Below are 226605 nucleotides of genomic sequence, written 5' to 3'. Positions count from 1 at the left end.
TATATATATATATATATATATATAACAGACATATTGTGACTACATTTGAATTATATTGAAGATATCTCTAACTGGACAAATGTACAGTCAAAACTTAACTAATACTTTTTAAAATAGACAATCTATTACTTGAATACGTCTATTACCAAGTAAATATTATAAAATATTGTTAACTTTCATTTTAAATGAGTCAAATTTAAATGACATTTTGACCATAAACTATATTTATTCAGGGTTTTTTTTGGTTTTATTTTATTGTTATTTTGCCCATTGAGTCATTTACACGTGTGGGTGGGGGAAAGTACTTTGGATTACAATCCAACAATTCTTAAAATATCTGCATAACATCTTTGAATTTAAAATGATCACATGTTTTTTTGTCACGACTGAACTGCTGTCATCACGGTGATGTTCTGTAAATAGCGTTAAATCGTTCGTTGTCTGCACATGAGCGTGCGTGTCCCACTCAAACGCTCTTTATTTTGACTGGATTTGAGGAAACGTCTTTCATAAGCGCACGCTCAGCCACGGATAAAGTGACAGCGGACACCATGACGTCACCGCGGGAAGCAGTGAACTAAAACAATAAAGCTCTCCTCTCCTGCTCCGAGTCACACACCGACCCGTCACCCACGGCAGCGCCTCACCCTCGCACGCAACACTCGGGCTGACAGACGCCATCAGGACGCGGCGTAGTTTGTCGTCTCTCCGTCGCTTATCTTTGCGCAAACGGTTCACTGACGCTCCAGCCCCGGTGCACGACATCAGCAGCAACGGCAGAGGAAGAGGAGGAGACGAAGCTTAACAGCAGATATTAGTGTTGTTTATTTAGTCCCGACGACAACAGAGGGAGGAAAGCATGTCCGCTCAGCCCGGTGAGGAGCTCACCTCGGAGGGGAAGTGGTTCGGCGACGACTACGAGAGGAACGGCCTGTTTGGAAACACGACAACGAGCCGGTTCAACGAGCCGCCGCGGGGCCGCGAGGCGGCGGCGACGGCGGCGGAAGACCTGGCTCAACAATTCCATCCTTTTCAGGAGGAACACGGGAAAAGGCCCGGCGTTACTATGGAAACTGCATCCACAGGTAAAGTGGGCACTTGTCGCAAATAACTCTTTGTATGTGGCTGGTGTGTGTGTGTATGAGAGAGAGAGAGCCTCAATGGGGTTAAATAAATAATCCCATCTTAACAACAACAACCCAAAACCTGACGTAAACACAGACACAGATGAAGCACCTGATGGAGCTTAAGCAAAGGCAAACTTGTGGTTTCAAATGAAAACAGTGTCTTCTCATAATAGGAAGTTGTCACAACAACAATGATGATTCATCATCACAGGTTTAACCTCTGACCTCCAGTTATTTAGTCCATTTTGGGAGCCTGATGAGGCTTCAGTTACTTGTGTGTGGCTCACTTGCATAATCTGCTGTACAATAGTGTTAAAATGAAAATATAACCAGGTTAAAGACTTCAACCTCTGTAAAAGGGCTGGATGATATAGATATGACCATTTCAAATCAGTTGATATTGACAATTAGGTTCAGGAAATCTTTTTGTCCCCACAGTGACTGTGGATCTGTCCCCCGACACACACCCAAACAATGGGCAGGTTGCAATTCACGGAGCAATATTTATTTATTTATTCGATTTATCTGTTTTTTGTTTTACACTGGTCTGTTTTTTTATATTTACATGTCTGCTGGACAATGTGAATTTCCCCCATGGGGGATCAATAAAGTAGCTATCTTTCTATAATTATGTTAATATGATAAATGTCATATCATGTCAATTATAGTCTGCTCTTTGGTTAAAGTTAAAGAAACTTGTAAAAGTATGGTATTTAAACACAAAAACACCCCATCTGGAGTAAAAACCAACAATAAAAAACAATATTTTCACACATTGAGATTAAAAATCCCTTTTTTAAGTGCGTCCTTGGCTAGAGTTGCAAAATGCAAAAAGTTGGAAACTTTCCATGGGAAATAACGGGAATAAATAAAAGTTGAAGGTTCCAAACACAAATATAGTCGGTAAAAAACAAACATTGTAGCAGAATCTTCCCTAAAACAATCAGAGTTGACATGAATACAGTTGAGTATAATACGCTGTTCCTCAAACACAGAGACAGAGCACGAACACCACTTACTGCAGGGCTACTGGGGCCACGCCCCCTACATGCAGGGTGCATCCCTCCACCATCACATGCACAAAGATTTCTAGAATTCTGAACTACAACAGCTACTTTTCTGAGCCCACAACACGCATACAGACTGTTGAAGATTCATTTGACATGTTGAAACGGGACTCTTTTGGGGGGAGGGCAAAGAAAGCTGCATCAACTTTACAGGACTTTTTGAAGAAGGGGGAGCTGTAAGAAATATTCTAGTCAACATTCATATTTTTGTTGTTCAGTGAAAGAATTAAGAATTCATAAGGTTCTACTTACAAAGTAAATCTGAAAAAAAACTAAAAAATTGTACACTTTTGCAACAATGTCTGCTTATGACAAAACAAAATGTTTAAATTTATCTTGGTATATGACCCGGTTTCTTTAAATTATCCCAAATTTCCAGTTAATTCTCATTAAATCCCATAGTTTCCTGGAAATAAATAATCCCAGTTTAATAACAACAACAAAAACATGATATAAACACAGACACAGATAAAGCACCTGATGGAGCTTAAACGCAGAGGTTTGTCCAAAGTTTCCATGGAAAGTTTCTGGAAAGTTTCCTAGACATTTTCCACCCCTTTGCAACCCTATCGTCCTGGCCCTGGACAGGCAGCAGTTACACCGTTACAAAGTACAACAAGGTTACAGACAAACAGTCAGCAACCATACAAAAACATGAAATAATCAAATGTGCACATTTCAGTATATATGTAATTGTCCAACATTCTCCTAAAAATGCCTGTTCCTATTTGTTTACATAACCTGGATGTAAATAATTTAAACTAGAGAAAGCACTCAGAGAGTCCAAACCTCTGCCAACAGCGCTCACTTTCCTGTGGCGTCAGTCCATAAAAGCTTTGATCGTTTCTTACTTGGGTTATATATTCTACATGCGCTATTTTGAATTAAGCTGCTCACAAAACGACAAAACCAACGACCAACTATTCATAAAGTTCACAAAATCGGAGTCCTGAAGTGAGTAAGTGAGCATCTCCCTGCGTCCCGTTTTAGTCACATTCTTATTTTTACATTACTGGCTGCTGGAGTGGCTTTTGTGGGAACACCACGCAGCCCTTAGTCTCCGTCACTCTCCTCAGCTCAGCTCAGCTCAGGCTGCTATTTTTATATCCTGAAGAAACAGGACTCACTTTCGCTTGGCGAGCAAAACAAGAGTCATCTGCGCTCTCATTCATGAATTCACTGAAAAATTTATGGGATAATGTTAAAAAAAAAAAAAAGGGCCTGGCAGGGGGCAACACCTAGTTTCATCTTTGCTTCTCAGACATTTTCTGATTTTGTTTGTCCTAAATATAAAAAAGACAACAGCAGTCTTTGAGTTATACAGTGTGTTTAAGTTACACACACTAAACCTGGACGTGTCTTATTGCCATGACGACCGCTGAAGTAAAGTTCTCGTTGGGGAACAGTACAGATCTCATCTCGTCGCTCAAGCCACAGTGGACATTTTCCTCATGACCAGACATGTTATTGTCTCCTCTCATCTGTGTCAAAGCCAGTCTCTCCACGCAACCCTCCTCTGTCGCACACTTCTCGGTTACTGCTGGCTGATGATCATAAAATAAACAACTGCAGTGCCGAACTTTGAAATGCAATAAATGGAGTTTATATTTTGGTCTGAAAAATGTCAGAAAAAGTAGAAAAATGATGATTAGTGTTTCCCAAACCTGGAAAAGATGATGTCTTCCCCTTGACTCTCTCTCTCTCTCAAGATTCCTGTACAGCACACAGAAAATTATTAATTTTATGACAAAATAGATGAGACTGCAGAGTATTGAGAGCCCACGTAAAGTTACAAAAGCAAATTTTGCTCTAATAAAGAAAAAAGAAACCCTGGTTGTTCATCAGTCTGACAGTATAAACACTTCTCGCCTACAGTTGCAAGAACAAGTATGTGAACCCTGAGAAATGATCTAGATTTCTGCATAAATTGGTCATAAAATGGGATCTGATTTTCATCTAAGTCACAACAATAGACAAACACAGTCTTCTTAAACTAATACCTCACAAACTATTATATGTTTTCACTGAACACACAATGTAAACAAATAAGAATAACAACTAGGAGTGCATGCAGTCATGATAGGGCCCTCGCGTCCACCACGCAAGTGTCCCCCACACAATCGGGGAGAGCAGCAGTTCCCTGACCTCACTGTCTCCCTCACTCAACAGTCTTCACTTTTATTCGTAATAGAACAATAATAACGTATACACGCTATTATCCCAGGGCACTTCCTGTTTGGTGGCGAGTGGTCGAAATTCACCAAATGTCTCGGACCCTAATAAACAATAAACATGAAATCACCAAAAGTGAAGCACTGCATCTTTAAGAGAAGAGGACGAACTGTGGAAAACTATCTCCACAAGATGTCTCGGATTGCCTCTCTAAGTAATCGACCCGTGTCCGTCCTGAATCTCGTTCCTGAACAGCGATCTGCCCACAGGACCCCAGTAATGCTGATTTCAGATGGATTAAGTTACCGCAGAACCTTCGCCTCGGATCACACACACACACACACTACAGGACAGTCGGGCCCCTCTTCTGTGTTCAAGAAAAGGACGCTGCATCATGCTCTCGTCTGACAGCACAGCTTGGCAGAATAGCCCTTTTCTAACGGTCACATCATCACATCCTGTCAAAGTGCATCAGCCTCATATGAGCAATGCTGTCTCCTACAGTCCAGTGTCTGAGAGGCGGGGATTAGACATTTCAGCGTATCGTCAGTGACAGAGATGACACAGCATATGTTGGGGCTGCGCCTGTTCCATGACTCTCAGATACAGAAAGCACTTAGTGGACTCTGCTAGACTCCTTAAAGTAGCACAGTGCATTTGTGCCTTTAGCTGATGAGAGCTCCTGTTTTTTCCGGGGGAGGGGGGGGTCTTTTCAGACATGATGATAAAGATGCAAGATAATAGAGCGGAGGGAGGAGACGGGGTAATGGTGGTGAGGAGGTGGAGGGGATGGGCTTAATGGAGAAAGAGGCGATGCTGCGATGAGCAGTTCACATGGTCAGACTGCCAAGGACAAACTAGAAACACAAAGGAGTGTCCATTCCTTCCAAGACGGCTCTCGGCTCATATTTTTTGCAGGGGTCTGCAGCAGCGAGGTTATTATGGTTAACGGAAACTAACCAAATTATTTAACTTTGAATTTTCATTCATTCAAAATAAAGGGGTTTTTAATCTGTTTTTGTTGGGACATAAGGCTCTGCAAGTTAAACATAACACTCGTTATGTAGTTTATTGGGTTGAGTTGGTTCATCTAAGTGAATCAAACCTCTCGTCTTTTATTGGGTTTATTGTTTTTTTGGTTTTTTTCTTCATGTTTTTCCTCAGATTGAGCTCCTGAGACTCCTTGCTCACAAACAATGTGCTTTTAAAAACTAAAAGTCTAAACTACTATAACCCTGGTCTGCAGGTGATGTGCTGATGTTTATCTAAGTGTATCTTATAAATACTAAAATGTGTCTGCTTTCCATGGTGGTTTGAACCTAAGTTACCATCGTGTTTGTCTTGCTCCGTCTTGAGGACCAATTAGCCGCTGCTAAAGAATAAACAGAATGAACAGATCACTGCAGGGCCCTCAAGGCTCCACCACGGTGGACAATAACAACGCGTTACCGCCATCAACGTGTCATGACATCATCGTTTCGCGCAGCCCCCTTTATATGAAAAAGCACATGACATTTGATACGTGGTTTTTTAACGATTTTCTTTCCACAGTAGAGCTCTGTAGCGTGCGGGTATATGGAGTAAGTAATCCCCGAGCAGACTACTGCAAAACTGCTCCTGGGATTAGAGCTGCTATCAGGAAATGCACTTACAATCAGCCTCTCCATTTTTGTTAACACTTTACACAACAGCACAGCAACGATATGTTAATAGAATATGGCAAAAAAAACATCTTATTTCTAGTAACGTTTTTGGTAATTATCCGTTTTGCTTGGAAATTGGACACTCAGAATTGTATGTGTGTATATAGTCTTTAACCCTTAGAACACAGAGCATTTAAGCTGCTTTTTTCCATTACTATGTAAATAACTACAGCTATAAAAACTAAAAGCTATAAGATATAGTGTCTTATATCCTTTTTTTCTGCACAACCTTTTTTTCCACAACAAATTGGATTGAATTGGTGCAATTCGGATATTCGTCACAGTTCACTTGGCTAATTTCTATGAATAAAAATAAAACAGAAAACGGTCTAACGTTGATTCAAAAATACAAGACGGAAAAATGCATCCGTCATACTGCTCACATTTGCCGTGCTTAATGTACTTCGTCTTCCTCTAAATGGGAATAAAATTGACAACATTGACTTCCCCTTCTACTGAAGAAGACCTGAAACTAGTGATTAACATTTACTGACATTATAAAAGAGTATATAGAGTTATTTTTTGCAACCAGAGGAGTTGAAACCAAATTCTGTCAGAAAGCAATCTATTAAAAATCATTTAAAAAAAAAAGTCAAACTTAAACCGCCTTTTCCACGACATGGTCCAGCACGGCTCGACTCTCCCCACACAGTTTGGTTGGTTTATCCATTACAGTATAGTTCCTCCTCAACGTGAAACTGCCGTGACACACACAGACTAGTGACGAGTAACGCAGTTTGTTTCTGATGTACTGAATCATTAGAATCATTAGTTCATTAATCAGATTAGTTCAGTACGAGTTTGAGGACCATGTAGTGGACAACTTCCAGACACCCTGTCTGGATCCTTCCACAATCCACATCCTCTCCACTCAATTGTAAAGCTCTATCCAAGCAAGATGATCAATACAGTGGCAGACAGGTACACTGCATATATATATATATATATATATATATATATATATATATATATATATATATATATATATATATATATATATACCACAATCAGAATGGGAACAGATTAGCTTTTTATATATGAACTTTCTCGTTTAGATTGATTTATGTTTGACAAAAGACACCGGAACATTTGTGCCGTCAGCCTTAAGTGATTCTTTTTTTTTTTTTTTTTTTAAAGAATGGTAGATACACTGATGATTCTTAGAGCAATTGTATATGATCAATGCAGCTCAGTGCAGTTGTTGTTCATCTTTCAGCACAGCCGTTCCCTCCCATCGACCCCTGCTCGTAGTTTCGCTGTAGCTCAGCTCTCGGATGCTCTTTGTGCGCCGCCGCCTTTACCGACATTAAAGCACGATTGTTAGCGACGCGCATTCATGCGTCTGTTGAACCGAGGATATCGCAATCGACACAGTAACAACAAAGAAAATTTAAACGAAAAAGAGGCCAGAGCTTTTAAATACAGAGACAATTAAGACTTCACACTGTGACAGATAAAGGTAAGAGACATGAAATATTGATTTAATAATATACCACCTCTGTGTGAAATTGGTTCAGTTCTTCTTGTACAGAGGTAGAGAAAAGTAAACACTGAAAATGATTTGACTTAAATTGACATTTGTGTCTTTTGACATACTTTACACATTATATTTCAGGGTAAACGACTCTGAAACACTCTATCCATCTGCCACCACCTGTTTAAATTAAATTTTAATTTGTTCGCACTTTTCAATCTCGTCAGTGACAATAAAGATTGTAATCGGGGGTAAATTATGCACCAATTCATTTGTCAACCCTTTACTTTTTTTTGGTGTTATATTTGACTTTTTTCTGCACATTGGCATATTATACTATAATAGTATAATAAAACTATTTGGTTGTTGTTTGTAGGGCCAAATTGAGTGTCGAGGCTTAAAAAGTAAAAAAAAAAACAAAGCGATTTAGTTATGTGGCTCCCAATAAGGGGGCGGAGTCAGGAGCCATCTGAGTTAAGGCTAGATTTAAAGAGTTTAAGGACATTGTACATGAAAATCACAGGACATTAACTCATAGGGTAAAAACATGTATAAAACTATATACAAAAAAAATTAATGCGCTAATTTTAAAATGACCTAAAGGGATCATCCTGAGAAATTGTGTCATAGAAGTTTACAGGAGAAATAGGAAAAAAAGTGCATCTTACCAAGGATGTTGATCACAGTCATCGACATCTGCAAGAGAAAGACATTTCACTGATCAGGGTTAATTATCTGTGCCAAAATAAAAGCACATCAACTACTGATAGTAGCAGTTACAGCCCGATATGCACAATTGTTATTCTCTCAAACAATATATTCATTCAATACCATTTATTTACATACTGAAAGTGTGTGCAAATGGGAATTTACATGTTGAATTGATAGAGAATGATAATTATACTGTACTATCTCAGTTAAACCACAATTTCTTTCTTAAAAAAAAGAAAATAAAAAAAAAGCAGCAGCATATTATTTATGTCAAAGGCACAGGTGACTTTGAAACAAGAGCGCACAGTCGCGTCTTGACGGATTGGTTTCCCCCGAGGTCACAGAGCGAAAGAGGACTCCTGAAAGGCAACGCCACAGCGAACAGGGTCAGATGAAGATGTTACAGTGCGTGCGGTCACTGAGCTGTACATGTACTTTATTTTAACAAGTGTTCTTATTGGAATTATTGGCATCACAGATTTAAGGAGATTTGGTGGAGGTCATTGTGACATAAAGATGAGGAAGCAAAGCTTTTTGAGAGAAATAGACTGAGAAACAAGAGCAACCCTTAATTCAAAGTGGAAATACATTCATTTTACAGCTTCAGCTTTTTTTCTTTTTTTTGCCATTGTCTGCGTTCACATGTTTTTGTCTTTGTCCCTGTAATCAGGAGCTCAGGCCTCAGCACAGACCTGTCATGCCGAGTTAGTTTCAAAGCTACACTGTGTCTGTACTGAGGGCAATTCGGGCGCTGCTCCTTTCCAGTGCAGACTTTATGTAACCGCATCATATTTTCAGCGATACGATGAAGTTGTTGAAGCCAAAGTGTGAGTGGAGAATTCCTCTTGTTGTCACATCCAATCTCATTCGAGTGCAGCGGAGCGTTTGCTTCAGCCTGGTGGGGTTTGCTTTTTCCAGCATCTGTGGAATCACAGTGACCTCGGCCTGAGCCCACTGACTTTTACAAGTATCAAAAGGTTCTTTATTTGGTACTGATAAAAAAAAAACAAGCTTCCCAACCACTTAAAAGTGTTACTGATGCCATACGCACTAGGACCGAGTATTTCTTACAACTTCATGATATGATACATAATGCACAGATTTTAGTACAGGTAGGGCAAAAGATCTGCATCATGGATCCTTTATGAAAAGCGGGTAATGTTCCATTTTGCTAGTTAAAGCTAACTAGAACATAACAGTATCTTGAACAGCCACCAGAGGGCGACTCTGCTGGTTGCAAAGAGAAACTAGTCTGTGGGAAAATGAGCTTCTACTTCTCACGTGATTTAAAATGTCGTCAGTAAACAGTAAATTTTCCTGAGGAGTTAATGATCTCAAAATCGCTGGTTTCGGGTCTTCAATTGAACAATTTGTGAATTATGATCCATTTAGTGCAGTGATTATGCTGAGAATCTCTTCAAGGAACACCATTAAAAAACAATACTGTATAAAATACAGTGGTATAAATAAGCCGAGCAAAGGCAGGACTCATGGTCACGAACAGAAAACTGAAATAGTTTACCAGAAAGGAACCAGTGCTGGGAAGTCTGGAGTGAGTGGGAGTCTGAGCTGATTGCAGGTGATGAGGAGCAGGTGTGTTCACAGGTGGGCTGAGTTGCCTGATGAGGTGGGCGTGGCTAGTGAAGCAGAGACAGAGAGAATGAGAAAGTGCAGAGTGGGAACAATGAATGAACTGTGACAAGTGTAACTAAATTGGATTAAGATGGTGCGAGAGATGAGGTGACTTCTGTGCAAATGTATTTGTACGCCACGTAATTTCACCGTATGAACAGTAGAACAAACTGTATTTATGATTTTCCGCCAGAGGACGCTCGCATGGTACATGATACACGTACCACAGTTTGAGAACCATGGATTTAGGAGGAAAATAGAAGATAAAACACAGCACCTGTGTACTGGACAGATAGCAATGTCCAATACATGCCTGAAATTCAGATTGTGTTTGACGTCACAACTGGTTTTCCACCTGGTCTCAAAACTGATTTACTTTACTGCCAAATCGGTTTATTGATTATTATTTATTTAAACTGATATAAACAGTTTATTTTTTATGCACATGGCCTGAACTGTGTTTTGTGTAGAGTGGGCAGACAGAGACTGAGGGTGTGTGTGTGTGTGTGTGTGTGTGTGTGTGTTGACACAGAGATCAACTCTGTTCACAGTTTGTAGTGGCTCTGAGTGCTTCCCACATCTGCACTGCCAGCGTTAGATTATGATGGTGTTGCCAGGGTGACGGCTGATGGGAACTGTGCGATTATAGTAGACTAAGAGGATTATACAGTGGTTTAGCAGTTCATCAAGGGCATTCATGTCATTGAGCTGAACTGGGCTCAATGGCCTGTCTGTCTGTTTTGCACACTACTGAACTGAGTAGTTTATTGAAAGTCTATAACGGTCTAAGGCGGTGGATAAGGGGACAAGATATCCATGCCAAGGACATTTGCTTCTGAGCAAGGACGAAGAAAAACCCCAACGTCCAGACACTGGTGGTGACCTGCTGAGACTATATTTGTACTGTGATTTTTGCCCTTGGGTTAGGGTTAGCACCAGAGTACGATGTGCTGTTGAATGTGTGCGGCAGCAGTAGGAAGAACAGCAGAAGGAAAAGGGCGGCCGAGCCTGTCAGAGGAAGCAAGAGGGACGGGATGTCCTGATGTGTTGGGTGTTCAGTCGGTCTGCATCCTCCGCGGCTAACCCTAAGGCCGCTATTTTAAATCTCCACCCCGTTTATACAGCCCGGCAGCTGGGACCGGTCTATTTATAGCACCACCGCTGCCCTGGGAGACTTGGGTCAAAATGATTGGATCAGGCATCAGAAAAAGAAATAAAGTAAACACTGGTACATAAATGTGTCACTAAGCTCAGACAAAATGCATCGTCATGCAAACAGAAAATTGTGTTACGGACAGTGGTTGTGATGGAATTGGAGAGATTAGATGCTAACCGGCACATTAAAGTGTATTCTCCACATTCAACGTCTCACATGTTTGTTTTCATGATTACTCGCAGGAGGAGGATAAGATGCAGGATTAGTGGCTGCGGAGCAGAGATGAGCCCACAGGCAGCTCTTTGCTGGCCTGATTGAGGACAAAGTCTGGCTGTGGCACTGTGTTTTTGTAGGGGGTCGGAACAATCTCTCTTTGTTTAAAAGCGGGTACAAGTAGCCCTCTGTTACTTCTGCCTCACTGATCTGCACAGCCAGGCACACAATGTGACTGTCACAGTGACACTGCACCTCTTCCCAGCAGCCGCTAAGCCTCATTTTAGCTGGATTCATTTTATTTATTAAACCGCACAGGTTCAGGCTGATTTGATTTGTCTGTGTGGCTCAGGCTGTTGCCATTTGTCCCTTAATGAGTGCCTCTATTCTCACTAAGTTTAACGTCTTTCTCTCTTCGCAGATGACCTCATGTCTGGCCTGTTCAGGAAGCCCATGAACGACGATGTTGACGTGTACACTTCCCTGCTGTCTGATCAAAACTTCACATCGAGCCGGGAAGTCTCGTACTTGTCAGAAGACTCGAAGCCCTTCGAGTCCTCTATCGGCTCCTCTGCCCTGAACAACTCCAGCAACACCTACAGCTTCAGTTCCACCACCACGGTGACCTCTGACCTGGTTGACTACATGCCAAAATCTCTGCTGGGATCAGATAAGACAGAGTCGTACAACTACATGGACATCAGCCATGGAGATGAGAGCCGCGATGAGCACCAGGCGCCTCTGCACAGTCTGTTGGAGACGACCCCTCCCGGTGGTGACCTGCTGGGAAGCTACATGGACAAGTACCCTGGAAGAGATGAGGAAGATGAAGACGAAGAGGAAGATGAGAACCTCGGTCCAGCACTGGACTCCCACTCTTTCCCATACGTGGAGGAGCCTTCTGATGAAGAACTGTCAGACTACCGCTCCTACCGAAACCTGGGTGGCACCCCCCAAACTGCCAGTCCAGTGAAGATCACTTTGACGGAGTCTCATCCTCCAGCTGAGCCCCAGCAGCCGCCGCAGCTTCCTCCTTCAGCCAGCGCGGCGGAGCGTGAAAACGTCCTGAGCGTGGGCTTGCAGGGGGTTCCCACTGTCACACTGTCGGAGCCAGAGGACGACAGCCCAGCGTCCACTCCCAATGCTTCACCCACACGTAGGCACAGCACACACACACACACGACAAGGACAGTTACGATAGATAACCATCAAAATGTTATTAAGCCACAAGGATTTTTGCTGCTTATGAACATAAAACTGCTGTGTTTTTTTGATGTTGTGATTTTCTCTCCATTTTCGTGGGCAGAAAAAGAATTCCCGTCCCAGGATGTGATGAAGACTGACGCTGCGAAGTCCTCAGCTTCCAACAGCAGTCCAGGCACCAACGCTACTAACAGGGAGCACAATGGCAGCAGTGCAGAGTCTGGAGATTCGGAGATTGAGCTGGTGTCTGAGGAGCCTCCCAAAGCTGCCAGTAACCCATTTGCCCAGCCACCTAAGGGCAAGGGTGCTTTCAACCAGCCTAACAACCCCTTTGACAACCCTCCAGTCACCAAGGGTGGTTTGGGCCTGGCTGGCAACCACGCTCCGCCCACAGCCTACAGCATTCTACGGGAGGAGCGAGAGGCCGAGCTCGACAGTGATCTCTTCATTGAGTCTGCGTCAGAGGAGAGCCCGAAGAAAGAGCAGGGCTTCAGTGGCCCCAAACCGGGAGTCAGCCCTCCCTCTCCCCTGCTGACCAGCGCCGTCCCTCCCCACAGCACCGCTGACACTCTGCCAGCAGAGTCCCTGATCACAGAAAAAGTCAAGACCCCAGCGAAGACAGACGAGGAGCGCCCCAGCAAGCCCAAGCCCCCCACTGCCACAGTGCCCCCCGAGGTGCGAGTGGAGAAGCCCCAACCTGACGATGTGCTCAAGCACCCTGAAGTTAAAGGAGACACGGGCATCAAACCTGCGGCACTGATGTTTGTGGGAGGCGTCAAACAAAAAGGTTGGTCCTGTAAATCCCAGATTTCATTTTTTTTTTTAATGGATACACAATTCTCCTCTGCCCAAAAACATACAATTACTACAAATTTATGTAAATATGAGATTTCACAAAACATCTGTGATCTTCTCACTCTCACATGTTGTGGCTTTCCAGAAACAGTGCTGTGATCTTGAGGAACAGGTAGTGTTCTCCCTGCAGATGACGTGTTTCTGCCTCAGAAATTGCATGTCATTGACAGCACACTTCTAAAATGACTAACACGCTGCTTTGTGGTTGTTTACCCCCTGGTGTTTACCTGGCTGGTGTGCTGCTGTTGCATTGTGTTGTTGACAAGGTTGGGATGTCGGGATGTTCCACTGCTGAGCGGCGTTAACTCTGTGAGGGTGGGAAGGGTCTGCTCCGGCTTTCTTGGCGTCTGATTCCCCCTGGTGGCGTGTTTGAGAACAAAAATGGCGAGTGAAAGATGAATGTAGAATCAATGGCAGTGCATGACAACTGAAACTCAACAGCTATACCATATTTATTGATAACACATCGAGCTGTAACATTTCAAATATTAATGGTAGACTTTAATGGTAGATTTCTTCCGACATCATGTAACATCCTGTGATTTATATAAGACAAGAGAGCCAGTTAATGTTACCTAAGCTGCACATTTGATGCCGTCATCACAAGTGTGTTGACTTCTAATGCCTGTTCTCTCTAAACTTGTAAATAGTGCCTTTTATATAATCGCATGATTTCAGAACTGGGGCACACTCCCAATCAGGAGTGTTGAATGGGTGATTCCCTGGTTCCTGTGTGGCCTTCAGACACAAAAGCACCCTGTATATGACAAAGATTACGGATGATACGTTGAACATAATGTGACAATTATGTTTCTGATACACAGAAGTCGGTTTTACAGTATATAAAGCGGGTTTGATTTAATATTAGTTGAAAAAGGCTCCTTGTTTTGTTCACTCTGGGTCAGAAGATTCTGGAAATGCCCAGAAAGCAGGTCATGTATGTCTATTCTCCGACACTAGATGGCGCAGTGCATCTTTGGCATTGAGAGGTTCAATCTGTCTGAGCACATCCACACCAGTTGCCATAGCAACAGTGATGGCTGTGCCTGTACAGTATAGTGTTAATAGAATCAGATTTTTTTTGGGTTGTTTTTTTGGCATTTCAGCATGTGGAGTCTGTGCCGAGCAGAAGGTGTGAGGTGTGGTTGTCTGCAGGGGGGTGGGGACAGATTATTCTCACAGCTTTGAAGTGACGCAATTATGCTCTTCGCTGTGCTGACACCACAGTGACTGTGCGGTTTCTTCCTCTTTTTTTTTTTTTTTCAATTAGCATGTAAACATCCTTTTTCTTTTTACAGTCACCGTCATTTGCCTTACAAATACATTCCAGCGGGAATCATAAAGCACGGACACATCCTGGCGGCTCTAAACAGGGGAGCATTGTGCTGTAAAGCACAGTCTCACTGGCTCTGAATTATTAAGGCTCAAGCACTTTGCCTATCAATTATCTGCCATCATAGTGGAAACAGCTATTTGAATCTCTGGGCCCCAACGTGTACACTCTGTACAAATAAAGAATTGGATATTTGCCATATTATTTGGTCTCAGCAAATCGAGCTAAAGTCACCTTTCAGGAAACACAGCCGTCGCTTCCCGTGAGGTGTGAAACATGGCATCGGGCTTTTATTTTTAAGTGTGGGTGTTCTAGATTACATCAAATATAAATATTGCTCTGTTTATAGCACTGAAAAGCATGCTGGAAAGTACCTGTTGGTCTGTGAAGGAAAAACACTGTTGGATGTGGCAAATTAAGGAAAACATTAACTAAATGGGCCCCAGTTATTATCTATCTATCTATCTATCCTTATAGGAATACATTAATTTATTATTTACAGAGAAGATTCTTCACATGTACAGTAGACAGACTGACCAGGAACCCTGAGTTCAGACAGCAGAGGTTCAGTGGGCCATCGATCCCTGACTCAGCTATTGTCTGAATCCACCTAACCCCAAGTTGCTCCAGGCAGCTACTGTATACGTGTGTGAATGGGTATGAGAATGAGAATGAGATGTATGTGTGATAGACAGGACTAGCTCTGTTTATAGATGGGTTGAATGGGTGAACAGTAAAGCTGTAGCGTCATAAGTGTTTAAATAGAGAACGGGGTCTCAAACTCAAATGAGCCAATGAGCATCCAGTCTGGACAAGAAGGAGCCAGTCAAGAGGAACATTATATTGGATATTTAAAGTAAAGGTGTTTGTTCTGATATTGGATGATGAGTATGTATCACTAACTATACATCATTCAATATCAGAACAAACACGTATGTGAATCAATAAATGACAAAAAAAACCCTGAGAAATAAAATAAAATCCCAGATTAATTAAACGATAACTGTCATTAAAACACTAAACAATCTTATACATCATTAAATGTTGAATATTTAGTATAATAAAATGTATTAGTTATAGAAATACTATGTCACCTGGGCCACACTGTTGGGGCGTGGGTTTTTCCTCCCACAGTCCAAAAACATGCAATATGGGGATTAGGTCAATTGGACACTCTGAATTGACTGTAGGAGTGACAGTGAATGGTTGTCTGTCTCTATATGGGGCCCTGTGATGGACTGGCGGTCTGTCCAGGCAGGGTGTGACCCCGCCTATCGCCCTATGTCAGTTGAGATTGGCACAGCAACCACCGCGACCCTCATGTGGTGGATAAAGCGGTAGAAGATGGATTGATTATGTCACCTCGCTCGGTGTTTAGGGAGGAGGCCACGAGTCATGATTTCATTACGACATATTATGTGATGAGCCACATATTTTAGTCCTCTGATCTAGAACATTCCAAAACCTTGGTATGTAAAGTACATTATTCTTAATATACTACGTTAGATCACCGTCTGTAATTTCCCTTGTGTGTATGTGACAGTGCCTCCACCTGCTTTGGTGTCTCATCGAAGCCTCTGTGTGATAACACCCCCACCACTCCCATCCACTATTACATGTTTGTTGTGAGCCTCTGTCTGGGCTTTTATTGTGAAAGCCTGTGCACCTTCTACCCTTTCAAGATTAAGGCTTCAACCCCCAACATATAAACACCCGCCTTCATAGCCCCCTATGTTCTTAATTATTGTATGCATGGTTTGCTGCAGTAGCAACTGTGTGGTGTTTACAATTTGACAACCCACCCACCCCCACAGCACACACACACACACGCGCATATATATATATATATATACACGCTCTCCCTGCTGCTCCTGTTCCACCCAGCGCTGCTCCCCCAGCATCAGTCTGTGATCTCCGCGAGCTGGCAGCACCTTGGAAACCATTCCTCCATCCCTCCCTCCCTCCCTCTCTTGTCATCGCAGCCTCTCACCCGCGTCCCTTTCCGACCATTCATGCCTTGCTGGGATGAGTGACTGAGTCGTCGGCTGCCGAAGAGGGAGACAAAGAAGAAAACGGAGGGCGACCACAAAGGGAAAGACAGACAGACACAGAGAGCGAGAGACAGAGAGAGCAGGGACATAACTGATCACCAGCATGCAGGCCACGGCAGACGTGACTAAGAAGGAAAGCTCCTGGAGCGGCTGGAAGGGCCAGGGTACTGATGTTACTCATCAATTGTCTGAGTGCTGTTGCTGTGAGAGATGAACCCTTACCTCTGCATGTAGATTACATGTCTCTGCATGTAGCTTAGATATTAACTAGTCTTGAATGTGTGTATGTGTGTGGTTATTGTGCGTTTTTCATTTGCTATATAACTGCATTCGTCGGTGTCACCTCTCTTTACAGACACGCCCTTATGACAGGATCCTTTCTGCTGCATGTGTGTGTGCGTGTGCTGCTGCTGGTGGTGGTGGTGGCTGTGATGGTAAAAAAAAAAAAAAAAAAAAAGTTTAAAACAGAGCAGCATCGCTAAGAGCCGTCCATTTTGGGTACACGTTAATATGGCTGTCGGGATGTGGAGCAAAGCGTGTTCACTGTTGTCCCCCTCCCCTCTTTGCCGCCGTGCGACAGACACAGACGGTCGTTATGTGGCATACGCTCGGCTGTTCTGTGTAGCGAAGCTGCCGGAGCATCCATACCGACAGACGTTCTCCATGGAAACCAGGCCACACCCATTCTGATTACATCAGTCCCTCAGTCTCCTCGGCTGCCATGGCACCTTGCAGAGACTGGGCCAGAAAAAAAGGAAAGAAAAGTATCCTCCATCTGTTTCCATAGCATGAAGCGTTCATAGAAAAGAGAAAATGGCGTCCCTTCCTCTTCACTAGTCGTGCTTTATTTTCCAGCCATTTTTTTTTATTTTTTTCAGGTTCGTCTCAGCAGAAAATTGGAACAGAATTGAACAATGTCACATTTTTCATTCGTCATTATCCACTGAATTGGAGTGTCTGAGCCTGTGTAATACGATAGCTCAACTAAAATGGCATCAGATGGAGCGGAGACAGGATGATTCTTAAAAAGTTTGTGCATCACCCTGTAGCTGATATAGGCATTTTATTTTGGTTTAGTCATTCTCCTCACACCCACAGTGCTGAGTCACTGCCACAGGACGACTCATGAATTATCGGCATTGTTGCGACGGTTTAAGGCATGACATGCTTGTTTTGATTTGATTAAGTTATTCACATTTATTCAAGGGGACACATATGGCAGCTGCCAGTCGGATTTCTAGTTCAGAAAGTCGTGTTGCTACTGATTAAATGACATTTAGAGAGTCATAAGTCATAAAAAGGGTAATCGGACAAATTTCTTATTTAAATACTGTCTGGGAGCTACAGAGCCAGAATAACTATGTTTTATCATGTCGTTAAATCACTTCTTTGTATGTTTTTGTCTTTGGCATTCAGACTTATTGTAGTGTGGTTTACTCACTGATCACGATGAGGTGATATACAGTAAAGGGGAGGTGTTGAAAACATTACCTGGTGTGGTTGAATGTGTATGAAGCCGCTGCTTTTGCCTGAGACGTATCTGTTCTTCAAATCTGGGAGATGTTCATTCCTCAGCTGCATCTGTCTGTAACAGAGAAAACAAAACAGTTCTCTTAATGATACCATTAACACACCCGTGTTTTGTAAGGTTGTCATGGACACACACACGTTTGTGTGAGACTGCTGGGCAGCACATTTCCCTTCACATGTTTGCACATCCTGGCTGATGGCGTCTTTGAGGCCACATGGATGTCTTCAGTAATTTAATTAGGTCAGGCTAAACTAGTTTCATGACAGAAAAGTGGGGAGGGGGGCATATTATTGTCACTGGTGTAAATGGTTTGCTCTGGTTTCTTTTTGCTCTGTGCTCTGATTCAAACATCTTACATGACATAGAACTGTCATCCATGATGCTGTGCATGTAGCTTTTGTCAAAAAAGTTAACAGGTTTTCTATATTTGGTGCATAAGAATATTAGGTTATCACTCTAATGACCAGGCCTGGATGTCATACTGTATATTTTAATGAAATTCACAGTATTATTGTTTTGAACCAACAGCTTTGTAGACCTCTACGATAACTGACAGGTCTTATGTTCAACCTGCCATCGCCCCTTTTGTGCTCCACAATAAAGGGAGTGGCCGATCTTCACGTGTGCACAGGCACACATTACGTGCTGCTGATTCCCCCAGATTCTAAATAAAAATAATTCAATCTCTCTGTTCCCAAAGCGAAGCTGTTCACCCGGTCCCTCACTCTCTCTCCCCCCTTTCGGGCCCCTCCTTTCCTCCTTGCATCCCTTCTCTCCCAGTGAGCTGTGGGGAGAAAATGGAGCAGGGTAACCATGGTAACTGCATCAGGCAGGTGCTCGGCAGATCCTTGCCACCAAAGCATTTTTTTCCAGGGAGCAGTAGAATACGACCACAGATGTGTGTACATACACATATATATATAAATATACATTATATATAATATATATGTTCACGTCATCTGCAGCTGCTGGATTATGATGTAATCCTTTCACAAAAGAAATACACTGGATTAACCTTCTGTGCTTGACTGTCTAGTGTCAGCCTGAGTATAACAGGTCTCACAGAGAGAGAGAAAAAAAAGAGCGTTTGTGTGCTGGATTGTAATGTGGCTCTTTGGCAACCGCACCCCACAGACGCTCCCCACCCCCCTCCTCCTCCCGTCCCTCTGTCTCCCAATGCTGATTTGCTGGCGTGGTTTTGGCCCCTCCCCTCCTGTGCAGGGGGACTCCCCCTTCACTGCTCTCCTTTTGTCCGTGGATAAAGCAGCTGCCTTTTTTCCTGTTCAACCATGGGAGCCGCAGGTCAGTACATGCTTCTACTGCACTATCGCTTAAGCTTTTCGGGGGCCGTCATGCACTGCGTGCAGCACGGCCACTGTTGCAGGTCAACACCTGTGTGTGTCGCGTCTTGTGCTGTAACCGCTGTTTTATGTGCTACCGGTGTCCGACTGTGCAAGTGTGCGAGAGCATCTTCAGTCAAATCCAGTGGCCACATGAACAGTTTGTCAGTGTTGGCAGGAGCAGTTGTTTCTGTGGGGAATGGTGCATGCACAGCAGCTGAGGCACATTGTTCTGATTGAGTGGTGTGTTTTTGATTAGAGCGTCTACTGGGTGTTGGTAGAAAAAAGACAGACAGTACAGATGTTATTTTCACCGTAACAGTAAATGTGGAGCAAGATTCACTCAGACACAGTAACCTTTATGGCCTCCCAGGTTTAGCCTGTCTTTTTGGCATCCATAGATGCCTTTTAGTGGAGGGTAAAGATGGCCGTCATCACTATGCTGCTCACAGCTCCACAGCTAAAATTAGAGCAGGCGGGCAGGCGGACAGCTCAGAGTGGAAGAGTAAGTCATCCAAAAGACTTGAGCAGTGATTCTCTTTCCCTCACGAGCAAAGAACTTAACATAAAGGCTCCGCTTCTGCTCGCCCCCCTTCACGACGTGAAGGACTTTGAGGTGTCGATGACTGGCTGGACCTTGGTGGAGCTGCAGTGGTGCAGCTGGTTCAGCAGAGGTGAAACAAGCAGCCGACAGTTCTCATGGTAACGGGCCCTCGTTTCCGGCTGACACAGACAGAGGAGAAGGCCGAGCTGTAACGGTACACTGGTGTAATCCTCGCTGATCATTCATGTTTAAAATTGTAAGTGGCTTTGAATTTCAGACTCGACCAAACAAAGACGACAAAGGGTAAATGTCAGACGAGACAGAAAATGCTGCAGCAACCTGTGCTGTGTGTTGGTGCTGTACGTTTCAAAGTGAAGCAGGTGATTCAGGGGAATCAGATTCTGCACTGATGCATCGTCATCCCTCATCAAGTGACCACAGAACAGCTTGTCCGGGCCAGGTCACATTGAACCATTATCTATGAACTGCTGCTGCCTTCACAGAGCTACGGGTCAATCATTAATTCTCTCCTGTGAACAGCCGGCGCCCGTGTACTGTAGCGTCAGTGTAACATGCCTGTTTTTGAATGTGCAGCATGTTTGCATTTGTATGAGACCAGACCAGGTGCTACTTTGGTTAAGTACACACCAGATGTAAATATGAGGCCTCACAATAAGGCAACACAGACTGTGGGCGTGGGTCTCATTCAACTATGATCTTCTGCAAAGTTTAATCTACATATACACACACGTGATTAAAGAAAATCTTCAGTTGGATACAGTCAGATCCACAGCCACATCTAACCTAAAGAAAAGCTGGTTTAACGCAGGATCACATGACCGCCACAGATCTCTGAGGATTTTGACTTGTGAACAGCTTCCAGTTTTTGACCCAAATATGTGGTGTATAGGCAGCAGCAGCAGCAGCAGCCACAGCCACCTTCTAATTTACTTCTTAAAGGAAATGGTCGTGGATGTCTAGGAAGTCAGGTGGTGGGGTCCTAATCCTGTTCTGTCCTTCGATCCCCCTCAGCGATTGACCTGCTCTACTGGAGGAATGTGAAACAGTCGGGGGCTGTGTTCAGCAGCGTGCTTCTGCTGCTCTTCTCCCTGACCCAGTTCAGTGTGGTCAGCGTCGGAGCCTACTTAGCCCTGGCAGCCCTCTCTGCCACCATCAGCTTCCGGATCTACAAGTCTGTGCTGCAGGCTGTGCAGAAGACCGATGAGGGACATCCTTTCAAGTGAGTGAAACCAACAGGTCCATGAATGTGGTTGCTGTACATTCAGATGCCTTGCATCAGTCTAAGACCGTTTCTGTCACCGGTTAATAGATCCTACCTGGAGATTGAAATCGCTCTATCCCAGGACCAGATTAGCAAATATGCTGACAAAATCCTGCTGTACTCAAACACCTGCATGAAGGAACTTCGCAGGCTGTTCCTCGTGCAAGATCTGGTCGATTCCTTGAAGGTTTGCCTCACGTTCTCACATCAATGAGTTGTACATACATTTGATCGATCACAAACTCTGTATGAGATGGAATATGTTGTGTCCGTTTACAGTTTGCTGTTCTGATGTGGCTGCTGACCTACGTGGGTGCGCTGTTCAACGGCCTGACACTGCTCATCCTAGGTGAGGTCATCCTGACTTTTTATCTACACCGTTCAATGTCCAAACACCTTTTTGTTGTGTAAAAACACTCAGGAGACTTGATGAAAACAGTGCACATAAAAGCATGAGAGTGATTGAGAGGGGCTAAAACCACTATATTCATTATTTATTGGACACGTTTACTTCACAACTGAAACAAAACTTTGTATGTTGTATTGTAAATGACAGATAGATAAGTGCAGGGGTTGAGGGCCACATATTCCCACTTTTAAACATTACTCTTCCCGTGTCTCTACAGCTGTGGTCTCCATGTTCACCATGCCTGTGGTCTATGAGAAACATCAGGTATGAGTGACAACTACCACAAATGCACTAACCTCAAAACTTACAATGGTAAATGTGGTGTGTAAATGTATTTACATGTCTTTTTCTTTTTTTTCTTTAGGCACAGATTGATCAGTATGTGGGATTAATACGGACCCAGGTCAACTCTGTGGTGGGAAAGTGAGTGTTTGTCATTTTTGTTACACTTTTTGGAAGTGGAAAATAAGCATGGAAACTGCTAAGACACACTTGACCAAAGCACATAAACTCTTGACCTCTTGTGAAGCCGCCCAGTGACCACAATGTCAAACTGTTCTGCTTTGGACAGCTGTGTGCAACTTAAAAAAAATGTGGAATGTTTTTACCATGCTGCCTTGTATGCCAGGTTCAATCAACCAAAAAAACATGCTGCAGGTGTCGCTCAGTTTAGAAGGTTTAACTATTTTATTTAGAAACTGGTTTATGGAGTCAAACTGGCTTTGCTGTCAGTTCCAGATTCAACCAATACAAGTAGATTTTCAGCATAAGACTAAAGCCTCTCCCACACTAGCGGATAATTGGCCAGATTTCGGTCCCGATGGTGGGTGCTCCTGATTTTAGGCTGATTTGAACAGATCATCTGATCAGATATTTATAACTGAACATTGATTGCAGAACCCCGCAATAACCAATGAGCTGACCCGGCTAACGGATGTTGCATACTTTTGTTTAGAATCGTAACTTGTACAGGCTAAGCTGATTTTGAGTTTTTTTTGCACAAAACACTGCGCGCGCACACACACACACACAAAACAGCTACTAACTGATGACGCCGACAGCCCGCCTCCATGTCTGTTTATGGTTCTGAAGTCACGTTAAAACACACGAGTTTCTGTGAGATCGCAAATCCCTGAAATCGTGTGTCGTGACTGGATCGTCCGGTCTGTTTTCTCAGAACTAAAACATTGGGAGGGGCTTTAGGCATCCTTCTTGTTCTCAATACTACTCCAAAGACGTGGCGACATTGACGCAGTCAACGTGACATTTAAATGTCTATGCTTGTTGCTCCCTTACCCTAATCTGTCAGGGAACGACGGTGTACTCCTTTATTGTTATTGGTTTGTGTAGTTAGCTTCTGCTTCAAAACACACACTCTGGTTTCTCTGGAGGTGGAAGATGGAGGCCTCTGTAAAGCATGGCCTCAAGTACATAAAGGTTTAATACTAAGGCTACAAAAAACAAATTTATAAGCAGTTATACACTTAACATACTTATTTCTATATTTTGATAGTAAACTCTCGAGTTGGACATGTGAAAATAACGTTTCTTTGTCCTGCACAGGATCCAGGCAAAGATACCCGGGGCTAAGAGGAAGGAGGAGTAGAGCGGTCTGTCTCACCGTGAAGCTGACAGTCCAGTTCAGCTCAGAGTCAGGCAGCGTGCTCACTGTTGAAGGGCCTGGTTGTCACCTGTGGGGCGTAGTGCTGTGTCATCTTGGTGTTTCTCTAAAAACGCATCCACTGGAGAAGCCTTCACACTCTGTCTATAGCAGTCTTAACACAAAACACACAACGTCACACATACAATAACCTTGTTTCTAGGTAGACAAGTACACAACTGAAAAACAAAAAAGAGTAACTCACTTTTTTTGTGTTGCTTATTATGGAAGTGCATGCCGTCGAGCCTTGGGTAAATAATATTTGATATCTTTTGTGCAGTTTTTAAAATGATGCTACATCTTTGCTTTGCAGTGCGTACCGCAAAACTGTACGGTTTGGCACAAAAAAGCTAAATGCCCACAGACATGCTTTGCTGCCAATGTTGAATACTGCTTCATGTTTCTGAGTCAGTACTTGGGGCTTCTCAGTATATGTCAATATAAATATCAAAAATGATTTTCCTTTTGGTGTTTTAAAGCAGAAAATAATAATTTAACAGTATGCGTCTTAGATGTGGTAATTGTAGGGTTATTGCTTTTGTATAACCATAAGGAAAAATACACACACACACTCATGTTTTAGGTACTGTTGTATGACTACTATGAAGACAAGGAGTATCTGGTGATATTTAGCTTGTTTGAATTAACTGTCCAACTTTGTACTATGTTCAAATACCCTGTAGTTCTTTAGACCCTGGACTCTTTAACTATTTGCACATACACTATGTATTTAATTACAGGAATAAGAGAAAAAAAAATAAATGTCCCTTGATGTATAACATCTCCTCAGACCACATTACTGTCGAGTTCACTTTCATAAGACAACTTGGGGGGTTTGGTGACAATGAGTCTGTGCACGACTCGAAAGCTAAATCAGAGGTGATAACAGTGTGGATACAAGACGTGGAAGGAGCTATAAATACAAGCTGAAGAATTCTGGCACAGACGCACTGTCGTGACAAATTTAACTCGACTCTTGGGTCAATGTTTGTATGAGGAGTGACTGACGAGACTCCTCTGCTGCAAACAACCATTTTTAATGGCAATTATAACAATGCTATAACAAGCCGTACAGCATGAATGAATCATTGAGCAGCTTTGCTGCAAAGAACATACAAAATAATAAAATATTAAATTTAAGAAACAGGTTCAATTCAACTGAAATACACATACAATCTGTTATAGGCAGGAATATTAAAGCAACAAAATGTAGGATTTGTTTTGAGATTCACTTTTTTTTGGAGGGGGTTGGTTTTTCTTAAAAAAAAATAAAACATGATCATAAACAAAACGATTCAGTTTACCAACTGCAGGGGGACCCTGAGAGCAAATCCTAATTTTAAGTCCACTTTTCTTTGTCTCCAGCATGCTATCCTCCAAGTTCAGCACTTCAGACAAATTTGCAGCTATTTTCCTGAAAGTTTCCAAAGTTACTGCTGCGGGAAAGATTGGAAAACAATAAGGTTTAGAATCAAAACAATGAGCTGAACAACTAAATGCTCTATAGAGGTTTCCATATTACATACGCGTGAACTACTCTCAAATTACACACGGTTATGTGGTCCATCGAGAATATTCAACGCAAGCCTGATTCTTTTAGGCACTGAGGAGAGTGACGGGATGAAGATGGTAGAGAACACTGCTCATTTTTTTCCTTCCTGGCTCTTCCATATTCATCTTCACAGAGGGATCCACCTGCAGAACCAGTAGACAAACTTAAAAAAGACATAGAAATAAATGTACTTCAAGCCCAGACGTGTGTAACGTCTTTCAAAAACACATCAGACTTACCCCAAACTCCTTACAGGACAACTTTTGATCTGCATTCCTACGGTTCTCTTTCAACATTCATTTCAGAATCTCTCAATCTCGCTCGTATTTCAGAGAACCAGAGTTAATTGCTCTACCTAAAGTTAGCTGCAGTCTCACTTAACTAGCATAGCCATTAGCAATAACAAAACACAGAGTCATGTGGCTTACACTGTATGAACTCATGTGACAATGGCTTGAATGTAATGGACATTGGTTTGTATGTCAAAGCTACAGTTCCGCTTTAAAAACAAGCAGATTGATGAAAAAGTTGCCAGGGTAACATACCTGGTCCCATTTCCCGCTTTTCTCATAGTAGTCTGGAGCGACTGTTTCCCTTGCTGGCGACTTGGTGAACAGTCTACATGACACACAATAGCACAATGATTAACAAATGCACAAACACCGTTAGAGCTAATGGCTGCATTAAGAGATATACTGATTAAAGAAATATACACTACATGACAGCTTTCCCTAAAATAAAAACAAAGCATCATCACCGCCCCCTACTGGCTGCCTGCTGGTTTAGGCCATAAACCCCACCCCTCCATGTCAGCAGATGGGATATGGGCCAAAGAGAGAGATAATTCTATGGGGAAAAAAAACCTTTTTTTCTAAAGATGATACTTAGGATTGAGGTTGTTTACTGGGCTGATGTGTGTTCAGCCTCGGAGTTACCCACTAATGATCAGGCAGGCGCATCACAGCGCTTAGAGTCTGTGCCAGACTCATGAGCAGTGTCTGTACGCCAGATATTTTAGCTTCAGCTTTCAAAGTGGGGAGAAGAGGAGACACAGACAGTAGTCTGAATGCTGAATCCTGATTTTTGCGAGTGTGTGTGTAACCTAATGAGATGCTCTCGACAGTCGTCCTGCAGCTGGCTGATCCTGTCCGGCCCCAGATGCAGAGTTCCACAGGGCCCATCACACACCAGGCGGTTGATGGCCACTCGTAAAGCATTTACCTATAAAAGAAAGAAAACACAAATGACGTACGATATACTTGGTTTCTATGGAAAGAAAATTCTCCAGAATTGTGTAATTAAAATACTGCTCAATCTCTTCCTGTGCATGGATTGTAGAGCCAGTACACTGAAGAAACACATAACTTCAAAGTACTTCAAAGTACTGTCGTAGAGAATTTGTTAAAAAAAAAGGTAGATATATAATAAATATAATAAAACATTTCAGCAGCATGCATGTGCAGTTTTATGTACATACCATGCCAAACGACGTTTAATATGAAACACATGACTACATCTTGCCCTTAAGATGTAGCCTATGAGTGACAAAGAAAATGTATCTTTGGTTACGCTCACCGTCACAACGCTACACCTCTAGTGACGGCCGTTACCTCAGTGACGTCCTCGACGTCCAACTTGACGTCAAAGGTGAGTTCAATGTCGTGTTCAGGTAAGATGGCTTCACGGGTCTGACTGTCCCAGCCGAGCCCACAGAGGGCACCAGTGTAGCAGGTCCTCTCCTCATTCATGCTAAAAACAAATATTCCCAATACCTTTTCGTTTTCCATTATTTATTTATTTATTTAACATGTTCATTGGTTAAGTCAGGTTTTCTTTTTTTTAACTAACCGTAACTCCATGATTGGAGTGAAGAGCATGGTAAGGAGTGCAGGGAGTCCAGGAATGTCTGGCATGAGGGAGGTATCTCTCAGAATAATGTGAGAACCTACAAAACACCCAAAAATAACACACACACTTAGCTGCACAAATAAATTCAAACAAGATGCTTTAAAAAAGAAAATAAATGCTCCACAACAGCTAGTGCAACATTGTTTGCCTGAAGTACAAATAAATTACTTATTCTAAGACTAAGAAAATCAAAGAATTTGAATTTTAAGATGATTATACACTTGAATTTCTGCCAATGAGCTCCTCTTAATGTTACAGGCTAGAAAATATTAAAGCGACACAATGTAGGATTTTTTTTTTGGGGGGGGTGTTATATTTCTAAGACCTTAAAAATTAAAATGTGATCATATTTGTATAAAAATGCAATTACATTAACAATATCAACATTAGAGGTCCGGCTTCAGAGTTCAACGGTCAACAAATGCACGTCACTGTGACACATTTTACACTGATACTAAATACCAACTGTAGGGGGATCTTAAGGGAAGGATACTGAAAAATGGAACAGTTGGGGCCAGGAAACACACCGGGTTTCATTTTCCACATACATCAACTACTCTCATATTACACATATTACATGCACCGTGCACATATTAAATCAACACAGTTGCCCAAAGCGCTATAACAATAACATTGAAATGACAAAACACAGGTAAAAATAGCTAAAAATGTATTTAAAAAAATTAAATAAGTGAAAAAGACATAGCACTGAAGCAAGTCAGAGAGGTAGCATGGAACAAGGCCATGTAGACATTTAAAAGCAAACAAAAGTATTTTGAAACTGATCCTGTAATACACCGGGAGCCAGTGATGCAAGGCTAGAATGGGTGTGATGTGCTTGTGTCTGTGAGGTCCAGTCAACAGGTGAAAAATACAGACTTGTGGTGTTTGAAGCTGTTCAACTTGCCCACTAGTTCATACTCATGATAGATTTGTGTCATCGGTACCTGTGGAGCTGACTGACACAGTCCCAGCCACCAGCATCCTTTGATGTTTGTAGTGGGGTTTTTCATTCAGAGCCTGTGAGTTGATGCTGTACTTGTCTATCAACACTGGCCTGCATGAGAAAACATTTAGAGAAACATGTTTACCATGGTATCGGTGGTGGACATCAGTGATGGGAATAACTGCGTTACTAACAGCAATTTTTTTTCCTTTCTTTGATGAGGGGACGGGAACACCGCATAAGTAATGATTGCGATGTCAGCATCTGTTCCATTGTTCTACGATTATAAATTTAGTAATGATCATATCTACAATAATGTATTAAATTTGTTAGTTGCCTTGTCTCACAGCAACAGTAAAATAGTTTAGAGATTACTGTATAATGTTTTCTGTTACTTTATTCTAGTGTCCATTTCATTCATTAAACATTTAATATTCAGTTTTATTATAAATAATTGAAAGAGTTAAATTTTATGTTGCATGAGAGATCCAAATTCTGACATTTGAACAAAAGTAACGAGTAAATACTTAATTAGTAATGTGCCCAACCCTGGCGGACATAAGCTTACTTGTAGGTGGTGGTGTGTTGGCTCAAGCTGTGAAACTTTATCTCGTGAGGACTGCTGGGTCCACTCAGGGGAACCTATGGCATCAGATAAGGAATTCCTTATTTACCAAATCTTTTAGTACAAACCTGAAATTGATCTTGAATCTGCAGTGTCTCTTGCCTTTGTCCTGGAAACAGGTTGGCCGCTCTTGGAAAAGTGAGTGAGCAGATCATCGATGAGGTTCTGAGCCTCTTTGTTGCGATTCTTACAGAAGTCGGTGACAATGTGGGGGACGTATGTGCCTGCTTCCTTGTCCTTGTACAGAGACATCAGCTCCTCATGACTTTGCTGTCAAAAACACATAATGAATGTAAAAAAAAAAAAACACAAATAATTTGTACAGAACCTTTTTTTAAACCCTTTCATTTCCTTACCTTTGAAGCATAGCACTCTTCAGCCTCCACAGCATGTCCTTCCTTCACCAGGATGTCTACCACGCTGGTGTTTGCTGTGTTGGTGCTGATGAGCAGCTTAACATGCATGACGTTGTGGAGGATGGAGTACAGAGACACCAAATGCGACGTGCCCTTCACCAACGTTTGAAAAAAGTCACGAGCTTGGCTGCTCCACCGGTTCCCCAGGATAATGGACTGGGGTGAAGGACGCATCCCACAAACCTTAAACTCACGAGCCTGAGAAGCATTAGCAGAGAGTTTGAGGGATAATATTTGCTCAAAAATTGGACAGTGGAATGGAGTAAATGTGTATTTGGCACCAGGAAAGGCGGAGACAGAAGATCGGATGGGAGCTCTCTGAGGCTGCTGCAGGCAACCACCTCTGTGTTGCCATAGTCCAAGAAGAAGACCTGAAGAGAGACAGCAATCATACTATGTGGTACATCAGTTTTCACCAGGTTTACCAGACTGAGTACCGGGAGGGTAATACAGCTGAGATCATCAATACATCAATAAACAGTGCTGAAGCAGAAGTAAAAAAAACAAAGAAACAAAACATCTTCAGCAGCAACCCTTCTTCTCTTCTCTGGATGTAAATCTTATTGACTATTAAAGCTATGCTTCCCCATTTTGGCAACATCAATATTCACCTCCACTGTACTACCACGGATGTGCAGGATCTTGGCACGATAGTACAGACTCCGGTCGTTGTTCTCTGAGTACGGAGCCAAACACCTCAGGTTGGGGTAGAGTGACACCGTTAGAGGATCCAGTGTGCGCCTGTTTATCTCAGCTGTCAGATGGCGCTGCTTCTCTGAGCTAGCTTCATCTGCCTGGAACCCCCAAAAATGTCCCACCTCCACCACCTGCAGCAGAAACGAGAGTTGAGAGCGGAGTCAAAAAACTCTGTTTCCATTTTTCTCCTTAGTATGTCGTAAAAGACTGTAAATGTACAGGACTGACCTCTGTGATCCTGACCACAAACAAGGGGTTGGGGGGCAGCTTGTCTGCTTCAGTGGTGCTGAATCCCACTCCTGGGCAGACAGTCTGGTTCTGGAAGTCTGCTTTCACACTGGATGGAAACAGAACACACAGAACTGATTATTAATGTGCACATTACCACTGTCCTCACACGGAGATATACAAGATATCACAAGTGTAATTATGCCGTATTGTATATTTTATTAAGTTGTCTGGCAAATACTAAAAGGTTTAATTCTGACAACAGATTCCAAGATTGTCCTTGAACCTATCAGACAAAAATGCAAGTATCTATATTGTATACAGGCTTGTTTACACATTTTGGAACATTTTGCAATCAGAGTGAAAAATATTTAGTTACCAAAATACAGTACATTAACTTTAGACGAGTCAAAATGTCAGTTAGGTAAAAACAAATCAGTGACAATAGTTTGTGAGAAGTATTATCTTTGGATATTTAATAATCTGCAATGTCACTGCACCTCCAGAGAGAAAGGAAGAAGCTGGAGCTTGTATCTGCCTAAAACCGGCCTTCTGTGAGTCCGAGTGATTACTGTGGAAAGTAATGCATCGTGCTAGGATGTCAGATTACATTAAGGCTCAGTGCAGGGGCACTGACTAACAGCCTGTGGTGCAGGAACTCCACTTTCCAAAGAGTTGCACTCAGCGATCACAAGACAAACGGGCTCTTCTTTTTTTTTTTTATCTCTGGTCAAGACATTTTTTCAAATGTTACAAGAGAGAATTAAAGTTCAACTATAGTATGGAAACTATTAAAATATAATTAACAAGTAGCCATAGCACGGCACCCTGCATATTTCAGGTTAGTTGAGCCTCTGGTGCCTGGACATTTCTCGATCAGCTCAATGGGGTGAACAGAAAGCTCCAAGCGAGGTTTCTGCTGGGCCAGCAGGAGGGCAAGAGACACCTCAGGCAGAACCCCTGAGTCTTGAGATGTTGCGTAGAACTCCACATACGCTCTTAAGTGCACACAGAATGGAAAAAAAATAATTAGTGTTTAGATGTACTGTATGGTCTTTAATTTAAAAATGAATTTTCGATAAAGCACCATTTACCTGGAGCTGTCAAAGACGATGGTTTTGACCTGCCCACACAGGCGGAACAGAGATTGCAGCTGCTTGTAGTACAGAAAACTGTACGGAGGGAGGCTCCTCAACTAAATAAGGTAAAATAAGGTTACTATCACGAGATCCCTCATTACTGCAACACATTTAACAAGAATAATCACAGTAGCTATGTAAGATTGAAGTGTCAGAAAACCCATTCAAACAGCAGGGTGATACCATCACTGTTGTTCTGGGGTTGAGGCCATAGAATTCTTTGCAGGACATTTCTTCATCTATTTCCCCCCATGCGAAGTAGTTGGGATAGTAGGCGCCGGCAATCACTACCTAAATCAGAAACAGGTGTGAGAAAAACAAATTTGAAGCTTAAGAGAATCTGTACACCTGAATATGTGTGCACTAATAATCTGGGAGATACTTTACAGTACGCACAGTTGTTGTTAGGCATTTACAAACACTCATTGGGGACATGAGTGTTTTGGCATTCTATGATTTTGTGAACGGAATCAGTGAACAACATACATCACTAGGGCTTAACATAGTTGGTACAGCATTCTGAATTTGGCTAAATTCACCAGAGCTGTAAATGTGAGCTTGCAAAATAACTCAGGTTTTATTTGATCATTTTGAAGAACTTTCCTCCTGAAGCCACTTAGGTTTGCAGGTGTACATATTGGCACATGGATGTATTTTTCTTCTTAGTTCATGATGATTTAAAAGTAATTTGCTGTAGATACACTGGTGTGTTTGCAGTTTCCACTACATGGCAAACCTACGCAGTGGATGTGTGTGCAATTCATGCATCGATGATCTGCTGTGTGTCATGCGCCTGTTGTACAGACAGGGAGATCCTCTGCTCCCATGTTCTACATTGGGGTTGTCGTTGAAATGGAATAAAATTATGGCCATAAATACACTTTTAAATATGCCTTTGTACTCAATTAAATACCAGAACTCTTCACTGTGAAGCTTTGCATTCACTGGTCTTTTTCCATAATATAATATTAAATAATTGGAATTTATCATACGTTATAAATTCTCACAGCCCCAGAAAAAGAATGTTTTACTTACTGAGAGCCTTGCGCTAAAACCATGACATTCACGTACAGAGAAGCAATGAATCTAACCTGAAGAATGAACTTTTGCCTGTGCGTGCTGGTGTAGTCTGATCGCTGACTGCCATCTGGCACGTGCATGTTGAACTGGGACACACGTTTCTTCAGGTCCTCGTACAGCTCTGCAACCTGGAAAGTGAGTGATTGAGCGGTGTGTGTCTCAGTGTTCTTTAGCACTCAATTTGGAATTATGGTCTGAATATCTGCTTTTAAATCTTATGAGAAACTTGGAAGTTTCAAGTTAGGAAAACAAATTAGCATTATAGACATAGCATAATAAGCAAGACTATCAGTCACTCAATAAAATTCCTATGCAATCTTTTCTGGTGACAAATTACTGCAAGAATGATGATACGGTTAATCACTGCTGGTTTGAATTGTCTCTGTACCTCCTTGATCCTCTTGATCTGAATGAAGTTCTCTTTTCCCCAGTCCAGCTCGTCCTCAAAAGAAACACAGCCAAGGAAACGTTTTTGATCACATCAGTACCAGTATTAAAAAAATCATTTAAAGATAACAATGACGTCTCAAGGGATAGCTCAGTAGAACAGTATTATGCAACAGTTTAACTGTTTTACAGAAAGTAAGAAATGATCCCAGTTATACCCTGCAAACAGGAGATTTGTTTGTACATCTAGCTGGTTACCATTTCCTATTTATCTCAACGTTCATTTAAGTAAATATACTTTTGTTGTGAATGTCATTTGCACATATAATTGTCAGTTAATTATCAATGGACCAATGTCTGCTGCTTTCATGAACAGCATTCATTCCGTGTCTTTTGTTCTGTTCACCTTTGGGTGTCTCAGTTTTCCTGTCGCTTTGGATGACTGCCATGCCTAAGGGTGCGAGAGAGACAACAGGAAAACCGCTGCTGATTTAGCCAAAAACACCACAAATTCCTGTTGACTTGAACACAAATTACCTTGAAGGCATTGACAAAAGCTATGGAATCACTTTCAGTGCCACGGGCGAAGGCCAACTTGCTCCTGGAATTAGAAGATTTAGTCAGTGCACACAAAGAAAGAAATATTTTGTAGGCATCTACATGGCCATTGAAAGAATGATTTGTGCTATTTTTTGTATGGACACAAATAACGGCACTTAAAATAAATAGTATCTTGTGTACTACAAGGTATGTCATTAGCTACAAAACAGTGAGTTAGTAGTGAATGGAAGAGTCTGGTGTTGGATGACAACACAATGTGCTAAATATAGAATAGCATGCCATTTTTTTTGGAAAAACAGTAAGCACGCCGACAGCATCACAGATTGTGAATCATTGCAGTCGCTGAATGTGACTCACCTGTGGCCAGCGAGCTGCTGCATGAACGGTATAGCAAAGAAGCTCTTCAGAGAGCATGATGCAGCTGAAGAGAACACAAAAATCAACACCGTCTAATGTGCACATTCCATGTCACAACATATTTATACATCTATAGCTGTACAACTGTACACGTGATACGCGAGGCCTTTTTTCCAGTTGTACATAAAAAGCCAGACAGACCTATGATCAGGGACTCTTCGAGACAGCCAAAGACATGGCCCAGGACGATCATCTTTCCCAGGTGTAGGTCCACAGGCAAGTGGGCCAGCACCCGACCCAAGAAAGTCAGCTCTCCATCTTCATTCCCCGTCGTGTCACCACTTTTCACAGACAGTGCTCCCATCTACAGGAAAATAAACAAGAGGGAAATAGGCTTTATTCATTACTACCTTCCTAAGCTCTACCTCTTTTTCCTACCTCATTTATCATTCACTGACTTATATACAGTATATCAATATATAGCATATTTTTTTTAGATCATGAACTGATGAAAACGTGTTTATGAATGTGTTTTCATGCTCACTGTCAGTGATGCAAACAACACAAGATTAACACTCCACTGCTTGACATTAAGCAAACTTCATTTCAAGTTCATTTGACTTTACTCACCTCTTTGAGCTGGAGCACAGTTCTCACAATGTCATCAAGGTCAGGAGGTGAAAGGGCACATGAGAGGAGGGATCGGGGATCTCCCATGTCCAGCAACTTCACTTTCAGCACGATAGCAGCCAAGGGGGCAAGCTGAGAGGAAAGAAAACAGTGTGGCATTGATAGTAGTGAAGTAGTGAAAGACATGGTCTAAAAGTGTTTATGTTTAAGAAACATAAACAACTTTTCCTTTACCAGCATGTCAGGTATCATGTAGTCTGGGATGTTTTGCTTCCAAAAATCTCTGGTGATAAGACGGTAACAGTAGCCCTTAGACACTCGTCCTGCTCGACCTGCCGGGGAAAAGAAATATGTTAAAACATTTTGAAACAACTGAAACATTTTACAGTTCAAATCTGTGCATTTGTGACCTCTGCGCTGGTTGCAATTGGTTTTTGATGCCCAGGTGAGATGCAAAGACTGATGATTTGTATCCGGGTCACAGACCAGGTGGCGCGCCAAGCAAAAATCAATCACTGTGATGATTGAAGAAAGCACAAACACAAAATTAAATCCAAGAAAATACTGTATGTTTTGCTCACCAGAACAAAAAATTAAACCAAGCTCTGAGAGATATACAAATCACCATATTTGACATCTGGGACAGTCACTGAACTCTCTGCGATGTTGGTGGAAATGATGATCTGTAAAGACACAAAACATCTTCAGTACAGTAGGAGGTAAATACACATGCAAGTAAGACAGTCGGAAAATAACTTTACCTTCCGGTATCCAGGTACAGGGGGCAGAAATACACCATTCTGCTCCTCCAGAGTCACGCTTGAGTGGAGAGGATAAACCTGCAATCTGAACAAAAGAAGTCCATTCACAATAAGCAAGCACTCAGAAAAAAAAAAAAAGGCATTAGCAACAGACATGAAGTTAAAATCAAAGGCTCACCTTTTGTGGCCGAGCTTGGCCAAGGCCTCGTGCATGTAGCTTATCTCGTTTATACCAGGAAGGAAAACCAGGACGCTGCCTTTCTCTGGTGAAGTCATGCCACTTTGTTGATCAGTGTCTCTGCTCACACACACACAATAAAACTGTATGTAGCAAACCAACATCAGAGTGTCATCTTAACCAAACAAGAGACCAACAAGAATGGTGACAATCCATCACATCCCATGACAAAACAAAACATGATGGTGTCCAGGACACAAGAAAATTCTACTGGTGTTAGACATGAAAGACCAGTGACTAAAAACACTTTCCTGTCGCTTGACACATTTAAAAGTGTTGCGCGGTTGAAGATGACAGGATTAGGATTAAGACTTTACCTGGACTCCTTGCCCTCCAATTCGTCAAACCTCTGGATGAGACTGATGGCAAGATTGTACATCTCAAAAGAGATAGAAGGGTCGTCTGGGTTAAGAGACGAGGCCTGGTGAAGAGGGACATAGATACATATGGTGCTTTTACATTATACAGTTCTAGCACTACTCGGCTCGATTCGGTTTTCCATTACTATAGTACTTCTTCAACGTGTGCGGGGGCGTCATAGCACGGTTGCGTGAAACTGCTATGACGTTATTTTTATTATGTGCCACACATAAACTAAATCAGCAAAGTGTACAGAATCATTAGAATCAGTTAATTAAGAAGATTAGTTAAGTACTTCCTGCATGAGCGGAGTGCAGAATCCGTCTGACAGTCACTTAACTGGGTTGTGATCGCTAAATTATGGAGATGAAGGCATGTTTTCAGTATTTTTAAGTCTTTTTAACTGATCTACAGTACAATTGCTCGATTTGACTCGTGTGTAATGTCGCGCTCATGATTCTTCCACTTCTCACTGCCAATCAGTGGCCAGCACGTCTGTTGACGTCACATTTTAGTATCCCCTCCGCTCGGTTGGGACCTTGCCAGTGCAGGTAAAAATGGAAGTCGAGCCAAGCCGTACTAGAACTGTATAATGGCACCAATAGATATAAGAAGTTTAGCCTTGCAATAGATACAAATGCATTAAGCAACATCAGCATCTCATTACCCTGTATGGAAACAGGTGGTTAAGGTCATCCAGATAAAACTCCTCAATGGCATACGGTGCTCCCTCCACTTCAAACACATAGGCTGGGTTCATTGTGCCACGCAGCGGGGTGGCAAAGTAATCAGCAAACTGTTTGCAGTTACAGGTGGCTGACATGAGAACGATCTAAAGAAAGCACAAAGAATGATGAAAGTTCAACGGAAGTGTATAGAAGAACGTTTACTTTGAGCTAGCACTTACCTTGACAAAACGTGAGTTGAAATGAAGGAGTTTCCTCAAAACCAGTAAGAGAAAATCCATCTCCTTAGTGCGCTCATGAACCTTGGGGAAAAAGTAGAATTGTTAAACAGCTACATATGGACCTGGTGGTCAAGAATCACACATTAGGAAACACATTTTAGGCAATGTTCCTGCAGGAGCAGAACAAAGGGATTATTTATTTTAAAGATGAGATAACAGACATGCACAAGTCCATTTAAAATGCACCTCATCTATGAAGATGTGGGAGTACTCTGTGAGGCATTTGGCAGAAACCAGTTTCTGTAGCAGCACTCCTGTAGTCATATAGATCAGACGGGTGTGCTCAGTAGCCATCTTCTCTAATCCAACCTGTAATACAAATATTCAGACAGACTTAAATATACTTTGTATTTTGAAACTATGGATCCAATCAGTGTTACACCATCCATGTTTCCTTTTAAAGTATGTAACAACCCCACAACCTTCTGGTGTTTATTATCCAATAGCACATCAAGGCTTTTCTTCCAGATTTAAAGAATGATCATCTCATATGTGGCTCCCTTCAGTAAGCTTATGGCTTTGGGCCCCAAACTCAATGCCGGCCAACTAAAAATATGCCTATTACTAGTTAGTTTGAGGGAAAATATTGTAAAGCCGAATGTGTCGGTTAATCTCATGACATAGGATACCAAGCTAAACCCATACATTAAGAAAATAAATATGTACATTGACCTATCTGTATTTAACAATCCATGCATATCAGACTCTGTCTAAATGTGACACTGACCTGATATCCCACCAGACTACCCAGAGTGCACTTCCGCTGTGCTGCCACCCACCGAGCAATACTGGTGGCCCCAATTTTACGTGGTTGGGTGACCACAATGTTGCATGGGGCATTTTTCTCATTGTAGTGGTCGAGAATGTACTGTGGCAGCTGAGTGGTCTTGCCGCTGCCTGTGGCTCCTCGAATAATCACTACAGAGTTGTTCTCTATGAAGGAAATCAGCTGGAAGTAAGCACAGAGAGAGTTAATAAAAAAAAAAAAAGAAACTATATAGCCATTTGCAACATGCTACTGGAACAGACAAAGAAAAAAAAAAAAAGCAAATTTGCAGAGCAGATGGGTTTTTAACCTTAAGTCTGGAGTTTCATAATCTGTATTAAAGTGCATCTTAAATAGCAGCATGATCTCTAAAAGTATAAACCTGCTGCTGCATCAAGTGCATCTTGAGAAAACAACAAAAAGCTTGAAAGTACCAGTGCCTTGAGGACACCGGGACAATTTCAGCAAAAACCTTTTACTAAATCAAAAAGGAAAAACGGTGTGCAGAGAAGGTTGGGTGAAACAGACCTGCTGCCTGTGTTTGGTTATGGGTAAGCTGGGGTACTCATAGCTGGTGAGTGGAGGAGCAGCAGTACCTGAGGATTCAAAATTAAAAACACGAGAGATAATGTATTCAGTAGTCTTTATCTAATAATATTTAAATGTTCAGTGTCAGAAATGGAATAACCTATATTGTATAAGTGTACCATATAGGTTAAGTTGTTTTTTTTTATGTTATTTAGGTAAGAGCCTTGATTTACAGAGGTTGCCATATTGTCACTGGGTTCCTATGCAGCCATGGGTTTCAAAGCAGAGACTTTGCCCAATGCCTAAACAAATGAAGGGGGCGACATGCTTGGGGCAGAGAGAGGTAAATGGAGTGCAGTCTCAACATTAGATGCTACTAATTCTTACACACTGGACCTTAAATATACAAAAAATCCAACAGAATGTTTAATACTCACTTCCTGCAGGTTCGGGTTTTTGGAACCTGCCTCCATTCAAGTTCAGTTTCTTCAGACAGTTCTCAACAGGATTGTCTGATGGCCTGAAAAAAGGTCATGTTTGAGGCTCCATTAACCAACTGAAATAATGTAAAAACTACAATTGTCAGATAGGGGAAAAAAGATGTGATTTTGCACAATATAAATAATGATTTAATAGAAAATGTGTGGCAAAAATTCTTCTCTACACCCCCCTACAAAGATACATCAATCAATGTCACAGTCAATGTAACAGCAATCAATTTATATCCTGCTCATATGGGACAACATATATATTAACATACTTTAATAGGGCTGAACGATTTTGAATAAATATCTAAATGTGATTATTTTGACAGGAAATGCAATTGCGATATGACATGTGGTATCAGAGGGAACCACAATTGTAAATTGTATAACAGAGTTTATATAATTACAAGTTAACTTAAGTGTTAGTTCACGGTGGGTCTGTGCCTCATATCAATGTTCGTTCACTATGGTCAAATCGGCCAGACGCACAGCACTGTAGCCTGAAGAGCATTCCCCACTGCTACTGCTTCTCCCTTTCTCTTAGTGGGGGACGGATTTTATCAGCGTAGTCGGCACAAACTCTGACAGAGGACCTCAAATGCACCACACACTGCCTGTGCGCATGCATGAACTCTTACACTCTGCTTTTTTTTTTTGGATGCAAACATATCATGCAAGCTACAAAGCTGCTGACCTGACGATAAAGCTGCACACTGCACGGAGGAGTGAACACAGAAGAGACAGCAGAGGGACGAGACAATAACTGCAACACAGGGAGGAAACATTGCTTCAAAAGAGTAGAAACACGGCTGTTGACATAAAAGTGATGGACTTTTCATGGCAACTGAAACCGAGGACCATAAAGAACAGCAACGGAGACAAGGAAGTTTACATGGACCGACTGACAAACAGCAGAAGACAGTGACAAACTCATCTTTGTCCAATTTCTAAGCACTTCATCAAAGCATCACTGGTGCTTGTAGTACTTGTAAGTACGAATATTTCCTTTCAGTCATTTGCTGGATGTTAGTTTGATGAAGTGGGACATGCACACAATGGAGGGTCGACAGTTGTGTAAGTGCTGATTATTTTTGGAACAGGAATGAAACTAAACCAGAGAAGCAATTCTTGCAACCTCACAGTTTCTGTTAGGTGAGGCTGACCTCCGATCCTAACAGCTGGGAAGTTTCGTGTGAAGATCACAGGCAGGAGCCGTGTTCAAGCCATCATTTCAGAAAAACACGATGAAGAAAATCAAGCAATGACATAAAATTCCACCTTATGTCAGCTTTACTAGTGCAGTGACAGATAAACTGACATACAAGACGCACACACTTTGGACTGAGGTTGATCACACAAGTCTTTCAAACAGAAAACGTTACTGAAAATGTGAGTTGCAGTGCTGAACGGGTTTCAGTTCAACAAAATCCTTGATTTTGCCATTTGACTGACCTCTATAGCCTTTCCCAAACATTATTTTGACATTTCTCTTTCATTGACTTTTCTACCCTTGCTCAGTTTGTCACAACATATACACATTTCAATAAACAAGCTATTCATTTGAGGCTGATTTCCATTATATTCAAATGCTTCAGTGTCTTCAGGACCCAGAATAACAAATCCTCCTTGCTTTTTCAGTTTTCTCCACTGTCTACAGTTACTGCCATGTCCCTGTTCAGCTGGATGAAATGGTCGCGCGAGACAAAAGTGCCGACTCACAACTATGCGTCACCTTTCAAGACCTCAGCTGTTGTTCCCAGCTGCATGTTGATCAGAGAGCTCCTGTGGCATGTGGAGCAGCGTGAGCAAATGGCGAGGGAACTGGAGCAAGAGCACAGGCTGGCCAACAGCACTCTGGGTCTCCACTGTTTTCATAAGTATCCTAGGCTACACACCCTGATCCCAACATCAGACCTATACCAACTGGAGTTCCTGTGTGCCCAGATTCCACCTGTTCACACGGCAACCATCCTTTCCAGGTGAACATGCCACATTGATCCTCACATTAGTATACTATCAACACTGGCTACTTGCTACTGCATCAACACAAGGCATGACAGCAGGCAAAGTAAAGGCGACCCAAGAGGAAAAAGAGGCAGGGCAAGCTGCCAACAAAGCCATTTATGTGTCACTGTCACAGAGGCAAGCGAAGGAGTGTGTGAACGTGCTAGGGTTACCTCTAATTAACGCTAAGTTAGCAATAATTACATTGAAAAAAATTGTGTTTGAGTTGTTATGTGAGATTATTTCCTGTAACACTCAATAGAAATGTGTTTATGTAAACACATTAACAAAGAATAACATTAAAGACATTAGTTATCCCATTTCCACAACGTAGTGCTTATGACATTATGAATATGACATTGTTCTTGAAAATAGAAACGACTCAATAGCTGGAAGAGCACACAGGTATCTCATTCTTGTGATGGATTAAATTCAGAGTGATTAAAAAGTACCAATTGTAATTTTGGGACAGAGACACTGTGTTGACACAAATACGCATCATTTCAAAAGGTTTTCACTGAACTATATTTGTGGCATTCTTGCACAGGTTTCGCGAGGTGCTTGCCACAAACAACATAAGGCCCTGGGAGCTGACGGCGGTCTTTAAGCAGGTGCTGAGAGACTTCCTGAACCAAATGCCCTCTGGCAAACAGGACAATGTCTCAGTGCAGCCAAAACAGCGACGGTCAATGGAGTCTTGGACCAGTCGTTATAAAATGAAGCAGAGGTTCGTGACACCAATTGTTGCCAACTGTGGAGACCACTCGAGGGAAGAGATCCCAACAATCTCTGGATATGTGGACCGGGCCACGTGGCACAGTAATTCATTCACAATCAAAAGGGACTGGGACCTTTCATATTACTATCCAATATCTCTTGGACCTAAAAGAGCATACAGCACTACACTGCGATAGAACAGTTATTTCCTTCTGAGAAGAAAAATGGATCTGTGTTAGTTTTAGATAAGTCATAGCTTGCAACTAAAGTTACATGTATTTTTTTTGGCGTGCCTGCTAAAATTCATGACTTCTGTGTTTGTTTATTAATTGGGACATTGTGTATTAGTTAAATCAGTGTTAGGAGACGAGCTCTGAATAGCCTTTTAAATTTCTGCTATTTCTAACAAAGCATCCAAGCAAATAACCATCAGAACGACAAACAGAATGACATTCAACAACTCCTACGTTTACTTTTTTGTGACAATGTCAGGATATTCAAATGTGTAATTCTCCGACCAAAAATAATAAAGTAAGTTAATATTTTGATGCTGGGATGTAGTTACGGAATTAGATTTGTGTCAATAACAAATACTTTTAAAAAAATATTGTATTTTATTATTTAAAAATATATTTGTTCTTTGTGCTACCTCAAAGAACAAGTGTTTTTTCAAACAATAAAATACAACATTTTGTATGATTAAATAGCTCGTTAAAAAGTGTTGTTTGCTTCTAAAGTGTTGTTTGCTTCGTCAAATTATTGACACAAATATAATTCCATAGACAGTGAACTTAAACTTGAACATGAATAATTGTCACAAACCAAAATGCAATTATCTCTCACTAATATTCCACAAATTGTGTGTCCCTAGTCGTTTTGTCATAAACTATTCCAAAACATCATTTTCATTTCTAATTAATGCTGAAACAAATGTGCTTTTAAAACCAGTGTTTACGTGTTAATCATGGTACAATCATGTATTGCCATAAAACACTTTGTCAAAACATGTGAGCAAGGTTACTTAATTTAATTTCTCAAAATGTTGCATTTATGGTAGCAACGAGCAGCGCATAGCTAATGCGCGCGTGCTCAGCTAAGATAAAGCTAGCAGGCGATTAGCCATTTCACCTGAACTCTTTCACCGACTCATCCACGTCTTTCTCTGCTGCTTTTTCTGTGATGTTGATTTTTGTAAACGTGGTCCCCGAAGTGAACCAGTTCGCTATCTGGTCAGCAGTGAACGTTTTCTTCATGTTGAGAAGTTTTCAATCCAGTCGAATTTTCTGGAAAGTCAGCACGTGTTCACGTATTCAGTGTCGAGCTTGTTCAGACTGAAAGCGCGTGCCAATCAGCCAAGGTGAACTCCGCCATTTCGCCCCCTGGCGGTGAACCAGAACCGTGACAGTCTTTGACTTATTTGGTTGAAAAAAATAAAAAATAATAATAATAATAATTGACTGCCTTCATAATTTTAGTCACATTTAAGAAGCTGAAAAATCTCAATCAGAAACTTTGAGACACTCAAAGTGACAAGTCTTCAATTATCTAAATGCTAAATTGGATTAAAGCTATTGTTCTTTAACATTATTGGACTGTTGTTGGTCAGACAAATTTGTAAATATGAAGACATACCACACACAGCCATAGTGGACCACGTCATGAAACTTTATAGATATAGGGCTGCAACACATTCAACAGCCAGGTAACATGAGCCATCTCACCTGGTCTGGACCTAATTGATGAAACAGCTTATTAATTAAAACAACTTCAAATGTTCAGGGAAAGGGTCACACGGTAGAACATGTGGCTACAACCGTTACCTCGCAGCAAGAAGATTGCCAGATGACATCCCAGTGGATGTCTTGCTGTGTAGAGGATGTGCATTTTATATTCAAGTCCAAAAACATACACTCTGTACCGGAGATGCCAAACTCAAATGAACCAGGGGCCAATGAGCATCTAGTCGGGTCAAGAGGGGGCCAGTCTAGAGAAAAAAGTGGGAAAGACAACTGTTCAGTAGCAGGTGGGCAATATCATCTTAAAATTATAACACAATATTCCATCATGATATTGCAATAAAGATATACGTGATGATACTGCACAAATTTCAAAGTAAAAGTCTTTGTTTTGATATGGAATGATGCATACCTCATGATATAAAAGATGTATATGATGCAAAATTAAAATAAATAACTCAGAGAAACTAATGCAATTGTTTATAGGCCTTTCTACGGCGGCGTATTAGGGCATACCTGAAAAGAAATAATATTTAATTTTTAGAGAATAAACTTGTAATATTATGAGAATAGTCAGCTGCAACCTGCAACAAAATGAGAAACAATATTTTGGTTATAATAATAATCATAATATGTCATAATATTACATACATTTTTACGCTGATTATAGCAATGAGTGAATGAATGTTCAGGAAAAGTACCATCGGCTATGATATAACAAATAAAAGCCAATTAGAGGTAGACAAATATTTTTAATTACAGTATGTTCAAAGTACATTATGCTGAACAAAAAAGAAGAAAAAAATAAGACATCATAACGCAATACTGCGGATACAAGTCACGATCAGCCAACAATCACTATCACAGCATCAGGAGTTAGCACCCAAAAAAGAATGATCATGTTTTCACATTAAGATGTTATTCAGGATTGTTGTAATTTCCATTTAAAAATAAAAGATGGACCTGGAATAAAAACAATTTGTAAAATGTGTAATAATATGAACATACATCACATGTAAAAATCATACATAAATCAGAGTATCTTTAAAACCAACGGGAAAAAAAAACCCAAAACATTTTGTCAAGGAAAGATAAAAGTTCACCTTCACTGAAAAGATATGAAAATTAATATGAATGAAGAATTTTAGGTCATCTCCAGCAGCGGAAATCCACTGTTGTCTCGCATCAGGCTCATCTCTGTTCGAAGCTTTTCGTTTTCCTTTAAAAACAACAAAAGATATGCACAAAATTGATTTATGCAAAGCGCAGCAACACGAAAAACATCCTTTACCAGTGGAACCATCAATTACCTCTTGAAGTTTGGTGTTGTCCTTTTTAAGCTTGACCAGATATTCGATCTTCTGCTTGTGGTTCTTGTGCCCGACAAGTTTGCCGTTCTCCTCCGACAGCTTTTCGTTCTGCTTACGAAGAACCTCGTTCTCCTGTGACATAATATTAAGATGATAATTATGTTAGTTTGGTCATTGCTTGTCAACTTTTGTGTCATATGGTTCAGTCATTGCTTTTATATTGTTTAAATGTCACACTACTGCTCAAATAAAAGTACTGAATCCATTAATTATCAGACTTTATTCCTAATTTTATTTTGTTTTTATTTTAAATTGTAAAAGAACATCCCCACTTTTGCAGTTTGTTTTTTGACTTTATGGTACTTACATTACTTAAAAATGTTTTTGTTAACTTCTTTAGGGGAACATGAATATGCACAGGGGCTGTTTTTATCTCAATTTATGAAGAGACATTTTGCTCAGGATTAAAATCAACTCACTGGTCCATACCCTCCTAATATCTGCAATGTGTAAAATGATGTTCAACCAGTGTGGAAGTGAGTCAATATCACTGTGTTTTCAAGTAATATTCAAAGATTACATTTTGACATCTAAGCCACCGTCTACCAAGAGCCTTTACTGCCACCTACAGACTGTACCATATAAAAAAAAAAAAGACAAGCATCCTACGTCGTTTTCAGTTTCTAATCTCGTTATCTGTCACTGTGCACGTAGCACTGGAAAGCTAAATCACACAGTATTATTGAAAGGGAGTCTTGTCAGTGTCACTCTGACCTGGAGCAGTTTCTCCTCGTCCTGTATCCTCTGGTTTAGCTCTCTCAGCTCCAAACAGCGGTTCCTCAGCTCGGTGGTCAGCTCTTGAACGCAGGTCTGAGACTGAGCCAACATGGAATCCTGCGCCTGGAGCCTGATCAGCAACACAGCAAAAGCCAAGGATGATGAAATAACAATGGGTAATTAAAAAAAAGGTGAATTAATCTACTCTTCATGGGGGACACTTACCTTTTCTGAGTATCAGTCAGCTTCTGCATTATGGTGCTCTGTTAATCAACGATAAAGAAACATGTATTGAATAAACTTTTCATTCGAATAATAACAAAACAATGAGTGAAGCATAGAAATGGATGCAGACCTTTCCTGTCCTCTCCTCCTGGAGCTCTTTAAGAATGGACTCTTTAATGGCATCGTTCAACTCATCCCTGATGAAATGACAAGATAACGTTTATTTTCCTATTGTCATCAACAGCAGCAGCAGCAGATCTGATGCACATGCGAGGCAGAGGAACGGGATGATAAAGCCCAACCTGTTATTTCCGTTCTGCGGCAGCTGACTCTCCTTGGTATAAAACTTGTCAAGCAAGGCCTGGATTTCCAGTCGAACCATCTCCTTCTCAGTAAGCTGCGCCTACAGTGAGTCAGTACAGATTATACATTGTTTTTGGTGTAATTTACAGCAGATTATATCATTAAAATTGAATAAACATGCAAAATTCTTTTGAAATACCTATTGAACATAATATTAGGTGTTCCAGAAACGGCAGTACACATAGTCCACATTTTTTAAAATCAATCAATGGCTATAGGTCACTATAATGTTTACATAAAAATAAGTATTACCTTCAGCCTTTGGATCTCATCGTTCTTGGCCGCCCTCTCTGCATTCAGCTCTTTCAAAATAATCTCCATGGACAACATAGAGGAGCGTCGGTTCTCCAGTTCCTTCTCCTGGATCTCCAGGACCTGGGTCAGATCTCTGCTGAAGCTGCCTGGAGTACGAGGAGTCTTTACAAGCAGCGGAAAAATTTGACCTTAAAACATGTCGTCAGTCACATTAAAAAATAAGCCATGTGAGAATCTTTAAGGCGTATTTTACCCTTGGTAAGGATTTAGGTGTGACGGTTGCTTCAACAAGGGGTTTGAAACTTCCACTTCGGATAGTTTTCTCTACCACCTCTTGCTGTTGTAGCACCTGGTATATAATAAGACTTTATTAACTACATTTCATCTTTTATTCAGTGTGTTTTCTCTGCACTGAGAATGTTAAACGTCACCTTCTGCTTCAGATTCTCGATCATGACGTCCTTCTGGGCTGCTTGCTCTTGAGATGTTTGGAGGAGGCTGTTCTGCTCATCTAAAACCTTAGTGAGTCTCTCAACCTCCTCGGTTGCGTAAGTCACCTCCTCCTGCAACACTTCAACCTACGGTACAACACAACGTGAATTATCCATTAAGTTACTCGTGTCATAACATTAATTGACCTGTGGTTCATCTAGAGGTACCTCTATCTTGTTGGATGCCACACATCTCTCTAATGTTTCTTTCAGGTCACAGATTTCTGTCTGCTTCTTGACATTTTGCTCCCTGAAATCTTCTCTTTCAAGGCACACATCATTGTATTTGGCCTAGAAGAGGAAAGGCGTCATTAAAAACAGTCAGACATCATCTGTGCATCTGGTCTGATGTGGTAAAATGAAGGAAATGATTAAGGATGAGTAAGGTAGGAAGGAAAAGGGACCGTACTGTGATATCTTTGATTTCTCCCGACAGATGAGTAGCGGTGTGGTTCAGCTCACTGCGCAGGTCTCTGGTTTGATTCATCAGATCTAGAACAACATCCTGTAGAACAAAACAAGAGGCATTTATGATCGTAGCTGTTATACTGTGGTTACATTCAAACTATCGAATCCGTCACTAAATCTTACTTTATCCTGTTCAGTCTTTAGCTCCAAGCCTTTGATGATTTCACTGCTGGATGTCAGATTTTGCTCAAGATCGACAAGCTTAGATTCCTTCAAACAGAAATGATAAAAACCAGGTTAGTTACCAAGGTCCAGTTGCTTTTCAAATATGTAAACTGTTCCTTAAACTTGCCTGTTGTTGATTTTGTGCCGTCAGGTCCGAGACTTGTTTTCTGAGCTTTGCATTCTGCTCCATAGTGTCGGTGAGTTCTCTAAGGGCACACACCAAGGTCACTCATATTAATGTAACCACTTAATGAAAAGACAACGCTCCTGACATCGACGGATAGACTGATGCGCAAAACTCACTTTGATGTGCTTTCTTTGTTTTCTCTCAGCTGTGAGACCAGGGTGCTTGTGTGCTCTTGCTCGTTTTGCAGGGAATTATTCAATTCCTGGAGTGAAAGACAGTCAAAATATTAATATTATTGTGATAGGGACAGATACAGTATACAGACAGGCTAAAAACAACTGTCTGATGATGCAGGCCTCACAGCTTACATTTTAGGAGTGATTCCACTGACCTTGAGCTGTGCTTTAAGTTGGTCAACGTCCTGCTGCCTGTCCTGCAGCTGCTGTCTCGCCTGATCAGCCTCAAATTTGGTCTCAGCTTGAAGCTGGTCGAACAAATCCTGAAGCGTCCGATGCTGCTCCAGAAGCTGCTCCCACTCCAGCCTGGAATAAAGACACGGTCGCTGTGGATAGGTCTAAAAGTTCACACCATCCACTGAACGCGTGACACTCGTGCTTACTGGACTTTGTCAAGTTGGAGCTGTGTACTGATCAGACTGCTGGAGAGCTGGCTCATCTCTCTCTGCCGCTCGCTCTGGTCGTCTTTTAACTGGCTCTTCATGGTGGCCAGCTCCTTATCGGACGACTGCAGCACCACGCGTAGGTCGCGAATCTCGCTCCTCAGAACTGAAGGACAGTGAGTGTCATCACCACGGCACTCTTGTCCCAACCGGATACGCTTTAACGACACAGGTCAGACATCGGTAACTCACCCTGTGCAGCTTGCTGTTCAGACTGAAGGCTCCGTTGCAGCTCTTCAATTGTGTGTTGCAGTTCCAGCTGACCTTGGTTTCTGTTCGCTCTCTCAGCAGAAAGTTGCTGCAAGACATGTCACAAACAGTTACAGAGACATAACGTCAAACATCAACGAGACAAAACTGTAAATAAGAACGGAGGGAAATTATCCACCTTATCCTTTTGGCCGGACTCTTGTGACATCACAGCAATCTGCTCTTCAAGTTTGGCAATTTGCTGCAACAGCTTGCTGTTCTTTAGTTCCTCGTCGCTCAACTGTGACTGAACCCGACTGGTTTGGTCCTGATGAAACAGTAGGAGCTGTTAATGATGTGTATGGAAATAAACACATCTGCGTGTAATTCACACTGCTTTACCTGCACTTGGCGCAGTTCCTCCGTTAGCGCCATCTCAGCCATGTCTGAAGGAGGTTGCTCCTCCCAAATCTCATCTGCTGTGGTGCTCGTCTCATTCAGGTGCTCTGGACTGGAGAGAGGTACGAGGCGGGAGCGCAAGTTGTACGCTTTTGTGGGCGTGGTGAGAATCTGGTGGATTACAGAGATATTTGTGAAGAAAAAAAGAAAGAAAACTAATTTGAACACAATTCAATCCACGTGTTTATAGTTTGCCTGGAAACGTGAACGTCTCTCGTCACCTTTATAGTTTCATAGTGAATTCTGTTCAGCTCGGAGACCTCCTGTTGTTTGTAAGCATTTGTAGCTTCCAAAATGTTTTCCAGATGCCTGTTGTACTTGTCCAGGTATCTTTTTTCAGACTCCAACTGAGACATCTGTTTCCTGGAACACACAGCACCACACAAAAACCACATTGACGTCTGCAACATGTGCCTTTATCTGATGAAGGCATCAGATAAAAACAAATGCACCTTTAAATGATGGTGCAGTGGTGTAAACAATAATAATGATGTACTTGAACACTGGACTCAACATGTAAGGCAGGGGAGTCTTATTACACCGTTTATCTAAAGGGACAGAAGTTATTGACAAGAATGGTTGTCCATGAAACGTATACAGCGTCTGTACAGTACACTCTGTGTTACCCTTATTGGATTTCAAGGACGGCAAATGTTCTTGGCTTGAATTTCAACCTTTCAGAAAAGTTTGTTCCAAAACATCTGCTATGGTTTTCTGTATAATATCCATGTCAATTTGCTTTAAGAGAGTCTCTCTCTCTCTCTCTCTCTTCAGTGAATGTGAATCCTTACTTGGTGACTTCTTTGTACTCCTCAAAGGCCTGAAGAGAAGCCATCCAGTCAGACTGTTTCTGAAGCAGCTGAGCCTTCAGCTTCACTATTGCAGCTGCTGAGACACCATCTGCAGCCCCGAGGGTTGAGGAGGTCCCTAAAGCTGTAGAGCAACGTCAGAGATTACACCGATGTTGACGAATTCTTTAAATTGAATTAACCTTCTCACTCATTATAATTCTCTTACGCCCTGCGACTGGTTCGGACTCCAGAGCTGCCTGGAAAACCGACTCCAGTTCAGCAGCAACTTCGGCCATAACTTCTTCAGCCGTCACCACGGACTCAAGAGAACGCAGATGCCGGTTCTCCTGTCTGAGGCTGAAGTTCTCGGCTGCATATCGAGTCATTTTAGGGTGATGTTCGACCTTGAACACAAAAAAAGGGTGACGAATTTAAACTAGAGAAGATTTTTGAATTGAATTGAAAAAATGTACGGAGGAGAGAATCAGACTATTAAAGAAACCTATTAAACGAATGTCCTTTTTACTACTTTTTACACAGACTGTGTACAAAAAGCATACTTTTTTTTAAATTACCTGGTCTTTCAAGATCTTCATTTCTTCTTTCAGTTGGTCAATCAGACCCTGGGCCTCTTTGTCTGTCCACAGGTTTTGTGCTGCCTTCAATTTTGACTCCAGGCGAGAGATGTGGTCTTCTTTGAACCTGACAATCATTCGGCTGGAATGAATGAACTTGTCTTTTTGTGCCCAAGCCTCCTCCAGCTGAGCCACCTTATGAAGCAGAATCTGAGTGGAGTCAAACACAACTGTGAGTTCAACAGCATCAGTGTTTCCTCAACCACACAAATATAACAGACAATAACACATTTTCCATACCCTCTTCTCCTCTTCTCGCTTCTTCCACAAACGAACGGCTGCCATAAACTTCGGCTTATAAGACATGTCATGTTGAATATTCATGGACTGGCCTTGGTGAGAGAAAAGACAATATACATTTGTTAAAACAGAAATGGAAAGTTTTTATTTAAAAATCTGCTCAAATTATGCTGTGATGTTTTGTTACCCATGGTGAGTTCAGGTCCTCCTGGGGCTATATCTTTCCCATAATCCACTGCCTGAGAGACGAGCGCTTGTGCGAGCTGCTCTTTGAGCTTCTTCACCTCAGCCTGTAACTGCCTCACATTTCCCTGTGTGTCCTCGTTGATGACGGCCTGATAAAAACAAAACAAGCGTGTTCTGAGAGTCTTCTCAAATTACAAATTAAAATGATCAAATTAAATTATAGTTTTTAAGGTGTTCTTTGACGACAAATACCTTATTCTTGATCAGCTTTGCTCTCTGGGCAAAATGCAAGGTCGACAGTGTCTCACCAAAACACTTCGAACCAGGATGGACATTGGCTATGATGAAAGTCTTTGCATTTCCTCCAAGAGAGTCCTGAAAAAACAAACAAAAAAAAGAAAATTGTTATGGCAACAAATTATATTACAATACACAACTTTTTCTTCAATCTAATACTAAAAACAATTTAAGCCATATTTATGTGGTTTGAAATTCAATTCAAAACACCTAGCTAGGGTTGGGCATTATGGCCTAAAAAAATCTCCAGGCAAACCAAATTCATTTTATGATTTTAGACCATTAAACCATTAGTTCAATTAACTTCATTAAATAGGTTAAAGACCCAGCACCACACATAACCATCAATATTTGTTTCTTAATGAAAGGGAAGTTGAATTATACAGTTTGAACAACCTCAGAAAACACAACTGTACATAAAATGCATGTCAGTGTATTCTGTATTGACAGATAATAATAATCACCCTGAGCAAGAAGGTGAGTTTAGAATCCCTGTAGCAGATGTGTCGGTTCTTCCCATTGGACACGTCCACCAGTGCCATGATCACCTGACCAAGGCACATGAGAGAGCGATTGATACTGCTCGCCTCCTGGAAAGAGATGCCGTGCAGACGACAGCCGTTAGCGGGGACAGAAATTGTGCACGTAGCACTTGGGTGTGAAAGTGTACACGAGTAAAGCATCACCTTGAGTCTGGAGCCTTCTGTGTGTGTGTCTTTCTGTCTCTCAGATCCTGCCAGATCCACCAGGTTCAGCTGAGACGTTCGGATGTTCACCACTGCATTGATGCACTCTTTGGACTCCAACGTCATGGTAAACACTGCATGAGATCTAGAAGACTCGCGGTTCATCGAGGTGGAGGCCACTCGTCGGTTACGCCAGCCCATAGACAGCACCTAAGGAGTTACAACAAGTTCTGTGTTAAACCCACACACTTTCTACAGCTCAATATTATTTTATGACCTTCTTTTTTTTTGACCTTCAGACTCTAACATGGTGAAGTTAGAGACAACGTGCATAGGAACTGTGTTTCATCTATGTAACAGGTAAACGATACTGACCTGATACGCTTCAGCAGCTGAGTTGACAAACTTTTCCACAGCTCCCTCAACAAATACGCCCTTCTTGATGTTCTCCCTGAGGAAGAGACTGGCTGAGGCTGTGTCCAGGAGATCATAAATCTGTTCATTGTAGATCTCAATAAAGGAACATTTGCAAAGGAAACTCTTGGACTGGGGGGACTTTCAAAAGAGAGAGAGGGAGGGAGAGAGAAATTGTTAATTAAAATAGATCGAAAAGAAGCACAGCACTTATTTGACATGACATGACGCATGCTCACCTTTTCCACTTCTCGGTTGATGAGAAAAAACAGGTACTCAAAACTTCGAGGAATAACCCCCCGGTGTTCGTCTGTGAAATTATCCAACTCAGATGGTCCTGGATTGAGAGATTGAAGAGTCAGTGTCACTTTATTTGATCTACCGTTTTCATGTAAAAGAATGTATATTGTGCTTAATGTACAAATGAATATACTGAATGCATACCAAGCATGGTGAAAGTTTTCCCTGAGCCAGTTTGTCCACTGCAGAAACAAGAGGAATGTCATGACAGAATGTAATGGGAGCCCCACTGAGTGGTTGTGTCATGACATATTTTTCTTTATTTCATACAGCAAAAAATAACAAAGACCACTTACTAGGCAAATATGGTACCATTGTACCCATTCATGCAAGATTCAACTATATTCTTAGCCACACTGGTGAAAACAGAGTCCTGCCAAAGAATAACAAATAAACCAGAATCAGGTCATTATTAATCATTTGAGCTGATTTGACCAGGTCAGTTGTGCTGTATGTTGTTGTTGAATAACTATATGCTACCAACCTGAGATGTGTCCATATCAGCAACATAATCGTAGGTAAAGGTTCTCGGCTCAGGTTTTGAGAGTAGACGGATGGTGTTTGGGGAAGTGACTGTGAGACACAGACTCTGATCTCCATCTGTGGTCAGCCCGGTGCCCCAGGTCAGAGGTCGCACTCGCACAAAAACTTTGATGGAGTCACCGTCACCACTGCAAAAACAGAAAATAATATTAAAAGATTTGAAACCTAAAAAAAAAAAAAAACAGCAGATGACAGTGTTTAGCTCACTGCCTATTTGGAGAGGGAGATAACCAGAAAACAAATTACATACAGATTGTTTCAGTGTTAACAAGAAGAGCAGATAAAATGTGTTCTGGTCTTATTTTAAAGTCACAGGAGCCTGTAATTACAATATGTTCAGCAGTTTACCATGTTGTCAGACTGCCCTTATCTTTGGCATTAGATCATCACATTTCTAAGTACATAAGGACAACACTTACGAAGCAGATCGGCTTTGTTTAAAACCACATTCATTAATTGGTTTATTTTCATTTCACTCAGGAGCAAAATGTAGTCTTTAATTATCATAATTATCAATATCAACTGATGTGAAACTGTGACAGTTAGACAGTTGTTGATCTTTTTATAGGACTACAGCACATTTTTTTGCTCTCCCCATTTACAGCAAAACAATGTTCAAGTCAAATCCATATTATTTATATAAAAGATCAACAACTTTCTCATCTGGGTCAGGTTTGCTCTGTGTCTCCAGAGCCAGGACTAAACATACACATACACAAAATCTAGCCTGAAAACCTACCTGTTAAATAAATATAAAATTATTATCACTGCTGTACCTCAGCCGCAACTGCAACTTTCAGTTTCTTTCCCCAACATCACAGTTTTCTGTATATGTATCGTATTTGTATGTGTAAAACATTCATAAAACTATAGCGTCTCCTTGTCGTAAAGTTACCGTTAGCAACGTAGCACATTATGTGCCAGGACACCCCTGCCCCCCAGAAAATCCTCAAAAAGAAACATTACCTGGCAGCAAGGTGGCTTGAATCGCCGGATCCTGTTAAAAAAACAACACGACATAACTGTGTTTAGCCAACAACACAGACTAGCATTGCTTACGCTAATAAAAAAAAAGTGCAAATGTGCTTCCCAATAGCAAAATAAAAAGACAGTATTTTAGAAACATGTTTAATACGCTACCTTTTCCATTGAAATTCATCTCTGACAGAGAAATATTCGCTGTTATGCGGTGAAATTAGCTGCCTGCATAGCAGCTCGATCGTGAAGAGGAACGAGTCTGTTTACATCCTTTAAAATTGGCGGGCAGAGCCTGCCTCTGCACTCTTCTTCTTTGTTTTTTATTAAACCCCACAGAGTAGAATTACACAGCGACATCTACTGGAGCAAAAAGGCAACAACTCGAGGTCAAGTCAAAGATGTGTTTCCGGGCTCAAATCAAGTTTGGATTTTATTTTTTTATTTATTTTATTAAAGATTGACCAAAAGATTATACAGTATGAAATCAACAAATAGATAAAGACAACAACAAAACCTGATATTAAAATAAAAATAAAAATGTATACAAAAAATAAGCATGGGGGACATAAGAAAACAAAATACCTATTTATAAAAAAAACATGGATTTGTGAATATGAAATCTATGTTGTAGTTATGGAGACATTTTGAAACATAATGGAGAAAAATTCAAGAAGGTACACGGTTCAGCCTTTGATGCGGGATAGACGTCATTTTGTTTTTAATGCGCTTACTATCTTGTTGTTTGTATCGTCTTTGGAGTTTGCGCGCAGCCGCATATCGACTCTTCAACGTGATTTGTCGCTCAACGCGGAAGCGCGTTTGCTTTGAACGCTGCCCGCGATTTCATTGGCGCATTTCAAGACTTTTAAATTCCAAACGGCTGAAAAACAGAGGAGAGAAGGCAAGAGTGAGTCAAAGGGTCGCGTCTCCTCGACCAGACTTGTAGCTCCTCCACTCTCTCTGCCAACTGCGTCCCAATTTGTTTGAGGTAGGTGGTGAGCAATGAGTGAGCATTTTTCTCGTTCACGCCTCGCAAATTCAATGCTGTCATTTTGTCAACGTGATAACGGATTTTTCCATTGTTTTCCGTAGTTTTACGGGGTCCAAACGTTAATCCTCTTGTCAGCTACGTGGCTATTATAGCGCATGCTAATGTAATTGCGCGTAACGTTCACCGTCTATTAGTATATAGTAACCGAGAACTGTTTTTGTGTGACTTTATTGTCAAAGTTCTGTTGGTTACCAAGTCCTCCTGAACAGTTACTAGTCTTTTAGTCTTTAGTAAACTGCTGCACACGTCCGAGCAAACACAACCAAGGGCTAGATATTCACTACCGATATCTGCTATGTCATTGTCACTAGTCAAAACTTCAGTTCCATAAATCTTCCAGGTTTACTAGTCTAAATGACGTCACAGATATGGCAAATGTGAGTGGAAAGTGGAAAATGGCAGAAATTGGCCCCAGTCGACCAGTCAGTTTTGAGGCGTCCCTGACAATGTTCAGATTATGTATAAACCGTGTGTGTGTGTGTGTACCTCAGAAGGTCTCGTTATGTCCACAAAGATCACTTCATCTTACAAAATAAAATGCAGTGTTTACTTTTTCTTGTATTTTAATCCCTTTTTGCAAAAAGATTCCAAATTGTATATCTCATGATAATTTAATGGATTATTCTGGCAACTTCACGGACCACATGACAGAGTGTGATCATTTAAGAATGTTGAGCATAACTAATGATCACTGTGAGCAAGAGCTGAACTCCCAAGTTAAAGACACTGCTCCCTGGTGGAGAGACTATGTAACAGCATTGTTTCTGACCCACATATTATTATTTTGTATTTTATGCTGCAGTCAAGCTGCACTAAAATGTTTTCTTATACCTCAGTGTTTGCAATAAGCTCACACAGGCCAACAATAATTTAAACTCAAGTGATCATGGTTCAGTATTTATATGTCCTATATAAATGATACACTTTTACTCTGCAAATACTTAATCTATATAAGTTAATAATGGTGGAATCACATTTGTCCTGTTTCTGGTGTGTGTGTGCGTCACATACTTCTGTGGAGATAATAATTTACCCACGTGTCAGAAAAATCCCCCACCAAATGTGTCTTATCAGCCGTGTGCAGCTTTTCAGGATGACGCCTCCCTCCGAGCGCAGTCGAGTCAACCCAGTTCATCTCTCTGCTTTCACAGGATGAGTTCTGTCGAAGTGAATGATGAGAATCGTGGGTTCTGCCCTGGAGGAAAACACAGCAGCTTAAATAACGACATATTTGCCCTGGATCAGCCGACTGGCAGGCCCTCGATCCTGCGTCAGACCGAGAACCTGCCCAGTAAGACTGTGCCAAAGGGGTCGAAGGTATTGAATCACTTTATATTTTGAGGTGATTGAGGGAAAAAAGACAAGTCTGTTTGGATGACTGGACGTTGTAATTCATTTTCCTTCTATTTCTGTCATGTGCAGGTTTGTTTTCAGACTCCGAGGAGAGACCCCATGACCAAGAGAATTGTGTCTCCAAGTAAGTTGATGAAGATGACCAGCGTGGATGAGTGTACCAAAGCAATGGAGCCTGTAAATTTGGATACAACGTGGGATTTGCCACAGAAGGACACTGGTAACTTATTTCAATGATTCAACTTGAATGTCTTTTTCTTTTTTCTTTTTTTTTTAAAGCTGAAAAATTAATTCACAACCCCTGAACCTTTTCCACAGAAGTGTCGTCCTATCCCGATGACGACATGCCAATACAAAGCAAAGGAGGTTATCAACTGGATTTTGACAACCTTGACGATATGAATCCTTTTCAGTGCTCTAATAAGATGGTTCTGTCTCCTGCAAGACCACCTGTTAAAAGCCCTCCTGCAGATCAGAGTGTGCCTCAACACACACCACCAGAGAATAACGTGGAGGAGCAAACCAACGTGGAATCAGCCCTGGATGAGACGCTTCCTTTCACCGCATCTGTGGAAAATTCATTGGTTGACAACTCCACCAACATCAGCTCCACAGAGAGCAGCGTGGTCACAGTGGTAGCCATCCCAACCGTCGAAGAGCAAGACTCGCGTACTGCCACGCCTGACATAGAACCGCACACTCCGACAACATCAAATGCCGAGGGAGACAAAGCATCGGGCAGCTTTGTGGAAGATGCCCCACTGCCTGCCAAAGGCTTGTACAACTTGGATTTTGACAACCTTGATTCAGTTAACTCTTTCCAATCTGGTGGCCCAAAAATCCCGAATTCACCCATGCCTGAAAAAAAATTGCGAGACAATAATGAACCTGTTGAGGAGCCACAAATACAGGAAGCCAAGTGTGCAGATACTGTCCATGTCCCCGACGCGGTGGCTCAAAAGTTGCCTGTTCAGCCCGAGGCAAAACCAATAGCCGCAGTGGTGCCATCCACGACTACAGCCAAGGCTCCAGCTGCCGAATCCCAGCCAGATGTTGCCCCAGTCAAGGAAGGTCCAGTCAAGCTCGAGTTCAATTTCGATGATGGAGGTGAGGTTAAACAGAGGCGACCGCCCAAGAAATTTGGCAAGAGGCCACCGGGCGCAAAATCTAAAGACGCAAATCCAGCACCTGCCGTCGAAACACCGATAGAGACTCTGGCAAAGCCCGATGCCAGCGACGAAGTCCCCGTGCCCAAAGGCTCGTACTCCTTTGACATTGACAAATTTGATGACCCAAACTTCAATCCATTTGGAACGAAAGTAAGCATGGACAATTCTCCCATGTGCAGCAAGAAACCCAGCCCCGTGCGCATGGAAGCTGCCATTCCAGAGCAAATGGAGAAGGAAGCTGTATCACCAGCATGGTATGTGTTTGGTTGTTTTTTATTCTGCGTATGCCAAGCATTTATTTAAAGCAGTTCTTTATTTTTCCCAATCTTTGTTTTTTATTTTTTTTGCAGTGATGAACCCAGGCTTGCTGCCCCCGATCGTGACATAGGAACTGTGCCAAGTCTTCCCGAATTTTCCGGATTGTGTCAACCTGAGCAGAAGTCGGAGGCTGCGCTGTTTGATTTTACTGACAGTTTTGTTCCTGGAACAGCTTGTAAGTAATCTTTGGCCACAACTGCATTTTTATTTTTTTTTTTATTATTGCCTTAAAGGCCCCATTTAAGAATAAGTGACATCAAATGCTTTAACAGAGTGCAGCAAATGGACGACTCTACCTCTCATGCCTCCCTCTCCCCAAAAGCGTCATAAAACTACTGTGGCCCTTTGCAAACAAAGCATGTAAAGACTCTGTCGGCTTTTAAACTCGGCAGCCTCTACAAAGCAAGGCCCTTGGACTGAAGTACATGTAAAAGCCTTTTTTAAACCAGTTATTCACTTAAAAACCTACACACTTTCAAGAAACCCATCTAAATGTTTGAGTTTTTTAACCTGGAGTTTTACAGTTTTAAACGGTGAACTGAGAGCTAACATTATTAAAGTTAACCTCAGATTTTTGTCTCTAGTCATGGGCAGTGATTTTGATGGACAAATGGACTACCTTGAACAGTTTGGATCCAGCAATGTGAGTACTTACTTGACATTTTTTTATTTAATTGTATGACCTAAAGCTATTTAAATACTAATAAAAATTTCTGTGGACAGTTCAAGGAATCTGCGCTGAGGAAACAATCCTTGTATCTTAAATTCGACCCGCTCCTCAGAGAGAGTCCAAAGAAGTCTGCTGCTGGTCCGACCCACGTCCCTCGTCCTGCTGCCTTTTCCTCACGGTATAACGTACTTATGTTTTCACTTGTACTTGCTGCTGCTGCCACTAGATGGACATGTGTAGGCAATGTGTAACCACTTTATTTCTATCTCAGCCTTGAAGCTCCACAGATGACAGAAAAAGAGGCAACGCATAGACCACGCGACTACGATTTCAAACTGATCGACGCTGCAGCTCCAGTAAGCCACTCTTAAACCAATACGACTGCGAGTCCGGAGCACTGTAGCTTCACATCCTAACCTGACTTATGTGACTGTCTTCCAGACTCCAGTCTTCAAGAACCTCGTCCCTGCTTTCCCACAACTAGCGAACGCGGAAGACTCCATTATTGAAGTGCTGAAGTACAGTCAGAAAGACATGGACGCAATCGTCGCCAGAGTCCAGGCAGAAGTACGTCCTGCTCAGATAACTGCTCTTTTGTGATTCCCAAGCCTTAAAATGACAACATACTCAAATTGATTTGCCCAGGAAACAAAGATATTTAGTTTACTGCCATAAAGGAACAAACTAGAGTATTTTCACATCTGAAAAGCATAACTCTTATAACTTTTCACAGACCTAAGCATTTTATTGTCTGTAACTTTTACTTTATTCTCTCAAACAGGGAAAGGAAAACGAGGAACGATGGTGTGCAAAGTATAAAAATCTACTCGACGACGGTCAAGAAATGAGGTGAGGTGTGCATTTTTTTGGGGGGGGGGGGGGGGGGGGTTTAAGTGATGAAATGTTTTTAAAACATTTGTTTTTCTCTGCAGGAAAAGGCTGGCAGAATATGAGCTTCTGATGGCAAAAATGAAGGGTAAGTTGAAAATGTGTTTACAAGTTTATTCACTTACGTTTTTCTTGAGGTGAATGGGTACTTAAAAAGTTATTTCTTAATTTTGTTGCTCTTTAGATGATCAGGAGAAGGACAAAGGAGTGGCACAGATGAGGCTCGATGAGGCGCTGCTGGAGAAGGAGCAAGTGGCCAGTGACCTGAACTCCATGGAGAGATCTTGCTCCGAGCTGTTCAAAAGACTGCAGAAGTACAAGGATATGATCGAGGGCTACAAAAAGGTTAGACACTTGGCGCATATCGTGATTTCACAAAAGCTGTGGTGAGTTTGGCTTGTCTTATTAAAAAAATCTGTTTCCCCCCAGAATGAGGAGAATCTGAAAGCTGGCGCTCAAAGCTGCATAGCTCGGATCCAAAAGGAGGAGCAGCGCTACCAGACCCTCAAAGCCCACGCTGATGAGAAAATTGCCTGGTAAGAAAGCCGGAACTCTGTCCTGTGAACACTTGTGAGCACTTGCAGCGACTCGACTCATTCTATCGTTCGTCCTCAGCGCAAACCAAGAAATCTCCGCGGTACAGTCCAGGTACAAGGCTGAGGTTTCGGCTCTACAGGCCCAGCTGCGCAGAGAGCAACTGAAGGTGCAGTCACTAGACCAGACTCTGGACCAAAAGGTGAGCGAGCATGTTTGTGTTGAGCTGTAAAAGTCTTGAATATGGAAGTATACTAGTCTAATGTCTCTTCTTTTCTTTTTTTCTCTGTCCTTTTTTAGGAAAAGGAGGTCGAAGAGCTGACCAAACTTTGTGATGAACTTATCACCAAAGTCCAGGGAGTTTAGGCTTGTTTGTAAATACTCTTGATTCCTGACTACTTTTTTCCTTGTTTGTCCTGTTCATGTTCACTATTTTGTCTTATTTCAATGTTCTTAAAAATACTGTAAAGGCTAATAAAGATGATGATTTAACTCCTGCATGATTGGCGTTTTTCCAGCACTAGGGGGCAGTGTTGCATTACTTGAAACTTGACTGAATATCGCATTGAACGCATTACAAGGGGTACCAACACGGCTGAAGTATAAAATGTTTTGTTCTGCGTCGTTTTAAACACGCGATACACTTCGCCACAGCTCATCCTCATTCAGCAATGTTTCCAAAAGAACAGGAGCTTGTCCAATACAATGCTCCCCTTCTTTCCTGAGCAAACGCAGGCTCCTGTCAAATCACTCCCAGAGCAGGACAATACGCTGCTAAATGGTGAAAGGAAATCCTACCTAGATCAGAGTTGAATGCAGAGAGGGTTGATTCACTTAAATGGAGAAAAGATGCTGGTCTTTGGGTGTAGTCTTGCAGGGGCCATCACTCATCTAAAAAGGACTGTGAGGCTGCCCTTGTGTCTCCACTGAATCTATTCAGTCATTCATCCCCAGGTAACTTCTGTCCCGCTGCTGGCTGCCCTGTGTCACCCTCGGCAGACACTTCACCTGGCACAAAAAGAAGAAAGCTGACCTGTCTGGGTCCACAACCTCCACACCACCCAATTCTTCAGGACGGGAACTGTCACTGAAGATGTCCACAAGGACTTTTACGCCTTTTGTTTTTGAAGGACGTTCATGGGTGTCCTCCAGAAGATGGCGGAGATTTGCACTTTGTTTCAAGTCATTTAATCAAACGTTTTTAGATTTAGTTGTTCAGCCTTGAACAGAGCACATTATACAAGATTGTCAAATACTGGCAGGAACTAAATGTGATTTAAAAAGTACTCAAAATGCACTATACAACAGTATACTTTAATAACATTACAGATATGTAAAACGCCTTACTTTGAAAAATAAACTTTTGGTACACTTTTTTTTTTTTTTAGCAAAATAAATTAAATATTCATGACTCACTTTGATTATGAATGACTACAGCTTCATATACTGTGGGGTGGATACTGCGGCGGTCAAAGCAGCAGACTCATCCTCTGCTGGTCCATCTCAACATGCTACTGACGAGTGATGGGAGCCGACCTACGGGGCTAAATGACAGTCACAGGTCTTTTTGTCCCAATGCAGTCTTTAGGCGTGTTTCGCACGCCACAAACGGGCTATCAACATGTCACCTTTAACATGGTGCAGAAGTGAGGGGTGGAGAATGGTAACATAAAGGATAGTGGTCAGCAATCCAAAACATTATGCATCTTAAACAATAACAAAAGGAATACCTGAGTAGGAGCATAAAACCAGCCCTTTTGTAAATCTCGAGTACCATTTATCTTCATCGCCACGCAGGACTTACAAAAACCTCCTGCGCTCCAACGGCCGATGACGTGAAAGGGTAAAAACCTCCCATTTTCTGCCACACCTCAAGTAGAAAAATGCAAAAAATAAAATAGAAAATCAGCTGCTCAGGAGGTAGACCTTCCAGTCGGTCTTAACAGCCGCAGTTCAACTCACAAGCTCAAGATCTCCTTGTCCTCTTTTTTTTTTTCGTCTCATGTGCACAACAAGGATTAATGGGTTTTAGTGGTGAGACGATCTGACGGTGAAAAAGCACCATATATGGAAGACAGGATTCAAGAACACGAGGTGTGTCACTGGCCACTGTTTCAGAGTCCCTTTGTATTATCATTATTATTATTATCAGTATTATTATTAGGAGTAATGCCAGGTATTTGACACTGCTGTTCTGTCTACAATGCAAACTCCCTCTGCGATACCGGAGCAGTTAATGGAAAGTAGTCGGCACTGAGGCTAACACTGAAAATGGATGTGTTGATGCTGGTGCACTTTCCCGTCCACATGAGAGTGAGTGTGCGTGTGAATGTCTGTGTAGATTTTGGGGTAGATTTTAGGGGGTATTGTTGGTCCTCCCTGGTTGAGGAGTAGCTGCTGCTGTGCCAGGTACTCCTCATAGTTCATGGAGCTCACGCAGTCTTTCTCCGGGCTCGAGGAAGAAGAAGCCACGCAGCCTCTGTCCCGCTCTCGATACGGCAGCCGGTGAGAGCTCTGCAGAACCTGTGCTGCTGCTGCTGCTGCTGCTGCTGTGGCGGGAGCGCTGGGAGGAGGACAGTGTTTTCTGCTCTGGCAGAACCACAGCAGCACTGTGCCAAAGATGAACACGATTCCAGCGGGAATGCCAATGATGACAGGCCAGGGCAGGGAGCTGGAGGCTGGCGAGAAGACGGGTGGGACGGGTGGCTTTGTGTCTGCAAAAAGGAGGGAATCAAAAAAGAGAAAGGACCACAACAATAGTTAGAATGTTTTTAAATCAGCTCTGGCTTTCCTCATTATGGATTCATGTAATTATTTAGTTCAGAAAACAAGCAAAGATGTTTCAACATTTAACCCTTAGTCTCGGTAAATTGCAGCGTCCTGGTGGTGTGTGTTTATCGGTAACATCTTCAGGCTTTTTTCATCTTCTTATGTGTTGTTGAGTCAATGTTATGATTCATTTTAAAGCACGTTTTCTTTCTTTTTTTTAAGTGGAGTAGCGATAATTATCATCGGTTTTTCTTTTATTTTTGTTCCTAAAAACGAGCCAAGCGAACTTTAAACTGTGACGTATTTCCACCCATCCATCCATATCTACCGCTTGGTCCTCCACCGGAGGGTCGCGGGGGGGTGCTGTGCCAATCTCAGCTGACATAGGGCGATAGGCAGGGTACACCCTGGACAGTTCGCCAGTGTGACGCATTTCCATATTTCACAAATTCAATCTGATTTTTTTTTTAAATATTTCGTATTTTTTGCTCAGGTGTGTTCATATTTGGTGAAAATTAAAAGAAAATTAAATTAATTTTAATTAAAACATATTCTTATTGCCTTTTAATATAGTAATGGGGACAAAAAGCAGCCTAAATGCTCTATGTTTTGAATGTTAAACACATTTTGAGCTCAATCTTCCACGTTCAGGAGGAAATCTACTTACCACTGCTGTAGGCAGGATCTCTGGTCATTTGTTGAGTTTCATCCGCAGGTTCTAAAAATATTTATGTTTTGGGATTGTCGCTCTCTGTCCTGCTTAGTCTCAGGTTTCATATACAACACATGACCTGAGGCAATCTCTCCGTCTTTGCAACTCTCTGCCAACAGTAACACGGTTACGCTGACGAAGCCATGCGCATTGTCGTTTTTGTTGTCGTCTATCGTCCTCATCTACCACTGTCTGTTTTTTGTGCACTAATGTGAATCGTCTGTCTGCTACGCAGTGTGACCGTGTGACTGGTGTGGCAGCGACATGAGCCTCACCTGGCAGCACAGTGAGGAAGGCGCTGCGGAAGCTGTAGCCCATGGTGTTGGCGCCTAAGCAGATGTACATGCCGGCGTCCTCCTCTTTGGCGCGCGTGATAAGCAGCTTGTTGAGGTAGGAGCCATCGGGCCTCGACCACACCTCCCCCGTGGGCAGCACCGTAAACCGGTGGTCCCCCACCTCGATGGTGGAGTTGTAGCGGTTCTCCTCGTTCGTCTCCAAGCGCTTGAGCCACTGAATCACGGGCTTAACGTCGCTCCTCACTTTGCACTGGAACGACGTGGTGCCCCCGTAGTCCACTGTCGTGTTGACGGGGTGGGTGCCTGTCAAAACCGGCTTGGAGTTCGTCCTTTCTGCATAGACACACACACAGTGAAAACTTGTCATGACACAAATGACAGCCTGGAGAGAAGAGGTCTAAGAGGATGTCTGTACAGTTATTAGCCTCAGGCTTAGAACTTATAATTGACAGAGAAGGAGGAATACCACATGTAACACAAGAAGTATGTGTGATTAGTTTCCTCTCTTTCTTTGCTCCTGGTTGTACAGCACGCATTTCTCATGGGGAGGGGGTGTCTGGCAGACAGCTGGGACTTAATCGGCTCCAGATTGGGTGAAGGGTCTATGAGTTGGACAACCTACCTCTCTCTCTCTCTCTTACTCACTCAGTCACACACACACACACACAGGTTTGCACAATCATTCTTGCAAAGACACTGCATTGACTTCCATTCATTTAGACAGCCCAACTAAACGATTAACCTCACAATTTAGCAATTCAAATCATAATCCTAACATTAACATTAACCAGAGAGCCTGAGAAATGAGGTTATGCCTCATTAGGACTGGGCTTCGCTTCTCTAAAGGACTACTGGTCGTGACAAGGTCAGTGTTTGTGCCAGAAAAGTGCAAAAGAAACTGCAACACAGAGAAAGATATCTGTGCAGCTATTGGTCATAGGACACAACTGCATTGACTTCCTTTCCTTAACTAGTTAGTGTGTAACAATTTAAATCTAAAGCCTAAACTTAACCAGTTCCTCAGAAATGAGGTTCTACCTCATTTAGGACCACATTTTGGTCTCCATAAGGACTACTAGTCAGTGTTTATGCCAGAAAGGGTCCTAAAAAGGTAACAAATACAAGTACAACTACACACACACACAAACACAGCCTGGAGTCAGTTCTTCAATATGCTTCTCATATACATAATTACACGAGCACAGTCATCATGGATACGAATCGAGGGTAGGTTTTCTTTTTCAAGGTTACGGTTCTTCCTCGGCTGAAATCAGACCAACTATTATGGTGATTACACAGCGATGTACAAAAGAGCATGTCGAACAGCCGGAATCACTTAGATGCATTTGTATCACGCGCTTGCATTAGTATTTCCAGGTGACCATGTTCGGTATGTGGAATACTCACGTATGACCTCAACTTTGTACGTGGCATTGATTTCTCCAGCCCGATTGGAGACCCTGCAGGTGTATCTGCCGCTGTTCTCCGGCGCCAGGTTCCTCAGACTCAGCGTCCACTTTTTCTGCCGCCCCTCGCCGACCTCCCGCCCCGTCAGCGGCCTGTCGTCCTTCAGCCACGCGATGTCCGGCCGAGGGTTTCCACTGGCCGCGCATTTGAGCCGCACTGAGCTGCCGACAGGACGAGCGATCACCCTCTTCCTCATCTTAGCAGGCTGAGTGAAGCGAGGGCGTACTTCGGTGGGAGAGAAGTATTTCAGTTTAATGAACAGATTTCTATTGATTTCTCTCTGGCTTCAAAATCAAATGGTAGAAAACTGAAGTTGATTAATTTTTTTTTACCATTAACATCAACACTATTCAGACTTTGCACCTCATTCTGCACAACCAAGCAACAATAACACTTAAAAATGCAGAAAAACACAACAACATGCTTTCTCAGTAAAAGTGTATGGGATTTGTGGTAAATAGGCTAAAACATACAACATTATAATTATTGTTATTAAGCGCTTACCAAATTTGTCTGTCAAGCCATCGACGCCCAGCTCAGACTCTGCTCCAGGTCCAGTTTTATCAGAACCGCCGTCGTCTGTTTAAATGAAAAAGGTGAAATACAGAAACCATGTCTGATATTTCTGCATTTAAACAGAAAGTTACACACATTATAATAATCCGTAGAAAACGCTTCTTTTGACAGCTTCTGTGTCTTACTATGCACCGTCCATAATTTATCTTCAGTCACGTCACGTAAGTGGCTTTCTGTTGAGCTGTCAAATGCATCTCTATCGCGAGAAAAAGTGTTCGCCTTGTACACAAAGAGAGTAACTCCATCTGAAGCAGCTCAGAGTCATAATTTATCACGAGCCACATGTTTCTGAAATAACTTAACTGAAGATGTATTTTTTAAATTATAGAGCAAGATCAATGCCAGAGAGAGATATTCCGAGTTAGTTAACTGGCTACCTTAAAAGCCTGTTTTGACTTTCCATTACTATCCTGTTTTTAATTTTTTGACAGTGTAATGGTCACAGCTCTTTATGGCGGCCGGCTCAACTCCAGGCAGTTCGCTTGCAAAGTGTTCTCGGCTCCATTTGAACAAATCTGGCATTTAGAGATAGGCTCCTCTGGACCGGGTGCATGCTCCCAAATGCTGCAAGCATTTGGAAGTAATACGATCGGTTTTCATAAGCCCAGTTCCAGGAGACAGCTGTGGAGTTTATGTCATTGGCTGACATCATGCAGCGGCGCTAAGACGGGGCTTAGAGGAAATATAATGAGTGAAACTTAATAATCGGTGTGTGATCCGTATCAACTGTTGGAGTTCAGCATTGATGAATTAACGGGGCAGATCATGTTCCTCGCCAATATGTGCCACTCTGGGGGGGTGGGGGGTGGAGCATTAAGCTGATGATTACTGAAGAAGTGCTGTTGTTAAATGATTAATATAATACTGACTTAGATACAGCTGTGTAAGTTATGCTCAGCATTTCAAGCCCGGGAAAGAAACCACGATGTTAGAATAAGGCCAGGTTAGCTGTATGTTTCAATAACACTCAAAGAGGGGAAAACTACCAGCCAGCTCGCTACCTTTCGTGTCTCAATGTTATTTCTGCTCGAGTCCGACCTTGCATTGGATTTTTCTCGATGCATTTTGGCACAGTTGATTCCCTCTCAGGGTTTGATTTGGTCAGGTAAAGAGACCAGATGTGACTTCTAACCCCCTCGTTCTGCCTCCCTTCGAGTCCCCCCCTGCACCACCACCACCCCTGAAACGCTCACAGCTCTCTCGGGTTCTCTGGGTACAAACCCTCCATTGTTTGTCCCCTGCAGCACCAAGCCCAGCCATGATGTCATGGCTATTTGAAAGGGTTTAACTGGCCAACTATAATAACCCATTCCTTTAAAAAACAGCCTCCACTGGAAGAAATATTTCTCTGTTGCTCACTTGGGCTCTCAACATTCCTCCTGGTTCCTGAACCTCCCAATCCAAACAGAACATGGTCCCACACTGCCGGGGTTTTCTTTTTGACTTTTTTTTTTTCTCTCTCTCCTCTGAATCTATTTCCTCTCTGCTCGTTGGTGATTTTAGGGAACAATGGTACCTTTTATACATCAGGTCTGTCTCCACTATTGTCTTTACACGATGTTATCTCACTATAAGCGGCAGACATGGGCGAGCTAAGACATCTCATGGCTGCAATATGATGACAACGAAAATAATCAACAAACACAGAGAAAGGCTGGAAGGCCTTGAAATAGTGAGGGCTGTTCTCTTGTGTACCGAGAAGTGAGTAAAATCTGCAACTTATTATGCAATCAATGATCAAAAAGCTCTTTATACTTTACATACTGTAGGAAATCAAAGGTTCATTATGCAAACGGAAATTCAATTACAAGGGCTGGCATTCAAGTGCATGTTAATGCGAGTAAATAATTCAAGAAAAACTATCAAGTTGTTTAAAATGCAGCCGCCCTGCTTCCATATAACTCGGGTCCATTCATAGTCTCGCCACAGTGTTTAGGGGTCTGACGCCATCTCCTCCCACTTCATTCACAAATCCAGCCACAGGAAACAAGTCACTACACACTCCACTATCCACTTGCCTCCTGTGCCAGCTGCATCGCAGGAAAAGGCCCTGAAGATTTGGGGGTCACAATGAGCTCCAGATGTTGTTGGGGACACTGCAATGTCCAGGGAAAGTTATGTGTAGTGGCCTTGCATCACACTCTGGAAATCTCAAACATCTACCACATGTGATCAGTCACACACACACACACACACGAGGCAGTTTATACAACTGCTGGCCTGACAAAGTCTCCGGAGAGGAGCAAAATGAAAAATGTGCTGCGAGAGCCAACATCTTCATGTAGAAATAACAAGTCCTGCCAGCCCCTGTATTAGCCCCGTTATATCTGTGCAGACATAAACATTAAAATCCAACCCTGTAAATGTTAATATGACAATCCCACGTTAATGCTAATGTGAAGTCTGCTGCAGCATGAGCAGCTGGGGACGGAGAAGCCGCTGCTCGTACTGGTCTATCCTGGTGTGGTGCTGGGAGCTGAAGGGGCCAGTTGTCAGGAGACCACCCTAAACAGGGCCCAAACAACCAGCTGGAGGGATTGAGAAGGCGCCATGTTGCACTGGCTGACCAGATTCTTCAGATAGCTCCTGGGAGGACAGGCTGTCCACTGGCAGATGGGAAGAGGGCTATCTCTCCCACCTCCTCCTTACATCACCCTGAAAAACCCCTCACTCTCTCTCCCCACCACTCCCACTTCAAGCTTGTGTTGCATCTTCATCTGACTGTCTTTCTTCTGCTTTCTGTGCTGTGTTCCGTGCAATGTTGAAAAACGTTATGCACTCCACTGCCAGGATTTGGTTGACCCCCTTTACCGCAGACCAGCGATGAAAGCGTTTGCTTCTTGTACTTTTTCACTTTGTGTTCCATTAAAAACAACAAACTGAGTGATGATGGATACTGTATGTATATAAGATTAGCTGGGAGCTATCCCTCATTTGTTTCAAACAAATAAACTCCCTCCTCTGATCTTTTTTGACAACCATAGCACAGCTCTCAGCAGGTTAACTGCATTCTATTAAACTGAACAATTAGCCGATTCCAACTTGACGGAAAGTGTGGCTCATGATAATTGCGGACTGTTTGGCTGCAACGCACAATTATGTGTGTAAACAAATGGCTGATGGACAAGAGAGCATAAAAGAGGAAGGAGGGAGGAGAGTCACATACAACCACCAGAGGACAAAAGGGAAATGAAACAATCCAGATCAGGACTGAGAACTTTATATGTACCTCCATTCAGGGCAAAAACACTTGTGATAGGAATCTCATAGAAATATGCTTCCAAGAAATGATTTCCAGAAAAAAAAAAAAAAAAAAAAAAAATTCTGCATGAGAGTAGAGTGACGCCTGCAGTCAGGTTGAGCTGATCTCCCTGAGAGCTCTAAGTGTTTTCAGTTAAGTCTTCATTCTCACTCTGTCGCACTACAACAGACGCCGCACCAGACAAAATCATCTCTCACGTAAACACACCACAGGGAGAAAGTTATCTGTGTGTGTGTGTGTGTGTGTGTGTGTGTGTGTGTGTGTGTGTGTGTGTAGTTTGGCCTGAATTTATCTCAAGTATTCCTCTTTATCTCCCAGCTTTAAATCAACATTTAAATCCAATAATAAATTCCATGTGCATGTTAAGTATTAGTCTGCGCTGCAGAAACAAATACTTCATTTAAAAAAATAATCTGTCTCACATGTTTAAAGAACAAGGCGCTCAGGAAAACTTTCAGCCCCCCCCACACCCCCTTTATTTGTATTTGGTCATGTTTATTCAAACTTCTTCTCACAGCCAAAAATAACTTCTATTTTTTTTTTTTTACACGGTTTATTTGAAATTTAAAAAAAACAACACCACCAGCAGAGATTTCCTCATGGGAATTTTATGGTATTATGGTGTTAAAAAAACTGAGCTCTAAACCATTGCCCGTGTATATCTGTAAGTCCACGCACAATCACCAGAATAAACTCATAATCATTATTTCATTTATATTTAGTTCATATTTTCTTCTTCAAAACACTTTTTAGAAAAAGAGGAAGAGATCCATTGAAGTTGAACAGCTGTTAATTTAAAAGCAGATGCATTTTTAGTCCATGTTATTTCTAGTCTTGCATCCCTGCCATGCATCTATATTTTCTTAACAACTCAAAATCCCTCCCACAAAATCCCCAAGCTATTTTTCGCTTATAACCAATTAGCCAGTATATTTTTGCTGCTTTTAAGTTTGAATCTGGACGGCATCTGGAGGGCAAACTCATTACCGGAATCCACACAATCAAAACATCAAAAATAAAATGACAGCGCTGGGTTATTCATGACATAATTGATCCTGAATATGTTCTATTTTAAATGCCCTGTAAGTACAATGCAGACACACGTACCCATGTCTGACTTGGATAATATATAGCACAACTGTAGCATGAACCTTGATATTACACTTGGCTCATTGCCTCAATCCCCAGCCTTTCATTTAACACAATCAGCAGACACCCTCTCTTTGAACTCAATGACAACTTCATATTGAGGGAGACTAAAAATAAACTTTAGTCCCGTCTATTCCCATCACATGAGCCCGGTTTATTACAACGGGTGCTGTTTTCTGAAGTGCCCTGTGTTTTCCACATCTGCCTGATTATGGCTCTTCCTCTGAAGCACAGCTGTCACAAGACCGGGCTGTGTCTCCTCCTCCGATGAGAGAGGCTGCAGACTCTGGCCCTAATTAGGCATCTTAGAGTAATTAGACTAAACACAGCCTTCACGCTCCGCTCTGCTCATTCATCATGCGCCGCGCTCTAGTGCAGAGGAAACGCACTGTATGCACCAGCACAAATGAGCTATACAGTCAGCCGAGTGTGATTCATTCCCCAGGCCCCATTCAGGAGCAGTGTCTGACGACCAAGTGGCACCGTCTTTCTGTGGGGATGTGGAGCTCCAGCCTCCACAGAGTGTAGCCTCAGGAAAAGGAAGAGCTGGAGATCCAGTTGAGTCACAGAGGATGAAATAGTATGAAACAATATCCCATCCCGCTGTTGACTTTGGGCAGAGAGAGGTAGGTGCAGTAACACACAATAGATGAGAGGATCAAGCACTAAATCTCCATAAATCCACTTGTTTAAGACTTTGACCTCTGAGAGTGATGCTGTCTTTTAACATTTGAACTATGAGATGAGATGTTTGACTGCAGGCTAATGTTGTGGTCTGACGGTACAAATCAGACCTGACTAACACACACACAGTGTCTGTTTTGAGTTGCAGTGCAGGTGATTTCACATTTTATGACTCTGAATTAAGCTGAAGCATTTCACAAAAACAAATGATCTCATCTTCAGAATCCACAAAGAAACACTCACCAATGACGATGAGGGTGAAGTTGACGTTGACACTACCAAAGCCGTTGGTAGCTTTGCAGATGTAAGTGCCCGTGTCCTCTGCCTCCACCTCCTTGATCTTCAGGCCCATGCGAAGGATACGGAAACGGATCCAGCCACTGTGGATGTTGCGCCCATCTTTGGTCCACATAATTAGGGGTGGAGGATCTCCTTCCACCGGACATGGTAGCTTAATGGCACTCCCAAGGCGAGCCGACTGTCTGTGAGCAACCTTGTCTGACACCCGTGGAGGTCCTGAAGACACACATACACCGTAACGGTTCATTTGTTTGGGAGAAAAGTATTACCCTGAAGAGGTTTTTGACCCATAGATACAATGTGACATTCGAAAAGCAGCTCATATTGTACGGTTGAATCTGCATAGTGCAATTTCCATGGATTCCATCTCATAATAGTTCCTATAATCCCAAAAAACAAAGCAATGTACTACTTATCACAGGCTAAATTGTCATCACTTTTTTTACTTTCAATAAATGTAAATATATTGTACTTTAAAAAAAAAAAAAGAGTATAAGAGATAATAAAATAAATATATGGGAAGAGAGACCTTAATATGATGAATGATATTTTGGACACTAAATTAATTAGAAAGCAACACTATTCTGGGAAAGTGTATTGAAATCAGCATATTAAATAAAACTTAAACCCTGATTTTCCTGACTAAAACAGGCTGAAAAACTAATTGAATTAGAAGAGGTAATTTGTCATCTTTTTGTCTGATCACCCAGAAATGTTGAAACCAGATTGTAATAATTGGTCAAGCCCTGTCAGCCGCTGCTTAAACAGAGAGGGTAAAGTGTTCTGGCTCTGTTTTTTAGCGTAGTGTGCGAAAGATCAAAGCAATGAGGGGGGCGGGTCACAGTGAGATGGACAGCAGCCTGTTCTCCCTGCTCGTAATTGGCTCAGGTCTGCGCCCTCAGATCTGGTGAAGTGAAGTGGGTCGAAACACCGTGTGATGTGTTCGGAGGCCTGCGCCGCTGCTCACACAGCACCGGGCCTTTAACTAACCCCCCCAGAACCCCGAATCACTGAGATGACTCGACATCGAAGAGAAACAGGAGATTGAGGAAAAAGGGGGGGGAGAAAACAAAAGCAACAAAACCCTATAGCTGCTGCAACGGCCGTCAAAGGTACACAGAGCATGGTCTGTGCCTCAGAACAAATGGCTGGTCTGGTAGCAGTAAAAACAATGGGGAGGGTAAGTACACATGGCCTCTCCCCACACATACACACACGGTCAAACTCAAACACACACATTCCTCCGGTGCAATTCACACATATGGTAAACAACAAGAAGTTCATTATACTGATGAAGCCGCAGTGGAGGAGGTGACACAGGTAACCCCATCTGGTTGTTTAATCCATCCCATTGCTAACAGATGTAACTCAGTGGTAGTAGAAAAAAAAACCATGTAGACTGCTGACCTCAACACGAACAACACCCACACACACACACACACATATATATGTATAAATATACATATATTTACCCTAGGGTTACCCTAACCTTAACTGTAACCATTTAAACCCTAACCACAATCTACATTTTAGCCCTAAACGGAACTTAACTGGTCCTGATAAGGTAAATTTTTATGCCAAAAAAAGTCCTAAAGAGGTAAAAATACAAGTGTGCATGCACGCACACACACATATGTTGTGCTGGGGTTTTTACTTCCTCATTGTGGATGGCCCTTCCTGGCCCACAGCATGCACAGGAAATTGGAAGTGTCATTGTTTATGTCTGTGGAGAAAACGCAACTGCGGTGTTTTTGGCTGTTGTCAGACGGCCCATTTCTCTCTCCTCTCTCTAAAAGGAAGGCAGAACAGAGGGGCTCACTGTTTCTACTCTGCAGTCTCTGATTTAGGACCACAAGCCGGTAACAGCGTTGGCTCGCTGCTGCTGCTGGGGCTCATATGGACTGAGTTGATCTTTAAAGACTAAAACTGCCGCGTAAAAACACAAATATGTTTCTGCCAAAATCGTGAACAAACGGGCTTCAGTTATCGTTTCTGAGTTATGGTCCCACAAGCCACTCGGCAGCATGTTTCTTCTGGATTAATGGAGAGACTCGTAAATACAAAACAAGGCCTGATTCATGTCAAAGGTTGCGATGATGCAAAGTGTCAAAACACATTGAGCCAACGTGGTTCCAGCTTCTGTCAAACAAAAAATATTTCGTAAGAATGTATACACTTCTCAGAAAAAATAAAGAGTTAGGGTAACATCTGAAAGAAAGGTGCACTGCTAAACTTCTCTTGAGTGACAATTATTATACACTACGCACAAGTCTTTTTATGGAATTTCTGCTGAATAAAATGATAGACAGTACGTGAGTAAATAAGACAATGCAGATTTTATTACCGAGCCAGACTGAAGGTTTCCCTGCTTCCTGATTAACCTGAATTATCCATGTGATGGTTTTGGCCAATGAAAGAGTATTACACTCATTTTAAATTGCCATTCACCAAAAACCTAAGCAAACAAACAGGCTAATAAGTGAACAAATAAAATAAATAAATAAATAATAAAAGCACCAGAATAACAAACTGTCCCTTTAACGTTGATGAAAGTCTTGAATTTGGCTTATACGCTCATGCTTAGGCTCCTGAGCTTTCTGGCCTGATAAACTAAAAAGCTTTGGCTGGTGCTTCAAGCACAAGGAATGTGTAACGACTGATTTCCTCCCTCCATCTCCGCTCCTGAAAAAAAAAAACCCTTTTGAAGTTCTTTTGAAAAACAAGACATGAAGAGGTGCTGAAATCAAGGACATCATCTGAATAACTTAATAAGTATTTGTGCTGTGTGCATGACCACCATCCTTTCCTTCAACAGGGACTCTCCTCCTCCACCTCCCCTTCCTCTCTCAAGGACAGGTTCTCTTAACCTTGCAGTTGAAAGCTGAAAACACACAGAGGCCTTCTGTGGTCAATCCAGTGTTGAGAAAAGGGAGAATTATTTTTCTTATCTGTTTGACTGTGAGATTCACAGTTCAGGACGTGCAAAATGCAACATGTAATCACATCATTCTTGTACTGTGGCCGCACTTTTCTCTGTTGTGTTAACTCCAGTCTTCGGAGGCTCTCCAGCGGTTGCTGAACTTACCATTATGGTTTACAGGCGCTGTGATGAATGGGAATCCGCCAGATTTTTGACAAACTGCTGAGCATTTCATGGTGTTTACACAAATTGTTAGAATTGTTAGCTGCTCTGTGAATGGAAAATGGTATACAAGCCCATATGGGCTTCCCCATAGTGCCGCAGTGGCACAGCGCTACTTATTATAGTGCAGCTCCATGTGTGAATGGAATCTTTCATAGCACAGGAAAAGGAGGAGGATGCCTGGCGACTCACAGAATTAGCTCTGTTTTTCTTTGCTCAATTTGTTGATGGATTATTTTTAAGAGAAAGGGGCACATTCAATAAGGGGCATTCTTGAGATTCAGACTAAATATAGCCATTTTTACAAATCAGTGAACAAGGTAGTGAAGTGTTGATCCAGCGTGCAGGCATCCGTGGAAATGAATATGTTCGGAAAAGGCAGAATGTAAATGAAAGGGCAAACACGGGCACACAAGACGACAAAAGCTGCCAGGATTGAGCAATGATCACATGTGCTGGCACCTCCTTCCTCATTTATTTTCTCTTTTATAAAACACCTGTGGATTTGTAATGATTGTGTACAAGCATTTTTCCTCCCATTCAAAGCGCTTTGGGTTGTCTTAGTCTTTGCAAATATGTCAATAAAAGGCCCGACTTGGCTGCTGACAGCAGCACCAATAGTGAACACCTGGAACTTAACCAACTACAATGAGACTAACTTGACAATGCATGCAACACCGTCTGCCCAATACAGGACACGGTAATTCAAACACACGTGTAAACATCTCCTTTTAAAAAGGATCGGGCCTTAATCTCCAGCCAAACGCAAGAAACTCTTACACATCAAAAGGCTTTTGCCAGACTGTAGTGATTCATTGCTTAGATAAACACTGATCCAAGTGAATGTGTCTTCAATATGCAGTATTTATATAGAGGATAAGAAGCAGAGAGACAGATAGAAGCTGGAGAATACCTCCTCCTACTCAGCAGCACTGTGTTAGTTCAGTAGACCTTACAAGAGCAGACAGCAACAAGTTTAATGGAGCTTCTGCTGCAGGGAAATACTCCATCATGCATCTTAGGAGAACATGTACAATACAAATCTTCAAAAGGGCTGGAGAAAAAAGCAAGAGATCAAAGAACACAAGAGAGCAGAAAAGAAATGTTAAAAAAACAAAACAAAAGGCAAAACAAAACAAAACATGAAAGCTAGAAACCAAATCCAGAGTTTGTGACTTCACTTGAGACCAGAGAAGTTGGGTGAAGGCGAAAGATGAGGCCGACACTACAGCTCAGGGAGTGTGTGAAAGGCCAGAGCTTCTGTTCTGAGCCTGCTGCTGCGCTCAGCTATACATTTCACAAGAAGAGATAAAGATCAGCGTAAAACAGTGAGAGAAGGGGGGAGAGTCACCTTGGCAAGTCAAGAAAGGAGGCAAGGTGAAGTGAGGAAGAGGAGGGGTGGGTAGTGACAGGGTGAAAAGGGATGGGATATGAGTGGAGTGGTGGTAGGGGCTGTTCTGACAGCAGTGGGGCAGCGGAGGGTGAAGAACGCCGTCTTTTCTTACCCTTTCAGACGCTTTTCAACTTCACCCAATGAGGCAATCAATACCTGCTATTTTTCCTCCCGCCTTTCCAATCAATAGATAAGAGTGGGGTGAGACCAGTCGGGACAATGGTTCTTTCTTCGTTACCATCTGATGTGAGCTGAATAGCAACTTCTTTGGTGGTGGGAATGGTACAAGAGGAGCTATTGGGTGACATGAGGGACTAGAGAAACAGCAGGAGGGGCCTGGAACAAAAATTAAAGGGGTAAAAGAGGATAAGATGCTCTCGCTGGTCTATCTGATTAAAGCAGACTCACTGGAATGAACAGCGCAGCTTGTTAACAGTGAATCCGCATCTGCCTCATTCTCTAGTGGCTCCAGAACAACAGGCTCCTGCTGACCCCTCATCAAAAGAAACGGGGAAAGAAACAGAGAGAAATTACTCCAGCGTCATAAAGCTTCTGGAAACATCTCCATCACATGGTCTACCCTTAATGGCCCCTACTGTGGAGCCTTTGAACTGTAAGCTGCTATATTTTATTAAAGTTGACTGCCTTCACCCGGCCCCAGCTGCCTCTGTCAGAGAAAAGGAGCATGTGTGTGCGGGCGCAGGATCTCTGTCCTGCTATCATCAGCAATGAGTGCAACAAAAATCCAGGCTACACCCACAATAAATCAGTTATATGTAATTATTTGTCAATAAACGAGGGAGAGATGTTTTCCTAAATCCTGGTCATTACAATACAAGTCTCAATCCAGGCCGCTCCTTAACTTTCCTAGAAAAAGAAAAACCCTACAGTGTATTATTTACTGATACTCTGATCATGTGAATGATCTCTTTTACTTCAGGGTCAGGCATCTGTACTTTTCCAGACTTCTACAAGCACGGAAAAGTATCGAGTCTACCTTATGGAAAGTCTTTGACCTGAATTAATGGAGGCCTTTCATATGATGTTTATGGAGTGGCTGTTTTGTCTTATTACTGGATACTTCATACGAGTTGCAGTGGAACAGCTCGTAGCCTGCGTTTCCTGTGTGCTACCTGCTCAAACACAGCACGGAAATTGGACAACTTTACAGGAGACAGGAGGTTTCTTAGGCTTTTAGTTAAAGGTCCAGTGTGTAAGAAGAATTGTAAGTGCCATGTACTGTTATGCTAAAACTGTAGAGTGAAACACAGACGTAAAGCAAGGCCCTTACCCAAAGAACATATATATATATATATAGCTTAATCTGAGGCTACAAAAACCAAAGAATTATTCATTTATACAAACATACTTATGGGTAGTACCTGAACATGGACAAAGTTATTTATCTGGTGTCATCAAACGCCACCCTGCTACTGTAAATAATCACTATCAAATCAAACGTGTATAAATCTGTTTTTACCAGTCATTTCACAATCAACTATTCACAATAACTATGAAGCACACAACAATTCACTGGTCTTGCCCAGTCACAAAGAGCACACAGTGAGTGGCACTCTAGTCACTTTATCTCACTCCATTAGGCTAAGGCCTGGTGCGCACACAGGGGCTGAGTGTGTGCTTAGGGACACTTATCAGAGAAGAGGCAAAAGGACGAAGACTGGGAGGAGAGAGAAAGGCCAGATACAGTGACAGACAGGGACAGAGGGAGAGCGAGGTGTGTGTGTGTTGGGGGGGGGGGGGTCAGAAGAGGAGTGATTGAAGCCAAGGATGGAGAAGTGGGATGAAGGTGAAAGACAGAAGAGTTGATTTAGAGAGTGGCGGGGAGCAGAGGCTAAGATGGCAGAGAGGCCTCCTTTAACACGCAGCTCATGAGGAGAGGAGGGCTGCATGGGGGAGTGAACAGGGATTAGGTGGGCCAGGCGGCAGTAACCAGGAATCCCAACAATCTCACACCCCACTCCCTGGCTCGGGCTCAGTCTCGGCAATATGACACACTGAGACAGACTTTTCTCTCTGCAGCACAGAGCCGGGCACCATCAAGCACCTGTTTATTACTGTCTTGTCTTACGTTTGGAGATGGACCAACCCACTTGGCACCGAGTAGGATGTTGTGTGAATACTTACACATGTTCCACTGCCCTGGACCATCTGTGTCATGTCTTTTACTCTCTACTACGCCTCACGCAGATGAAGCAAGTTTAGACAGCAAAATGTCATCATTATTATGACCTATCTACCCCTGGTAGCAAAGAGAATGAAAGCTTAAACCCTATGACTTTAGCTTAGGTTTAAACTGCCTAAGATAAATGTTAGGGCACCTGTCTTCCACACCAAGACAGGCTTTAAACACAGCGAAAAACTAAGAAGTTTTGAGTGTGAGAAGAGAGAATTAATCATATTCCACAAAAAGTTTCATAAGTGAATTCTACTGTAGTTTGACAGGATAAATGCTTATTGGGCTGTTTGTATACACACAAACGTTGCCTCAGTCATGTCTGACAGTTTTGGCTGACAGAGCCTATTTTCAGATGGAAGGACGAGCCATTCAAATTGTGTTACATCATTTCTGTTCACAGAGCACAAACAGAGGCAGACTAAATACACACTGTCGCTTGTTTGAAAAGTTGTGAAAAGCCTTAAAATTAAACTGTGAAAAATAAAATTGGAATAACACCCCATTGGTCATAGTAAACTAGGACCACGAGCATTGATAATACATACATAATTAATAGTTTTGAATTTAAATAAATCATTCAAATATAGATTTGATACTTGATACCTGAATTTCAGTACAATTACTTGACACATTATAATTCAAATTTTCAACCCTTTTTTTCTTCTCAATCAGCCATATGAGAACTTAAAAAAAAAAAAGAAGATAATTCACAAGATTTGATGCCGGCCTTTGTTCTTGTTACAAGACAAGATACTCTGGAGACTTTGTTACACTGTTAGCTCTGAAAAAATCTCTGTTGTAGTTGTTTCATGGCCTCTATCTGTCAACAGTGAGGTGCATCCCACCACTCCCAGCATGCCTCCTCCTTCAACCTTCCTGCATTCCACAGTGGGAAAAAAAATAACTCCAACCCGCTAATTGTGTACAACTGACACAGTCGGGAGTCCGGTCTAAAGGTGCTGAATGAGATACAGATGTCCTTATTACGGCAAGTCGTAGTTGTTCAGTGTTGGTCTGATGTTATGTTGACAGACGAATAACATTAGACTATCAAAGAGCCTGTAAATATGGTCATTTTATGACAGACATGCTGTCACCAACAGACCTATGAGTGTGTCTCTGTATGTGTTGTGGTCACATCTCATGACGACGATGATGATAATGATGGTGAAGATAGGTGCTGAGTGCCCCTTGAAGAAACCTGTACTACAGTCAAAGGATCGGCCAGTCGCCATGACACTGGGAACTGGTTTTACACCAGCGCCTTTGTCAACGCAGTCTTTTCAGGATTGGCCAATGACGGACTGTGATGTAGCAAGAGAATTTGGGCAGAATGGAGTGATTCAGAGAGGAGCAGACGGGTGAGTGAGGAAAATAGAAAGGCAGGTGGGACAGAGGTAGAAGGTGGGGGGGCAGTAGGGCGAGACAGGCCAAGGGGTGGAGGAACTGGCAAAGCTCTCACTGACAGCAATGGGGCCTCTTGACAATCCAGGAATATTGTCTGAAATCAATCTGTCAACATGGAGCTGTTGAGCCTGTCATTACAATGTGGTACTCACCCTTTCACAGTGACAATTTGTTCAGTGCTTTCCCAGTTCACCTTACTACCCGCCTGCACAGAGGTCACTGCCCTCTATCCTGTCTGTCTGCCAGTCTAGCGGTCTCTTTCTTTGTTAATGAACTCTCCACACAGAACTGCAACAGTCCTTTTATCAAGGTGACATGCATAAAAGCTGATGGCAGAAGACCAGAATAGATAACCTGCTGTTACACCACTGAATCTCCATATTGTCAACTTTTCAGTCAAGGTACAATAACTTCAATGGGCAGGCGGGGGAGCAGGTTGGGGGCTTTAGGTACCTGAACACGAAGATAGCCAGCCTTCTGTTTTTCTCAGAAACAAGAGCCCCAACAACTGTTCCCCCTGAGCAAACTCAGAGGCTTTTTCACACAAAGAAGGACATTTTCACAATTCCAATCAATCATTAAATATGTGCTCACCTTTAACATCACATTCTGCTTCGACTAAATCACTGCCAAGAATAAATCTCCCAGATCATCCGCTAAGCAAGTAAAATAACGTGCAAAATTCACTATATTGTCAGTAGTCTACACCCAACTGTTGAAAGTAAGCCCTGCACAAGTCTTTCCAGTTCTCAGGCCACAAGTCCCACTGGACAAGAAAAACATTTTCCGCAACTCCTTAATTACCACTGCTATAAATGTCTGAAACAAACAATAGGCAATTAAGAACATTCACACAAGTGGTACAGTTTGTTTCAGTACAGTACGTCACCCCATTCGCATTTCCAAACGTTGAGCAGAGTACCAAAATAACCGATCCATAACATCCCAGTTCTCGATACCCTTTTGTTGAGGTGCCAAGCACAGTGGTCTGGCTCCTGCAGGGTGAAGGTACGTACACTGCAGTCCGTTGTTGGTAGAGGAAAACAGCTGCGTTTTTCCGTACAACCTGCAACCTAGTCTCCAACAAAGCTTGGTAAACCACATGCCAAGAAGGAACAACATAGATGCTGGATGTCCTCCACAGTTGCTCTTTGTTTATTGTGTAACCTTCTTCTTCTTTGTGGAATTACTTTGTGAGCTACACTGTGTTGCACTACTATAATGTTATGCTATTTGCGGCTAACACATCTGAAATAGCTACATAAGTTACGTATGCTGCCCACACACCCCAGGGTGCAAACACTGTGTAAGATCAGGTTGTACTATTCCAAATAGTACCACGGCAAGCTGAACTGTGCGGCATTACTCGGTGGAAACAAGGCTCTACTTATAATAATTTGTTCTTTACAAAAAGAGACATGTTTATTTGCAAATACAGCGGGTAAGTGGTCACAAGTGAAATGACAAGTGGTGCCAGGTGTGAGCTGACGTACTTAAAAACTGTCCACTTGTGATTGGATCGCTTGAGACGTGCAAATACCAGGTCTGAGCAGGGCCAAAGTCATTCAGAGTAAACCTATAGGGTTCATACAACAACCTGCAGCAGAGTTCATGGCAATCCATCCAAGGATCAAGATATCCTTTTCCAAATCACAAAAGTCAACATCAAGGTGGCACCACACTAAAAATCCCAATATCACACACACCTTTTCTGAATGTCTCTATACATTTCCACTTGCTTTTTGGATATTTCAGACAAGACCAAATGTTGAACCACCAAACAAATCTGATCAGACCAGCCTAACACACCAAGCGCAGAACGCCAAGTCCGACTACATTCTAGTTCACATGACATTAAGAAAACCAAATTATTGTCTTAGTCTGACTAAAATCTGACTTTTAACATGCATGTTAACGCACTGTATGTCATCTCCAGAGTCAACTTGTTGACATTGAGAGTCAAGTTTGCCTTTTTGTCAACCTAGACACTGTATGAATGGAGAAGTCCTCCAGTCTGCCAAGCCTGTCAAGGCTAGGGGCTGATCCAAGGTCCAAACTCAAGTCTCAGTGCATAAGGAAATCAAATCAGTTTCACTGCATAATGCAGAAGAATTCCAGTCTGGAATAGCAGTAGCTCAGCTATAAAATATGACCGATTACACTTTTTGCTCTTGAAATGGTTTTTCCTCTCTCCAAGTCAAAGCAGGGACACATTTTTCCTTTCGGTACAGACGTGATGGGTCCCTGAATGAAAAATCAGGGCCTCTTTGCATCCGCGCCTCTGCTTCATGCCTTGAGACTGCTGCTGCCAAAAAAAGGGAGCAAACAAATTCCATCACGACAGCCTGTATGCTGGCAATGAAAACTCCTATTTTGAGGTTGTGTGACAAGCAATTGCCCAGACCAGACTCTTTATAACTTCAGTCAATGAGGACAATACAGTAAGAATTTCTGGGGTCGCCCCTAATGAAAAACAAAGTGGAAGCCACTAAGCCATGTGGGGTCTCATAGAAGCTCATTGGAGGTGAACTGAGAGGAGGGACAGGGGGCATGTGTGTCAAAAGCAGAGGAGGCCTCATTCAGAGCATGTTATCCAGCCATTGCCTTACTATGCATGTGCGTGTATGTGTTTGAAACCCCCAGAGAGAGGAGGGGGTATTTGGAAAAAAAAAGGTCTATTTTTGTATTACAAAGTTGACTAACATCCAACTGCTTTCTTAGCATAAACAGAGGGAAAACAATGAAAGACTTGATGATGAGGAAACATATCTTGAAACCATAGGCAGCAGGTACCTCATTGCTGCCTGATATGGTATTCTGATATGTCAGTGTGAGACTTCAGCGGCACAGACTCAAGCAGGCTCTGGCAAGTACAGCAAACAAGCACATACAGTACAAGAAGATGGGACAGATAATATTTCTGCACTTGAAATCAGCCTTTTATTCACGAACATCACAATGACAACTGTTGGACTTGTCCAAACCTGCCCAGTCTGAGCCACATCCTGAGGGCCAACTTGCTATAAAAACAGTGGATACTGTACAATTGTGCAAACAACAAAAGATTGTTGTGGCACATGTTTCGCTGCGTTTGTGTTCATGCCACTGGGGGCAAAAGAGACACAACAGGGAGCCAAGTGGTACAGGAAAGACCTGGAGAAGCAGGGAGGAAAAAAAGGGAAACCTGCTGCTGAGTGCACACTCGTAGATTGAACCGTAAATCAACAAGTTACAAACTATAGTGAAACAAAAACAGCCTCTCCTGTTGAGGGGTGAAAGAGCGGAGCAATAGGAATCTCATCATTTTGCTTTCAGAGGTGACTGAGCAGACAGCTGTGGAGCACAAAAGGAAAGGCTGGTGGAGGAGGAGGGTGGTGGGTCTCTCTCTCTTGACTTGGCTCCTCAAAAGAAAAAGAGAGAGCAGCGCTGGACTGGAGAAATGAAGGAGGCTAAGAAAAAGGGGTTGCGCAAGACAAACACATCCAACTGTGGGACTTAAATGTTATTGTAAGGTCACTTGTAAGGTTCCAGAGAGGCGGACCCTCACCCCCTCCTACAGGCTTGCTTCCAGTCGCTTAAGTCCTCTCTCCTTCTGGCCAAGGGTGTAACACAGCAGCATGAAGTGTGGAGTCTGAACTGTCAAGTATCACCAGATGCTTATTTAACATCAAACAGCTGTCAATTAACAACAACTCTTTATCAACGTGTCCGCTTAAACAAGAGAAGTCAAACCAGGGAGAAGAAACGGTTTGATTCATATTTGAATGGAGACAAAACAACACCTTTATGTGCACTTTGTAAACCCACGCCATGGGTTTTGTGAAAGTTAACAGGAGCAAAAGGAATTCTATTTAACGGGAGCCCAAATCCATTCAGCCGGCAGGAAGAGAGTGTGTGGTCTGAAAACACCCCGGCAGCCAACTGCCCAAACAAACTAATCAGCATTGTACACACACACAGACAGACATATGAGTCAGTGGGATTTTCTTTAAAAACAGGAGAAAATTAAATTCCCCTCATGTAGGTCGGAGCATTAGCATACAGCTGACAGTGACAAATAGTGAAAGCAGACAATACCTTGTTGAAATTCCACATCAATGCTAATTGAAGTGGCCATTAAGGTCAGTCAATGAGGGGAGTGTTGCTCACAGGGATTATATGACCCTGCTAAAGCAAACATCAACTGACCTCCATTATGACTACTTATCACAGCTACAGCCCTTTCTTTTCTTTCCCCTGTGAGGGGTGAAGTCTGACACATTCCACCCTGCGAATGTTTCCTCCTGAACTGTCAGGGTCAGCACTTTGTGCTGATAGATGGGGAACATTGATTGTCGTAGTGGTGGTAACATTATGTCCGTGACCGAAACAGACGCATCGTAGCAGGGAGAATATTATTTCCACCTGGTTTAAAGGAGAAGGAGGCGGTGGAGCAAGAATCGTGGTTGGTTTACCTCTGAGGTTTTCCAAATTGCACTGTGCTCCTTAGATCTAGTCTCATTATCATGACTTTTCTCAGGGTAATTCCAGCCTGCTTAATAAAACACACATATATTCAGGCGCATGAAAGTGCTCATTCAGTCTCGTAACTTCTTCTCACGCACCTCTAAATGGCAGCACCTCAGTAAAACGGGTCCCCAGTCTGCTGCAAGCGCTAAGGGATGAAGAGTGTTTAAAATAAATTACTGCTGCCCTGCTCAACCTGGGGGACAACCGCATGTAATAATCCGTCCATTGTTCTCCACCAGTGGACCCAGACTCTGTAAATAGGGGCTACATCCAGCCAAGAAAGGCTGGGTGGGAGTAAAGGTCAGCTCATGCCTTGTTTTAACGACAGAACATTAACTTAACTCACTTCCTTCAACTTTACGCTGGTGATAAACGGGAGGAAACGCAGAAAGAAGCAAGGAGACGAGTGAGAAAGGTGCTAGTTGTCCGGTTGGATAAATACACAAGGCTGAAGGTGTTAGCATAGCTGCACTGATTAGAGCTGAGGTACAAGTTGTGCGACGTTTGACTTTCCTTAAGTTTGCTGACTTGAAAAAAAAAAAAACAGCATAACACACAAAGTAATGTCATTGTGTTTAAAATGACTAGATAAAGCATTAAAGTGTGAGGTGAACAAGGAATGTAAAAAGCATATTGCGCCACAGTACAGCAGACCTTCTTCAGCACAGCCCCCCCCCCCCCCCCCCCACAAGTACTCATAAGCTTGGCCTACAATCCAGAACACCTCTGTAACACCTTCTTACTATTCAGGAGCTATTAAAAAAAAGGTAAGAGGACTTTGGGGCCTTTGGTTAGTGAGAAACAAGCCTCATTAAGGTTGAAGGAAATGGATTCCTGTCTAGGAGCCAAAAGGCCCTGTGATTTTAAGAGCCCTTGGCATACTATTTATCTCATAGTACCTTCTTGTAATGAAACTATGATGTAACTCTGCTATAAAATGCATTTTTTTTCCAAACAGGGTTGCAGAGTAGTTTGCATGCGCTAAACTTCACCAGATGGCACCATGTGTTATGAAGATACAGCAGATTTTTGAACACGTAAATGTACTTGTGTACACTTGTATAACTGCATTTCATGCTTCTAATTAACATGCATTTGCAACACAATTGTTAAGTGTGTGTGTGTGTGTGTGTGTGTGTGTGAGAGAGAGATCATTGTTTGCTAGTTGTGGTGCGTAACAGGGACACCTGGTGCCTCTCTGTTTCTCCCAGGGTGCATTTCTGCAGATCCATATGTCCAGACGGCTGCATTCCTCAGTTAGTGGAGCCCGGCGGTCCCCAGGCCTGTCACCACATTAGAGGCTCTGCTGGGACACATCACTGAGCACCTCCTTCAGCTGCTGGGGGTGGCAGAGCACCAGAGGGGGAGGAAAGAAGTCACTGGGTTTGGAGGAAGTGCCGGGGGTTCCGGGTGTGGGTGAGTGGGGGTCTCTTAAGAAATAATTCTTGCTTGGCCAAATTTGAGCGGGGAGAGGGCGGGCCGTGTGTGTCGTACAAGCGCAGGGGGTCCGGGGTCAGATGTCACCTAATGATTGACAGCAACAGGCTTAAAATTTGTTCACCCAAACATGTTGTTTTCTGTCTGAATTTGTTTACATAAAGACAACTAAGTAACACCTAATTCAAAGATGCTGTGTCCTCTAAAATTGAATTTACATTCGTCAAACGATGTCATCATACGTTGTTAAATTTTACAGGCACAATTTTACAGCCTCGCTGGCCTTCGCTTCGCTATAAAAGCACACATTTGGAGTGAAAACCCCCCTGACTGTATTTTACAGTGTGTCAGAGGAAAGCGATTGCATTTGAACTGCAACTCAGTATCGCTGTGCTTCTGCTGACAGGCCTGTGGAATACAGTACGTACACTTCACACGTTGTCAAGCATCATTCAGAATCATCTCACTCAGACCGACTGCCAACAACACAACTGCGATGTGTCTATCCGTCTGTGCATCTGCAACCAATTCTCAGTGAGACTATTACCAACAGTCTGTAACTTCTTCCTTTGAGTCTGACACAGAGTGAGTTCAGAGCCATCGGACCTCCGCTCTCAAACATACCATCAGATTCCCCTTTGGCTGTCTCCTTCACTGACATCTGTTAATCTGTAAACATACAAAATTGCCAGTCTAATCTCATTTAGCCTTCACGTCTTGTTTACTTTTGGTAAGGCACGGCTGCCATGCTGTGAATGAGGCATTGTCTACAGACCCGCTGATCTAATCTCCGCCTCTAAACTGCCACCATCCCCATCACCATCACCTGCTCTACCTCAAGCCCTGAGAGCAACATGAAGGAATTCTACCTATCCGACACCTCCTGAGTTCACTTCTATGTTGATGAACAGAAGGCTATGGAGGTTCTGCGTACTTTGCCAGTGCAAGATCTTCCGGGAAATTGAGACTGACTTTCAGACTTGGCTTTCAGATTATTGCGTTTAAGTCTAAGAGTTTCAACTTTTGGCTCAATCTTGCAATCATGCTACTGGATCGCATCAGACACGGTGCAGTAGTCCGGGATGGCGGCGGATGAAATCATAGAAATTGCCTCAACAGTTACTCACAAGCCTGTTGACAAGCGGACTGTAGGTTGACTTTAAAAAGGAAAAGTATTGATACTGGCACAACAAACAGTGCAGTGAGTTGTGGTGAGGCTGAGGTCTCCCACTCTCCTCTCAGTGTTTTGGTCATGAGTGTGCACACACACACACACACACACACACACACACACACACACACACACACACACACACACACACACGCAGTGATATGAGGCAGTTTCCTTGACCAGCCGCGGGAGAGCTGGACTCTTACACCAACTTGTGTTCTTGCACCCTGGGAAGCTGATGGATGATGTTTGTTTGGTTTAGCTGAATTGAATGTGAACACACACACACACACACACACACACACACATATATATATATACGCAGCCAAGACTGAAAAGCACACAAACTGTGGGTAGGGGCAGTCCTGCTCTCTCTCGCTCCCCCTGGCCTGTGTTGATTTTGGGCTCTGTTTAGAGATTTTTTTTTTTACATTTTAGTTTTCCGTCTACTTCTTGGTGAGAAACCATTAAGAGCCAACTGAGGCTCTCTTCATGCTCACAAGAAACCAAGCAGTCAACGTGACATATGATGAGCTATGAGTCTGGTGTCACCTTTCATGTTTTAAACATGAGGGAGGAGGAAAGTGTGTGAAGCAGCTCTCACCTCTCGCGCAATCTGTCAGTAGGGCAGCCTCGAAGACGAACAGCACAATCTTCAGGACGTCCATGCTGTCCAAAGACAACTTCATGTTCCTTTAATCTGAAAGACACACGGCCACAGTGACACACTGTACATATAACACATACCAGTCCTCAGAGAGTAATGTTTGAGGTTTAAGGGAAAGCCAAGACATCCGTAAGTTCTAAAAAATAACTTTACATTACTTAGTCATGTCAAAAGATTGCACATGCGTTTATAAAGCTATTTCCTTGTCACTGTAAAACGTTTTCTTGCTTTTTAATGGTTACTGGGGCTGAACAATGTCACCACAATTGAAGATTTCCAAATCTGCCTATAGCTAAATGTCAGGTAAGTAAAAATAGATCGATTTTTTTCGCCTGAAGGCAAGTTGAAGAAACGGGTTCAAACTGAACAAATGCTTTTCTGTTGAGCAGAGAAACATTTCACACATCAGGGGTAAAACATTCAAAGCAATTACTGTATATGTGTTATGTCTCAAAGTATGTTTGCACAAAGCGTAGCTATTAGACGTTGATAAGGATCTTTCAATGGCTTTTCCCTCCATCTAATAAAATATAACAAGTGATACATATAACTGCTTCATTTAAATAACCATTCATTTAGAAACTCTCATAGTCTCTCCAATTTTGTGTCTGCACTGTAGTGCACTTTAAATAAAGTTTAAAGTGTTTTAATGTTCAATACTTTGAATAAAGAAAAGTAATAATAACCACTTTTTTCTGAGAGAAAAAAAAAGTGTAATCTTAGTAGATGTTACTTATAAATAAGTAATAGGCCAATTAACAAGATAATAACTGGGGTAATTAATCCACATTTAAAGCAGAGTAAAAACATTAATCAGTTTAAAATAATACACAAAATAGACATTTTAAATAAATATAAGGATAAAAGAACAGCAGCTTTTATCAGGACGATAGTGGAAATCATCGTGTTTTAAGTCAGACGTATTCTTGTGTTGTACTGAGAACATTAAGAACTCTGTTTAGAATACTGTAAATATGTAAATATTTGGTGAGGGTATAATGTAGTCTATAAATTGAGTTGTGTTTAATAGGAATGGGGATGTACGGATAATTTTATACTTCTGTCTACTCCTTTTCCAACATCATCTATCCATCTTTAACAAAACAGTTCATGTCTACCTTTAATACACGTCCATATTTACTGAACCCTTTTTAACTGCTACTGAGGAAAGTGAACGTCCAAAATAAAGCAGTTTAAATGTAAATATGCAACATATGAATGAGTATAAAATGAAATTATATTGGATAAATAGTAAAGTTAGCTCTGCTACAGGCTCCAGTCTGACTCAAAGCTGGTTGAACTCAAATGTAAACAGCTAAAAAAAAAAAAGCAAAGCTAACTCTTACATGTAACTGTCTAACTCCCCCCACACACTTTATTCACTCGTTGTCACATTTCTCCAACTTAGTGTGTCTCTCACGTGTAGCTTCACGCGGAATAAACAGAAAGTTTACGGAAAGTGTTTTTCATGACTGTCACGTACCTGGACAGCGAATGAATGAAGTCAACCTCGTCTGAGCCTCTTGGCAGAAACGCGTTTAGCTGAAGTCCGTGTTGAGTCCATTAATCAAAAGTGACAGTGGTCGACTGCTGCTGCTGCTGCTCACCAACGTCTACAACACACACACACACGCGCGCACGCACGCGCCAGCAACACGCGCCCGAACAGCAAATTCAACCGCCTGATAAAAAAAACCCCGACAACTTCGCTGACAACAAGTTCCAGGAGGGAGAGTGTGTGGAGCTGAGTCTGTCGTAGTCCGTTGTGTCCATCGAGTGACTTCCCCAGTGCGCAGCGCTCTCGCTCTGTCTCTCTCCCTCACACACAGCTGTGGACCAATCAGAGGCCGAGGACGGAGGTCGCACGCGCTCCACTCTCACGCGCACTAACTTTAATCACACACACAGAGCCGCTGTCTGTCTGTCCGCAGCTGCTGGACACTGATGTTTTTACTATTTGTCCGTCAAATTACTTTTGTTGAAAACCTGTTGAAAAAAAAAATGACAAAGAATTTGAGTCTTCAAGCCTAAAACAGTGGACGGACACATGGTCAGTGTCACACAAAATACACAAAATATTAAGTTTTTTTGGTCCGAGGTCCAGATTTTTGCAGTTTAACCCTTAACACGGAGGGAAAAGTACTACTTTTCTTCACTTAAAATCACAGTTCTCTCCCCTTCTGATGCTTCAGGTCATCTTTAATAGACCACAACTTCATAAATGCATTGAGCTGCTGCGACGTGATAGTCAACAGGTGTACCTTATATAATGGCTGGCGAGTGTAAATACAGTGTTAGGTGATGATGACAGATGGTCAAGCTTTGAAATGGGACTTCCCTTTATCATATAGAGGGCGCTACCTGCAACCTTGTATTATTAAATTTAGACTTAACTGGCCCCACCTTGTTTGTTTGTTTGTCTCGCCATATATTATATATAAGTACTACATTTTTTTAAGTATTTAAAAAAAATATTGACCGTTGTCCTCCTGTATGAACTTATTATAAACTCACATCACAGACTCAACCCTCCCTGCATTCATTATCAAAACACTGACTTTAAAATGACTAGATTGCTCCTGACCTCCTATAGAAATGCATGTTTTTTTATAGTATAAACGTGAACTTCACCTACGTGACACTCTGTGAAGACATCATAAGCACGTGCTGCCACCTAGTGGACTGCAGGTAGACTGCTGTGAAAAATGAAATCACAGCAAATTTTCAATTCATCCTTACTAGAAACATGTTTAAAAAAGTACAGTAGCAATATTTATAAAGTAAAGTTGAATTTTTTTTGGCGGGGCGGGGGGGGGGGGGGGGGGGGGGGTTCAAATCCCGGGAAGAGCCCAATGGCTGGGGTGCCCCTGTCTAGTTTGTCTGATACAAAAAGTGTATTAATTCTGAGCTAATGAAAACCAACAATTCATACATAGAGGTGATTTGTACACTTTAAATTACAATTTCTGCTAAATCAAAACGAGTGGATCTATAAGGCGAGCCACATGGTTGGTGTAGTGGTGAGCACTCTTGCAGCAAGAAGATGGATGGACCTGGATGGAAGTTGATTTTGCATAATATGTCCCCTTTAAGGCAGGAAACAGTCCAGTATGCCGTCGTCAACCTGGATAAAAACACATTCCCACCCACTATGTAATAGTTCTTCAAACTTTAGAAACTCGTGATTAACAGCATTTTCTGGGTGAGTAAGACTCACTAACCCCCTCGGAGTAAAAAAAAAAAACATCACTGTGACTCTTTAACAATATGGAAATGTTGAATATAGCAGTGTGTCACTCCGGCTCCCACACAAAACTCAGTTCAGCAGAGTGTTGCTCATCAGAGTGTGGCCCACGCCACCGACTCAGGTCTGACAAAACAGTTGCAGTTTGCACATTTACAGTAAATATTCAAGAATATACTCCATGTTAGCGATAAATACCAATTCGTTTCTAGAAATCAACTATGCAAATTACAAATATTGCAAGCAGTACTTCCAGTACTGCTGTAAAAGCACATCAAATCATGTTTTTGGTTTTTTTTAATCAGGAAAAAGTAATTTATTTCAATATACATTGCATTTAAAACTATATAACATTATTTGTTTGATGAGTATTTTTACACAGCTCTGCTCATGGAAATGTACTGGAATTTTTACAAAATAAGACCAAGCTCTGAAATAATAACAATAATAATAATAGGATATCCTGCCCTTTAATTATGATAATGATTCCATGTTTTCTTCTTTTTTCTCCTCACATAAAAGCAATCATAGCTTCATACATTGTTTTTGTTCTTTATAAAAGAAGTGATTTTGCACGTTCTTCGATGAAAATAAGCTTTTATCCAACAGTAGTTTCTGATGATGTACTGCCTGAGAAGCCTGCTTTAAGTCAGAGCAGAATGGACATAACGTGATATAAACAGTGACGCTGTTTCGTCTCAAGACCATTCACGTGACACAAGTGTCATATACTGACAGCATGGAAGATACTTTGTTTGTTTTTTTTATCAATGCAATGGAAGCAGATTGAAGAGCAAAAAAGGAAGTCCGATGTAAATGTAGCCGGTCTGGGAACCAAACATCTGTTTCAGACCAACGACAGAAAGGAATAATTTAGTGTAAACAAAAATCCGCACAGCTTTTCTCTCCAGAAATGGCCTAAGAACTACAATTTAAAACAGAAAACAACTGCCTCTTACGAGTGCAGAGCCACTGCAGTTAGGTGTTATATTGCACTGTAAATAAGTGTGAGGAAGGGAAAACCATTAGGGCAATAATTGGCCTGAAGTCTGAAGGCCGGCCCCTGAGAAGGACTACGATTCAAAGCATGTTGCTCGCATTGAGGTGATTACAGCACTGAGTACAGAGAGGTCAACTCTCCACTAGGGGGCCTTCAAGACCTGATAGTGATGACAAAGGAAATCCCTTTTATCCATCAAGTGTGCAGCAGAGTCCAAAGGAAAAACTAAACATGCCATGGTGCAACTGTAAATGCAATGGGCACAGCCCATTACCACCAAAAGCTGAACAGTCAGTCCTGTTGGAATCTAGACCCCATTTGTCAAAGTGGTACAGAATTACACATTCATTGACATTAAAACATGAAGGAATCCCAATATAAAAGCATCGGTTTTCAGTGGTTGCTTCACTGGGCCTGAAAATTGGCTTCAAATTCCCATATATAGCAACCGTTTACTGAAGACATTTTAGTGTAGCTGTTACCAGAATTATCCTTATTTACATGGTTATCATGACTTACATTCTTTTGAGTAATCCGAGTCCCAAGGGAGCTCTGGCACAAATGTAGGAAGCTCGCTAAAGCATAAGAAAATATGTCACAAGTCCTTTAATTTACACCTAAAGCAACAACAAAAAAACCCCAAAGTAGTTTGTTCCGAGTTTGTGTCGCAAACCGCTACAGGACACTCCTTGCACAACGCCAAAGTTCAAAATGTGTTATTGCCTGTTCATTTCCTTTCTTCTTTTTTGCAACTCTATAATCACACAGGCATTTGTGAATGATTTGTGTTAGCTGGGTACAGAAATCATCCCTGTGGTTCCCACTCAGGCGCCGGCATCTCTCACAAAGCGGCTCCCGTCGTCACTCTGAAGTCTTCCTTGTCAGGAGTAAAAGAAGACCAGAGGAGTGTGGCGTTTGCTTTGCGCACAGCTGTGGAAACTGTCTGTTGCATATGAGCTTTGTTGTGCCGGACGGAGAGCTTTCTGTTGGCGACACAGGGTCAGATGCCGGCCTTGTCGCTATAGAAGGGTGTGACGTGGAACATGTAGCAGTGTGTGCAAACCCGCACGGGCTTCACCTGGCCGTATCGGGGCAGCGGTGCAGAGTGGGAGGAGCAACGAGAGCAGAAGATCTGAAAGGAAAAGAATGTCTTTATTCACCATTTCAGCGAGCAAGGTTATTATCGTTAACGAAAACGAACAGAAACTAAAATTGATTGACATTTTCGTGAACTGAAATGAAAACAAAAACGTTTAAAAGTTTAATAGACGTGAACTAACTGAAACTGAATTGTGTGTTTACAAAACTAAGTGTGTTTATATTTTTTCGATTTGTTTTTGTTTACAATGTGCAAGTTAAACAGAACATTTGTTATGTAGTTAATTGGGTTGATTGGGTGTTTATCGACATGAATCAAACCTTTAGTCTTTTATTGGGTTTATTGTTTGTTTGTTTTTTTAATTTTGCTCATGTTTTTCCTCAGATTGAGCTCCTGAGACTCCTGGCTCACAAACAATGTAATGTGTCTCATGAGGGGTATTTATTATTATTATTATTATTCATGTTATGTTCATGTGTGTCTTTAGTCTGTTAGCATCCAACCTCTATCCTAATACATTATTAAAATGGTATCTTTTGCTGGGTTTTGATGACACAATACTTTACTTAATTATTTATATTACAAAAAAATAACACTAAAACTAATAAAAACGTAACTAAAAATAAGCATTTACAAAAAAATAACTCGCAAACCCACTCTTAAAACTACCTAATTTCAAAAACAAAACAAAAACAAAAACTAATGAAAAATCCAAAACTATTATAACCTTGAAAGGACAGCGACCGTACCTTTCCACAGCTCCTACAGTGATGCTTCCTGCGGATAACAGTGAACGGTGCCTTGCAGGCAATGCAGGAGTTGCAGGCTTCATCGGGGACCCAGTCAGGAGGGTCTAACACGGAGCCAACAAGAAAACACAGTCAACACGGGGAAGCAAACCTGCTTCCATCAGCAGGGGAAAATAAGTGGGTTACACATTAATGGTAGGTTGCAGATTAGCTGACCTTCAAACTGGCCCTCACGTGCCTTGGCTGCCAGCTCTGAAGAAGAAATGGTCTCCTGGCAGAGCGCACAGTCCTCCAGCACGGCACTCCGCAGAACAGGACCTGCTGGACACCACGGGACGAGAAACCAAAGTGGCGCTTCAATAAATAATACTTCATGTGAAATTATCTGATGATTTTTTTTTTTTTTGGGTGGGTTCACACTTTATTTCCCCCCCCCCCCACGAGACAATTTCCTATTTTGAGCGAACAGGCATGTAAATTAATGAGGCAGCATCTGGGTCAATGAGAAGCACTCGACCACGGATCCATTACTTCAGCCGATACCTACGCTCACCGGCCGTCTTTTTAAGGTACACTTGTTCCGCTGCAATGCAAATATATAATTAGACAATCACATTCAGGCATGTAGACATGATCTAGAAGACGACCTGCGTGAAACCGAGCGTCAAAATGAAGAACTAAAATAACCATAATAACCTTTACAATCAGCAGATTGGCTCCAAAATTGTATCAAAATAGTGTAAAGACAACGCGTCTCACACATGTCCTTTACCTTTCTTTTGCTTATCGTCGTCCCCCTCCTCACATTTGGTTGCCATGACTTCAAAAAGGGTCTTGAGAATGCTGCGGAGGTCACTCGCATAGTTGGTCTGCAGCTGATCAGCAACACCTGCAGCACACACACACACACACAATGTGAAATCAGCAAAGTGAGACAATAGAGTGAGAGTGACAGAGAGAGAATAAGGGGGGAGAAAGAGAGAGAGAGAGACAAAGTGTTACCACAGAGATATTCAGATGGGATTAGTTTTACATGAGGAGGTGAAGGTAAAGTAATTATCACCAGCGCTTTTTATTCAATTTTAGTCCCGTTACCAGATAATGTCAGTAAAGATTACGGTGAATGAATCCCGTGGGAATAGACCAGCAGTAAATGTGTGCGTAAATATTCTGTCCAAAGTTTTCCAAGCATGGATAGAGCCGCTATGTTGACGGAAGTCAGGGATCACCAGATTTACTACCCTCCTTGCCCCAATTAACCCCTCCCAACTCTTACTGAGATTTCTTATCTCGTGCAAACTGGCCATTAATGTTATATTAATGTCCTGTGGTTAAATTACATTACTTCCCATATAAAATGTATCCTGTCAGAGAGAGAGAGAGAGCTTTTACCTGATATACAAACGAAGAGACGGTGGATGAGGTCACTGCTGCTGTGGAAGCGTGATCGGATCTTGTTCCTGGCGGCCAACTTGGCACCTTCCAGAGCCAGCTGGACCTCTTGCTGGTCCAGGTCGTCCGATGAGCTGGGAGTCAGGCTGCTCACAGGGCTAGAGGGAAGTGATAAAAGTGACTTCATCTGAACCAAATAAACACGCACAACTAACACGCCGAGTGTATTCATTTATACATTCATCATGGGTCAAAATTACACTGAAATTAAGTTTTACCGAAAAATAAATGTCAATGTTTGAATGACAGATGCAGAATGTGGTGTGAAAACTGTGATAAGAAAACAAACACACTCGGTTTCCTAAATATTCAATTCACTGAGCTGCAAATGCACGTCTGAGAGGATGGATTCTATTTTAGCTCCACTGCATTTACACCGAGCATGAGGCTTCAACTGTAGCTCATTAGGAAAGAAGTGAATCTGAACAGAGACTGGAATAACGGCTGAAAACATCTTCCATGTTAAGACTATTTTGTCTTATTGTAATTACCCAGTACCGGAGTGTGAGCAGCGTGAGACACTCACACAAACACATGACACTTTTTTTTAATTAAGGAGGATGATTTACCTGGGAGTATAAGCACTGCTCGACAGACTACATGTGGTGACCGACACACTGTCACAGTCACTAGCTGACACAGAGCTGAGGGGAGAGTTCTGAAAACTAAAAAAAAAAAAATAACACCCAAATAAATGATGAAAATGGCAAAATAAAAAAGCAAAACAATAGATGTATCTAATTAAGGCAACACGAATTGTAAAATAGTATAAAAAAGTGTGATGAAATATGGTAAATATATCATTTTTATGTTGATGTACGGAGCTAATACATCAGAAATTAAACATAAACCCAAAAATATGTTTAAATGAATTGGAAATATAGAAATGCCAGCACACCTGGAGCTCCTCCTGCTGTCCCCTTTGGTGTCCTTCTCCTTATTTCCTGTCTTGTCTTTCTCCATCTCCTTATCCCTCTGTCGGATTCCACTGGCCTGCTGCTTCTTTTCGGTCCTCGGGTGGTGGTTGCACGGGGATTGCTCATCTCTGCTGGAGCTACAGTCGTGTGCAGCGCGCCCGGGCCCTGGAGCCAACACCAGGCACTTCTCACAGAACTGGGAGTTAAAATCCTCCTCCAGTGGATCTGCAGGGCTGCGGGAGGACGGGGGAGTCACCTGGGCGAGCTCCCCCTTACTGTGCGGCTCGTGACCGCGCAGGGGCAATCGGCAAGCAGAGGACTGGATGACGGTGCTGTTGGCTGCGCCCTTGGATTGTTTGTCCAACCCCAGAGCGAGGCCCAAGCCCAGACCGGTGGTCTCCGTGGTTATCGCGTCGTCATGGCCGTCCTCGCAGCTCCCACAACAGACACACGAGTTAAGAAGGCAGTGAGTGGCCACCAGGGGGCTACAGGGCTCAATGTCAGAGGGAGCGGGCCTCGGCAGCAACAGCTTGTCCACGGCCAGCTCCGTCAAGCTCGGGGAGCCCGGGTTGAAGATGACTGTAGCAGATAGCTTCATACCGCCCATACGATGGGCAATGACCTCCGCCGTTTCAGAAGCTGTCCCCTCTAAACCCAGCTCCCACCCGTTAGTGTAAGGCAGAGGCTCGGAGCCCGGACCGGCGGTGCATGGCGGGAGCTTCGCGTGATGACAAAGCGCGTTCTGGCCACGTGGCTGAGGACATGGCTGCTCTGACGGGGTCTCAGTGTACCAGCCATTCCTGACCGAGTCTGGTCGTGGCCCCTGCTTCCGTTGCACGACAGGAGCAGACTCTGGGGCTTTAAAAGGCGACGCGACACAACTACATGCCTCTTTCGAGATGCTGTCTCCTGCTGCTTCCAAGTCCTCCATGAAGAACACCCTGTCCTCCTCCTCTACATTGACACGTGTCCTTCCCCGGCCCACCAGAAGCCTGCGGGGAGACGCATCAGTGCTGGAAGCCCCACTGGAGCCTCCTGCCTCTCCTCTTTTGGGAGTGCGAGCTGGGGACTGGCCCTGACTAGGAGGCGACAGCAGGGTGGACATCTCGTCTCCTACAAGGTACACCATCATGTTGAGCTGCTCAAGTTCCTCCTCGTCATACTGCATGGAACACGCCAGCTCAGCCTCCTCTGCCTCCTCACATAACAGGCCCTGTTCCTGCTCCTCCTCTCCCCTTTCAGTCTCCACCTCCTCCCAGCCCTTTTCCACTTCCGTCCGCTCCTCCTCCTGGCTGGGACAGACATACAGAGCCAGATGCTCCTGCTCTCCCTCACTCTCCCCCTTGGAAGTGTCATTACCGTGACTGCAGGATGACTGATTTTCTTGGACTGGTGCTGGTGCGCCGTTTGAAGCCAGCCCCTGGCCCGTGGACAACTCCCAGTCCTGAGAGATACACAGGTTCCTCTCTAGTGTTACCAGCTCCTCTTCACTCAAGGTCTGCAGCAGATCTCTGTAAAGGCGTCACAATGGAGCTTAAACTTCATGCAAAAAATAGAAAATAATAACTTTGTGAAGTGTAATACTCTTGTGTTGTACCTGATTTTCTTTAATAAAGTGCGAAAAGGTCGGAAGAGCTCAGACATGTCCTCTGATTTTCGGTGTAGGTTGAGAGGCCCCTCTGAATACACAACCAGCCCACTAAAAATATGTTTAAAATTCTGTGAGCGGGGTTGGGAAAGAGCAGAAAACAAAGGAAGAGGCAGGAGAATGGAAACACTTACCACACAATGGCTAGTCTGGGAATTGTAAACATTAGTGCAGGTTCATAGTCATCGATCATGTCCTGCGTGAGGTAGCCCAGTTTCAGGGCCCTGAGACAACAGACAGGAAGAAGACACATGATTAAAAGAAGACAACACATTATCTCTGTGTGGATTCTGGTTTAATACCGAGATGAAATTTATATCCGTCTAACTCACCTCTCCACGGTCTCACAGAAGAGCACAATCACCTCCTGCTGTATATAGTATTCTTTGGGAGACTTCACAGGCACCATGGCTGACACATAACTGGCAAAGGAAGAGCAGGAAGAGGAACATAATGACAATTGCAGCATCTTTTTTTTTTTTGCAAACTGTGCACCGAAAATAATTGAGCGAGTGACAAATGTGGTTTTCATCTCGTTGATGCGATTGCCATTAACGCCGGCGCCTTCATTTACCTGAGCTCAAACTCAGCAAAAAGGCTGTCGAAATGTCGCAGTGCGTCTTTCATGCGGTCTGTGTACAAGTTGAGGTCTCTCAGGGCCTGGTCTCGGGTGATGTTCCGAACCTCCTCCAGGCTACGAGTGAGATCCTTAGCCAGCGGTCTCATGGCTATGCTCTCTATCTCCCTGTTCATTATGATGGAGCCAGCGGCCAAACACTGCACACACACACACACATATACACGTGATACATTTTCACACAGAAGATTAAAAAATGACATTACAGCAGAGACAACGCAGTTTGTAAAAGTGGTTTCATGTACATTGATGCATGTGTAAGGTTTTGTTTTCCTTCAGAATGATGCTGGAGGGAATACACTACCTCGGCCCCAAACCACAGCTGCCCTGCCAGGTTGTCATGACGGATCTCCTCTGGGAACTTGACACAGAAGTCTCTGTTGGCCCGGTCGTTGGAGATACATTCATCCATGATCTGATTGATGATGTTCAACACACTGTCCTGCAGACGAGCACAAGAGTGTCAGGAAAAGACATTGAGCGAAATAGTCGGAGAGGTAATCATGCCCGGGTGGAAACCGGTTTTAAGACATTGAAGAAGTGCATTGTATTGCAGCATTTAAAGACCACCGATTAGACACAGAACGAAAATTATTGGACAAGTACATTAGACAATTGTGGGCCTTGCAAGCTCAATAAAAATATAAAACCAAAGCTCATAACTCCAGCAGTGAAAATGCAGTGTCACACACTGAGGAAGACTTATGTGCTGCTGGCATGTACAGCAGCCATAACAATGACTTACAATGAGCCTTTCGCTCAACCATAGCCGCACTGTGCACTGTAATCTTGTCAGGCACAGCACTGCGTCTTTCTCTGCTCACCCCGAGGAGAAAGATTAAAAAGCTTTGAGAGGCAGAGCTTAACCCGCCGAGTCCTTTATGGCCGTGTGCTGTGCATGTGCCTCGGTCCGGCTTGATCGCCACCCCCGCTGTCTGCGAGCGTCTCCCGGTGGGAGAGACCAGTGATAACCTTTGGTACGGCTGGTTTCCAGTCATCCAGGGGATAGTAGCTGAGGTGTGATGCTCATGTCTGTCAAAAGACCCGACATTCATTCACTCTTTTCCGTCCATCTATGACCCTGTACCTTGTTCTGTCTCTTGTGTATACCATTTCGACTCTATCTCTGTCCATCTCAAGCACATATGCTTGCCTCACCGTAACAAAGGCAACGTCCCCCCACAGAGGCCCATGATAGCTGCGTGACAGCTTCAAGTGCAAATTTTGGCTCGAGTGCACTTGCCTTCTATTCTCGGGGCCTCAAGGCTGATGCGATACAACGCTGCTCAATTCCGTTCTCCGAAATCCTCGAGTCCTGGAGGCACGCCACCGAAACGACTTCTCTTTGAGCATCTAAGTACCGAGAGTTGGCTTTCAAACTTTTATTTACGGCAGCTTGCGAAGTGATGAATCAGAGACTTCTTTTCATATTGTGCCCAGGTTTTCCCCCGATGCCCGAACATGACAACATGATAATGTTGAAAAGATGATCTCCTGTTTCCTCCCACAGTCCAAAAACACACAATAAACTGACCTTAGGTGTGAGTGTGAGAGTGGATGGTTGTCTCTATATGTGGCCCTGTGACGGACTGGCAAACTGAACCCCGCCTATCGCCCTATGTCAGCTGAGATTGGCACAGCACACCTCGCGACCCCCATGTGGAGGATAAAGCGGTAGAAAATGGCTGGATGGAAAAGAGGGTAATATACCAAAAAAAAAAAAAAAAAAAAAAGGGCGCAAAAGAATAATTAGAGAAAGAAAGCATGACAGATTTACAGAGACAAGTATCGAGGAAAAAGAGACAGAACAGTCGGGGATTGAGCAATGACCTTATTAAGTGGCTCTCCCCTGAGAGCTAAAGCAGTGGGGGTGGCTAAGACACAACGGGCCAAATGACCCCCTCCAGCTCTCTCAGCACGATGCAGCAAGGCAGCCATCACTCATGCGCGGCATCACCTTTAAAAGCTCCTCTCCTCCGCTGACCTCATACGAGGCTAAAACTATCATTTGTATCACTAATTGTCATAATTTACCCACCATAAGATTCTCCATTTGCGTTTCACTTGATAGTTAGTTTAAAAAAGACTTTGAATACATTCTTGTCCAAAAGTAGAGTTACTTCAACAGTTAAAAACACCTCTGTCTTAAGAAGCAGCTCTCATATAATGACCCACATGACACATTGTTGTTATCAGCGCTAAGTGTTTGTGTGTGTGTGTCCGCGGGCTGCTTCAAAACAAAGTCCACTTATCTCACCTTATCAAAGGAACTGTTTGACACAAGAACCAGGCCAAACAACCGTATTGCCACGCCTGCGTCCGCCAAGGTGTCTATCTTTCAGTGAGATTTCAGTCATAAAAGAAAGGTCAACCCAGGTGACCGTGTGAAATGAAAATGATCTAAATGAATTCCTGGCTCAGAGACAAGATGGGGATTCATGTTATCTACGTGCATTTCACTTATGCTCAATTTAAAATGAACGAGTGAGTATTGCCCCCTTTATTGATTATTGAGTAATTAAGAAAACAATGCAGTCTCTATGACAGTGACGGAGAGAAAGAAGCAAGGCCGCCAAGTGGAACTCAATTGGAGCTGCATGGTGCAGGGAACAGCAGCAACTGTGATTGACTCGTGATAGGGAAGAAAATAAGACTGTGAAGCCCTACAGAACACCCACCTCGCCTGCTCAGTCATAACATAAAACACTTTACTCTATATGCACCACAGACACAAATGAACTCATTTTACAATGGCACAGAGATTCACCTATATTTAAATGTTGAGCTTTTAAGCTTTTCTTAGTTACATGAAAGGATGATAACGTTAAACATGTTCGGTTCTCCCCACTGACCTGACATGATCGGAACTGGTTGACCAGCAGGGTGCATCGCTGAGGGTCCTTCCTGCCGTCGAGGCTGTCCAGTTCAGTGGCCACCTGGTTCAGCTCTTCATCAGCGTAGTAGAACTGGGCCAGGAGCTGAGGGTCCGTCCTCTACACAGAAACAAGGAAACACAAGGGTGTTGTTTTTGACATTGAGGAACACTGTTAACAATGCAGAGACAAAGATGTATAGAGGATGTAACATAATATCAAAGCAAAAAAACAATTTGCCAAGGCCAAGCCAGGAGTGTAAAGACTCACTGTGCTGTTATCAGACAATGACTGGGACAAAATCAAATGTTTTATTTGACCGTAAGGCTGTGCTGATCTTACTGTATGTGGTGGGAAAAAAAAAATGATGCATTTATGAAATCTCTGGTAACACAACAAAGATCTCTTTTCATCAGGCCATGAGGCCAACTCGCCTTTGCGTGTGTTGTATTTGGAGCTGTGTGTGAGGGACGTTCAGGGTCAAGAATGCTGCAGCTGCAGACCAAAGACTGCGCAGCTTGATGCTCAAAGGTTCGGACGAGTCAAATTTTGTTCGACCAAGTCTCCCAGCTTTGAAAGCTACAGCACTACGGTGTTTACAAGGTGTCGCATTTTAAATAAGCACAGCTTCATCCACTCGAGTCGTACATGTAGCCAGCGGAGCGTCCTATGTCGTTCTATAAGTCACCTGCTGCTTCAGTGACATGAACAAAATAGCAAATGTTAGGGCATTTCATAGGCCAAATAAACAAAAGATTCAACTCCTATTTGCTGAATTATTTTATTTAACAGAGGTTAATACGGGGCAAAAGCTCCCCAGAAGAGTGGGCGTAATTAGAAAGTCTGACCCTGGTTGAGGATTTGTGTCATTATCTCGCCCCATGCTGATCGAAGCACGTGCAGCCACAGCACACTAGTTAGAGACGATACGCTGAGGCTACGAAATGATATAAACAGAATAATTCATCATCTGAATAGCCGCTTTCGACCAGTACAGATTTTTATAGAATAATCAAGAAACAAAATGTTAAATCAAAGACACCAACAGATCATGCACGGACACACACACACACACACGTCCTGAGAAGAGTTCTTGAAAAATGGCTACCACATGCCAATATGCATCATCACAAACCACAGGGACCCAATGACGGTACAGGAGATTATAGGGACAGCATGACTGTGCAGACTGGAGGAAGAGGCGAGTTACACTGATATACTGACTCATTCTGCTGCAGGCATCTAATGTCTGAAAGTGCTTTTCATGGAGTCAAATATTTTTGTTTGTGTTTACCGAAAGCCTCTCGCAGGACCTTTTCCCTTAAGTTTGCCGTGCTTCCTGTTGTGTGAAGCTCTCCCCGGTCGGCCCTTGCCTCCCCTCTCCGAATATAATACACGGTGCCGTTGCCTCACTCTCCCTCTCATTAATAATGGAACAAACTGTGAGGAGACAACGCTGAGACAAAAACCGAGGATAGTTGTCGCATGATTTCTGTGAGGGGGGAAAGAACGACTCGCAGTGTCGAATGTTATTTGGAGGACGAAACACAGTATATCACAGGGAGAGGGGGATCGCACTTAAAATATAATGATAATTGCTGGTATGTTCCTTTAAATGTGTGATAGGTTGATCTTCTGCCCACAGCTGAATCAAAGCTACAGCTCAGTGATTCACAGGCAGCCTTTTTCTTTTCAAGACAGAACAGATACATCCTGATAAATCATAAATTGCCGCTTTTCCACTAAATGGTCCCGGCCCGGCATGGCTGGAATCGCCTCGGAAACGGCTTTTTTTGGTTTTCCATTAGTGATAGTACCTGGTACTGATTGGTCATTGAGCATCAACACAAGAATCACAACGAACAATGGTACCACGGTTACCACAGGTAAGTCAGGCTACACAGAAGCTCCATTAGCAGACAGATATAAGTAAATGTTTCTCAGTCTTTTAACAAGGTCACTCACATGATCTATATACAGCAGAAATGGTGTGTGAAGACTGGGAGTAGACAGCCACAGACAGTATAATACCATGACGGACAAACATTTAACTGGGTTAATGTGTAGGCTAATGGGGAATAAAATAAAGAGACAATGAGGTCATCTAAACGTCCACATTCTGAATGAAACAATATCCCTACTCAACAAGACAAAGACACAGATATAAAACTACACAATAGTGAGTGACTCTATACAAAAAAAAAAGCAGCCAAACAGGAAACGGGAGTGGGAGACAGTGAAAGACCCTTTTCTTGTTAAGACATAACACGGCACAGAGAGTGACGGTATTCTTTTTCCCGACGCGTATAGACCGTCAGTGACAAGAGGACGGAAGAAGCAGCATTAGAGACAGATGCCGTCCTATAGCCTCCTACTGCTGCATTCCTCACACAAGAGGGAACATTCCTGCAGGATTGTATCAGTGGGCAAAACTCAAAAGGCGAGGCAATGTTCAAGACACAATGATTTACTTCTTGATAGGCAGTAGTTGCTTGCTCAAGATATTTGGTTGTCAAGGGAAGGATCTTTTAATAGATATAAGGAGGGGGGGAAAAAAAAATGTGTGAGGAATTGAAATCAGAGGTGACAAGCAAACAGGTGAATGGGTTTCATTCATTACAGATGCTCGAGTTGTTACGGCTGTTCCAACATTTAAACATAACCTAATTATAATGTACTTGTTTACTACGTGGAGATTGTCACCACTAAATGAACGTGATTATTAATAAGCAAAGAGTGTGGCTCATTAATAATATAATCTAATAAAATCTACTTACACTTGCAAAACAGAGAAACAGTTTTACAGTCTTCCACAACTAATTTGTTCTCAGCCACTCTTTTCTAACATATATAATGTCTGAAGAGGAGAATCTCCACAAAATTGCTTCACACACACTTTAAAGCAGAGGCATCAGACTGGCAGCCTGCGGGCCATATGCACCCCACCGCCACCACCACCACCACTTAATATCATGTTATAATGAAAACATGGCCCACGGCTGTCTAACAATGAGATTAAGTGGCAGACTTCATCTTAAAATATTGTGGACTTAAGCAGGTGCAGGTTTTAATCATTGTGTGTTTTGTTAAGTGGCAAAAATCCCTTGTGTCACCGCTGGAAGCCACATTTTCATTGCGGTTGACTCTGCTGAACTGTCACTTTAAGTACGATACAATCAAATTAAGCCCAGCTGATATCTTTGGTAACAAGGGTCGCAATATGGCAGCAGTCTGTGAGAGAGGAGGCCCTTTACGAGTCATATGGACTATGAGTCAGTAATAGACTGTAAACGTGTGAACGTCTGAAGGTCTGACTCCTCGTCTTGTGTCATTTTCACCAATGACAGCTCTACCTCGCACAAGTGAGGAAATGATTCAGCAGATTCAGCTCCCGTCTCCTGTGGTGCACCGCTCTCCTGTTATGCTCCTGCTGTCAGGCGTCCTGGGTGACCTCTCTCTCTCGGATAACTCAAAAGTCTCAATCCGCCGCGGTCAGAAACCCCATCATTTCAGACTATTAAGCTCCCATATGTTCCCACAGGAGTGGCAATTACTGTTAAGCCACCTCAGTCCCATCATTTCACAATGACTGAAGGGAAAATTCTGTTCTGTCAATATATGAACCGTGCTGAAAAGGTCATTTTTATCACACATATATCTCATTGAGCTGCTTAATCTGGAGTATTCAGTCTGTGCAGGTGATAGACGCTGCCGGGCTAATTCTTCACCAGCGTCCATAGCATGAGTGCACACCCACTGAGCCCACTTAAGGGACTTATGAGAAACCTTGCCCCTGCCCTCTATACTCTATTCCAGGCTCAATTTGCTGCCTGCTGGCTGCCTTCCAATGATCAGAGGCAAATATTGTTGGGGGGGAACCAGCTCACTCTGCTTCATCCAGTCAGTTGGCAGACTGACCAAAAAGCTGCCGGATACAGTTCATCACCTCATTCATTATTCAGGACTCAGCATAAAAGCCCGAGCAAGAGCGAGCCAATCATTTTGGGTAACAAACAAGGAAACTTCTTCCTCAACCATTATTGATATTAAGTTGGCAGAATTAAAGCATAGTCTTTCAATGCTGTGCTCGAGCAGGTCGACTTGTGTCGAGTCATTTGTTTCGCGCGCAGCTTGCATCAGGACTTTTCTCTCCTCAACCCTGTGTCAAGTTATTGATGGGATCTTTTAGGCAGAAACGACAACACTTTTAAAAAAACGTTCTGGAAACACTTTAGGGTGTTGGAGTTTCTGTTAAATGGCTGTGCCGTTAAATTACTCCCAGCAATCATGTGCCTCGCTCAAACCTGGTACATCTGTCGGAAAGATATGCGTGTGTTAAAATAAATCGGCTCCTGTGATCACATCTGACTGCATTCTAGCTTGCACTGTATTCAAATACACACACACACACAACAAAATAATGGTTTTTAACAAGTCTGACTGTGCAAATGTGTCTGCTGGTTCCATTGCAGACTAGACTCAGTTCATTCAGAGTGGTCTGCACATCTGGACATATGGCATCATCTGTGTGCTTGTCCCTTCTCTGACACTTGCCTTAATCTGGCATTTGGACTGAGGCAACATGTGTTGCAAAAAGTGGTGGGGGGGGGAACACCTCTCTTCAAACCAACTGCCAGGACGTTCTTATGCAATAAATCATCTGCTTGAGATCCAGCAATGGCTGTTACACTGAAGTGACGGAGGTTAGGGCAACTTTTAGATTTACACAATGTTGTTCTGGGTTAGGGTTGGGGTTGGGCGGAGGCACGTGCCATCATCTTTACACAAAAACACCAGAAAATACAACCCGTGCATAACATTTATCAGACATACTGAAGAAAAAAATTCAACTCAAGCCAACCCTACTTATATGCATTGCCATGATCCCTCCATGCAGTTTCCATCATGGTACGGTACAGTTTGGAATGGTAAAGTCTAGAGCTGAAACAATGAATTGATTATTCATCGATTATTGCATGAATCGACTACCATTTTGATCATCGATTCATCGGTTTGAAGCTTTTTTTCACGATTAAAACAAGATTTCCGATTGTTTAAGCTTCTTAAATGCGAGGATTTTCTTCATTTCTTTGCTCTGGATAACAAAGAAATCATTAAAAGTTCATCAGTTTGTTTTGTGGATAAAACAAGACATTTGAGAACGTCATCATTTCCAGGTTTGACGAACACCGATCAACATTTTTTATGGTTTTCTGATATTTTATGCAAATAATCGACAGATTAATCGATTATGAAAATAATCGTTACTTGCAACTCTAGTAAAGTCCTGGGTCAGGCTTGCGTTTCGACAGAGAACAGTACCATTTTACTCTGGTACCCCAAGGGAAGGGTACCAAAGAATGGAACAGTAGCGGCCGGTTATTTTAATACTACCTTTTAGTGCTGGCACTAACGGGGCGGCCCCGAATAAGACAATGGCAGCTGTGGTTAGCTTTTCTGATTGCGGTCTGTCAAGATTCTAGAAGCTTGTGGAGTGAAATGGCACCTGAAAGTGGCATCTCCATCTAACAGGGAAGAAGCAACATAAAGACTGAACTAACTAAATAACATATGTAGAAACAAAATACCGAAGAGATGTGTTTGCATCTGTGCACCACAATGACGAAGCTTCATTTGTCTCAGAAGAAGAAAACTATCATCATCATCAGTGTCATTTTACCCGCAAGTAATGGTCACCATTGGAAAATGCACTGACACCACATGACTAACACACCTGTCGAGTGATAGGCTTTTATCATATGTCCTGCCAACTGTAACCACAGCCAAATTTAATCCTAAAATTACAGCTTCCTACAGAGAGCAGGAAGGTGGCTTTTCATTTGCTCGCTCTTCCTTGAACACTAGTATAGACAAAGGAGTCCCTCGGATCCACGGGTGATGTATATCGTCAGTGACAACTAAGAGTGGAATTTGAAACAGGCCTTTGATCGAAGTGGATAGCGATTATCGCCAATAAATAATGAGGTGTTAAAAAATGAGCGCAGCCTGTATGGTACCTTTATATATATATATAACTCTTCTCCCACAGCTACTTCCCTTTAATCATCGCTTTCCCACATCTCGGACAGCGGACCCTGATCCCCCAATCCTGCAATGAATTTTAAAAGGCCTTCAATCACCCAGCCTGTTTCAATCTGCACTCAGGTCAGCTTCGCTAAATCCAGGCAGCTGACACCAAATCAATTATCCCATGGCTGGTGGGTAAGCAGAATGGGACTTCCCCAAAGATCTCCAGCAAAGGGGCTAAATTTGAAGCCACGCTGGCTGCTGCTCAGCAGTTTGCTCGTCCATCAACTCAGTGTGAGTCCACTCTGCAAAGACAAGTGCCGAATCGTTCCAATTTCTCTGGGTTCTATTTCTTGCGCGTTAGCAGCACACACAAACAAGTCAGAGCAGTGATAAATCAACATGATGTACAAAATGAACAAGATAGCACGCTCTACAACGGCCAAACCAGTCAGTAGTAATCAGTAATAATTTCATAATTTAATAAGTTCCCTGTTTGTCTGTCCCTGTTGTTGACAAATTAACTTGGGAACGAAAACTAGACGTGCACAAATATTACAATAAAGTGCATAAATGTTGAGCTGGAATTTGAAAATCGAGGGGAAAAATATTGAAAAGTGGTCGACGAGGCGGCGTTTTAAAGCCCGGAAATAATTGCTTTGTGGTGTCGAGATGTATTTCGTTCCCTCGCTTTCACAAGTGAACTATCAAATGCTGGATGACCTTATCGGAGTAATAAGGCATCAGCGTTACGTATGTTCTTACGCTTGCCAACAGCCTACATTGTTACACACACACAGTGATATCTGACATTTTGATAAGGAGGAGTGAGGAAAAGTATCGGGGTACCCACGCACTCAACTGTCCGGCAGGGGGGGAGGTGGAAATAAAAAGACAAATTAGAAGCATCCTGAACTGTAGATGGAGGCAAGAGCATGCAGCCTGATGTGAGCTGTGAGCCCATCACACTGACGGATGAGTCGGTGCGGAGCTGAAGGTCAGTTCCTGAATGCCTGATGGAACAACAGCCACAACGGAACACAGGTTTAGCCTCCTGACATCTCCCTCTCTTGCCACCCGTCACTCAGTAAGTTTGCAGCTGATGAATGAGAGGTGAGTGCACGGTGGCCATTTCGGCGGCTGAGAAACCTGAGCCAGGTCTCGTCTTTGTCTGACAATACTTCGCCCATTACTTCTTTATCCATCTAAATCTTTTCCCTTTCTAATTGAAAGGTAAAATAAATATCAACATCAACAAATAAAACTGGATAAACCAGATTAAGGACTAAAAGGAGTGTGAAACCGCTCAAACTAATGTTAGGTTCCGTACTGTTAATGAGTAAACCACTGCTACCATTCCATAACAGCCTTATGGAAGACCAGGACAATCAAGTGCCGGGCTGAATATACAGGTATATTATCATGTCCTGCACAGAGCAAACACCCTGTGTCCTCCTCACAGGGACTTATCTGCTCTGGAAATATGAATAGCTTTGCTTCAGTCAAGGGAACATGCTGATTCATCACCTTTCTATCTCGTGGAGAACATAGTTCAATAATAAACAGCTTACTGCTGATGCAAAATGACGCTGTGTTCAACAGTGAACGCCGAAACACGCAGTTTGGGCACCTATTTCAATCACAGGAATAATTTCTCTTCGTACAAAAGTAAAACTGTTGGCTATCTGAGCTGCTTCTCAGTAACAGGAGCACGAATCCTTCCATTACCGCTTCTTTTCGTACTGATTTGTGACAATTACCTCGGCTTTCAGCACTCTTCTCGTCACTCCTCCGACACAGAACGGGCCATTTAAATCCCACAGACTCGTGTGTAATTCTGTCGAGTCCTGCCATGGCCGTGATTTGGCAGAAAACGCACTGATGTAATAGCTCAGCGCCAGTAGTCATTCATGAACACAACAATACTCTGGTGAACCCCTGACGGTTGGGCCAAACCCCAACAACGGACCACAAAAATGCTGAGACGGCAAACGCGGTCCAGCAGAGAAAAGGGGAATGACGCAGGTGCGTGTGTGTGGTGAAGAGAGGGAGGATAATATATAATCAGATGCATTTCAACTAAGCCTTGTCTTACACTACTGTTGCAAAAACTCCAATTATAGTTGATACGGCAACTCAGCTGCCTTCCATCACTCTAATATATAGAGTAAAACACTTCTATTTACTAAAACACTGACTGCACCACAGTCAACAACTTCTTTATAAGGCCGTCTGTGGAACCGTTTCCTCAGTTTCTATAAACCACTGCTTTGGAGACTTAACACGTACAACAATTTCGAAAGCAAGGACAGCTATGATGCAGTTATGTCAATATACTTAAAGGATGCAATGTACAATAAAAAGACTGAAGAGTTATTCAGGCCTTGATCTGAACACCTCTAAGGGACGGCCACATACCACTTTCTGTGTCAGACATACCAATAATCTCAATCCTTGAACTTCAGCCAGCACAGATGTCCGGCGATTCAATCTTTTACCTCTTATACGCGAGATTAGCCGTTAATAACACATTTGTACAGATGCGTTAACCCCCTAGCTATGATAAATCATTTTGAAAAGCCTAACGCTCCATCAGTAGGATAGCATGTTCTGGTCATAGGACGGTAGTGGCACAGGTCTCTCGTTTCAGCATGCCGTCTGCGCTTATGGCGCGTTTCCACCGAGTGGTAGAGCATTTTTTTGCATTTCCTTTAGGAATAGTACCAAAATAACCAGCCTCAACAGTTCCATTTTTTTTTAGGCACCAGAGTAATGATATGGTACAGTATGGGTGGAGCTAGACCCATGACCGTCAGCTGATTGGACGACAGAAAAGCGTCACTGTCTTGCAACCGGTGTTCTTCGCCACCCTCGGTCGAAATCGCTGACAAAGCTTGACGTTTTGATGAGACAAACAGCCACAAACCAAGCAACCGTTGTGTTGTTGTCTGTTGCATCATGTTCAATGCTGTTGTTCATTGTCGGCGCACCGGTACAACATCATACTACGTATCTTGCTGATACCGGCAAATGGTACTGTTCTCAGTTGAAAACGAGAGCCTGACCGTGGGCTTTACCATTCCAAACTGTACCGTACTGTACCGAACCGAAATGTACCATGATGAACACACGGATTTAGTGAGGCGGTCACATAATATTTAAGGTTTCTGGATCAAATCTGTAGTGGCTCGTGCTCTTGCCTTTGCAGGAAGAAGACCAGAGTTCATGACCCGGTCAGAACAAGGGCCCTTCTGCTTGGAGTTTGCATGTTTTGCATGGGTTTTCTACGGGTTCACCCGTTTCCTCCCACAGTCCAAAAACATGCAATATGGGGATTAGGTAAATTGGAAACTCTAAATTGACCATAGGTGTGAGTGTGAGAGTGAATGGTTGTTTGTCTCTATATGTGTCGCTGTGATGGACTGGCGATCTGCCCAGGGTGTGCCCCACCTATCGCCCTATGTCAGCTGAGATTGGCACAGCCCTCATGTGGAGGATAAAGCGGTAGAAAATGGATGGCTGGATGAAATCCTGTCCAATGATCCAGCTCAGTATCATCCCTGACACCTTCAAGTCTGAAGAATCCAAAATGAATGTTTGTATGTAAATGCTCTGCTGTTACTAATAATAACCACTTTCTTTCAATCCTCCATAAGAGGACACGTTAGAGTGCAGTGTAGTGTAAGTGGTGTGCATCATTTTGTGGAGCGCTTTAAATGGAATATTTGCTCCAACAATTCTCCCTGTGAATAGTGAACTTAACAGACAGGGTGAGGAACTCATATAGACTGCAAACCCGTAATTAAATTTACAAACTCCACAGCTCAGACTATTCCAGATGCAAACCCGATAAGAGTTTTTTCAATCCATAATGGCCAGGAAACCTGTGACTCTTTATTTATATACTGTATGACTACAAAAACGCTGATGCCTTGTGATGATGCAGCACAAATAAATTACTGTGTATCGATCATTTACAACCTGCTTTATACAGTTCTGTTTACGTACGCAGTCGCTTACGATTGCTCTCCCTAAAACCAACAAGTTAACAAGAGTGGACTCCCCGAAGAAAAAACATTGGCAGTCAGTCATCCTAAAAAAGTGATGCGGATGACACATATTAAATGTTCATTTAACAAGGCCACTGAGCCTTCAATACGTCCTCTGCTGTGTCAGCCCGGTTTCCTCACTGTGTGAGCCTGATTTCCAAAAATTACAGAACATCCCCAACAAGCTCTCACTCCAAAAGTGATGATGTTGCCAAGTGAGCCTGGACCGCATCTGATTAGATGTGTTTTGGTGGCATTAAACAACCTTTCCTCCAATACTGCAACAGCGTAAAAGTTGTTTCACTGCACAATGAGTGAGTACTTCAATCGGGTATTTGTCGCAGTGGTTTATTTTATTTTATTTTTTTAAATACCAAACTTTAAAATGATTCTGACTTGGCAAATTCTTGCTAATTTTTATTTTATTAGTCAGACAAAAACCAAACAGGTTAATCAATAATGACAGATTTTTTAATAAATATGTAATTGCAATTATTTTGCAGACACATTTTGGCTTTAAGAAAAATTGCGATTTGAAAATTCCTGCAGGCCGTATTGTGATTTTATCGATAAAATTGCGATGAATTGTTCAGCTTTAGACAGAATGCTACATTTGCATTTGTCCAAACACACTTAACAAGCTAAAACTATGCTTTTATTAGTTATGTTATTAAGACATTGTTAATTGAACACAGATGAACCAATTAGTATTTTTAGAAGGATGATTAAAATAGGATTGCTTTTTATATCAGCCTGACTAGTTTATTTTGTTTTATAATTTTCTTCTTTTTTTTTTAAACAGGTTTTGTGTAAGTTCATACAAGATTTATCTTCTTACTGCTCCTTTTCATTCTTGTTTTGGATTTTTTTGTTTATATTGTTTTTTAATATTATTTTCAAGAATGAAATTAAATAAATATAAATATAATATTTCTACAATTCATATTTAAATAGATATTGTTCATAATGCTGTGAATCTGCTGCTACAATGCTGCTGTAACTCCAAATGTACTCCTTAATAATGGTGTTCTTCCAACCGCTTTGGGTTGGAAATTATTCTTTTAACTCAAAGTGGCAAAAGCAAAAACATTTTTTTGACTCAGCCAAGTAAAAAAAACAACATAAAACATTTAAATAAAACATATTTATTAATTTAGAATAATGTGGTTATAAATTGTTAGCGAATAATCTAATGAATTGCTCGCTGTTGCTACCGCTATTGTTAGCAACAACAATAATATTATTATTATTAGTAGTATTATTATTATTATGGTGCAATTCAGAAACAAAGCAATTATTTAAAATAAACGAATGTCATCTGAGGAGAGCAGGGTGTCTGTCAGTATACATCAGTATGTATGAATGAAGCTGTACCATTGTTGGCCCAGATTGGAAACAAAAGCATCAACAACAACAAAGAGGCTGAGGCGGCTGCTGAGGCGGCTGCTGCTGCTGCTGTTGTCTGGTACAGTAACATCAGGTACCCAGGCTAACATTAGCAGATGTGTGCCAGTGTGTGAACTAACCAGGGCTAGCAGCCACATTCACTGGCTCTTAGTGTTAGCTGTAATCAAAGCTCTATACAAAAAAATGACTTAGAGTCCGCGTCAATCCAAGGTAACTTACCTTGGGCTTGTAGAGCCACTTTCGGAAGCGGTTCATCGTTCCCTCGCCACCTTTCTTTGTCAGCGACCCCCTCCTCCTCTCCTCCTGTACCTGTGTGTCTGGCACTGCCAGCGGGAGTCTGCTAAGCTAGCTCGCGCTGCTGCTGCTGCTGCTGCGGCGGCTGCGGGCTTCCACTACAGAGAAACGGACAAAACACACAATGCGGCGACGACTTGTCCTGGACGTTACGGTACATGTGTGGAAGCACTGCACAGAGGAGAAGTACGAACACTGTGACTTTTATTCCCATCTTTCCCCCCCAGAATCCTGGGCTCGGCTGACTGACTGTCTCCCCCGTCCGGACACTTCCCCAGGTCCCGACGATGTAAAGTGGAGGAGGAGCGAAGGCTCGGCTTTTCTCTTCCCCCGGAGCGTTCACTCGATGACAGTCACGTTGACAAAACATTCACCTCCCATTTTCCCAGGCAGTGATGCCTTCACGTGCGGCTTCTAATTACTGTGCATCAGAAATCCCACAAAACAGACCATTAAAGATCCAGTGTGTAATATTTAGTGAACAGAAAGTGTATACACTCAGTCTTGTATAAAGTGCCTAAAAGGTGATACTTGAGTAAAAGTATCTCACCAGAAAATGAGTTTGGTAGGAGTTGAAGTTACTTTTTTATAACGTTACTTTAGTAAAAGTCTTACACGTTTATGCCATTTGCTGTACTTGAGTATCAAAAGAGATTTTCTGATATAAAATGTACTTAAATAAAAGTGAGGAATTAAGCCTGCAGGATACTTGTCACATATTGAGGACCCTGGTATCCTTGCGTGTCTATCTATCTATCAATCTATCTATCTATCTGATATATGTACGCTTATAAAAATGTATAAATGTATAATAAGACTTAGAGCCTAATAAACAACCAATCATTTATTACATTGTGATAATCCAAGTTTGTCATGGTTTTGTACAAAGTTTAAGGTAAATGCTTATTCTTTAAATTACCATTCACTTGTAAAGTTCACTCAAAATGATATTGGCAACAAAACACGCAGCGTTTAGCGTTGCGGCGTTTCCGACGGCATTGAACGCAGCGTTTGGCTCGCGCAGACATTATGATGTGATACGTCATCATTTTTTGTTGGGGGGGGTAGGGGGGGCGCAACAAAACAAAGGATCGGTGTTCATTTCAGACCACTAATGTTTTTCAAAAGTGTTTCATTAAAAACGGCACGATGACAACAACAGGAAACAAATAGAATCCACTGTTGTTGGCGTTGCTGCACTTGTGAGGAGTTAAAATAGGTGTTTTTGGGCTGCGATACATTTCTGTTTACCACCATTGTGTTGCCTAGCAACGTATGGACATGGCAACGGCGTCGAGCTCGAAAACAAGCTGTTAGTGAATCTCTCTTAAATTCTGTCATCACCAAAGATCAAAGTCGGTGTGGATGGATGGTTGAATGACTCAACTTTATTGAAAAACAGGGACAGGGAAAAGGAACAAATGGGTGGAAGAACATTTTGAAGGAGGATTTGGAACGAAAGGAAGGAGAAGAAGAAGAAGAGGAGGCAAAGGAAAGAGAAGAGTCCAGAAGGAGGGCAGTAATGCAACTGCTGTAAAAGACTCAACAAACAATTCAACAAAACATAACATTTTCCTTAGAAACTGATTGTTTATATGTCATAAAATGACACTGAGGTATGTGTCCGGCGGAGAAGAAGAGGCGAAGGAGAGGAGTAGTGCTACATTATGGATGTCTGCTGCCTTGAATCATCAAGAACAACAACAATCACTTGTCAAGACGGCCATCGCGTTGCTTGATAAGTTCAACACTGGCAAACAGGGTTTGGATGACTTCATTAAAAATGCCTCAGAAGACCTGCAGGTAGGTCATGTTATCATTTCATTGTTTTATCCCTTCACACCAAGGTTATCATAGTTAACGAAAACTAACGATAATTTAAATGAAATTTTCATTGAGTGAAACAGAACGCAAAGTCCAACTCCAGTCCGATTAAGCGTGTAAATGCAGGAGTAATTGGACTATGAATCACATTGTCCAGGTATGTTAGTCCAACTAAGACTAGCTCGATTTTAGTCAGACTAACGTGCTTACATGACATGAAAACTGTAAAACAAAAACTGTTGGGTTTTGTGGCCGTAAAACAGCAGAACAGAAAGGAAAAAAGTGACTTATAGTTTATGTGAGAGATGTATACAACACATAAACGTGTGTTATTTGTTGCAGAACGAGGATGCTCAGGATAAGACGTTCATACTCGATCTAATCGTCGGATGTACCGAGTACAAAAAGGTACTGGACGCCGTTGTCGACGTCTTCTACAGCCAGAATTTCACATGGATAAACAGACGTGATCGCAGCCAGTTTGTGGGTCAGTCAGTCAGTGAATGAACCAAAAAAAAGTATGATTTTTTTTCAGACTGAGTTAAAACAACACTTTCATCCCTCCTATTTCAATTATCTCTAGTGATCTGTTACCTCACCACGTTTGTCCTGAACGACATTGGATATCAGCGCTTTAGCGACATCATCAAATCTCTGGACGCCAGGAAGATGTACACGGTAAGTGACGTTCGAACGCATGCACATCAATGTCACGGTGTTGTAAAACGAGCATCAATCGGAGCGCCGCCGTGTCCCTGTTGTTGTAGTTCCTGCATTTCTTCTCCACAAACCTCACCACGTGGATCCAAGAGGAGTGGAATAAAATCTACGACGCCAGCTACGTGGAGAAACACTGGATTGGTCCTCTGCTGAAGTAAGACAGAAAACAGAGACATTCCTTCTCAGACTGTCACATTTCACGTTAAGACAAATGTCTATTTGTCCTTTAGATGGCACCCGGATATTGAAATTCTCGTGGACCACCTCGCGGTCCGAATGTCTTGTATGAGTCAGGCCAAAAAACCTCCAGTCAAAATCACCAAGCCCCAGGAGTTCTCCCTCACCAAACCAAAACCACGACCTCTACCGATGCCCGAACTCATCCCACTGCAGGAAAAGAGCAAACCGGTTAGTTTACATTACTGTTTTAACCTACACTATATCCTTTAAGGCGGGGGGGGATATAGAGCTGGGTCATAATGCAGAGAATCCTTCTTTCTTTTTCTTTAAGGTTCCACAGAGCACATACCAGGCCCCAAAGGAGGCGAGAGTCATAGAGGAGATGAAACTAAAGAACCATCAAAGAACTGAGGTACACAATTTAAACGCGTTTACACACAAAACGGCTGCTATAATACAACAACAAAAAAAAACACTTAACCCTATTTAAAGTATTTAGGCTGCTTTTTTCAGTATGGAGTGTCTTATATCCTTTTTTTCCAGCACGACCTATCGGCAATTTCACCAACTATATAAACACATCTGAGCAAAAAGTACTTGAATTTGTGAAGTTTGGAATTATGTCACAGTTCAAAGTTGGCCTGGATCGTTTTTATGAACAAAAATATATAAAATGAGCATGAGCACAGAGGAAATCAACATCTGGTATATTATCCAGCAGTTAAAACATTCAAATTTATACTTAATAACAACGTATTTTATGTGCCAATTTGATGTATTTTATCAGGAACAACCTCATTGTACATTCCTGTCAATGTGTCTTTTACCAAAGGAGCTGATGCACGAGGCGAACATGAAACTGTTCAGAGTCGGAAACCCACAGAAGTCTGAACGCACCGTGGTGAGGCCTATTTTTCTGTGACCTGTTGCTTTCACCTTGTATTTTCACCACATTCTGATCGGCTGCACATCCTCTTCTCTTCAGCAAGTGATGTCGCAGATTCAGGAGGAGTTGAATTCAAAGTACAAGTTCAAATTCTACTCCTCGGGACCTCCTCCCAGTACTAAGGTGAGGTCTGACTATTTCACGCCTTCAGAGGCTCTATTTTCCATCCATCGCGTTATAACTCGCGTGCTTTTCTGATGCCGTTAGATCAGCAGTTGTCCTGTCAAGCTCAACAGTGCGGCTGCACTGAGGCAGGAGGCGCTACGAAACCGTCTGAGGGAGAAGGAACTGCAGAGGTAACAGAACGATAACAGGCTGTAAAAACATTTGCTTTGGTCAAGACATTTCTGAGAGGAGAAGTGAGGCTTTTTAGGCTTGTTTACTGGTTACTACTGCTGCTGTGTTTAAGTAACTCTGCTGGCAACCCTAATGTCAAATGGCGCTTTTCCACAACATGGTCCCAGCGCGACTTGACTCGCCTCGGCACGGCATGTTTTTTTGTTTTTTTTGCTTTTCCATTAGCGATAGTACCCGGTACCTGGTACTTTTTTTTTTAGTACCAGCTCTGGAGAGGTTCCAAGTGAGCTGAGCCGATACTGTGTGTGACGTCATCAGACTGCCGGCCTGCGGTTGGTCCAGTGTCATCACTGGAAGAGGATGAGCGTTGTAGATCAATTAAAACGACTTGAAATACCGCTTATCTCCAACATTTAGCAAGGAAATGTCTAAAATCTCAATATTTAACAGAGGAGTCTGGTGGATTCAGCGACAGCACTGTCAGACAGAGTCTGTGCTCCGGTCATGCAGGAAGTACTGAATAAATCTTTTTAATTACCTGATTCTAATGATTCAATACATCGAAAATAACTGCTTTAAAAGTCACTAGTTTGTGTTTGTCGCGTATAGGAATATATTTTAAATATAATAAATATTTACATGTTCTGTTTACGTGGCACAGATTGGAGCATTTGGCCAAAGGGGCCCTCGAGGCCTCGACTTTCTACCAGTGGCAGAAGGAGATGCGTGAGAAGGACCTTCAGGAGGAGCTGGAGAGGATCGAGTGCAGGCGCCTGGAGGGACACATCAGCTATGACGCGGCGGTCCGTGCCCGCGCGCTCGTCATGGAGCGCAACCAGAAGTCTGCTCAGCTGAAGAAAGAAGAGGTGAGAGAACAGAGCCAGGATGCCATTTACAGAGGATTACACCGTGCATTAAGTCTCACAAGCACAGCATGTGTGGACTATGTAGACTCTGTCATTTGCAATTATGCATGGAAAATGTGTTTCTTGTTACGGCTTTGCTTTGTTGTGCTTTGTTAGACAGCCGAGCTGATGAGGAGATATGCGGACAAGAGGCTGCAGGAGGAAAAGGAAATTAGAGACTTAGTGCAACAAGTGGCAGAGGGGCACAAGAACTCAAAAGCAGCCAAAGAGAAGATACAGAAATTCAAACAAAGTATAGGTATGTCCTCTCATTTCTTTGCATCCATCCATCCATCCGTCCATCTAAAAAAATTTGATAAAATAATGTGCAAAAAGAACGTAATGTAAAATGGCTCAGTAGCTAGTGCCACCCCTCAGGTCAAACGCCTATGGAGCAGGCCGAAACCTAGTTGCGCCGAATTTCGCGAAATTTGGTGGGAACGTGGTTCAGCCCAAGACGAACAAAAAATTCCATTGGGACCATGACCTCGACTCAACAGGAAGTCAGCCATTTTGAATTTGGCGTCCACCTTGGCCCAACTGCGCGCACTCCTAGTTATTATTGTTATCTATGAATTTTCAAATGTACTGTTTTACAAAGAAAAAGTGCTGCATCATGATTTCCTTTGTCGTTTCGTGCCAATCTCACAGTGAAAGAAGTCTCGGGGCAAACTCAAGAGCTCCTTCAACAAGCACTGGAGGACGCACAGGCCGAGATGAGCAGAAGATTTGAAATCATCCGCGAAATCCGCATCATGGAGTCGATGCCTCACATTAGAATAAACTATTTTGATGAAACTGAGGTGAGTCAAACGGGAAAGGACATTGCACACGTGTATTCTAATACTGTCTCTCCAACTCAAAACTGTCGATCCATGCCAGACTGCAGGACATCAGCTGCTGGCAGAGATGTCCATGGCTGAGCTGAAGGAGCGACTCTCCCGCCTGAAGGTGATCCAGCAAGCGGAGGTGCATGAGAAACGGAGGCAAATTCTGGAGGTGAAGGAGACCAAGAAGCGGCTGCATTTGGAGCGCATGGAGAACAACGACCTCTACTGGAAAGCGATGGCACAAGCTGCCGTCGTCAGGTTAGGAAAATGACGCAAGAGGAAGAAGAACCAACATGCAAAAATGCACAAATCCCCCACAGATAATAATCAAATTTTCCTGGCGTGTCGCAGGAGGGAGGAGGAGAAAGCCATGAAAAGCAGACATAAGCAGTACACCATGCCAAGTGACAAGATCTTGGCCCTCAGGAAGCAGCACGAGGAGTTACGGCAGGAGCGGCACCGACTGAAAGAGATCGACCGAAGCAAAGCCACAAACGTTCGACACGCCACAAAAAGCACTCCTGTACAAGAGGTACCTTAATGTAACAAAGTACAAATACTTTACTTTGTTATTTGTATTTCTTACAACTTTTACTACATTTCCTTTCACTATCTTTGTTACGCGTTACTACCAAATAAAATCAGAAGAAGAAGAGTTGGTAATGGTCTGTATTTATATAGAGCTTTTCTAGTCTCTAGTCTCGCACACTGCAACATGGGGTTAAATGCCTTGCTCAAGGACATCATATATACTAGCGGAGCCAGGAATTGAACCCACAACCTTCTAGTTGAAAGACAACTCGCCCTACCACTGAGCTATCGTGACTAACTTTTTTTAATACTTTTACTTCTATAACTTAAGCACATTTTATATTACAGTGAATGTAATATACTTTAAGTAATATTATAAAAAGTACCAAAGTCATTTTCTGGTAAGATACTTGTTCTTTTACTCAAGTACAAGTATTCTTTTATACATTTCAGTCCCAGGAAACATCATTATTATTATTATTATTATTATTATTGTTGTTGTATACTCACCATTTCCTGTTTCACCAGGCAAACACAAAGAAAAGCTGGAAGGAGCTGCAGCTGAGTCTAGAGCGTCACATCCAGGAGGCTTCTTAGAAAACAGGATGCTCCAGAACAAGTGTGCTGGAAAGTGTTGGACATGGCTGGTTTGACCTCTGCAAAAAAATGTTAAATGTGATGGAAATGGCTGTGATATTATGCACAAACATACATACATTATACTGCTCTTGTGATTTCACTGTAGATCGTTTTTAACAGTAAATAACAGTTTCCGCCCATCTTTTTACACCCAAAATAAACATTGCACATCATTCTGATAAGATATATAAACAGATACATAAACAAAAATCAGATTGAGTAGATATATAAAGCTATGAGACCTCAGAGTGTGTAAAAATGGTGGAAACTGTGATCAAATGATAACTGTAATAATAAATACATTGTTGATATCATCTGTGTTTTTCCATTTCCTCTCTCTCTCTCTCTCTCTCTGTGCATGTGTTACTACCTTTTCTGGCATATACACTCTTGTCAGGACCTCATGGAAACCAGAACCTGGTCCTAATGAGTTAAAAAAAAAAAAAAAAAAACTGGATAAGATTTGAATTATGATGAGGTTAATTAAGGTTAGGGTTAGGCATTGACTGGTCGTGGTTAAGATGAGGGACGATGCTTTGTTGTGTCCTAAGAAGATTAACTGTGCAAACCTGTGTGTGTGTGTGTGTATTTGGTATTCCTTATGTTGTGGGGACCTATATCAGTTTACACAGTCATGTTATGGGGACAAAAATCAGGTCCTCATAACGTAAATGACTAAGGTGAAGACATTTTTTAATGTGAAGGTTAAGGGTCAGAGTTCGGGCACTCATTATTATGGTTAAGGTTGAAGTAAGTCTACAGGAAATGGATGTCCTCATGTGTGCGTGTGCGTGTTACAGTAAGTGAAACAGGAACCTTTAGCTTGTGACTTATTTAGAAATTTCTCCTCCTCCAGAGTGAGGAGGTGGTTGTCATTTCCTTATTTACCTACGTTACTGTACAACATGTCACTGATCAAACAGATGTGGGTCACATTTACATTACCTGTGAATATAGAGACACGTATTTGTGCCTATTACATGTGAATTATATATTATATGTGTAAAAAAAAAATTTTGATTCTATATACAGACAAAAATTCATTGTTAATTTCAATAGATAGATGTGTCCACTGTACAAGGAGCAGTTGCGCCCCTGCTGGCTGTCCGGCGTAATGACAAAGAGTTTTTTGTTTTTTTTTGGTCCATTTTTTTTTTTTCTCCTGCAAAGTAAAATCACATGATGTTGTATTTTGTCATATGACACTGATGGGAGCAGAGAGAAACAAGCCCAGCGCCGCGCAGACGTTCACTGCAGTGACAGAGACAAGAGTCAGGGATGAGATGCTGCTGCTGCTGTAGACGGACACTGTTTGGTTTGTCACGCTCGAGCAAACGTGGAGGATGGAGTGGAGCAATAAACTTGTGCCCGTCATCGCCGCATGCTTCATAGGTGAGGACTAATCTCTTCTATTATTATTATTATTATAAGAGGCTTTACCCGCAGATTATTCATTACCTGTTACTTTTTTTTTTGCTTTGAAAACTAAATGTAAATACAACCCAAAATATAAAATATAGTGTTAAAAGGTTAAAGAAAATGTGGATATTTTAGAAAATGTGGATATTTAATTCAACTTTATGTGTTTTTGGAAATGACTAATCACCATGTTTGTATTGTACTACACAGAAGTACTGAACTATTCTACTCAAGTAAAAGTACCACTATTTTAATACCATTTAAAAAATAAATAAAAAATATACAGTATTTTTTACTAATTTCCAGAAACAAATGTGTTATTCGATCATGAGACAGTGGATCTCAGATACACGTCTCATTCCCACAACAGCAAAAGGAAGATTGGGTTGGAAAAAGTTGAAGTCAAAGTCACTTCCTTCAAAAAAACATAAAAGCCCTGCACTGCCCTACTTACTGTGTTTCGGTTAAGGTTTATGAGTAAAAGATGTGAAGAAAATGAAGAAAATGGTCAAATTTAATCTGATTCTGTAATAGAAAGTGAATTGGGGGAAGTGGGCGAAAACAAGTAAAAGTGCTGGTCCAAAAATGTCCTCAAGTTAAAGTTAAAAACAAAAGGAGCTCGTTTAAAATGTACTTTTTGGGGTCCTATCTTGTGTCGTGCAAAAACGTTTATTTTTTTATTTTTTTATTTTCTTATTATTAAATTCAGGCCTACATTGTTTTACTCGGTAACTCCCATAAAAACACACTTAAGTAAAAGTGTAAAAATGACAAAAACCTACTCAATTCATAACTTTCCACCTCTGGTACTACATTATATAATAGATAATCTAATCCCCATACAGGACAGGTAGGGTCTATGGGTGATTCAGGCTCAGTGTAAAGTAAAGTAATCGAAAAAGTAAAATGTTGCCAACCAACCCAGTGGAATCACATGACCCCTCTCCTCTCCTTTCTTTTCCTCTCTCTCTCTGACTAATTACATTTAGTGAATAGGATGACTCGTACTCAGGAAAGCACTTAATACACGGCTAATGTGATTACGACCACAATGTGTGCTGTGTTCTTCACACACGTGTGTGTGTGTGTGTGTGTGTACCTGCTGCTGCTTTCACTTCCCACTCGCATAATGTTTTGCTTCAGATTTGTTTGGCGTGACCTAAAGATTTTGCAACAACACAGAGAAACAGGTGTGAACTATATATACATATATGTATATATAGTATGTATAATATTACAGTAATACTATGTAGTTATTTTATTACAGTTCTAACTTGTTTTTTAGCTTCAGGGTAGCACACCAATGACAATGAACTATCCTATTCTATCATATTTCCCCTGTAATATTCTGGGCATAATACATTCAAGAAGAAAGACACACTCAGTAGTTTCCCAGGTCATGTGGGTGAGCGGAGGAGTCAGTCTTCATGCTGGAGGACCTGTGGGTCTGCAGAGCCAAAACCACTGTCATGTGTTTTGGGGCTTGGTCTAAAACGCACAACTAGTGGAAGACAATGAAGGTTTTTAGCATGGAAAACATTTTAATATCAAGATTGACTCGTGTTTTCAGGTCGTGTACTTGGATAAAGAGCCTTTCCTACAAGCGTATACATATATATATATTAGTTTTGACTTTTTGTTTTTAAAAGGAGTGAGTTTTAATGAGTTTTTAGAGCGGGTTTGCTAGTTTTTATTTTTTGTAAATTAGTCAGTTTTGGATTTCTTTTGCCAGGTGCAAGATTCAAAAAGGTCATTAGAGGGATTGTGTCAGAAAAACCGAGCAAAAGATGCATTTTTAAAAAGGGCCCTAAATCTAATATAACAAGAAAGCAGCCTTACGTACAAAATGTGCACCATTCAACTACAATTTTATTTAGTTATAGTTAGTTTTATAAACACACAATTCAGTTCCAGTTTTTATTTTTATTGTGTTTTTTTCAATTTTAGTTTTTGTCATTTTGTTCGTTTTCATTAACTATAACAACCTGGTTGCCAGTGACACCCTCCTAAACTAGTTACATACATTTTTATCAAACTTGTTTATAAGATTTTAATTTATTGACTGAAATAAATATTAATACATAAATTGAGGTATAGACACACGTGGGGTCAGGCTGAACCTGTAAATGTACCGATTTACTGTCAATCCTCTGCAATTTGAGTTGTCGTGACAATGACAAACTTGTGTGTCCACTGTCACACACTGTTAACGGTCAGTGTACCTCTCTTATTCCAGGCCTGGTGGTCAGTCAGACCACACTCCCCCCCGCCGTGATGAACACCACCGCGTTCATCGAGAATGTGACCAGTCTGACTCTCACCCCTGTGATCCTCAGCAGCACGACCCCGAGCTGCTTTGCATTCAACGCCACCACTTGTCAGCCGTGTGCACCGGGGTCGCAATACGACAACAGTGAGTCAACGAGCGTGTCATCTGACTTTTATATGTGTGTCATTGACAGAGGCGTTTCTAGGGCCCCTTTTTTGTTTTTGGGCCCCGGGCAAAAGGGACCAGACTGAAACAAGACCCTCTCTCAGTTCAGAGTTGCTTTGATCATGGAAACATCCACACGGAAACGGCACGAATTGTAAACAGTCTTTTTCTTTGTTGTTAAAAAAAGTTGCCAGGACTGTAAGTCGTGCTGTAACGCTACAAGAAGATGTTATCACTCATTACAGATATAATAACACAAACAGAAGGAACTGAGTCAAGGTTTGTTTACGTAATCGTGCCGTTTCTGCGTGCATATTTAAAGACTTTACAGACCCACGGCGGCTTTTTTTTTTTCCAAAGAAAGCAACTTGCGTCAAATCTAGCGACCTTTAGAGAACGTTCTCTAAAGGTTGTGACAAAGTAACGTTCTGGGAACCAAATGTGCAAGCAAAAAATTGGAGGAGAGCACACACAGGACGTGTTCTAGGGATATCGAGCATCTCTTCAGACTGACTTTAGCTCCTTTTCATTGACAAGTAGCTGATAACACTGTCAAACAATTTCCAAACACAAGACAATCACTGACTGCGCAAGAGAGAGCTGGGAATATGACGTCATTGCATTCCTAAAATAGCGTATTGGCGTCAAAGTTTCTAAGATTACAGCATTAAAACGTTAAAAATTGGCGTCAGTGTGAATAATTTGGCGTTTTGAGATTTTCCCACTCCGGCAGGCAGTTTCAGAAACTACCGTTTCAGTCCCTAAAACCCTGCTTCCGTGTGGACCGCCTCTTAAACTCATTCATTTTTGTTATTAGCTGCCTGTCACGACTGTGTTTAAGGAAAAGACGAGCTCTAAAAATGTCATATGACAGGGCTTTAAAGCGACAGTGCATAACCTCTGTTTGTCATGAACAGAAAACGATATGTAACATGATTTCCATGAGTTACCAAACCTACGGTGGCCTGGAAGTGGCAAACTGTCGAATTTACAAAAATATGAAACCAGTTACCAACATGAGACCAACGTGAAAGTTTTTTTTTTCAAATATGTAAGTTTGTTTCAACTTTTGTTCATTTGTTTTGAGTTTCAACCATTTCAATAATGGTTTGCACTTATCTGTGTATGCTGTGACCGCCGTCCCGTCCTGACAGACAGAAAATTAATCACTTCCTGTGTGCAGTCAGTGTGGGAACGTTGCCGGGGGCAACATGAGATCTAAATACTGCTATTCTAAGACACACAGGGAGTGTTGTCGAGGCTTAATCAGCATCATGTGAACTCATTTGAAAGCGGTTTGAATGTAACCAACATTTGTTACGTCTAGGGCCAGGAAAACACTCAGAGACATTGCCCCAACTGAGAGGCTGAGGAAAACGGAACTATTTTCTGGTTATTACGGTAATTTAGGAGAGAGTCGGAAGATCACCCGTCCATAGTTTCCATTTTGCGGCCTGTTTTTGCACATTGAGAGACAAAGACTCAAACAAATGTTATCGTAAATATGTTTCACACTTTTCCAAATTTCAACATTTAACACAACTGCAGTGTTTTTCTTCATTTTAAATTGTTAAAAATGTCCCCGTCCCTCCTGTAGACACCCTGCTGTGTGCGTGCTGCCCCGACCCCGGGCTGTGTCTATTTCCTGGCGCCTGCCTCTCGTGTCCCACAGGCTTCTATCAGCCACTTGCGGGACAGCAGCAGTGTCTGCCCTGCAGCCGGGGTTCCTACACCAAGTGAGACTCTTTTTTTCCACTTCTCCTGATACTTTATTGTCTATTTTTTTTACTCGTCATTTATACCTCTACCACACAGTTTCACCGGAAGTCCATTATGTCACCCGTGTCCTGCTGGATCCTTCAACAATAACACGGGGGCTGAAAGCTGCGCAGGCTGTTCACCAGGTGTGTGTGTGTGTGAGAATAGTTTGCCTGTTGTCAAAATAATTAGACTTTTTTCTGTCATACAATCAAAACCTTGCTTTGTCTCGGTTGCGTTCAGGTTCCTTCACGTCGCAGCTGAGTTCCACGTCATGCGCGCCGTGCGTCAGAGGCACTTTCTGCAAGTAAGACGTTGCTTTTGAAGTGTGTGGGTGAAACCTTCACTTCTCACTATCTCGACTGTTTGCAATAATCACTAATCCAAAAAAAACATCACATGCTTTTATCCCATGCTTTTGTGTGCCAGTGTGGACACACACACAAACACACACACACACACACACACACACACACACACACACACACACAGAGTCTGGTTTGCATGACTTTAGAGGACATTAAATTGACTTACATTCTTTTCCTGGAGACTTAACTATAACTACTGTCTATATCTTTATCTATGATACTGTGATATGCTGAGTATTTGTGAAATCGCAATTATGCGATATAGTCACACTACAGCTCTAGTGGCACCATCTAGACGACTGAAAGGTCAACTGATCTTTATTTATGCTAATCCACATAAAGAATTGTAATGTTTATCTGTAAGATGAGTTAAAAAATGATATGGTCTCATACAGTTGTTATGACTCCATGTTGCTCTCTGTTACAGCTCCACTGGTTGTGCACGTTGCCAGGTGTGTCCTGGAGGATCAGAGGCTCTGCAGACGTCCGCTAAAGACTGCACACCGTGCCGACCAGGTAGTTCACGCACCACCACGCAAACCTGAAGGTGCATCATCGCTGTGCGATTTGCAACATTTTATTTTTTTCAGCATTTCGCTGAATCACAACCATGATGTTTTTGTTTTCCACAGGCATGCACAAAGCTCCGCATCAAACGATGTGTCAGATCTGCGGCAGCGGCTCCTTCCAGATCCACTGGGGTCGGGAAAGCTGCGACATCTGCCCGGAGAATCACTACTGCCCTGTGAGTCTCACACATACAGTCTCACACCATACAAGTCTATGACAAGTCCAGGTGTAGCCTACTCAACTGTTTCTCTTCAGAGTCCCGACGTGAACCCGGTTCTTTGTCCGAGTGACGCCTTTTGTCCAGAGGGCAGCGCGGCTCCAGGTTACTGCATGGAGACCTTCTTCAGGAAAGCAGGGGACACTTGTGAACTGGCGCCGGTCACAATTGCTCTGCTAGTTATTGGAGGTGGAGGTAAGTAGCAGCGCTGCGACACGCTCACCACGACTGACCAATAATCCACGGTTTCCAAAACTTTGTTTTACAATGTCTATATATACTAGACATTACGGTAAGAGCGTGCAATTTCAAAAACTACATCTATATAAAAAGAAAAGTACCAGTTTCCACAAGCAAATTCCACTTCTCACTGATAGCAGACCACCTTAGGGTGACCCTCACAAAATATCAGACCATTCGATGTGGCATTACAAAATAAAAGCCCTAATTCACTCATATTCTACCTAAATCCATAAAGTGATAGTAGAGTACCAATCCTTAATAAGCAAAAGCCATGTGATTAAAGTGACATTTAAGAAGAGGTTTGAAGGAGTTAGAGTTAATAACTGTGTGTGTGTCCTTATGTCAGCGATGCATGACACTGATTTCATTTTAATTTAGTTTATTAATCTACCCTCATGGAAACATTTTTTTAAAATATTGACTTGAAAACAAAGTATGCATCTGTCCTTACACTGCAAAGACATTATATTCATAAACAAGATATAATCAACCAAAATAAGTATCATGCCTATGTAGCAATGCGTGTGATTAGACCTCGCGTACATGATCGCTCCCTGTAATCTCTTTGTTTATTTCCCCTCTCCTCCTCTTCTTCCTCCTCCTCCAGTGGCCTTACTCTTCATCATTTTAGTGATCGTGCGTCGACAGAGAGACACTGACGGAGAGCTGTCTGTCGCTCGAGCGCCGTTGCTATGCAAAGAGCGACCTCAAGGTCGATACTACGGGATCCCCTGCGACGCAGAGCCTGTATACGCCGGCTGGTGAACTGAAGGAGCTCAGAAATAAGCGAACGGTTGTACAACAAACTGAGGGCAGATCTGCTCTAAAGACGTGGAAGAAAACGCAGATGTGGTAAAATCCTCGGACCGTGTCTAAGCACTTTGACGATCCATCAGCTTCTTGTTTTTTTTGTGGTACACAGAAGTTCTTTATCGTGTAAATTCTTGTAGTTTAACACTGTATCAGTTGTTCTACTCAGAGATAAGGTAGGTTATTGGATTATGGGAGGTATTCTGGAATGGTGAAAATGACATGGGAATTCCTCTCTCTCTTTCTTTTTTTCCCGAAGGTAATTGATTTACTTTGCACTCGTGTTGTTGTGGACTTGTGAGTGAATCCATTAACCTTGTAGTCCCTCCGTGACAGTGAGGCGTAAACTGAACATTTTTGTGTGTGTGTACGTTTTTAAAAAGTAAATGTCTGTAGTTTTACTTCCTGATACCTTGGCTTAACATTTTTCATCTGCTTTTTTAAATATTCTATTTGTATGTTTTAAAAGAAAAATAAATACATTGAGGTACAATGTTGAGCCTAACGTTATTTCATATAATTTTTGATTTCATTACACCACAGTTTGTTTTCAGTTCAGTTTCTCTGAACTTATAAAAAGAAGAAATGGCTCTGTACGTGCAGATGCAGACCCCTGGTTTAGGACTGCAATGATTCATCGAGTACTAGATTGCCAACTGTTTTGATGATAATAACAGACCAGAAATAAAATAAAAAATTCCATCTGACTCACATCGTGGAACAAATCTAATATGAGTCACTTCAGCCTGGTAATGTTACTGTGGTCCAGTGGTCAAATCAAGTGTGAGAGTCATGTGGGATCACTTCCATTTATCACATAATATATTTGAGTTATTTTAGCCTGTTCTGTAGCAGTTTTCCACTTCAAAACACAAACATTAAAAAGATTAAAAGGCACAAATAAAATACTTATATTTGAGCTATGAATACAAACTTATTTTATTTTTTTATTTTAACGCAAATATACACATATAAAAGCATACGTAATGGGAGTATATTGACGTTCTGCCAATAAATGTTACACATTGTACGTCCAACTATGCTGATAATACAGTGCATGTACAATAACAGCCACAAGAGGGCGTTGAAGCGACAATTCCCCAAGGACTTGCCTTACGGGTATGTGGCATGGCGAAACGGAGTAACGGAAGTGACGCAAAAACGGAATTAACACAATAAGAGACGTTTCCCTGGTGTGAATTTTCCAAACTGGAGCGGAGCAAGAAACGAAACAAAAAAACTCTTATCACCCAAGTGGCGTACGACCGGATATACATTTTTGTTTTATACAATTTTATAACAAGTTACTTATGGAGTTATAACTGTTATTTCACACACACACACACACACACACACACACACACACACAAGACAGGTGCTACTGACCTCTTGGCAGTAAAGTTAAAAAAAACAAAACAAAAGCAAAGGTTTATTGTTATTATTATTATTATTATTATTATTATCATTCTTTTTTATTTTTTTTAGCATTTTATTATCAAATGCCTCTGACTGGAGAGTTTTTCAAAATCCCTTGTCTAATTGCCTTTTCATACTCCAGTCCAGTAAGCGGCGGTATTGCACATCTTAAGCTGCCAGTAAACCCATTCGTGGAAAAGAGATTGTACTTACAGGCCGCCGTAGTTAGGTCAACAGGGAAACATGGCCGCCACCCTGGCGAAGAGGTTGCCCTGTGAGTATCAACAATTTGACATTTTAATACTGTAATATTTCACTCTTCTACGTCAGTTAATATGAATTCAGTGTTTTTAATTTAATTTACCGAACACGTATGTTGTTCAGGTAAAATAAAGACTTTAACTGAGCTGTATGTGATGCATGTCCCTCACTTCGTGTTGTCCTTCGTGTGTCAGCGCTGCTCAGGCCGCTCTCTGCGGCTCTGCGTGCGGGGACGCCGCAGCTCCGTCAGCTCTCCTGCCTCCTCCAGCCTTCTCCTCCTCCTCTCTGGAGCTCCGCCGCAGCCGCTGTCCGCGCTCCTCTGCGGGCTGCAGTGTGTCAGACACCGCGATGCAGCATCCTACAACGGTAAAGACCAAGAGAAACTGTCTGCCCTGCCTACATCGTCACTGCTGTCAATCAGTCATTTACTTGTATAGCACTTCTCACACACACAAACATATCTATAAACATAACAAACACATTGAATTCTATACAAAAGACTGTTCTAGAACACGAAGAAAACGCCATCTCTTCAGGGTGCAAATGAGGTGACCTCAAATGCAGTGTTATTAATAAACAAACAAAGATTAAATGTTAATAAAACTTGAGGCCAAAACAGGTGGTCAGGAGTAAGTAAAGCAGAAAGTAAATACAATTAAAGTGCTGAATTAAAAGGCGTTTGAAATTATAATCCAGCCACTTTTATTTTTATTTACAAGCATTAAAATAGGAACAGTTCAGGAGATGAAACACAGTAATTAAATAAACAATTAAGAGTGCAAGGGAAATTCTAATAATATAGTGGGAGATATAATCACCATAGAACTCAATAAAAGTTGTTGTCATCGAGATATAATCACTCCAATGTGTCCTGGGTCAGCCCTCAGGTCTCCTCCCAAAAGAACATGTTCGAAATACCTTCTACTCTGAGCCATTTCCCAGATGTCCGAGCTCCTCATCCTATCTCTAAGGCTGAGCCCGGCCACATTCAAGATCTCGTTCTTTCGGTCAATATCCCAAAGCTGATGACCATAGGTGATAGGGTTGGAACGTAGATCGTCCGGGAAATCGAGAAGCTGCGGCTTCTGGCTTAACCACAACAGACTGCTGCTCCCATCTGCCTATCGATCTCCCCTTTCCATCCTTCCCTCACTCGTGAACAAGACCCTGAGATACTTAAACTCCTTCACGTGAGGCAGAGCCCTCTCCCCCGGGCCCCTCAGGGTTAAAAGACTAAATGATGGGGTTTTAATTCTGCATTAAAAATATTAATACTTTGTTCTACCTAGTAGTCACATTATTATTTAACTCCTGATAGTGAGATTGTTACTGTCACTCAAAAAAGGTATAATAGTTGTTTTTTTTTTGTTGTTTTTTACACAAGGGATATACAACACCAAAAACTGGGTAATCAATTATTAATCTAATAGTTTTAGCCCTAATCTGGACCCTGATTGTCATTCTTAATATCCTGCACTTATCTCTTTACCCCTGACTCTTGTTTAGTTTTATTTAGGTTAACTTTAATAACGTTAGTAGAAGAATTTCTGTGTCAGGAGACTCTGCAGCAGACGTAGGAAAAGTAGCTTCTAACAGCAGTGTTTTAAATTGACCTCTATTCTGTGCTGATGTTAAAAAAAAAAGAGTGTCTGTTGTTGCAGGGTGTCGGCTCTCGTTCCCTGTCTGACTCCACAGTCGTGCAGAAGTCTGACGTACTACAGCCTGAGGAAGGGGAAAAGGAAATCCATAAAATCGGTCACGCAGAGGTTCATGAGGCTGCACTGTGGACTTTGGATCAGACGCAAAGTATGTTTGTTTGACTGTTAACTGCTACGATCACTGGACTCATCGATGCAATATTACAACCAGTCTGACATCTGGTTTTGTTTTTCTTTTTTTCTCTTTTTTTTTTTTTACATAGGCTGGGTACAAGAAGAAGCTGTGGAAGAAGAAACCTGCCAGGAAAAAGCGCCTGAGGGAGATTGTGTTCTGTAACAAAACACAGAGCAAGCTCTTGGATAAAATGACAACCTCTTATTGGAAGAGGAGAAACTGGTATCTCAACGATCCGTACCTGAAGTACCACGACCGGGTCAACCTCAAAGTCTAATTTAAAAGAACAGGCGTCTTGTTTTGTTAGAATATAATGTATTGCTGTAACACACACAATAAAGTCAAATGTCTCTGATTTTTCAGTATTTTTTTTTTTTTTTACTAAAACGTTTTACCAAAAAAACAACAGAAGAAATAGTATATATATATCAAATATCAAATTATAGTTGTTTACTTGCATTCCTGAACAGGAAAAATCAGTTTTAGTGATTGAATGTTTAATTTCTCAGAGAAGCTCAGTGAGCAGGCTCAAATAACAAGGTGAATTCAGTTTATTTGACAAATAACATTTTCAGTTTTAAACAAGTTTTTGAAAGTAAATGTTTTCTCGTGTTTACGGCAGGTGGACTAATAAATTGGTTAAGCACTGTATATACTTTTCTTTATGAATTAGAGTTCACATTCGTTATTATCTCAGCATTTCTCCTTTTTAGAGGTCATAGTTTTTGCTAAAAGCCTCTTTCTGTTATTGGCTTAGTGGAATCTTCAACTTTAGGTCGTCTTATATTCTGACAAAAAACAACAACTTGCTACTTCTGTCCTTTCGTATACAGTTTTTTTTTTTTTTTTAAATGACCGTCTTTTATTTGGGATACATGTGGAGTTTTCTTTCTCTTTTTTAACATGTTTTTTATTCAAGAAAAAAAAAATGGCATCGTCCACAAACATTTGATCATGAACAGTTTTGGATACATTGTCTTTAACACACACATCACTGCCATTGTTAGTTTATATGTCGCAGTCGAGTTTAAATATAAGTCCTATATAATGACATTCTGGCCTGCCAGAACAAAACTGCTGAGGAAAACTTAGTTAAGTTAAGGTGTCATAGAGTGGATAAGACTTTTTTTTTTTTTTTTTTGCAAGTATGAGTCGCCAACTTTGTCATTTCACTTTTCTTCCTGTTGAAAACGACAAAGATGACTGTGTAAATGTTTTTGCCAAACAGATTCCCACTTAAATTACTGACGGAATTCAATTTTCATACAAATGAACAAACATGCAACGATGAGCTCGTGTACAAATCTCATAATTACCTTATATTTCAGTTTGACTCTGCATGACTTTTAATGGAAGAAAATCATCTCCAACACTAACACGGATACTACAAAAGCTGAAATACAGTTATGTTTCATTTTTTTCCTCGCCTTTTATCCGTCCAAAAAAAAAAGAAAGAAAGACATAGTGCATCTACGACGACGACAGAGTGAATGGCGTGTAAACAGAACGGCTGTACCTGAGAAGCTTTTTGTTTCAAACTTCAACGCACCTGAAATGACACAGACACAAGGATGGGAAAGTCTACCGCATAAATCCACTGAAACCATTCACAACAGATACAGTGATAGTTTGTGTCGAGTGCGTCTGTGGGCGTCGGCTCAGTGTAATTAAGTACAAGATGAAAACACAATCATATAACATTAATGTCAATGTAAGCTCGTAAACCTGCTGCAGCCAGAGAATCATTGGGTTTAGCGTCGCTCAGTGAACAGAACATTGCACAGTGATTGCAACCATAGAAATAAAAAGAAAAACCTGACCATGATTACATAAAGTAGATTTTTTTGCTACAGCATAAAGGGACAGGTTCCTATTTTACTTTAAAACAAATGACGAGGTGTTTCTTTAAAAGAAACTAACCAGAAGATTGTCAGGAACATTTGGCATCACTCAGAAAACATCTGGATATCAAATCTGCCCCCACATTGAACATTTGAAATCCCATTTAAAGACCCACCACCTCTCCTTAGCCTTCACTTCAGGATAAATATAGTCATGTATGTAGTTTTTTACAATTTTGCTATTTTAATATCTCACTATTTTACTGTTTCACTTGTATTTTTTTCGTTGATTTTATGTTTTATACCTTTTATGTTGCTGTGCCTTTAAATCTGTAAAGCACCTTGGTTGTTTTTTTAAATGTGCTCAAGAAATAAAGTTCACTTATCTTATGTAAAAAACCTATGACACAAATGTTTATTCACCACAGGAAGTAAATAATAATAATAACGCTAAAATTGCTAATGCTAATCAGCCAGTAATTTATATTCTGAACATAGTGCAAACATGATTGTTTGGATGAGAACAAGGACATGAAGTATTTTTCTGTAAGGCTTTAAAATTGAGGTAAATAGTTAAATTTAGGTAAATTGTTTTGTTGTTGTTGTTGTTGTTTTGGGGTAAATTGGCTTCATTTCTTAACGATTCAGTGCAGAATTGTCGGATCTCCAGATGCAGCTACAGCAGAACATCCCCAAAAGTAATAATAATAATAATAGTAATAATAAAAAAAAGAAAAATATTTCTTGATCCTTGGCTCGTGACACATTCTGTAGGAGGGACCACGTGATTGCAGGACTCAGTGACAGCACATTCTGTTCGACAAACAGTGGACTAACAATGAGCGGGGAGACACATGCAGTTGTCCGGCCCAAACCTGATATATATATATATATATATATATATATATAATTATATATATAAAAAAATGATCAAATCAGAGAAACGACGTTCACACAAACTGTACATAAATACATAATCAGTAAGCCACAAACTTAAAGTGTCTATCGGCATGGAGCTCATTCACTCACAAAAACCTCATGGACTTCTATCATGAGCCACGCGCTATACAGTTTACTATAGAGAGAGAGAGAAGGGGGCATCGTAGGTCACTTTGGTAATACCTTATTCCAAAGCAAGGCTGCTTCAGTCATGTAGCTTTTGGCCATTCAGTATTTTCTTTTTTCTTTTTTTTTTACTTCTTGCAGCAAAAGGCAGCTGGATTATGTTTGAGGACAGTTTCACATGGCTTCATTGTTCGAAGAGAGAGCACTCCTGGATCTCGTGAGAGGCCTAAGAGGAGGCTGGAAGGGAGGAGGAAAAGCAGAGAGAAAGAGAGATGTCAGCCAATAAGTGTGCACACGTTATTAATATTCTGTAATTCAATTTCTCGTAGACAAACACAATGAATTGGCCCTGAGCTAAGGACTGAGCTCTAAAAATGTCCGGATTAAAACAAATAATATTCAAATTTACTTCCAAATGAAATAAAGACATTGTTTTCAGAGAGACACGGCGGACGGGTATCACTGAAGAGGAAAACTAATGTGTGTTTCAACCTCAGGGGAAGAGTCTAAACACATACATCGGCTTAAAAAGAATAGACAAAATACAGATTTTAAATAAACATGATGAAGAACAGCAGTTTAATCCAGGACAGTAATGGAAACGCTCGTGTTATACTGAGACCTCTGTATAAAATACTGTAAATATGTAAATATTTAGTGAAGGGATAAAGTAGTCTATAAACTGTCTACCCAAACCAACTATACATGTCCACACATGTCTCAATACTTTCAGATTTCCATAGCCTCAGGCCACAAAGGATGTATTAATAATCATGTGCAGTGCTGAGCAAAAGCGTTGTTGTTTTTATTCGAGCATGTGTTGAACTGACGGTGTGATTTAGCACAAACAAAACCCCAAAAGTTAGGAAAAAAACCACCAGAAGGCAGTGCGTGTCAGAAAAGACAAAGTGAGTCGTTACAAAAATCACACGTAAACACAAAATTCCACCACGGTTAGTGCGTGAGTGCCGGTCCATGAGGAAGTATTTAGCCACACAGCCGTAAGAATGAAAGAATCAGTGCGTAAATGCGTCACTCTCAGGGGCGGGGCCAGTTAGAATCAAGGCAGCAGCTGTGCAGCCACTCTGCAGAGGGCGATGTACCTCAGGAGCTTTCCTCTTAATCAGCCTGAGCTGTGGTGAGCTCACGGTGGCCTGCCCCTCTTTCCCCGCCCCCCCGGACGGAGCGGGAGGTGGAGAGGGTGCGGACGGCGGGCTCGGCTGCGGTGTCAGAGAGGGCGTAATTGGTGCGGACTCGGGGGCTGAAATGGTCTGGGACAGCGACTCCTTGGAGTCCCACTGGTCTAACCCCAACACCTCAAACTCAGCTATGTCAAAATCCTGTCCTGCACCATGAGAGAAAAGGGTCGGTGGAAGGGATGAGCAGCCTGCACAATAAATCCTGGTGATTTGTTTTTTAATTGATTGCTGTGGTAGAGCAGCAGCTTTTGGTCAGTGAGGATTAGGAAAGTTTAAAGTGCGACCACAGAGCAGAGGCCAAATATCAAGTCACCATAGGCACAAACAAAGCCGCTCTTATCACTCCCTGTTCTATGCAGAATTATGTGCACTTACATTTTGTATGTAATGCATCGCAACAGCAGAAAGCCAACGCATAATATGTGTTAAAAAGCAGATTATTTGGTTAAATATTGCACTTTTTTTAAATTCTATTTTATGGACAAAAACATCAATGAGCAGCGTTCCTTCACTGTGATACAACTGGCCACACAAGTGGTCACCGGTCAAAGAATCTGAACCCATGCTATTGTATCATACCAGCTGTCAATCACACTGTGCTTTATTGACCATTTTCCTCTAAACAGGAACTACGTTTACAACACTGTCATTAAATCCTCCAGAAAATGTTAATGACGTTAGAAACCAAGTGAGAAGTTCATTTTTTCCACAACGTCCTATCAAACAATTATGTTGTTGCAATCTGCAGAGTCGCCCTCTGGTGGCTATTCAATACATTGTACATTGATAGATACAACAAGTACTTCCTGATGAGCTTCAACTGGCAAACCAGAAGACTAGATCCACTTTTATATAACACTGTATAAATCTCATAGACTTTATATTTAAAAAAAAATGGGCAGAGTCTTCCTGTTTCCCCAATAAAGCCAGACAGGAAGTGACAGGACACTGAATAGCCACCAGGGGGCTGCAAAAAAAAACAACCCCAAACTGAATGGAAGTCTATGGGAAAATGTCTCACTTTATTTATTTACAACATCAGTAAACACTTAATGATCTCAATCACTTGTTTCAGGTCTTCTTCAATAGCACACAGTGTCAATTTTGAAAAGAATGTTCCCATTCGGAGGAAAACAGACCATGAGGACATATGAGTGGGCTGGACAGCAGTGTGATTGACAGGCGAAATCGTCCAATAACAATGGGAGCCTGGCTGCAGGTCCCTCCTCTGAACTTCAGGGGTTTCTAAACGGCTTCTAAACATCAACATGACTCCAGCAGCCAACTCCTGATTCTGGAGGCTTGTAAAGGGGGGCGTTCATGTTCCCATGAATCAGGTTTCAACCAGTTGCCACTTGATTAATCTACATCTGAAAATAGTCCCCAGCAAATGCACACTTTTTTTTTTTTATGTTATGAAGCTCTCTTTAATAATGAAATTATTACTTTTTTTTCAAAAGGAAACAAAAGGCTGGATGGTAATAGCCACAGATCTATGATGTGCATTCTATTTTACCTATTTGTGTCACCTTTTTCTGGTTTTATTGTCAATATTTTTCTTAAAACATGTTCATGGAATTCATTGTATTCAGCAAGTAATCTCCAGATTAACTGAGCTTTAAATACACACATATATCCTGTATATACAGTATATATATATATATATAAAGTATAATCTACAATTATCATCTCTCTGAGACAAACAACAACTGTCTCCACGTGATGTAAAAGGAGGAACATGTGAGTTTTATCACAGGATGGTTCGTTAGAGGCCTCGCCGTCTCCAAACAGGAAAGCAGGGGATAAGGTTAGGAGGCCACTCGGGAACCAAGAGGTACTGAACAATATACGTACGCCGGCTGACACAGGCATGAACAGGAAGACAAACATATACACGATAATCTGGTCTGACGCAAAACAAACGGACGCTGCCCTTACGAGATAGTGACACCGAGTGGTAAACTGTTTTTAAATCAACTCGCTGTGCCACGAATCTCACATTGTTCTCAACCGCCGCACACGTTTTAATAAAACCACATTAGCTTGTTGGTTTTTAAAGAACAGTGGGCAACGATTGATCGGTATTTCCATGAAAAGCTTTCAGGATTATGCAACTAAGTAATCTAAGTGAGAATGACATGTCGGCACCCCCTCACTGCTCAATGCTTTGTGTACAGGTGCTTTCTGGTAGGAAAGAGACGGAAAAATAGGATGGACGGACACATGGGAACAACATAAAAGTCTTTAAAAGGACTTTAATGAAGGAGCAGCTGAGACCAAAAGTTTAAAAAGCTCTGGCAGCCGTTACGGTTGTGCTTTGAGAGATGATAATACCAACGGTCATTTATTTTTCTGGCCTTGGCGTTGTTAAGTGTGTTCAAAATGTTCTGTGTCGTTTGACCTTTTAAAAATAAACATGCTGATATGTTTTGGCCTTAAGCGTTCATCAGGCGAGACAAAACAGATCTTATGGAACAATAATCCATCTCATGGTGGTGTTCCACTTTTAATCAGATGATAAACGCAATGATTGCCTCAGGTTAATGTCTCATGTATGAAACAAGTCTAGTCTATCCATGCTCTTGTGATGAGAGCAGCTCAGGGCAGAGGATGCACAGTCTCCTTACCTTTGCTGTAGCTTTCTGACTTGCTGCGCATCATAGATCTGGTTCGATGCTGTCCTGCTCCTGCTCCTCCTGCTCCTCCTGCTCCTGCTGCTCCTGCTGCTCCTGCTGCGGGCTGTGTCGTGCCAGAGGCGCCGTTGTCCGTGTCAGACTGGAAGGAAGACAGATCCTGCATGCTGAAACTCCTCAGTCTGTCTGAAAGCACTCCTTGGCCCTTAGACACGGACAAAAAAAAAACACACACGTTTTTATTTAAATGTCAACATCAATGCGAGCATGACACATTTAAAGGCATTTATTTTCACTATATATCCACTATCCAACATTGTATAGGAAGTAAACAGAATTACAGGCTTAAAACTCTTTAATTATGCCACTTTTCCACAACACGGTCCCGGTTATTTTGCTTTTCCATTAGCGATAGTACCTGCTCTGGTGAGGTTCCAAGCGAGCTGAGACCATACTATGCATGACATAGTTTCATGCAGCCGTGCTGTGATGACTCCGCCTACTTTGAGGAGGTATTATAGTAATGGAAAAAAACAACCAGCGATACCTTTGATGCCGCCATGACTGCAGCTGTGGCCGCGACATTCAGCCCTCTCCTCCCATAGTGAACCAGCGTGTCGTAGCTTTTGTCCTTGGCTTGACAGATGTAGTCGTCAATGTCCTGAAACGGGGGGCAAACAATCACATGAGCACATTACCTCTCGCAGTAATGGAGTTATTCTGGTGTGCCCGCCGTGTTGACAAATGCATTTTGAATCGATTGATTGCATAATATACGCTTTTTTTAACGGTAAAAATGTGTTTCTTGACTTCCATAATGGAGGAGCAGGGAGATAACTGTGACACGTTCCACTCCCTCGTCAAACAAACACTTGTTTTAAAAACCGCTTGAGTAGAGAAGTGAATCAGCACAAAAGCACTGTTGTTCCCTTTTCCCCGGACTGTAGCAAAGCAAAGACAAATTCAATTAGTCACATGCAGGCTTAACTTAGCCCAGGTTGAATATTCCCCCCCCCCAAGCCTTTCCTTGATTTACAACAACAAAAGGAAGGGGTTTCACCTTTTCTTTTGAGGAAAGTGTGGGATGAACAAACTTCCTGTAGAGCACGCTGGAGCCTTTAGTGTAAGGGGACAACAGCCACACCACGAAGGCTATCTTCAGCTCATAGTAGAAAGGAAGCCTGCAACGGACACACAGAACGGCAGCTCAACGTTAACGCATGTCTTTAAAAATGGATTATGTGACAAAACCATAAAAGTCAGCAGGCGAACTGTGGTAAAGGTCACTTACCAACAAAGAAACATATCTGTGAACACTTCCACAGTTGTGAAGAGGGCAAATATTATCCAGTACATCATCCATTTCACCTGCAACAGTGAAAGATTAACAGGACCGACACATTTAGCAAATTTACAGAAGAAATATATGTATAATAATAATAATATACTCACGTATTCTTTCACGTCTTTCGATTTCACAGCTTTATAAGATGAGTAAGCAGGGTATAGTGTACCAAAGACGAGTCTAGAAGACAAAACGATACCCCGTCAATCTCCCGACGTTCAGCAGGAAGTTAAAATGAGCAAAACTTGACATCAAGACAGTTTCCATCCATCCATTCATCCACCTTCTACCGCTTTATCCTCCACATGAGAGTCATGGGAGGGGGGCACTGGTGCCAGGTGACATAGACCAGAATCTGCATGTTTTTGGACTGTGGGAGGAAACTGGAGAAGAGGGTTTCAAGTGTTATAAATCATGACTGTGAATCATCTGCTGCACATGGGAAGAAGGCTGTGGCGAGACCCATGAGAGGAAGAGCCTTAGATACCGAGACCTCGTCATGGCTGTATCCAGTTGAGGTGGGGTGTAGAGGGTTCCCAGAGTAGTCTGTGTGGACGGTTGCTTACTACACTTGGGATATCAGGCGACGAGCATAAGGCAGCAGAAAGAGCCTCTTGGTGGCTATGGCACAAAAGGGACGAGCGGGTTCTGGAGGCCTGGGACTGATGGCCACCACTGCTGACCTGCCAACTGGAGGGTGTCATAGTTGAGGGTTCGAAAACACCCAGAGAAGGTCGGTCAGATCCAGGTCGAAGGCCACAGTCATTCCAATCCAATCCAATTTAACCTACGCGACTACACGTGTGTTTTCTCCCCCCTTTCTGCACATTTCTATTCCTGTGTGGACACACACCTGTGTCCTCACAGAAGTGCCACAGCCGAGCAACAGCTGAGCGTGTGACCCGATCACGTTACAGAAGCCACATCATGTTGCACCAGCTCACCGTGCACGCTCACTCCAAGAGTTCAGAAAAGACAAGGACACTTAAAATAAAACCCATATCAGCTGCGAGCCACCCCTTATCTTAAAGACTGCACTTAAAATGAACCAATATTTTTAAAAAAACAAAAAAACACGTGTTAAATCATCTGGAGCTCAGAAAGGATACGATTTATGTAACTAGATCCTGTCATCTAAATGTATTTGCCTCACTATTTTGAGGTTGGGCCTGCTGCTGGTTCACTTCAGCCCGATGGCGCTGATTCATACTTTGTGGAGGGTTAAAAATAGCCGTCACCTACTCTGATGAATGCGGTGTTATTGTTCAAATTGCATTTTGATTTGTGGACGCATTAATTCACGCATTATTACACGAATAAGTCCCTGCTTTGTAACCCGACTAGGCTGACCCATCCCTGTTGTTGTTTTTTCTCCCCCTTTTCAATCTGGGACATCAACAGACCGCTCCTGTTGTTCAGACACCTCGACACTCAGTGACATTTAAGCCTCTCTGAAAGACAAAAAAACCCGCCTCTGATTTCTGGAGCTGACTCATAATGTCATCACCTCATGCGTGATCGTGGATTTTTCAGGCAAACCACGTCAGCTCTTTGTCCGTCATATGGAAACGCGACTTGATAAACACACTAAGTGCCAGGCTGCTGCTGCTGGCTGTTAGTGTAAGCTGCACAGGCCCAGCTCAGCGTTCCTGCTTTGTAAATAGCAAAGTATAATCCCGAAGAATCCACACTGTCAAAGATTAATAAGACATCCGAGGCTGACGCCTGCGTCTGCGGCGTACACATTACACCAAACCCAGGGAGGGGGGCTTGTAAAAGCGCACCTGCATCAACCAGCACCACCGTTCACCATTATTCCACCGAACACATGCACATACATGACAATGACAACAACAACAACAAATAATAATAATTCAAAGAATTCCACTTACACCACAAGTCTAGAGATTATCCAGGAGACCATTGCGCTGGAGAGGCGACAGGACGCGCTGTCTGCGGGGAGGAGTTTCCTCCAGATGACAGGAGCAGGAGCGTCCAGGCGACGGCTGCGTCCGGACGCAACAGCAACAGCAGGCAAACAGCAACGTGACGAGCGGAGCACTACGGTCTGGCGCCTCTAGATGGCAGTGTTGCACTACTGTTCAAGTTCAGTTTTAGTGTCGTAGTGTGCGATGTTCAGTCCTTGTTTATACTGTATGTACCGAGCAGTTTATAATGTACATTCTTATTTTATAACTTTTAAGAATTGTAGGGGAGACCAGGGACAGTTATAACACCTTTTGCAATAATAATAATGATAATAAATATACATTTTATTTGATGGAGCCTTTCATTGCACTCAAGGTCACCTAAAATCAAGTAAAAAACAATCAATAAACAATAAGCATTAATTAAACATGTTTAATTATACACAGTTGGTGATACTGTGACGGTTGTATCACCAACCGCGTTTTCATGTCACGTGAGTTAGCTTGACTGCTAGTTTGACACTCGTTAGCCATTTCTATTTTTAGCTAATAATTATTTGTTCTAATAATACTTGTTTGAATTCATAGACGTTTGATCTTAAAACAGCATCCACAAAAGTACATCAGACAGGAAAGTCTTTTTTTTACCTCAAAAACAAGCTTTTCTAGATAACACCGTCAGGAAGTTTCAAATGTGGCTCTTTTTTTTTTAGCAGGAATGGAGACACTCACTGAGCATGCGCAGAGGAATTCAAGGTGTTACAACCGTCCCGTTACAACTGTCCCTGGTCTCCCCTATTGTTAATATCTTTATATTGTACTTTATTGGAAATGTACGTTTATTATTTATTATCTTTACTGTCTTTGCTGCTGTGACAATGTTAATTTTCCCACTGCGATACAAATAAAGGACTATCTGATCTTAACTTGACTTATCTTCGTTTAAGTTTTTGTACATTCGCAAGATGCAAAAAGGTCATCATAAGAAGTATTGGGTCATTAAAAACCCAGCAAAAGATGCCATTTTAAAAACATATTAGGACAAATGAATAACCATTGCTGAAGCAAATATAACAATAGTATTAAATATACTGCTGTTGGATGCCGTTACTGTGCCAGGTAAAAATCAAACGTCAAACAGACTAAAGACATGAAAATAACAACATAAATAATAAATAAACCTCATGAGACACATCACATTGCTTGTGAGTCAGGAGTCTCAGGAGCTTAATCTGGGGAAAAACATTAAAAAACCCACTTAGATGAACCAACTCAACCTTATTAACAAATGTCGTGTTTAACTTGCATAATTGTAAACAAAAACAAATTAAAAACATTTTTATTATGAATAAATGAATGAATGAAAAGGCCGTCTCAAATAAAACCTTTAAAAATTGCAGGCAGAGAAAAAAATAAATACACTTCATATACAATTTTAGCTAATTTTAGTGTTTCAGTTAGTTATCAGGTTTTTTAAACTCTTGTGTTTATTTTTATTTCAGTCAAAGAATATGTTTTTTCAATTTTAGTTTTTAAGATTTTCTTAACAACCTTGTTATCCATCAGGGAGGAGTCCGACTGGCCTCAAATTTATTCAGTCGCAAAACAGTGACACCGAACATACAGCCCTGGAAGCTATTTTGATTATTAGTAAAAAAGGGTTTTACTTTGTTACGTGCAGCATGTAAGAAAAACTTTTAACTTAACTTTTATTTGGTGACTTATAATGTACTGCAGGAACTGCAGTAACCCAGCTAATATTGGGCAAGACTTCAATATAAACACTACATTTACATGAGTGAATTCAAGTCATCCGCTGAGATAAGTCACTCATTTGGGAAAACAGAAATCTGGCATTATAAATTCTCAGCTTCTGAGGGGTATTCCAGAAAGCGGGTTATGTGAGAACTCTGAGTTTGTTAACCCTGAGATGAGGGAAACTCTGAGTTATCCGTTCCAGAAAGAGAGGTAACGTAAACTCTGGGTCTGTTACTGCGGTAACTTACTCTGTGAACATAACCTGCTCACTGGCAGGTTTACTATAAGAAACCCAGAGTTTCTACCCGTCTTCTCCCACACGAAGAAAGCAGTTAGACATGGATTGCCCATTCATTAGAAATCCAATCGACATCGAAGCCGTATTTATTAGAAATGCATTACGTCGTGAGAGAATCTTCCGACCCAGATTAGACGTTTTGATTAAAAATAAAAGACAAATTCACATGTGATTTGGTTCTTCTTTATTCTCTAAAAGTACAAAAGCAACAGTCAGGATTTGTCATATAGTTCCAACTATTAACATATTTCACATATTCACCTGTTTCACCATGACAATGCACCCACCTCAACTGGCGTTCAAGTAATAGAATTTCCAAGTCTGTTTTTCTGATTTGCCGGTCCAGGTACACCATTTCTTTCTCGGTTTTTTGAATGGTTTTCATTAGGTGCACCCTGTACAACTCTTTTACCGGCAACTCGGAAACATATGGACGACATTTAATTCCTGCAGTTCTACATACAGATTTAACATGGTATTGACCGAAAATCTCACTGTGTCACGCTGTGCTCTAGAAGTTGATGGACCCTCCTCTTGGTGATGCCCAACCATGTTCTGTTGAAGGACAAGAATGTGCTAGTTTGTCCATTATCTATGCTCATCACTTCAGTGTACATGTCAATATATATATATATATATATATATATATATATATAAATAAAAGATATAGGATATATAAAAAAGATATAGGATATATAAAAGATGTAGGATTTTCTTTCTACCAGCCTCTCAAGGACTTGCATCTGATGTAGGCACTTGTGTCCTGGGGGGTGACAGGCTCAGATGAGCTTCCCCCAGGGATGCCTTCAGCCACAGGGCGACCCCTGTATTGGCTGAGAGCCAGCTCCTCAGCCCCTGACAGAGGTGGTGGAGGTGGCCCTCCACCCGTTTTTTGGGCCTCTGCCTTCTTTCTGTTGGCTGAGCAGAACTCAATGTTTGCAATCTGAATTAATATTTACGTTACGTTTAATAGCCTAAGTCAATTAAAAATAAAAAAATAAATCAAAGTGAGGTGCAATCATAGCCTAGCAAAATATGCCTTACCTTTTTGAATGATGTTTTTATGTTTCATTTTGAGCTGCTTCCAAGTCCTCCTTACTCCTGTTGTATTGCACCTAAATGAAAAACTCAGATTTCATTCCTACTTATATTCATAACTATAGACTATGCTACGATGTTACGGTTAAATGTTACGTCAATGGAATAGTACATTCAAACTTACGCGTTGACTCGGGCAGCAATTTTCTCCCCTGCGGTCTCTCTCTCCTTCGCTGCTGCAGCTGTGTTGCATTCGCGCCGAAATATGTGCTCATATTCTCCGTAGCCCAGCAAAAGGATCTCCAACTCCTATTCACTGAAATAAGTTGATCTTTTTTTTTTTTCTCGGTTGTCATGGTGACTCGTGGTATCGGGGCTCCATTGATGATGGCTTTTTATAGTGGTTGTGCACGCGCGTACCTCGAGGTTAACATACTCAGAGTTGATTGAACTAACTCAGATCAGCTGTTCTGGAACCGGATACTCAGAGGCCGTTTCTCAATATCCATACTTGTGCGTACTTGAGCGTACTTGCGTACTCCCGTACTTGTGAAAACGTCATCAGCCTCAGTCCAAGTGCTGTTCCAATTCTCAAGTAAGCGAACAGCGAGGACGGTTCTCAAACCCGGAAATGTTCTCGCTCCGCCCATTTTGACCAAGTATGCATCGGAGGTGACTTAAGCGTACTTGCGATGGCCATGTATCCCAGAATACATTTCGGCGGAGCATAGCAGCAGATAATAGAAATATAAATCTGAAATAAATATTTTTCTGTGTCCCGGAACAAAGTTTTAACATCATTTGAGGCGAGAAATTAGTCATATAGAATTCAAACATGTGGTTTGTGTATGAAGATATGACGTATTTATAGTTTGGCAGCGACGTTTGTCGGAGGTGATCAGCTCCGCTTCTGCGGGCGCTCGGCGCTCACTGTGCCCGGCACAGAGCAGCGTTACCTCGGCCTGTCCTGATGAAATGATCCGCTGGCTCAGACGTCGCTGTCATTAGATGCTCGGTGTGATCCATATATTTGTTGTTGACGTGTTATTTTGTTTTTAATGGAAACGTTTTGACCTGACAGTTTGAAGGTTTGTATATTGTTAATGTTTTATTTATTTTAACTTTGAATTTTAGATTTATATTAAAGTCGAGATTTATATTTAAATATAATATGTAAATATTAGATATGTATAGTATAGTATGTAGAGTAGTATATATTTGTACACGTACATATATGTCATACATACATATGTATATACATATATACTACTCTACAATGCTGTAATATATCTATTTTCCACATTGTATTATTTGTATTGTATATTTTAATAGAAATACATTAATAAATGAAGTTAAATATTTAAAATGTAAAAATAATAACAACATATATATGCATTTATTAAAAGTATTTCATATGTTCATTCATCAACACTGTAGGTGGCGGTAATGAGGCTGCAGCACTTGGCGCCAGCCACCATTCAAACAGCAGAACAATACATACATACTTGCATACTTGAGTATTGAGAAACAACCACATACTTGTGTACTCCCGTACTTGGCAAGTATATACTCCCAGCGTACTTCTCAAGTATATACTTCCCAAGTACGCAAGTACATACTTGCTTACTTGAGTATTGAGAAACGGCCAGAGTTTCCCGACTCAGAGTAAGTCAACTCAGAGTTCAGGGATAGACTCAGGCCGTTTCTCAATATCCATACTTGTGCGTACTTGTGCGTACTTGCGTACTCCCGTACTTGTGAAAACGTCATCAGCCTCAGTCCAAGTGCTGTTCCAATTCTCAAGTAAGCGAACAGCGAGGACGGTTCTCAAACCCGGAAGTGTTCTCGCTCCGCCCATGTTTACCAAGTATGCATCGGAGGTGACTTAAGCGTACTTGGGATGGCCATGTATCCCAGAATACATTTCGGCGGAGCATAGCAGCAGATAATAGAAATATAAATCTGAAATAAATATTTTTCTGTGTCCCGGAACAAAGTTTTAACATCATTTGAGGCGAGAAATTAGTCATTTAGAATTCAAACATGTGGTTTGTGTATGACGATATGACGTATTTATAGTTTGGCAGCAACGTTTGTCGGAGGTGATCACCTCCGTCTCTGTGGGCGCTCGGCGCTCACTGTGCCCGGCACAGAGCAGCGTTACCTCGGCTTGTCCTGATGAAATGATCCGCTGGCTCAGACGTCGCTGTCATTAGATGCTCGGTGTGATCGATAGATTTGTTGTTGACGTGTTATTTTGATTTTAATGGAAACGTTTTGACCTGACAGTTTGAAACTTTGCATATTATTTTTATTTTTTTTATTTTAACTTTGAATGTTAGATTTATATTAAAGTCGCACGGTCATTGTATCTGTATTTAAATATAATATGTAAATATTAGCTATGTAGAGTAGTATATATTTGTACACGTCATATATATATATATATATATATACACTACACTACACTATTCAATGCTGTACTCTATCTATTTTCCACATTGTATTATTTGTATTGTATATTTTAATAGAAATAAATTAATAAATGAAGTTAAATATTTAAAATGTAAAAATAATAACAACATATATATGCATTTATTAAAAGTATTTCATATGTTCATTTATCAACACTGTAGGTGGCGGTAATGAGGCTGCAGCACTTGGCGCCAGCCACCATTCAAACAGCAGAACAATACATACATACTTGCATACTTGAGTATTGAGAAACAACCACATACTTGTGTACTCCCGTACTTGGCAAGTATATACTCCCAGCGTACTTCTCAAGTATATACTTCCCAAGTAAGCAAGTACATACTTGCTAACTTGAGTATTGAGAAACGGCCTCAGAGTGTGTTGAACCTGCTTTCTGGAATACCCCTCTGGTCAGCTCTACCTGTGTACACCTGCACCACAACAGCAACAGTATCTTTTCTGTGCCAGCCTCTGGCCTACATACCAAAGCATGAAAACAGGGGCAAGGTTTTGTTACAGAACAACAAAGGCTGCTGGGGCAGGGTTGGGCTCTGGCCAGTGGAAATCGAATCCTTTTGTCAAATGTAAAGCACAGGGAAGGGTTTCCTCAAGTTTGCTTGTTAGGGCCAATCACATGATTTACATTGAGCTTGGGAATGTTAGATTTGACCCACACACTTGCATTCATTTACTTGATGTTTTTGTTTTCCATGATTCTTGTAGTCAAGATTCTGGGATAATGAAAAGATGCCACCTCAGTTATTTACTCTTTTGAATTAAGTGCTGCTGAGCAAATGGTTTAATCTACCTGACAGATGTCATTAGATTGTCAACGCGGTGCAGTTTCTGATCTGCTGAGTTCCCATTTCCCAAAATGCTCAAATATTTAATGTTTACGTAATGACAAAATGTGGAGAGAGTTAGTGCGGTGAATACTGAGAGCAGAAGCCAGGGTTCTTTTTGGCAAATTCTTTTCTTAGAAGTTTATTCTGTTATTCCTCCCCCCCCCCCATGTTCACATAAAAAAAGTATACACACGACGCTTCAATGATACATACACTTCGGCACTAAGTCTTCATTTCCTCTGCATCAGCATCTTCCCACTGAGAAGGAACTCAATAATGACACAAAGTCAAGCTGAACGTTAAAGCAAAGAACGGGTTAGGGCAGTACGTGTGCATTTATCTGTGTATTTCTTGTGTTTGACCAAATACAGAATAGACACATTTTGACTGTACAGAAAATAAACAATCAAAAGATATATGCACCGATCTCCTTTAGTGTTTCAAATGATACAGGCCAAGCACTGGTAAACCCAACAGCTGTATTGTGGGACTGAAACTACTGCTGAATAATAATTTACTCTGTGCGGTGTGAGAATACCAACAGCCGCTTTTCAATTATTTGTTTGGATCATTATTACCCAAGTATCTCCATTACCGTTCCATCATTAAGGACAGGAGAAGAATATGATGAAGCACTGTAGGCACAGCAGGCTTTTCATACTTTACATTATGTACACTTTCTTAAACCTTCCATTTGACTTTGGGTAGTAAAGACTTAACAAATGATTACACCCTGATGATGAAAGAAAAAAGCAAAAACACCTTTTCCTCTGGCTGAGGAGACTAAATGATGTTTTAAAAAAAAACAAAACTTTCAAAGATGAAAGTTAATCCAAAATGATGACGTGAAATAAATGTTGTCTGTAGCACTGAAGACGCTCAGCTGTGTAAACCCTGCACCGAAATTCTAACTGCGTCCTTTATGGAGTGACCAATCTGACATTAATACAGCAGATCACCTTAGCTCCTCAGAGCTGCCAATCTGGACTGCATCTCTTCAATGTCCTCCTCTGACTCCTCATCTGAGGCTGCGGTGGCTCCAGCAGGCTCCACTTCAGGCAGGGCATCGTTGACTTTGCTTGGTGCTTTGCCAAGAGCACCTGACAAAGCAGACACAGTCAAGACAGAGCATTACTAATTTATAGCATCATGTAACCGGCGGTTCAGATTCAAACACTTAAATAATTTAGATACCAAAACCTTATTTTTAAAACAAAGATGTGATGATCCGTGACAAATCTTTTACCTGCTGTGATCTCAAAGAGGATCTTGTCAACTTCGGCCTCTGCTGCTTCCTCCATCTCTTCTCCGTCTTCCATGCTCTCAAATGTGTCTTCCAGCATTTCTTCAATGATGCCAGCCTGAAATACAAAGGTGGAGTTACATTTCTTGAAGTAATTGGAGTGTGAAAAGGATCTATTTATGTTGGATGCTGCTGCGGACCTTCATCATCTCCTTTGACAGTTCTCTCATCGTGGCCTGGATTTCGGGGACTTTGACAAGGTTCTGCATGGCTTTCATGACCTCTGTGCTCTTCTCCAGAGCCCCGGCTACACGCAGTACAGCTAGAAATGCACAAGTACGTCTCCATCACTGACACGCAGACACATTTCCTTCATTGCTGATGACATTTAAATATTCTCCTATCTAATTACTTGGCTACTGTACTCTCCAAAACTCACCAAGCTGATTCCTCATACTGAGCAGCACAGAGTTCATGTGTGCTTTGGAAGCGTAGAGTTTTGTGACGGCTCGTTTTGACTGAATCATCTCCTTGGCAAGGATAACACACACATCCTTCTGGCCCTTTTTAGCTGCATCTTTGATGGATCGTTTAACTTTTTCCTCTTCCCTTTGAATATCTGAAACAAAGAGGGTTGCCGTTATCAGTGTAACACCTTTCTTCTAGAAGTAAAATACAATAATTCAGCAGTTGTCTGGTCAAATAGGAGAAGAAAGTGCCCATCTTCTTCTCACCTTAAGCCAATTCCAACTTCAAATAGTTAATTGACACTGTTTTTATCTATTTTCAGTTGCTTTGTGGTGTGGTCGGACGCTGACAACAGTATCTTACCTCGAATCTGTCTGTCAATCACTCTCGTTTCCTTCCTGATTTTCGAAGACCACTCTTGGACCTGCAGTGACACACCGTGTTATTCCAATATTGTGTAGATGCGACCTTACCAGTGAAAATGTGTACTGTCCACCCCGATAGCCACTTTATAAATATTTATTCAGCAAATCACATGGCTGGCAACAACTCAATGCATTTACACATGTCATCATGGTCAGGACTAAGAGCTAAGAAGCTCAACCAGAGAATCTGAATGGAAACGTATCATGGATGCTGGTACCAGACAGACTGGTCTGAGTATCTCTAGGTTTTAGGGCTGTGACAATTAATCTATTGTTAAATTAATCAACCATTTATTCAAATGTAATAAACACAATCCATTCAAGTGATTTCTTGTGTAATTAAAACAAATTATCAGATTTTTCACCTTCTTCGGTGTGGATATTTTATGGTTTCTTTGCTCCATATGACAGAGAAATAATTATTACATTTCAGACCTTAACCCTCAGGCATCAATTTATTTTACTACCCCCTTAAGTCATTAGGCAAAATGACAAAAATGTCCACTTCCAAAAAAACTGATTTTTTTCTGCCCTGTTCAAAACTACCAATAATTTTGAGGATTTTAAGTAGCGTTATTTTCCATATAACACATGTTGGGTGGCTGATGGATTTTTTCAGTCTTGAAAGTCTAGCCATCAAAGACTTTCAAATCCGATCCCAATGATGCATCAAAGTCAATGTCAATGGCTATTGACATTGACTTTGATGCATCATTGGGATCGGATTTGAATTAACTAACTAATTAAGTCATCAAAGACAAGAACTTAATAACACATCCAAGAAGACTGATTTTAAAAAAAAATCCTCCATCCACCCAACATTTGTTATGAAAAATAACACTACAAATGTTTTGGGTGTTGTTGTTTTTTTCATGTATAACAACAGTGACATCAAGAAATCAAACTGGCTTTTAAATGGTTAAAATCCCCAAAATGGCTGAATGTTTGGTAGATTTGAGCAGTGCTGAAGTTGTATAAGAATAAAAAATATTAATCAGTAATGTTTTTATGACAGTTTTTGAAGTGTATATTTTTGTCAATTACTTAAGACTATGGTAAAAAAAATAATCAGTGTTCTATTGGAACTAATTAGAAAAAAAAATTGAGTTCCAAAATTCAAAAAATTTGTCAAGAGAGAGCCCATGGAAAAAGTTCTTCCATGTGCACTAACACAGCCAAAAAGATGGCCACATCAAGAGGACAAATTTGTCCAAACATTTCCATTAATAATGATGCATGAGGGTTAAAGCAGATGGGCTACAGCAACAGAAAACCACACCGGGTGCCACACCTTTAGTAAATGTCTTGTATGTACCTAATAAAGTGGCCGGTGAGTCAGCGTGAGCGAACAAAATCAGGGTTTGTTTACACCCTGTGTATGCTAGCGTTCATGCTAACTAGCGAGCCCCCCCCCCCCCCAGTAAACACATTAACGTACGACAGACAAATCGGTTTATAAGGCGTAGAGACCAACGTGGCACGTTACACGCGGCAGGGGTAGTACAACGAATGTCATACTATTTGATGTATTTACAATTTAGCCAGCTAATCGATTCGTAAAAAGCAGCAACAGCTGAGCTAATGTTAGCAAGGTTAGCTAAAGGCACCTGTTTTCTTTCTAACTGCGGACAAAGGTGACACGCTCGTCAGCTGTCTGTCGGTACCTACCAGGTCTTTTGGTGGTTTATCGTGTGATCTGCCGAACAGCCCCATGCTGACTACGGAGTTAAATGACGAGGTGACCGAACTGACTGAAACTGGCTGTTTAGCTCTGTTCGTCCAACTACTAGCACTTCCTGTTTCTGCTGTCAAGCCCTGAACTTCAGGCTGAGGACGAACATGTAGGAGCAGCCAGTCACCTCGTGTCCTCAGCAAGGAAGCAAGTGTTTAAGTGAGGATCTAAGTACATCCAAGGGCCTAGAGCAGGGGTGTCCAAACTGTTTTATAAGAGGGCCAGATTTCATTATGTGAAAATTATCTTCAAGACATTTCGTCAAATGCATAACAATTGTGTTTTCATTGTTGTAACTATAATTTTTGAATGACAATGTAATCCAATCTAAACAACACATGAGTGAACAGAATAATAATAATTGGGCCTTTCTTTCATTAATACTATACTATACTATAATAATAATATAATAACAAGGCCGCAATGCAAAAATCAAATTCAGCTTTGGGCCCCATAAAGGTTTGGGTCAGCACTGGCCCTGTGTGTCCAGGAAAACGTGGTGGTGGCTGTGGCTGTGGCTGCATAACGATAGAGCTGATAGACCAGTAACCTACTACTTTTTTATATTTTATATTTTAATTTATACAGGGGTTCAGTGTAAATTGTGTGAATATGAGGAGCAGTGCAAAGATCTCCTCATTCCTTAATCCTTCATCATTCTTAATGCACATCTTCTCATAATATAATAGATATTACTGTAATTATTATAATATACCCTTCAACACACCTAGATCCATTTTTGTGTTTTTTGGCTTTTAATTTCTAGAACATTTTGAATTTTTTTGCATATTGTAAAAAAAAAAAGAATGCCAGGTTATGCATCTTTTCATGTATTTTTTTATTTTTAGTTTACTAAAATACTCACACTAACAAACCTACGCACAAACATGTGCTAATTGAAACCCGTTCAAATCACTATTTTTGATGCATTCATGCATCAAGCAAAAAAACATGCATTAATGTTTGATATTAAAAAAAAGAAAGACAATTTTAAATAAAATAAAATGATAGCTTCATTTTTTTTATTTATGAGCACACTTCTGTGCTCTGGTGTGTTAACATGAGTATTTTATGAAATATGACATTGCAAAAAAACAACAAAAAAAACTAATGCATATAAACAAATATTTCTGCTAATCTTTCGCCCATACCAGGCTGCAATAATCGAACCAAAATAATCCAGTTTGCAAGAAGTATATAGAAAATAATGAAATAATATAATAGTAAGTAAGGCTGCCGCGTTTCATCTAAATGGAATTGGCCTAAACCTTAAAGGAAAATGTGATGTCATTCGCTATGAAGTTTTTGATCTTATAGGTAGAATATGACACTGTGAGTATCTGAAATGTTGTTAGACAGTTAGAATGTTGTAAGACACAAATGAAACATAAACATATCCTCACTGGTAATTTCACAAAACAGCTGCCATAGTCTCTTGAGTAAATTGCCGGCAAAAGTGAACGTACAACCAGTGCCGCTCGTGCAGTTCGTGACGTAGTCTACGGTCTGCCGCTTTTCCAGCGGGTTCTAGATTCTTCTGGTATTGATTAGTGTCCGCACCAATCACGCAAGGCCAGTGTGTGCGAGAGAGCCAATCAGAGACTCGAGGGGGCGGGCCCAAGAAGCATCTCTCTCTCGCTCTCTCTGTTAGAGCCGCTGGATGACGTTCGGGCAACTTCGAGGCGGACATCATCATCATCATCATCGTCACCGCTGCCAGGGATTTACTCTGAATGAGTTTGCTATAAACAGCTTGAGTTACATAACAGCTAGTAATTCAGTCAGTCAGCGCACTCTCAGCTCGCTGCCTCGTACACACACACACACACGCACAGAATTAACGTGTCATCCCCCGAGTCCACGGCCATCTTTGTGTAAATATCTCCTCATACAGTAGGTGTCAGGTGCGGTCGACGCGGAGCAAGAACTTGGGGAGGAGAAGTCAACGAGCGGCTCCACGAGTCAGTCATGTCAGTGGTGGGCATTGACCTGGGTTTCCAAAACTGTTACATCGCCGTGGCCAGGAGCGGAGGCATCGAGACAGTTGCCAATGAATACAGTGACAGATGCACTCCGTGAGTATTAACACCAGCAGCACCGGTGTTTGTGGTTCGGTCAGTGAGTTTGTTACGCAGTGATGGAGCAGGGATGATGATGATGACGATGATGATGATGATGAGGCCTGTAATTACGGCTTTATTCGCCGTCACTGCAGCAGGCCACTGTAGGTTAACATTTTAGCACAATAGCTCACTGTCTGTTGTTTCAATTTTAATTGTTGATGTTTTTTTAAAGGCACAGTGTGTAGACTTTAGCGACATCTATTGGTGAAGTTGCATGTTGCAGCTAAGAACTGTATCTCTCACTCTTCCATGTAGAAGAACCAGTACATATAAAGGGCTCACTCTGTGGTAATGCAAGCAGGAGATTGTGTATGTATTATTATGTAATAATGCCATTTTCTTTTAAGTAATTAGAATATAATAGAATAGAATTTTATTTAAATAGGGACAATACAGTTAACATAGTTCCAATACAGTTAATGCGACGCAGAGTTTATAGCTATTGCTAGTTTGCAACTCTTGTCCCTAGTTGGGCTTTTACACGAACAGTATAATAACATATACATGAGCAAACACGTTAAAACGACACTTATTATTAAATAACACGTTAACATATAAATGCACATACAATCACAACTACAAGCTAAACTGCATTACACACGACTGTCAAATAATAATAAAGATAAAACACAATCAGTACCTTAATATAATAGGATAAAACTTGCTTAAACAACACTTAGAATACTAAAACACCAATTATGGGTGTTTTTCCTTTAGCCAGAGCTTAACCTTTGTTGTAAACAGTTGTATTTATTGCACAGAAACATCCATCTATTAGGGGGTGGGGATCACAGGGTATCTCACGTTGTATCGTATTGTGAGACTCACAATACGATACATGGACAGCGATACCAATAATATCACCAATAATATCTAACGCGTAAAGACGCCCGACGAGTGAAACTGGCAGGGGCTGTTTACTTTAGGACGCCTTCATTTGTTAGTTTAATTGTTGATCCATCGTTACTGAGAAATGCGTGATTCTGATTGGGATATTTTCTCACTCAAGACAAGAGAGAGCTTACTTTTCAAGGTGAACTGAACCACGTCACTGCCCTAGTTTTTGTGCCTCTTCCTCAGACTCGCTGCTGGAAAACTGCATTCTGTTACAGGACTATTTCTATTGTAAGCCTTCCTAATGTTTGCCCATGTGTTTGTCTTCCAACAAGGGCTTGTGTATCGCTGTCCTCCAAAAACCGCATGATTGGAAATGCGGCAAAGAGTCAAGTAAGCAGTTGGCCTCGTTTCTGTAATAAAAGCAACCTTGCACGTTGAAATGAGAACGGAGCGACAACATTTTTTTTTGTCTCCCGCAGATTATAATAAACTTCAAAAATACAGTCCACGGATTCAAAAAGTTCCACGGCAGAGCATTCGATGACCCGTTTGTTCAAGGGGAAAAACCCAAACTGCCTTACAGCTTACATAAACTGGCCAATGGAAACACTGGGATTAAGGTATCACGCAAACATGAAGCATGTTTATGTATTATATTATGTAATCCTCATCATTCTTATGTCGTTATCATATTTGCAGGTGCGTTATCTGGACGAGGACAAAGTGTTCACCGTGGAGCAGATCACAGGGATGCTGCTCACCAAGCTGAAGGAGACGTCCGAGAGCGCGCTGAAGAAGCCGGTGGTGGACTGTGTCATCTCTGTGAGTGACGGGAAGGATGGAGGAGGGTCAGCATTGTCCAACAAAGAGGGCTTCAGTGAAACATTGACCTGTGCTCTGTGTTACAGGTACCGAGTTTCTTCACAGACGCGGAGAGACGCTCGGTGTTTGACGCGACTCAGATCGCGGGGCTGAACTGTTTACGGCTAATCAATGATACCACTGCGGGTCAGTGTTCTTGGTTACATCGTAAAAAAAAAGGAAATGCGTCATAATCTTTAGCACTTTAATGTTTTTCTTTAATGAACAGTGGCTTTGGCGTACGGGATCTACAAACAGGACCTTCCTACACCGGAAGAACGTCCTAGAAATGTGGTGTTTGTGGACATGGGACATTCATCCCTCCAGGTCTCAATCACAGCCTTCAACAAAGGCAAACTCAAGGTTAGCGTCTCCACATTTTCGCTCTTAAATCCATCATTTTGTCTCCACCTTTTAACTTTAATCTGGTCTGCTCTGTCAGGTCCTGGCCACAGCCTTTGACCCTTACCTTGGCGGGCGCTGTTTTGACGAGGCGCTGGTCGATCACTTCTGCGAGGAGTTCAAGGGCAAGTACAAGCTGAACGTGAGGGACAAGCCGAGAGCGCTGCTGCAGCTCCAGCAGGAGTGCGAGAAACTGAGGAAGCTCATGAGCGCCAACTCCTCCGACCTGCCGCTCAACATAGAGTGCCTCATGAACGACATCGACGTCTCCGGCAGGATGAACAAGTACGAAAAAAAGTGTTCTCTTCGAAATTTCCGCGCCTTCCTTTCCGCGTCGTCACTTTGCAGCTCATTTTCTTCACTTGTAACCTACAGGGGTCATTTTGAAGACATATGCGCTCAATACCTGATGAGGGTAGAAATGCCACTGAAAGCAGTCCTTGAACAATCGAGTAAGTTTCTCAGATTTGTTTACATTTGTAATTTATGAGTAAAGCTCGTTCCACACGAGAGGATTTTAAAAAACGTGGGAGACCACAGACACAAGGGCTAAGTCTTGTCGGCGTGTGTTGTGCGTTGCAGAGCTGAGCCGCGACGACATATATGCAGTGGAGGTAGTTGGAGGAGCGACGCGAATGCCAGCCATCAAAGAGAGGATTGCCAAGTTTTTTGGCAAAGACATAAGCACCACACTCAACGCAGACGAAGCTGTAGCGCGAGGCTGCGCCCTGCAGGTGCGACTCCTCCTCGACACAAACAGCTCGTGCAATAAATGTGTGTGTATTTGTGTAACGTGTGCGCTGACTGCATGCGCGCAGTGTGCAATTTTGTCCCCAGCATTTAAGGTGCGCGAGTTCTCCATCACCGACGTGGTTCCCTTTCCTATTACTCTCCGCTGGAAGTCACCGACGGACGGGGAGGGACTTGGGTAAAGACATAGGTGTTTTCATGCTGTAATAAATCCTGTACTTAAAAACTAGGTCAGCCAGCTTCCACAGCCTGACTTTGCTTTTTCTTTTGCCACATTATGTTTTTTTTTTGTTACAGAGAGTGTGAGGTGTTCAGTAAGAACCACGTCGCTCCGTTTTCCAAAGTAATCACCTTCCACAAGAAGGAGCCCTTTGACCTTGAAGCCTTCTACAGCAGCCCTGCAAATCTCCCGTACCCTGATCAAAGGATTGGTACTGGTTTCTTTTTTTTCTGCCCTTTTTGAAAGATAAAAACACCTGCTAGTGACTGATTATGATGATATCTGTCTTGTACTTCCCAAGCCCACTGTGTTTCCTGAGAGTTTTTCCCCCTGACCTCTTATTCTTCCAAATATCAGCCTGAGCGTTAACAACTGTGCAAGTGTGCGTTTTTCTGGGTGGTCCGTTGTGGCTTAGTCCCTCAGGGATCTAAATCCATGACAGTACTTAGTGTACTTAGTACAGATGGCTCGTGCGTGTGAATATATATGTGTTAGGGGGTGTGCACTCTCAGGTTGGGTTTCAGTTCCATCAACAGCCCCTCTGCCTGTCTGTTGGTGGGGAACATGCTGTTGTCCCGTAATCACATCTGTTGAATAAACCCCCATTTTTATTTCCCATCATCGCCAGGATGTTTCTCAGTACAGAATGTGGTTCCTCAACCGGACGGCGACAGTTCCAAAGTCAAGGTCAAAGTGCGCGTCAACGTCCACGGCATCTTCAGCGTGTCGAGCGCGTCTCTGATCGAGAAGCAGAAGGGCGAGGGAGAGGACATGCAAATCGACTGTGAGCCGATGGTGCAGAATGATGGCAGAGCGGAGGATCAGGTACATTTGGCACAGCTGTGACGGTCCAACCCCTGACTTTATATTTGTTTATTTTTACTACAACATTCTAAGTAACCTGGTTTACATAAAATTAGCTAAATATATGTTGTCTTTCAGACCAAAATGCAGGTGGACCAGGAAGGCCAAAGCCAGGGGGATCAACAGAGTGAGGAAAACAGCTCCGGCTGTAAGGTCAGTTGACAATAACCTAATACAGTAGTGTCCTGTGATTCCCTGCTTCTATCAGACAGCGTTGACAGTACATGCCTTTTTCTGGACGAACAGGACGGTGCTTCTGGGGAAAAGCAGGACCCAGCAGCAGGGGGGAGCAAGCCCAAAGTCAAAGTGAAGAGTATCGATTTGCCCATCGCAGCCAGCACCATCCGACAGCTCGACAGTGACGTTCTCAACAACTTTGTGGAGTACGAAGTAAGTGCTTGTGTTGGTAGTTGGACACGCTGAGTCATGGTCTAATCGAAATGCTGACCACTAACGTAATGGACGATGCATTATGCTCTACACCACACTTTGTTTCATGAAGAGTAACTGGCCTAAAAATCTGAGGTAACAGTTCTCTGAAAACACATTATTGGTACTTTAATTTTGGCACATATTAGTATAAATAAAATGGATAATTCTACTTATATGACCGGTGGTGTGATTGTAACCATATGTTCATGTGTCCTTTCCCCCCTCCCCCTCACAGCGTCAGATGATTATACAGGACAAACTGGTGAAAGAGCTGAACGACGCTAAGAATGCCGTGGAGGAATATGTGTACGACCTGCGCGACAAACTTTGTGGGATCTATGAAAAGTATATCACGGAGGATGTAAGTGTTATACGAGGCATACGAGTCGCCCTGTTGTAATCAGTGCTAGTGTATAGGAGGAATAAATGTACCGTGTTTGGCACCTTATTACAGGACAGTAACCGGTTGACACTGATGCTGGAGGACACAGAGAACTGGCTGTATGAGGAAGGGGAGGACCAACCCAAACACGTCTATGAGGAGAAGCTCGATGCACTCAAGGTTACTTTTAGTTTCATAGGAAATACAAATACTGAGGCTAAGGACACTTTCACACCAAAAACATGGGTCTAGGTTCGCTTGTGGGTCTATTAAAGTGACAATAACCGTCATCAAAAACTCTATACTGGTTTCCAGAGGTTGGGTCAACCCATTCAAGATCGGCACAGAGAGCACGAGGACAGGCCGAGGGCTTTTGAGGAGCTGGGGAAGAAACTGCAACTCTACATTAAGTTTATAGACGCCTATAGACAGAAGGTGAGTACTTTTTTTTGTAATATACTGCCTTGTAATGAAAATATGTTTTCATTTTAGACAGTTCTTAGTATGTTGTCATCATTCCCCCCCTCCCTCCTCACAGGATGAGCGATACCTCCATTTGAATGCAGAGGAAATTAGCTCTGTGGAGAAGTGTGTGACCGAGAGCATGGGCTGGATGAACAGCAAGATGAATGCACAGAACAAACTCACGATAACTCAAGACCCTGTGGTTAGAGTAGCAGACGTCATTGCCAAAATACAGGTACGTGAATGATTGCAATCAAGGGTTTCAATAGAAATGATGACATCTTTCGCGTACTTACATTGCCCCCCCCCCGTAACACTCACCAGGAACTGGATGCCGTATGTAACGCGGTGATTAACAGACCTAAGCCCGCAGTGGAGGAACCAGCTGAAGTCAATGACCGAGACATCGGAGCGCATAATGGCCCGAAAGCAGACGGGAAGGGAGATGCAAAGGGAGGCCAGCAGACAAAGCCTGGCACAAGAGAGATGGATGTGGAATAAGATCAGTGTCTGAGACATAAACTCTGCCACCATCCCTGCATTCACCACCACCACCACTGATCGTGTAGACACTAGAAACATTGACACCTGGGACCATTTCTCAACCCTCACCAGCTGCGTTTGTGGATTTGTTTTTCATGCCCCCTCACTGGACTTTACCTTTTGAGGCTTTTTTGTTTTGTTTTGTTTTCACCCTCTCCTCCTTATGTGTGACACTAGTGTGCTTTTACCTCTCAAAGGTTTGAAATACTTAAATAAATTAAAGAATGATGCAATAGATTAATAAAACTGTGATTCTGGAAGTGAAACTCTTTTCTGTACACTGTGTTTGCGGTCGAGAATCAGCAGTAAATCGTCTCACTTATTAAATAATGAGTGCTGTCCAAATTGCTGTTGTGGAACTAGTTTGAGTGCAAATTATATACATTTACATTGAATGAGTGTGAAAGTATTGTCCATGTTTAGAAAATGTAAATACTATTTTAGTAAATCAAAGCCGCCAACATTCCCAGATTTAGCAATGGTTATGTTTGATATGCCAAATCTTTGTTTTCATTGTTTTCATATTTAAGTCAAAGAATTAAAAGATGCCAAAATACTACATTTATCGATGAGACATATTTTGTTTACACTGAACTATTTGATCACGTGCTCAGGGCCTAATAGAAGGACTAAAATATGAGAACCACTAAAGTCAACCTGGGCATGCGGTATAGAGTCAGTGGGTCACATGACTTTTGTTTTTGAATGAAGGCATAACCTACTTTTACGGTTCAGACCTCAAGAACTAAATCTACATCAAATTATTAATTACATAGGCTATTGTTACAATAATAATAAAAAAAAACATGAATTCAGCTTTAATGAAAATAAAACATTTAAAGAGAACAACAGGAAAGGAAACAAATAGTAAGGACTGACTGTAAAAGTGAGAAATGTACATTCAAAATAAAAAACGGAAATTAAAGGCTTATGTCTCATTTCATTTTAAAAGTGTTGAATATTGGGTTTTCAACGGTGGAGGATTAGGGCCAATTATGGCTTTTTTTTTTTATTTTTTATTTTGTTTACAAAAAATCAATCCTCTTCCGTAGTTTTCTTAAAAAAAAAAAAAAAAAATACATAAAACATTTCTTAGTCCGACATGAAATTTCAAAACAATATTTTACAGTTTTTTTCTGTACCTGTATTACACAGTAAAATCGTCGATGTATATATTATATGACATTACTATTATTTTCTTATTCACCCATGAGTAAATCCAACAGTCTGTGCACACCAAAGGGGGCGTGACGAGTTGTGGTTGTTGTCATGTGACGTTGCAGCCGTGACGTAGGCAGGGGAGTAACGGGCGGATATTTTCAAAATGGAAGAAATGGCAAAGTTTTGGAGGGGAACGCAACAAAAACAATCCTTCGCCCTCTGAGGGCTCCCGCACCGACCACTGCGGGTCGAGGAGCAGTATTACACTCCCGCATGAATCTGCGCGCAGAAAAACAGACACCATGAGTGTTTCTATCGGAGATAAAATCGAGGTGAGTTGTTTTTGTTGGGCTAACGCCCACATGCTAACTTCAAACTAGTAAGCTAGCGGAGCTGTAAGTTAATATTACGAGATAAGGCCAGTTTATTAAGGATAAATTAATCCCACAGTAAAATTGTGTTTTTCCCCGCATTGTCATTTAACTAAGTCAACTATTTTAAGATGCACGAACGTGGAACAAAACGCCATTTAAATCGCTCGTATCGCGAGCGCTACCTTATCTTGCACGACAGCTCGTTTCATGTCTCGAAAATTGGTCGGTCTTCATTGAAACATTTGTTATTAACGCAAGATAAGAATTGTGTTTGCACTAGTTATTATTATTAGCTGTGTATTTAGATTTATTTTCAGGACAATTGGGCGAATTAAAATCCATTTACAAGCGCGTGCTGGCTATTCGTTTAGACCAGAAACATGTGTGTATTGTTATGAGGCGGAGTGATACGATGAAGAGTAATGAGGCGATGGATGGATCACCGTTTAGTGTTGGACTGCTGAGATTTAAGACGGACAGTCAAATATCACAATCAGTATCTAGGTTACACCAGTATTGTCCTATTATAGGACATTTTGTAGCTTAATGTCCGAATCAGTTACCACCAAATGTCTCGTGGACGTCTCTAGTCGTGTCCACTTTCACCTGTCCAAAAATCAAAACAGACACACTAATATTGTGGATGGTGACAACTTGAAGCTACGATTTATAAAGATATTATCATCATTGTGGCTTATTAGTAGTTATATTGATATACGTGTCATCGCTGTGTGTTTGTGGTCCAGTGTTGTTGTGTCTGGGTGTGTAACCTTATCCCTTCTCTCTCGGGATAAACAGTGTTGTGTCTCGGTAGCTCATCAGCCTGTTGTTAATCCCCAACATGCTGCTTGGAAACGGCTACAAGTGGCCGTGGTTTAGCGGGAGGAAAGCCGGGATAATTGAGGGTTGTGGTTGGACATACGACAGCGTCAGGTGTTGGGGGTGTTTGTTTGACAGTTAACGTTTGTTGTGGGAGGACCTGTCCTCCTGTGTAAGGTTCAGGGGTCTGTGGCAGCCTGGTTTGCGTCATTATAACTGTACACCCAGGATGTCGCAGGCGACAGGGACAACGTTTGATCAACTCGTCCACTATTTCTATCAAAACTTTCCAATCAAAAATCACATCCCAGCCTGCAGAGATGAGGAGGGGGCTTTATTTTCTGATCAGGGGCACAGGATAGAGGTATTTTAAAAGATCTTGTCTGCTTTGGATTATATTTCTATGTTTGTACAACTGAATTTTGCATTTTTCTGTCTTTTCACACAGGACTTTAAGGTCCTCACACTCCTTGGCAAAGGCTCCTTTGCATGTGTTTATCGTGCGAAATCAGTGAAAACTGGTTTGGAGGTTGCGATCAAAACGGTAAGAATCCCCTTCAACCGCCTGTTGTGTTTTTTGTGAACAATAAGAGTTAATTGTAGCATGCTGTACCTGTAATGTAGACACCAGTGAAGACTGGGGACTGTTGGATTATTACACCTTATTTGCCTCCCATGGGATTATCATAGTCCCTCGTCTCCTCACAAATGAAGACGAGGTGGTCTGGCGTCATCGCGGGGAACAGATTAAACCAACGGGCGGCTGAACTGAACGACCATATTTCATGATGATCTCGTGTGCAGCAGGTGTATAATTATCTCCTTTTGTTCCCATCTGCAGATTGACAAGAAAGCAATGCACAAAGCTGGCATGGTCCAGCGAGTGACAAACGAGGTGGAGATTCACTGCCGATTGAAACATCCCTCAATTCTCGAGGTAACAAATGTCTATGTTTAAAATGCAGACTGTAAAATATACAGTAAAACGAATCTCAAAGACAAATGGAGAGCTAATTTTAAGGAACTCAAACCAGCATGTTTACTGTGCACAGGCGTGCACAAGGTTGCCATGGTTATTTATTATGTACAGATTGAAGATTAACAAGAAAAGGCGGTTCTTTTGCTTTGTTTACTGTAGATACTACTCAGCAATTGTATACGTCCCACTAACCACGATATTGTAGTTTTAAATCCCACATTAAATATACCATGTCTTTATTTAAGCTGTACAACTACTTTGAGGACAGCAACTATGTGTACTTGGTGTTGGAGATGTGCCACATCGGAGAGATGACTCGGTACCTCAAAGAGCGGAAGATATCGTTCTCTGAGGATGAAGGTCAGGCAGAAGAATTTTACAAAAAAAATCAAATACATTTGTAGTAAAACTTTCTTTCATTTTGTTCGTCGGTCTCTAAAACCTTTTGTTGTTTGTTTGTGTTCCTCAGCGAGACATTTCATGCATCAGATAGTGAAAGGAATGCTGTATCTACATACTCACGGCATCCTGCACCGAGATCTGACCTTGTCCAACCTTTTGCTGACCAGCAACATGAACATTAAGATCGGCGACTTTGGCTTGGCGACGCAGCTCAAACTCCCGAATGAAAAGCACTTCACCATGTGTGGAACGCCCAACTACATCTCCCCAGAGGTGGCCACTCGCAGCGCTCATGGCCTGGAATCGGATGTGTGGTCCCTGGGGTGCATGTTCTACGCCTTCCTGATGGGGCGCCCTCCATTTGACACGGACACAGTCAAGCACACCCTGTCCAAAGTGGTTCTTGGGGAATATGAGATGCCGACTCATGTCTCTTTAGAGGCTCAGGACCTGATCCATCAGCTGCTTCAGAGGGACCCCGCCCACAGGCCCAGTCTTTCCGCAGTGCTCGACCACCCGTTCATGACCCAGAGCCTGCTGGTCAGGACCAAGGACCTGGTGTTGGCGGACGACGGATCCATGGACAGTGGCATCGCCACCATCTCCACAGCGTGTACGTCCTCCACTTCAGCCAGCAGCGGCAGCCGCCTCCAGAGGAGAGCCAGGCACGTGATTGGCCCCGCCCTCCCTAATCGCATGACGCCCATCCCAGGTCTTCAACGCCAGCCTGCCAGTGCCTGTTATGAGGATGGAGATCAGTGGCAAATGCAAGACAGGTTTCACAGAGAGGGTAGGAGCCGGGCAGCTCATGGCGGAGAGACCGCGCAGCCCAATTCCCGATACCTGAGGAGAGCTCACTCTTCAGAACGCTCTGGTTCCTGTGCGTTGGGACACGGGTCGGGTCACGAGCTGGGCAGGTGTCACTCAGAAGACGCACTGACTGGTGTAGGAAGACCAGTCTTCTCCATGCCCTCCACTCAACACCCGTTTTCAGAACATGGAAGGCTCCCGTCTCCTCCTGTCAAACAGTCAGTGTTTGAGTAAGTGAGCTCTCCATTTATCTGTTTATCCTTTTTTTTCCTCCCACATTTAAATGTAGACTAACATTTTTTACTGCTTTTGTTTTTCAGTTCTGGGTATTCAAACCTCCAATTTCAAAACCTGGAGGGAGTCACTAACTGGCTGAATAATGACGGTAAATAAAATGTTTGATAAGTATGTGTTGGATAGATTTCAGACATGACAGATGTCATCGTCCAGCTGCCATTTCAAACCTGAGGGGGTTTAAAAACGATGATTGAACTTGATAAACGATTCGAAACCGTCAGCGCAAGAAAGTCTCTGCAACTCTTTTCTTTTCCCTCTCAGGGTCAGGACACAGAGCAGCAGACAGTAGCACACACAGCAGCTGTAGCAGCAGCAGAGGACCTTTAGGGGTCCACAACTCCTGGACGGAGAAGCCCGCGGGCCGCGGCGTGCCACAACACAACCAGCACCACCAGTTTCCCTCCAACGCCGACTCGTACAGGGAGAACAAAGCCGGAGCGGATTTCCAGCCTCCTCACGGCAGAGAGTTCAAGCTTCCCTCAGGCACCGAAAAGGAGAAGAAAAGCCTGAAAGACGTGATTCCACCTCTGTGTGCAACCAGACTGAAGTCAATTAGACAAAAGACCAAAAACGCCGTTGTAAGATAATGTTTTTTTAATCTGTTACTTTTATTTTGTGAAGAGTTAATTGTTAGTGTCATGCATTTACATGTCATGTCTTTTTCTTTACACAGGTGAGCATCTTGGACACAGGCGAGGTTTGCATGGAGTTGTTAAAATGCATCAGTGGCCAAGAGAGAGTCAAAGAAGTGCTTCGGATTTCATGTGATGGTTCATTGGTGAGTAACATGTGTAAAAATCGAATGCAATACAAGGGATAACTGCTTGAAACTGTAGCTATGCTTTGACTTTCTGAGTAGTTTTCATATCCTACAGAAGCACAAATGTGGTTGTTTTTATGTATTTTTAAACCGTGAAATAGTTGCTTTGAGTATACACTGTAAAATAGGCAGTGAAGGGGCTTGACTTGACCTCAGAAAAGCTGTATTAGTTATCGTTATAGTTATGTCAACTGTGTTTTCATCATGTCCCGTAGGTGACGATATATCAGCCTAACAATGGAAAGGGTTTCCCCGTCCTGGACTGTCCTCCTGCTCCTCCAGAGGACATTCTCATTTGCAGCTATGAGGATCTTCCAGGTTATTATGATTTTCCTCTCACCCCAGTACCACCAACTACTGTGAAAGTACAAAATGATTTTAATGATTATCTTGTTGTTGTTGTCACAGAAAAATACTGGAAGAAATACCAATATGCCTCCAAGTTTGTGCAGCTCGTGAAGTCCAAGACTCCAAAAGTGACCCTTTACACCAAGTATGCCAAGGTCATGCTCATGGAGAACTCTCCCAACGCAGACCTGGAGGTTTGCTTTTATGACGGTGAGTTAACTGTGTGTGTGTTAGAACGATGGACGGACGTTTGACGCTTTTGTGGACGTTGTTTCGCGCAGGAGCAAAGACCCACAAGACGTCGGAGCTGGTGCGAGTGGTGGAGAAGAGCGGGAAGTCGTACACGGTGAAAGGGGAGGCGGGGCTCAGCGGCCTGAGCCCGGAGAGCCGGCAGTACGTGGAGCTGTCTGATGAGGGCCACAGCATGTGTCTGTCACTAGAGGTCGCCATCGCAGCAGAGGAGCAGCGGAGCACCAAGAACGTCCCATTCTTCCCCATCACCATTGGCAGGTGAGAGGAAGAGTCACGTGCTGGGCGTACGTTTTGCCTAATTGAATTTTGTGAGGCTAAGTTTTTATTTTGTTTACATTAATCTCTCCCAGGCGACCCACAAACCCCGACTCCCCGTGCTTGTCGTCCCTGCCGCCGCACCCAGCGACTGCTGATGCGGCTTCACCTCCTCGTCCTCCACAGATCACTCCTTCAGTGAGTCTCACACATACTTCTGACTGTGTACATTAAACTAATCTAAATAAAGTAGATTATTTTTATACACTTATTAATATATCTGCAGGAAGTCTTAGTAACATTAACCTTTCGGAATACGGAGCAGATTATTTTCTGTTAATATAAAACCATGCAATGCTTTTTTTTTTTTTAAAATGATGTTTTAGGAATGGGTTTCTCCCTGTTTTAATAATATAATTTTAATTTCTCTCATATCGGTATCATACCTGGCTTTTAATGTGAGCTCTGAGACTGTCAGTGTTTTTTTATTCAATGAAAAACATTTAATGTAACCCTTAAATGTAGTTGTTTTCCCTCTGCTTTTACTGTAAAACATTACACCCTTAAAATTTAGAAGGTTTTTTTAAGTGATATTTATGTCTTTAATTTTTTTAATGTGTGGATTTTTTTTTTTTAGATGATCTCCTACGATGGCTCCGATTTCACCACCGCCAGTTTGAGTAAGAAAAGTTCCCCGCTACGACAGGACCTGGTACAAAGCGCGGGGAAAGTGGTGAAGTCGATATTTGTGCCCAACGTCGGATGGGCGTCACAGGTACGCGGTGATTTAAATGAACTAGACATCCCGCGCTCGTCAAGGATGTTTTTGTGGTTTTAAAGATCGCAGTGTGTGTGTTTGTGCAGCTAACCAGCGGGGAGGTGTGGGTGCAGTTCAACGACGGCTCTCAGCTGGTGGTCCAGGCGGGGGTTTCGTGCATCACCTACACATCTCCTGAGGGAAGAATCACCAGGTATGAACATGTAAAAAGGTGTAAAAAAAATGAATAAAAAGTAAGAATACCGTACAGTGAGAAGGATTGTTGCTCTTCAGTCTCTTCAGTTTTTGCTGTGACATCTCCGCCTGAAACTCAGAAACATCTCCGCCTTCCTCCACAGGTATAAAGAGAATGAGAAGTTGCCGGAGCATGTGAAGGAGAAGCTCCACTGTCTCTCGACCATCCTCGGACTGTTGGCGAACCCGACAGCGCATCACAGACAACTTCGCTAACATTGTGTGGACATTTAAAGAAAAAAAAAAAAATCCCAGCAGAGAACTGAAAATAGCATTAGAAACTGTCGTCTTTTGTCTGGCGTCCTTGTAAATATCTGCATGTCTTTTTCTTTTTTTTTACTTGTACAGAAGACTATGAAGATTATGAATATATATTTTTATTTTAATAAGAAACCATTTTGTATACAATCAATTGGCCTACTTGAAAATGTTTATGTGCGTCTGTGTTTTTTGGTGACTCCACTTCTATGAAATGTCTCATTCATGAATGCTCAAGCAATAAACCTCTAGTGGCTGGGTGAAGAATTGCAGTCTTTTGCATTTCATAAAAGGAATTTGTTTTTGAAGAAGGAAATTAAAGCATTTAGATCAACTTCATGGTAATGCAGAATTTATAAATCGACATTTTCCTTACAAACGATCAATTAAGTAAGCGCTAAATACAACATGGAGACAGATGATGTTTCACATGTTTATTTTGCCCTGTTTGTTTGGCCATTTAATTAAAAAAGGGTCACAAATTGTGGATTTCTCTCAATTACAGAACCGATACAAAACAATATACTGTACGGGATGTAAGCCGGAGGCATATATACACGTACTGTACAAGACACCCAAGAAGTAAACATTCAGGAGGAAACCAGGGGGTTAGGATGACACGTCTGTGTTGAAATAATCAAGAATAAGGATTAACCATTACTACCATTTATTTCCAATATAGAAGCACAGTTAGGAACACGAGATAGGACACAGTATAGTGGTGTACGTCAATACCAGTCTTTCCAATTTGAAGTGGAGTGCATTCTCGACTTCACCCCCTCTTTTTTTCTGGGTGAAGAAACACCTAGATGAGGAGAAAGGGATGTGGAACTTTTCCCCCCTGAGCCTGTCGCAATACATGGTGGAATTCTTTTGTTTTTTTCCCCTTCAGGATACACTTTTAGTGTATGGAATTAAAAACCATGTCACCCCATAACATGATGTGTAACTATATGATAGCTCATTGGTTTTCTTTTGTCCCGGAGAGATGCTGGTGAGATGGCCGCAGTGATCTTTTGTGGTTTGCAAGCGAGAGAACAGCCAGATAAACTGATACTGTGAGGAAATGAAAACTGCTCGGAGACGCTCTCTGGGACAAGAGAAGACGACGCAGGCTCGGGGGGAACGCGATAAACTGCATGCACTGAGGGTTGGTGGTTGTTCCCACTAGATGCTAGAGAGAGACAACAGCAACAACCGCAAGGTTCCTCTGTCCCTCTGACAACCAGATTCAGCATTTTACCATCCTCCATAGTAAATGTCCACTGTTTGTTCAGAAACACATGCTTTCAGTTAATTTATATAAAACATTTCCCCCCCCCCATAAAATCTCAGAAAAATAATAATATAATAATAATAATAATAAACAGAGCAGTTTCAAGAGGGTCCTTCACAATTTGTGTGCTCGGACCCTTGATAAGTGCTGTTTGACTTTCATTTCAACTGAGAATTAAGTTCAACAAACTCCCAATTTTTTTTTCTTATCTTTTGAAATCAACAGCAAAAAATGATGACACCCGATTTCGGAGCGCGCTCAAAGACAATTTACCTGGACCTCACCGACATGACTGATTTCCCTAACAACTTGATAAAAAGTGACAGCAGGTCTGTTGATAGGTCAAGTGGGTCTCAGGTGAGTAGTTTGCTCACATTACAGACAAAAACACTGAAGACAAAAAAAGCCCGACGTTAGGGGAGAACCTCAGGATCCCACTGGAATTTGGAAGAAAATCATGGAATTCTCGGAAAACGGCCACAAAACATAGAAAGGAATGTGATCCTCGTCCTTCCTGCGCTGGAGAGACTCAAGCTGGGACTCCAAAACAAAACAAGGTTTTGTTTGATGAACACCCGACATACACCAAAACACTCAAAGACCTCTCTATATATATATATATATATATTTATATATCTAAAAAAAAATTACTTGGTCACGCGATAATGGAGATTCAATTTGTTTGTTAAAAATGTGCTTTCCTACTCAAAGTAAATTAGATGGCACTCTGAAAGGGAAACAGTTTTACTGTTTGTTGAATCTAACAAGCCTGAAGTTACCTGGTCATTCACTTTCACTGTCAATCAATCAATCAATCAATCAATCAATCAATCATCGCCTGACGCTGGTTGGCCACCATCACATAAGCAGCCATGGGGGAGGGGGGATCTGTAGTGTTCAAATGCCCAGTCGTCTCTTCTCAGCCTCACTTTGTGCAGAAGAGTCAGTGGTATTGACCAGAATTCAGACACACATCACTGGCACGGTCTGTCGCAATGTGATCGTACCTGCGTGTGTATACGGACACAAGGGATCTATACATTGCACATTTAGTGGCACATCCTGACTCGGCCATTCCCGTTTAGCTACCTCATCTGGACCCTTGCGTTAATTACAGAAAGAAACATAAATCAGCGATTAGGCAAAAAAGTTCACATTACAGTACTGTTAAGTCTCATTAGACAAAACCAAACAAATACAAAAAGGCAGAGGGAGGGGGAAAAAAAAAGAGAAGGTTTACAGCCAATCACCACCATTTTCAATAACTATATAGGAAAAGGTTTTTGTTGATTAGATATATTATCGTCATTAACATCATAATTATTATGATTATTATTCATTAATATTGTCACCACTGCCGCTTCTTTGTTCGGGGATTAACTGGAGAGAGGGGAACAGTCACTGGGAGGAAGCCTTGGTAGCTATCGTAGAGACACAGTGCTGCTGGAAGTTGGGGGACATGGCCGAGTTGCAGCCCAGTCTCTGACGCGGGCCCTTCAGGCCTCCGTCGCCCTCTACAATCCAGGGGCTGCCGCCGGCGTCTTTGCCCAGCATGCCGCAGCAGCCGGGGGCCGACGGGATGGCGCTGTTGGGCACCGTGGTGTTCGCGGGCAGAGCTTTGGGCTGCTCGCCGGTGGAGGTGAAGTCGGGGTTGTGGCTCTGGAGCACGCTGCTGATGTGGTTCAGGAGGTCATTGAAAAACTCCGGAACGCCCTCATAACCTGGATACATGTCATATTTTAGACACACTGTGAGGATCCTGCTGCTACTACCACTGTAATGTGAACAGAAAATGGCTGTACCAGTACTTTTACTTGAGTAGAACATTTCAGTACTCTTTCCACTTTGGCTAATTAATGATGGCCGAAGTTTCCCATTCACTACTCACACATTCTTGAGATATAAGACACTTAATAAGGAGGCTATTTTGTCATGAAGCTAAATTTTCTTTCATACATTTTTGTCTCCTTGCTGTTTTCAGTGAGTTTGAGCCTCCATGTCTCGAGTTAGTTCCAGACATGTTTCGAGGTAAAAACCCAAACCTCGTTCAACCATTTTCAAAAAAACCCCTCTCCCTTTAATATTAAGGTCTCAGTCAGAGGACGATTCTCTGTGGTAACACACTCACTAAGACCTGAGGGCAGCTGTGAAGCTGGGTCATGATTACAGAGCAAACACAGCTGGCTGCACAAAAGAACGTGACATCACCACATCTCTGTTTTTCAGGAGCTGAAGTCACCTGAGAAACACGGAGCTTGTGTTCCACCTGATGAGCAGGTTATACGGACTCGTGGTTAAAAATACCAACCCAGCTCTGGTGGGAGGAGAGGCCGCACGTACCTGGGAATGCATTGATGTCGATGACGGCGTGCTGGCCCGTCTGGTTATTGATGATGACGTCGATGCCAAACAGCGACACGCCCAGCGCCTCCCGCAGAGACCTGGACAGCTCCCTGATGACGTCATCGCTGGGGGGCTGAGACACTCCCTCCACGTTCTCTCTCTGAGAAAAAGTTTAAAAAATTAGAATCAGCGACCAAACCCGCTGCGAGATCGTGGAGGGATTGAAGTCGCACGTACAGAGTTCAAGTCTGAGGAGGACTCTGGCTTGGACACATTGTGGCTGTTGAAGAAAATGGCTTTCCTGTCTGTAAACAAAGAGAGAGAAACAGTATTTTTTAACAGCTTTACACACACATGATTTCCTTAAACAATCTTTTTTGTGTTTCCAATATCAGGCAGTAGGTGGCAGCAAAGCTCCGTAGGTCACGTTCAATTATTGTCTTTAGTTCCAAAGTGTATCAGTAAGTAGTGTAAAGTAACAGGCGACTGCTTTTCTTTGAATAAGTGATAAATGCGACGGCTTCATTTATTGCCACATGTGTCTTTCTTTGTTATCATTGCAATGATTAACACTGGAGCGTGTAATAGGGAGACAGAGAGGGCTGGGGTGTGAGGGGAACAAGTAAATACCATCGCTGTCCAAATAAATATGCTCCCCCAGCTCGTACAGGGTCACGCTAATGAAGTTAGGCAGATGCAGTCTGGCTAGAGGACCACAAACGTTGTAACGCTGATAGGTGCATGAGGAGAATCGCCATCACCATCACCTCACTCACTCACCCAACAGGACAATGCTACAGTGCAGGCTGTGGAGAACAACAGAGAACAATGTACAGATGTTGGCTCGACGTGTTTGACGCGCGCCAAGCCCGCTCCGTCGTACCACTCAGAATTCCACACCATAAACAGAGTCGACAACTGCACCGATGGCAAGACTGCTTTGCATGAGAACCTTTACTCTTTCGCATGTAAATACTTGAGTCATCCGTGTGAGCACAAAGCCCGTATTTAATGCCACCTCACAGGTAAAGTCTCTCGACATGTTTATGGGGGAGAAAAAGAGCACACCTCTTGTTTTTTTTTCCCCAACCGCGTACACCGACCTCTTACAAGGGTGAATAGTTCCCATCACCGGGACTATAAAGAGATTTTATTAGATATTTTATTGGGTTATTTGGAGAAGCCTCGCAACAGCCCTCCAGTCTGTGTGGCTGTTGGCAGTCCCTGAGCTTCCCTACCCGTCTTTCTCTCTGCCACTCTGTCTGTCTCCTCACCTGCTGGACCAGCAGGGAAGTTCTTCAGCGAAGGTCTCTCCACCACAGTGTAGGAGTCTCCCACCACAAACACCTTGTAGAGCACCGCGTTGTGGTTGATGAAGCTCTGGATCACACACGGAGGCTTCACGTCCTTCAGGTCCTCTTCGCTGAAGATGATGGCCATCTGTGGGCGGGGGACGACACATAACGTCATTGTGAGACACGAGGCTAGTTAAAGTCTAACTTAATGAGACGCCGCGAGTCTGGAGGAATGATGACTATGCGGCCAGACTGACAGGTATCGACTCCAGCTGAGACATGAGGCACGGCAGCACATTATCTGGTTTGGTTGTTTGAACTGGAGTTAAAGGACAATCCCCGTAACAGGACAGGAGTGTTACTGCTTACACAAAGTAAACTGGAGGGTGGAGGGTGTGAGTGACCCGCGGCCTCTTACCTCGTGGGAGTTAGTGCCATGAGCCACCCGTGTTTTGCAAACTGAGGAGGAAATTAAGGTGTGGGGGAAACAAAGAGAGTATTAACAAGGTGGACAAACTGGAAGTACTTATGACATGGAAAAAGGTAAAAATATCACTGACACTGAATGTACTACCTGTACGTTCTGTATATTTGTAAAAGGGTATAGTTGCTTGAAAACCCCCCCCCACAGATTTTTATAGCCTAAGAATACAACTGCAGCAAGGACCTTTCTGGTATACAGAGGTCACCATAGCTCCCTGTCACGGTGGAGTCCTTCGTCTGTTACAATCTCACTATTTGATATCACCAATTCTTACACACTGCCAGCTTTAAAAGTGGGATCCATCTTTAGTGGGTCAAAAACTAGTTTGGTCTTAGTGTATTACATCTCTGTATGAGACCTTACAATCTGTAAGGTCACCTAAAGGTCAACCTATTGTGAAAGAATACTTACTGAAGGGGAATGTGAGTCCTTGTCTCCTGATCTGCTCCAGCACATCTGGGCTGCACTCGGTGTTCAGGACCATGAATGGAGGAGAGCAAATCCTGTTGTCTAATAAAATGGAAAGTAAAGGAACACAAAAAAAAAAGGGATTTGATTGATTAGTTGCGATGGAGAGAGGTCTTGAAAACTTCAACAGTAAGAACAATGACAGAGAATATGTGTCAAGGGTGACCTTGATAAAAACAAAAAAAAAAAGATCTGGCTTCACTGAATTGCATGTTTCAAGTTTATGTTGGTTAATAATTTCCCTGAAAGCTTCAGTGTCACATCTTCATGTCCATCTAGGTAAAAGAAAGAAACTGCAACTGATGCACTCCCTTTCCTGTCTGTGCTCTTGTCAAAGACACGGAACATACATTGCATGAAGCAGGAGTGGAGGAGCGAGCACTGTGAGGACAGCTTCACATTTAATAAAGTACACCTTCTATGACATATTACAACCCGGACTGAACACCATTTATCCACCGCGTTTCACGTCATACGTGTTTACACCGTCTTTTTGCATCACATCCTGCAGCGGCAGCTCAGTCAGTTCCGATAAGACTGAGACTAACAAACATCCTGCAGCTCTGTCATATTTCACCGTATCAGGGCTCAGGACGCGTCTAAATGAATGTGCTGCCTTCTGCAATTTCCCCTCTACAATAGAACCCGGGGGGTGATACGGGAACAGCTTGGAGATATCACCACAGGAAATCAGCAAGGCAGCCAAACCAAGAGCTGGCAAACTGCTAATGACAAAAACACAATAGAAACATGCCGGCCTTTGTTGCTCTGGGCCTCAGCAGTGGCAACGCTCTCTGCTCCCCGCTAGTGCTGAGGTCAGGAGATTCTAATTTGCCCACATTAGCTCCAGTGCTGAGTGCTAAACGCTGGGTGTGCATGGGGCCCCACAGACTTCAACTGCTCCCACAACAGCCACATGGTGCAGACACAGACTCACACAATGACTTTTAGGGGGGGTTTAGAAAATGAGTGGGGAAGCACGAGGCAAACAAGGTTCCAGGAAAACTCACACAAACAAACAAAGCATGCGGTCACACTGTAATTAGACTGTATCATACTATTACTATGTGTTGTTTTGATGTATCTGATGGACACTCAGGGTGTAGAAGTCAAGTACTTTCTATTACAGACACATTTTTCTCTTTTTAAATGAAAATACATTTAACACAACTGCGAGCCCTACATTGCACTCACCTACTGACATTGAGAAAATAGCCAACTATCACGAAGAGTCAGCAAGGCCATAAAGGTTTTTATAAGACATTTATTTGCCGGATAAACTATACAATACGCCGTCTCTATTTCTTATCACCTATGAGGCTTGAGTTCACCATGTCATGTAGAATTGTTTTTAACCCACTTAACCCACATAATCTAGTCCATCTACTATCTTTATGTTTTTATTAACTCATAGCCGAACATGAGCTTTGACCAGCTTTGAGTACAAAACCTTTTTCCTACTAGAAAAACTTGCTATTACTAACAAGAACGACTCTGCACCACTGAAGCAGAACAAAACACATCTAACATGGTTTGAATTTTTCTATTTTTTTTGCACTCACTGTACGTGACAGACAAGCACAGATCGCTCACTCACTTTCACAGACAGACGCTTGGGCTGTACTCCGTAACCTCTGGTTGTACAGCAAACACCGGAATAGCCATTTTTGGGAGCGGTAAGCCTTGACGGTTACTCATCAGTCATCTCAGGGCTACAACTACACTACGTTCATCATGCTGATGTTATTTTATTAGGCCAAGAATAGCCGCATAATATCCTTCAGAAAAGAGTCTGGAAGGGAAAACATTACGTCACTGAGTTCCCAGAGACTGACGGCACTCATTTTTGTCAAACAAAAGCCATCAAAATGCCTAAACCTTGTCAAGCAGAAAACATTTCAAGCTCCAAGTTTATAATAAAGAGATGGAGAATGGTGTGGCAAAGTTTGTGATAGTGTGCATGCTTGGCTTGAGTCTACGCTTCGTGGATTAGCGCGGTGGAGGGACGTGTAAGGAGGATGAATCTCTAGCTCTGTCTAAACACTGCATGCTTGCAGACCCAGCGGTGCCGAGGGCAGTGTTTATGGGACTCCGCGATGAAATGCTTTTTAAATGCCATTATCCAGTTACACTCCTTTTCTCTTTCTCTTTTTCTTTTAACAAACTGGATCATTTGCTGTATTCGACCATCTGTCCTTGGTATTTCATCATAACCATGCAAATAAATACACTCCACCGACTTCTGTGCCTGAGAGAGGCCTCACCAGGCATGTTGTAACACCAACGGTCTTTATCTCTGCATTAAGTGCAACACAGCCAAGTTGCCTTAAGCTTCATATAGTGCTGTGATGTTTAGGTGGAAGGCTGGACTCGACTGTTGCTATTTAGAGCTTGTTTCCTAGAAACCCCAGCATCCTCTCTCACTGCTCTTCCTGCATCCCTCCGAGGCAAGTCTGCAGGATTTTCAGTATTTTAAATTGAACTCCAAGCACAGCTATGCCCTGAGAGGAATGCAATTCTCAATATCATGCTCTGAAAGGCTTACTCTCCAATTACAATTACAGGTTTGTTTATTTTGGAATTTTTTTTTTGATTTTTCCTCACAATGATAATTCCCTCCATCATCTAATGACTGTGGTAAAGTAGAGTTGGAGCTGACGGGCAGGAAATCTCTTCTCCAAACTGGGCAATCCTGTCTGACCTGTTTGAGGTCCATGTGTTTACAATATTGATCACTTTAATAAATGGGACATTTGCTCTGCTGGTTGTTATTGAGGAGTGGATTATAGTTAGTAAAGAGACCTCAACATAGACTACTTGTCATCACCATAATGCAGGAGAGTTTCAGTTTGATCTCGAGGATTTTTGTCAGATTGAGAATTCTTTCATTCTGAGGAGTGAGGTTAAGACACAAGAGTTGACAAAATAAAAACAGTCAAAACTCAGATATCAAAACTCATAGTAGTGTCCACTCAGTAACATTTACTTTGCTCTTGCTCACATAAGATGCACAAAACCGAGTCGGAACTATGAACCAGTGACACTGATCCATTAGTGGTCCTGTGGCCCTTGTCTGGCTATTTTCTATTCAAGAAAACATTAAGACGACCTAATTCTTGTGCTTCGAGTTTAGAATTTAAACAACTCATTGCAGAAGAACAAAGTGTAGTGTGGCTGAGGCCGAGTGACACTGAGGAACCACTCAACTGATAAAATAACATTTATTTCATCATCGAAAGCACCAGCACACCTCAAGTGCTTCCTCCAATTGAGCACTATTCTGAGCCATGGAGACTGTGAGGCATGGCAGGCTGTGGCCTGTTAGTACTGGGTTGCCTAGGCAGCTGCTCCAGGACTCCATGGCCTCTGCTGATAAGGAGGAGGAAGTGCCTGTGCCTAAGAAAGCAAGGTAGACTTATTTTCCACATTGTCACACTATCCTCAATTTCATTCCGACTGTAACCAGCTTCTTACAGTCACTCTGTGCTGACAGAAGAAGGAACATTCACCCTTGGTTACATGGTGTTTTTCCCATAATCATGGTGGCATGGTGAAGGATTATAATGGCTTACACTCTACGCTTGTGTCTAAACTGACTGCAATTGTCAAGGAGGTTTGGTATGCAGGGCTAAGTGCACTTGCATTAATGGAAGAAGAGTGGGGAGAGAAAAAAAAAAAGCTTCCAATAAATGCAGTAAATGAGCCATCCTCGTCTTCAAACCAAATACACTTAATGACACAGAGAAATGCAGCTTATGCCCTTTGTAGCGTAACAGCCACCGTGCCTGTTTGGACAAAAAGATGTCTTTTTGTGGTCCTATTTTAAGAAACCACTGACACTGCCTACAGGCTGACACTCCTCTAATCCATTGCTCTGACACCCCACACACTATCATAGACGCTCAGTTAAGTATTGCTTAAAAGGTTTACATTCCCTGCCATGTAAGGGGGAAAAAGGAAATGTGGATGAGTCACAGGTATGTTTACAGTGTGTGGGTAGAAATGTGCTCCTCTCGTCACTGCATTTTTCAGCCTGGAGCCAAACGACAATGTTGGCTAATTTGTAGAACTGATTCAATGACAGGGAAACAGAGCAGACAGTTCTGATCCAACACTGACAAAATACACAAAGTCTGGTTCATATTGGGTTCCAACAGGTAGATATGAGACAGAGAGATCAGTTCTCTCACTTGAATTATGATTATAAGCATAGCTCTCTGCTGGCAAGTATTAAACATCTGCTCAGAAGCATCAACTAACGTAATTCAATTGAGAGCGAGAGAGAGTCATATTTTACCCATGTGTCTTCTCTTGAGGTGAAGAGGAAAGACAGAGATCCTCCGGTTACCACAACTGCTCTTAATAACATTAAGTAATGTAGAAGGCTGTCTCTATGGAAATTACAGAGTTTTTTTCTTTTCATTTATTATTTTATTATTTCAAACAACTTCCGCTTTTATATAACAACAAGGACTGGAAGGGGAAGAGAGAGAGGCACTAATAATGTTTACCTGATAGGAACCCATGGCACTGTGTATTGTTCTATTGACAGAGAAAGGGCTTGGTCAAATTGCAAAATTACACAGCCGAATTAATTTGGATGTTCTTGCTTATGACATAACGTTGACTCAAAAGGGACAATTATTAAAACTGGTTATCTCCATGGATTTCCATAGCATTTCCCAATGCTATCAATAAACGATGCTACAGAGCCGGTTCACACTTTCCTTCTTCCTATTTTGTAACTCCCTCGACAATGTTTCATTGTTTAATTTGAATTTGTGGTTGAGATTTAACCAAATTTGTCATTTATATAAATGATTCTCTTGTAGAAATAGTAGTATTACTGGCCCATGTTTTGTAAATGTCTTACCTTGCATACAGCCCTCTATCCTGTGGATGAGCTGATAGGACTTGCAGCGGTCCAGCAGAGTTCGGATTGCTGGCAGGGGGTCAAGTACAATGGTCTCAGGGTGGGCATCAATATAGTCCTGAAAGAAAAAAAGACATTTGACATTTAAATCTTTTTACTTTTAAGTTATTGTGTTCACATGGCTTGTTCGTTTATGTTACACAAGCCAAACCTGAGATGAAAAACAGGTGGAAAAAATGGAAATGTAGACATCATTTTTGGCACATAAATTCAAGGATATTCATCACGATATCAACATGGTGTATAAAATGAAACATCTGCTCAGGAGCATCGAGGAACACGATTCAGTTGACAGATAAGCAAACCTTACAATGCAAACAGTAGTAAATCTTGTGTGTGTGTGTATGCAGGACTGAAACATTAATTACTCCAAAGGATGTATAAGAAAACACTGACTAATTATTGAGCATATTTCTATGACAAACTGCTCAATGATTATGTAATTTTATTTTATTATCTTAACACATTTCCAATAATGAAAAATGGACATTAGTTGTACACTTTTTAGTGTGTGTGTGTGTAGTAGAGTGGGGCTCAGGCTACATTTTTCTCTGAACCCAACCAAGCCTGAGAGAATGTTGACCTAATCCGACCCAATATTTTTGTCCTAACTTGTCCCGAACCCAACACGAATTCTGTATTTTTTTGTCAGAGCCAGACACAGTAAGAGTAAGCCAAAGCTACTCTGACTGTCCCTTAATTTATGGCAAAGGGAAAGTAGGAAGAGAGGGAGAGCGGAAAAGTATCTGTGTGTGTGTGTGCGCATGCTGCCTGCAGTCAGTGATGGAGTTGCTCCATCATAACAAAAGTTATCATTACATCCAGGAGGAAGTAACTATAAGCCCCATGATGAACACACACCTCATGAGTTATTGCGTACGAGCACGTATGACTATGATAGAAACTCTGACTCACCATTAATGGCCATTAATAGTTCTTCATAAACTCTTGTTGAACTGATATCTGTTTACATAATCCAAATATTTAGTTTTATTTTGAGTTGATGTGGAGGAAAACATCCACCTTAGATGGCTTCAATACCCTATGTGGTGCATTTACTGTCCTGTCAATAGTTATATATACACACACAATTAATATTCTACTTGTTATACATCTTTTTATTAAATGTTTATACCTTATTATACATGAAGTACTTCAATTGATGTGACTGAATCGGACAATAATTACAGGCCTGACCAGACAGGTCCCATCAGGTCCTAACTGGCAGAAACATACTGTAGTGTATTACTGAGCGTGCAAAAAGTCAAACCCACAGACTGAGGCAACACACCATGTGAAATCACCCAAACATACCTCATGCTGTGTGTATTTGTAAACATATCTCTATCTTTGTGTGGACCAGTTTGATCCAAGTAAAGCCGTGAAAACATTTCGAGAAAGTGACGACACTTTGTCAGATCCTCACAAATTCAAAGAGATGTTGAGGGGTTAGACATGTAGTGGTGATGTGCAAGTGGCCAGCAAAGATTATGCCAATGAATGTCCTCACAAAGATGGACTAACATGTGGGTGTACGTGAGAGAGCAAGAGACATCGCTACATCTCAGTATGACCGGCCGTTGTGTCAGCCAGATGTTTCCTCTTTCACATAACTCCTCCTTTCTCCTCTCATCACTCTGTCGGCACAAGACCTCCACTGCTCTCCACAGTTCCATCTTTGCTCTGTGGATTTTTTGTTCCTTCTAAGCAATATTTACAGACTCGGAGCGCTTTCAGGTGAAACTGGCTTGTCTGCACGTTACACAAACAGCCTGCCTGCTCACATCGCAGCTCTGAAAAACATCACAGCTCCACTGTCATAAATGTTTGCATGAAACTAAACACACACATACAACGGGGGGGAAAAAGTACACAGACTGATGCATGCACAGCATGTAAACAAATGCCTTGCCTTGACAAGGAGGACCCATCTTTTGGATTTGCCAGGATCTAATGGACAAAGCTGATCAAAGCTAGCTGAGCTGTTATATAAGTCAAACATGCTGTCGCCAAAAAAATAAATCCAAACTAATCTTCCAGGAGTGTAGAGGAATACACTGCTGATAAAGACTGTCACTTGCTTTTCTATATCTCAAAGGAAGTTCAGTTAAGTACAGACAGACAGATGAGCAGGCATGAAGGGAGGAGAAGAGCCAGACGTAGGTTACTGTGAGTGTTAAGGCGACACAAAATCTGCTCAAGGAAATGTGGTTTCCCAGTAAATTTGGTCAGTAGAGGTGATGATGTGTGCCGCTGGTTGGAAGCCTTGACTGTGATGACACAAACAGGCATCAATGCTTAAATGTAAAATACATTTTATCACTTACACTAAGCACAACCAGATGAGTGAGCCAAAATATTCACTACTTTAGCAGCAAGGTAAAATGTACTTCTATTAACTCTTTATAAAGGGATTCAAAGGTCATCAATTCAATTTACTTCATTAAATATCCACCTCCATCACAGATTACTAATTATCTATCATTATTTCATGCATAATCCTAACTATGCTAATTACATTTGTCTCACGTCTATTGTGCGCATGGCTCACAGCTCAGGTCACTGAATCACCAGAGTGCATTCCAGCTTGACATTTTGTTTTAAATATAAAACTATTTTGGAGAGGAAGGCTCTCTCCCTCCTCTACACAAAAGGTTATTTGTGATCACAGCTATGTGATATTAGAAAGCCACCACTTACATTTCTAATCGGAAATGTTACTAGAGATGACAGCTGTGTTTGGGTAAGTAGCCATGACTGAAGTGGTACAGACAGGACTGAGCCACAGCTCATAAATAACCCAACTCAAATCATTCTACGGACAGAAAAACAAGAGCCAAACCACTGCACTTTACCCAGCGAGTTTACCTGAACTCTTTTTTTTTTTTGTTATGTTGCTTTACAAAAGAGGTGTGTACATTTAATTGTAAATGAGCTAGGTCTACCTTTAAGGTGTGCAGTATTCAGCCATGTGTTAATATTGACAAAGTTCTTATAAGTGATTGCTTCACGCCGACATCCAGTTTGTCCTTGCTAATAGAGCGGTTAGAAACATGTTGACAGGATTGAGTGACGCTGACCATGATTGCAGTTTCTCTGAGTCATTCAAATAGAGAGAGAGGGAGGGAAAGGGAGGGAGAGAGAGAGATGATGGCGTGAAATTGTTTTCACACCATCCATAGCGCTGCCAGATTAACAAAAAGACAGCCAACACACACATACCCACAGCACTTTTGTGAAGTGTGCTCACGGTACCACATTTGGAGCTCTGACCTGCTGACCATGTGAGAAGTTTCAGTTTCATGTTTTCAAATGATCAAATATAGTATGGCTACTGATGTCGTGGCCTAGTCAATTCAATTGTTTGAACACATTGTCTGATTCCTTGTACTGAGATATGCATGTCAACTCCATCAATGTTTATGCTTATAGCAGTTCTAGAGTTTTAAGATAATAAATAATTTTGTCATTTTAGTCAATAATAAACAATTCAATAACCACTCCTATGTGACATAATTTTAAACAGAAAGATAACATTAATTTATTGATGAGGGCCATAAGAAGGCCAAGATTAAACCGATTGTGTAATAAAATAAGGTCACAAACACAAAGACACATTTATCAGTTGTTTTGCACGAACTGTTCAAGAGGTCAAAACGCAACTTCAATATTCAAAGATTTAAAATGAGAAAAATGGCAAAGACAAAGAAAAACAAATTTATCAAGCGGTCACATGTGTGCTAGAGGTCAACATAAACGTTGCGATCACATTCCTGAACCTCCCTCGTCTACGTTTGAATATGCAGGAGACACAATGGCAGACTAAGGCGTATACCTGTACTCTTTGCACGAGCAGCACGGCCTGTGAATCATTCTGGTCAGCCTCTAGGATGAGGTCAGTCAGTTTGTGGATGATGACGTCCAAAGGACCCTGCTCCTCCAGAGGCTGGCTGAGATCGAGCTAAGGAGAGAGGAGAACCACCATGGGTCAAGAATTATAGTGCAAACAGGTTCCTTTGTACACTCAGGCATTGAGTTACGACATTTATAAATGTTAGACCTTAAGCAATCATCCATGAAAAACATTTATTTCTAAGAGGTGATGAGTGGTTTCTGCAGTGCTTTTAGTAACAATGAAAAGACCTGCTGTGATTCATCAATGTCATACAAAAGTGCAAACACTCAATATAAATCTGATTCACTGATCTTTCATTAACAATTACATAAATCACAATGTCAGCATTCAAACTATTGTGATCATCACTTTTGTCAAGGTGGCATAAGTCAAATGTCTCTCTATTATCCGTCCATACCCCCTTTGTCCACTGATGCCTGTATTCTGTGAACAATGCCAAACCCTTTCTATTTTTGCATGTGACCTTTGGGTGGATTGTTACTGTTTTACCAACTGTTTATTCCCATCAATAATCTTATTTGCATGGTAAAAACATTTACCCAAGGTATCACCCTGCTAAATGATAGATGGAACTCGTACATGCACCGTGCAGTGAGGACAATGAGAAGTGTACTCAAAAATGTTGATATTTCTTTATTTTTCAGTGTTACTTAGGTCATATATCTGCCAGTGCCCTAAAGATTTATATAGAAGTCTGTCGATAGAATATAGGATTTTCTCCATCTAATAATATATTTGCTCAAATAAACATTTCTTCCCTGCCTCTTTGTTGTCATGAGAGCACAAAAAGTCATTTGCTCCCCCCTTTACTGCAACAATTTGGCACAGTTAGAGATTCTGTTGCTTTTCTTTTGTATTACAACTCCATAAGGGTTTATTTCTGTTGTCACCTCTTTCACTGCAAGTTACAAACAATCTCTCACAGGCCTGACCTCTGACTAAGCGTATTCAACAGCCTCTGAGAAAACATTACATTAGTAGTCATTTGAAGTTTACCACAGCCTAAGTCTGACTGCACTGGCCTGAAAGTTTACAAGTCGCACAGCCAGCTCTCCAAGTGTAGAACCACTTATGTGGGTCAGCATTTGTGCTCACACAAATACAAGTAAGAACATTAAAAGAGACAGAGGGGAGATTTTGTTTCACTTCACTTCCCGTCCAGGAGTTACGGTAATGAGAAGTATGCATGCCAAAAGGATTGTGTGACTAGAGTATGAGGCTGGGCATTGTAATTGCAGAAAAGGGCAAAGAGGGAGTGGAACATATAGTTTGAGACCAACTCAGAAATCTCTGGCTAGAAAATTGATATTTTATTTTACCACACCTAATAAAACTGACAAATAATTGAACAGTGCATCATGGGTACTACTTCATGGGTAAAATGAAAATAATAGACTGAATTTAAGAGGTGGTTTGAATAAAATCAGTGCACACACATTAACACTATACGGAGAATTGTTAGTTTTACACTAACTCATTTGCTCATCAGGAGATAGCTGTCTTTTGTCTGTCATGATCAGGTGGGTCATGACAGACAAAGGACAGTATTTACCACCTGTTCAAATAAGCCAGAGCCCGGAAGGAAACCCACTGTCGTTGTGCTGTTCATACATTACGCAATACACTTCACTCAAATGGGTGTGGATCAATACAAGAACTGTAAAACTGCACAGAGTTTCAGTTGGTTTAGGGTTGGCCGCAGTCAGACCCACCACATTCAAGTTAATGATTCTGGGATGTCTGAGAGATAGATGACTAATTAGAGTACACCTGGCCCTGCCCCAAAATGTCACTTACACAGAGCGGTTTATCTGTTTAATGTAAGTTGATTTGGATTTAGTCTCTACATATATTTGTACTAAAGAGACAAAAAAAACTTTAGTTTAGCCCCCCAAGAATACTTAGCAGGCTCACACAGTGTGTGACGTACAGAGTGTACTGTTAAAGCTCTATTCCCTTCAGAGTTCATTATGCTACATGAATGCAGCACATTTTTTTCTTTGCCTATGTTAAAGCAGCGGGGATTCATTCTCCTCCATGCTCTATTTCTTTTGCTTGTTGCAGCAGGTCCCACAAAAGCCACATGACAACACGAGCTGCAAAAATGTATAAATGCCAATGAGGCCTAAAATGTTCAGTGTCTAGGTACATGTAACTCAAGGTAAACGTAACTCTATTTCACCATATTTGTGTAAAAGTAGAGCTGAGGGTGTTAATAATTACAATAGTATTGTCTTTAATGGCAATTTAATGTCATTTTCAATAACAGGAAAATGAGAGACTTCTTCATCTTTGATTATGTTGTTCAGTCTTCATACTAATGCGTTTCTGTCAAAATAATAGCTTTAAAAACTGCTTAATCCTGCTGAACATCATGGAAATACTAGAGATAATCCTAGTGTTATTTCAGGAGGACTACAGCATTACAACAACTGGTAAAAAATCAAACCATATTTGCAAAAACTAGAAGGATAGCATCTTGGATTGAATAGAGGTTGTGGTGTCTGTCTCAGCAGCAGTCCAGCAGGTTTATGGGGAGTGTTGTGTTTGATCGCACGCACGCACACACACACACACACACGCAGAGACACGTGAGCATATGGCATTAAACACATACATGCTGGTATGACCATAACAGCATTATGTTGGAAAGTCAACACTTATAATGAGTTGTCACCTGTGGACAGACTATTACTGGGTTTAAACAACCTAAATACTGAGAGAAGCAAAGGTGACATGTACTCAGCAGAAGTGTTAGGTGCAGCGAGTCACGAAAACAGAGCCGGTCGCTCTGGTTTTCTGTCGGTCAAGCAATGACAGCGTAACAGGGCTGGGTGGATGGGACTTTGTGTACTCCGGTGAGGCAAGGCTTTAAATCTCTTGCTTACACAACACAGAGGGCCCAGCCACAGTCTGGCCCCTCAGCAAAAACAGGACTCTACATCATGGGGGTCAACACCCACTGGCAAAGATGCATCACAGGGGATGAGGCTCTCTACTCCGTGTGAGTCTACAATGACCCCTGCTTTAGAGCTCATCCAAAAAACCCAGCAGTAAATTCACTGATGTCCTGCTAAATGCTAAAAGCAGAAATGTCAGCTGACGTCCCTGTGGGACTAAGGGCTAGCAGTGGGCCGTGACACTGATGAACACGACAGAAAATATGCTGGATCCTGGAGGGACAGGGCAGGTCAGAGCCAATATAGTTTCAGCTTTTGATGCAGCTTCACACGAGCCAAGCCACACCCCTGGGAAATTTAAGAACAAGAACGGTGATTTTGAGCAAACAGTGAAGACAAAGCTCATTGTGTATTTCAGTTTTCAACACTGTTCCGCTGTTGGGAGCAGTTGTTTTTTTTTTTTGTCTACGTGGCTCTGCTTTTCTTTTATATGGTTCAATGAAAATCTCACCTGGATTTGCTATGTAGTCAGACTAAACCAGTGCAAGACTGTGTGTACAGTGCAGACAGAGGTGATGAATGATTTATCTTGTAAACTGTGTGGCACTCGACACCCTTGTCTAAAAGAAACATATGTCTCTAAGATAATGTGGCTGCTGCCCACACCTCACATGAATTACGGAAAAAAACATTAGACTGGATCAACTCAAAGGTGAATCTCCAGTCAAAAAAAACACATGTAGTCAAACTGGGGGCTAATTAGGCTAATGAGTGTTTCTTCAGCATCCATGGAGTCCTCAGAGTAATAAGACCTGTTCTATACTGTGAATTTGTTGTTCACTGGTGGTGTGTGAGACAATGTTTTTGCCACTTTTATCATCATAATATTAGTTGAGTGCAGTTTCTCAGTCGAAATGTATGCTTTAAAGCATAACAGAGAAAAGGAGCCCGAGTTGATAGAGTAACGGTGAAGATGACTTAGTCAACTGCTTAATATCTCATTTATCATCATCATGCGCCAAACACATCTTATCTTACAAATGAGGTCAGTTCTGTCAAATTAATCAGAGAAAATGTACTGATGATCATACATTGATAAACACAATCTTGGCTGCAACAACTCAGCGTTTCTTTTGGTCCTTATCGTAGGTGACTAACTGCTATGTCTCAATGATAGCCAGCTGTCTTTGAATCATGGTGCACAGGAGGATTGATAAAGTCTTTGAAAGATAATTTCTTGTTTGTCAGCTTCCAAAGATTCCATTTGTGGGTGAGATACAATTGTAAGGAGGAAATAATTAGAGATGCCTAAAGACTAACCCCATTATAAAAGTGGTAACTAAGTAACTTTGCCTGGACACCACACTCAAACAACCGCCATTTGATGTGATAGCATATCTGTCTCTCAGAGTGAATATTAGCATCCTCATGGCCGAGCCTGACGAGTTAATTTTATCTAGCTCTGTCATAAAGTCCGGTGAAAATACCGAGCATAGCGCGGGTGGCTTTCATGAGTTCAGGCCTTAAGGTTCGGCACAATGTGGTGCAAAACCACTTTGAGGAGGGAACAAAGACATCAGAGGAGGAAAAACTGGAGGATAGGTGGGAGTAATAATGAACTGTACTTGCAAAAAGGCGTGAGTTAAACGTCGCTAAAGGCTAAACATGTAATCACATGAAGTCAAACAAAAGAACCCTCTGTTCTCCTGCGGACAGCCAGATATAGTTAAAATCTGTTCATGCAGAGTAACATAACCACTGTCAAGTCCATTAACTTTTATTTTAATGTTAAGAGTAATATCAATTCTACAAGATGAAAAGGCTAGGACTAGTTTATCATTGGATAGCCACATTGGAGGTTACGTTGTTATCATCAGGATCAGCTGGTATGTCAAACCACAGAGGCAAGGTTAGCAGAAGAGATAAATCAAGTGGAAAACTCCCACCCATCCTTCAAGCTTCAAAAAACACAAATGGAAAAGTACCATCGTTTAGAGGATCGATGATTTGTCTTCTTCAGCACATAAATGTTAAATCGATGATAAAGACTGTCTGATTTTGCATGATCGGACAAAACCGAACAACAAACCATGCGTCATACAGGAGGTATTACAATATACTGACCACGGCTTTTAAACCATAACAGTCCAAATGACTGTTCGTAGGAAAGTGTTGCTGTGCACAGAATCCACTTGTGCAATAGGAGAAGACAGCTTTGTACACAAACATGGATAACAAGGCCAACCCATTACAAAGGCTACTATTATGTTCGCTTGTGATACAGTCATGACAGTACGGGCACTGACTGGCATTGGGTGCATCCCAAGCTACCATATTACCAGAGTGAACTGAAAAAATACCTCTGGGTGTCAGGGTAAACTGAGCTTTCCTCAGCTGGCAGTGACAACCAGTGTGCTGGTGAATGCAAGGAACTCAATGTACAACAGGTAGTCTGGCTGGAGGACTGTTCAAAGTCCCTGGGTACCCCGAGCTGATGGTCTGTGAGGATCTGCTCTCTCTCCCAGGAGAGGCTGAGTGTACAGTGGGAAACAAAGCCGTGCTTACTTTGGGACCCATTCCCACGACAGAGCTCTTTCTGGGTGTGCTGATAATGGAGGGAGAGGAAAATAATAACCTCAAAGTGAAGGGAAGAAGAACCTCCCCTGAAGACAAGAGACCACATTAAAATAGAGAAAAGGCTGGGAGACTTTCCTCTTCAGTTGCAGAAACCACTTTAACTGATATGTACTTCTGAGCACTGAGCTCCTCTATGTGGCTGTACGTGCCGTGTTTACTTACAGAGTGTAGAATGCTGTACGTCTTCTAATAAAGACAGCAGGCTGCACTTCCCTGAGGGCTGCATTTACCTGAACATGCATGAGCACCCAACCCAACTTTAAGTGGAGCTCACTCATGAGAGACAGACCATTCTTTTGACTCAGTCACATGACTCATTCAAATGATGATAATTACAAGTTATGTAGCTGCTTGTATCCATACAATTTTTTGATTCTAGAGAATATGTCTCTGGGCACACGCACAGAGACACACACAAGTTAATTCCTTTGAGGTTCAACAGAGCTAGCAGAAATATCGTGTTAAGATGATGCATCACAGCTCAACAGTGACCATAATCTGGTCTGGTCTGACTATGACCGATGGTGCTTGGAAAATAAATGAAACTACCAAGACTGTGAAGTGGCTACATAAGATATGTAGGAAGCAGCAATCTTGTTGTAGCTAATTGTGCAAATGCGAAAAATGTATGTACATGTTGTGAATAGTGGGGTTTTGAAATTGAACTCTACCAAAAGACACTAAATCTGAATAAAACCAACAATAAACCATTAAAAAAAACTATAAGGGAAAAAAGAGACTAAAATGAGATAAAATGTGTTGTCCACTTACCTGAACAACTTCTATTCCTCGTTTCCTGCAACAGGAAAAAAAGGAAAACTCATTAAATTGACCAAACCTAATGTGACATTAATCGGTCATAAGCAGACATTACAAAACACTGGAAGTAACATTTTTTGATGTGGAATGAATACAATTTTGTGGAATAGTGGAATTTCAATAGCCCTGTATTATCTATAAGATCACAGGCTACTGATTTACACACTTGACACAACCTGTCACAAATAAATTATACCATCATGATCCAATAAAGGAGTCTGATAGCAAGACAGCCAAAATACCAAATCCCTCTTGAGACACGGGGAACATTGCGCTTTTCAAAGACAGCAAAGAAATGTTCTTCTTCAGATGAAAAGTGGTTGCTTGGCAACCATCAGACCCAGACAAATGTGCAGTTGTTGGGAAAGGTGACACTTATAACATAATGAACCACTTGTACATTTTGCTGTTAAGATGAAGAACCTCATTGTTAACAGGTGTATACACAACACAGTATTTGAAAAACTTTTCTACAAAAGGTGTTACAGAGGTGCAGATGATGTTTAAAAGCTGCTGTATTTATCAATACAAACTTCTCCACTGAGAGAAAAACAAGAACCCTTACAGAGAGAAGAAGAGAGGGCATTAGCATATTTGTGGTTAAACTAGCTTGTCAAGTGTCATTTGAAAAAAAAAAAAAAAGTAAAGTAAAACTTGAATGGACAAAACACCCATCTCCTAGTTGGAGGCAATTCACAATGAGAGCTAAATCAGTCCAGCACTACCACCAACACAGCCTGTTGTGGGCAGTTGTTTTTGAGGTTACAGCTCCATGGTTACAGCAGTGCAGCCATTCAGCTCTTCACAACAATGTGGATATTTAATACTGCAGCTGGAGTGTTTCATGTGGTGTCAATGAGGCCTTTGGTTTCGTCCCATCTCAGACATGGTAATCGCCTGCTCTCTTGTAATGTTTTTCAGCTAGCAGAAAGAAAGGGGTGAAGGATACGATCCAGCACTGAGGTAGCCCACAGCCTGAGCTTGACACAAGGACATGGAGGTGTGACCAAAAACATGGCATGACTTCTTTTTTTTTTATTACCCCAAACTGATTGACTTTAGGTGTGGCCAAGACTTTTAGAGCAGTAACAATGATAGACACTTTTGTGATTATGTTAAAACATGTAAGAGGTAAAGCAGGCCAACCAGGTGAAGCAGATTTACCGGTTTGGGTTGTTGATGTGTTGCCAACCTTTCCAAAAACAGAAAATCAATGTAATGACTTATTTGCATGTTAACAGTTGTTTAAATAATCAAAGTCTCCAACTTCCTCCATTAATCATATCATTTGGGTAAAAGATAACAAACAGTCCCTCAAGGAACTCTAATCAGTGCTGTTGCCCTAGTTAGCAGTGGCCTTGCCATGACAACATTTTCCTGTCACTCACTGTAGCCCACGGCCGACCATTTTCAAGGGTGTTGCACTTTTCTAAATCAGGTTTAGTCTATTTAATGGGGAAACTGTAAATTGCTACATAAGGGACACAAACTGCTCTGACCAGCAGGCACCTTCTTTAGAGTCCAGCTGCACAAGACATGCCTGTGAAGCAGTGTCAGCTCCATGCCACATGACAACAGAGAGAAAAACCTGATCAGTCAATGTCCAGACCATATTACAACTGGCACAAGGTTAATGTTTGATCAAATAGCCAGTATACTAAACGTCAAGGCGACTTGCTCAGAAAGCACTTCCAAAATTATTAATTTCTTCTTCAGTTACAGGGTCCTTCGCACTTTGTGCCCTAGTACCCTAATAAAACCTATCTCAGTATTTGATAAGATTTGGCCCTATTCACAAACAGCAAGCCGTTGGACATTTTACAAAGGACTGACACAGGCCAGTGTCTTAAGACCAAATAATTGATAGCTAAAACATAAAAAGAAGAGCCCAAAATGTGAGTTTATAATTGTTCCATCTTTTCCTTCCTCTTAAAAAGGAGGAAACACGTCAAAAAGGCCTAGAACAAAAGACGAGAGAGAAGTGAGTGAAAATGCAACCATGTGGCAATGATCATGTGCATGACAAGGTAATCCACTTTGAGACATGTACTTGTATTTGTTGTGATTGTCTAAAGGTTATAATCGTAATCCGATCGTCCTAATCTTCTGACACACACACACACACACACACACACCCTTTCTTGAAGTTTTTTATATTGAACACAGTTGAGCTCTGGGAGGAGAAGGGATTATGTGTGATGTGATTATTATATGTTTGGTGGATTACAGCGTGGTAATCAGTGCAGGGTTGATCAGGCAACAACTCTCTTGGAAAAGGTGAAAATTGCCACCATGCACACTAAATGTTTCTGATCTATCGGGGTGTATTCTTGCTAGATCTAATGACTAATAACTGCTGTGATTAATTCATATTTTTGTTTTCAGGAAATCTGAAGATGAAGATATGGGAAAGTGTTGTTGAAGCTCAGTTAAGGAAATAGGTCAAGATCAGCAAGCGGCAGTATGGGTTCATGTCAAGAAAGAGTACTACAGATGTAATTTTTGCTTTGAGAGTGCTGATGGAGAAATATAGAGTAGGCCAGAATGAGTTGAACTGTGTGTTTGTGGATGTATAGAAAGTGAATCAGTGGATCTAGAGAAAGAGAAATCAGGTGCCAAGAGAGGAACTGTGGTATTGTATGAGGAAGTCAGGAGTGACAGAGAGGGTGGTGCAGGTCATGTATGAGGAGGACAGTGTGACGGGTGGGTTCAGACGGAAGGAAAGTGGATGATTTTAAATACCTGTGGTCAACCATCCAAAGCAATGGAAAGAAGAGAGATGAAGAAGAGAGTGCAGGCAGGGTGGAGTGGGTAAAGACAAGTGTCGATGAAAAGCAGGGTCTACAAGATAGTGGTGAGGTCAACTATGATGTATGGCTTAAAGACAGTGGCACTGTCTAAAAGACAGGAGGTGGAACTGGCAAAGCTGAAGACGCTGAGATTTTTGTTGGTAGTAACCAGGGTGGATAGGACTGGAAATGAGAATATTTGACAGCTCAGGTTGAACAGTTTCAAAATAAAGTAAGAGAGGCCAGGTTGAGATGGTTTGGTCATCATGTGCACAGGAGGGATAGTGATTATACTGGACAAAGGATGTTTACGATGGAGTGAAGGAGGACAGGCCAGTTGGTTTAACAGAAGAGTACACAAGGGATAGGGGGCAAGATGGAGGCAGATGATCTGCTGTGACTACCCCTAAAGGGAGAAGCTGAGACATTCTCAAGCAATCTGCAACCCTTATACAGCACAGGCAGCTAGGCAAGACTGCAATGGCATTTAATAAGACTGCTGCCATTCACTGGAAGGAGCCCCTCACCAAGCCAATCTTCTGTACAGCAGCTGTAGAAAATCTGAAGAAGAGTTCACTCATCCTGAAGTAGCCAACACACATAAAGAAAATCTCTTCTGCAGTAGAAACACACCCTTGAACAAACTCATGTTATGGCTCTAAAGTATGTTTTGTTCAAGATTCAAGAATTTTTTATTGTCATTATGAGGACATAATGAAATTTTTGCAGATAAATTGCTGTTGATAAATGTGTCATCTCGCATCTGGAGACAAGAAGACTGATATGTGACAACACATGTTCACAATAACAACTAACAAATTAACTCTATAGAATAAGAGCACTTTAAATGTTGTTATTCTTCTTTCTTCACACACCTGCCATGACGTTCAGAGCTTCAGAAAATAATAACACCTGTTTAAACAGCCTGTTCTGTTACAGAGAACCTTAAAACACCATCAGCAGTTCAACCTACACACATTCCCGCTTCGCACCACGTCTCAACAAGCACTGACTTGAGACATTACAAAAAAAACAGAAGTCACGCTCAGGGCTTGATGCCTTCGTTGGCCACCTTAACTTGAGACATTTATGAAATGTCTTTAAATTACAGGGAAAAATAAAGTAATTAAAGCAGCCAAAGTTCGTATCGGATGTAATTTTAGTATAACCTTTACAAACATGAGCAGCGAAATAACTGACACCTTGTGTGAAAGAGAAAGCTCGAATGAAAACTGCGAAAGGGCCATTCCCTATAAAAGTAGGCCCACTGTGTGGATGCATGTCAAGCTGATTTGCTCTTGGTGTTCTGGCTAACTGAAAAGCTGAACATCATTACTTCAATACTTAGATGTCTTTACTGGCTTAAAGTCAAATACAGAGACTATTTCAAAGTACTGCTCCGTGGTCTGTACTGTACATGTAAGCCTGGCTCACTGTGTACAAACCCTCAGATCTTTAGACTCTGGTCTCCTAGATGCACCCATGATCCCAACTAAATCTGAAGAGTGCACCCAATCAGTGATTACAGTCCCACTCTCTGGAACAAACTGCCAGAGGAAATTATATGTACCACAACTGTGATTTGTGTGTGCTGCTCTGGGTCTATTAGGATGGGTGTGTGATGCACTTCTTTTTCCTCATATTCATATGTAGGTGCATTATTAAACTTTATTAGGTAAACTCAGTCACAACAGCTAAATAGGTCAAAAGTGGCACCCAATGTAGCATTTAGCTTGGTTTGAACTTCGCCAGATTAATTTGATCATGTCTGCATGTCAACTTCTGGAATTTGAATTGTGCTGATTAGATGTAGTGAACAAGGTGAACCTGGTTAGTAGATGGTGTTTATACTTGTATTCTAATGTGGCGCACATTGAGATTAACTTGGATCAAATTAAATGAATAATACAATTAGATTTACACTCATTTTGACCACATACCTGCACAGATCAACAAAGGCCTGGAAGTTCAGCTTCTTCATCTTCTTCTCGCTGAGCCAGTAGCCGACTCTCCGGCCTTTAAGAAAGGTCTGCATGTCCACTGTGCTCCTGGTCCTTCACTGGACTTAGATGGTGTGGACCGAATGCTCAACCTGGACCCATGAAAGCACGACACCGAGTGAAAAACCTTGAGTCTCACAGCAGCCAACCAGGGGCAAGACTCGAGTGCGATGTTGACATTACTCAAATGCAGCGTTCTTGTCTCTTATAAACCTTAATGTCCTCATGTTTTACACCAATTCCCAACACACATACACACACAAACACAACCCTTTTGCTAACACGAGCTACTGAGGTTAGCTGGCTAACTGGGCAGTGACAGTCTACCTAGCTAAGCGGTGGCACGCAAATAGGAAACGAAAGCTAGCTCACTGTAAGGCTGGTAACCGCGAATTGACTCACCCGATTCGTTTCACTTCAAAAATGTTAACACGAGTTAACAAATGGAGGCTCACACAGGCTACTTGGCTAAAAGATGAAGCAACAACTGACATGACCGCGAATACAGCTGTGTGTGTGTGTGTGGTGAGCTAAACTAACCTGGTAGTTTTAGCACAGTTCCCCTCTGAATGTATGTCCTCTTCAAGAAACTAGCTCGGGTAGTTTCCCATTCTGTCCTTGCGCTGGAGGAAGAGCAGAAGTTTTCAAACACGGGGTCTCGCTGACAGGCACGCGGACTGTGGTTTCTGGTGTTTTCGCTCCCAGTCTGTGAGCTGAAGTGACTGCACACAGACACACACACACCCAGGAGCCCGGAGACTGATGCTGCCTTCACGGGCGCCTCGGAAAGTACCACTCCCCACTACTGACTCACTCATTCTCGTCATTTCACGCGCGTTCCTGATTTCCTTATCGAACAATTTGCAGTTGTTCAGTCAATTAATCGATTTTTCCAAACCAATTAATCATCATCATTTCAAAGAACATTTTTATGTCCTTGTTTATTTATTGTCTACCCATTTTTTTATGATTTACCATTATGAGAAAAGTAATAGTATGAGAAAAAAGTCGTAATATTATGAGTGAAAAAGTCATAACATTATGAAAAAGTCGTAATATCATGAGAAAAAAGTTGTAATATTATGAGAATAAAGTACATAAGATATAAACACCTGTTCTGAGGGATATGAATGTGACTTCTGGTAATATTGCTGTTTAAATGTATTTTTAAATCAGTTTATTTTAAATTGTAAAGCATCTTTCGAAAAATATTTAAAAGCACATCATGCATATGAAAAAGTATTGTTGTTGTTACTGTTGTTATCAGAGACAATAGTGAACTTTCTGGTTCCTTTACCTGACATTGTTTCCTACTGTTATGAATAAAGTAGTCAGGAAAGTTCAGTCAGTGTGATACTTCTTCATTGTGTGTTTCACTGTGTGTTTACTCAGCACAAAAACACACATGATGAAGCCTAAAGACGAAACGTGGCTCGGTGAGCAGGTTTTCATACAAACCAAATGTCTATTGCACAATGAAGTGATCTTTCATGTTTTTTTGTTTTTTTTTGGCACGTAGCAGCTTACATAACGAGAGCGCCCACGAGCGGTGTGTTGTTACCCTGCAACAGTGAGCACACATTCTGGAGCAGGCGCTGGAGACACTGGCACAGTGGCGCCACCCACTGGAAAACCAGCGTAACATGCATTTGAATTTTTTTCTTCTTTATTTATTTTTGTTTCATTTTTAATTTTAAAAAACAGAAGTGATTATAACAGCACAAGACACAAGAGACATAAATGGCATTTCTTTTCTAGTAAGGGAATATTTATATACAGTATATGTATACATATGTATATATACATATATACATACTTTTCTCATTATAATGACTTCCTATCTCATAAAAATGAGATACTTTGCTATAATAATGAGATACTTTGTTAAAATAATGAGATACTTTCTCATAATTATGATACATATATACATATACATATATACACATATATACATATATACATACATATATACATATATACATATATACACACATATATACATATACATATATATACATATACACATATATATATATATATATATATATAACTGATGCAAACAGGCTTCCATAGGATAGCAGAAAGTCAGGGAATCAGTTCTTGAAGATGTCTGTATACTGTACAGGTCTATAATTTTTTTCAAAAGGCCCCACTGTTCATAATTTGAGAACCTATATTTCGGCCTATATTATTTAGACAATATCTGTTATTTGATTACCTGAGACCAGTCTGAATCATTCATTCATGTCCCTCATGTGAAGTATAATGTTTATCCGTATAAATACAAAAAATAGTAAACAGGACGTTTCCGAACACTCAAAAAAATGACCATGTTTTGAAAAACCAGAACAAAACAAACCAGTCAAAAGAAAAGTAAACAAAAGCACAGACACTGCTGGAGGCTGTGGGGAGCACAGTTCTTCTCTGGACCATCTACCATCAGCACAGGTTTGTTTGTTTTCACTAACTTTTGTAAAAATGTTGTATTTAACAGCACAGATATCAGTTTCTGTTTATCTTATCTTCCAATTGTTACAAAATGTTGTTATGAAGAGTGGTAAATAATTCAAGCTGGTTTTTTTTATTATTAGAACCTTCAATTAACTCATTATTCATTGAAAGTTTCTGAATAATGGTTCCCAAAATGAATCAATAGATCGTTCTGAACAATAATTAATAGTTTTAATGTTGCCATAGATTAAAAAACGTAATTTAAAGTATTTTAACATAAGGTTAAAAGAAAAAGGTCATCAAGCCTCTATTGTTTCTTAAACTCTGACATTTTAACAGGGATTTTTTTAATCAATATTATAATTGCACATAATAAAAAAAACTAATGCCACCTAGTACGTATAATATTCCAAATTGATGTGTGGTTTTTTGAAAAGTTGCTTTATCCAATTAATTTTGAACATTTTATTTAAAGTGTGAAAATCCAGAGCGTTAAGGCCCCCATTTTAATAAGAATTGACAACAACAGTCTTCTTCAAATAAAACATTCTGTACCTCCTAAAGTGCAGCAGCTTCCTTGTTGTGTTGATCGATTTCAATGATCCTGCGTCACTTCCGCCACGTGGTGTTGGCGCAAACTCCCGCCCGGAACACGGGCACAGACACACTGGTTTGTCAACACTGTCGCGCTGCGGATTCTTTGTGTTTTTCTTTGAACATTTTTGTCCTCCAGAATGGCAGAAAACAAAGCGGAGTCGTGCGTCCTCGACGATGTTGTTGTCAGCGAGGAGGAGATGGAGAGAGCTCTGTGTGTTCTGAGTGGAAGCGACGCGCAAAACTGCTCCTATTCCCGGGTAAGACGAACCCCCCTGCACTGCGCCACCATCACATCACCTTCCTCACCCATTCAACTCTGGTTTCACCTCAAATACAAGTGCTGCACTTTTATCTATACCAATGTTTCCCATATATGTATCTTTATATAGATACACACATGTCCCTTATTACTTTCTGTTGTGAAATTATATAATTACATACCACCGCAGTATTTCTGTAAAACTTTGAGAACAACAAAAACAAGGGCAATCACATAAAACAACATACACATAAAAAATTGTACCAATAAATATCAAATTTGACATTTCATTGATGCATAATCATAATAATGAAGAAAATTAATAGTACTTTTGGATTGGATATTGCCCTCCAATGACAATAGTGGCAAATAATATTAAGGTTGAGGAGGATATTTTTAAGATATGGGTCCATTAAAGCAGATTTAGCAGTAGGTGGCGCGTGTCATCAACGATTAGAAGAGAAAAACATTATCGGACACAATCAGTACTCCTCTTCTATCACTTTAGCCTCCATATGAGGGTCACAGGGTGTCAATCTCAGCTGACATGGGGCAAAAGGTTTGTCAGTACATCACAGGGATAGAGACAAGCAACCGTCCACTCTCACACTTCTCATCAATTCAGTCCCCAAAATCCCCAAATCTGCATGTTTTTGGACTGTGGGAGGGGGAACTCTGAGAAAACCCCGAACACACAAGGAGAACACGCAAACTCCACACAGAAAGACCCCTTGTTCCGCCCGGGTCATGAACCCCCGGGTCTTCTTGCTGCAAAGGCAAGAGCGCTACAGGCGGACAATGAATAATTCAAATGAAGTGTATTCATTTTGTCGTTGCAGGGTTATGTGAAGAGACAGGCCGTGTTTGCATGCAACACTTGCACTCCCAGTGCAGCAGAGCCTGCTGGGATTTGTCTGGCCTGTGCCAATAAATGCCACGACGGACACGATATTTTTGAACTGTATACAAAAAGGTATTTAAGGACGCTGAACTCTCCATGTGGTACTGATGATAACACAAATGAGTCGCTGAAGTCTCTGTTTTCTATCTCCCTGTGCAGAAACTTTCGCTGTGACTGTGGAAATAGCAAGTTTGGGGATTTCCAGTGCCAGCTGACGACCGTGAGTCCTCCAACTGCTTTCGTAGCCTCGAGCTGAATATGAGTCACGCAGCGCGTACACACTGCGCCGTCTGTTGTCAGAGTCATTCCTCCTGTTGTCTTTACAGGCCAAAGACGACGAAAATGCCAGAAATCACTACAATCACAACTTCAGGGGCCTCTACTGCACGTGTGACCGGCCGTACCCAGACGTAGACGACCGGGTATAGCTTTGAGTCACATATTTCTCATGCATAAAATTCCATTTGTTTTGTTTGTTTACGTTCTCTCTCTCATCTGTGACTGCGTATTATCCGACAGGAGGATGACGAAATGATCCAGTGTGTCATCTGTGAGGACTGGTTTCATAGCAGGGTGAGCACATGGCAGATTATCACAAAGATAAAAAAAGCACTTCCTTCTTTCTGATTCACATTTGAACTCCAGTCCCTTTTTGTCTTCTGCAGCACCTGGGCTGCCCTGTAGTGGAACCTGAGGAGCTGCAAGAGATGGTGTGTGAGGCCTGCATGAACAGGACTCCCTCCTTATGGACATACGCTGCTCACTTTGCAGGTAACTGACTCTCCTGCGCTGTTATTTGGCTTTCCGTGGTCAAATTTAGCCACTAAAGTTCTATTGAACGCAAACACAATGCACTGAAAAGAAAAAAGTTAACTTATAACATCAGGAAAGTGTATTGTATATACTGTATATAGGGGAGCTATAGTCTTGTTTTTATCTTGTCTAATACAACTTAGAGAAAAATAAGTTCTTCTTCTTTCCCTCCAGTGCCACCTGTTATCAGCGTCAGTGGTCCAGAGAAGGAGATGGAGGAGGAGGTGGACGTGGAGGAACAGGGTGAAACGGAAGAAGCCCATGAGTGCAGTCAGAGTGCGGATGAGGAACCGTCCACCAGTGATGCAAAGCAGGAGGTGAGAAACGGTGCTTCAGAGGGCCACGCGCTTAACATCACTTTACATACGGGAAAACGTGTGTGGTCAGTCATGAAGAGATATGACAGCATGGAGCGTTTGCCATATTGAGAGGGAAAAAAAATCAGATAAAGAGTTAAACTGAGCTCACAGAGGATTTTTATAAAGCTTAAATTCAGTAATGAGGACGTCAGTGTTACAAATAGCACATGGCTGATGGCTAAAAACACATATTATTTATTTAAGGGAGATCATTCTCATTCAGCACTCATCAGCGTTTTCCTAGAGGAAGAGAGAGTTCAGTCTTAGGACAACATTACATCAGCATTTAACAATTCATTTATGTCATTTTAAATAATATAAATCAACCAAGCTGTGGCGTTTAATATTTTGGGTCTTAAGAGAGAAATGTGGTCACATGATCGAGACGAGATCAAGATGGCAAACTTGGCCGATCAAGTCGATTCTGATAACTCTTGTACTGTTCACTGCAATGATTTGCTGCTGTGTTTTTTACTGCCAAACGTCTGCCACTAGGTGGGGCTGGAGTGTAAAGATGAGCTCACGGGCCACAGAGAAGCCTCCCGCTCATGTTATTGTGCCCTCCCCTCCTCTTGAGTCTGAGCAATTAGACGAGGAATGACCCAAGAGGCACTGCTTCTCTTGCTCTGCGCACAGCTATTGGCCGGGCTTCACAGGACAGATTACTGTAAACGGGTGATTTTCATCGCCCCAATCACTTCACTGTCTCCGTCGCCCCCCCCTGAGACTTCCCCAGATGAGTCTGCACTGTGCTGCCCGAGACCCCGGTTGTTATTGTCTGTCCCCGCTGCCAGGATAACACAGTAACTCACTCTCTGTCCGCCGTCTTATTAACATCAACAGGAAGTGGCGGACCGGAGTTCACCTTGTAAACGGACCCACGAGCAAATGACGGGTGGCGCCGCCGCCGCCACCGCGAAGGCCGTGAGCAAGAGTGTGGCCTGCAGGCTAAAGGAGCTGCAGGTCCAGGGACTTAAGAGGCCAAGACAGGGAGCAGTGTTCTGGCCGTACAGCTGGCGCTCTGAGCTTTGCACCTGCACAAACTGCAAGGTGGGTTACGAATAATATAGGCTTTGGCAAAGGTCACCACAATGTCACTCGCCTGTGTTTGTTTTCCACATTGACCCTGCTCAGTGTAAGATTATCTACGGAGGGGTATTTTTTTGTGCACAGAGGACCTACGTGGCCGCCGAGGTGCAGTTTCTCATGGATCAGTCCGACACCATTCTGGCCTACGAGAATAAAGGTTTGGAAGAGCCATTTGGGCAGCACCCACTCGTGGCACTGATGAGCTCCATGGACCGCGTGCAGCAGCTGGAGATCATTTACGGTGAGCGCGGGGGGGGGGGAGATGTGAGGTCAGCGTCGCCACTGGGATGTAATCATATGACACGAAATTTAAAAAAAGGGGGAGATTATTGAGATTTGATGAAGACTAATTAATCACATGTTCTTCCCACAGGTTTCAACGAGCTGACAACTTCAATTCATGCCCTCATTGATCAGTGTGCTGCTGAAGGAAAGGTTAGAAATGCCAATTCTATCTTGATGTAGACAGTATTAACTTCTTTTCTCTTTTAAAAAAAACCCCTAAATTTTCCCCCGTTTCTATCAGACAGTCACATATGAAGCGGTCCATCAGTTCTTCGAGGAACTGCGCGCCAGAAAGAGAAGCAGAATGAATGCTGGGTACCAGTAACGGGGAGGCCACGCTGCTGCCATCATATGCAAGGTCCATATGGTGCTTACAAATGAATGTGCCATATGCAAGATGACTCTGTCATATGCTGCAACTTCTTGAACTTGAATAATTAGCACAAAGGGAACTTGGAAAAAAAAAAAAAATGCTACTTCTAGATCTCTTTACTGGGGGGTAAGGATTTTGAGTTTTGTTGCAGGTTTTTGATGTCCATGAACGGTGATGCCTTAAACTTGTTCATGATGAACTAAAGCAATGTTGTTTCTGCAATATGCTTTAAATAGTCTTGCTATGACACTGTTCATTTTTGTGAACATGTTCAGCCATTTTGACTGGGATATTTACTGTACGTGTATATATACCAGTGTGTGTGTGTTTACATTGAATGTTTTCCGACGGTTGACAGACTTGATTGTAAAAAAACGATGGGAGCTTAATTTTGTGTGTTGTGAACTCATGTTCATAATAAAGTTACCACATCTGCAGTGCACAAACCACCCAAAATGAGATCGAGTGAATGTCCTTAATATCAAACCAGTTTATTTTATTATTTTTTTTTTAAGGATGCCCAAGTTGACCACTGCTATGCACCATTTTTGAGGTGACAGTAGAAAAATAGATTCAGTGAAACTAAATGGAACTTAATATCAATCTACAAACATCGTTTTTCTATGATACAAGTAACAATGTACCTGTTAGGATTCAACACAAGCAATCACACATTGAAGATGGTTCAGTTTCCAAAGGTGCTAAATAACACTGTACACAAAACGAGCTACATGAGATTTCAAAGAACTATTTGATGCAGGCTGGTAAGCTGGTAGAAAAGAGCTTGCATAGACATCAAAGTCACTTCTCCAATAAAAGCCCAGCCACAGGCGGGGGAAGGCACTGACTTTTCTACAGCAAAAAAAAGCAAAACAAGGACTTGAATCCAATGGAACATTGTCCTGGAAAATAAAACGGCTACCCAACATGAACATGGGGAGGAATCGAGAGTTTTGCATTTTTTCCCCATGAAGCAATGTAGATGGAAAATTATTTTTCTGCTTGGCAACTTCATCACTGCTAAGCAGAGAGCTACTATCCCCAGATCCTGTCACTTATAAAGTTAAGGGGGAAAAAAAGGTGGTGTTCGTGGTGGGGAAACGGGACGGGGACATCTCTACTACAAACATTTTAATCCACACCACCTACAATATTGAACAGACTGCTCTAAATGCGGAACATTGAAGAACAAAATAGATTTCGGAGACACAATCTTTTTTGTTTGCTATATACCACACATTCTTAGTGAGATTTCATGATAAAGACGAGTACACAGTGTTGTCCACTACAGTAAAAACACAAAACCTTCAAACAACCACTAAAATGTGATAGAAACCATTTAAAAAAAAACAAAAACCCATAAAGACAAGTGGAGCTCAATTCATTATATACATTTTTTCCCATTGGAGATATGAGCCTGCAATCGCCAACTTCTCTTCTATACGAGATTTTCTTTTGTTTGAAACTCATTTGTTCTTTTTTCCCCCCTTCTGCTAATTAACAGGTGGCTCCTACAGTGCAACGATGCGCATACGTGAGGTTGTGTGCCAGCTGCTGGCTGTAACAGGCTTTTATGTACGTACTTACAGGGTCGGGGCGCTACAGCCGCTGTGGCTCTTTAACGGTATATTTGACAGTATCAACACTGAATACGGTGGACCACAATCTCCTCATGGGAGGTGGTGAAATGGTGCGTCATATATATATATATATATATATATATATATATATATATATATATATATATATATATATATATATATATTTTTATATGTGTGAAATGAAATCTACCTCTGCTGCCCAGATCAACTGCTGTGAACAAATCTGTAGTGGACAGAACTGTCAAATAAGCTATTAACAGGGCGGTGCGATACAATGACATCATACTAAATTGAAGAAATGTAGATGAACTGAATATTCCAAGCACTGATTAAGGCTTTAGATTTGATTACTTGATGCTATTGGGTTAAAAAAAAAGGAACAGGAGGGAGCTCTTCACACCGACCACCACTCTGTGCTAAAGACATGTGATTCATCTCAGACTCTCCGATATATACACAAACAGACCTGACTAAACATGGGAGTGTACAGTACTGAGATTGTCTAAACACCTGTGTATATTAAAGTTATCCTTGTGAGTGCACACACACACCGGCTCCAGCTGCAAAACCAACAACGATGACACCCTTATACTGTCAACCGTATCGCAGTAATAGACTCGTCCACGATCCTCCTGCACCCTCCCTTTTCTCCAAATAAACACCAGGCTCCTGCCTCCAAGCTAAACACGGTGAGGCTGTGATAGCTGAAGCCCGACACAATTATCAGACTGGGTTACCGGACAATGACGAGCTCCGATGACCTACTTCCTGTCGGATCCAATTCCTGCATTGTGTGACCAAGCCTTGGCCCGTTACTCATCAGCACTGCAGAACCATGGCCAGTAGGGGAAACTTAGTCAGGTGTGTGTTGCTATAGGCAAGCTACAGGAAGAAATGGAAATACAAGTCATGGGAGGAAAGAGTACAGCCAGATGTATTTACATATCATTTCATCACAATCCTCTTGTCCCAGCCTGTGTGCCATTGTTTGCGAGTGTAAATTGAGATTTCCCATCCAGCCGTCTCCCCATTCTGTCCCGAACATGATCACGAGCACAGCAAAGCTAATGAATACAGACAGTCTTTGTTCAACCACCGGTTCATAACCGAGCTACATCTTGTGTGGTTTGACCTCATCATGCAAAATTCACACAGCACAGAGCTGACCCTTCTTTACAGTCAAACTCAAGAGACCTAGTCCATCCCGGCGTCTTAAAAACAGCTGTTTTAAGACGCCGGGAATCGACTGGCAGGCTGACAGAGATCATTTACAAGCATCGACAGACAGCGGTCAGCTCTCAAGGCCTTTGCACATCAACAGCAACACAAAGAAAAAGCACAAAATTGAGAATAATTTGGAGGGTGAATCACAAGATCACCCTCTATATTCACATCTAGGGCGATGTGATTAAAATACATTTCATCACGGAAACAAACGGGTGGTGTCGGCGCGTAGCGAGGACGAACTAGTGCTCAGTAACGTTACTGGATAAAAAGCCAACGACGAAGAAGAGACGAGAGCTTAAACTTGACCACGTCACCGCTTCAGGACAGACTTTAAGATGTGCTAACAGACGGTTAAAGGATTTGAGGAAGGTACGGTCTGTCTAAAAACAGTCTAGTCTAGTGTGTATATATATTTAACAACATCAACGACACGCATTCTGATCAGTCAATCAGCGCCAATGTGCAAAGCTCGCACTGACGTTCAAAACATTGCGTCTGGTGTGCAAAGACCTTTACTCTTTCGATACTGTGACTGTGTGATGGATGGCACGGTGTGATAGAGGTAGGACAAAAGAACGGATCCTATAAATAGCAACCATCGACTACCCCCCCCCCCCCCCCCTTTTCCCTGCTCCTGTCAAACACACACACTGAATACACAGACACACATTTAGCGCTGAACCGTCCATTATGACAGACAGCCACACATCACTTTTTTTTTTTCCCCTTTTCTTAATTCAACCCCGGGCCCTCAACAGGGGTTAAAGTGCTGATTTCTTATAAGGGTAGTCAGGCTTGCTGGGTGACCTGCGGTCTCTGGCAATCTCCTCACTGACACTGTTCCTGTGAGGTTGCTGGAGGGGAGATGGACCTGACGATTCTCCAGCAAGAACCATCTCCTCTGGGGCATCTCTAGGTCCAATGTGCCTCTCCTCATAACTGTCCATGTTACCACTGGGAGACCGCAGATGACCCAAGCCATGAGTCAGGTCTGTCTCATTCGATCGCCCTCTCGGGATGTGCGCCATCCGAGGCTGGGCCCCAGAAGGACTGGCAAGGACTCCATCGTGCCTCTGTGAGGTCATACTAAGGACATCCAGTCGTAGTGGGTCAGGAGCAGTCCGCCCTTGCATGTGGCCTTGGGACTGAGAGTCTGAAATGTAAGAGGTTGGATAGGAACTGGAGGAGGTGCAGCTGTGGCTGTAGAGGTCCGGTCCTACAAAGGAGGGTAAAGGGTGAGCGGACGTTGGGGTTGCAGGTCGACAGGAGAAGTCGTAGAGGTCAGGAAACTCGGCTTGAGCCTCCAGCTTGGGTTCCGGAGCATGTCTCTTGCAAGAGTGACCATGTCCAGGACCATGGCCGTGGCTGAGGCGGACAGAGGGACAGGGCCCATGAGGCAGATGGTGGCCCGAGGGGCCCATGGGGCTGTGTGGGCCGTCTCTGTCCATCTCTACCATGTGCTGCTCCCTCAGAGACATGACTGAGACACCTAGTGCAATATCAGGCATGAACTCCCTCATAACTGGTTCCATGCTCATCTGCAACAGATAGTACAAATATGTGATGTTACCTGACAACTGATCTGCGGATGTTCCAAGGCGATGAAGCGGGATTTAAACAAAGAAAAGCAGGACAAGGGCTTGAGGAAGTTGCATACACACTCACCGCTTGCTGGTCTGAAAGCAAAGCTCGGCCCATGGCCTGTGGGTTGGTGCAGTCTGGGGGCTGGGGCCTGGTCACAGAGGAGTACTCTGAGCTGCCATGCTTGGCAGCTGCATGGCGCTGGATCAGGGTGCGGTTGCAGGGATAGGAGAAGGAACGGGTGGGGGTCGGCATGGGCACGCGAGGTCGCCAAGCACCCTTGAGCTGTGTATGGCTGGGTGTGGCAGGGGGGTAATAGGGGGGAGGTGGGGGAGGCAGGGGTGGGTGGAAGCCAGCCATCCCTTCCAGCTCTGAGAACATGCTATCCATGGCTGGGCTGCTGTTTACCCGACAACGACCCACCTGGCGCAGAGCCAGAATTGGACTCTCGTCTCCAAACCGCTCATCAGGGAAAAACTTGTACGGGTTCTGAAGAGACAAAAACATCGAAACTTAAGGGATCTATTGTATATCCATTGTGAAGCTGACAAAGAAATCCCTATTTTAAGATTTTTATAAAGATTTAACTGCCTGGGTTTGTTTAAGGCCTGTGTCTGGCGAATTCCTGAGGTCTGTGTCCTCAGCCTCACCCTCCCTGTTAGTATGCCAGGACAGACAATCTCATTCCCCTCCAATCCCCAGGGATGGGTTCTCCACATCCTGCTAACCTGCAGTAACTCTGTGGCTCCGTCTGCCAGACCAAACTCCCTCAGCACCCGCAGCTGCAGCTCATAGCTGACGGTGGCTCCTTCCCCACAGTTAAGGGCATACGCTCTCTGGACTTGCTCTGTGTGTCTCAGCTCCTGCAGCCTTCGGATCATCTCCTTCACCACAGAAAGCTGAGGCACTGAAAGACACAAACAACGCAATTACATTCTTTCTTATTTGATGTTAGTTGATACAGTACCTTATTGATTCAGAATATTATTTTGGGCCACCCTAGGGGCCCAGAATCGGCCACTGAGCCGCGTCATGTTTCAGAATTCTTCTGCTGACATGAGCACATTTGTGTTACCATTGTCCGTAGCTCAACAATTCTCTTACCTGGGATTTCATTGGCCACCACCGATGGAGCCGTTGTTGAGCTCCCTGCCATTTGCTGGTGGTTGATCATGTGACAGCATTGAGGCACGGCGTTGTTGACCATGTATAGTGTGTCTGGGACGTTGGACATGCGTACTAACCGCAAACGCACCAGGTCTGTCTGCTCCACCATCATTTCATCAAGTACAGCCTGAGGACATAGAGACAGTAGAGGGCATGTGAGAACAACAATTCTAAAATAAGTAAATGTCCTATATACACACAACTCAAGGACATGGAAAATGTTGGTAAATTAGTTCCACTTGACTGACGCTTAATCTAGTAATGACGCCGCCTGGTCTGTGGATATGTTCATAAATATTCATGGCACTAGGAAGAGCTTATGTTATTAGGAAAGTGTGCAAATGGACATAAAATCAAATTCCTTCAAGATGAAAGAACCAACTATGACAAAAATGGTGCATATGGATCGCAACAATTGGACATAGATGGTTTTTGTAGCACATCTGAGCTGTGAACAGGTCCACAGGTTTTCCCAAGACTCTAACTAATGAGCCTGTCCCCTTACAGACCCTCGACTCTCTTTGATGATATATGGGACAAATAATACCCTACTTTCTGCACAGTCTGGAAGCTCAATTTATCACTGTGAATGAGCCTTACCTTAGCTTCCTCTACATAAGGAGAGAACAGGCGGGGACGCACATATATACCGGCGTTCTTTTGCCGTAACCAGGAATTGGCTTTTCCTCCCTCAGCTGTGGGCAGCATGTCTGAGGGAGGGGTGCTTATCAAACCCCTTTTAAGCTGTGAACAGAGCGAAAGATTGTGGATCAATGATCTGCTTAATCGGGTCAAAATGACGAGAGGAGCACATTTCAGCTGGAAAAAAAAACACAGATTAGTACTGACCGCATCAGAGAGGACGTCACTGCTGGAGGGTAAGATGTGCTCAGTTCGGATGAAGGGCAGGAGGGGAGACAGGATCTCTTTTAGCTCCTCCACATCCAGGTCTCTTCTTTTCACACCCCTTTTGTTTACACTATGAGCTGTGCCGCTCAACAGGTTGGGCTCTGGATAAATGAGGACAAGAAAAGCCATTAGTAGCTTTTTAATAGAATGCATATCACTTCACCTATTTATGCAACTATGCTTATGCTTTCAAGGCTCTGAAGTGAACCTGCAGGCTATTTTTCATTGTCCATGGAGTTACGGTTCAATTTTGAAAATTGTGGATGGATATCATTTTGTCTGCTGTGTGTTTTGCAGGTTGCTACTAGATTACTTAAATGACTAATACCCTTGACCAATCACCCTATAGATTACAGTTGCTTACTTGGTTAAGGCATAACATCAAATATGGAGCCACTTCTGCTGACTTTATTTGTAGGTTAAAGTTTAGCTCCTATTTGTAATGGTTTTAAGTGTATTTTGGAGGCTCTGATGAGTGGGTAATTTCCTCAGAGTCATTAGGGGGGCTGCTCAGAGGGTAATTATAGAGTGTATTATCTTACCCCTGTCTGCCATCCTCTTAATAAGCTGCTGCTCGCCCCACTTAACAACATACTTGAGAATGTCCTGTTCACTCGCCTGTGAATGAGAGCAAGGTACAGGGAAAGAGACAGACAAAAAGCAAGATACAGGACAAGGTTAGGCATCGTCAAGGACAAAACTGGGAAGCTGTTAAATGAGGCTAAGGTGAAAACACAATATGTTCTGCTGCATAGCTAAAGCCCGGTTGATTTGTTTGAGTAGTTGGATTACAACATTTCCCCTCAACCATCTGGTCTGATGTTCAAGTAGGTTGGCAGAGCAGATGACAGCACAGATTTCATTAGGACTCTGGCTTTGAAGGCATGTTTCTTCAGGGAATTGTTCAACCCGACTCACAAGAACCAAAAAAGAATTTCAACGTAATAGGGCGGCAAGAGATTAACAAGTTATGTTCTGCTTCCTTACCTGCAGGTAGTCAGACTGAATTGCGCTGAGAAGGTGGTCTTTACTAAGCTCATAGAGAACATCGGAAGAGACCACCTGACTGAACTCTTCGCAGAGGAAGTGCATGGCCTGCCGGTGGACCCACTTGGAGCCATACGGCTGGGAGCTCCACTTCAAGATGGGGACGAGTGAGTCCAGAGCCAAGCTTTCCACAACAATGTCCTCACAGCCTGAAGGAGTCAGTGAAAAAGACAACGATGATTCACATCCTGACATTTACTCTAATTCCAAAAACAAGCCCAAATGTAAAAGCCCTCAGTGTAACATTTGAAAAAAGAAAATAAAACAGTTGATATTCATTTATTTAAATAAACGTTGGAATATAAGAGGCCATTCTTCAGCAAGATCATCAGTAGTTTTGACTTGTATTCATTGACCCAGGGAGTCTTATTCTACTGGCCCCACATCCTCCATACTGCATTTCCTAAATGAGAGCACATACCAGAACAGCAGGCAGCGGTTTAACTCTGCAACACACCAACCCACAGAAATGCCTTTGATACCTTGATGTGTTTCAGTCACAAGCTGCCTCCTCTAAACCTTGATAGGTTCACACAACAGCCTGGGGAAACACATCCACGCACACTTTGTAAATATGTACACATGTGTGCGTGAATCAAAAGAAGCCACAGAAATCTCCTTTGGCTGTGCACGAGCACTCTTAGGACTCTAATTCACTGATTCATTCACATCCACTCAGATTAACATAAAAGTGGCTGGCTATCAGGATGTCGAAAACAACCTCCGCTTCAATGGCTTTTATTCTTTGTCTCTGTCTGATCAATGATGTTCAGTCCTAAATGGACATCCATGGAGATAACGCCAGACTGACTGACGTCTGGCCAAAGCTGTTTCGAAATGAAACACAAGCTTGCCGACTTCCTCATTCCAGGCCATCCTGTCCATCAGCCCTTAGTTGGGCCAGCAGCAACACTCCTGTGGGAATCTCTTATCTTCAACTAGAAGAACTAAGCGTCCCAGTGCCCCCCCCCCTCCTCGCTTCTAACCACCACTTTGAACATCCTTTCTGGGATATTGGAAACCAGACTTGAGAGCCATGACTCCAGAGATGCTTTTGCCTTTGAATATGAGACTTCCTATCCGTCTTGAAGCACAACTAACACATTTTTAACATGAAATGTGAGCTATAACGTACACGCACATTCACATTCAGACATGTACAAATATATAAGCTAGGAAAATGTATAGCTCACAGTGTTTTACAAGATGGATGGAAATTGTGCAGCATTAAGATGACAGACCAATTTAAAATGTGGACCCAGGCACTTTGGCTTTTTTATCTGCTATAAACAGACAGGAAGAGGGAATGGATTTGCAACATCTGTTCCTCCATCTCCACTGCTCTTCCCTGTGCTGTCTGTCTTAGAGAGAGTGCTCTAGCTAGCTTACAACTGTCACCTTTTGCATGTTTGCCCTTTTTAAAAAAAAACAAAAAAAACAGGCAATACATGCACAAGGACGAGCCCTTTTCTATTCCGAACCAGTGACACATGAAAGAGAACAGCTTGACTTTATATTAGCCCATCAGAATTCATAGCCACAACCAGTCCTAAAATGCAACACCTTCATTATGAGCTGGATATCTGAATGATCATTATACCCATTACTAATTCACCTCTAATGCTCTCCACAGTAGGTGCACCACATTAACTGGAGCATAGCAGACTGGGAAGAGCACAACAGCAGGAACAGCAAAAAGCCAGCACTACACTAGTCTAACTTTAGAGAACAGATGCATCTTAACTTGCTGTTATTATTTGGAGCTCTGTGTTTACAGGGTACAGTCTCCAGAGCCACTTAAACATCTACTGCACTCAACGGCTTATAAACAAACCTGTGGATGAAAATTACGTTTGATGATCATTCATAGACTAAGCTTTCGGTCAACTTACTCCAAACACAAGATAGGGCACTGGAAACAATGCTCTGCCAGTGGGCACACAAAGAGGATGCTACGGTGCACACACTGAAACCACACCAACTGGTTTTTGTTGCCGTGATGCACTTGAAAAATTAATAAGGCTTTTAATATTGGTTTCCATTTGAGTGAGATGGAGTCATAAAGGGATACACACATTGAGAATTAATAAGGAGGAATGACAGAGAGCTCGACTGCTCTGTAAAAACGTTCCTGGGCTGAAACTTCACACAGCCAGTGGGCTGAGTGTGAAAGAGGTAAGTCAGCGTGTCAGATGAGAGAGCTTCCTCCTCGTCAAACCCCAAACATAAACCTTCTCAGTTACCAAGGTCCCCCAATGGTGGGATGGACTTACACAAATTAGATGTTTCATAATCAGAATTATTTGATGTTCTGTAGTGTGTAAGAATCATAATAAAAGAATAACATAACAAAAGTGGAAGGGATATCTCAAAAAGGGGGTAATAATAACAGGAAGTTACAGAATAGACAAAGAACGGACTTGGATAAAACTGACATCAGGCCAACCTCAACCATCTCACCGCATTCCACAATGAGGTTTCATGGGAACTGTTAAGAGCTGTGCAACACAGTGGGAGAGGGAGGAGAGGGGATAAAAATACCCTCCAGTAGGGGTTTGTTGAAAGGGGGGGATGGGAGGGAAGACGAGGTGATGGTGTGTCAGGATGACACCATTTGCTTGCTGGCAAGCTTAAGCTTCCAGACTGGCCCTAAGAGTGACACCCCCGCTTGGGGGTTGATGGTCGTGTAAAACCAGCTGTGTGCACAGTGTTAATGTACAGGGCTATTCAGGTCACACACAGGTCTTATTAAGGTGATGGAATCAATACAACAATTCAGCAGTTGCCTGGAACCAATTTTGTGCCATCACACCAACATTTATTTCTCGACAAGATAAGTTTTGTCATAATTTCCAGGCTTAAATATCCACATACATTACTTTACAATTCTTGTATAGTGAATAAATATAATCAGTGCTTTAAGCGCTTCTTAATTTGACTAATTGGTGCACTATGTGACGTGATGTTTACCCACTCGCGAGAGTCGAGTGTCTAGAGTTTTTATTTTAAGAACAATATCTTCTTGCCCCATTGTGTCCTGGAGGACAGCATAATAACAGGACACCAAATAAAATGTACTGGGTAATTAAAGTTTAAATCATTGTTGGAAATGCTAAGGATAATATAAATGCATGTGCAATAGTTTTTAGTTATTTTAACATGAACTAAGCATTTAAATAAATAGATGTTGTGAACATCACAAACATCTTATGGTATCTTTTATTCACTAAAAATGTTCATAATTTAGTAATACACGCCTTGTATGGATAACGGGAGTACTGGCACTTCACACGATGAATATAATGGAAATTGAACTGCTAACAAAGAATGCACACATGTTAAACACTCCACTGTCTTATTTATCTGCAGTTGCTTTATAACAAAAGCCTTTCAGCCACTGGTGAAAGCAATTTCACCGGAGAATTACTGAGAATAACAGTCAATTCAGTCAAGATTCTGATACAACAAAACAACCATGGGGGAAGTTAAATAATAAGTGTAATAGCATTGTAACTTGGCTTTCAAAATGATGATTTAACTGTTTTGATTTCATTACACAGGCACAAGGCAGTGTATAAATAATATAATGCATCTCATATCACCACTTGAATATTTGACAAACTAATTATCTTCTGCATGGTCCTAATGACATTCAAGATGGTTATGGGATCGCTGTCATACAACCTCTCCCTGGATCCACAGTCCAGGCAGAGGGGACAAAGGGACCGAGAGGACTTCACACGTGTACTAGAAATAGGCTGCTTCATGCACTGCATATTGCAAAGGTTATTTTGATTCAAATGGGAACTTTGTGAGGTGTGTAGGAAACTGGACAGCACTTAAGACACGCTACTCTGGACGAGGTGAGAGTGACAAGGTGAGCACTGGCTCATGTCAGACAATGCCTGTGACGTTTGGTATGTTACTGGGGCCATTCAGAAACAGTGGCAGTGGCAAAAAGCCAGTGTCATCCGAGTAAAGACAGACCAGGGACTAAACAGATGATCAGTGAGGAAGTGTTGACAAAGGCTCTGATGCACTGCATGTATCAGACATTAAGCTGTCTGCCCTGGAGACACAAACAAACCCTGCCGCCTGTACCAATCTGCTAGTGGCAGCCACAGCTCTAGCAACCATTACTCGGCCAAGCTGCTAACAACAGCCTATATGCTAACATATGCATAGTATCATTTTAAAAAAACGTTAGAGAGATTAAAACAGATCAGAACCTTGCAAGGTTTGAAATCACAAAGATCCTGCCAGCCATTTAAACACATTATCGTACCCATGGAAACAGACACTGTAATTATAACACCAGGGACCAAGAAATTAACTTTGAAATTTCAAATGAAGTCAATTCAATTAAAATATTAAACCTCATATTGCTGGACTGTGCTACCAAATTAGAGCTGGAAAAGTAAACAAACATCAAAACATATTGAATCATTTACTGTCCAAATAATTGTTACTTTCACAACTTAAATGACAAAAGCTATGCAAAGCATCATCTTCAACAGCCAACATCTCTGAGGTGAACCAGTATATTTTCTTGGCAGAAACCGAATATGCTACCCATAATGGCATTTTTAAAAGTTTTAAAATTGCTAAAATAGCCTGTTTTAACAGTACTCAAAATGTTCAAAGTAGCCAGAGTGAGCATTTCAGGTTTTGAGGCAGAAGCTTACTAAGGCAAAACAGAACAACATACTTTCTGGTATGTGAAGGCCACCATAACTCCCAAGAAAACAAAAGGGAGGGGTGAGTGGAGTTGTCACTCAGTTTGTGACAACTTGCTGTTTCACTATTAGATGTTACCAATTTTTACACACTTCACAGCAAAGGTCATGTTGCCCACGCATACTTTCAATCAAGTGTAGGCGCTGTAATCACGTCATACCTAAAATGACTTTTCATGTGCTGCTCAACCGTGTTTGTGTGTGATTATTACTTACCTTGAGCCAGCATGCTAAACTCCAGGAACAGAGCGATATGGTAGAGCTCCATGGCCTCCTCTGTGCGCGTGCTGGCCCCACGCCCTCCTGACACCAGGGCTTGCACCTCACCAAGACTGCTTGCCGAGGGGCTACCCCGCAGCACCAACCCAAGCTCCACCACGTCTGTGTACATGCAGTGGAGAATAACCTGTATATATTTCCGTGGAATGATGGACTCATCCAGCACTATGCGGGTGGGTGTCTGCAATGTACGCTCAGTCATTTCCTCTCCTGTGCGTATACGTCTCTGCAAAAGGTTTCTAAAGAAAGGGGAGCGCGCTGAGAGGATTGCCTTGTGTGCCCTGAGGTCCTCATCTGGGGTCATGGGCCCAACATTGCCTGCTGAGCCCCCTGTTGGTGCTGCAGCGACAGCCACTCTCTCATTACAACTCTCCACCATCTCTGAGTCCAAGGAGAAGCTGAGCAGAGCATCATAATAAGACATGTAGTCAAACAAGCCCTTCATATCCGCCTCCAGGGAGTTGGGCGTACCAAACTCCTCACTGAGCTGCACCAGTACATCCACATTCTGGAGCCTGGTATCCTCTGCCCCACCCACCCCGAACTCCCCAGTGTACAAATAGTGAAGCAGGGCAGAGAACATGGGTACATCAATACCAGCTGTCTCAACATCCATGAGAACCTCTGCTCCATATCCAGGGGATGAGGAGAGCAGAGTCTTGAAAAAGGGGCAGCGGGCAGCCAAAATAGCCCGGTGAGCTGGGAAGCAAGTTCCTTGGAAGATGAGATCGACATCTGTGCAGTACTTGTGCTGGTAGAGGGCGGCAAGATCCCGCTGCAAGCTGGGAGCTTCAGCGCGTGCCAAGCTGGCCTGGAAGCTCAGCTCTTTGAGGGCTGCTGTGCCCTCATACTCCTCCACCAGGGCGTTTGAGTCACGAACGTCCCATCCTGACAAAAGTTCCCGCATTTGCCGAGCATGATCTGCTGAGCGGCTGGACTTCCTCCTTTTGATGAACCTCCGTTTGAGGGTTGCCAGACCAAGGCTCTTCTTCTTCCTATCTGCGGGCCGCTCGTGGCCATGCTCCAGGCTATATAGCTTCGATTCCCAGCCGTACCCATGCTGAGAATAGGATGAGGTCCCTGAAATGAAAACACATGCAAGTTAGCCTTTCAAGATTTGTAGTTGCCGTATCGACCTTATTTTTAAAAGGGGAAGTAACCAAGGGTCAGACTTCCTGCTTATTTGTGGCACTTCTGGTACTCGTTTCCTTGTCTCTTGTAGGAGGATACAACTTTGTACCGCACTTTGCATCCACATTCCCATTTTATTTCACATTTCCATTCCATTAAAGCCTTTCACGTAAACCAACTGCACTCATAACATTGCTTCTAAAAAAACATCTTACACAAATAACGGCAGATGTCTACTTTCATGTTTTTGCTGAAAAGTAAAAGCCAGTAGAGTAAAAATAATCTACTTATATCTGTTTCCAGATATTTCATTTTAAACCTGGTCATCTGATAAGACATGAAACTTCATAGCTCCAACACCATTTCACTCTTGAGGCCAGACTACAAGGAACCCAATCCGTCTTTGGCACCCCTGTGGTATGGCCAGCTCTGTCAGGCCAAGAACACATTGGATCTGGCTCTGCATCTGGATCTAGTCCAAAAGTAGAAAAAAATATAAGCCCTTTGTTTTGTTTTGGGTCACAGAGTGCCAATTAGCTCATAAAGGACTTTGTCCTGTTTAGCACTTCTCAATGAACTTCAGTCCATTCACATACTTGGGTTCCACAAATTACACTGAATCTCAGCTATCTTTGGCCGAACAGACAGGATTCATACGTCAAAGGGGGTTCTGCCAAGGAGATCCTCAGTGCTATTTTCTCAGTATCCATCAGTGTGACCCAAATAGTAATTATTCGAACACTGTGAATCATCTGTGGCTTAGGATAGCTGAACCAAGCAACCTCAGCACACAGCAATCGCCAGGGGTGTCGGGGGCTAATACATTAAAACCTCACACCAAAGTTTTAAAAAACTGAAATTGACTTTTTTTTTTAAGAGCGGATTTATTTGAGTCGACCTACGATGCAGTATCAAAAACCTTCTGGCAGTGGGGGCTGTAGAAAGGCATTTAATGACTGTAAAGCAGGAAGATTACAGAAAAAAAAACATGTCCTGTAGCATCTTTCCTAACAGAGTGATAGTCTTTGATCCACAACAACCAATCAAAAACACAACATAACGATTATGTATAACATAATGCATACAGTGTATGTAGCACAAGCAACACACAAGCACAAGCTGATTATGCCAGACTGTTTCCCCAGTGTAAGTGGGTACAAAATGTTCAAAGCAGCTGTACAGGCCAAACAATCAAAGGTCAAACAAAAGGTCTTTTGTAGTGTCGCTAACATTGCAGCGCTGTTAGGATCTGATATTCTGTAGTTGTTACACTAGTCTACAGAAAAGTAAGACAGTAATATGATTTTGGATATCCACCCATAATGGTTACTTAGCATTATGTGCTCTCATTACACTTCATAAAATCCATACAGCAGTGACTTGAGTTACTTGTTTGAGTCAATTACCCAGTTTAAGGGCTCTCATGCACAAAAAATACCCCCCTCTTGCAGCATTAGCAATCGTGGAAGCAGAATAATTTAATTTTAAGTGTGATTTTTGGCCATGCTAGACCCCTATTATATGTTAATAGCAATGCAGTATCATGCCAAACTGAGTTCATAAGGACGGTAGTTATAGACACTTGGGGTGCGTTCACACCCAATAGTCCGCTTTGTCATTTTTCAGCTGGTTCGGTTCATGTTCACATACTAGGCAAATCTCAAACGCACTATAAATTGTAAACAAAAGGAATGTGATCAGAACTACTGCTCAGTTATTGGTCCGATATGTAGGCATTTCTACATCACGGAGCATTGGCAGGAGAGTCCTGAGCCACAGGTGTTGACTTCTAGTGCCCGCGGCCGAGAATTGGCAGCATGTTGGGAGCCTCCTGGCATTTTGTGCTAGTTTACCTGGAGAGGAGGAAGACTTGGGACCTGCCAGACACAGAGGATGGACATGCCATTCTCATTTCCTTCTATCAGCGGCTCTCTTCCCAGTTCTCCTTTCTTCTTATTGACTGATGTAGATGAAGACCCTGAGGCTGTAGCCGTAAATACTATGCTTCCAGTAGAATTCACACCAATGAAGAACCACTCAACAGTTAATTTGCAACATGTCTGAGACCAGAGTCTGGTTTCTTGGTTCGCATTAAAGGTCTCGGAGTTCACATTAACAAACTGTGGTAATGGGGTCAACACACGGTACGATTTGACCACTCTAATCAAGGCTGGTGTGAACGCACCCTTAATTTCAGAACACAGTGGGGAAATCATTTTTCAGGCTGATCACAGATATTTTATCACATTCTAACAGATATCAGAATTGACTGACCAACGAATCACATTTTCTTATATTAGTGATAAATACATACCTATAAATGTCTGCTGTGCATGTGCATTCCCCCCAGTGCGTGGGGAACATGAGTGTGGATAGCTAGATCCATTGGCACCCATCCTCACTTCTCTTCACTTGCTATCTGGGGGTCCCCCCTCTTGCTGAGTCATTCTGCTCAGACAGCGTAGTCCTATTTGTCCTCAATGGTGGGTCAGGCGCGGGTCCACTGAGGCATCGTTAGAGCCCCAGGCCCAGCCTGCCATGCCTAAGAGAAGGAATATGAAAGAGGGAGACCATGTTAATGCCAGAAACATCTCACAGGTATTACAACACAATGAGTATGGACAATTTGGACTCTGTCACAGATAACAAATGGCTGTGGGCATCAATGTTAAAGAAGCTGAAGGGAAGGACATCTATTACAATCCATTCCAATGTTTCAGCCACATCAGAGCAAACATGAATCATTGCCATCTTAGCAAATTTACAGGACTGAAATACTAAAAAGATGTTAAGAATAAAAGAAAGATAGTCTTAATCAGAAGACTGCGTTTCCAGTCTCTTATCTAGAATCTAAGACTTTCTCTGCTCAGCCCTAAGGAAACTCTGACTGGCAGTTAACAATAAATCTAATGCAGATGTAAACTGATGTTTGTACAGAGGCACAAAACACTCTGCTTGTGCCAATCCGGTCCATTTTCGATAGAGAATATGTATGCAAAGCATACCTAATCAGAGTAATTATACTCTAATTTTTGTGACAACTCATTGACTAAGGGCAGACCAATTCAGGCCAAGTAGCTTCAAATTAAATTCCAATTAAAGCTTATCTCCAAGTGTTTTTTCGAGCAACATCTGTTTATTTCAAGCTGGTACAGACAGATTGAACTATGATGGGCTGTTATGTCTTCAGTTCACATTTAAATGCTATATGCACAATCTGCCACAAAGGTGAGAAATATGACAAAGTGAGAAGATATGAATGTGTTGACATACGGCAGTAGATTTCCCTTTTAATGGTTGTGGGTCATTGTGGTCAGTGTTGCAGTGAGCAGGACATCTAATCCTGGCAACACTGGATTTTTGCATTCATGTGATGAAGTGCTCTGATTTGTCATCTATTAGCTCACTGGAAACATATTCCTGGTTTGTTATTTTGCTGTTTAACATTTTCTTCATAGGCCATAACATTATATTTAGCCATTTCAGTTCCAGGGTTTCGGTGTTGTGCAAGCTGGCACACAGTTATACCGTCATGCGGCACACGCACACTTAAACAAAACAGAGGCGTTATTAATGTTATTAATAACTCCTCTGCTTTCCTGTGGCTCAAAATATCTACTGTGAAAGTGGCATATTGAGTTTAAACTTACAATATCCTGATATAGTTTAGTACAGTACATGAAGCATGATGGAGAACTACTCCATTTTGCCTACCACTATTAATACGAGAGGACAAAATATTTCATTATTTACGTAGCTGTTAATTCATGCACTTTCAGCACAGTTTACAAAAACAACGCGTCTTCTTTTGCCCAAGGACACATTAACAGGTAGACGAGTGGAGGCGGGAATTTAACCCACAACCTTTACTCAACTCACTCACACTGAGCTACCCTTGCTACTACAAACATGGTCCATATGGTCATTTTTCTCCCTCGTTCGTATAGTCAATTTGTCACAGGCTACAAGCTACTAGAAACCAGGGCACCTCCTTAACTAGGTACCGTATACCGCCAAGCTATCGGACTAGTCATAACCAGCTAAAATATATCCAACTTCATCAAGTAGATTAAAGATCAAATTCATTTTGATATTTTCTAGAGATACAGCTTTTATAATTATATGCCACTTATATCTCTGGCAGAATTGTATAAATATGCCATTTTAAGACACTTGGGGATGCAATTCCTCTGGAACGTATACATATACGTACACTTTCTTCTCTTTTCTGTGCAAAACCAGACAGAGAAATGGAGCGTGATGGGAGATCTGTTTTATCTCAGGGTAGTTTTTCCCAGTCTACCATACCAATAAATCATTGTGTCTGCCCCTGTAGAGCAGGACTCCAAAGCCTCCCATGGGTTCAGTGAAAACCACAGCCTTTTACTCCACACACACAAACAGCCACCAAGCAGTGTCACACTGGAGAAGGTTAGTTGATGTTTATTTCATTAGACTGCTTTAAAACAAAAAACACAGGGAATTCATTTGGACAAAATTAGAAATTAGATTTGAATATTTAGGATCGTGGAAGAAACCCCTGAGATACTGTACTGTATATTATGTCTTGTTTACAACAGTGTATGGAGGAGTAGGGGGTCCTCAAAGGAATACAGCAGCAGCAGAATAAAACAAAGCCACCGACACATCAATTGAACCAATATGCTGACTCCCCGACTGTCTTTAAGTCATTGAAACGAGGGAACCAAATTTAACTGCAGCGCAGCATAATTTAGGACAGCTATTTCCTTGAGACCCGACTCTCACCGGTCAATAGGAAGCATATCTGCCATAATCTCTTTGATGCTGAGCATTATGATACTTCTTTGCAGTTTAGGCTGAAACAGTGAGAGGCTCTGTTGTGCTCAGACTGGGAGCAGAAAAGGGCAATGCCACAAACTGGGGAAGGCAGACGCTGACCGAGCTGGACTATTCGTCTCTAATGAGAGGTGACAGGAGACGCTCCCTGCCCCCACCTATATCTCCCTCCCCCTCTCTCTCTGCACACACATACACTCACAAACATGCGCATGCTTTCAAACTGCCCACCTCACCTCAGAGGTCTGGTTTATTTCATTTTATCAAAATTAGCCATTTAAAGAGGTATAAAAGACAGAACCTCAACCTGCCATAGAACATTACACTACAAAACAAATGCTTGACAATGGCACATGAACAGGACCAATGTATTATTCAAATGGGAGTCAGGGCACTTTATCAATCATTTATGTGGGTTTCCTCATCATGGTGAGAGAAAAGGAAAGAGGAAGGTATATGGGTCTCTATTTCTGTCGGCAACCCAAAATTCCAGAAAGATGTTCTCATTATTTCACTTTGAATTTTACGAGTCCTTCCCCAAAACCAAAGCTTGGCCAATAAAAAGGCACAAAGTCAACATTCTGAATCAAAGTGAAAGACGTAATGAGGCCAGGCTGGCATGACAAGACTTTAACAATCAAAAGTGATGTGAAGATTTTCTTGGGCAGTGTAGCACGTAATTCAGAATTTCTCATTTCTTGCATTTCCGATTATTCAATGACAGTTTATAAATATTACTGTGCCCATTGCTTTTCTATATTGGTGCAAAGAAACACAGACGCTGTGCTCTCCTTTGGTCATACTGTGAGTCCTATGAATGGAATGATGAAATCACCACTTCACCTTTTGACAGACATGCTCAATGACCTAATCTTCTGTAGATGAGCCGATCACTATGCAAATTTCACAGTCAGGCCTTAATGAAAGGACAGCAACTGATAACCCAATGAAATACTGTGTATCCCTATAAGCAGTTGTCTGTCTAAAGTAACAAAGACGCTACCAAATTATTGTTATGCGTCAAAGCTTCAAAATAAAGTGCTCATCCGAGTTTTTTTATTAGTCCATTAGTGGCATTTTAATATCTCATGAAATCCTGTCAAACTAATCCCAGAAGAAGCAGCGGCAATTTATTTTCTTGACTCGCATAGGATGAAAAAGAAAGATGCAAGACAGTCTTGTTGTATTAGAGACAAATTATGTCAGCAAGTACTTTGCTATAATTACTGTATATAGTAACTAATAAACAAGATAAACCTGAAACATATTTTATAGTCACAAAATCTGTTCAATGACCTGTGGGGAGAGATGGACATTAAGTGCTTTGCGAACCAAGCTGGCCAGAAATACAGCTTCAGACAGTAATTATAGACTGTTCGACTCTTTGGATATTTGATATGATCAGAGGCGCTCTAAAAGGGTCATAATAAGCAGTGCAGTGGCGAGCACAAACCAGGACTTTCTAACACAGTGACCTCTACGGTATCGATGTGTCTACACAAATGCCTCAGTAAGATGTGCAAGTGGACTGCAGGTGAAAAACAAATGACTCCCCAAAAATATTAACTCCATAATTTATCTTAAATGATAGCTGACGAGAATAACATTCAGAAGGGAGAGCAGACTGTTTACCCCTTCAGTGTTTTCAGTGCAAACCAGGTCAATCAGTATGACAGTGACTCATAACACTGGATCATTTATCAACAACAGAAACTACAGGAAAAAACAGGAATTGGAAAAGGCTAGAAAACAGCAACTGAAATGACAGAGACAGAAGTACCCACAATGATGACTCATGGTGGGCAGCCTCTGGATTAGCCTGTGTCAACCAACAATGACGATTTTTGCACTGGAGGTCATCGTAGACAAAACAGTGACTAATGCATTGTTTAATAGGCTTAAATGTATCCATATTCCAAACCCCTGAGTAAAAATATCATGATACCTTAAGTGACACAGACTGCATGGATGAATGGCATTCAATGGGACTGTTTGCAAACCAGTTCTAAACATGGCCATCTTATCAATAAAGAAATGTTAAGTGTGTGCACACACTAATGACTTCACAAACACGACCTGGCAGTCAATCGCCAGAGAATGAATGTCAACTCAGGAAACAATGAGTGCTTATTTTAAATGGGCTGTCAATGCTCCTTGTTGAGTTCCCCATCCAGCTGGCCAGGGTAAACAGCATTCAGGCCAAAGTCCAACTCATTTAGTAACTCTGTGGCAAGTACTTGCAAGCTCACGTACTTTCATGCCAGTCATAGACGTTCGAGCATGTAACACCAATAATAACATGTCATTATATGTCCCTGCAGCACTGACACAAATACTTAACCTGGTAAATAAAGAAGCATTAATACTGAGGCACAACGCATAGCCTTGCAAAACCAACAGAGAAAGAAACACATAGGATTATGGAATCTGACCAGAATTTGAGATTACTGCAGGATTATCACACGGTGCATATGGCTCCTTACCACGTAAGCAGATGGCGATATCAACAATGACGTAAATGACAAGGGAAACTCCTTGGACAGTCAAACAAAAAACGTTATCTGGACTAGTTAGGCGAATAGTAAAGCGGGCTATAAACAAGGCAGAATGCCAAATCCCCCCCCCCCCCCCTGTTTTCTTTATAAATCAAATCAGTTGCTGCTTCCAAAAATGTTGTTTCCCAAACCTCAACATGTTTAAGTCCTCTAATGTTTTATTCAAAAACAATGACAGTACTCTACTGTCATAGAGAGGAAGTTATTTAAATTTAAGAACCTGAAATCTGAAGTCCTTTGTATTAAATAAATAACCACATTCAAACCGATGAACAGGTTATTTCATGTAATCATTGCAGCCCTACTTCATATAAGATATTAATTGACATTTGAAATTGTATGACTTTGATAAACCTATGAACAGGTAAGATGTCAAATGTGTTGCCATAGCATATCCAATCCACAACTATTTGACAAAAGATACAACAGCAACATGTTGGCTTGGTCCACAAAGTGAATATACACAGCCAAACTCAACTTTTCCAGCGACCTGCCCCAACAAACAAGACATAAGTGGACAAAACTGAGCAGAAAGCAATCATTTGCTCTGGCTTTGTTAGCCTACCGTTAACGCGGAGCTATTGTTGGGTCTTCGGGCTTCTGGACTGGTGGGCTATACTATCGCTGAGTGGCATAGAACCCGGGTTAAAAGTGCTTATCAGAACCAAAACCGAGTGGGCTGTTCGTCTCGGCTGAAAAAAACGAGAAATACTGTCTAGATATTTTTCGCTGCAGCCTAGCAAGAGGAGTCCTGTTCAGTACAGCCCTGTAATTAGTAGCATATCCTGAGAGGCTAGGGTACTAGGCTACTACCTACCGCTGCTGCTGCTGTTGCCGCTGTGTCGCTTTGACTTTAACCCTCGGAAAGAGCAATTTTCTCGGCGCAGGATGCGATGCAACTGTTGAAAGCGAGTGGCGAAATATATTTACCAGAAAGTGTTGGGAGTCTTCGGTTCTCTTCGCGTCGCCTCGCAGTGTAGTCAGCACTCAGACCCAAGTTGTCTCTGACAGAAAGAGAGAGGGAGAGAGGGAGAAAAAAATGCAGCTCAACACCTTCTTTTTCCAACTCTCCTCATTACGCACGGCTCGACGTCAACGTCCACATCCGAACCCGAACACGGCGCGTGCGGTCGCACTTACACGACTTTCCGCCGGATTTTCAGCATTTAGCTCGAATAAAATCTAGACAAGAACCGTTTTTCTACTCTCGGTTCGGTTCGGTATTTCCCTCATAGTAGCACAACGCCTGGCTGGGTGGTTGTTATGGCCTATCCCAGCGCTACCCCACTGCAAGCTAGCCAGAGTGACAAATGCCACATCCGGCCAGGACCTTCAAAATAAGGGCCCTTTAGTAGTAGTGACAGGTTTTCACCTCACACACTAAAATTAATGGAATGAAAAACGAATGTTTCTTTATGAAATACTGTGTATCACACCTTTAAAAGTCTGATTAGTCGTCAATTAACAGGGGCATTTTTATCATCATCAGCATTAGCCGACTTTGTTCTCATAAACTTGATTAAAAACCACCAACATATTTTCATTAATATATCTATTATAGATTGTTTTCATGTATGTTAATAATGACTAAAATAGTTGACTGAGAAAGCTCCCTACAGCTATTTTTTGATGCCTATTATTTTGCACAATGAAGATGTTTTATTATCCACATCTGCTGTGACATGAGAGTGAAAAATATTGTTGATTTCACCACAGAAGAGACTAAATGACCTCTGCTGTTGGGGAAAAGAAAAGATATGTATATTATCAGCTGAAGCTCTTCTGATATATAGGCACATTTCCAATATCGTCATTAATCTCGATGAATCTTAAGTGTTGTTTGATGCATTTTGTGTATCCTTTGCCATAATCTAAAATTTATATTTTACCAGATGAGGGGGAAAACAAGAAAAGTGGCTGAATGTATCAGCAAAAAGGTAAGAAAGGAAAAAGAAAAAATCTTTTCTCTTCACCCTTATGCACGATCCTGGGTGTATAAAAGTTGTTAGGGGAAAACATGCATTTGCAAATAAAATTAAAACTGAAATAATACCTACAGTAAAATCTCTCTGGGTCTCTGGTACGCCTTTAATTAGGAAGTGAAATTACAGTAATTCCTTTATTTTGGTTAACTTGACAGGCTTTCAACGGCTTTGCGCCGACTGGTCAAGAGAGGCCCGTCATTAAGAAGACCCAGATTGTGCAATAATGCACATCCTAGTGCCCTCTAGCGACGTGTTAGGCGCAGTGCGCAGAAAGTACGTGTTGCTGTTTGGGTGAGAATGTCAGCTATTTCATCTTGACTATGCAGGCAGAAAACACATTTAGTAAAAAGTTAAATTATGTAATTTTTAGGAAATTCTTGAGCTGATCCCCAGATGAACACAAACTAACTACCAACTAGACATCTACCAGCGATCAGATGGTTTAATCTTGAAGGAATAAAAAATGTGGTTGCTCCCCAGTTGATGTTCTTCTGGCCTCCTGTTGAGGGCGACACAATACATCTAATGAAATGTAACCTTTTACTATACTGCATGCAGTGCAGTCTGCATGCAGTGAGGAAAAAAAAAAAAAATATATATATATATATACATGTATATATGCACTGCATTTTTTTTTAAATATGTATCATAATATGCAACAACATCTAATAAAATAAAACATTTAACTGTTACAACTTCATCAGCTTCTTGAAATTATGCACTTAAGTAGCTTAAGCAGCTATTTTTGTTTGTGTGGGATGTTCAATTTAAGGGCTTTAAATGCGTACATGTTTCAGGGCTTTATTCCCTTTTTTATTTATTTATTTCACCAGGAAGTCCTGCAAGCAGAATAAAAACATACAATCACTTAAGATGTCATTAAATCACTTGAGTCCACTTTAAGAACAGTTTGTCAGTAGAGTTTTGAATTCGCCCAGGGAAAAAAAATGCTGGCGCTGTTTTAGTTGTTTAAATACCCACTATTAAACAAAAAATGTGCATTTTTCTCTTTCTGTAAGAGCTGATGCATGAACCTGATTTTTCAAAATGAAAATATTATGCAAGAAACTCTTTATCTTTATGCAGATAAAGAAAAGAATTTAGATTCTTGTCTGATTTTTGCCCCCGTTTTCTCATTATACACTGAAACAAATGTGATTCCTTGTAAATAAAATAACATAGATTGTCTACATTTTGTTGCCCTGTTTTTTTAATATAGGTTTGGAAGAACAGTGTGTTGATGTATACTTGTAAACACCAGGGTTAGATTCATTTATTCATTTAATTTGTCCTGATGACTGTTTACATGAGCGTCTTTGGCTCATGGAAGCAGCTCCTCCCCTGAGAAGTGATGGAAATCAGATGTAAGAAGTGATTTTCTCTTCATATCCCACAGAAAGATTCACTTCAGAGTGCACGGGAGTGTATCTGCGACCTGAACTGAGAAGAAGGATGTTCTCTGTTCTTCAGGCACCAGCACTGACCAGGTCCATGTTGTTGAGAGCCATTCAGCGGGGTCACAGGTCAATGATCTGCAGCAAGCCACCAAAGGAAGAGATTGGGCCAGCGGTAGGACTGATTGTGTTTGTCAGTAGTTGTACTGTAGAAGTTTAATAAGCAGGCATGCACTTTGTCTAATTGGTGTCGGGGAGCATGCAATTACTTCTGCAGTGCTGAGCGATTGCATCTAAATAGATTCTACTCAGGAAAATGACAGGAGCCATTCTTGAAAGCTCGGTGATACTTCACTTTATCGCCTCTAATGTGAGGAACTGAAGCGCACCATGTCCCTCAGCTTGCAGAATGGGAGCGATGTTTTATTCATTTCTTATCCATAAGTTAGTAAGAGGCACTGGCTTTCTGAAAATGGGATCCCGCGATGGAACTGAAACACAGCGGACAGTGTTTATGCCACTATAAATCTGTTGATCTGTCCTCTGGGATGTGCGCGGGGGCTTTTACCGAGCTTATACCAGATACCAGAGCGCAGAGGGACTGAGGGACTACCATCGGAGTAAAATATAAATGGGGGGCTGCTGCCTATATATCACCTGAGGAAGATTCAAGCACTTTATTGTCACTGTAGAACAAATATAACAATGTTCTTTAGAAACAGCATTTAGAACTTCATATATGAAGACAGAGTAATATTGTGTTTGAAAAATTCATTGTCTTGTTTTGATTATAACAAGAGTATAGGCAAAATAAGCTCAAGCTTGAGCCCCCACCTCTTTATGTGCAGAATGCTGCTTTTTTAATTTATAAGAATGTGTTTCATATGTGTCAACACAAAAGTATCTGCATTTATTTGTGAATACACCTGTGACCAAACTAAACTAAACTAAATATCAGAACTAAATTGTTTAGAAGTGCATTTCAAATCCCAATGCACAAAAGAACAAAAAAAAATATGATAATAAAGCCAACAGCACAATAAAAAGTTCAAAATTAACCCTTAGAAGCCTTTTTTGTTAAAACTTACAGTATATACAGTAGCTACAAGAATATGCAATATAGAATGTCTTATATCTTTTTTCAGAAAAATCTGACGAAAAAGCGCTCAAAATGTTTGAAATCGGACTGAATTAGTGAAATTTGGAAACACATCACAGTTCCCATTAAAGTCTATTTTGTGACTTCTGCACAATTGTTGCAACTTTATATCACGACTAAAAAAAATGCGATACACTGTAAAGTGAGTCATATCTTCGACTTAACAACGAAAGAAAAAAGAAGGCAAAAAAAAAACAACGCGTTTTTTAAAGCCTGAATATGTGACCTGTAAACACACACCCACGCCCAGGATGCCCATATTAGGAGTTGTGTATTATTCCCACAGCAATTTACCATGGGTGCACCTGCAGCACTATGGGTTAAGAACTAAAAATGTAATAATCATAGCTAGTAACCAGCACGGATGATTATTGCACATTATAAGGTCATGTCAGCAGGTTTATGGCAGTTGGAAAAAAAACATAAACATACCCCGATTCTACCTGTCGCTGCTGACAGTAGAGGTTTGGGTGGGGGGGGGGGATATAATGCTGTACTGTAAATGTCTGTTAATAAAACCTTTGTCTGTATATGTTCTGTCTGACATTCTTACAGCAATCCGTCTTTGCCATGTGTGTGATTGCTCTGTCTCTCCTGGGCCCGGCTGGATGGATCATGTATCATCTTCCAGAGTACCGGAGGAGACCACCTGCGCAGCCGTGACCTCTGCGTTCAGTCAACTCACGACGCGATGTCACTTTCTATATAGAACACCAGCAATATTGTACACATTTGAAACCATTATGTAAAACATAAAGGGAAGTAAAACCTTTGGTTTGAAACATGCTGAGACTGTATAAAGATCTGAATGTAATATCTAGTGTGTGATGTTTTATTGCCAGGCAAATATCTAATTTGACTCATTTGTTGGTGGATTTCACTGAAATGGTTGTTTACAACAGGCAGAACAGAAATGAAGTGAATATGGACGTCGGTAGAGATGTGATGGACAGAATCCAGCAAAAGGTCTCGCACTGCTCCAGTTCTGCAGCGAGGAAACAAGGCAAGGTGTCTAGAACGTGACATTAAAGCAGACTAAATAAATGTGGCTCATTAATCAGCGTTGACTCTTTAGCCTTAGGGCGATAAAAGTACAGTGGCCTTGAAGGTCATCGCACTACGGTATTCCACAAAACATCCACATTTAACAAAAAATTTCACAAAATACTTTTGAAATCCTAATGACCTGGGGTCAAGGGGTCATCTAGTCTGGAGCAGGCCGGTCTAGAGAAAAATAAACAACTGTTAAAATTAGGAACACTATTAACATTATTCCCTCATGATATCGCAATAAAGATATTCATCATGATATTTCACGGAATTTCAAAGTAAAAGTACTTGTTTTGACATGGATGGTATGTTCATGATGCAAAAATAAATCTATGACAATATGACATTTTAGGAAACTGTTGGCCTTAAGCATGCCTAAGTATTTACTCTTAAGGGGTCTCATGCGGGCCCCCCAGTCACTGTCCTGTGGCCCTACACTTACAACACTACTACAAATTATGATGAAAATTGGCCCAAACTGACCAATAGTGAACAATAGTTTATAATAGTAATAATTAGGGATGGAACGATACCACTATTTTATGCTGAGTCATTTCAAAGACATAACTCTCCAACTGTGTAACAAATATTGTTCCCCCCCCCCAAAAAGAAGAAACAAACAGCCCAAACATGACTCGGCTAAAATGCTTTTGCTGATGTTTCAGTCCGATATCCGAGCCATACTGATTCCCATCCCTAATAATAATACATTAGGTTGTATTTATCACATTAAAATATTAATGCAACATTTAACAAGATATATATGTATATATATGTATATTACGGAAGAGTAAAATTGACTTTTTTTCAATTCTAACTGCAATTTTAAATTTTTAAATGTCTTTATTTGCAACATCGTGATGGATTATCAAGATTATTTTTGAATTTCTAACCAGTAAACAGTTCATTTGTTTTCCCCCCTGACCAGACTAGAAGTTATTAAGTGGTTATGTGGTATCGTGGAGCTTTCATATTAGTTTAAACATTCACAGCTTGTTATCAAATAACCAGAAGACATACATTTCACAAACACACACATCATTTCCCCTCAATTCGTTGTCATGGCAACGTGACAACCATCTGTTGCACGTTCAACCCCTTCATTTTCTGCCTCCAAAACCCAAACATAACGAAAATAATGAGGTATATTTTTTGGCTTCTTTAACCAGCCATC

The 226605-nt window shown here is 42.0% G+C and overlaps 16 protein-coding genes across 29 annotated transcripts; 8 read left to right on the top strand and 8 right to left on the bottom strand.

The window, feature by feature from the left end:
* Nucleotides 1–580: 580 nt before the first annotated feature.
* On the top strand, nt 581–24242 carry rtn1a (reticulon 1a). 3 transcript variants are annotated; one of them, XM_058615003.1, is made up of 9 exons: nt 581–1085; nt 11677–12411; nt 12562–13245; nt 21145–21352; nt 21443–21581; nt 21674–21743; nt 22021–22067; nt 22168–22226; nt 23367–24242. In XM_058615003.1, exons 1-9 carry the CDS (start codon nt 860–862, stop codon nt 23407–23409), a joined length of 2211 nt encoding a protein of 736 aa, XP_058470986.1. In that variant the 5' UTR covers nt 581–859; the 3' UTR covers nt 23410–24242. The 3 variants fall into 3 exon arrangements, with proteins under 3 accessions (XP_058470986.1, XP_058470987.1, XP_058470988.1); XM_058615004.1 differs by lacking the exons at nt 581–1085; nt 11677–12411; nt 12562–13245 and adding an exon at nt 16547–16861; XM_058615005.1 differs by lacking the exons at nt 581–1085; nt 11677–12411; nt 12562–13245 and adding an exon at nt 19430–19530.
* A 242-nt stretch (nt 24243–24484) lies between these two features.
* tdrd9 (tudor domain containing 9) lies at nt 24485–42816 on the bottom strand. 5 transcript variants are annotated; one of them, XM_058614997.1, is made up of 36 exons: nt 41943–42253; nt 38046–38128; nt 37609–37676; nt 37042–37263; nt 36501–36623; nt 36255–36335; nt 36015–36179; nt 35305–35408; nt 34928–35047; nt 34750–34834; nt 34614–34671; nt 34399–34503; nt 34223–34320; nt 33989–34120; nt 33560–33722; nt 33359–33422; nt 32978–33041; nt 32847–32891; nt 32442–32495; nt 32065–32181; nt 31157–31264; nt 30929–31029; nt 30662–30832; nt 29835–29943; nt 29522–29737; nt 29192–29281; nt 28851–29108; nt 28597–28764; nt 28438–28511; nt 27871–27980; nt 26864–26960; nt 26626–26764; nt 26118–26236; nt 25561–25633; nt 25016–25158; nt 24485–24899 (listed from the first exon to the last, which is right to left on the bottom strand). In XM_058614997.1, exons 1-35 carry the CDS (start codon nt 42065–42067, stop codon nt 25060–25062), a joined length of 4008 nt encoding a protein of 1335 aa, XP_058470980.1. In that variant the 5' UTR covers nt 42068–42253; the 3' UTR covers nt 24485–24899; nt 25016–25059. The 5 variants fall into 5 exon arrangements, with proteins under 5 accessions (XP_058470980.1, XP_058470983.1, XP_058470982.1 ...); XM_058615000.1 differs by lacking the exon at nt 41943–42253 and adding an exon at nt 42635–42816 and having other exon boundaries at nt 24485–25158; XM_058614999.1 differs by lacking the exon at nt 27871–27980 and having other exon boundaries at nt 24485–25158; nt 26626–26787; nt 41943–42256.
* Nucleotides 42817–43282: 466 nt separating this feature from the next.
* kif15 (kinesin family member 15) lies at nt 43283–53434 on the bottom strand. Of its 2 annotated transcripts, none has more exons than XM_058616152.1 (35): nt 53291–53434; nt 53117–53147; nt 52092–52278; nt 51904–51980; nt 51752–51789; nt 51547–51644; nt 51269–51448; nt 50894–51103; nt 50672–50797; nt 50163–50285; nt 49912–50059; nt 49725–49816; nt 49425–49634; nt 49076–49253; nt 48850–48991; nt 48280–48421; nt 48002–48169; nt 47799–47927; nt 47603–47708; nt 47351–47516; nt 47123–47273; nt 46908–46993; nt 46732–46810; nt 46563–46649; nt 46381–46476; nt 46140–46262; nt 45912–46058; nt 45734–45817; nt 45478–45642; nt 45165–45265; nt 44993–45059; nt 44863–44900; nt 44635–44767; nt 43861–43992; nt 43283–43769 (listed from the first exon to the last, which is right to left on the bottom strand). In XM_058616152.1, exons 1-35 carry the CDS (start codon nt 53307–53309, stop codon nt 43695–43697), a joined length of 4134 nt encoding a protein of 1377 aa, XP_058472135.1. In that variant the 5' UTR covers nt 53310–53434; the 3' UTR covers nt 43283–43694. The 2 variants fall into 2 exon arrangements, with proteins under 2 accessions (XP_058472135.1, XP_058472134.1); XM_058616151.1 differs by having other exon boundaries at nt 45734–45829; nt 53291–53433.
* Nucleotides 53435–53958: 524 nt separating this feature from the next.
* Nucleotides 53959–59603, top strand: tacc3 (transforming, acidic coiled-coil containing protein 3). The gene is made up of 15 exons (XM_058615175.1): nt 53959–54116; nt 55331–55496; nt 55602–55752; nt 55851–56955; nt 57052–57194; nt 57604–57662; nt 57743–57867; nt 57961–58045; nt 58131–58256; nt 58471–58538; nt 58622–58665; nt 58762–58922; nt 59007–59113; nt 59193–59313; nt 59412–59603. Exons 2-15 carry the CDS (start codon nt 55332–55334, stop codon nt 59475–59477), a joined length of 2526 nt encoding a protein of 841 aa, XP_058471158.1. The 5' UTR covers nt 53959–54116; nt 55331; the 3' UTR covers nt 59478–59603.
* A 97-nt stretch (nt 59604–59700) lies between these two features.
* LOC131444643 (fibroblast growth factor receptor-like 1) lies at nt 59701–88055 on the bottom strand. 2 transcript variants are annotated; one of them, XR_009233750.1, is made up of 8 exons: nt 87733–88055; nt 86187–86282; nt 70270–70542; nt 64860–64934; nt 64296–64580; nt 62868–63221; nt 60528–61825; nt 59701–60119 (listed from the first exon to the last, which is right to left on the bottom strand). XR_009233750.1 is itself a non-coding variant. In XM_058615176.1 (7 exons), the coding sequence occupies exons 2-7, from the start codon at nt 86269–86271 to the stop codon at nt 61371–61373; spliced, it is 1527 nt and encodes a 508-aa protein (XP_058471159.1). In that variant the 5' UTR covers nt 86272–86282; nt 87733–88055; the 3' UTR covers nt 60153–61370. The 2 variants fall into 2 exon arrangements, 1 of the variants encoding a protein (XP_058471159.1); XM_058615176.1 differs by lacking the exon at nt 59701–60119 and having other exon boundaries at nt 60153–61825.
* Nucleotides 88056–91229: 3174 nt separating this feature from the next.
* On the bottom strand, nt 91230–111999 carry zfyve28 (zinc finger, FYVE domain containing 28). Of its 4 annotated transcripts, none has more exons than XM_058615762.1 (14): nt 111571–111997; nt 99848–99988; nt 97300–97437; nt 96933–97135; nt 96691–96780; nt 96493–96582; nt 96308–96409; nt 94692–96221; nt 94363–94458; nt 93734–93891; nt 93114–93230; nt 92558–92662; nt 92342–92445; nt 91230–91625 (listed from the first exon to the last, which is right to left on the bottom strand). In XM_058615762.1, exons 1-14 carry the CDS (start codon nt 111604–111606, stop codon nt 91494–91496), a joined length of 3042 nt encoding a protein of 1013 aa, XP_058471745.1. In that variant the 5' UTR covers nt 111607–111997; the 3' UTR covers nt 91230–91493. The 4 variants fall into 4 exon arrangements, with proteins under 4 accessions (XP_058471745.1, XP_058471746.1, XP_058471747.1 ...); XM_058615763.1 differs by having other exon boundaries at nt 92558–92659; XM_058615764.1 differs by lacking the exon at nt 94363–94458.
* Nucleotides 112000–112720: 721 nt separating this feature from the next.
* cfap99 (cilia and flagella associated protein 99) lies at nt 112721–118525 on the top strand. Its single transcript, XM_058615027.1, has 15 exons — nt 112721–113448; nt 113812–113956; nt 114053–114147; nt 114237–114343; nt 114420–114597; nt 114701–114781; nt 115202–115270; nt 115355–115438; nt 115523–115611; nt 116274–116478; nt 116635–116776; nt 117169–117320; nt 117400–117605; nt 117699–117879; nt 118407–118525. The coding sequence occupies exons 1-15, from the start codon at nt 113251–113253 to the stop codon at nt 118473–118475; spliced, it is 2001 nt and encodes a 666-aa protein (XP_058471010.1). The 5' UTR covers nt 112721–113250; the 3' UTR covers nt 118476–118525.
* Nucleotides 118526–119729: 1204 nt separating this feature from the next.
* On the top strand, nt 119730–126829 carry si:dkey-21a6.5 (laminin subunit gamma-2). Its single transcript, XM_058615028.1, has 9 exons — nt 119730–119909; nt 122173–122349; nt 123968–124106; nt 124186–124274; nt 124372–124435; nt 124924–125012; nt 125129–125241; nt 125322–125478; nt 126134–126829. The coding sequence occupies exons 1-9, from the start codon at nt 119861–119863 to the stop codon at nt 126289–126291; spliced, it is 1035 nt and encodes a 344-aa protein (XP_058471011.1). The 5' UTR covers nt 119730–119860; the 3' UTR covers nt 126292–126829.
* Nucleotides 126830–127949: 1120 nt separating this feature from the next.
* mrpl35 (mitochondrial ribosomal protein L35) lies at nt 127950–130201 on the top strand. The gene is made up of 4 exons (XM_058615031.1): nt 127950–128026; nt 128208–128379; nt 129675–129819; nt 129935–130201. The coding sequence occupies exons 1-4, from the start codon at nt 127996–127998 to the stop codon at nt 130121–130123; spliced, it is 537 nt and encodes a 178-aa protein (XP_058471014.1). The 5' UTR covers nt 127950–127995; the 3' UTR covers nt 130124–130201.
* Nucleotides 130202–132860: 2659 nt separating this feature from the next.
* Nucleotides 132861–140636, bottom strand: reep1 (receptor accessory protein 1). Its single transcript, XM_058615030.1, has 8 exons — nt 139822–140636; nt 138037–138109; nt 137876–137952; nt 137645–137765; nt 137132–137245; nt 136579–136789; nt 133856–134097; nt 132861–132989 (listed from the first exon to the last, which is right to left on the bottom strand). Exons 1-8 carry the CDS (start codon nt 139851–139853, stop codon nt 132927–132929), a joined length of 933 nt encoding a protein of 310 aa, XP_058471013.1. The 5' UTR covers nt 139854–140636; the 3' UTR covers nt 132861–132926.
* Nucleotides 140637–146379: 5743 nt separating this feature from the next.
* chmp3 (charged multivesicular body protein 3) lies at nt 146380–150235 on the bottom strand. 2 transcript variants are annotated; one of them, XM_058616049.1, is made up of 6 exons: nt 150076–150235; nt 148346–148406; nt 147954–148133; nt 147715–147836; nt 147518–147632; nt 146380–147371 (listed from the first exon to the last, which is right to left on the bottom strand). In XM_058616049.1, the coding sequence occupies exons 1-6, from the start codon at nt 150118–150120 to the stop codon at nt 147232–147234; spliced, it is 663 nt and encodes a 220-aa protein (XP_058472032.1). In that variant the 5' UTR covers nt 150121–150235; the 3' UTR covers nt 146380–147231. The 2 variants fall into 2 exon arrangements, with proteins under 2 accessions (XP_058472032.1, XP_058472031.1); XM_058616048.1 differs by lacking the exon at nt 150076–150235 and adding an exon at nt 148773–148932.
* Nucleotides 150236–151499: 1264 nt separating this feature from the next.
* On the top strand, nt 151500–158579 carry hspa4l (heat shock protein 4 like). The gene is made up of 19 exons (XM_058616045.1): nt 151500–152214; nt 153432–153489; nt 153579–153719; nt 153799–153921; nt 154008–154107; nt 154190–154323; nt 154403–154647; nt 154738–154814; nt 154945–155096; nt 155181–155290; nt 155410–155543; nt 155961–156157; nt 156275–156349; nt 156443–156586; nt 156864–156989; nt 157083–157190; nt 157326–157445; nt 157549–157710; nt 157800–158579. Exons 1-19 carry the CDS (start codon nt 152108–152110, stop codon nt 157974–157976), a joined length of 2490 nt encoding a protein of 829 aa, XP_058472028.1. The 5' UTR covers nt 151500–152107; the 3' UTR covers nt 157977–158579.
* Nucleotides 158580–159326: 747 nt separating this feature from the next.
* plk4 (polo-like kinase 4 (Drosophila)) lies at nt 159327–166072 on the top strand. The gene is made up of 15 exons (XM_058616044.1): nt 159327–159511; nt 160821–160916; nt 161214–161309; nt 161597–161711; nt 161821–162793; nt 162884–162948; nt 163122–163438; nt 163534–163638; nt 163896–163998; nt 164089–164238; nt 164310–164538; nt 164631–164733; nt 165173–165310; nt 165400–165506; nt 165652–166072. Exons 1-15 carry the CDS (start codon nt 159482–159484, stop codon nt 165761–165763), a joined length of 2739 nt encoding a protein of 912 aa, XP_058472027.1. The 5' UTR covers nt 159327–159481; the 3' UTR covers nt 165764–166072.
* A 152-nt stretch (nt 166073–166224) lies between these two features.
* itpk1b (inositol-tetrakisphosphate 1-kinase b) lies at nt 166225–192423 on the bottom strand. 2 transcript variants are annotated; one of them, XM_058616046.1, is made up of 11 exons: nt 192206–192423; nt 191606–191757; nt 186829–186853; nt 180440–180565; nt 176545–176662; nt 171615–171713; nt 171138–171178; nt 170663–170864; nt 169662–169729; nt 169422–169584; nt 166225–168802 (listed from the first exon to the last, which is right to left on the bottom strand). In XM_058616046.1, exons 2-11 carry the CDS (start codon nt 191698–191700, stop codon nt 168480–168482), a joined length of 1260 nt encoding a protein of 419 aa, XP_058472029.1. In that variant the 5' UTR covers nt 191701–191757; nt 192206–192423; the 3' UTR covers nt 166225–168479. The 2 variants fall into 2 exon arrangements, with proteins under 2 accessions (XP_058472029.1, XP_058472030.1); XM_058616047.1 differs by having other exon boundaries at nt 170699–170864; nt 192206–192420.
* A 2315-nt stretch (nt 192424–194738) lies between these two features.
* LOC131445240 (putative E3 ubiquitin-protein ligase UBR7) lies at nt 194739–199251 on the top strand. Its single transcript, XM_058616179.1, has 11 exons — nt 194739–194970; nt 195812–195945; nt 196033–196093; nt 196200–196295; nt 196393–196446; nt 196539–196644; nt 196861–197003; nt 197889–198095; nt 198219–198375; nt 198508–198569; nt 198661–199251. Exons 1-11 carry the CDS (start codon nt 194851–194853, stop codon nt 198742–198744), a joined length of 1224 nt encoding a protein of 407 aa, XP_058472162.1. The 5' UTR covers nt 194739–194850; the 3' UTR covers nt 198745–199251.
* A 1313-nt stretch (nt 199252–200564) lies between these two features.
* btbd7 (BTB (POZ) domain containing 7) lies at nt 200565–221131 on the bottom strand. The gene is made up of 11 exons (XM_058615511.1): nt 220774–221131; nt 214785–215012; nt 211277–212419; nt 206265–206473; nt 205820–205895; nt 205218–205378; nt 204969–205112; nt 204306–204495; nt 203930–204108; nt 203286–203690; nt 200565–203158 (listed from the first exon to the last, which is right to left on the bottom strand). The coding sequence occupies exons 2-11, from the start codon at nt 214864–214866 to the stop codon at nt 202382–202384; spliced, it is 3366 nt and encodes a 1121-aa protein (XP_058471494.1). The 5' UTR covers nt 214867–215012; nt 220774–221131; the 3' UTR covers nt 200565–202381.
* Nucleotides 221132–226605: the final 5474 nt, after the last annotated feature.

This window comes from Solea solea, chromosome 18 (assembly GCF_958295425.1).
Source record: "Solea solea chromosome 18, fSolSol10.1, whole genome shotgun sequence".
NCBI lineage: Eukaryota > Metazoa > Chordata > Actinopteri > Pleuronectiformes > Soleidae > Solea > Solea solea.
This window is presented reverse-complemented; position numbering and strand designations above follow the sequence as displayed.

Coding starts and splice junctions, on each gene's coding strand:
- tdrd9 (XM_058614997.1), bottom strand. CDS start 42,067: ATGAAGAAAACGTTCACTGCTGACCAGATAGCGAACTGGTTCACTTCG. Junction 34,504..34,613: donor TGTCCCAGATGTCAAATATG/GTGATTTGTATA, acceptor CAATCATCACAG/TGATTGATTTTTGCTTGGCG. Junction 25,634..26,117: donor TGTCGAGAGCATCTCATTAG/GTTACACACACA, acceptor TGTGTCATGTAG/ACTGTTCACCAAGTCGCCAG.
- plk4 (XM_058616044.1), top strand. CDS start 159,482: ATGAGTGTTTCTATCGGAGATAAAATCGAG. Junction 161,712..161,820: donor ATCGTTCTCTGAGGATGAAG/GTCAGGCAGAAG, acceptor TGTGTTCCTCAG/CGAGACATTTCATGCATCAG. Junction 163,439..163,533: donor AAAAGACCAAAAACGCCGTT/GTAAGATAATGT, acceptor TTCTTTACACAG/GTGAGCATCTTGGACACAGG.
- reep1 (XM_058615030.1), bottom strand. CDS start 139,853: ATGGTCTCCTGGATAATCTCTAGACTTGTGGT. Junction 134,098..136,578: donor GTCAGAAAGCTACAGCAAAG/GTAAGGAGACTG, acceptor CTCATGGTGCAG/GACAGGATTTTGACATAGCT. Junction 132,990..133,855: donor TTAAGAGGAAAGCTCCTGAG/GTACATCGCCCT, acceptor CCTCCCTTCCAG/CCTCCTCTTAGGCCTCTCAC.
- mrpl35 (XM_058615031.1), top strand. CDS start 127,996: ATGGCCGCCACCCTGGCGAAGAGGTTGCCCT. Junction 128,027..128,207: donor CCTGGCGAAGAGGTTGCCCT/GTGAGTATCAAC, acceptor TTCGTGTGTCAG/CGCTGCTCAGGCCGCTCTCT. Junction 129,820..129,934: donor GACTTTGGATCAGACGCAAA/GTATGTTTGTTT, acceptor TTTTTTACATAG/GCTGGGTACAAGAAGAAGCT.
- zfyve28 (XM_058615762.1), bottom strand. CDS start 111,606: ATGAACCGCTTCCGAAAGTGGCTCTACAAGCCCAAG. Junction 96,781..96,932: donor TTTGCTGAGTTTGAGCTCAG/GTAAATGAAGGC, acceptor TTCCTTTGCCAG/TTATGTGTCAGCCATGGTGC. Junction 93,231..93,733: donor TCTCTTCGTTTGTATATCAG/GTAAAAGCTCTC, acceptor TGTGTGCTGCAG/GTGTTGCTGATCAGCTGCAG.
- LOC131445240 (XM_058616179.1), top strand. CDS start 194,851: ATGGCAGAAAACAAAGCGGAGTCGTGCGTCCTCGACGATGTTGTTGTC. Junction 196,296..196,392: donor ACCCAGACGTAGACGACCGG/GTATAGCTTTGA, acceptor ATTATCCGACAG/GAGGATGACGAAATGATCCA. Junction 196,447..196,538: donor AGGACTGGTTTCATAGCAGG/GTGAGCACATGG, acceptor TGTCTTCTGCAG/CACCTGGGCTGCCCTGTAGT.
- chmp3 (XM_058616049.1), bottom strand. CDS start 150,120: ATGGGGCTGTTCGGCAGATCACACGATAAACCACCAAAAGACCTG. Junction 148,407..150,075: donor ATAAACCACCAAAAGACCTG/GTAGGTACCGAC, acceptor GTGTCACTGCAG/GTCCAAGAGTGGTCTTCGAA. Junction 148,134..148,345: donor GATTGACAGACAGATTCGAG/GTAAGATACTGT, acceptor TCTTTGTTTCAG/ATATTCAAAGGGAAGAGGAA.
- hspa4l (XM_058616045.1), top strand. CDS start 152,108: ATGTCAGTGGTGGGCATTGACCTGGGTTTCCAAAACTGTTACATCGCC. Junction 154,324..154,402: donor TCAACAAAGGCAAACTCAAG/GTTAGCGTCTCC, acceptor CTGCTCTGTCAG/GTCCTGGCCACAGCCTTTGA. Junction 157,446..157,548: donor TAGACGCCTATAGACAGAAG/GTGAGTACTTTT, acceptor CCCTCCTCACAG/GATGAGCGATACCTCCATTT.
- btbd7 (XM_058615511.1), bottom strand. CDS start 214,866: ATGGGTGCCAATGGATCTAGCTATCCACACTCATGTTCCCCACGCACT. Junction 205,896..206,264: donor TTCAGTCTGACTACCTGCAG/GTAAGGAAGCAG, acceptor TCTCATTCACAG/GCGAGTGAACAGGACATTCT. Junction 204,109..204,305: donor GGTGGCCAATGAAATCCCAG/GTAAGAGAATTG, acceptor TGTGTCTTTCAG/TGCCTCAGCTTTCTGTGGTG.
- rtn1a (XM_058615003.1), top strand. CDS start 860: ATGTCCGCTCAGCCCGGTGAGGAGCTCACCTCGGAGGGGAAGTGGTTC. Junction 21,353..21,442: donor GATGAGGGACATCCTTTCAA/GTGAGTGAAACC, acceptor ACCGGTTAATAG/ATCCTACCTGGAGATTGAAA. Junction 22,227..23,366: donor GTCAACTCTGTGGTGGGAAA/GTGAGTGTTTGT, acceptor TGTCCTGCACAG/GATCCAGGCAAAGATACCCG.
- cfap99 (XM_058615027.1), top strand. CDS start 113,251: ATGACACTGAGGTATGTGTCCGGCGGAGAAGAAGAGGCGAAGGAGAGG. Junction 113,449..113,811: donor ATGCCTCAGAAGACCTGCAG/GTAGGTCATGTT, acceptor TATTTGTTGCAG/AACGAGGATGCTCAGGATAA. Junction 114,782..115,201: donor AGAACCATCAAAGAACTGAG/GTACACAATTTA, acceptor CTTTTACCAAAG/GAGCTGATGCACGAGGCGAA.
- si:dkey-21a6.5 (XM_058615028.1), top strand. CDS start 119,861: ATGGAGTGGAGCAATAAACTTGTGCCCGTCATCGCCGCATGCTTCATA. Junction 125,013..125,128: donor CTGCACACCGTGCCGACCAG/GTAGTTCACGCA, acceptor TGTTTTCCACAG/GCATGCACAAAGCTCCGCAT. Junction 125,242..125,321: donor CGGAGAATCACTACTGCCCT/GTGAGTCTCACA, acceptor GTTTCTCTTCAG/AGTCCCGACGTGAACCCGGT.
- itpk1b (XM_058616046.1), bottom strand. CDS start 191,700: ATGCAGACCTTTCTTAAAGGCCGGAGAGTCGGCTACTGGCTCAGCGAG. Junction 169,730..170,662: donor AGTGGCAGAGAGAAAGACGG/GTAGGGAAGCTC, acceptor CTTTGTTTACAG/ACAGGAAAGCCATTTTCTTC. Junction 168,803..169,421: donor CGACATCAATGCATTCCCAG/GTACGTGCGGCC, acceptor ACATGTATCCAG/GTTATGAGGGCGTTCCGGAG.
- kif15 (XM_058616151.1), bottom strand. Junction 47,928..48,001: donor AGGAACTGCGCCAAGTGCAG/GTAAAGCAGTGT, acceptor CTGTTTCATCAG/GACCAAACCAGTCGGGTTCA. Junction 44,768..44,862: donor CTGACTGATACTCAGAAAAG/GTAAGTGTCCCC, acceptor GTTGCTGATCAG/GCTCCAGGCGCAGGATTCCA.
- LOC131444643 (XM_058615176.1), bottom strand. CDS start 86,271: ATGAAGTTGTCTTTGGACAGCATGGACGTCCTGAAGATTGTGCTGTTC. Junction 64,581..64,859: donor TGGCTTGACAGACAAATTTG/GTAAGCGCTTAA, acceptor CTCCCACCGAAG/TACGCCCTCGCTTCACTCAG. Junction 61,826..62,867: donor CTTCCTCACTGTGCTGCCAG/GTGAGGCTCATG, acceptor TCCTTTTTGCAG/ACACAAAGCCACCCGTCCCA.
- tacc3 (XM_058615175.1), top strand. CDS start 55,332: ATGAGTTCTGTCGAAGTGAATGATGAGAATCGTGGGTTCTGCCCTGGA. Junction 55,753..55,850: donor TTTGCCACAGAAGGACACTG/GTAACTTATTTC, acceptor CCTTTTCCACAG/AAGTGTCGTCCTATCCCGAT. Junction 59,114..59,192: donor GCTGATGAGAAAATTGCCTG/GTAAGAAAGCCG, acceptor GTTCGTCCTCAG/CGCAAACCAAGAAATCTCCG.